Genomic DNA, 239,636 nt, shown 5'->3' with positions numbered 1-239,636 from the left:
GGTGTCAAAGATAACATAATGGTTATACAAATGGTTTCATGCCTGAAGCTCGGAGCTCACAGGTTCAGTTCCCAACACCACTATATAAACTAGACCTGAGCAGTGCTTAATTAATCAAGGGGCCAGGTGGTGGTGCATCTGGTTGAATGCATATGCTATAATTGCTATAATGCTCAAGGATCTAGGTGCAAGCCCCCAGTCCCCACCTGGGAGGAAAGTTTCACAAGCGGTGAAGTAGTACTACAGGTGTCTCTCTCTCCCCCCCCACTAATCTCTCTCCCTCTCTATCACCTCCCTTCCTCTAGATTTCTAGCTCTTTCTAACCAATAAATAAATAAAGATAATACAAAATATAATTAAATATAAAAAACTGTATGATACAGTAATCATAGTAATAATCAATACATGTTGTTATACATTTGTCCAAACACATAAAATGCATGCCATCAAGAGTGCGCCCAAATGGGCTGACACTAAGGACTTCAGGGTTCATAATATGACAATATAGGCAATTGTGACAAATTGTAACCTGCTGTGAGACTGGTGATGATGGGGGGTGGGTGCTACTGTATATGGGATCAGAGAATATATGAGAAACCACTGTGCTTTCCCATAACTTTACTGTTTTATAGTAAATTTTAAAGCTTCTCTAAAAATAATTCTTAAAAAAAATGTAATTGCCTATCACCTGAATCTAAGATAGAGTATCTTATATTTCCAGGAGGTGTGAAAATGCTAATATAAATAAAACACAAACCAAACAAACAAAAAGCATCCACAACAACAAAAGGATAACATTATGTCAAAGGAATACAGAAACCCACCTAAAAAAAAAAGTCTCCAATTGCCAAAAATAGAACTTTTTGAATAACAAAATAAAGCTGTAGTGTCTCATAACACAAAGTATAAAATAAACACAAATGAATATATTCTGATATAAATAAATATGAATTGGTTAACTAATTAACAGATTTAGTTGGTAGAAGTGGCCAATTTTTCTAATAGGATTTTAAGTAATATATGTACATGAATGTCTTCTGCAGAGGAGGTGGAATTAACTCCCCGTCCACACTTCTAAGTGTTGGCTAGCTTTAGTGATCCCTTTTCAAAGAATAGACTAAGAAGATGGAGAGAGAAGCTTTGCTATGCAATATCATTATAACCAAGTAGTTGACTTTAACATCAACAGCAGTAACATGCGGTCACCGCATTTCTCTGATACAATGTGACAATACTAGCACTTTGCCTTCTGGCTTTTTCCCAAAACCCATAATCCTCAGTCTAATCAGAAAATAAGAAAGCTGGACAAATCCAGATTTGAAAACATTTCACAGGACATCTGCCCAGTATTCTTCAAGGCTATCAAAATTTTGAAGGAAAAAAAAAAATTTAAGGAGTCGGGCTGTAGCGCAGTGGGTTAAGCGCAGGTGGTGCAAAGTGCAGGGACCGGCATAAGGATCCCGGTTCCAACTCCGGCTCCCCGTACAGGGAAGTCGCTTCACAGGCGGTGAAGCAGGTGTAAAGGTGTCTATCTTTCTCTCCCCTTCTCTGTCTTCCCCTCCTCTCTTCATTTCTCTCTGTCCTATCCAACAATGACGACATCAATAACTACAACAACAATGAAAAAACAAGGGCAACAAAAGGGAAAATAAATAAATATTAAAAAGTAAATAAACTATAAAAAATAATAAAAATAAAAATTTAGAAAGAGTCAAGGAGAGATTTGGAAGAGAGGATGATGAAATGCAATGTGGCACATGATATTAATGCTTCAGTCATGAAGAAGACATTAGTGGAAAGACAAGTGAAATACAAATACAAATAGAAAAGGAAACAATTACAGCCCGTACAGAACAGAAATTTTGTGCTGATATTTACTGGTGGAGGGGTGAGATTTCTTATAACTTCCTAGAAAAGTGTAGCTTATATTTTCAATATACTAACGGAGAAGGGGAAATGATTTTATAGGCGCACAGAGGGAGTCCCTATTACAACCTAATATAGCTTGTTAGAAAATTGGGCTCTCATTTTGTGAGCATTAGAGTCTCTTGATAATCTGGTAGAAATATATTAACAAAACAGTACTTTCCTATCTCTTCTCCCTTACATATGCCACTGCCAGAACGTCAATCAGCTTCAACTACATTAAATTATAGTCATATTATTTACATCCAAAAAAGCTTCAAATAGAATTAACTGAGATCTAAAACCATTTACATAATATAACTAATGCTAATGCAACTTTAGTCCCTTGAAGAATGCAATAATACAAAACTTCTGAGGAAAAAAAAATGATTTAACACAAAGAAAATGTCATGTATAATCTTGTATAACCATATCAGGAAAGATCTTCTTATAAATTTAAACTAATAAGCAGAATAATATCCTTTCATTTCAGCCACCAAATTAAGAAATATTCTGAGGACTATTCTGAGGACTCTTTTGAGGATGGAAATGCTGGGGGGGGGGCGGATGTGAACCCATCATCTTTTGCTTAGATAATCCTTCATGTAATCCAAGATGCCACCCTCCTTTTCTGATCCTTTCCTTCCCTAATTCCTTGCATCTTTTTGCTCTATCTAAATCAGATAGCATAATTAGAGGACATGTGGCTCCACCTTTTATGCAAAATATCTGCACTACTTATTTGCATATGTTTGGACTCGTTGCCAGCTGTTCATAAAAGCAAGAAGGGTGACCATTGCTTCTTTTTAATCTGGCAGATTCTGCTCAAAGCCAAAGATTAGAATAATGCAAATGGTAGAAAATAGTTTTTCTTTTCTCTACAAAATACACGAGTCGTTTAAAGTGAATAGAAATTAGTGGATCAGTGAACTGGAAGAAAGCCTTATTGCCTCTGAAATAACCTTGCTCCCACTCAACTTTGCATAACAATATTCAGTTTGCTATTATGCAGTGCAACTTGTAGCCTGCTTCCAAACCGAATCAGGAAAGCTCCTCTCTCTAATGTGAGATTGGTGGGAGTGAAATGCACAATGCAACCAAAATAGTTAAACCTTCTAGAGAGAACTTTTTCAATGGCAATTATTTCTCCCATTAACAGGTGTAGACTATCTTCTAACAAGAAAGTACAAAACAGCAAATGTGCTTTTGAAATATGCAATACAAGTTGCATATAAATAACACATTCTAGGAGTCTGTCTGCTTCAGTTTTATAAAGCAGATGTCTGCTGTCCTAAGCAAATAGTTCAAGTTTTTTTTTCCTAAAATATGGAGGGAAAAACAATAGAGGTACCATTTACACACTCATTAGTAAAAGAGGAAATGCATCTGCTTTGGAAAAATTACTGCTCACTAAAAACCAAATTTCCCTAGTAACAGCTACATCATGCAACTCCTAGAACATTTCCAAGCTACAAGAAATTACAAGGAAGCAGGCAAAAATATTTGCATCAAATATTTCTCATCTCTACCATGGAAGGTTTCTCCTAAACTCAGATATGCTTAGGAAAATTAAGAAAACACACACACACACACACACACACACACACACACCTATTCCTAACATATCATAAATTATCCTTTGGTAAAAGAGAAATCCAAAGACAAAGATGGAAAGTCATTCTACAACCCCAGTTGAGTGGGGGGGGGGGGAGGTGAAGGAGGGGTGGAATAAGGAGTTTAAAACAAACAAATAAGAAACCCGATAGGAAAATTATTGATTGGCTAGTGTTGCTTTGATGACCTTAGACTCCATTCTTCTCTTTGTGGCTTTTCTTCCCTTTTTAGCTAAACAATTGCTTTATTGGATTAAAGAATTTCTGATTTATGATGTTAGAGGCCATAGGTAGTACACCCAAATCCCATAATTCTACTTATAGTGACTTAATCAACCTACTTTCTACCACAACTATACCTTCCAGAGATAACATCAAGAGAGGAGGAAGGCTTTGACTTTGTCATCCTTCTATCTAAAAGCTTTCATAATTCAAACAGATATTTACAATTCTTTCAGAGTTCATCCAAATCCATCACAAAACATGTTAATTTTTTTCCAGAAAAAGAAGAAAAAAAAACATAAAATGTGTCATTTGCCATGAGTACTATAATCTGCCCCCCGCCAAATTACAACATCAAAATTCTCCAGAATTTCTGGATTATTCTGATACATATGTACTGTTTTAACTGCAGTACTGTTTAGGATTGTACCATGTTTTCTCTGGTGAACTCTAACTTTGTAACACCATAGTTGAATGTATTTTAATTGCTGATATCTGTTTCAATGCCACAAGTAACAGCTTGTTTGAAACGTCTTTTAATTGCACCAGATAACATTTATTAAGGTTATCTCTTCTTAATAGATGATTTTCAGTGCTAGATCTGAAAGCACAAGCATAAGGGAGACAAGCTAGCACAGTCTTCATTCATTACAATTACAGTACTCTGAACTGGGCAAAAAAGAAACAAAGGAATAAATATATGGACTTAATATCCAATTCTCCATCCTACAGAAAACAAGACGATATCAACAGAGAAAGAAGAATGTTTAGTGCCATATTGCATATTTTTCCTTGGTTCTCATGTCACCCCCCCCCTAAAGTCTTAGATTTTTTTAGAAGATTCATTGACATTAAAGTTTTATTTATTTGATTGTTTTTATGAAACATAAGGAATGACAAGAGAGTCTAACTCAAGTCTGGTGTTTGTGAAAGTAGGAAGTAAGCCTGTAACCTCATGTATGCAAAACCTCTATCACTTAGCTATCTCCCAGAAAAAAGAAGGTGGCACCTTGGGTTATATGAAGGGTTATCTAAGTAAAAGACAATGTGCTCACTTTTTTTTTTTTCTTCCACTAGGACATCTTCTTAGAAAAGACAAATTATTCATCCTTTGTTCTCATTTGACAAAAGCTGTATTAGTTGCAAATGTAAATTGATTACCATAAGGGATCTCCAACATTTAAAGCCAGAAGATTTCATATGAAATCCCAATTTAGGGATTCTCCTTGAAAGATAAAAGAGCACCAAAAAAGCAAATGACCCCATCCAAAAATGGGCAGAGGATATGAACAAAACATTCACTACAGAGGAGATCCAAAAGGCTAACAAACATATGAAAAACTGCTCTAGGTCACTGATTGTCAGAGAAATGCAAATTAAGACAACACTAAGATATCACCTCACTCCTGTAAGAATGGCATACATCAAAAAGGACAGCAGCAACAAATTCTGGAGAGGATGTGGGGACAGAGGAACCCTTTTACATTGCTGGTGGGAATATAAATTGGTACAGCCTCTGTGGAGAGCAGTCTGGAAAACTCTCAGAAGGCTAGATAGACATGGACCTTCCATATGATCCAGTAATTCCTCTCCTGGGGTTATACCCCAAGGACTCCATAACACCCAACCAAAAAGAGGTGTGTACTCCTATGTTCATAGCAGCACAATTCATAATAGCTAAAACCTGGAAGCAACCCAGGTGCCCAGATGAGTGAACAACAGATGAGTGGCTGATGAACAACAGATGAGTGGCTGAGAAAGCTGTGGTATATATACACAATGGAATACTATGCAGCTATCAAAAACAATGAACCCACCTTCTCTGACCCATCTTGGACAGAGCTAGAAGGAATTATGTTAAGTGAACTAAGTCAGAAAGATAAAGATGAGTATGGGATGATCCCACTCATCAACAGAAGTTGAGTAAGAAGATCTGAAAGGGAAACTAAAAGCAGGACCTGATCAAATTGTAAGTAGGGCACCAAAGTAAAAACCCTGTGGTGAGGGGTAGACATGCAGCTTCCTGGGACAGTGGGGGGTGGGAGTGGGCAGGAGGGATGGGTCACAGTCCTTTGGTGGTGGGAATGGTGTTTATGTACACTCCTAGCAAAATTTAGACATATAAATCAGTAGTTAATTAATATGAGAGGGGGAAAATCAATTGTATGTCTCAAAGTTTCTCAAAACACAAACTGAATCTTTTTAATATATAGGCTGTGTATTTGATATGCAGACTCTCTCAAAAGCCTAGACCAAGTAGATTAGAAGCATCCAATAGCACAGCTATATACAAGATACTGGACACTGTACAGCAAACCATAACAAAAGGACTTTTCAAAGTTAACCCAATTACCAAATAATGTGATGATAACATTAACTATCGATTGTCTTTTTGAACCCTAAGACAGCAGGAACCTCACATCTCCACTATAGAGCCCCTACATCCCCCAGTCCTGGAACCCTTGGATAGGGCCCACTTTCCCGTATGTGTCTCCCAATCCAAACCAAATAATATTGCATCTGCCAATCACAACCTAACCAATGCAATGATTGCCACCTCAACATGCTTCACCTCAGACTGTGTCCAGAGACTTCACGTGTGGAATGACAACCCTTCAGCTTCATTACTCGGGTGAGACCTTTCCTTTTATAGTACACTCTAATTTCATCTCAGGTTGTTCACTTTCTAACAAAGTCCCAAAACCTAGATATACACCAGTTTCTGTGAGAGAGAGCTTATGTTCACACGTATCCATAAACTACTGCAAAATATATACCTGAAAGCAGAAGTACACTAGAGTTTGCAGTGAGTACCTCCCTAACACTTCCTCTCCACTATTCCAAGCTTGGGATCCATGATTGCTCAACAAATTGTTTGGCTTCGTATGTTAACTCTCTTTTCAATCACCAGGTTCCAGATGCCACCAGGATGCTGGCCAGGCTTCCCTGGATTGAAGACCCCACCAATGTGTCCTGGAGCTCAGCTTCCCCAGAGACACACCTTACTAGGGAAAGAGAGAGGCAGACTGGGAGTATGGACCGACCAGTCAACGCCCATGTTCAGCGGGGAAGCAATTACAGAAGCCAGACCTTCTACCTTCTGCAATCCTCAACGACCCTGGGTCCATGCTCCCAGAGGGCTAGAGAATGTGAAAGCTATCATGGGAGGGGGTGGGTTATGGAGATTGGGTGGTGGGAATTGTGTGGAGTTGTACCCCTCCTACCTTATGTTTTTGTTCATTAATCCTTTCTTAAATAAAAAATTTTAAAAAAAAAGAAAGATAAAAGAATAAAAAGATGTTACTTGTCAGCAATTCAGGATTATTCTGATATGTGTGTACTATTGTAACTGAAATGCTTCTTACAGTTCATGAGTCCTCATTTAATATCACAGATAGTAGCTTGTTTGAATTTTTTAATTGTACCAAGTAACATTTAGTACAGCACCAAGATTCTTCATGGCAACTAGCAGGGTTGATCGGTAACTGCTCTTTCTTCAGAGTTCTTTGTCTCCCGATCACTCCTGGCTGGAAACACACTGGCCCAGCTTCAATGGGTAGGTAGTATCAGCTAGTCACCTAGTAATTATTCTGTCTGTAACAGAGTCAGGGCTCACACCATGGGAAAGACATGGGTGAATGGAAATTGTAAAGAAAAGTTAAAGGAAAGGGGACCAAAGAGCAAGATGGAACCTTGGAACTGATTTAGCTTTGTCCGTGTGCTCTCCAAGGAAAAGAATGAGCCAACATACTTAAAAATCAATCATAAAAAAATGCACAACTTGTCCTCAGATAATGATCTTCAGTGAATATCATCTGTGAAGAATAAAAGAGTAGAAATTCAAGAATTAAAAAAAAAATTAGAATTATCATCTTAACTCAGTTACTAACTCACCTTGTGATGTGAAAACATCACCAAACCTTGGCTACTCTTTGGTCTTATGTGTGTGAAAATAAAAAACTGACCCCCTCACATAGCCAGGAGGTGTTGCGTAATGCAAATGAAGGAAGATTGGGGTCCAGGCCTGAGTCTAAAGAGGGTTAAGCAGCTCAGTGATAGCTAAATCACTGACATCCAGAGGAACCTAGTATTTGAGAGCCAAACTGTCCCACTTTGGCAAAGTAGCTGGCTAGACACATGAGCCTTTGTGGGGTTTTGTTTGTTTAGTTTTTGGTTCAATTTGAAACAACTGTAGTTTTTTAACTGATTTAAAAATGAAGTACCAGTGCTAAGCTGTAAAGTAAGGTTTCTAGTTTTCTCTCGCCTCACAGGTCTCTGCGTTAAACTAACATTAGTAGTTTTTGATTTTTAAGAACTAAACAGATACAACCATCTTTGGTGAGAAGAGAGAGGTGGGGATGGATATATTTTCAATGGAAAAGCTCAAGAAGAAATGTGTAGCATCTGCTAAGTGGCCCATTTTGCTCTCCTTGTATTTGTGAGCATGAAGCATGAAGTTGGCAGATGCTCAGAGTATCACTCAGGTACTGAATGAGGAGAAAAGAAGCTGGAGACAGAATTTACTCTTGAGGAAAGGAAGAAAATTGCAGGAAGGAAGGAAGTAACACATATGCACTGTGTGTTAGAAGCTTCATATATCTCATTTAGTCCCTACAATTTAACATCACACACACCACAAGGGCTTTACCACTCCAATCTAACTTTCTCAGATAAAAAGAGTGATACAAACAACAAATGGAAAAGATGGCTACCAGGAGCAGTGGATTTATGGTGTAGGGACCAAGCCCCAGTGATAAACTTGGAGGCAAAAAAAAAAAAAAAAAAAAGAATAGGGAAGATTCCAATGGAGGGAAGGGGATACAGAACTCTGGTGGTTGGGAGTCAGGCAGTAGCGTAGTGGGTTAAGCGCATGTGGTGTGAAGCACAAGGACCAGTGTAAGGATCCCAGTTCAAGGCCCCAGCTCCCTACCTACAGGGGAGTCACTTCACAGGTGGTGAAGCAGGTATCTTTCCCACTCTCTGTCTTCCCCTCTTCTCTCCATTTCTCTCTGTCCTATCCAACGACAACAATAATAACTACAATAATAAAACAACAAGGGCAATGAAAGGGAATAAATAAATAAATATTTTTAACAACTTTAAAAAAGTAACTCTGGTGGTGGGAACTGTGTAGAACTATACCTCTGCTATCTTATAATCTTTCAATCATTATTAAATCACTAATAATTTTTTTTTAAAAAAAGAGTGATACACACAGAGAAGGAAAGACACCACACTACCCTGCCCAAACTTTTCTCTAGTGATATAGGTCAGGCTCAAACTTAAATAGCACACTTAGTACAAAGCAGACACACTATGCCAATGAGCTATTTTGCTGGCCTTACATATTTTTATTTATTTTATTATATTAGTGACTTAATAATGATCGACAAGATTGTGGGATAAGAGGAGTACAATTCCATACAATTCCCACCACCAGTGTTCTGTATATGCCTCTCCCCACCCCTGAAGTCTCCTTATTCTTTATCCCTCTGGGAATATGAACCAAAGATCTTAATGTGGTACAGAGGGTGGGAGGTCTGGCTACTATAATTGTTTCTCTGCTGGACATGGGCATTGGCAGGTCGATCCATACTTCCAGCCTGTTTCTATCTTTCCCTAGTGGAGTAGGGTTCTGGGGAGGAGGGGTTCCAGGACACATGGGTGAAGTCATCTGCCCAGGGAAGTCAGGCTGTCCTCATGGTAGCATCTACAAGTTGGTAACTGAAAAGCAGAACAAATTGTTTAATAATTAGGAACCTAAAAGTAAAAATATAGCAGATGAAATTTGGGTCCCATGACTTTGTTAATTTTTGCCTGAGCCCGACAGCTAACATGCAGGTGAGCTAAAAGTATTGTTTGGGAAGATAGTGTCAGAGTTGGGAATAGGACTAGAAAGCTGGTTCTGAGCAGAGTAGATCCCAAATATGGGGGAAAATATACATATTTTTACTAGCATGGGCAGCAGTCCTTTCATGGCAAATATGCAGAGGAAAACATTAAAACTTCAAGAAAGATCCAGTAGTTTGACCTAATATCCACAGACAATTATTAGTAATGAAATTCAAATCCAATTCTCTGTATGCACAGCTCCAGCTATCACTCCTCTCTGCTTCTCTAAAAACGCAGGCATCTAACTCAAGATCCCATTATTAGGAAGTAGGAGAGTCCTTTTCAACTATGAAACTTCAAAACATGATTGCTTTTCCTTCTGTCTATACTCAGTAACCTGGTTTCCATGTACAACACACTTGAAAACTACCACCCTAAATTCTTCTTGAATTAACAAACTTCTGTCCTTTAATTTTTCTTTTTTGTAACATATTGTACACAGTGTACATAATCCCTGATTTCCCTAAAAATGAAAGCAGTACTAGGCTAAGGACATTTGAAAATAGTTCATAATCATTGTATGAATGACACAAGACTTAATTTTAAAAGCCAAACAAATATATTACATCTGAAAAAAGAACATGTTAGTGCATTGCATGTATTTCCAGCTTGCCACTTGATTCCCATGTGAGAAAAAGGTAGACACTGTTCCCAAATGCAAACAAAGAAATATACATATAAGCTCGGTGCAGGTTTTCCCCACTTTCTAAAAGTAATGTATGCTGCTGAAGAAATGTGTAAGCTGAAATGGCCTACAGCAAATATGTAATTGCTGTTAGCTTATGAAACATTTGAGCATTCCTAGAATAAAAATAATATAAGCTACCAAATAGCAGAGCAAACCTGAAATAACACCAACAGTATATTCAGGGATGATATGATAAATTCATAGCCTATACATTATATAGCAGTTCCAGTAGAGCTTGATGGTGCCACTCTCACCCTCCAGTGTACACAGTATGTTTAAAAGACTTTGTTGGGGCCCGGCAGTAGTGCACCAGGTTAAGTGCACCTAGTGCAAAGCACAAGGACCCATGTAAAGATCCTACTCCAGCCCCTTACTGCTCACCTGTGGGGGTGGGGGGTGTTCACTTCACAAGCGGTGAAGCTGGTCTGCAGGTGTCTATCCTTCTCTCCCCCTCATTGTCTTCCCCTCCTGTCTCAATTTCTCTCTGTCTTATCCAACAACAGCAGTAGCAGCAAAAACAATGGAAAAAAAAAAAAATGGCCACTAGGAGCAGTGGATTCGTAGGGCGGGCACCAAGCCCTGGTGATAACTCTGGAGGCAAAAAAATAAAACAAAAAACGTGTTGCAGTACAAACATGGATGCCATTTTACTGTTTGGCGTTCATCGAAAAAGAGAAAGCCTTTTCAGATTTGTTAGCAAAAACATGTACCCTATTGATCTGTCGTAAGAGTGAAGGGTGTTGAGACCAGGTGGTATAAGTTATCTGGTAGATTACATCCATCATAGTTCTTGAGACCTTAGATTCCAACCCTGGTACCATGTGGGATTATTATGGATAATAATAATGGATGCACCATGGATGGTGCAGCAGCACTATGCTTCTTTCTATCTCTATCTTTCTCTTTATCTCTCCCTCTCTCCCTTTTAAAAAAAAATCTTTTTAATTGCAACTGAAAGGCCACTTTGCCATATAACATATGTGGGAGGCCCTGGGTTCACAGCATTAAAATAAATTAATTAATTAAGTGACTTAATGTCAGTTTGGGAAGAGAAAAAAAAGTAGCATTCCTGAGGCATTTGCCAGTATTTTTGAAATTTTATTTAGGGCGACAAGGGAAGGTATCACCAACAGAAAAAGTCAGTGCTTTTAAAATATTGGCCTTGGCAAAATTTTAAGTTATTATTCAAAATGTTAGCTGCCTTCCAAGTACACTAAATTTAACCAAATATATATTTAGTTAATATTGGTGAAATTTTTGGGTTTTTAAATTTTTTTGTTATCTTTTTTATTGGATAGAGACAGCCAGAAATCGAGAGGGAAGGGGATGACAGAGAGGGAGAGAGACAGAGAGACACCTGCAGCCCTGCTTCATCACTTGCAAAGCTTTCTCCCTTGCAGGTGGGGGCCGGGGACTCAAACTCAGGTCCTTGTGCACTGTAAAGTGTGTGCTTAACCAGGTGCACCACCACCCAGACCCAATATTGGTGAATTTTTTCATGTATTTCTTTTTATTACTTTATTGAGGAGTTAATGGTTTATGGTACAGTTGTTGACACATAGGTACAGTGTCTTTAATATGTATTGTGTATTTTTATGTTAAATATGAGAGAAGTGATTTTTGTACTCCTCTAGAAGTTAACAAAGCATAAAACAGGATGTATCTTAAGAAAAATATAACATGCATTATATAACTCATGTTATGTTTTTTCTTAAGTTCTGAGACAATCCAATAGGGAGTCGGGTGGTAGCGCAGCAGGTGAAGCGCACGTGGTGCAAAGCACAAGAACTGGCATAACGATCCCGGTTAGAGCCCCCGGCTCCCCACCTGCAGGGGAGTCGCTTCACAAGCGGTGAAGCAGGTCTGCAGGTGTCTGTCTTTCTTTCCCCCTCTCTGTCTTCCCCTTCCCTCTCCATTTCTCTCTGTCCTATCCAACAACAACGACATTAATCATAACTAAAAACAATAAAAGGGCAACAAAAGGGAATAAATAATGAATATTTTTAAAAAGAAGACAATCCAATGAAAGTAATCATGATTCCAACAGAAATGAAAAAGCTCTCACAGAGTTATGACATAGTGAAAGACAGAGTCACTTTTTTCAAGGTTAGGAAAATTAGTTTAGTTCTTTGTAGTAAAATCTTCTCATTTTCCGTGGTCTAGTTCTCTGTATGTAGGTATTACATCATCTCAATGGCTGACTTGGCTGTCTGAAAGAAAAAGAAAAAAATAATAGGATGTATTTTACAAGTCACTCAAGGCAGGTCTAGATCATTATTATTTTTCTTATGTATTTCAATGTCTGATGAACATCTGGTTATATCTTCAAATGAAATTTAAATATATAAGTAAAATCCCATCTGGAGCTGTTTTGAAAATAATCTACACTTGCAGTTTCTTGCTGTCCTTGTGTGACCTGTATGGAACATTTGAGGCGGAGACTGTGACATGGCCTGTCACACACAACCCTCCTTAGCATCAGCAAAGCATATCTTATCCAAAGCACTTGCAGCCACTAAGCTGATCAAGTAGTAAGGATTCTCTCTCCCTTTCTCTCAGATGTGAAGACTCACTAATGAAAACCCTTTCAGCACTAAAGTGGAGTGTCACAACATCAAGACCTTGAAAATGGACACTATGCATTTGGATTTAAAATGCAGATTACAACTCAAGACTTGATCATCTGTAGCTAATTATGTATGAGTAAAGGGGGGGAGCCCTTTTCACCTCCTGAGGGTTTATCTAAATGGTGCGTGCTTAGTAGTGTGAAATTGCACATTGAGCTTGTCAAAAATGTTTAAAGATTTTTTACCTTTTTCAACTCTTGTTATCGTTTTATTTGTCTATAAAGAAACTTTTATCAAGCTTCCAGTCCTTGACCTTTTCTGACTTTGTTCACTGCCTCCTGAAAAGTATCCAATAAGAATACATTTAAAATTATTTTGCTTTTTAAAGCCTACCACTAGTCAGTGCTTTTCTCCTCCCTTAGTTATGTTATTTTTTAATTTAATTTCATACTAAAATATAGCTGCATTCTGATAACAAAAAATGTACACCTGGACATTTAAAATACACTCCAATTTTTTTTATAGTAGCGAGGGAAAAAGGAATAATTTTCTGGAATGCTTTTTTTGTCTTTTTTTAAATTTCTTTATTGGGGAATTAATGTTTTACATTCAACAGTAAATACAATAGTTTGTACATGCATAATATTTCTCAGTTTTCCATATAACAATACAACCCCCACTAGGTCCCCTGTCATCCTTTTTGGACCTGTATTCTCCAAAATTATATTATCTGGCCATTAAGTGTTCTAAATCCACCTGAATAAGGGTCATATACATAGTTGTTACTTGGAGATGTAGAAAGTTCTTAATTAGGCATACTGCCTACATTGATTAGAAATGAGACCACTCAAGTCCTGAGCCCAAGTTCCTGTTCAAGATGCTTCGCTTCAGCCTAATGGCTAAATGTCACAGTTCCATGCCAGACACATCAAGGACTTTCCCTGCTCTAATATGCCAGCTTCACAATGAGCAATATTTCAGCATCATCAGAATTAACCATCCACTAAATTCAATTTAATAAGGCTGCCTCATCCTCAGTGTCTCACCTTCATGCACGATTTATTATAATTCCATATGAAAAGCTAAAGGCTCACAACACACATATGTTATCACAATCCTGAAAAGAAACCCATTTTATTATTATTTTTTTTTTCTTGAGCTGTTTTAGACCCTGGATAGCAGCTTAGATTGTAATTGGGTGTCTTCACAGAGCATCTGACAGAATTCACATTGAAAAACAAACTAAAGACAAAATGGCAGGATTTATCCCTTAGGAGAAATCCCCAAATTCTCCTTCAGCTTTTCAGCTACAAGATGAGAGACCTCACACAGAGGCTCCTGGGATCTTTCTGAAGGCGGATACAGTCCCTGGCTCTCCTTGGGAGTTCCCTACAGAGGGAGGGAGAAAGCAGCCACCTCATGTGATTTCCAAGACTAGAAAGGCATCTACTCTGCATATATGATTTTTCCTCATTTCTGGTTTTATTATTATCATTCCTTTCTTCTGGCTCAAGAAAGAGAAATAGACATTGTCATGCACATTTAAATTGACAAAGAAAATAATGTAAGTTCTAAGTAGGTACTATCAAATTAGATCTAATATTAGCAACGTTAACAAAGATGGAACATCAATTTGTCGACCTCTTATTAAAATGATGTAACTCAGATTATGTTGAATCCAGGATAAAGGCTATCTTGAGACTTCATAGGAAAGGACTAGTTAGATGTAGGTGATACAGATGCAAAACTCTAAAGCATAAAAAGCAAGAACCTTAAGAATAGGGAAGGGGGAACCGGGCGGTAGTGGGGGGGGGGGTAAGTGCACATGTCATGAGGATGAGGGCCGGTCCCAGGATCAGGTTCCAACCTCCCGCTCCCCAACCCGCGGGGGGAGTCTGCAGATGTCTATCTTTGTCTCCCTTCTCTGGCTTCCCCTCCTCTTGATTTCTCTGTCCTATCCAGTAACTACAACAAGGGCAACAAGGGCAAGGGAAATGGGAAAAATGGCCTCCAGGAACAGCAGATTCGTAGTGCAGGCCCTAGAGATAACCCTGGAGGGGAAAAAAAAAAAAAAAAAAGAATAGGGGAGGGGCAATGAAATGTTTCCAGTGATTCTGGCAGCTTGTTGTGGTTCTCTCCCCAGTCTGACACACTGAACAATAATTCAGGTCCACCACAAGATCATTAGTCAGTTGCCCTTGTTTCAATGGGCCTTTATTTTTAGAGACAATGGAAATTATAGGGAACTGGAAGCCTTACATCACAGAGCTATAAATAGTTGCTGGTAAATACAGCCCGTTTTTGTTTTTCAGTTTTAAAATGGAGTTGCTATTTGAGAGTGGTTGTCTGCTCTAAGAATTTATGATGCCCCTCTGAAGTCACCTTACCTAGGTGACTAAAGACTTATTTAGTTTTTCAATCAGACAACTCACTAGCTCTCAACAGGAATTTTAATCAGAAAGATCGCTTGCCATGCTAAAACTGTCCCCAGTGAACAGAACATAACTGACCTTTCCTTCGCAGGAAATTTAAATTTGTATCATTTGGCAGGTTAAGGTTTCTGCCATTTCCCTGTGGATCAAGATTAGAGATGAACTTTCAGGTTCAGTCAGACATTGAAAACACAAACACATAAGCTGTGGAAAGCCAGAAGCACAATGATGTCTTTCCCCCTGATGCAAAGGTCACCGCTGTTTTTTTTTCTTCTTCTTCTTCTTCCGTCATTCCAGCTGACCACAGGCGCCTACACTTACTGCAGTCATTCAGGGAACTCATAATGGAAAACGGCCATACTTATAGGCCCTCAGCATGTTCACTGAATAAAAATTATCTACTATATTTAACTTTACTCTCTCATTTGAATATTAAGTTATAGACCAGGCTTAACAAAACTTTTTTAATGTGCAAACAAGATTGTTTATCAATATAAATCTTGTTAGGTCTAGAAAATTCCTGAATTATAGCATAAAGGGAAACATTTTTAAAATTCCAATTTTTTTTTCTTTTTCTTTTTCTGCCTCATGTTATTGCTGGGCCTCACTACCAGAATTACAAATGCACTGCTCCTGGGGCTCAAACCAGGATCCTTGTGCTTTGTACTAGGTGCGCTGAACTATGTGCACCAGCACCTAGCCCTGGTCACATTCTCTACAAGAAAAATAGGGGGAGAGAGAGAGAGAGAGAGTGTGTGTGTGTGTGTGTGTGTGTGTGTGTGTGTGTGTGTGTGTGTTGCCTGGCCCTGATCATATTCTTAGAGAGAGAAAGAGACTGAGTGTATAGCCAAGTTTTTCTTTTATGCAGAGATGAGGGGAGATACCATATCACTATGGTGTGTGTCTGTAAGCGTAGCAGGTCTCTTTTTTATCCAGAGATAGAGAGATAGAGAAGAGAAGAGACACCTTCTCACTATGGTGTCTTGGCATCTCCCATGTGGTGCAGGGGCTAGAACCTAGGTCAAATGGATAACACCCTATCAAGTTAGCTATCTCTCTGACTTACTCTATAAAAAAAATTAAAAGGTTATACATTTTAAAGTGTGCAGATTAGAAGTCAATACCTGACTTCAAATTCAGGTTTTGTTCAGTTTCAGTCTCCATGTGCTTTCCATTCATTTTTGACTGTTTTCAGATTGATCTGATTACTTCTAGTCCCGCTTAAATGCAATGGCTGACCTTAACAGTAGAGGACAAAGATAACTCACCTGGATCTTTCCTGGAAGTTTCCCTCATTGCCCTGTCCTGGATCCTAGAGTTCTGACTCTGATTTCTAAATAAAATATGTGTCAAAGCTAAATCGCACACGTAAAAGAATTTTAAATATTCATCTAATTATCCTAACAAGACCCAACTACATCTCAAAACTTTTGAGGAAGCAGAGAAATAGTATATAACTATGCAAAAAAATTTGGGGGCGTAATGATAGATAGCATAATGGTTATGCAAAAAGACTCATGCCTGAGACTCTAAAAACTCCAGTTCAATAGATTTCCTAGCTTTTTCCAAAATGAAGACCCCAAATCTCATCTGCTATAGTCTTACTGTTAGGATCCTGATTATTAAACAATTTGCTCTGCTTTATAACTTAGTGCTTTTCAACCACCAAGTTGCAGATGCTACCATGATGCCAATCTGACTTCCCTGAATAGATGAGCTCACCAATGATCCTGGAACCCGACCTCTCCAGACCCCTTCCCCACTAGGGAAAGATAGAAACAGGGTGGGAGTATAGATTGAACTGCCAAGCCCATGTCCAGCTCAGAAGCAATTACAGAAGCCAGATCTTCCACCTTCTGCATCCTGGGTCCATATTCCCAGAAGGATAAAGAATAGAGAAGCTTCCAATGGAGGGGATGGGATGCAGAACTCTGGTGGTGGGAATTGTGTGAAACTGTGCCCCTCTTATCCGGAAGTCTTGTCAATCATTATTAAGTCAATTTTAAAAATAAATAAAATTTCTGGTTTAACCACTCACCCACCCATGGACCTCCACCACCAACAACCACCACCACCATATTCCAAAACTGAGCATTGCTCTAGTCTCTTTCTCTGTGTATCTCTTTAAAATAAAACATATTGGGAGTCGGGCGGTAGCACAGCAAGTAAAGTGCATGAGGCGTGAAGCGCAAGAACCAGGTAAGGATCCCGGTTTGAGCCCCCGGCTCCCCACCTGCAGGAGAGTTGGCTCCCCACCTGCAGGAGAGTCGCTTCACAGGTGGTGAAGCAGGTCTGCAAGTATTTGTCTTTCTCTCCCCCTCTCTGTCTTCCCCTCCTCTCTCCATTTCTCTCTGTCCTATCCAACAACAACGACATCAATAACAACAACAATGAAAAAACAAGGGCAACAAAAAAGGAAAATAAATTTAAAAAATAAAACATTAAAAAAGACTTTTGAGAAGAAAAGATTGTGTGAAAACTAAATAAATTAAGGCATATAGTCAGGTTTTCACAAGGTGATCCAGATTCTGTCACCTTGGTCTAACTTTTGCATCTATCAGCAGTCACGTTTTCTGTGAATTCACAGAAATAACACGTCATTTGAAACATCCCAAGATGGTTTACAAGGTACTGTGCCTTCACATATAGCCTGCAGCACTGCGAACACTGGCATGGATAAACTTGGAAGTCTGAAACTGAAAAGTTATTTTTAAATCTAAACCAGGTGATGATAATAATAACAATAAAAAAGGTGGTGAGAATAACAACCAATTTACAGATTTTTTTTTTCTCAGTTTCCATAGTTTGCATTGCTCCTTTCAGTTCTGACATTGTCAGTATGAGAAGGGTTAGAACAAATCTAGAATAATTATCCTAAAACCCTTACAGAGGATAATTTGATAAGACAGAACTCTGCTATTTTTACATAGTTCCTCTCAAACAAAAGAAAAAAATTTATTCGTAAAGTTTTTTTTTTCTATTTCTTAAGAACAGCAGTTTCAAAGTCCCTTGGATAGTACATCAATGATAGCACCAAATTATTATAAAGTTGTCAAAATCATAACAGGCCGGGCAGTGGCACACCTGACTGAGCACACATTACAATGCACAAGGACCCAGATTCAAACCCCCCATCCCCAACTGCAGGGGGAAAGCTTTGCAAGTGGTGAAGCAGTGCTGAAATGTCTTTCTGTCTCTCTCCCTATCTCCTCCTTCCCTCTCAATTTCTGGTTGTCTCTATCCAATAATAATAATAAAAGAAAAAATTAATGTGACAGTCCAACCCCATGATACTATTGCCTATATTTACATACAATTAAGAACATACAATGTTTAACTTAGGGAATACACATAGGCTTTCTGACCTTTAGTCATTTCCTTCCTTTCTCTTCCCAGCTCACCGCCCCCTCCCCCGCCCCCTCCGCGCCCCGCAGGACATGAATAAGTGCAACCTTACCACTTTGGAATGCTTGATTTCATTCAGATATACAGAGTGGCAGGGCTCCAGCCACATGCATGGTGATGCAGGTGCTTTACCTGTTAAGCTATCTCTCCAGATCTCATCATTCATTTTGTAAAGGTTTGTTTATTGGGGGTTGGGCGGTAGCACAGTGGGTTAAGTGCACAAGGACGGGCATAAGGGTTCAAGTCCCCAACTCTCCCCCCAAAAGAGGGTCGCTTCACAAGTGGTGAAGTAGGTCTGCAGGTGTCTATCCTTCTCTCCCCCTCTCTGTTTCCCCTCCTCTCTAGATTTCTCTCTGTCCTATCCAACAACAATGTCAATGGCAACAATAAAAATATCGGCAACAAAATGGGAAAACATGGCCTCCAGGAGCAGGTACCTGCAGGCACCGAGCCCCAGTAGTACCCCTGGAGGCAAAAAACAAAAAAATTAGCTTGTTTATTGTTGGGGGGGAGGGTCAGAGCACTGCTCAGCTCTAGAATCAGATGCTGAAGATTTGAACCTGTGTCAATGGGGGGGGGGTGCTCAGTCGTGCCAGTTTCTAACAGTCTCCCCAGCACACCATCATCTTTAGAACCACCTACTACCTAATCTGGCTTAGTGTCAACATTCTACGTACACCGCAGATTCTCAACATACAGTGTGAATAATCCTAAACATATTTAATCTAGGAAATGAAAGGAAAACATAAAAATCTTCATCTGCAATATCTCAGCCTTTAGGTTCATGATTAGTCAACAACTTGTTTGGCTTTATATGTTAACTCTTTTTCAGCCACCAGGTTCCAGATGCTACCATGATGCCAACCAGACTTCTCTGGACAGACAACCCCACCAATGTGTTCTGGAGCCCTGCTTCCTCAGAGCCTCGCCCCACTAGGGGAAGAGACAGACAGGCTGGGAGTATGGATTGACCTGTCAATGCCCATGTTCAGCAGGGAAGCAATTACAGAAACCAGACCTTCCACCTGCTGCACCCCATAATGACCCTGGGTCCATACTCCCAGAGGGATAAAGAATAAGAAAGCTATCAGGGGAGGGGATAGGATATGGAGCTCTGGTGGTGGGAATTGTACCCTTCTTATCCTATGGTTTTTGTCAGTGTTTCCATTTTATAAGTAAATACATTAAAATAAAAAAATTAAAAAATACATAAGAAAAAAGAAAAACATATACTTACAGTGACTCATTTCAAAACACTGAGAGAAGTGGTATAAGGCATGCCACATATGAAGTAGGCATTAAGAAGGGAAAAAACAGCCCAGGTGTACTGAAAGCAGTCACTGTGAATGCTTACTCAATATGCAGCCCACATAACGAGACTTGTTAGTACAAATGTGTGATGAAGCAACCAACTGCACAGAGGGCTAAACTCTGTGAATCTAAATTTGTATGACTGGAACACTTTTTAAAAGTCTTAAGGCACAAAATGCTTGGTGAGAATTTCTGTAATTTCAGAAGGTGCAGTCACATTGACAGAGCCTTCCTCCACCCACCTCAATTTCCCACGACATCAATTGTTTTTATTAGAACCACAAAAGTATAGTGTATGTACATATGTAAGCTGGACAGGTTATTTTGCCTTTTCTATTTGCAATCAAATATTGATTTTTTTAACTAGTTGTGAAATTGTCCATCTTTTTGATAGATCACAAAGCAGTAAAGGTAAGAATTAGTGTGATTTGGAGACTTTAACATACAATTAAGAATCTGTTGTCCAACAACAGATGAGTGGCTGAGCAAGTTGTGGTCTATATACACAATGGAATGCTACTCAGGTATAAAAAATGATGATTTCACCATTTTCACCCCATCTTGGATGGAGCTTGAAGAAATCATGTTAAGTGAAATAAGTCAGAAACAGAAGGGTGAATATGGGATCATCTCACTCACAGGCAGAAGTTGAAAAACAAGATCAGAAGATTTAACTTTTAACTTTTCTTTGACCATATTTCTGGCAACAAAGTGTATTATAACACAATCCTTTTTTTAATTGCTTAAGATTAGATAGAATAGAAACAAAGGAATAAGTCATCTATCAGGGCAGTAGTGAGATATTCTGTAAGTCTCATGGGCTAACAATGAGATTAAGAATCTGCTAATCTTAAAAAAAAAAGTCTTCAAATATCAAAGAGATGCTGTCTAGAAGAACTGTGTATGGTAAGAAATAAGAATTTCTGCAGGGGAAGTTGGGCAGTAGCGCAGTGGGTTAAGCGCAAGTGATGCAAAGCACGAGGACCCGCCTAAGGACCCCAGTTCAAGCCCCTGGCTCCCCACCTGCAGGGGAGTTGCTTCACAGGTGGTGAAGCAAGTCTTCAGGTGTCTCTCTTTCTCTCCCCCTGTCTTCCCCTCCTTTCTCCATTTCTCTCTGTCCTATCTAACAACAATAATAAAACAACAAAATGGAATAAATAAATATTAAAAAAAAATTCTGCAGGATAAAGTCCTGACATGCTCTTAAAATACGTGACTAAAAGCCACTGCCAAGAACACACCCTCACACAAAACAGAAATAATGGATTCTGCAAATACGATATACAGCAAATGTTTCACAGCAGTTTATAAGACCTATCCAAAAATATATGCGCACACACAATCACACACACACACACACACACACACACACACACACGTTCACAGATACAAACGTAGGAAACCAAATGAGACAGGTAGGTTCTTCTGACATGTTTCACTGCTCAAATCCATTTCAAGTCCTCAAAGTTAGTAACCAGAAAGTAAATCCAGTAACTGCACTGAATAGGCAATTACTATCAAAGAAATGTAAAATAAAAACAAACTAAAACTGTACATGAGTATCTTAAAATGGTCCATATTTTTGTAACCTTGCTAAATCTCAAACCCATTTGAATATTTAATATGATCAAATTCCAAAAAAGTCAACTGCACTCAATAAGAATTTCCTCTTATAATGAACATGACTATTTAAATGAATATTTTCTAAACTTCTATGTTCATTAACTAAACATTTTAAATATATGTTTATGGAGGTAGATAACAGAGTCCCAGGTTCAATCCTCTACACTACCATAAACCAAAGCTGAGTAGTGCACTGGTAAAAGTAATTAATTAAAATATGTCATATATATATATATATATATATATCTGTGTTTGTTATATATCTTGTGCATTTACTACCATACTGGCAATGATGCATGACATATACAATAATTTTTTTGTTCTTATTGTTACTTTAATTTTTTTTTTTCAGAGCACTACTCAGCTCTGCTATTGGTGGTAGCTGAAATAGAATTCTGTGACTTCTCAAATGCAAGTGCTAGCCACTGCTACTTACTCACACCACCTGGGCAGAACAATTCTAAAAGACGAAAAAATATTTTATAGGAAAGTCCAATATATATCCAATACCATAATGAATCATTTGGGATATCAACAACGTACTTCAGAAAATACCATTTTAGTTCAATTGGATGTGAAAGCTAATACATGTCTACTCGTGCATAGCTCACATACATACATTCTGGAGTTTTGATTTTTTTCTCACCAGATTTATCACTAAACTCAGTGCTTGCACAACTCCACAGTTCCTAGAGGCCATTTCTTTTGATAGACGATAACAGAAAGACAGGGAGGGACAGAGCAATAACTGCAGCACTGCTCAACCATTCACAAAGCTTTCCCCCACACAGGTATGAAACGGGGGCTTGAACCTGTGTTGTTATGCATAGTAGCATGGGCACTTTCTACCAGGTGAGCTACCTGGCCCCTATCTGGACCCTTTCTTGAAACCATGTCAAAGTCTTTTTTTTTTTTTAACTTTTTTCTATTATCTTATTTATTGGCTAGAAACAGCCAGAAATTGAGAGGAATTGAGGGAGATAAAAGGAAGAGAGAGACACCTACAGCCACAGATTTTGAAATAATGTATGCAGAATACTTGCAATGTACTTAAAATAAATATCATTCATATGTTTTATTATTTTGAAGGTTTATATAATCAGAGAGCAGAAAGCTCTATTCTACCTAAGAGTACCAGGAACCAACCCTGAGGTCTCGTACATGCAAGTGTCCTACTGGCTAGACCACCTCCCCACGTGCCAAATGCCCTTATGGCACCATTTTCATTTTGAACTTTTTCATATTATTTAGTGCAGGGCAGTGGTATTGTGGATATATGATCCTACACTTCTAGGGCAAATTTTCATTCTTTTTTTTTTTTTCAGATAGACAGAGAAAGAAAGTCAGAGGGAGTAGGGGAGAAACACCATAGTACTGTTCCTTGGAGCTTTCCCTCCAGTGTTCTGGTGCTCCCAAGTTGTGCTGGGGTTTTGGGCATGTCCAGGTGTTGTGCTACCAAGTGAAGTGTCTCCTGGCCCCTATCTGGACCCTTTCTGAAACCATGTTAAAGTCTTTTTTTTAAAAACTTTTTTCTATTATCTTATTTATTGGCTAGAAACAGCCAGAAATTGAGAGGAATTGAGGGAGATAAAAGGAAGAGAGACAGAGAGACACCTACAGCCCTGCTTCACCACTCGCAAAGCTTTCCCCTTGCAGGTGGGGACTGGAGGCTTGAACCTGGGTCTTTGCGCATTGTAACATGTGCACTCAACCATGTGCGCCACCACCTGGCCCCTCAAATTCTTGTAAGAATACATTTAATGTACCTTTTATTAAAAAAAAAAAAATGAAACTCCAAAGTTCCAGGTTCAATCCCCCACATCACAATAAACCAGAGCTGAGCAGTGCTCTGGAGAAAAAGAGAAAAATAAATAAATAAAAAGAAAAGGAAAAAAAATGTTCCCAAGGATGTAAATAGATTCAACCCCTATGGAAAAGAATCTGGAGACTCCTCAGAACATTAGTAATGAACTTACCATGTAATCTGGCAATTCCTCTTCTAGGACTTCATCCAAAGAACACAAAAAATGAAAATTTAAAGAGCTCTTTGTGTATCCTGATGTTCATAGCAGCATTATTTTTGATAGACCAAGTTTGGAAGCAACACAAATGTTCAATGACAGGTGAGTTGTTAAAAAAAGTTGTGTTATAATATACACATTGGATTAGTACTCAGCTGTAAGAAATTATTAAATTTATTTTACTATATCTTGGATTTAACTTAAAGGAATCATATTAAGTGAGAAAACCAGAAGAATGACAACTGTGTTATAAATCACTATCTTCTATTATTATTAATTTATTTAATGAGAGAGATACAGTAAAAAATATACAGAGTGAGACCAGACCACTGCTCAGCTCTGGCTTATGGTGGTACTAGGGAATGAATCTAGGACCTCAGAGCCTCGGGCATGAAAGTTTGCTCTTTTTTTTGTATAACCATTATGCTAGTTCTCCAGCTCTAAATCATTTTCACCAAGAAAGTGATTTTTTTTAAGAATTTATTTATTTATTCATGAGAAAGATAGGAGAGAGAAAGAACCAGACATCACTGTGGTATATGTGCTGCTGGGGACTGAACTCAGGACCTCACGCTTGAGAGTCCAATGCTTTCTATCGACTGCGCCACCTCCCAGACCACAAAAGTGATTTAAAAAAGTGATCCCAGTGATAGGACATTAGCCTGCAAATATATTCTTTGTTTATAGTTGGTTCCTTCAAACAGAGAGAAACTAAGAAGCTGTTAACTATTAAAAATTCCTTAGATTAAAAATAAATTAAAGCTCCCAGACATTACACCTGTTCCGTCTTCTCTTCTTAGAAACAGTCCTTTTTAAGTCCTAGGAAGAAGTCTGCAAAAGCACATTCTGGAAGTGGTTGCCATGGCTAAATAAACTCAGTTCAGGATAAGGTTTTAGTACTCCAGGAAATTACTCAAAACCTCAGAGCCTAAAGAGCACTGCCCTTCGCCATGAACACCCTCTCAGCTTAAAAGATGAGTTGTTGAGTTTGGGAGCCTTGACCTCTGGGGAGGAGCAAGATGAGTGGAAAGCAGGCTCCCAGGCTCCCAGGCTCCCTCTTACCAGGCTAATTATGCCTTCACAATTCTTGAAATGTTTCTCCAAGCTCTATTTCTCAAAGTAGTATCTGAAACAAGCTCCTTAGTATCCACAAGTCTTTAGGACAGAAATGCATCTAGTATCTCTAGAGAAATATGAGTAAGACCATAATGAACCTCACCTCTGTGAAAATGGACTACAGCAACAAAACAGGAAAAAAGTACAGGGTGTGGTGTGGAGAAAAGAAGTCTGGTACAGTTAGTGAGAATGCAAACTAATGCAGTCTCTATTCAACTTGTATGGAGAGTCCTAAGACAAATAAAAATTGAAATACTTTAATTAAGATCCAACAACGCCACTTTTAGCTATAAATCCAAAGGACCTGAAAATACTCATTTGAAAAGAACAAATACACCCGTATGTCCACCTGTACTGCTTGCAGTAGTCAAAATATGGAAGTAATCTAAATGTCCATTGATAGAGGACTGAATAAAGAAGTTAAGAAAGGGGATGGAGTGGCACATATAGTTTAATGCACACATTACCGTATACTTCAAGCTCCCAGCCCCCAGCTATGGGGGTGAGGGGAGAAGGGGTGAGGGAGGAAGCCTCATTAATAGTGAAACAGTGATGCAGGCCTCTCTCCTCCCTGTTTTCCCCTTCTCTCAATTTCTCTCTCTATTTTAAACAATAAAGAGAAAAAATAGCCTCCAGGCATGGTAGATTCACCAGGCAGGCACCAAGCCCCACCAGTAACCATGGTGGCAATAAAAATAATAAGTTATAAAATCTTTATTAAATGAGATGCTATTTCTTCAACTGAAAAATGTTATCACATCACTGGGGCAGTCTGGATAGAACTAGAGGGGTTTATGGTAAGTGAAACAAGTAAAACAGTTAAGCGGGGAGAAAGTATAATGGTTATACAAACTGATTTTTTTTTATGTCTGAGGCTCCATTATTTCACTAAGCAAATGACATTGTCAAGAATAATAACGTAACTGAACTGTCTTTCAAAACTATTAATTAGTGAAAATTATGAATAGTGAAAATTACCGTGGGGTGCATGTGGGGTGGACATAGGAATTCTGGTGGTGGGTGCAAACAGCTGTGAACACAGATTAAGTGAACCCTGTCTCTCTTATCATTTTGTAAAGTGATGTTAAAGCAATGATAAAATTTGAAATGTAGCATGGACATTTTGAGTTAAACCTTGAAAAATAAATTCTGTAAGTTGTGAACTGTCAGAGACCCACAAAAGCTGAAGGATCATTGAGGCTGAAGTTACTTTAAGGTGAAATGGAGGTTCAAATGTTGATGGAAACGGTTTTTTTTTTTTTTTTTTTTTTAACCAGAGCACTGCTCAGCTCTGGCTTGTGGTGGTACAGGGGATTGAACCTGGGACTTTGGAGCCTCAGGCATGAGAATCACTTTGCATAACCATTATGCTATCTACCCCTGCCCGATGGCAACGTTTGCTTGGCTATTTCAAGTATCATGATTTGAAATTTCTAGCTTCACTAGAAAAGGTGGGTCAAACTACTACAGTGAGTGACTCAGCATGTTCTTTCCTTTCCTAGAGATTTTTAGAAAGGTATGTGCCATACTTTTTTTTTCCAGGTTGGTTGGAAATCTTTTCTGTTTTAAATTCCTCCGCAGGGATTCTCTTCTGACTGAAGGACCTTTAACCTCCTCCTACCCATTTCCACTCTTCATTCTCCATCTCAGTTTTCCTGGTAAGGCTTATTGAAAAAACATCTTTAGCCTATGGGCCGTCTTTACCTTCCAGCTCGACAGTGTGCAATTTCACTGCTCTGAGCTGCTTTGTTCGTTGGGAAAGATAAAGAGACAGCAAAGTATGGTAACTTCCTCCGGTGCTGGGGCTTAAACCTGGACTATATGCATGAGAAAGCAGGCCCATCCAAATATACTCATTTTAAAACTCAACTATTGGGGTTAGTGACACACCTGGCTGAGTGCATACATTACAGTGTGTTAAGGACCCCAGTCCCTACCTGTGGCAGAAGTTTCACAAGTGGTGAAACAGTGCTACCATGTCTCTCCCTCCCTATCTTCCCTTTCTCTCTCAATTTCTGTCTCTGTCCAAAATAAATAAAAATATTTTTAAAAAATAATAAACTTAACTATTCGTTCATGACTATGGCTTTTGAATTTACTGCTTTTGTATCCTCATGATTTATCACTACATCTTGCACATAATATATCACTATAAATACTTGGTGTATTGATAAATGTTACATCCATTAACCTGAGGGAACACCATTTCCTATAAGCAAGCAATAAAGTTGGTTTTAGTGGTTCTATTTCAAAAAAGGATTTGTTTTGTTTAAAATACATGAAAGTTCTCTGAGCCTCCTGAAAATCACATCTAGTTCCTGATATACAAAGGAAACATATCTTAGTACTAGTCACAGCTATCAATTGAGTAACAAATGGCCCTAATGGGTAGTAGTCATGTTTATGTTTGTGTGTGTGTGTGTGTGTGTGTGTGTGTGTCTTTATTTTACTCAAAATATTCCTCAGAGAAAACAATATTTATTTATTTATTTTACCAGAGCACTGCTCAGTTCTGTTCTATGGTGGTGTGGGGGACTGAATCTGGGATTTTGGTGCCTCAAGCATGACAGTCTCTTTGCATAATCTCTCTGCTTCTAGCCCTGCCCTAAAATAAGGAAAAATTAAAAGAAGTAAAAATCACTACCTTCATTTATTTCACATTAAAGATTAAAACCAGGATTCAAAACAATTTCTGGAAGGAGAAATAGTTAGACATGTTATACCAAATGTAATATCAAAGTCAACTTGTGTTTAATAAATATCTTCCTGAATTATGAGTGTATTACTATTGCGGTGTCAGAAAAGTCATGTATTTTTCTGTGCAAAAAAATGAGTCATGACTTTTCCAACAACCCAATATTTTATGTGACACACCACAAAACAGTATTCAATCATATAAGTACTTAGCCCCTTAATATTTTCCTGTACAACTGCATTATCCCCTTATAAGCATGATACTATTGAATAAATATGAAATGTTAATAGCAAAATGCAAGATAAATAAATATTAGAGAAAAAAAAACAGAAGCATATCAACTAATGTAGGTCTCCAGGGATTTCAAAAAATAATCTGTACTAAAAGAACTTCTTTAAACACTTCCCATATAGTTCGACTTCTTAATTACACACACACACACAAACATATTTTAAATAGGCTTTTGCTCCAAAATAATTTGATCATTTTGTTGATGGGCTTGGTGGACTGCAGTACAGTTGTTGATACACTGGTATAATTTCTCATCTCCCTATCATAGGAGTCTGCAAAACAATCTCACTTCCCAAACAAGGCCCACTTCCATCATCATGAACAGGACTCAAAGCCCTAAAACCCTCTTCTCCTCCTTTTCCCTTCTTCCCCTTTCCCTTTCCTCTTCTTCCCCAGAGTCCTTTGCTTTGGTGCAATGCTATCATCTCCACCCTACCCCACAACAGAATCAAGGACAGTGCAAAAGAAAAATCACTAGACTAGTATTGTATTTAAGTATTCCCTCATACCTCTCTTCTCCCCTGATCCGTACCCTAGCAATTCAGTTAGCTCCACATCGCCTGAAACCTTCCCTTCTAGAAATTACATCATCAAGGAGAGAAGTAGAGAAAACAGAAACTGAACACTCTTGGCATGCAATAATATTGGGCTGTCAGAGAAGTCGTGAGGCATTTTTGCATACAAACACAGAAAAAGCATGTCATGACTTTACTGAAAAACCAATACTTGAGGTTTTTTTTCTTTTTTTATTAGTGACTTAATATTCTTACAAAATTATAAGCTAATAGGCACATAATTTCATACATTCCCTACCACCGCAAGTTCTGTGTCCCATCCCCTTCATTGGAAACTGCACATTACCAAGGTAATCAATACAGGCTGATTCTTTTTTTTTTAAATTCCCTTTTGTTGCCCTTGTTTTACTGTTGTTATTGTTGTCATTGTTGTTGGATAGGACAAAGAGAAATGGAGAGAGGAAGGAAGACAAGAGAGGGGTAAGAGAAGGATAGACACCTGCAGACCTGATTCACAGTTTGTGAGGTGATCCCCCTGCAGGTGGGGAGCTGGGGCTTGAACCGGGGTCTTTAGGCCAGTCCTTGCGCTTTGCACCACCTGTGCTTAACCTGCTGTGCTACAGCCCGACGCCCACAGGCTGATTCTATAACTATCTGTATCTATCTACAACCCCCATTTTTTCAATGGTCCTGCCTTCACTTCCCTTCTAGTTTTTCCCCTACATTATTACTTCCAAGTGTCTTTCCTTTTTCCTTCTTCTCTCTCAGATAAGCAAAAACCATGCCTGGTTTTCTCTGGTGTTTTCTGGATTCACTTCCCTTTCATTGATGGTATAAAAACAAGATTCCTGGTGACAAACACTTTGGGTCCTGACGGAATGTAGGTACAGAGTTCTCGTATTTACTTCCCCTATCACTTACCCCTCTGGGAGTATGAATCAAAATTATTTTGGGGGTGCAGCAGGTGGGAGGTTCTAGGTTCATGACTGAAGAGGCATGAGCAGAGAAGCAGTGCTGCAGGTGTCTCTCTTACTCTCTCCCTCTCTACTTCTGCCTCTAATAGAAAAGGAACAGGAATAAAAATGCTTGCCAAGAACAGTGGAGTGAGCGTGCAGCAAAAGAGTTCCAATGATAATGCTGGCAGAAAAAGAATTCTGAATTTAAGCAAATTCAAAGACTTCTTACAGCACAAGTTTCTAGGCTTCGAATAGATGATTCAGAGCCTTCCAACTATATGTCCATGTGTAGCCCTTCTATATAAGTTTGGTGAAGAATGCACCTCCTGTGAACAGACTTAAAAGTGCTTAGCATGGACCCTGTACTCCCTCCTCTTTCTGCCAAGCACACAGTACGCCCTTTCCCAAGAACGTTCAGCCAGAACTTTGAAAGTGCTGCGGGCTTTTTCCACAAAAACAAAGACATCAAAGCTCTTTGTTCCAAAAGCAACCTTGGAAAGGATCACTCAAAGATTCTACTGACTGAGCAGCTGCTCTTTCATTCCACTGGACACTGCATTCTTATTTAGAGAGCTCCCTTTTCTCCTTCTGTGCTCACCCATATATCTATACAGCAAAAACAATCCCAAGGTGGTGATAAGGGGGTGACACTGTGAAAGAGGTTGAATTTCAGGCTTTTCTTCAGAAATCATTTTAATAAGATCTTGCCCAGAGAGGTGTTTCACAATGATAATACAAATGTAGCACCCAGGGCCAGGCAGTGGCACATCTGGTTAAGCACACACATTACAATGCACAAAGACACAGGTTCAAGTCCCTGATCCCCACTTGCAGGGGGAAAGTCTCACAAGTGGAGAAGCAGTACTGCAGGTCTCTCTGTCTCTCTCTCTCCCTCACCCCTCTCAACCTCTATCAATAATAAATATTTTTAAATAAAATAAAATAAAAATAAACAAAAATAGCACCCACCTCTACCCCCATACAAGGCGTATATCAAAGTAACAGAGTGTTCCTGGGAGCCTAAATAAATAAATAACTCCTAATTTTTTTTCTAACACAAAATATTTTTTTTAAAAATCCATTTCATAATACTTGTCTAAGGAAGCATGTTAAAAAGGCTGAAAATTTCCAGTTCTATCTTATAATCATATCTATTATATTTCCAAGGCAATCTTCTTCATCAAGTTCCATTACCCTAATCAAATTATATTGTTTAAAAAGGTAATTTCACTTAATACTTGCTGTCCACTCTGCACTGCAATAATGTAGTCCCCTGTTCTCTTCAGATCCATGTCCTTTGTAAACTGCTCGACAATCTCCCCTCCTACTTTCTGAGAACACACCACTTAGGCCAGATACACTTAGAAATTCCCTTCATTTTTTTCCTATGGTTATAATGTAATAAACCTTTTCCAAGACAAAAGTAGACTTGAATGAGAAAGTAAAGTGGGTTGTTTTTGTCAAGCTTTCAAGAAATACACTTTTTAGTGGAAAGACAAGTTGCCTTTACAAGTCAACTCAGAATCTTCTAAAAGGCTCCCAAATCCCAAATACTGAAATCACTGAAATAAATGTCTTGGAATGAAAAAGGCACAATGATCCACACATGGAATTATAGAGAATCTGGAATAATGAACAGGACTTAAGAGACTAAACAGCAGTCCAGCTGAGCCACAGTCTAACAGTCTAAAGAATTTCAATGGGTTTACATATTAATCCATCCCTGACCAATGACTACCGGAACCCCAGTCATGAGATGCAAATGCACTGATGAAAATCAAAGGAACAAATACCCACAGCAGACTGAGGCAAAGATTGTTAATTCTATTGCTACTTTATGCATCCAGTACACCTCTAAACATGTTAGTTGTTTTTCAAATAAAAAAGATTGTAAGTACATGGTACTGCAATATATTTAAAAGGAAGTTATTGTAAGGTAACATTAGTAAGCATATTATGGCCAAAGTGTAGCTTGCTGAGTATGGAATATTGAATTGAATAAAAATGGAGTGGGGTATGGACGTTGATCTGTTCAGAAACCATATTTAAAAAAGTAAAGAATGTGGCCAGTGGTAGAGTGTAGGACTTAGATGTGTGAAGTCTGGACTTTACAGCATATACTACAGTGCTGCCCTAATTTCTCTTTATCTCTGTCACTAAGTAAGTAAATCTCCTAAAATAACTAAACATGAAGGGGAACCACCTGTAGGTGGATGAGGAGGTGCTGACACCTACCTTGGAGAGATGTGAAAATAAACCAACCCCCTGTGACAATAAGCCCTGTGAATCAGCATTTCCTCAATAAAGTGATGAATTAAAAAAAAAATAAAATCAAAGACTAAATAAAATATGATATGGGGGGGCTGGAAAATAGCTCGCTTGGTAAAGCACACAATTTACCATGTGCAAGGGCCCAGGTTTGAGCCCTCAGCACAACAAGGAAACACCAACAACCAGGCGCTATAATGCCTCTCTTCTCTTACCGTTTACCCTTCCTCCCATCCAACCCCCCTTTTTTTCCTCTCTTAAAAGCAAAAAGAATAGGGGAGTCATACAGGTACAAGGTCCCACTAGACCAAAAAATGGAGAGGTTTTTTTGTTATATTTTGCTTTTTCCCAGTCAAAATTGTCTAGTATAGCCTCTTTGTTGTTGTTGTTGTTGTTGTTGATGATGATGATGATGATGACAGGAAACTGGCTACTACAGGAGCACATGCCCCAGGAATGCAGCAAATGTGAAACTTAACTAGAGAAAGTGTCTACACAAAAACATGTTGAAAATGACCAACCTAGAATTTTGGAAGATTTCTTTCTAGGAATGTAGACTTAAAATTATACAGCTCCACAAGTCAAGTAACAGCAAATAGGCCAGGTTCCAAACTTCGAATCCCCCCTTCATTTTTGCCAGAGTCTCACCTGTTTTTAAGTAAAAGCAAAACAAAACAAACAAAAAATACATATTTTTATTCAGCTCAAGAAATTATTTAGGCATGTGGGCACGGACTGATCTCACAGGCACACAGCTGTGCATCCTAAAAGACTGAATGCATGTACTTATAATAAATTTGTCCTTTACCTTAAAGTGTGGATGTGCACCAAAATGGGGTCAGAAAAATAAATGGTAAGATGGAATTTTTGAATAGCACAGAATTTGTTGATGGTGGACCTCACTGAAAGCACCACACAACAAAGGATGTTTACATCACCCTTTTATTTCATAGTTAGAAATAATACAGTTCCACAGGGTAAATCATCAATAAATAACGGTGTTTAATCATTAAACGTAAAAACCCCAACTCTTTGGCATCTGACAGGATTCTATTTCTTGTCAAACTAATGACTGTATAGATATAGTTAATCTTAGTGATCACTCGTCAATACAATATGTTACAAAGGTGCAATTTACTTTAAAATATACAACTGCTGAAAATTGTTCAGCCCACCACAAAAATCTCATTAATTCGGTAGGTTATAGGCCAACTTTCTCCAACCTCTTTCACATAGTTTACTTTAGTGAAAGTATAATAAATGTTGATTAGAGTTCCTAGTGTTCAATAGTTATTTATTGGCTCTAAGTAGAGTTTGTCATTCAGTCACTCTATACCAGGAATGACCCACTCAATTTAAAACTGTCCTTATTTTATAAGATTACAACGCCTAAAAAAAACTCACAGCCCCAAAACCAAAACTTTAAATAAGCAGTTCTATGTTTCCAAAAATGGCAAATCAGTAATAAATTGCACCTTCTAGAGTCAAAAGAGAAAGAAATAGAAACTTTTACAAAACGTAAGTTACATACACTTTTTGTTTCCAAAATATATTCAAGAATAGTTGAGCTGTATTTGTTACTAAAGCTTGGGCTTTATTTCTTTAGCAACAAATTAAACCAGTGCAATTGACATAAATTGTTAAGTAATCCAGGATTAACCCATTAAAACTGTAGGAACACTTTAGGCTCCTACACTAATCCTAGATACTGGAATTTAAGTAAGTGGCTGTACTGCACAGAACTACAACTGGGATAACCCAATGCCATGCTGAATGGTGTCACTTCATAATACTTAGTTTAAGCATTCGATAGTATAAATCATGACTTCCTCTATTAAAGTTCCATTCACTTACAGAACATTCAGATGCAAACAGTATTATGCCTATAATCCACAATTAAAAGAATCCTTTCTTTTTTTAAATTCCAGAGGAATTTTAATTTAGAAAATAAGCACTATTGGAAACCTTTTCAACTTATGAAAACTTCATACTGGAAACATTCTGGAAGAGTTCCTCCCGCCCACCCAACGTAAAATAAATACTTTGTATCCCAAATTTAATTTTATTAAGACACACTTTAATAACACTATAAAGAAATATTTTACAGCCGTAAAGATCAATAACTTTCCATGCGGAAATTTAAAAAAAAAAAATTCACTGCTCAATATTATTACTGAGGCAAGGGGAGAAAGATTACTCTCTTGTCAATCAGAAATGTTAATTTTTTTTCAGTGCAAAACCAGTTATAAAATATTTAAACTCAATATTTAAAAATAAAAAGTGGTCCAATTCAGCAATGTTCAAGTTCTAAATTTCAGAAAACAAATCATTACATACATTGTATACTAAAATACAGAGATTAAAGATGTACTTGAGTACTTAAGATACAAATTTCTAATGTATCATTCCAAGTCAGCAACAACCAAGCAGATAACATTCCCAATTTGAATGTCATTATCATAAAGGTATTACTGTACCGAAGCCTTTTCTTCCTAGCTAAAAAGCTATACAAACTAATAGTTAACATTCTGTTTCCTCTGCAGATGCATCCTCTAGAATGATTTCCCCGAAGTACCTGTGATTCTCATTCCTGTATTCAAAATTTGATCCAAACATTTTTTTTTTATGTTCCAGGAACATTTAGCTGATATAACCATCTATAGTGTGAAGAGTCCTGTACAGAGTACAACAGTGGATTTTTCTAGCCAAGTGTAATTTGACCAAAACTGGTTGACACTCTTTGCAAGTCATTCATGTATTATTCCTAGCAAACACACGGTCCCCTCTGAGGGTTAGGTGTTGAAGCTGGTACTGTAGCACTTCTGTGTCAGCTGGCTCCTTGATGTTCATTTTATCTAGATTGAGGTAGTCCAGAGATTTGGAATGAGCTCTCTTACCTTTAAGAAGACAAAGAGGCAGAGGCCCATGAAGGGCCTTATACGGTTCATATGGTAAAGATTTAGTGCACTTATCTCCTGAGCTGGGCATCCGTCTTCGTCTTCTGCCATTGACAGCTGGAATCTCATATGGCTGGTAGTACCTACTTCTGGTTTTATAGAAACGAGAGGAACGTGCAAGTCCTGTATCCAGCTGTTTGGAGCGCAAGGAAGGCATAGCTTCTCCCTTACCTTCTTCACCTCCTGTGCACTTCTGGGCTAACTTCAGGAGTTCTTCACCAGTGGTAAAGCCAACCAAATAGTTAGCGTCCATGTGGAGGATCTGGTAGCCTGACACAGTCCGGCGCATGGGTGAACACGGAGTGCTAGAGCAGCGGGGTTTCTCTGCCTCTGCCTTCCCTGGGGAGCCTGCCTCTGTCACAGGCAAAGGCAGGGTGGTCAGGGGACTTCTGGACTCACCATTAACATCCACTTCCATTTTAGGCACCACGCTACACAATCCTAAAAGTGAAGAGACTCAAGTTAGAAAAGTCTTAAGAATGTATACAACCATGGGCCACCACGGATCACAGAGCACGAAATAGCACTGGTCTGAAAAGCAGGGTTTGTACTTATCAGCTGGCTTTTCTCTATGTCTACTAACATTCTGAAGCAGGCACGAAGTGACTACTACCTCTCTGCCTTCAAGAACTCAAAGGCAAGTTAAATTAAAGCCTAAAGCACTATTAAAAGGGTCAGATGGAGAAGCAAGCAGAAAATAACAGCAGAGTTCCAGTCAGCCACACGGTTTTACTCCCAGATACAACTGCCAGGCTTATCAAATATAGATCTCAACATCAAGGAAATAAAAACAAGCAGACAGTTTCACATGAATCCATAAAATAACTGCAACTTAAGAATTAAAATCTTGGGAGTAGGGCGGTAGCACAGCGGGTTAAGCGCACTTGGTGCAAAGTGCAAGGACTGGCGCAAGAATCCCAGTTCAAGCCCCCAGCTCCCCAGGGGAGTCGCTTCACAGGCCATGAAGCAGGTCTACAGATGTCTGTCTTTCTCTCCTCCTCTCTGTCTTCCCCTCCTCTCTCCATTTCTTTCTGTCCTATATAACAATGACGACATCAATAACAACAACAATACTTACAACAATAAAAAGACAACAAGGGCAACAAAAGGGAATAAATATAAAAAAAATTAAAATCTTTACTTCTATCATTTATTTCTCAGCTCATTACATCAATAACTGATCAATTATGTTTAAGGAGCATATAATAACTGATGAAAGCTAGTTAATTTCTGCAAGAATTTCTACTTAGAACTAAGACATGGTTAATGTATGGAGGACCCTTCAGGGACTGCTCCCCGACACTGTATAGAGTTCCTCCTTCCAAATCCCCAATGAATGAAAAGAAACCATTCTGCCGTTTTCAAGTTAATGCTAAATCCAATAATTTAGGCTGAGTTTAATGTGAAACATACGTAAAGTATCAGATCCATTTGGAATGTTCAGTCAGAAAATAGGCCACTGATCCATGATTTGTACTTGGTGGTTTTTGTTGTCATTAGGTTTTCACTGCTCTGAGCTGGTAATGGGGTAATGGGGACAGTCGGTAACTACCAGATACTTAAGTGTGTCCACTACACCCAAAACATTTCTCATCTAATAAATATGAAGCGTCATCAGCTTATATGCTGAACTAACAAATATTTACTCTAAGCCAAGTGACAAACTAATCCTTCCTCTCATTAACTCTATAACCCAGGAAGAGTAGAGAATAGCTCCAAGGCCTTAAACCCACCTAACCTGACAGGCAGCAACAGTAAGGAACTGACTGTTTCTCTATTATTTCACTTTGAAATACCTACAAGAGAGGCCTGTATACAGGCCGGGCCTGTATACAAAATGCAACAGACTCTGGAGGTCTACACACCCAGTAAATCTACATCAAATTCTGGTTGAGGACTCTTCCAAGTCTGGCAGTCTACGACATATAACAGTTCATGAACTTCCACTGATCACCTTTCTCTCTCTTCTTTTTTTTTTTTTTAGATAGAGAAATAGATCTCAGAAGTCTCCTTCACATACTGGGGGCTGGGTTCAAACCTTGGTTGCACACAAAACAAAGTAGTCTCCTACTCAAATGACCTGTTTCACCAGCCCATCCTCAAGTCACCTTTCTGCATTCTCCTAACTTCCTTTTCTATGAACTAATATTCTAACCTTCCTGAAACAGGTTCTACAGACAGAAGAGGGATTTAAAGTCATCTTTTGGGAGTTGGGTGATAGTGCAGCAGGTTAAGCGCATGTGGCGCAAAGCTCAAGGACCTGCATAAGGATCCCGGTTTGAGCCCCTGGCTCCCCACCTGCAGGGAAGTCACTTTACAAGTGGTGAAGCAGGTCTGCAGGTGTCTCTCTTTCTCTCCCCTCTCTGTCTTCCCCTCCTCTCTCCATTTCTCTCTATTCTATCCAACAATAACGACAACAATAATAACTACAACAATAAAAACAAGGGCAACAAGAGGGAATAAATAAATAATTTAAATAAATATTTTTAAAAATGAAGTCATCTTTTTTGCCTATGAGGGCTAAAAGCTGCTTATCCAACGGGAGTCCTGGTTCATGATGGTGGAAAAGAGTCAACACTGGAGTGGAGAGCATTTTAGCAGACAGCTATCACAAGGAGATGAGAGTGTAATTCACGTCTAACAACTGTAGTGCAATCCATTAACCCCACATTCAAGGGGGAAGGGAGTTGCTAAGCAAAGTACTAGTGTACAAAGTCACAGTGCAGAAGAGCAGGCGAGGGATTTCTGTGATCCTTAGGATCAACTGAAGTTTGTTTCCATCTGAAGCCCCTCCTGCTGCATCAAGGAACTCTAAGATTCCCTGGAAATTGAGAATCAATGATGGGACACACAGGTTTGGATAGAGTAAGTACTTAGATTATTAGCTAGAATGTAAGTACTCATCAAAATAAGAAAAAAAAATGGAAGTTTTTCCATTAAAGACTGGAGAAATGTATCAAGGTCAAAAGCTGGTGTGATAAGAAAAAGATACTTCTGCCAGCTGAGTGGCAATCCACAAACTAAATGACAACTGGTGGAACAGTACCTTCTCAACGTCTGGCTAGGATGGCAGAGGGCTAGCACCCCTTGTTTTTCTTTTGCTGCCACCAGCACCACCACAAATATGGTAACATACATGAAAAAAAAATAGCACAGAATGAGCATGAAAGTCAGATAAACTAACACAAAAGGAAAAAGTCCTGAAAGCAATGACAAGAGACCTTCACACCAAGAGTAAAGATCATACCTGCTCTGTTCCAGCTAGGCTCCTACTACTGCAATCATTCACTCTGACTGGACTCTCAGCACTGCTGCCTGCCTACCCCATCTGGCTGCTTCTGCTGCTGCCTGCCCTGTTGGGCCTCGGCTACCAGCTTGCGTCTGTTAAGAGTCATTCACTCAGTCTGTCTAGGAATTTCCCAACTGGTGTCAGTACCTCCACGACTGCTACTCACGCAGCCTGTCCTGCCTCTACTACAGCTCTTGATTTCACAATTTTATAGCAGTAGTGGGGAGGAAGGGAAGGAAGCAGAGTCAGGGTGGGGGCGAAATCTATAAACCATGTGACAACTGTACACAACTGCTGAAAGCAGCCATTGGGGAATTCAGTCCTCATTGCAATGAGGGTGGGAAGAGCCACAGAGTAACACCCCATTGGAACAGACTTCTAGAGTTCTCCTTCCTACCATTTTGTGATACACCTGCAAGCTCAAACTTCTAGTCTGGCAGAATTTGGCCAATATAACTTTAATCAGGTACTTGTGATTGCAAATCCTTGATCACTGCCAATGCCTGCCCAAATACAGACTGCTAGGCCTGATCTTCATGAAAAATCAAACTTAATGGGAATACAGAGGAAAGGAGTTTACAGGAAAATCCAATTCAAAAAAGCTATATAGGCTGCATGTTGAAGTTTTCAAAGCTACAATCCTAAAGGTGCTCACCAAATCGAGATCTATGGAGAAGTGGGAAAACATTGAAGGAAAGTACAGAAACGTCCATAGCAGTGTTCAGATAAATGAGGATAATAACTGAGCAAAAAGGAGGGGCAAGGGTAGGATAGCATAATGGTTATGCAAAAAGACTCTCTTGCCTGAGGCTCTGAAGTCCCCAAGTTCAATCCCCAGCACCACCACCATAAACCAGAACTTAGCAATGCTCCAGTTTAAAAAAAAAAAAACAAACCAGAACACCTGTAGAGGAAGATTTGTAAAGGAAGCCACCTCTCCCCACCAAAAAAAAAAAAAAAAAGAATAGCAAAAAAGCACTAAGACAAATGATAATCAAATGAAATATAATAGCATTATGGGACAACTTCAAGAGGAAAGACATTTACATCATAATGACACAAGATGAAGAAAAGAGTCAGAATTCATATCTGAAGAAATTTAATAACAAATTTCCCTACAGAATTAAAGGAGATATATACCCCCATATCTAGGAAGTTTAAAGAGCTCCAAGACAAATTAAACCAAATCTAAGTTGACCAAGACACATAATAATTCAAAGATAAAAAAGAGGATTGATTCTAAAGACTACCAGACAAAAAAAAAGCAGAGTCATGTATAGTGGAAATCCTGTATGTCATCAGCTGACTTCTCTGCAGAAACACTAAAGGTTAGAAAAGATTAGTAGGGGGAGTCAGGCGGTAGCGCAGCCAAGTTAAACACAAGTGGCACAAAGCACAAGGACAGGCATAAGGATCCGGGTTTGAGTCCTTGGCTCCCCACCTGCAGGGGAGTCGCTTCACAAGTGGTGAAGCAGGTCTGCAGGTGTCTATCTTTCTCTCTCCCTCTCTGTCTTTCCATCTCTCTCCATTTCTCTCTGTCCTATCCAACACAATGACATTAACAGCAACAACAATAACTACAACAATAAAACAAAGGCAACAAAAGGGAATAAATTAAAAAAAAAAAAGATTAGCAGGATGTATTTTATGTTTTGAATGAAAATGACCTCCAAGCAAGAATACTTTCTTCTGCTAGGTTATTAATGAGGTTTAAAAGAACAAAGAGCTTTTAGGATAAACACTGTTTAAAAGGGTTAAAGAAATTCATTACCGGGGAGTTGGGCTGCAGCGCAGCGGGTTAAGTGCAGGTGGCCCAAAGCGCAGGAACCAGTATAGGATCCCGGTTTGAGCCCTGGCTCCCCACCTGCAGGGGAGTCACTTCACAAGCAGTGAAGCAGGTCTGCAGGTGTCTATCTTTCTCTCCCCCTCTCTGTCTTCCCCCTCCTCTCTCCATTTCTCTCTGTCCTATCCAACAACGATGACAACAATAATAATTACAACAATAAAACAACAAAGGGAATAAATAAATTCATTACCACTAAATCTGACCTACTTAAGGAGGGAGTTGGGCGGTAGCACAGAGGGTTAAGCGTATGTGACGTGAAGCACAAGGACCTGCATAAGGATCCCAGTTCGAGCCCCCAGCTCCCCACCTGCAGGAGAGTAGCTTCACAAGCGGTGAAGCAGGTCTGCAGGTGTCTATCTTTCTCTCCCCTCTGTCTTCCCTCCTCTCTCCATTTCTCTCTGTCCTATCTAACAACGAAGACATCAATAACAACAATAATAGTAACTACAAAAATAAAAAAACAAGGGCAACAAAAGGGAAAATAGATATAAAAAGAAATTTAAAAAAAATACTTAAGGAATTGACACTGGGCTGTTGTCAGGGAAAAAAAAGTCATGGCATATTTTTCTGCTTTTCTATGTAAAAATAAGTAATGACTTTTCCAAAAACCCAGTATATCAATAAAATGAAAATAGGGAATGACTTCACTCATACAGAGGAATACAAGCAAAGCTCTATGATTCAATTTGTATCACTGAACTTAACAAGAGAACGGGGGGGGGGGGCTTCAGGGGTGAGTTGGTCCAATGGACTTAACACAGAGGGATACTGGTACTTTGTGAGAGCAGGCAGTGTGTTTTGAGGAGATGAGAAATTATACTTGTAAAACATTTACAAGCATGTAAGCCAAGGTTACCTCAAAAACAAAAACTATTATATATATTGGATAGAGATATCATCTCTTAAACAAAACTATCCAACAGAATTTTCCTAGCATTTACCTGAAATACAGTAGCTAACCTAGATTATTAACAGAAAGATGTTTAAGATCTATGGAAATTTCCGCCAGGTCTTCTAGTGTTAAGAAACCTATTATACAGGAGTTGGGTGGTAGCGCAGTGGGTTAAGCGCACGTGGCGCAATGCCCAAGGACCGACATAAGGATCCCAGTTCAAGCCCTGGCTCCCCACCTGTAGGGGAGTCGCTTCACAGGCAGTGAAGCAGGTCAACAGGTGTCTACCTTTCTCTCCCCCTTTGTCTTTACTTCCTCTCTCCATTTCTCTGTTCTATCCAACAACAACGACCTCAATAACAATAATAACTACAACAATAAAAAAAACCAAGGGCAACAAAAAAGAATAAATATTGAAAAAAAAAAAAGAAACCTATTATTCTTTCCCAGGAAACACTAGTTAGACAAAAACTCAAGGGTGAAAGTGTTCTCCAGACACCTATCATAGGACGTGAGAAATTATTTCCATGTGCCAGCAGCCATACTGTAAACAATTAACCTTCCAATACAATGATAAAAAGAAAAAGGAAGGGAGTCAGGCGGTAGGGCAGCGGGTTAAGTGCACGTGGCACAAAGCGCAAGGACCGGCTAAGGATCCCGGTTCAAGCCCCTGGCTCCCCACCTACAGGGGCATCGCTTCACAGGCAGTGAAGGAGGTCTGCAGGTGTCTATCTTTCTCTCCCTCTCTCTGTCTTCCCCTCCTCTCTCCATTTCTCTCTGTCCTATCCAACAACGACGACAACAATAATAACTACAACAATAAAACAACTAGGGCAACGAAAGGGAATAAATATTAAAAAAAGAAAAAGGAAGAAAGAGAGAAAGCAAGAAAACTTCTTCTAGTATCCTCTACCACAAAGATTTAGTGTAGTAGTCAAAGACACTGAAAACAGGTTAATACTTTGTAAAATTTCTGAATGGGAGTTTCCGTGCACTGAAACATGAAAAGGCTCACTGTATACAGTTGCTACCTGCTGAATATTTTGTAATGGGGCCTCTCCCATATGCGATTTCACTTTTCACGGCACCTGTCTACTTTTTAATTCAGATAGATGCAAGAGGAGTGTCTAGACAGAAAACTGGAGGTGGACCACAGCACTAGCGCAGCAAAGGTACACACCCAACTTAGTGCGCTCTCTGGCCTTGATGAGCAATTTTAAGAACTGGAAAATAGTTTGCACTTTTCAACCATGAAAACATCAGTATTCTTGTTCCAAACAATAGCACAACCTCAAACTAAACTGTCCCTTGAGGTGGTTACATGATCTCTGCAGTGTCTTGCCAGATGTACAAGAATATCTCCAGATCTTGATATTGAAGTAGGAGTGTGAATGACATAACCAAGACTAACAAATTGATCACTTTTTTTTTTTTCCTCAAGGATCCCTTTCACTTAGCATAGCCCTCCCAAAGCACATTTACTGTGTGGCACTTAGAACGATGGGGAAAGGCTGAGTTTGAGATAAGAGTCCACTAACTGGCAAATCTTTTCTTTTTAGCAGGGTAAAATGCTAAATAAGCACATCCTTCCATTCTTCAACATGATCAAATCCAACTTTTTAAAAAAAATTATAATTATTTATTCCTTTTTGTTACTCGTTTTATTGTGGTTATTATTTTGTCGACGTTGTTGGATAGGACAGAGAGAAATGGAGAGAGGAGGGGAAGACAGAGAGGGGAGAGAAAGACACCTGCAGACCTGCGTCACTGCCTATGAAGCGACTCCCCTGCAGGTGGGGAACAAATCCAACTTTTTATAGTCTTAAATTTCTGAGAATTTCCTGACTGGACTTAAAGTTTGGAAAAAGATTCTGAGAACACTTACAGAATTAAGTTTGTCAGGTTATCTTTTAAATGATCAGTAAGTACTATCATAGGTAGGTATTGTCACAGGGAAAAAGGGAAAAGTTTCGGCCAGTGGCACAGCGGGCTAAGCCCAAGTGGCACAAAGCACAAGGACCTGTGTAAGGATCCCGGTTTGAACCCCCAGCTACCCACCTGCAGGGGAGTCGCTTCACAAGTGGTGAAGCAGGTCTACAAGCGTCTATCTTTCTCTCCCCGTCTTCCCCTCCTCTCTCCATTTCTCTCTGTCCTATCCAACAACAACAACATCAATAACAACAATAACTACAACAATAAAACAAGGATAACAAAAGGGAATAAATATTTTTTAAAAAGAAGAAAATAGGGAAATGTCCAGGTACTTTATATTTGGGAAATTCTTTTTTAAAAAGCCTAAACAGCAGGTGGGGGTGGGCCATGGCACACCTGGTGAAGCACACATATTACCCTGCGCAAGGACCAGGGTTCAAGCCCCTGCTCCCCACCTTTAGGGCAGATGCTTCAAGAGCAGTGAAGCAGGTGTACAGGTGTCTATCTTTCTCCTTTTCTAGTTCCCCATCCTCTCTCTATCCTACCCAGTAATTGGAAGGAGGAGGAGGAGAAAGAGGAAGAGATGATGATGATGAAGAAAAGAGAAAGAAAAAGAAAACAAAAAAAAAGAAAAGAAAAAATGGCCCTTGGAGCAGTGGGTTCATAGTGCTGGCACTGAAACCCAATGACAACCTTGGCGGTAATAAAAATTAAATTAAATTAAATTAAATTAAAAACATGAATGGTCTTAATATCTTGTCAACATATCTTGATGGGTCTGGTATTTTGCACTTCAAAACTTCTATGTGAGAGAATCATCATCAGGAAATCAGATCGTTGTAACTATAACCAGAGACACACTACGTTTAACAATATATTCATTTTGCCATGAAAAAAGTTTGCTTATGGATTTGTTATTTTTAACAAGTCTATTCATGAGTCAGCATTCTGCTTCATATTCTAAAATAAGCCTTGTATCAAAAGAGCATGCCTGCAAGATAAATGATGACAAAGCACTCTTGTAAACACTGCAGGTATGTGCAAGGAACACCATACCCATGGCATCAATAAGAACCAAGAAAGTAGGCTCATCTACAATGCAGAGCATCAGACCACAGAGACCCCCCACACACAAAGCACCATCTGAAGAATAGTCTTACAATAACAAAAAGAAGTGAAATCTCAGAGAATAAAAGAAAAATGTAACAACAGAAAAAGGTCATATTGTAGTTGAGCGTAACTAATAAAACTGAGTTTCTTAAACTCAAAAAAAAAGTGAATATGGCAGTAAGAGGTATTTATAGAGCATATGAAAGATGTAGAAATGTTCATAGCGGTGGCAGGGCAGGGGCACACCCAGTTAAATGCACAAAGAACTAAGTGCAAGGACTCACACAAGGCTCTGGGTTCAAGCCCCTAGCTCGCCTCCTGCATGGGAGATGCTTCATAGGTGGTAATGCAGGTCTTCAGGTGTCTATCTTTCTCTCTCCTTTTCTCTCTCTCCCTCCCCTTTCAATTTCTCTCTGTCCTGTCCAGTAAAAATGGAAAAAATGGCCTCCAGGAGTAGGGGATTTGTAGTACTAGCACCAAGCCTGAACAATAACCCTGGAGACAACAACAAAAAAAGCAAAAAAAATCATAGTGATCACTGTATTTTCTTAAAATAGATGAGAATTCAAAACCATACAACTAGATATGGCAATACTTGATTTTTTTTTTTCAAAGGGGAGAGCGCGAACGCAGTCCCCCACTACCACAAATTATGCAGTCGAGTTTCCCACATTTGGGGAAATCGCAGGGGTCAGCACATCCGGAGTGCAATGGATAAGCCTCGCCCTGGGAAAACCACCTTCGTGATCATGGTATCTCCCCTGATTTTTTTTTTAAATGGACTCATATTTTTTAAATAACGGGTATAGCAAATAGATTCAAACCACAACACATACCTCCCTATAAATCAGCTCTGAATATTCTCTAAGAAACCAAACCACCTACACATGTAACACAAGGAACAACATAATGAAAACCTAAGCTCCATGTCTTAGCTCCTTAGATAAACTGCGGTTAAGTTTCGCAACAGTCATCTGAAAAGTACTGTCAAACTGGAATTTTTAAATCAAGTTTATAGAATCACTCTCAGTAATCAATAACAGCTCCATATGTTTAAACTGCTTTTAGCAACATACAACGGTATCATTTAAGAGGAAACAGATATAACTTTCCAAATACACAGAACAAAAATGTCCTAAAATAGAACTAAAAATTCTTTTCAAGAGATATATGAAAGGAATTATTTAGAATACAGCCACTCCTTGAGAAACGGGAGTTTCCCAAGTCTGACTATTATCAGTCCAGTGATATCTAGAACCCTCTACTTTAAGTGCAGAGTTCATTTCCTTGGAGCCTCTGATCACAGAGAAAACACTCTACCACGAAAACAAGAGCTTACACAGAGCCATGCAGGAAGCTATAAAACTCTCAGACCCTAGTCTGTACTCCTTCTATTTTGTTTGAGTTCCTCTCACATAGCTCCCAAATTGTTTGCACAGATGCTGCGCCCAAAGAGCTACAAAAAAACACTAATATTCATACTTGCACTGCAATTCATTTTGTCCTCATTTATCATACCTGGTTGGCAATGTCTGAGCAAGTCAAAGAGAAACTAACAACATCACAATAATGTGTTTTCAATACCAACTATTTAAAAGACACTGTTAAAGCTCTTTAAGGAGATGATTCCCTACACTTTAACCATATGCAATCTAGTTGGGGACTTATAATTTAAAAAAAAATTTTTTTTTAAGTTAAAATGGGGCTGGAGAGAGAGCATAATGGTTATACAGAAAGGCTTTCATGTCTGAGGCTTTGAGGCCCCATGTTCAATCCCTAACACCACCATAAACCACAGCTGAGTAGTACTCTGGTCATGGTCTCCCCCACCCCCATCCCTACTGTACTCTATATCTTTCTATATCTCAACCATTAAAATAAGTTTTAAAAAAGGGGGGGAGTCAGGTGGTAGTGCAGCGGGTTAAGCACAGGTGGCGTAAAGCACAAGGACCAGTTGAAGGATCCCGGTTCCAGTCCCCAGCTCCCCATCTGTAGGGGAGTCACTTCACAGGTGGTGAAGCAGGTCTGCAGGTGTCTTTCTCTCCCCCTTCTCTCCATTTCTTTCTGTCCTATCTAACAACAACGACATCAATAACAACAATAATAACTACAACAATAAAACAACAAGGGCAACATAAGGGAATAAATATTTAAAAAATAATAAGTAAAAAAATGTTTAAATTTAAGAAAACAGGTATGTGTGTTTTCACTCAGATTTGTCATTTAATTCATTTGGGGTACAGTCAAATGCTAAAAGTTTTTTATTACTTTTTCATTCTTTTATGTAGTACAAGCCTAGGGCAATTCATTCATGATGCTACTGATTGGCTTCCTGGCCCGATTTTTTTTTTTTTTGCCTCCAGGGTTATCGCTGGGGCTCGGTGCCAGCACTAAGAATCCACTGCTCCTGGAGGTCACCGCCCCCCTTTGTTGCCCTTTTTGTTGTCATTATCATTGTTGTTGTCATTGCTATCGTTGTTGTTGTTAGATAGGACAGAGAGAAATCAAGAGAGGAGGGGAGACAGAGAGGAGGAAAGACAGACACCTGCAGACCTGCTTCACCGCCCGTGAAGCGACCCCGCTGCAGGAGCGGGGGGCTCGAACCAGGATCCTTCCGCTCGTGCTTGCGCTTTGCACCATGTGCGCTTAACCCACTTCGCTACTGCCCGAGCCCCCAGCCGATTTTTTTAAATGCATTTTTGAGATGGAGTGGAAAAGAGGAAAGAAAGTGGTACACCAAAGTACCACTCCATTTTCCATGGAGCTCGCTTAGTACTTTCCTTGGTGCTCTCCTACAGAACAGGAATGGAAAGCAAGCCTGGAGGCCTACATAACACACACTCTACCCACTGAACCATCTCCCAGGCCCTCTGGAAAAATTTTTTACAATGCCTAAGTGATTCTAACATGCTGATAGGTTTGGGAACCTGTCATATACAACTTATCAGAAATAATTTCACTTCTATAAATTTGATTTTTTTTAATCTGTTAATTAGTCATGTTGATGGATATCATTTTGGGCTGCTTCCAATTTCTTATAAACTACCCCTAAAGCATCTTAATTTAATGTTTCCAAACCATATGGGTTTAAAGAAACATCTGCTAGCAGAACATGTTAAAACTGAACACAAAATAAAAACAGATCTGTGCTGAAGAAGAATCTGGTTCCAACAGTTGCACATACTTTGGTATACTTATTTTAACTATTTAGACTCCTTTGTTATGGACAGTCATTTTAGAAAACAGCTTGGTCACTTTCTTATTAACTAAATGCTTAGTAAACAACCTATTATCTAACTTTCTAGGTATCTGCCTAATAAAAATGAAAACTTAAGTTCACACAAAAAAGTGAATAAGAATGAACATTCAGACATCTATCAATGGTGAAGTGGATAAAAGAAATTGTGGCCCAGCCATACGGGAACTACCACTCAGCAATAAAATGAATAAACGTGGGGGGGAGAGGGGGGGATTATGTATTGAGGCCAGAGAAATAGCTCACCAAGCAGGATGTACTGTTTTGTCATGTTCACAGTCCAAGCCTGAGCCCCCAGAATCACAAGGGGAATGTGGTACACAGGAAGTGCCAGTGCTATGTTGCTTGTCTGTTTTGTAATGAAAAAGCTGTCTGGAAGCAATAAAAAAATCACACAGGTCTGAGGTCCTGGCTCCGTGGAGGACCAGGGAGGACGGGAAAGACTACAACGGCCACAGGGTGTTGGGAGTATGATCAAAGTTGATGTTAGCTGTAGTACACAACTGAATACATATGCCTTAGAAGGGTATATGTTATTATATATAAGTTAGCTTGACTTCTACAACAACAACAAAAAGCCAGTCACATATTTCTAAGGTTTTCATAGTCATCCAACTTTTACAATTCTTCAAACTGTGAATTACCCAATCTCAGAATCAGAAGGAAAGTTAATGGTTTTTCATTCAGTCTGTGTTTGCACAGTCAGTGACAGGTTATTCAGTACCTCTCAAGTTGGTTCATTTTAGCTTCTGTAACACTCCTAGAATGTGCTTTATTTACAGGTATACCTATCTACAAATATATGTATGTGTGTATATATACATATATATGTACATATATATGTATATATACATATATATATATACACACACATATGTATATTTACACATATCTGTACATATACAAATAGATGAGGACATACAAACATATTCTGATAGCCACTACTCATTGCTCCTAATTTGTGTTTTATCTCAATGGGATAAATTAAGGATTCAGCCACATAATTTGTTAGTTAATATCCTCTAAACATACTTTTCTTTTTTAATTTTTTAAATTATTTTTGTGGCCCTTGTTTTATTGTTATAGTTATTATTGTTGTTGTTATTGATGTTGTCGTTGTTGGACAGGACAGAGAGAAATGGAGAGAGATGGAGAGAGATGGGGAAGACAGGGAAGGGGAGAGAAAGATAGACACCTGCAGACCTGCTTCACCACCTATGAAGGTACTCCCCTGCAGGTGGGGAGCTGGGGGCTCTAACCGGGATCCTTACTCCAGTCCTTGCACTTTGCGCAACTTGCGCTTAACCCACTGTGCTACCGCCCAACTCCCGGTTTTCTTTTTTCTTAATTTTTTTAAATTTACTTAGTTTCCCTTCTGTTGCCCTTGGTTTTTATTGTTGTTGTAGTTATTGTTGTTGTTGTTGGTGTCATCGCTGTTAGATAGGACAGAGAGAAATGGAGAGAGGAGGGAAAGACAGAGGGAGAAAGATAGGCACCTGTAGACCTGCTTCACTGCCTGTGAAGTAACTCCCCTGCAGGTGGAAAGCCCGGGTCCCGAACCGGGATACTTCTGCTGGTCCTTGCACTTCGCGCCACCTGCACTTACTTAATCCACTGCACTACCGCCCGACTCCCCCTTTTTTTTTTTTTTTTAACCTCCAGGGTTATCACTGGGTCTTGGTGCCTGATCCTAGTGGCCATATTGAGCGCGGGTCCTTGTGCTTCATACTTTGTGTTTAACCAGGTGCACTAATATCCAGCCCCCTCTAAATATACTTTTAGCTTTTAAAACCGAAACTTTAGTTTTTTGAAACTGTTTCAGTGTGGAATATATCTCAAAATATGGTGGCTACCTATAGGAGAAGGTTCAAGAGACTAGGAAGAATGGGTTAGGAAATAGGAAAGTTCTTTTTTATTATTATTTATTTATTTTCCCTTTTGTTGCCCTTGTTTTATGCTTTTTTAAAATTTTTGTTGTAGTTATTGTTGTTATTATTGATGCCATCATTGTTAGATAGGACAGAGAGAAACTGAGAGAGGAGGGGAAGACAGAGAGGGGGAGCAAAAGACACACCTGCAGACCTGCTTCACCGCTTTGTGATGCGACTCCCCTGCAGGTGGGGAGCCAGGGGCTCAAACCGGGATCAGTTCATTTTGATAGTGATGACAGTAAAACTTCAGCATTGATAGAGGTATGGAGTTGACTTCTAAAACTTTACAATGTTAAAAAAAGCAATGGTAAATCAGTAAAAAAAAAAAAAAAGTCACATATTTTCATAAATTGGATAAACTATGTCAGCCTAAATTTTTGTATTTTTCTCCATCATACCTATAAGTCACTCTGTTACTGACACCTTATTTGGAAACCATTTAACTATGAAACTGCTCATAGTAATTGTTTTGTTTTGTTTTGTTTTACCAGAACACTGCTCAGCTCTGGTTTATGGTGGTGTGGGGGACTGAACCTGGGATTTTGGAACATCAGGCATGAGAGTCTCTTTGCAGAACCATTATGTCATCTACCCCTCTCCTCAAGGTAATTCAAAGCAAGGATGTGCCAAGATACTGAACAAGTAAAATGTGGCAGGGTGATGGTCCATCTGGCTGAGCACACATATTATAATGCTCTAAGACCCCGGTTCAAGCCTCTGATCTCCACCTGTACGGGGAAAGCTTCATAAGTGGGGAAGCAGTGCTACAGGTATCTCTTTCTCCTCTATCTCCCCCTTCCCTTTCTATTTCTCTCTACCTCTATCCAGTAAAAAAAATAAATAAAACATACAAAAATAAAAATGGCATACCGATGTATGAACTCACAGTCACACACTTTTTTTAAGTACTAAAGGGCTACAAATATCATTATTAATTCTGTGCCCCTTCAAAGACTAGAAGCCACACAGATAATTGTGTCAGCATAGTTACACAGATGACACACTGAAAAAAAGACAACTAAAGAAAGTCAGCAGACAATTAAAGAAAGTCAGTGCAGTATTGCATATTTTTAGCAGTTTAAATCTGTGGTGTGATAAAAGGAATGCTACACTTCAGTGAACTGTTATACGACTAAGTGAAAATGATGTTCCTTTCAGTCACTTGTTTGCCATTCTTGATGTGTGATAATACACAACTAGGATGTCTGCGAACTGTTTCATCAATCATTGGAGACTAATGCTTTTATTAAAATTTGCCTAACTGGAATATATCCTAGCCTCTATTATTTGTAATATCACCCTAAAGGGCCATCTATCTTTATCTAATAAGACTTTTTTAAAAAGTTTTATAAAGAAGCATTTCAGTTATAATAGCACTTATAACAACCTTAGTTCTCACCTGAAATTAAAATACTTTTAATTGCAGTATCTACATTTGTAAAGTACTAAGACTGGGCAACCATCTTTCTGTGTATGCTTTAAAACACATTCTAATATTATTGGCATGCAGTTGGTTAACAGAAAAAGCAAAATGTAACTCACCAGACTAAATCCCAGTAGATGTCACTGTACAACTTCCAATAAGTCCCAAAGGAACACAGGCATAATAATTTTTCAGTTCTACTCCAGATACTAAATACAAAATACAAAAATAAGCTTTTAACAAGCAACATGACTTATAAAGATTTATAAAGCAACTATATCAATTCTAATTGTGAAATGGGGCAAAACTAGCAAGAGGGACTAGTATAGGTATGTTATATAGACTATTAATTAACTGAATTAAAGCAATTCGGATTTTCTTCAGATAATGAAACTTCAAATATTTTATCATGCCCATGCCTCTGTTTTGTTGCTTAAATTATCTGGATACCACATGCAGACTGAAAAAGAAGGAAAACTGGGCACTTAAATATTGTTTCCATCATCCTAGCTCCAACCATGAGTTCAAGAAGCTCATAATAGCCTGCAGAAAAAAATGTGTTAATTACTACCTGTAAAATAAAATCCCGTTTTAAAAATGTGGAAAGGTGGATTATTTAAACCACTATTGCCTCACTTGTGGAATAGTTAAAAGGCAGTAATTTTAATTCCTAGCTCACGGTACCTCCAACTTTAAAAAAGTGCCAGAATGGGGGTCGGGCTGTAGCGCAGCGGGTCAAGCGCACTTGGCGCAAAACTCGAGGACCGGAGTAAGCATCCCGGTTCGAGCCTCCAGCTCCCCACCTGCAGGAGAGTTGCTTCACAGACGGTGTAGCAGGTCTGCAGGTGTCTATCTTTCTCTCCCCCCTTTCTGTCTTCCCCTCCTTTCTCCACTTTCTCTCTGTCCTATCCGGCAACAATGACATCAATAACTACAATAATAATAACCACAACAATGCTAAAAGCAACAAGGGCAACAAAAAGGAAAATATATAAATAAATATTTTTTTTAAAAAGTGCCAGAAGTCTAAGGTACAGAGTGGAAAGTCTTACATAGTATCATTTCTCATCATAAACTTTCTCCCCAAACGTTATCAGTTTTCTCAAATCATAAATTATATAGCAGGAAAAAGGGTTATCAACCGGAAGTTGGGGATGTGGCCCAAGGGTAGAACCGTGACTGCCCTACATGAGATCTTGCATTGATTCCCCCACACCACATTAAAAAAGAAAAAAAAAAAGGTTCTCAATTAATACAACAGGCTGTATGACCAAACAAGACAGACAATTATATCTTCACTTAATTTCTCAGGGCTGCAATTATCACAGAGTGAGACAGAGTTCATTTAAATTTCTAGAAGTAGAGATAGTAAACACAGAAGCAGAACATTTGAAAACTCTCAACCTATCAACTGAAAAGAACAGCTTTAAAAGCAGCTTAAAATTTCCTTCACTTTTTCCTATCATTTGCATCGTGCACTTTGGTAGCACAGTCTTTTTTTCCAACTTAAGTATTAGAAAGGTAATATTTTCCAAATTGATTTAAAGCAACCTAAAACTTCATCCTGGATTTGAAAACAGAGATGCCCTAAAGTAATTATCCAAACCCTGCACTGGAGTTGATGTGGAAGTCTAGGAAATGGTCAGTGATTTCATAGTAAACAAAGTATAGTAACTGATTATCCCTATTAAGCCAGTACTAAGCCAAGAATAGATTACACACACAGAGTCCAAGGGAGCAGTGCAGAGCAAAAGCAAGGTGTAGGAGCCCCTTTTCATTTTTCATTTATTATTCATGTCTGACTCACTTTTTGTTTGGGGGGCAATTGCCTGCTAGCAATGCACAGGAATAAAAAGGAAGAAGATAAAAATGGAGGACAGGAAAAAATAAAAAGAATGAGGTCAGAAAGTAATAGAAGTAGATACATTCTGTATCAGATTGCCTATAAAGGAATTTAGTAAAAATATATATATTCTGAGAGCTTTGCCCCATCTCCAATTAGAAAAAAATTTAAAAAAACAATCACACAAATGTCCCCAAATACAGAGCTTCCAAATGACACTTTTAAAATACCTTGAAAACCTTTTAAGTCTCTTAACATTTGCAATTGATTGTAGTCGATGTTTTGAAAATGTAGATTTGGCAAACTATCAAGGACTCTCCTTTCAGAAACAGTAAAAGAAAAAAAAAACTCACATGAAAATCTTACAAGATGGACTAAATGCTAAACACACACACACACACACCCACACCCATAAAAGTAGACAGAACAAAGCCCTGAATGTATGTGTATAGTTGTAAGCAAGTGAAACACAGAAAAAGAACTGTGATAACCTGTAAGCATTTTTTTTTTTAAAATCAGCATGGCCAAGAGTTACCTACAGGACTCTGGATAAGGAATTCTGAGTGACTAAGCAAAAGACACCCAACATTTAAGTGCAAATGAAACTTCCACAAATAGAAAAGTTTGCAAACATTAACTATCAAGTGTGTCAAATTCTCAAGTAAGGTGATAGATAACCATCACAGGTAAACAAAGAATACTCTTCAAAAATAGGGTGACCATGTATCTCAGGTACATTACAGTGCCCTGGCACAATTTTCTACAGCATCTTCTTTGTCCTCCAAAGAGTCTCAGTTTGGTAGATTACACTTACCCTACTCAAAAATAATATGTAACACTGAAAAAATGATGACCTGAAAGAGATAAAGAAATATAGGAAAGCGTACAAAGCCTTTCTATTTGTATTCCCACAGATCCAAAGAATATTTCTTTGGGGTGTATCCCCTCAGTTATTCACTTAAGCATTCAGGTACCAACAGTATTTTCTGAGTCTTACTGTGCATTCCATTTAAAGGATATAACTGCATGAAGAGGGATGATATTGTTCTCATTTTGAAGAATGCTGTTTATGCAAGGTCAAGAGACAGCATCTTAGCAAGTTCAAGTCATTGAAGCAAAAAAGAAAGTGATGCCTGAAGCTAGGCCAGAGGGGAACATACACACAGCACCCATAAATCTCTGACTTAAGCATGTGCAAATAAAAAAAATATCAACAAGAAAAACATTAACAAAACCAGAAATTAGAAATATAACGGACCAGTATATAGACCCTGTGAATTTCAGAAAATAAAGTACATTTTGGAATGTAAGATACATATCACATAAAGGCAAAACGGAAGTTATGGGTTCTAATTCTAGTTTTCCTAATAGAAAGAAAAAAAAATGATATATACAGTATTTATCAGAAAAGCTATCTTAGAGCAGGCCAATAACGAAAAAGTCTAGAGGAAACAGAACAGTGTTTAAAAGTTTCACTCAGACTAATGCAATCCTATGTCTCAAGAACTACTCCAAAAATTAGTTTAAAAAAAATAAAGGACCACAAGTCTCAAGAAATGAGTAATGGAAAAGGTTTAACTACCAAAGTACAAGGAAGACAAAATGTTCAGCTGCACCTATATGTTCATAGTTTGGGTTACTTTATAATAATCTTAACCTTATAATTTGTAATTAATATAAGCTATACCATCAATAACTGAATAAATGTTAAGATGGTTATTACTTTTCTAAAACCATCCTTGACTTTACAAACAAAATTATTAACCTCCTGGTGATAAGAAAACCCACAAGAAGTTCAGTTAGACAAGCATATGTTTCTCTTTCTAGAATCAATTCTAGTTGTTCTTAAAGAGCAGCATTTTCTATTTTGTTCACAGAATTAGAGAGGTATATCACCAATGTCTTATGATTATGTGAAATCACCCTATTTAGAAAAAAAAATAGTTTCACTATAAATATAACTGGCAGTAAATGGAACAGTACATATGTAATCCCTACAAGAAATCTGTCTTTTAAGAATTTCAACTGAAATAGGACAGGTATACACTGTGGAATTGGCCAAGCTTCCAGATGAAAGCTTAAAACCAGAATCTTTAATAGGCTGGTCACAAATCAGCTTTCTCTTTGGAGGACTAGAGCTGATTTTCTCCCCTCGAGTGTAGAAAGGAAAATGTAAATGCTGTATATTAAGTATTATTTATTACTCCCAAACACTAAATATTTTTTAAAGGTTGAAGTGTACAGTAACTCTTCAAAGAACACAAAACTTTTACTTGTAGAAAAAATAAGCATTCACTTACCACTACGTAAATAAATATCCTGAATCTACTATCTTGGAATAGTTGCTACTAGCCAGTCTCATTTGCAATTAAATAAAATAGAAATTAACAGAAACTTCGTACACCAGTTCTGATCAAATCAGTTAAGTCTCTGGACTCATTAATTCTTCTATTTCAAGCTAGTCATTTTATTTTTAAGTTTATAATATATGTGCTTACATAAAAACACTTAGAACCTTATTATTTATTAAACATAACTGTACGCATAAATCAAGGTCTTAATAAAGTACTAAGGTTTTGCAGTGGTCACCAATAAAATAACTCAAAGAGTGAACTTTGGGAAGAGGTCATTTCTATTTCCTTAATGTCTCACCTACTTCCTGAGAAAAAAAAAAAAAAAGTATAGTAACCAGTAACTAAATGCTGCAGGGTGGCTCATCTCAGAATACAATGTAAAATGAAGTCTACCAACGTCAAAAATATTGTGCAAGAAAAATTATCCTTTTGGCTAGGAGTAGCCACTGCATTCTTCTTCTATCTAGAATGATTCAAGTTCCCAGTCCCAGTTTCACCTGTGCACCACAATCATCCGTAAATACACTCAGCATTTTGGCTCCATACGAATCACTAACCCCTCCCTCCCGGTGTGATGAAGGAGACCCTAAGGACGTGAAATGCTTGCAAAGGAGAAAAGAAGGGGCTCTCTTCTCATTCCCTTCCCGTTCCCATCTCCTTTCTGGCAGATTTGCGGATTCCACCACTAGAGAGTTTGGCAGCTTCACAATGGGGCCGCATGCTCAATGGTCTGAGTGCCGCCAGCCTGGAAACCCCTTTGCTTGGCTTTCCACCAGCTTCCAAAGTCCACCCGCGACAGGTGGAGCGAGGGCGGCCAGGCCCCAACGACATCTGCCGCTTTCACTTCAGGCCAGCACCCGGCACCAACCAATACACAAGCGCGCCGCTCGCCTCGACTGCCCTCCACCCCGCCGTGCTAGCAGACGCCCGGCAGGCGCGGGTGCGGGCGGGCTTGCGGGTGGCCTCGCCCCCCAGATTGCAGTTCGGGCAAGGCGGACCTGAGAAGATAAGGGCCTGCGGGGCTCGCCCTTAAGTGCTATCAGGCCCGGGCAGCGGCACCCAGGGCGCATTCGGGGCACTGGGCCAGAGGCGCAGCAGGCCCAGGAGAGAGCTACTTCTCAATGGGAGGGTGGCGAGGGGGGAGGTGTTAGGCCCATAGCCCGGAGGTGCAGACAGACACTGCAGCTCACAAGCCAGCATGCGCGCCAAAGAGCCCCGACTTCAGCTCCTTGGCGCCGCAGGAGAGACGCTCCAGGTCGCCGAGCGCCGAGGCTCCCCAGCGAGCGCACGCCGCGCGCACACGGGGCGCACGCCCCCGTACACTCACGCGCAGCACACTCACGGCGTCTGCGGCCCCACCCCTGTACCAGGAGCCCCGGGCTCCCCGCACCCCGCAAGGGCCCCACCCAGTTCCCCAAACCCCAGGTGCCGAGTCTCCAGCCTCAGGGGACCTGCCAGCCAAGGCCGAAGGGCCAAAGAGCCCACTCCGCCGCCCAACCTGGAGGCTCGGCCGGAGCTCCCCAGTACCGCGCTGCCACCGCACGCCCTGCCCCAACACGAGGGAGGGAGGGGCGGCGCCGCGACGGGGGCTGGCACTGGGGAGGTATGCCAGAGGGCAACCCCCCCCCCCGCGCGCGCACCCACCCATCACCACTACTCCACCTTTTCTGCAGCACAAAAGGTTGCAAACGGAACCGCCATCCCCGTGCAACCTACCCGGGACCCAAGCTCCGCCACCTCTGCTGTGGCTGGGGCCGCGGAGCCCGGAGACGACGACGGGAGAGGTGCAGGGTTGCAGCGCGGAGATCCGGGCACAGGCCGCCAGCTCAGCCTCCGGGTACCCTCTCCTCTCCCACCGCGCTCAGCGCCAGCTACCGCCCCGCGCTGTCCCCGCCTCCTCCGCCTCCTCCGCCCGCCTTCCCGCCCTCCTCCCTCTGGCTGCAGAGGCACAGCCCGTCAGCTCTGAGCCCGCCTCCTGCGCTCAGCAGAGACACGGGAGGAAGGGCAGACAGGCGGGAGAAAGACGCTATAAGGCCTTAGAAGTTGGTGGAGGCGGGGAGTACTTGGAGGAGGAGTCGTAACACCTCAAACTCGAGGCTCAACCCCGCACTCAGCGTGAAAACCTCCAAACTTGATGACTTGGCTTGCCTCAGACTTCTCCAGTTTAAAGTGGTTTGACCATGATTGTCATTGTGTCTGCGAAAAGTCCTCAGCGCTCAGCTCAAGTGGAGAAAACTAGTCGCTTATGAAATGACAAGTTAGGAGGTCGATCTTGGAAAGCTAATGAATGGGAAGGGGGAGGTGTAAAATTCAAGTTTAGATTCTGATTCTATTAGTTATTTTTGAATTCACAGACTTCCTCTTTTCCCATTCTTGTAAGAAATTATTTTTATCAAGATGTTCTATTCAGAGTTAACATGCATTTTTTATTAAACCAGGTCTGTGTTCTGTGATGAAAATATTTACATTAACTTAACTCATTTTGTACCAGACATTTCTATATGCATTTCCATATTTACACCTCTTAACAATTCTATAAGGGAGTAACATGTTCTAATCCACATCTTAAGATGCAAAAAGCTTAAGTAGCTTCCTCCAAGACGCACAGCTAGTTAGTGGCTAATTTGGATTTAAACGACAAAGGAACCAAACAGTTGTTTATAAATGGTCCTAATATCTGTGCTAATTTCAGTCCAAAAGGGTTTGTTGTTCTTTTATTAGTATTATTATTATTACATTTTTGCAAGGATGTTTTACCTGAAAACAAAAAAATGTATACAAATAAATCTTGATTCCAATTTGTTTCAGATTCTATATACACCCCTGGTAATATAGGGATAAATAAATAAATATCAACAACCCTGCTCAGTACACTGATGCTTGGAGACTCCTAAACTACTAATAGAACATATTTTACTGCCTGAATGTGCCTTATAAAAAGTATAGGAGTAAAGGAGGAAGGAAGCTTTAATATTCACCAAGGCACAATTTTGTCAAACACATTACTTCATTTTCAATATAGATATGTATGTGACTTGTCAAAAAAAAATGGTATACCGAAGTATTTATTAAATGAGTAAATGATTTTTTTTTGCATCGGCACTTTAGGATAACACAGTGTTCTAATAAATATCTGCTTGATACAGTAATGTATTCTTCTGATGATCATTCTCATAAAACCACCTCCAAAACAGTGTATATTTTATATTCAGAAACTTTCATTTAGTCTTGTTTGAAATCATATAACCTTTTCAGAAGAGTTTCTTGTACTTGCCCTTTGCACTGAAAGCCTGTAAATGTTCTTTGGACAAAAGCAATAAAGTTCTGATTTGTCTTTAAATGTATTGGTCTCAAGGTTAGTCCTCCTGAGAGATGACTGTCTCGCCTTAACCTCCCTCCAACTGTGATGCTCCAGGCTTCCAGCCTGGCCCTGTCTGCTCACCCAGTCCAAACTTCCCTCATTTCCTGGGTGTTACAAAGAACAGCTCGTAAACCAATTCACCAGGCAGCTAATGACTGCTAATAGCTTTATGTGTGCTCCCACAGTGACATGTTTATGCTATCAAAGGACTCTGACTGGGTATTATCTTAATTCTGATTGGGTGTGACTTGTTAGTGTTGTGGCTGAAGTAAGTGTTGAAAAGCAAGTTAGTGCCTAAATCCTTTCTAGAGCTTTCCCACATTTCTATGAAAATCATGTCAATCAATAAAGAAAAGCACACGCTTCCAGAAAAATAGGCACCAAGGTAGCATAGGCCTTGGGATCAGAAAAGCCTTCTGAGCCTCCAGCACAGGGGTGGGGAAGTTTTTTTCTGCCAAGGGTCATATAGATATTTAAAACATCATTCATGCAAAATTATCAACAAATAATGTTGCTAAGATAAAAGTTCCTGGATTCATTGAACTTCTAAATTAGAAGTTTCTAGATTACTTCTAGATTCGAACTCTCAAAGCATCGTTGTGTTATGCAGGTTAAGTCCCACCTGTGATTGTTTTGGCTCATAGTCCTGGCATGTCTCATCCCTACACTAGAGTATCTGCTCTATCTCAGAGCCCCCATGTGTCAGTTACATTTTTATCTCAAGCCATCCTCCCCAGAAAATTCATTTTTACATGATGACTGTCTAGGAAATTTTGTAAATAGTGTCATTTAGCAAACAGACTGAGAAACCAGGATAGGCAAACTTGATAACTACATAGAATATATAAAATAAAGAGTATGGGACCAGGCAGTGTGTGCACCTGGTTAAGTGCACATAGTACTAACTGCAAGGATCAGTGCAAGGATTCACATTCGAGCCCTGGGCCGGGCTCCCCACTTGCTGTGGGGGAAGCTTCACAAGCAGTGAAGTAGGTCTTCAGGTGTCTTTCTCTCTATATCTCCTTCGACCCTGTCAATTTCTCTCTGTCTCTAGGCAATTAAAAAAAATAAATGGGGGAGTCAGGCTGTAGCGCAGCAGGTTAAGTGCAGGTGGCGCAAAGCGCAAGGACCGGCATAAGGATCCCAGTTCGACCCTGGCTCCCCACCTGCAGGGGAGTCGCTTCACAGGCAGTGAAGCAGGTCTGCAGGTGTCTATCTTTCTCTTCTCCTCTCTGTCTTCCCCTCCTCTCTCCATTTCTCTCTGTCCTATCCAACAACGACGACAACAACAATAATAACTACAACAATAAAACAACAAGGGCAACAAAAGGGAATAAATAAATAAAATAAATATTAAAAAAAAAGAAAATTTTAAAAAATGGCCACCAGGAGCAATGAATTCTTAGTGCTGACACCAAGCTCCAGTGACAATCCTGAGGAAAATTTAAAATAAATAAATAAATATTGCACCAAAGTAAAAGACTAAGGGATAAAGGGGAGAGTTCAAGTCCTGGAATGTGATGGCAGAGGAGGACTTAGTGGGGGTTGAATTGTTATGTGGAAAACTGGGCAGTGTTACACATGTACAAACTTATTATATTTTTATAGTTGACTGTAAACCATTAATCCCCCAATAAAAATTAAAAATAAATAAATAATAAATAAATAAATTTTAAGTACAAATCCAGGTGGGCAAGGAATGCCACATCTTTTTTTTCTAGCTTTGAGCAGAGACTAAGCAGGAAAATGGAGACCACTAAAATAGCTCCAATCAGAGGTCATTGTATGAAAGGAATTGGGAGAGCTCAGAAGTTAAACAGTAGAATGTAAAATAATCCAGAAATTGACAAATAGGGTCACTAACTAAAGAAAGAGGAGCCCAGTCCAGGGAACATGGTCAGCTTAGTGACATCTCCTACCACCGAGGAGACTGTCACTGCCAGGAGTCATGAAGTTCTTGAAAAGCCATGTCATAGAATTGACTCTTCTGCTTTCCACTCTCCTGCCAGTATCCGCCATTTTGCCAAACCTAGATACTAGCTACTACCAGTACCAGAGGTCACAGAGGAGAATAAAAGTAAAAATCTAAGGGTAGAAATGCCCTGGATCCTTTAATTTCATTTACAGTGTCTCAATCTTAAAATATTTCCCATTTTTCCTTGAGTAGGGTCAAAATTCCAAGAGTGTGTGGCATGTGAGCCAATGGCTGGACAGTGATGACATGATGTAGGAAGAGGTTCTTTAATTTATATTCATCTATTACAGAGACTTCTATTGTCCCTTCCCAGACCTACTGCTTACAACCACATGCTGTAGTGTAAAACATGGCCATAGATAGGACAGCCGTGCCCTACACGCCCAGCACCAGAACTACACTTGGAGTTAGCAAGTATTTCTGAGATCTGAATATGTTCTGCTGAACTTCACATATTATAAGGTCCTTATTCCCCTCCTCCCTCCCTCCCTTCCTTCTTTCCCTTCCTTGCTTTCTTTCTTGTTGCCACCAGAGTTATCGCTGGAGCCCAGTGCCTACATGAGGACTCCATCCTTTTTTAAAAAGTAGGAAGGAGCGAGAGAGAGAAAGAAAGAAGATAATTTTCATAGATCCTAGAAAGAGACACTCCGTCCTGCTGAACTGGATGCTATTAGGCTATAGTTACTATGTGTAATGTTTTATAAATTGCTATTAAAAATCACTACAACAAAATAATATATGTAAGTGTATTCATTGTAGTGTTCTATAACGAACCTATGTTCATTAACAGAGGACTGATTAAAGACATGATGATATATTACTTAACAGAATATTATACAAATATAAAAAACTGGAAAAGCTCTTTAAAAGTAGATATGAAATGTCCTCCAAAATATAGTAATACACAAAATAAGGCATTCCACAATGTGTTTTGAACCTTATTGTGCAAAAATATGATGAAAGATGTTCTTTTGCTGTGTTGAAATTAAATGAGGTTACTTCTGCTTCTGGGAAAATGTTGTAGGTATATCCCCCACCCCCCATTTTGCTTGCAACCTACAGGCAATAATGTTGAACATAAAATAGATATTGCGCATAAAATACACAATATCTATTATTCAGAGTAAAATGTAGACCAACTAGAGACTGTGGAACCCCCAAAATAACACAATGGTGAATTCTCTAGGTTTTCTTTTTGCCTCTTATATTGCAGAATTGACATTGGAGATGACAGCACTCCAGAAATTAAAATAGAAATAGGAGGAAATAAAGTCCCAGTGAAGTACCAGGGAGACAGTATAACATCTATGCAAAATATTTCAGGCCTGAGGTTCTTAGCTTAACCTCTGACACTACCTTAAATCAGAGCTGAGCAGTGTTCTGGTGTTTCTCACTTCCTCTCTCTCTCTCTCTCTCTCTCTCTCTCTCTCTCTAACTCGAGGGTTATTGATAGGCCTTGGTTCCTATACTACAAATTCACTGCTCCTGGAGGCCACTTTTTTCCTTTTTTTTTTTTTTATTATAGGATAAGACAGAGATAATTTGAGACAGGAGAGGAAGACAGACAGAGAGGAGAGAGAAAGATACATACCTGCAGACCTGCTTCACTGCTTATGGGGAGTCAGGGCTAGAACCAGGGTCCTTAAGCTAGTCCTTGCACTTTGTACTATATGTGCTTACCCTGGTGTGCCACTGCTCAACTCTCTCCCTCCCCTGTCCCCCCCCCATATCCCCCGCCTCACCTCTCAAACAAATAAGATAAATAAAATATTTTAAAAATTAAGTCTCAGTGAAAGCCTGCTTTCTCTAGCAGAATAACCAGATAAGGGGCAACTCTGCAAGACGCCCTCCCAGTCTAACAATACTACAAAAACAACAAAAATGAATAAATAAATAAATAAATAAATAGAAATAAAAGTAAGTCCGTGGTTCCCACAATACAACAAAATAATGTAAGAACTCTAGACTTCCTTGTCAGGCTATGGATACCCCAATATCCAAAATCTGTGTGGTGCCAGAGAAAAGTATATATGGAACCCATGTTAGCCCATCCCTTGCAGTGTTGGTCTGAATCCCCATTAATCTTGGGTTTTGTCTATTCATAGCTATCTTCTCAACAGCTGGAACAGCATCTGTCAAACAGTAGGGACTCAGAATACTTACTCAGTGGGGGAAAAAAAAAAGATGACTAAGTGAAAAATGGATTCCAAAATACCACTAACCACTTTACAACCACACAGGATGCCTAGACTTCCTTTTCTTCTGGCAAGAATAAAACACTTCTCCCACTCCTCACTGGAGTGGTATCAGAAGTGGCTCAGTGAAACCATCCAGAATGCAGTTTCGTGAGGACAGCCTTGTAAGGGTTGTATAGTTATGTGGAAATGTTATGCGTGTACAAACCATTGTATCTCACTGTCAACTATAAGCCATTAATCCTCCAATAAAGAAAAAAAAAATAACACAAACCCAGAAAGAAAAAAAAAAAAGAGGAGCCAGGTGGTACCACACCTGGATAAACACACACAGTACAGTGTGCAAGGATCCAGGTTCAAGACCCTGGTTCCCATCTGTAGGGCTGCAGGTATCTCTATGTCTCTTTCCCTCTATCCATCTCCCCCCACCAACTCTGTCCAAAAAAAAAAAAAAAAAGATGCAGTATCATAACATTCTTGCCACTGCCATCTTGGAAGGAATGAGTTGAAACCCACTGGAGAAACAGGAAGTCCTAACTCCTATAACTACTAATAGTAATGAGCATTTGCTCCACTTTGATATCAAAACAAGATGAGTGGAGAACAGAGATACCCATCACCATCTTTCAGTAACCAGACAACACATTCCAGTCTTTTGTCAGAGGTGTTGCAAGAAGCCAGCTAAAGCAAAAGGCTAAGATATGATTCAGTCTCAACATACAATATACAAAACTCCAGATTGCAATGGAAAATCACTTGTCATACCAAAATAAGGATGATCTCAACCTGAATGAAAAAAAGACAACCAACACATGCCAACACAGAGATGACACGTGTTTAAATTATTTGACAAAGACTGTAAGTCAGTACACCAAAAAGCAAAAAGTGCTTCAATGAGTAATTACAAACATATTTGAAACAAATGAAAAAAATCTTTAAAAAAAGAAATTGGGGGGGCGGGTGGTGGCACACCTGGCTGAGTGCACATGATACAATGCATGAGGACCCAGGTTCGAGCCCCCGGTCCCCACCTGCAGGAGGAAAGCTTCATGAGTGGTGAAGCAGTGCTGCAGGTGTCTCTGTCTCTCTTTCTCTCTATCCCCCCTTCCCTCTCGATTTCTGGCTGTTTCTATGTAATAAATAAATAAATAAATAAATAAATAAATAAATAAATAAAAATAATTAGGGGCTGGGCAGCGGCGCACTGGGTTAAGGACACATAACAGGGACCAGCAAAAAGATTTCCTTTAGAGCCCCAGGCTCCCCACCTGCAGGGGGGGTCACTTCACAAGCCGGCCTGCAGGTGTCTCTCTTTCTCTCCCCCTCTCTGTCTTACCCTCTTCTCATTTTCTCTCTGTCCTATCCAACAACAACCAAAAATGAAAAAAAAAATGGCCTCCAGGAGCAGTAGATTCCTAATTCAGGCACTGAGCCCCAGCAATAACACTAGAGGGGAAGAAAGAAAGAAAGAAAGAAAGAAAGAAAGAAAGAAAGAAAGAAAGAAAGAAAGAAAGAAAGAAAGAAAGAAAGGAAGGAAGGAAGGAAGGAAGGAAGGAAGGAAGGAAGAAAGAAAGAAAGAAAGGAAGAAAGAAAGAGGAAAGAGAGACTCTATGGCCATACTACCCTGAACACACCCGATCTCCTCTGATCTCAGAAGCTAAGCAGGGTCGGGCCTGGTTAGTACTTGGATGGGAGTAGGGTGGGGGCAGAGGGAGAGGGAAGGAAAGAAAGAAATTTAAAATCTCAGAAGAAAACTGAAACTATAAGAAAATTTAAATGGGGGGCTGGGTGATGGTGCACCTACCTAGTTGAACATACATGTTACAATGCACAAAGACTATCTGGAGCCCCCAGTTCCCACATGCTGGGGGAAAGCTTTGCAAGTGGTGAAGCAGTGCTGCAAATGTATCTCATTCTCTCTCCCGCTCTACTAACCTTTCCTTCTTGATTTCAGGCCATCTCTGTCAAACAAATAAAGATAATACAAAAAAAAATTTTTAAGAGCCACATTAAAAAATTAAATGGAAATTTTAGAACTGATAGATATAATAATAAAATCAAAGGCCCATTAATAGGCTTAGCAGTAGAATGGGGGTGGTAGAGTGAACTGGAAGGTAAAACTATAGAAATTATTCAATCTAAACAACAAGAAGCAAACAGAAAAAAATATGCTAGAGTGCCTTAAAAGAGTAGGACTATAACAAAAGCTCTAATATTTGTGTCATCAGAATCTTGGAAGAAGAAGAAACAGATAATGCTAAAAAAAATACATTTGAAGAAATAATAAGTGAAAATCCCACAAATCTGGCTAAAGACATAAACCTAGGTCCAAAAGCTAAACAAAATCTCAAAATATTAAAACAAAAGAAATATCAAGACACTCCAAACTCAAACTTCTGAAAGCAAGAATAATGGAGAAAAATTTAAATCTGTGGGGTATAGATTACAGTCTATAACAGGAAAAAGACTCAAGTGACAAGAACTGAAGCAAATATTCATGAGAAAGAAACCATAAAGAACAGTGGGAGGTGGTATAACATTTCTCAATTACTCAGAGAAAATAACCATAATCTCAGAACTCTATGAGAATATGTTTCAGATTTGAAGGGGAAATAAAGATATTCTAGCATAAAGGAAATCTACCATAAAGTAAGTTTTCTAAACAGCAGGAAAGTAGTAAAAGAGACTTGACACAGCAGAAAGGAAGGACACCATAAGCAAAAATATCACTAAGCACAATAGACTTTACTTCCCTTGAATTTTTGAACTTATGTTTGATACAGAAGTTAAGATAACATTATTCTCTGGTATATATGTGTGTGTGTGTGTGTGTGTGTGTGTGTGTGTATATATATATATATTAATGTATATAGGGTAAAACTTAATACTTATAGAAAGAAGAAGATAATGGAAGCGTGATTTCCGCAGTTCATTCATACACAGAATTATCATAGAGAACAAGCAGAAAATCAAAAATAAAATGGTGTGACGTAGGCCCTAGTATGATCACTAATCAAATTACACTTAAATGGCTGGAAAACACAATTAAAAGACAAAGGTCGGCAAAATGAATTCTAAAAGTCATGCAATTATATGCTATCAACAGGAAATGAATTTCAATTATAATGATACAGATAGGTTAAAAGTAGAGAATTTAAAAATATACCTTGTAAACATTGTTCAAGCAAAACAGGACTTGCTCTAAAGCTATTGTAACTATAAACAGTGAATCAGAATAGAGAATCCAAAAATAGTTTTACACAAACAATACTAAAATTGTATTGGGCTGCGTGGTAGAGCACTAAGTTGAGTGCACACATTACTGTGCACAAGGATCCTGGTTTAATCTCCTGGTTCTCTCTTGAAGGAGGAATGCTTCAAGTGCACTGAAGCAGTGCCTCAAGTGTATCTCTTTCTCCCTCTTCACTTCTCCATACCTCTCAATTTCTCTCTGACCTCTCACATATAAGATGGGGGGGGGGGGGACATGACCTTCAGGAGTAGTGGAATTCTAGTGTAGGCACTGAGCTCCACCAAGAATCCTAATGGCAGATTCAGCAGGATGGAGCAGCAGCAGCTGTGTTTCTCTCTTCTCCTCTCTCCAGTCAACTAGGAATACCAAAGGAGATCATCTGGGACTGCAACAAGACAGGACTAGAACAACTTCCGGAACCCACCAAATCAGCTGAGTGCAAATACATGTGGCTCATGAACAGAGAGGAGCCTAAGGAGAGATTAAGTGGCTAGTAACAGTCCAGCAGTTTAGCAATTGAGACACCACCCCCAGTCTGTTTCACCAACAAAAAGGGAGGAGACGACTCCCCTAGGACTCACCAAATGCAACTGTGAGTCTCCATTGCTACTGCCCTCAGAAGCTGCAGCAGCAGGGGGGAGGCCCTGTGCTGACACCAGGGAACAGAGAACTAACCAGGAAACTCAGGATAAGATCTATAACTCTGTGGCCTAGCAGTGGGGCTGTGAGAGTCTCTTTGCATAACTACTGTATTACCTATGTCCCACCCTGCTTTATCTCTTGCTTAGGAGTGAGGAATTAAGCTACAAAGCCTACTTATAGTTTAAAAGTCCTCAGGCTCCCATAGCCTACAGGGAAGAAAAAGAACAAAAGAGGCTTTTAAGACACTGCGCTCCAACTCAGGGATTAAAATAATACCGGGGGGAGTCGGGCTGTAGCACAGCGGGTTAAGCGCAGGTGGCGCAAAGCACAAGGACCGGCAGAAGGATCCCGGTTCGAACCCCGGCTCCCCACCTGCAGGGAAGTCCCTTCACAGGCGGTGAAGCAGGTCTGCAGGTGTCTATCTTTCTCTCCTCCTCTCTGTCTTCCCCTCCTCTCTCCATTTCTCTCTGTCTTATCCAACAACAATAATACCTACAACAATAAAACAACAAGGGCAACAAAAGGGAATAAATAAATAAAATAAATATTAAAAAAAAATTAAAAAAATAAAATAAAATAATACCGAAACAACTATCAATTTCCACAACTGTGAACCCTTTAATCACCTTAGTTAGACACAAGTCAATCCAGGCAAGAGTGATCAGTAATTTGAAAAGTACTGAGTGAGGGACTGCATAACATATTATATAGAATGGTTAAACCAACAAGAAGAAATGTTGGAGAAATGAACCAGGACAAGAAAAAAAAAGCTCCCCAAAAGTTGAAGCACAAAATAATGAGGTCAACATCCGAACACTAGGTAAGGAAATAATCACAGGAGTGAGTAAAGGGTTTAAAAGAATTATCATCAGACATGCAGAAACAACCAATGAGACCCTGGAAGAAAACACTAATTATCTCAGGGTTATTAGAGAGCTGAAAGCTGAAATAGCTGAACTAAGAACACAACTAGCTGAATAAGCTAAAACAGATTCAGAACAGGATAACAAAATAGTTGAAGTCCAGAAAACAGTAGAGGGCAGAGAGAATAGAATAAATGAGGCTGAAGACAGAGTTAGGAAGATCGAGGATGAATTAGATACTACTGAAAAAGAAGTAAGAGATCTCAAAAACAGATTAAGAGATACTGAAAACAACAACAGAGACCAATGGGATGATTTCAATAGAAATAATATATGCATTATTGGCTTACCAGAGGAAAAAAGAGAGGAAGGGGAAGAAAGCATTCTTCAGGCCATAATAGCTGAAAACTTCTCTAGTCTAGACAACATCAAAGACATAAAGGTTCAAGAAGCCCAGAGGGTCCCAAACAGAACTAACCCAGATTTAAAGCCACCAAGACATATTATACTTGGAATGGAAAGGAATAAGGATAAAGAAAGGGTCCTGAAGGCTGCAAGAGAAAAACAAAGAGTCACCTGCAGAGGAAAATCCATAAGATTAGCAGCAGACTTCTCCACACAAACACTACAGGCCAGAAGAGAATGGCAAGATATCTATCGAGTGCTCAATGAGAAAGGCTTTCAACCAAGAATACTATATCTTGCTAAAGTGTCATTCAGACTAGATGGAGGCATCAAAACCTTCTCAGACAAGCAACAGTTGAAGGAATCAACTATCACCAAGCCTGCCCTGAAAGAAGTTCTGAAAGGTCTCCTATAAATAATCAGACCACCACAAATAGGACATATATCAAAACACCTAAAACTCTACAAGGATGGCGTTAAAATATCTTCAATCTTTGATATCTATAAATATCAATGGCCTAAATTCACCTATTAAAAGGCACAGAGTAGGAAGATGGATCAGAAAACACAACTCAACAATATGCTGTCTACAGGAAACCCACCTAACTCAACAAGAAAAAGATTGTTCATCATGACCAAGTGGGGTTTATCCCAGGAATGCAAGGTTGGTTTAATATACGTAAATTAATCAACATGATCCACCACATCAACAAAATCAAGACCAAAACCCACATGGTCATATCAGTTAAAGGCAAAGAAAGCCTTTAACAAAATACAACATCCCTTCATGATCAAAACACTACAAAAAATAGATGGGAATAGATGGAAAATTCCTCAAGATAGTAGAGTCTATATATAGCAAACCTATAGCCAACATCATACTCAATGGTGAAAAATTGGAAGCATTTCCACTCATTTCAGGTACTAGACAGGGCTGCCCACTATCACCATTACTATTCAACATAGTGTTGGAAGTTCTTGCCATAGCAATCAGGCAGGAGCAAAGAATTAAAGGCAAACAGATTGGAAGAGAAGAAGTCAAACTCTCCCTATTTGCAGATGACATGATAGTATACATGAAAAAACCTAAGGAATCCAGCAAGAAGCTTTTGGACATCATCAGGAAATACAGTAAGGTGTCAGGCTACAAAATTAACATTCAAAAGTCAGTGTCATTCCTCTATGCAAACACTTAAGTTAGAAGAAATTGAAATCCAGAAATCAATTCCTTTTACTATAGCAACAAAAACAATAAAATATCTAGGAATAAACCTAACCAAAGAAGTGAAAGACTTGTTTACTGAAAATTATGATTCTGTACTCAAGGAAATTGGAAAAGACACAAAGAAATGGAAAGATATTCCATGTTCATGGGTTGGAAGAATTAACATCATCAAAATGAATATACTACCCAGAGCCATATACAAATTGAATGCTATCCCCATCAAGATCCCAACTACATTTTTTAGGAGAATAGAACAAATGCTACAAATGTTTATCTGGATCCAGAAAAGACCTAGAATTGTCAAAACAATCTTGAGAATAAAGAAGAACCAGAGGCATCACACTCCCAGATCTCAGATTGTATTATAGGGCTATTGTCATCAAAACTGCTTGGTACTGGAACATGAATAGACACACTGACCAGTGGAATAGAATTGAGAGCACAGTGGTCTGGGAGGTGGTACAGTGGATACGGCTTTGGGCTCTCAAACATGAGGTCCCAAGTTCAATCCCCAGTAGCACATGTACCAGAGTGATGTCTGGTTCTTTCCCTCTCTCCTATAATTTCTCATGAATAAATAAATAAAATCTTTAAAAAAAATTGAGAGCCCACAAATAATCCCCCATACCGATGGACATCTAATCTTTGACAAAGGTGCCCAGATTATTAAATGGGGAAAGCAGAGTCTCTTCAACAAATGGTGTTGCAAAAAATGGGTTGAAACATGCAGAAAAATGAAACTGAACCACTATATTTCACCAAATACAAAAGCAAATTCCAAGTAGATCAAGGACTTGAATGTTAGACCAGAAACTATCAGATTCTTAGAGGAAAATATTGGCAGAACTTTTTTCTGCATAAATTTTAAAGACATCTTCAATGAAACGAATCTAATTACAAAAAGGGACTAAGGCAAGTATAAACCTATGTGACCATATCAAATTAAAAAGCTTCTGCACAGGAAAAGAAACCACTGCCCAAACCAAGAGACCCCTTGAAACCATATTATTTCACTGCAGTACCTGCAGGGAAGCTCTTCAAATGGTGGAACAGTGCTGTTATATCTTGGTTTATTTGAAAGAAAGCAGATTAACCACATGATGGGCAGTATTATTCATACAAGGACCTCCGTAAGTATCCCTGGCTGGAGTCCCTGGCTCTCCGCCTGCAGGGGAGTCGCCTCACAGGTAGTGAAGCAGGTCTGCAGGTGTCTATCTTTCTCTCCCCCTCTCTGTCTTCCCCTCCTCTCTCCATTTCTCTCTGTCCTATCCAGTGACATCAATCATAGCTACAACAACAATAATAATAATAATCATTTTCTGTACATAAACTTCAAACAAATTAAGTTTTTCAGTTATAAAAAATATGTTGCCCATGTTCAGCGGGGAAGCAATTACAGAAGCCAGACCTTCTACCTTCTGCAACCCACAATGACCCTGGGTCCATGTTCCCAGAGGGATAGAGAATGGGAAAGCTATCAGGGGAGGGGGTGGGAAATGGAGATTGGGTGGTGGGAATTGTGTGGAATTGTACCCCTCCTACCCTATGGTTTTGTTAATTAATCCTTTCTTAAATAAAAAATAAAAAATTTTAAAAAAAATAAATAAAAATATGCTAAAGGTGTTAATAAAAACATTTGAAGACCATATGCCTAACAAAAAAACCAATAGCTAGAATATCATTAACCATGAAAGAAATGCAAAGTTAAACCACTACGCAACTATCTAATGGTTAAAGTAAAAGTACAGATACTACCCAAGTTCTGTTAAGGTTGTAGTGAACACATAAATCTAGAACTATTCATACATAGATAGTAAAAATGTAAAGTGGTATATCTACTATATAAAACTCCCTGGAAAAATTGTAAAACATTCAATACATAGTTACACATGACCCAGCTATTACATTCTTTAACATTTCATCTAGAGAAATGACAACTTGCATTTATTCAACAAACTGTACACAAATGCTCAGAGAAACTTTATTCATTATGGTCAAAAATCGGCAACAACCCGGATGCCCTTCAACATTTTTTATAGACATTTTCTCCAGTAGTACCTATAAACATAGTTTTTCTTAAACACAATATTTAAATTTTCAGTTCTCTGTCATTTCTAGTAATTCCATTTTCTTCTCTATTGCAGGATAATATTTATGATAGTTATCCCATTAATTTAATTGTTCTTTAACTCTGTGAAAGCAGAGAACTTGTTCACTTTATTCACTGCTGTAGTTCCTGGCACTTAGATATTTCCTGACATAGTAAGCAACTGAAAAATATTTGAGTAACTAGAAGAATCCTTAGACTTTACTTTCATTTTTTTCTCATAGATCTCTTCATTTGTTTAGATATATTTCAGACCTTCAGAAATCAAATAATCTGGGAGTCTGGTGGTAGTGCAGTGGGTTAAGCACACATGGCGCAAAGCTCAAGGACCAGCATAAGGATCCTGGTCGAGCCCCCAGCTCCCCACCATCAAGAGACTTGCTTCACAGGGGGTGAACCAGGTCTGCAGGCATTTGTCGTTCTCTTACCCTCTCTGTCTTCCCCTCCCCTCTAACAACTACGACATCATTAATAACTACAACAACAATAAAAAAAGGGGAACAAAAAGGAAAATAAATTAAAAAAGAAATCATATAAACTATATATCATATGCAGGTGTGTCTGCTTTTCAAGAGTTTACCCTATGTCACTTCATTTTTTTTATTAGTGACTTAATATTGATTTGCAAAATTACCAGATAGCAGGGGTATAATTCCACAGGGTTCCAACCACCAGAATTCTGCATTCCCATTCCTTCCACTGGAAACTTCAGTGGTTCTTCCAAGGTCACAGATAAGAGGTTGAATATGATTTCTATATCTATCTATCTATCTATCTATCTATCTATCTACTTATCTATATTTTTCTCACTTTTTTCTATGGCCCTGCCTTCTCTTTTTCTTTAAGTCACCTATTACTACTTCTATATGTCCTTCCTTTTTCCCCTCTTCTCTCTCTGGGTCCTGATAGAATTGGGTTTTCAGAGCCCTCTAGTCATCTTCCCCTAACATTTCTTCCCATTCCGGGAGTATGTATAAAAATTCCTTTTATAGGGGCCAGGCGGTGGCGCACCTGGTTAAGCACACACATTACAGTGCTCAAGGACCCAGGTTCGAGCCCCTGGTCCCCACCTTGTGAAGCAGGGGGAAGCTTCACAAGTGGTGAGGCAGGGCTGCAGGTGTCTCTCTGTCTCTCTTTCTACCTCCCCTCCCCTCTCAATTTCTCTTTGTCTCTATACAATAATAAATAAATAAGTAAAACAAAAAATTATTTTAAAAATTCCTTTTATAATTATTATTAGTTATTATTTTGCCTTCATAGTTATCACTGGGGCTCGGTGCCTGCACTACGAATCCACAGCTTCTGGAGGCCATTTTCTGTTTTGTTGCCCTTGTTTATCATTGTTGTTATTATTATTGTGGTTATTGCTGTTATTGTTGTTGGATAGGACAGAGAGAAATCGAGAGAGGAGGGGAAGACAGAGACGGGGAGAGAAAGACAAATTTAGACTTGCTTCACCACTTGTGAGGCGACCCTGCAGGTGGGGAGCCAAGGGTTCAAACAGGAATCCTTGAGCCAATCCTTGTGCTTAGTTAGCACCATGTGCTCTTAATCCACTGTGCCACAGCCTGGCCCCATACCAAAATCCTTTGTAGGGGTACAGAAGGTAGGATTTCGAGCCCTGCTTCCCCAGAGCCCTCCCCCACTAGGGAATGAGAGAGACATCCTGGAAGTATGGATTGACCTGTCAATGCCCATCTTCAGCGGGGAAGCAATTACAGAAGCCAGACCTTCCACCTTCTGCACCCCTTAATGACCCTGGGTCCATACTCCCACAGGATTAAAGAATAGGAAAGCCAAAAAAAAAAAAAAAAAGAATAGGAATGCTATCAGGGGAGGGGATGGGATACGGACTTCAGGTGGTGGGAATTGTGTGGAGTTGTACTCCTGTTATCCTATGGATTTTGTCAGTGTTTCCTTTTCATAAACAAAAATTTAAAAAATAATAATAAAAGAAAAGAAAGTAGTAGCCTGTTGTGGAACTCGAAGCAGTTGAGATGCTGAGGTATTAGGGGTGTATATGAAATGAATCTTCTTTGCAAATTTGAGATCAGAATAGGTGTAAGTATGTGAAATGGGCAAAGGTCCTCACAGAGACTACACTTGATAGACACACAGTATCTCTATAGACAATATGAAAAATGTATTTAATCAAAGTTATCACAGTTCCCAGACTTGCCTCTCCCCTTCTTTTCTTGTGTACTGTTGTTCTTTGCCTTTTCAACTTGGTATCACTTTATTGAGGAACTGTTAGTTTATAGAATTATTGTTGTCATGTGAGTCCACATTTCCCTAAGACATGGGTACTATTTTTGCAAGCACAAGTTCAGTGTCAGAGGATTGTCAATAGGGTTACCATCTAAACCAGTAAGACAGCAAATCAATCCAGGACAGTTTTTACCAGGTTAGGGCCTATTAAACCTGTAAATTAAAACTGGTAATAAACTGTGCCTTTATGTGACTGCACCTTAATTGCGAATGGCAGCTCAATTTTAGAGCAATAGCTTCATAACACATTAAACTAGTGTACATCAGTTCAAAATTATAAATACATATGTGATGTTCCCTTGATGTTTTATAATTCTATATTGCTTCAATAGTCACATGAGTTAGATGATTTTCTGAAATGTAGGTAAATGACAGCTAAAGAATACATAGTGGTGGTCTGGGAGGTGGCAATTTGTAGTGGTCTGGGAGGTGGCACAGTGATAAAGCTTTGGACTCTCAAGCATGAGGTCCTGAATTCGATCCCCAGCAGCACATGTGCCAGAGTGATGTCTGGTTCTTTCTCTCTCCTCCTGTCTTTATCATAAATAAATAAAATCTTTAAAAAAGAAAAGAAACAACTATATATATATATATATATATATATATATATATAAAGAATACATTTGTAATATGTTTTTAGTTGTCATTTTGAGGTTATCCCTATAATATATAATTCTAACATTAACTCCCTGAGGAATTATACCCTTGTCCTTAATTCTAACTACAATTTAGTCAGAATGACAGTTCAGTCAAAGAACATTCACAGATTTATTTCACTTATGGTACACATCTCTTTCAGGGTCACCACATATTTTTTTAAAAATATTTATTTATTTATTTATTCCCTTTTGTTGCCCTTGATGTTATAGCTATTATTGTTGTTGTTATTAATGTCATCGTTGTTGGATAGGACAGAGAGAAATGGAGAGAGGTGGGAAAGACAGAGGGGGGAGAGAAAGACACCTGCAGACCTCCTTCACGCCTATGAAGCGACTCCCCTGAAGGTGGGGAACCAAGGGCTCAAATCGGGATGCTTATGCGGGTCCTTGAGCTTTGTGTCACCTGTGCTTAACCCGCTGTGCTACCACCTGACTCCCACCACATAGTTTTTATCATTTCTTAGATTTATTTTAACTCCAAGAGGTACTTAAATTTATTTTTTTCCAGGAAAAAAAAAATCACCCACCCAAAATGACACAAGAAGAATTTGGAGTAAAATCTTCATTTTCTTAACTTTTAAGGACAATATTTCTTCCTGCTAGAAAAACTAACTTGGTGTTAGAAGTCTGACTATCCTGAATTTTGGTAAAAACTTCACAGCTCATGGAAGACTGTGGTAAATTATCCAGGTTTACTTCTTGGTTCCTTTAGAACCTCTCTCTCCTGGGCAATCGCAGAAACAAGAGCATTAAACTGTTCCCAAATTTCTATTTTCACTACTCCAAGTCACCCTTTCTTTAGAATTTTTTTTAAAATTATATTTATTTATTGTGTAGAGACAGCCAGAAATTGAGAGGGAAGGGAGAAATAGGGAGAGAGACAGAGAGAAACCTGCAGCCCTGCTTTGCCACTTGTGAAGCTTTCCCTCTGCAGGTGGGGACTGGGGGCTTGAACCTGGGTCGTTGGGTGTTGTAATGTGCACTCAGCCAGGTGCGCCACCATCTGGTCCCTAAGCCACCCTTTCTATTCTTTGAATATCTAGGAATTTATTTGGAAGAGATATTTGCCTAGCTTAAGGAGAGAGCCTCTGCAAATTAACTTCACCCCTTTTGAAATCTCTGACAGTTACTGGTCTGTTGAGGAAGTAATATTTGCACCTACCACAATATTGTGAGTCTAATCAATGTGTTATCACAGTTAGCTCCATTAGCAAACAGTAGACAACTATAACTTCCTCGTAAGGCACTAGGATTTTTGCACTATCTCTTTATAGCTTACTTTTTCAACTTAAGCCTATCCTTACTGACTCATCAGCCAGAAATCATGAAATCTGGTATTTGGTTCCTATGTTCCTCATTATGGGAACTATTTTGGAAATACTACCACCATATTTCTTTTCATATTATTTATTTATTTATTTAGAGACAGACATACATTAAAAGGGGAGGGGAAGTAGAGAGGGGGGTGGGGAGACCTGAAGTACGGTTTCACTGCTTGTGAAGCTTCCCACCCACCGTGGGGAAGGGGGCGGGTCCTTGTGTATTGCAATGTGTGGGCTCAACCAGTAGCAATACCCCTACCACTACATTTTTAATCCTCTCAGAGTCACCAAAAAAGGAAGGAAGGGAGGGAGGAAGGAAGGAAGGAAGGGAGGAAGGAAGGAAGGAAGGAAAAGAAAGAAAGAAACAGAAGTTTCTCTGTGCTGAGACATCAGAGTTAGGAAAATGTGGTATCGATTTGACACATGCCGTTGCTATGCGAAGCAAATGGGCTAGAAATAGCCAAATTGCCATGTCTGCCTGCAAGGGTACTGGAAATGTGTTCTCCGTGGCTGAAGGAATAGAACAGGATAAAATAAGTGCTAGTGATGTCTTCTACATATGCTGTCACATCGATATATCAATGATAGAAATTTATTTTCTTTTTCATTTAAATTATTTTTTTATTTTTTATAATTTTTATCTTCATTTATTTATTTGGTAGAGACACCCAGAAATCAAGTGGGGAAAGATAGAGAGGGGGAGAGACAGAGAGACACCTGTAGCATTGCTTCACCACTTGCAAAGCTTGGGGCTCGAACCCAGGTCCCTGTGCATTGTAACATGTGCACTCAACCAGGTGCACCACCACCTGGCCCCATTCTTTTTTAATATTTTTTATTTATTATTGGACAGAGACAGAGAGAAATTGAGAGGGGAGGAAATAAGGGAGAGGGAGAGAGATAGTGAGACACTGTGGTAGATTCATCCATCATGCAGGCACCGAGTCCCAGTGATAACCTGCAGATAGGAAAAGTTTACACTGCACCAGATATTTTCACAGAAAACCTTAACATAATCAGACTTATTTTCAACTAGCAGCTGTTGAGAGCCTGCTATGGTTAAAAGAATTTAATATATACTGTTATGTTTTTTAAGGATTTTTCAAAAATTACAGAGAAAGAAAAGAGGTAGTCCATAGTAGCACCCTGCAAGCCATGGATGCACCCTTTTCCTGCTCCCTTATGTGGTAACAGGGTTCAAGCTCAGGGTCTCACACATAGTAAACTATGAGCTCTACTGAGCAAACTGTCTCTTGAGTCCTGTGTGTCTTTGAAGTGCTCAGAGTAGTGCCTGACATTAAAAAAAACACCCTACTTCCTGCTATTATGAAATTTTACAATCATCGAAGTAAAATGAAATGATTAAAAACTACTATTAACAAGGTACAGTTTGAATATTACTATGTCTACACACTTAAGCAATCCCCATAATCAAAATCGTGAGGACATCATCAGTTCCATTAGTTGCCTCGTGAGTTTTTGTTAGTTTTCTTGAGCATGTCTCTCCATTGCTTCAGCTCCTGACTTCCCTCATCCAGATGACTAAGAATCTACTTTAAATTTATTTATTTATTACAAAAAGACAGGCAAAAATTGGGGAAGGAAGGGGAAATAGGGACAGAGACAGACACCGTCAGCCTTACTTCATCACTCATGATGCAATCCCCCTGCGGTGGGGAGCAGAGGTTAGAATCCTGGCCCATGTGCACTGTCACGTGTGTGCTTAACCAGAAGCACCACTGTCTGGTCCCTTTGCTTTTAGTATCTAGGCGTCTTATCATATATTAAGACCTTACATAGACAGATAAGACATGTATATGTTTTTGCCCAGTTTCGAAAACATCATTTGGAGACAACATTATGTTCCTGTAATTATATAAAGTTTATTCTTTTTTCTTTTTTTTTAAAAAAGTATTTTATTTGTTTTATTTTTGAGAGAGATGCAGAGAGAGAAAGACAGAGAGAAATACCAGAGCACTGCACAGCTCTGGCTTTTGGTGCTGTGGGGATTGAACCTAGAACTTCAGAGCCTCAGGCATGAGAGTCTCTTTGCAGAACCATTAATGCTGTCCACCCCTGCCAGTTTATTATTTTTTTTCTAATTTTATTGTGAGTATAGTGAGTTACAGTATAGTTACTACTACATGGTACAATTTCTCATCTCTCTGTGATAGATGATACTGCAAAATATTCTCAGTCCAACTTAGGTCTTTTTCTGCCAACATGTACCAGGACCCTAAAGCCCTCTGCATCCTCTCCCATCATTTTCTTCCCCAGAGTCCTTTGCTTTGGTGCAATAAACCACACCCAAAGCAAGTTTTACCTCTCATTTCCCCTTTCTGTGAGGCTATTTTTCCCCTTTTTGTTGCCCTGGTTGCTTATCATCGTTGTTGTTATTGCTGTCGTTGTTGTTGGATAGGACAGAGAGAAATCAAGAGAGATGGGGAAGAAAGAGAGGGAGAGAGAAAGATAGACACCTGCAGACCTGTTTCATCGTTTGTGAATCAACCCCTTTGCAGGTGGGGAGCCGAGGGCTCGAACCCAGATCGTTATGCAGGTCCTTGTGCTTTGCACCATGTACATTTAACCCGCTGCACTACCACCCAGTCCCTCCACTTCACCCTGTCTCACCCATCCTTTCCCTCTGATAACCCCAGTGCAGCAGACAAAATCCATTTACTTATTTGGCCTATCCCTTAGATTTCTTTCTTTCTTTCTTTCTTTCTTTCTTTCTTTCTTTCTTTCTTTCTTTCTTTCTTTTTTACCTTTTTTATATTTATTTATTCCATTTTGTTGCCCTTGTTGTTTTATTGTTGTAGTTATTATTGTTGTTGTTGTTGATGTCATTCGTTGTTGGATAGGACAGAGAGAAATGGAGAGAGGAGGGGAAGACAGACGGGGAGAGAAAGATAGACACCTGCAGACCTGCTTCACCGCTTGTGAAGCAACTCCCCTGCAGGTGGGGATCCTTATGCAGGTCCTTGAGCTTTCTGTGCTTAACCCGCTGCGCTACCGCCCGACTATCAGATTTGTTTCCTTCTACTTTATCTTTAAATGAAATTATCTGATATTAATCTTCTCCTTGAAACTTGTGTCACGTAGCATAATGGCCTCTATTTCTGCTCATCTCATCACAGATGTCAAGGTTTCATTTTATTTTATTTTTTTATTTATTTTTTTTTGTTTGTTTGTTTTTTTAATATTTATTTTTTTTATTCCCTTTTGTTGCCCTTGTTGTTTTATTGTTGTAGTTATTGTTGTTGTTGTTTTTGTTGGATAGGACAGAGAGAAATGGAGAGAGGAGGGGAAGACAGAGAGGAGGAGAGAAAGATAGACACCTGCAGACCTGCTTCACCGCCTGTGAAGCGACTCCCCTGCAGGTGGGGAGCCGGGGTTCGAACCGGGATCCTTATGCCGGTCCTTGTGCTTTGCGCCGCCTGCGCTTAACCCGCTGCGCTACAGCCCGACTCCCTCATTTTATTTTTAGTTGCGTAGCTTTCCAGTGTGTATATCAGTATGTGCCAAGATATTTTAATGGTATATCAAGATATGACCACATCTTTTGTTTGTTTGTTTGTAGAGCTAGAACTGCGCACATGTGACATCTTACCACTCCTGAGCCATTTTTCATTCAGATAGAAAGATATTATAGTGCCCGACTTTCCCCTGGTGCTATGGTACTCCTATGTGTTGCTGTGTCTGGGCCCACGCTGCTTTCTTTACAAGTCTGGTAAACACTATAGAAATGTCTGTTATTTATACTATATGGAGATATTTTTGCAATATTTTGAAGTTTTAAAATTACTTCTGAATTAAATTGCCAGTATATCATTAGTTTAATCATATATTGAACAATGATTTAATAACTTAAACACTAATTCGTGTTAACAGAGATTAAGTAATAGAGGGAGGGCAGGCAAATAGTGAGTGACACACCCAATAAACTATATATGTAAAAGTGCTTAGGGATTTGAGTTCAAACTTCTGGTCCTCACATACAGAGAGTGAGGTGGTGTATGTGTGTGTGGGGAGAGAGTTCCTCAAATGGTGAGGCAGTGCTGCAGATGTCTTTCTTTCTCTCTCTCTCTCTCCTTCATGATCTCCCCTTTGCTTCTCAATTTCTATATCCAAAATCAACAAACAAATAAAATACTTTACAAAAAAGAAATTAGAGCGGCCAGGCGGTGGCGCACCCAGTTAAGCCTGCATAGTACTCCACACAAGGATATGTAAAGAAGCCAGGTTCGAGATCCACTCCCCACTTGCAGGGGAGGCTTTACTAGATAGAGATCTTTCTCTCCCTCTATTTCCCCTTCCTCTCTCAATTTCTCTCTGCTAGAAGCAGAAGCAGTGGATTTGTAGTGCTGGCGCCGAGCGCCAGCGACAGGAGGCAGAGAGAGAGAGAGAGAACGAGAGAGAAAGCTCTCATCTGTTGATTTGATGTGAGCTGTGTCAAAAAAAAGTCAGTTTTCCATCTTAACTGGCATAGTTAGAGTCCTATTTGTTCACTGTACATGCAAACTGAAAGTTAAAAAGTATAAACATCGGGAATCAGGCGGTAGAGCAACTGGTTAAGCGCACGTGCCGCAATGCCGAAGGACCGACATAAGGATCCTGGTTCGAGCCCCCAGTTCCCCACCTGCAGGGGCGTCACTTCAGAGGCAGTGAAGCAGGTCTGCAGGTGTCTATCTTTCTCTCCCCTCTGTCTTCCCCTCCTCTCTCCATTTCTCTTTGTCCTATCCAATAACAACGACATCAATAACTACAACAATAAAACTACAAGGGCAACAAAAAGGGAATAAATAAATATTAATTTTTTTAAAAAGTATAAATATCGGTGTAGAAAAGAGCCCTATTCCTGAGCCATGAGTTAGCTCAGCCCAATAGAGCATACAACATACATGTCTGCAGGTCCAGAGACTGCAGTTCATCATCTTGTACCAGTGTTGAACAATGCTCTGGTCTTTTTCTCTCTCTATTCTCTCTCACTCCTTCTCAGGACAAGTGAACACATTTTAAAAACACATTCCTTATATAAAAAAATATTAAAAAGCTAAATATAACTGGAAGAACAAAAATTATTGTCATATAAAGATGCTTGAGGCTTACAGAATGTTCACAACACAATTTTAGGTAAAATGTATTCAGCTGTGTTAAAACTTCGATTATGCTAAGTACACATTCAGGATATCTGCATACTCAACATAGAAAAAACTGAATGGAAGTAAATCCACCAATGTAGTTGTTTTTGGTTAGTGGATTTGTGCATTATTTTTGATTAATTACAATTTAACCTGAATTATCCTTATACCAAAATTATGAGTTACATTTTTTGAGATAAATGTTGCTTTATATTACTCCCCATTCGTAGAGCTAAATCTGATTAAATGGTGCGTGAAATGACTTCAAGACCCTCAGCTCAACATTTTTCATGAAAAATGTAAGTCTGCCCCTCAGGCAACATTGCTGAAGTAACAAGTTTTACCATTTACCTACAATGTTATCTCTCACATGAATTTCAGTTTCATCTTGCAGATAGGAAAGGTCATACTGAGAAGTTACAGGAACAAACATTAATGTCAGTCAGTTTTGATTAAAGAACTTTCCTTCATTTCAGGGGATCTGAAAGAGGAAGAGTTTTCCCTTTATATCTACCATTGCTGTGTGCACTATGAAATAATTTGGGGTTGTTCCCAGCAGCATTGTGTTACCTTATGAATTCACAAGGCAGGAAAGTAAAGAGATTAAGAGCATGGATTCTAGCCATAGATGATCAGACTTGAGTCCAGGCCCTTGAGCAACTATGTAAATGTCTTTGTGCTTTAATATCCTTTTCCTTTTTTAAAATATTTATTTATTTTTTAATTTATTTTCCCTTTTGTTGCCCTTGTTGTTTTATTGTTGTTGTTATTGATGTGATTGTTGTTGGATAGGACAGAGAAATAGAGAGAGGAAGGGAAGACAGGGAGGGGGAGAGAAAGAAAGACACCTGCAGACCTGCTTCACCGCCTGTGAAGCGACTCCCTTACAGTTGAGGAGCCAGGGGCTCAAACTAGGATCCTTATCCCGGTCCTTGTGCTTTGTTTTTTTGTTTTTGTTTTTGTTTTTCTTTCTACTTTCTTTTTTTTTTTTAATTGGGGAATTAATGTTTTACAGTCAACAGTAAGTACAATAGTTTTGTACATGCATAACATTCTCCAGTTTCCCATATAACAATACAACCCCCACTAGGTCCTCTGAATCCTTCTTGGACCTGTATTCTCCCCACCCATCCACCTCCACCCCAGAGTCTTTTACTTTGGTGTGATATGCCAATTACATTTCAGGTTCTACTTGTGTTTTCTTTTCTGATCTTGTTTTTCAACTTCAGCCTGAGAGTGAGATCATCCCATATTCATCCTTCTGTTTCTGACTTATTTCACTCAACACGATTTTTTCAAGGTCCATCCAACATCAGCTGAAAACAGTGAAGTCACCATTCTTTACAGGTGAGTAGTATTCCATTGTGTATATATACCACAACTTGCTCAGCCACTCATCTGTTGTTGGACACCTGGGTTGCTTCCAGGTTTTGGCTATTACAAATTGTGCTGCCAAGAACATATGTGTACACAGATCTTTTTGGATGGATATATTGGGTTCCTTAGGATATATCCCCAAGAGAGGAATTGCAGGGTCATAGGGTAGGCCTTCTGAGAGTTCTCCAGACTGTTCTCCACAGAGGTTGGACCAATTAACATTCCCACCAGCAGTGTAGGAGGGTTCCTTTGACCCCACACCCTCTCCAGCATTTGCTGCTGTTACCTTTTCTGATGTATGACATTCTCACAGGAGTGAAGTAGTATCTTGTTGTTGTCTTTATTTGCATTTCTCTGACAATCAGAGACTTGGAGCATTTTTTCATGTGTTTCTCTGCCTTTTGGATCTCTTCTGTGGTGAATATTCTGTCCATGTCCTCCCCCATTTTTGGATGGGGTTATTTGTTGTCTTGTTGTTGAGTTTGTCAAGCTCTTTATATATGTTGGTTATTAAACTCTTATCTGATGTATGGCATGTAAAGATCTTCTCCCATTCAGTGAGGGGTCTCTTGGTTTGGGTAGTGGTTTCTTTTGCTGTGAAGAAGCTTTTTAATTTGATGTAGTCCCATAGGTTTATACTTGCCTTAGTCTTCTTTGTAATTGGATTCGTTTCATTGAAGATGTCTTTAAAATTTATGCGGAAAAGAGTTCTGCCAATATTTTCCTCTAAATATCTGATAGTTTGTGGTCTAACATCCAAATCCTTGATCCACTTGGAATTTACTTTTGTATTTGGTGAAATACAGTGGCTCAGTTTCATTCTTCTGCGTGTTTCAACCCATTTATTCCAACACCATTTGTTGAAGAGACTCTGCTTTCCCCATTTAATGAACTGAGCCCTTTTGTCAAAGATTAGATGTCCATAGGTGTGGGGGTGGTCCTTGCGCTTTGTGCCACTTGCACTTAACCCGCTGCTCTACAGTCTGACTCTCTTTAATATCCTTTTCTAAAAATAAGGTTAACAACTGTATTGTTTTAAAGTTATTTTGAGAATCTATTAGATTGGTATTTGTGCATGCTTTGAATGGTGCCTGAATAGTGAGGGCTACAGAAGTCGAAATTAAATTGATAAAATTCACTATATATGAATTATAGACTATGACACTTCTGTCTTGCTGCAGTGTCATCTCCCCATCTGGCAATATGAAATATTATTTCTGTGTCTTGTCATACATAGACTTGTAAGAGAGCATTTATGCATTGAGCTCATGAATCCTTTTGACCTCCCAATCTTCCAGCTATAGTGACTGCAATATTTTCTTTTTTTCAAAGATTTATTAATTTGTGTGTGTTTGAGAGAGAGATAGCAAAAGAAAAGAGAGGAGAAGAAAGAAAGAGGAGAGAGAAGGACAGGGAGAAGGAGAGGGAGAGGGGGAGAGAGAGAGAGAGAGAATTTATGTATGGGACTAAAAAGGTGATTCCTTGACTTAGAGTGGTATGTTGCAGCAAGGCCAAACACTAGGAGTGGAGTGGTGGGGGGATGATGGGCCAAGATGGATGAGAGGACTGAGAAGTGCTTTGGGGATCCAGTACAAGGAAGTTATGATGGTAGAGGAGGACCAAGTCATGGTGGGAGTGATGTGCAGACCCCTATCAGAAGGAGATTTTTGATAAAAATTAAACTAATGTTAACAACAACTATTTGCAAAATTATTTCCCTAGATTGACCTGCCAATGTCTATGCTAAGGGCAGAAGCAATTACAGAAGCCAGACCTTCCACTTTCTGCATCCCATAAAGAATTTTGGTCCATACTCCCAGAGAGGGATAAAGAATAGGGAACCTTCCAATGGAAGGAATGGGATAAAGAACTCTGGTGGAAAGAATTATATGGATTTGTATCCCTCTTATCCTACAATCTTGTTAAGCACTATTAAGTCACTAATAAAAAATAAAAAACACTCCAAAAATACTGAGAGAGACAGAGAGAACCAGAGAACCACTCAGGCATTTGTAGTATCCAAGAGTGTACTCAAATCTCATGCTTGCAAGTCCTGCCCACCACTTCTTTTTTTTTTCATGTAAATAAAATTGTTATTTTACTTTTTCTTGTATAGACTTTTATTTTTTATTTATAAAAAGGAAGCATTGACAAAGTCATAGGATAGGAGGGGTACAATTCCATACAATTCTCACCACCAGATCTCTGTACCCCATCCCCTCCCCTGATAGCTTTCCTGTTCTTTTTTTTAAATTTTTTTATCATATTTATTTATTTTCCCTTTTGTTGCCCTTGTTTTATTGTTGTAGTTATTATTGTTGTTGTCGTTGTTGGATAGGACAGAGAGAAATGGAGAGAGGAGGGGAAGACAGAGAGGAGGAGAGAAAGATAGACACCTGCAGACCTGCTTCACTGCCTGTGAAGCGACTCCCCTGCAGGTGGGGAGCCGGGGGCTTGAACCGGGATCCTTATGCCGGTCCTTGTGCTTTGCGCTACGTTTGCTTAACCCGCTGCGCTACTCCCAGCTTTCCTGTTCTTTAACCCTCTGGGAGTATGGACCCAAGGTCATTCCATTCTGGCATGCAGAAGGTGAAAGGCCTGACTTCTGTAATTGCTTCCCCGCTGAACATGGGCATTGACAGGTTGATCCAAACTCCCAGCCTGCCTCTCTCTTTCCCTAGTGGGATGGGGCTCTGGAGAGACAGGGCTCCAAGACATATTGGTGGGGTTGTCTGTCCAAGGAAGTCTGGTTGGCATCATGCTGGTATCTGGAACCTGGTGGCTGTAAAGGGGGTTAACATATAAAGCCAAACAAGTTGTTCACTAATCATGAACCTAATGGCTAGAATAGTGCAGCTGAAGAGTTGGGGTGGGAGGGGGGGGGGTCTCTGTTTTGTAGATAGCTACAAAAAAAAAAAGGCATATTTTAGTTATATTCCAAAGAGCCTCTGCTCACCACTTCTAAGCCACCACTTGGACTGCTACATCTTTCCTTTCTTAATCCTCCACCATCTCACTATAAACTACCACTCACTCCCCATGGATCCTGTTTGCATTCCTGTATTTAGCTTTTTGTAATCCTGTGAATAATCTCCATAAAACCTTATTTATATGTTCTTTGTACAGGACCTTCTGGAGAAAAAAAAAAATCTCATTCTTATTACACCAGAATGATATGGAGCATTGGTTTTAGGGATGATAACAAGTCTATGAGTGAAAAGGTGCACAGAGCGTCTGTCTATATAGTTAGCAAATTGACCTATTCAGGTTTTTTAATTTGTATTGTAAGATTGTAAGATAACAGGGGTACAATTCTACAAAGTTCCCACCACCAGAGTTCTGTGTCCTATTTCCTCCACTGGTAGCTTCACTATTCTTTATCCCTCAGGGAGTATGGACAAAAGTCTTTTTTAAAAAACGATTTTTAAAAAGATTTGTTTGTTGGTTGATTTATAAGAAAGATAGAAAGAACGAAACATCACTCGGGTACATGTGCTGCCAGGGATTGAACTCCAGACCTCATGCTTGAGAGTCAGCGCTTTATCCACTGCGCCACCTCCTGTAGCACAGACAAAAATTCTTTATGGGGAGCAGAAAGTGAAAGGTCAGGCTTCTGTAACTACTTCACCTCTGGACATGGACTTTGGCAGGTCAATCCATAACCCCGGTCTGCTTCTATCTTTCCCTAGTTGGGCAGGGCTCTGGAGAGGTGAGACTTTGGCATCTCTGGTGAGCTGGGTTTGCACCTAAGTTACATGCATGGCAAAGCAGATGTTTGCCCAGGTAAATGATCTTACTGGCCTTATTTTTTTTAATTAAAAAAATTTATTATTATTATTTTGGCATTCCTTTATCTTTTGGAAAAATTAGCAGAACATTGCTGCAATTGCTGCTTTGACCAAAATGAGTGATTCTCTGTGATGAAGACATCCTACAGTCTTATGGAACAGAAACAGTGCTGAAGACACCATTTAAATGGCACCATTTTGCTTCAGTGACCACAGTTTTCTCACCACAAAAATTTATGATATAACTCAGTCCCCCTTACCCTACCATAGGCCTTTGTGCTTATGCTCACTCTATGAATACTTATGGAGGTCTACCTCCATGTTCCAAGGGCTTCTGAATGCAGAGCTATGTAGAACAGCCCTGCCTCTGTTTCCTTGATCTTACAAGGACTTACAAGGACTATGTGCCAAAGACTGAAAAATCTGATTCAGACATTCAAGTAAGAGACTTTACTTCTTCATTAGGCCCTCATGAACAGTCAGTCAGTCCCTACACGTGAATGGATGATGAACTCAAGAGTAATGGGAATTCTGCTTGGTCTACTTTTTTTGTTGTTGTTGTTGTTGTAGTTATTATTGATGTCATCGTTGTTGGATAGGACAGAGAGAAATGGAGAGAGGAGGGGAAGACAGAGAGGGGGAGAGAAAGATAGACACCTGCAGACCTGCTTCACCGCCTGTGAAGGGACTCCCCTGCAGGTGGGGAGCCAGGGGCTCGAACCGGGATCCTTATGCCAGTCCTTGTGCTTAGCGCCACCTGCGCTTAACCCGCTGCGCTACCGCCCGACTCCCCTTGGTCTACTTTTTAAGGCATACTATTGTAGCATCCTTGACAACTTTCATTTAGTTTTCTCATTTCTCCTTTCTCCTTTTTTTTACAGTAGATATTACACTGTCCTTCTGAATTGAGACTTTTATCTGCAGAGTTGACATTTGGTCCCCCATGAGAAGTATTTTTGTTGTTATGCCAGTAAGTTATTGAAGTGAACTTTGTTTACAGTGCATTTCTCTTCCTTTAACTCTGTCTCTCAGGCCTAAGCTGTCACTGTGTTCGATAACCTTTATGTGCTTCAACTCCAAGGAAACTAAGCTCTCTCACAGATTACTTCCTCATTTACGTGAGATGGTACATTGTCCATCTTCACTATATTGGGGATTGATGACTGTATTGACTTCCAATAACTTTCCCAAAACAAATGCTCTTTAAAACTATTATCTTTTACCTACCCAAGTTCCCTTACCTCCATGAAGTACATACTGAGCTGAAATTTGTAGTTGTTGACCACTTTTTTAGAGGTACTGTTCTACCAGAATGGTCTCTGGAATGCCTTGTTACAAAATGTAGAGTTATTTTGAAACTACTGTGCAGGCCTTTCAGGAGTCAGTGAAAACTGAGGTCAAGAGACTCTATAGTATAAAATATAGTATTAAAAAAAAAGGGGGGGTCGGGCGGTGGCGCAGTGGGTTAAGCGCATGTGGCGCAAAGTGCAGAGACCGGCCTAAGGATCCCGGTTCAAACCCCCGGCTCCCCACCTGCAGGGGCGTCGCTTCACAGGCGGTGAAGCAGGTCTGCAGGTGTCTATCTTTCTCTCCCCTTCTCTGTCTTCCCCTCCTCTCTCCATTTCTCTCTGTCCTATCCAACAACGAATTGCGTCAACAAGGGCAATAATAATAGCCACAACGAAACTACAACAAGGGCAACAAAAGGGGGAAAAAAAATGGCCTCCAGGAGCGGTGGATTCATGGTGCAGGCACCGAGCCCAGCAATAACCCTGGAGGAGGAAAAAAAAAAAAACAGCGTCTGATTTTAAATGATAGACATCCTTAGATTATTCACTAGATTCTAGTGACTAAAGTACATATATCATGAAGGCATCTATTTTTCTTTAAGAATTATAGCCCTAGTTCCTAGAACAAAGCAGGTTTATTAGGGATCCAAGAATATTTTGTTAAACATACATATTATTTCTTTTTCTTTTTTCTTTTTGCCTCCAGGGTTATTTCTGGGGTTCAGTGCCTGCACTACAAATCCACTGTTCCTAGAGGCTTTTTAAAAAAATATTTATTTTATTCCTTTTTGTTGCCCTTGTTTTTTTATTGTTGTAGTTATTGTTGTTGTTATTGGTGTTGCTGTTGTTGGATAGGTCAGAGAGAAAACGGAGAGAGGAGGGGAAGACAGAGAGGGGAGAGAAAGATAAGACACCTGGAGACCTGCTTCACCACTTGTGAAGCTACTCCCCTGCAGGTGGGGCGCCAGGGGCTCTAGCCGGGATCCTGCAACCGGGATCTTTATGCCGGTCCTTGTGCTTTGCCCTACCTGCACTTAACCTGCTGCACTACTGCCCGACTCCCTTTTTTTTTTTTAAGTATTTTATTTGTTTTATTTTTGAGAGAGATGCAGAGAGAAAAAAACAGAGAGAAACACCAGAGCACTGCACAGCTCTGGCTTATTGTGGTGTGGGAGATTGAACCTGAGACTTGGGAGCCTCAGGCATGAGAGTCTCTTTGCATAACCATTATGCTGTCTACCTCTGCCCAATATTATTTTTCAAATACAAAATACTTAGGAAAGGTAAATAACTCATCCAAGCTTATTCAGTTAGTAAATAATGGAGTCATGCTTAGTATAGAGACAAAAAAAGCAACTAAAGGTAACCAGATGTATGTTATTTACATTGGTACCTTATGTACATTCTGTGGATTTATATACAAATACTTGCAGAGAGGTTTTTCACTTCTATTATTTTCACAGAAATCTATATTTTAGTTACTCTCTTTCAGTATTCTAGACTGGCTAACAGAGCCCACCTAATCTGAGATGACTACACTTCCATCTGGTGTTGAATTCCTGAATTGCAAGTCTAAGGTCCTTGTACAGTATAGACCTTCAGGATTTTTCTAAACTTAATGTCCCTCAATTTATCTGATCTTCACGGAATCTTACCAGGTAAGTATGATTTGTATACAATTTCATACAGTTTTAGGACTATGGCTTGATACTAGGCTAGATAAACCTCAACCCTTTCATTATTATTATTATTATTATTATTATTATTATTATTTTACTACTTCTCTAACGTAGAAGAGTCCAGGCCTTTTACATTTAGAAACCCACTTAAAAAAAATTATTTATTCATGAGAAAGATAGAAGTAGAGAAAGAACCAGACATCACTCTGTTACATGTGCTGCCAAAACCCACTTTTGAGTAGGCCACATGAACTTTTACTAGGCGATAATGATATGTAAGAGAGTAGACATAACTAAAACATGAATCATAAGCATACAAAAGAGCTATTCATATAGATTTTCTTTCATTCTTCTAAGATAATGGTGTTGACAGATCTACCTTCTTTTGAGACCTCTGCCTTTGGCTTACAGCCTTCTTGCTGTGTTCTCAGAAGGTCTTCTCTTGGTCTGTGTCCTAATTGCCTCTTCTTAGAAGTACATAAATTATATTGTATTATGACCCACACATATGACCTTACATTACCTTAACCCCCTTTTAAAAACTTTTATCTAGGAAAAAGAACTTTTATCTCCAAATACACTAACATTCTGAGGCACTGGAGGTTAAGACATCAGTGTATATAATTCCTTCAAATTCTATCCTAGATGAAGCTGTGGAGATGACTGGCATATTGCACCAAAGCAGAGGACTCTGGGGAAGGAGGTGAAGGGAAAGGTTGGAGAAGGCAACGGAGAGTCTGGTGCATGGTGGTGGAAAAGGTGGTGGAGGTGAGAGTGTTCTTCATACATGTATCATGAGGAAAATGAGGAATTGTACCCTGTGCCAATAGGTGTACTAAACCATTAACCCTGCTCCCAGTAATAATAATCACAATAAAGACATCAACATACAGCATTCTGGGAAATGGCCAGCAAGTAGAACTCTGAACCTGCATACCTGAGGTTCATGGTTCATTACCCAATGCTACATTTACCAGAGTAGCATTCCTCTCTCCATCTCTCTCTCTCTCTGTGTCTCTCTCTCTCTCTTCCCTCTGTGTATCTCACATGAAATAATATAATAAAAGAGACTTTACCTTATAAATTGAAAGGGCACAATTCAGTCCATAACAATTATATTCCACAAATTACCAGTTATCTGTAGTATTGTTTTCACTCTTTGTAAGTGAGTCACACACAGAGCATTTGAATATCAGAGGTGGTTTATTATCCAGTCTGCCTTAACCTTAAACTGTTCACAGATATTTATTTACTAATAATGTTTTTTTCCCTTAAGAGTTATGGGATAGGAAAATGAAGGGTTTGCTCTTCATTTCCTAAATGATTGTAAGTGTGAGTTTTTTTAAATCAAAATTAAATTGTTTTATTTATAACAATTTTTTTATTCTATTTAAAGAAAATATTAACAACCAACCCATTCTGTTTTAGTAATAATGTATCTCACAGGACCTCTGCTTCCTTACTTTTCTACAACCTGCTTATTATCATTCTATGGGGTTATTACTACCCTATCAGCTACTTAGTTGATGCTAACAGATTGTAATTTAAGATTATTATTTCCACACATAATTTTTCTTCATCTTCATAATATCTTGCTGTTAATCCAAGTAATGAAAAATAATCTGATCTCTCAACACCATAACAAAGTCAACACTTTAACATTTATCACTTCTGGTTTGATAAACATCATACAAGAATACACATATTGTTATAATTAGCCAAATGAGAATTTTTGCTTCATTAGTGTTATTTCTCCTAAAGTTGATGCTTCACTACCTATATGGTTTGAAAGATCACAATTCTCCTTTGTTGCTCTAGGAAATCAGGTTATTACACACCGTTAAACTAATGTCAATCGAACAACAACAACAGCTACAACAACAATAACAACTATAACAAGGGCAACAAAATGGAAAAGATGGCCTCCAGGTGCAGTGGATTTATGTTGCAGGCACCAAGTTCCAGTGATAACCCTGGAGACAAGGAAAAAAGAAAACCAACTAATGTCAAACTACGTTTTAAAAAAAGAGCAGGTCAAAAAACTTTAGTGAGATCAAATTTTTTTTTTTATTTCTTTATTGGGGAATTAATGTTTTACATTCAACAGTCAATACAATAGTTTGTACATGCATAACATTCCCCAGTTTCCCATATAACAATACAACCCCTACTAGGTCCTCTGTCATCCTTCATGGACCTGTATTCTCGAGATCAAACTTTAATGTAGTGCCCATTATTAACAAAAAGCTCACATCTTTAAAATATCTTGTATGTCACATGGCACTTTCACATGGAGGAGACTTCAATCAATGTCTTCCATCGGTTCTCAGAAACTGTGATTTGAAATGAAATGACATAATGATATGGTAATAGTATTGTTTCCTTCAAAGTTGGCCAGGATTGTTCCTTGTCATCAATGTTATAATATATCTTGACTTACTATAGTTTCTTTAAAAAATTATCATAATTACTATTCAGTAGAAGTGTTGGCATCTGCACTAATTCAGCCTTTAGGTTCATGACTAGTCAACAGTTTGTTTGGCTTTATATATTAACTCTCCTTTCAGCCTCCAGGTTCCAGATGTTATCGTGATGCCAACTGGATTTCCCTGGGCAGACGACCCCACCAATGTGTCCTGGAGCCCCGCTTCCCCAGAGCCCTGCCCCACTAGGGGAAGAGAGAGACAGGCTGGGAGTATGGATCAACCTGTCAATGCCCATGTTCAGCGGGGAAGCAATTACAGAAGCCAGACCTTCCACCTTCTGCACCCCAATATGACCCTGGGTCCATACTCCCAGAGGAGTAAAGAATAAGAAAGCTATCAGGGAAGGGAAAGCGATAAGGAGTTCTGGTGGTGGGAATTGTATGGAGTTGTACCCCTCTTATCCTATGGTTCTTGTCGGTGTTTCCTTTTTATAAATAAAAATTATTTTAAAAAATTTAAAAAATTTAAAAAGAAGTATTGTCACTCACATATACATGAAGAAACTGAAGTTCAGAAATTTTTTAAGACAGATGGGTGGGTACAGTCAATAAGTAGCTAAGCAAGGACTAAAAAAAGCAGTCTGATTCTAACACAGAGCCAGTTCATTTTAAAGACTTTCCTAGTCAATTTCTAAATTACCTCTCCTTCCTAAGAGATGCCTTACTGAGAAAATGATTTCATGATCAAATACATTTGGGAAATATTTTCTGTTAAAATCCCCATTGTAGGGGCTGGATGGTGGTGCACCTGGTTGAGCGCACATGTTACAATGCATAAGGATCCAGGTTTCAGCTCCCAGTCCCCACCTGCAGGGGTAAAACTTTGAGAATGGTGTAGCAGGTCTGCAGGTGTCTCTCTGTCTCTCTCCCTCTCTATCTCCCCTCCTCCTCTCAACTTCTGACTATATCTATCCAATAAATAAAGACAATAAAAAATTTTAAGAAAAGGGAGTCAGGCGGTAGCACAGCAGGTTAAGCGCAGGTGGCCCGAAGCACAAGGACGGGCATAAGGCACCGGGATGGAGCCCCTGGCTCCCCACCTGCAGGGGAGTCGCTTCACAGGTGATGAAGCAGGTCTGCAGGTGTCTTTCTCTCTCCCTCTCTGTATTCCTCTCCTCTCTCCATTTCTCTGTCCTATCTAACAACGATGACCTCAATAACAACAACAATAATAACTAAAACAATAAAACAACAAGGGCAACAAAAGGTAATAAATAAATAATTTTTTAAAAATTAAAAAAGGATCTTTATATGCAAAATTTAAAAAAACCCTTTGAAAGAATAAAATGTGTTATCATTTTAAAGGTTCTAAGGACCCCTGCATTAATGAAGCCTGTCTGTTTAAGCTTATTCCAAAATTTTTTTTTTTTTTTATTTAAGAAAGGATTAATTAACAAAACCATAGGGTAGGAGGGGTACAACTCCATACAATTCCCACCGCCCAATCTCCATATCCCACCCCCTCCCCCGATAGCTTTCCCATTCTCCATCCCTCTGGGAGCATGGACCCAGGGTCATTGAGGGTTGCAGAAGGTAGAAGGTCTGGCTTCTGTAATTGCTTCCTCGCTGAACATGGGCGTTGACTGGTCGGTCCATACTCCCAGTCTGCCTCTCTCTTTCCCTAGTAGGATGGGTCTCTGGGGAAGCTGAGCTCCAGGACACATTGGTGGTGTCTTCAATCCAGGGAAGTCTGGCCGGCATCCTGATGACACCTGGAACCTGGTGACTGAAAAGAGAGTTAACATACAAAGCCAAACAAATTGTTGAGCAATCATGGACCCAAAGCTTGGAAAAGTGGAGAGGAAGTATTAGGGAGGTACTCACTGCAAACTCTAGCATACTTCTGCTTTCTTACGTTGGTGCCATACTCCAAACTCAGTCAATTTCTGCTTTGCGTTTCTACTTTTTTTTTTTATTCCAAAATTTAAATGATCATTGAAATTTACCCCTAATTGTTGTTAACATCCAGAGGACCTAAAATAATAACTGTCCTAAATGAACAACTTATTATCAACCATCCCAGAGCCTGGGTGCCACCAGTACTACATATGGGAAGGCCATCTTTCATATAAGAATTGGCCAGGGGGTCGGGCAGTAGGTAGCACAGCGGGTTAAGCGCACATGGCACGAAAAGCAAGGACCTCTCTGTCCTATCCAACAATGACTACATCAATGACAACAGTAACTACAACAACAATGAAAACAACAAGGCAACAAAAGCAAAAATAAATATATATATAAAAAGAATTGACGAAGGATTATATAGCAAGAAAATGATCTTGAAAGAACAAAAACAAAGATAAGCCTTGGTGTTTATCTTTCATTAAATGGAACTTGCTATGCTACAAATGCTATAAAATTAAGACCTCTTACGTTTTTTGTGGCATGTAGTATAATACACTATCAAAAGTATGTTTGGAGAAGAAAAATGGCATCCATTCTTCCAGTTCTTTAATGGCATCCAGTTCTTTAAAACTTTTAGTGGTTGTTCTTTACGAAACTGAACTAATTAAACCCACCTTACTACTTGGCAAGAGATTAGTACTGATATGGTTTGCTAAAGGAAAATTGAAAGACTTTTTTTTTTAAGTCAGAGCACATCCTTAGCTGAGGCATATAGTGGTGATGGGGATTGAACCTGGGGTTCTGAAGCCTCAGGCATGAAAGTCTTTTTGCATAACCATTATGCTATTTCTCCTGCATGATTAAAAATGTGGTATGTGTTTGACAGACTTTAAATTTAAGGGACGTCTTAAAAGCAATCAATAACTTAAACAATGTTCCATAAAGACTTCTCAGAAAGGGCCACCTATGATGACAGTAATGAACTAGAGAGTCTTCATAGAACTTAGAAAATAAATTGCAATTAGAACAAGAAATAAAATTTTCTGTACTATTTTCACAAATAATAATAATAGTAAAACAGCTTTCTTTCCTCTCCTGCCACCTCTTTTCCATTGTTTTATTGACCTGCTTTTTTTGACCCAAATTTCTTATCTCAAAATTATGTTGTAAAGGAATTTCAAAAGGCAAGTAGAATGAGGAGAAATAGATATGAATGAAGAGTTCATTTTATGTGCAGCGAAAGCTATACAACATTGGGAGAAGATCAAATGCAACTGACCACACACAGGTTTATTAATCTGTCAGATTCTGCTATTTTTTCCCTTCCATTAGAACAGAACAGAAAATTTAAACTTAGACCCTCTTTCATATCACATTCAGGTCAGACCTAATTGTGGTTGTTTTCTTTTTTCAGAGTACATTATGAGTGCCATAATTTGTTCATAAGTATTGATTCTAGTTGTGACAATAGATCAAAGATAAATTTTGAACAATTCAGTTGTTCTCTAAATATTATTTTTTTGTCTTCATTATTACACACACACACACACACACACACACACACACACACACGAGTTTACTAAATTCCCCTAACAAGTTTGAAAACTCAGTAGCCAGATAGCAAGCCTGAAAAATACTTGTAAGCTACAACATTACAGTGGATTTGGATTTAATTTTATTGTTTTCTTCCTGGTACTTTTATCACTAGGAACTTCAGCTTTTTTTAACTGGTTAAATTTTGTATAGGAGAAACAGACTCCTAGTCTATTGTAAACAGTTACTCCTCAATTATTTCATAGTCTAAAGTTGTGCTATAGCATAATTTGGGTCACTTGAGTAAGGCTGCAGTATCATAAATGGGATTTTACTTTCCCCTTATATTATTAGCTGAATTGGTATCTCATCACCTGTTCTGAGATGTTAAGGAAATAATAGTACCTTATCCTGTGGATGGCTTTTACAATTACCAAACATTCTCCTATATATTGTTTTATTGCTACTTAACCACAAAAAAGCCTGATCAAACAGGGAAAGTCAATGCTAACTAATTTTAACAATGAAGCAACCGAGGTTAGAGGAGGTGACCGAAGTCATGGATTAGTAAGGATAGGGTGAAAACAGAAATAAAAATGCAGCTGTCTTCCCATAAACCATACCACAGCTGAATAAACAAAACAAAATTGAGCTGTATTTCTTGAATGAAAACTCCCAGAAGCTAGTCAAGCTATCAGAATTGCTGTGCTAAAATATGTCTAATTTGGGAAACATATTTTCTACAATAGTATCACGAATTACAATAGTCAAATGAAATCTATAGTCATTCAGAAATGTTAGAAATTTAAAGGAATGAGTAAGCAGTGAGAGAGCTAATCACTGAGCAACGATCCTGAAGCAAAAATGCACAAAGAGTTAGGCACCTGGATTCCTTTTCTAGCTTTTTCATTGATTCACTTTGTTTCTTCTGGCAAACTCTGATATCAACTGTAGGGAAATTGTGAGGATGTAGTAGAGCCTGGCAGAGCTTGACCTGAGGGGTGTGTCTATCCTGTCATTCTCTCTCTCTACCAAGCGGTTGAGCAAGGTTTGCCCCCAAGGTTTGCCTCATCTTATCAGACTCCCTGCCTCACAATGCACCCTGCATTTTTCTGCCTCCAGGAGCCTGGCATTCCTTAAAACATTAAGCCAGCTCCCCCTGCTCCACCCTGCATTCCTTGATACTATGGCCCACCCTTTTATTATCTACATATTAATCTTCTGCTTTGTCTTACAAATGACTAAAGGTCTCCTCCCTAATTCCCTGCAGGGTATTATTAATCCTACCAGTTAAACCCCTAGCAACAGTTGTTAAGGAAGTCCCTACCTTTCCCAGCCCGCTTTCACCTTTCTCCACCCCTTTCCTAACCATGTATGGTATTGTCAAGCCACTTCCGTTTCCGATTCGCTCTTCTGTTGTCCAGACTGGGAGAAGCACATAGGCAGACCAGGAAGTGGATGCCAATCATGTGGTTTGTGCCATGTGGCTTAACCAAGTGTGCTACTGCCTGACTCTGGGGTGTTTAGATGAATAAAGATTTGAACGGCCTCGCCACCAAGAGCTTGGTTCCTGGGTCAGCTCTCTCTCTCACATCACTAGCCCGACAGTCAACTGCTAAGTAAGAATAACACATGCTCTGCTAAGCCCCCAGGTTCTTAAAGAACTTGGCAACATAATTAATGATGAAGTCTAAAAGAATATGTCTCCATACAAATGAAAGGTCTACACTTGAAGTACTTGACAGTAAACTAAGCTGTTTAAACTACATGAGTAATAAATGTGCTCAGTATATTAAAAATTGTAGATTTCTAGAAGCTGAGTGGTAGTGCACTAAGTAGGGCACACACATAACTATGAGTAAGAAGCAGGGTTCAAGAAAGGGAAATGCAAAGCAGAAGTGGGCTGGGTTTGGAATATTGCACCAAAGGAAAAAACTTGGGGGGAGGGTAGATTTTCAGCTCCACTTCAGCTTTTTTAAAACTGATTAACGTTTGTATTTGAGAAACAAACTCCTAGCCTATTATAAACAGTCCACCCTCAATTCTTTCATAGTCAAAATTTGTGCTAAAGGACAACTTGGGTCACTTGAGTAAATAAATTCTTATCACAACTAAGGCTGCAGTGTCATACATGGGATTTCACTTTCCCCTTGGATTATTACCTAAAGAGGTATCTCATCATTTGTTCTGAGATATTAAGGAAATAATAGTAACTCATCCTGTGGATAGCTTTTACAGTTACCAAAGATTCTCCCATATAGGGACACAGACCCTGGGTGGTGGGAATTGTGTTAATATATAATCCTATTAACTTGTAGTCTTATAAATCACTATTTAATCAATATGAGAGGGAGAAAAAAATAATGAATGTCTCGAGCTTCTTAATACATAGACTTCAGTTCTGAGTATATATTCCTTCAATCTAAGCATTTAAAGTTTCAACATAGTAAACTGATTGAATTCCAACAATGGGATCAAATTGCTAGTGCATTTAAAAAAAATTTACATTATCTTTACTTATTTGATAGAGATAGCCAGAATTGAGAGGGGAGGGGGCACTAGAGAGGAGGAAAGACAGAGAGACACCTACAAAGCTGTTCCCCCTGCAGGTGGGGACCAGGGGCTCAAACCTGGGTCCTTGAACACTATAACATGTGCACTCACTTGGCCTCTTAATGAATTTTTTTTGTATTTATTCATTCCCTTTTGTTGCCCTTTTTTAAAATTGTTGTAGTATTATTGTTGTTGTTATTGATGTCCTCATTAGATAGGACAGAGAGAAATGGAGAGAGGAAGGGAAGACAGAGAGGGGGAGAGAAAGATAGACACCTGAAGACCTGCTTCACTGCTTGTGAAGCGACTTCCCTACAGGTGGGGAACCAGGGGCTCAAACCAGGATCCTTACCTCAGTCCTTGCACTTTATGCCACGTGCGCTTAACCCACTGCGCTACTACCTGACTCCCTCTTAATGCATTTTTAATAATACATTTTTTCTTCTTTTTTTTTTAATATTAAATCGTCTATAATCTTAAGACCAGGGAGACCGGAAGCAGTAAGTCTTGTCAGTATATAAGGTATAGTTATTTGTAAATAGCATTAAGTAACATAAATCATGGTAAGGTATTGTATGGAAACTCTGGGGCTTTACTTGTTTTCCTTCATACCTTTCTTGATCCATAACCATTTGATACTGCATCTGCTGATCTCAACCAAATCAGTGCAACTAGGGCCACCTCAACATGTTTCACTTTGGACTATGTCCAGAGACACTAGGCCTAGAATGTCAACCCTCCAGCTCCAATACACACGAGACCTCTCCTAGCTCATAGGACTTCTAAGTTCCATTTCAGGTGACACACCTCTGGGCAGAGTTATGGAACATGAGATAAGGCACATGTGCCCACGTATGCATGTTAGGGGAAAATATATGCCTTAAAGTAAAAGTGCGCAATAGTCTACAGTGACTCAATAAGTGCAGCAAGCAAGTAGAAAGACCTAAAAAGACACCATAGAGTATTTAATCAAATAGTTTATACTTAGATCTAGATACCCTGCTCATTTACTTCCTATCCCACTTCCCTCAATCACTCTAAGCCTAACTCTGTCAAATAAAGTAAGTACTACAAAAGCTGGATAAGGACAAGAGACCGGCACACTCTATTAATGGCCCTTTTGGTCACTATCAGGCCACCCTATCATCTGGGGCCCTAGTCAGGGAACCCTTGGAGTCCCACACAGATATGGTGGGCCTAGACCTCTAACACATCCCTCTCTCCACCATCACTGGCCATCTCCATTAGGAACAACATCATAAGTCCTCTTGTGGGCCTCTATAGGACTTTGCCCTCAATGTAGAATAACAATGGTAGAAACTGTCTCACTCTCCAAAGGGAGGTCTGGTCAACATATTCTGCCACTCAAGGAAGACAGGTCCTAAAATGAGTGCAGCCTACAAGGTTCCCAGCTATAACCATGGACTGGGAGTTCAGATCAGCAGGGATGCAGAGGTTACACAGGCTCCTGTGCTAAGTATGGGCAGACATGGGTCCTGGGTCAGATTGATGGGGTTCAGTTAATGGTATTTATATACTTTCTCCTTATTTGTGAGCTACTCTTTACACTGATCCTGCTTTCTAGTCCTATTCCCAACTTTGACACCATCTATGCAGACAATACTTTCAGCCCATATACCTAGCTATAGGGCTCAGGCAAAAATTAGTAAAGTCATGGGCCCCTTGGAATATACTTAAAATAGACTTCCTAGTTTCTTCTGACATGAAGACCTCAAATCTCACCTGCTATATTCTTACCCTTGAGTTCCTGCTTACTAAACGATTTGTTCTGCTTTATATTTCAATACTTTTCAGCCACCAAGCTGCAGATGCTACCGAGACACCAACCTGACATCACTGGGCAGATGAACTCACCAATGTGTCCTGGAACTGTACCTTCCCAGAGACCTACCCCACTAGGGAAAGATAGAAACAGACTGGGGTTATGGATAGACCTATCAATGCCCATGTCCAGCAAAGAAGCAATTACAGAAGCCAGACTTCCTATCTCTGTACCCCATAAAGATCTTTGGTCCATACTCCCAGCGGGATAAAGAATAGGGAAGCTTCCAATGGAGGGGTGGGATGTGGAACTCTGGTGGTGGGAATTGTGTGAAATTTTACCCCTTATCCCACAATTTTGTCAATCATTATTAAATTACTTGTTAAAAAAATCTTAAAAAAAAAAAAAAAAAACAGGGTTCAAGCCACTGAAAACCCACTCGTACAGGAGAAGCTTCACAAGAAGGGGAACGGTGATGTAGGTATCTCTCATTCTCTTCTTTTCTTTCCCTACTTCTTTCTCTTTTTTAAAAAAAAATTTATTTTTACTTATCTTCCCTTTTGTTGCCTTTGTTGTTTTATTGCTGTAGTTATTATTGTTGTTGTTATTGATGTCATCATTGTTAGATAGGACAGAGAGAAATGGAAAGAGGAGGGGAAGACAGAGGGGGGAGAGATAGACACCTGCAGACCTGCTTCACGGCCTGTGAAGTGACTCCCCTGCAGGTGGGGAACCGGGGGGCTCGAACAACTTTGCACCACCTGCGCTTAACCTGCTATGCTACCACCCAACTCCCTCCCTAATTCTTTCTGTCGCTATCAAAAATAAAGGAGAAAAAAAGAATAGGCCACTGGAATAGGACCAGTGATCACACTAGTGGTGAAATACACACATATATACATATATCTTTCAGAATGTATTTCATTCAGAAAAAGAAAAATATGTAATTAAGTCATATTATTTTCCTTTCTGGTGTTCTAATGACTCCCCTTATCCACTCTGAGTTTCTTTTGTACTACTCTTTTCAATAAGGATACCATTGAAAGTGAGACATACTCTCAAGGAAATATTTAATGATTTATATTCAGTTTGAGGACAGTGAGAAGGAAATAAAAAAAAACTAGGTAGGCTTAACATAGTTTATATTAAAAAGCAACTGGAAAGCTAAGAATTTATTCTGTGCAGTTTGACATCAACTTAACTAACAAGTAGGACAATGAGGTGAAAAAAAATCATTTGTACTAACTAGTTTAATGAGAAATTTAAAAGTTGACAAAGTTCCAGAAAAGTATAATAACTTCATTGGTGGATTACAATCGGTTGTTAATGAGATAACTCATGACCTATAATACCATTTACGAAGCTTTAAGTAGGTGCACTGTATAGCCTTCAGCTATCTACTTTAGAAAATTCTGAAAACGGGAGTCGGGTGGTAGCACATCGGATTAAGTGCATGTGGTACAAAGCGCAAGGACCCCCATAAGGATCTCCGTTTGTGCCCCCTGCTCCCCACCTGTAAGGTAGTTCCTTCACAGGCAGTAAAGCAGGTCTACAGGTGTCTATCTTTCCCTCCCTCTCTCTGTCTTCTCCTCCTCTCTACATTTCTCTGTCTTGTACAATAACAACAACAATAATAACTACAACAACAATGAAAAACAGGGGCAACAAAAGGAAAATAAATAAATATATATTAAAAAAAAGAGGGAGTCCGGCGGTGGCGCAGTGGGTTAAGCGCACGTGGTGCAAAGCGCAGGGACCAGCGTAAGGATCCCGGTTGGAGCCCCCGGCTCCCCACCTGCAGGGCGGTGAAGCAGGTCTGCAGGTGTCTATCTTTCTCTCCTCTCTCTCTGTCTTCCCCTCCTCTCTCCATTTCTCTCTGTCCTATCCAACAACAAAGCAACGTCAACAATGGCAATAATAACCGCAACAAGGCTACAACAACTAGGGCAACAAAAAAGGGGGAAAAATGGCCGCCAGGAGTGGTGGATTCATGGTGCAGGCACCGAGCCCAGCAATAACCCTGGAGGAAAAAAAAAAAAAAAAGAAAAGAAAATTCTGAAAACATGTAGCCTGAAAACACTTAGAAATGATTTCTGCCCCAGTCCTGGAACCCTTGGATAGGGCCCACTTTCCCGTATGCATCTCCCAATCCAAACCAAATAACATTGCATCTGCCGATCACAACCTAACCAAGGCAACGATTGCTACCTCAACATGCTTCACCTCAGAATGTATCCAGAGACTTCACGTGTGGAATGACAACCCTTCAGCTTCATTACTCGGGTGAGACCTTTCCTTTAATAGTACACTCTAATTTCATCTCAGGTAGTTCACTTTCCAACAAAGTCCCATAACCTAGATATACACCAGTTTCTGTGAGAGAGAGCTTATGTGCACACGTATCCATAAACTACTGCAAAATATATACCTGAAAGCAGGACTACACTAGAGTTTGCAGTGAGTACCTCCCTAACACTTCCTCTCCACTATTCCAAGCTTGGGATCCATGATTGCTCAACAAATTGTTTGGCTTCATATGTTAACTCTCTTTTCAATCACCAGGTTCCAGATGCCACCAGGATGCTGGCCAGGCTTCCCTGGATTGAAGACCCCACCAATGTGTCCTGGAGTTCAGCTTCCCCAGAGTCACACCCTACTAGGGAAAGAGAGAGGCAGACTGGGGGTATGGACCGACCAGTCAACGCCCATGTTCAGCGGGGAAGCAATTACAGAAGCCAGACCTTCTACCTTCTGCAACCCTCAACGACCCTGGGTCCATGCTCCCAGAGGGATAGAGAATGGGAAAGCTATCATGGGAGGGGGTGGGTTATGGGGATTGGGTGTTGGGAATTGTGTGGAGTTGTACCCCTCCTACCTTATGCTTTTGTTCACTAATCCTTTCTTAAATAAAAAATTAAAAAAAAAAAAAAGAAATGATTTCTGATATATCTTCCCCCCCCCAAACTGGAGACTTTCCTAAGGGTAGCAAAAGATACACAATAGAACTGACTTTATTAAGTAAATTATATGGAGTAACAAAATTATATCAAGAAATCTATTTTCCTTTTTAAATTTTAAGATATTTATAGCTACAATTTTTTTTATATATAAAAGAGAGAGATAAAGAAAGGGTGAGAGAGCACAGAGCACCACTCTGCCATACGGAGGACCAGGGATTGAAACCAAGGTATTACATATTCAAGGAATATGCCCTCTTTCTTCAAACCTCCCCAGTGTTAATGCTCTTTATTTAAATTACTGAGAGAACTCTGGGTCCTTCTTTGAACAGGACCACATGGTCCTGTGACTCAGAGGAAGATATGAACTGAAAATCTGAGGGATATGGAGACAATATAAGGAAGTAGGTAGGATATGCTGGTTTATAAAGCAGGCCTTGAAAATAAGTAAGTAAATAAATAAGTAAATAAATAAAGCAGGCCCTGCAGATTGGAGAAGAATGGCAAGAACTCTCAAAGGCAGCTCAGAAGCACAACAGATTATCCAGAGAATAAATTTTTTTAAAATATTATTTATTTTTTATTCTGTTGACCATAATGTTGTTCAGCTCTGGCTTATGGTGGTGCTAGGGATTGAACCTACTATCTCTGACCCTCAGGCATGATAGTCTGCTACATAAACTGCCGTGCTAACTCCTTTGCCTAGTATTCAAGCTTTTAAAATGCTCAGTTTACAGATTCAGATTTTCCTTTAAAATTTTTTTTTAATCATCTTTATTTATTGGATACAGACAGCCAGAAATTGAGAGGAAGGGGGAGACAGAGAAGGAGAGAGAGATTGATGCTTGTAGCAAGCACTGCCTCACCACTTGTGAAGCTTTCACCCCTGCAAGTGGGAATGGGGGATTGAACCCCTGTCCTTGTGCATTGTAACATGTGCACTCAACTATGTGCGCACCACCACCCGGCCCCAAATTCAAAATTTCCTAGCATTTAAGTAGACTAGATGATAACATTATAACACATTTGAAGACTCACTGATTAAATTTAATCCCATTTACTCAAGTGGTTCAAGGTACCAAAGAATTTTGCTGTTTTCCTATTTTTTTTTAGTATTTATTTTCCCTTTTGTTGCCCTTGTTGTTGTTGTTTTTTTAATTATTGTTGTAGTTATTATTGTTGTCGTCGTTGTTGGATAGGACAGAGAGAAATGGAGAGAGGAGGGGAAGACAGAGAGGGGGAGAGAAAGACAGACACCTGCAGACCTGCTTCACCGCCTGTGAAGCGACTCCCCTGCAGGTGGGGAGCCCGGGGCTCGAACAGGGATCCTTAAGCTGGTCCTTGCACTTTGCGCCACCTGTGCTTAACCCGCTGCGCTACTGCCTGACTCCCTCATTTTACTTTATTTATTTATTTATTACCAGAGCACTGTTCAGCTCTGCCTTATGGTGGTGCAGGGGATTGAACCTGGGGCTTTGGAGCCTTAGGCACGAGAGTCTATTTGCATAACCATTATGCTATCTACCCTTTGCCCCTTTTAAAGCATTTTAAACCGCATAGAGCATGATTCTGTGGGACAAACATTTCTAAATGCTCATATCATCCTCACAAGTCTAAGAAATTAACTTTAATTTCACCTTAAAATGAAATGTAATTACTGATACATCTTACAATTGGAACCACAAGGCATGACTGATTTATTCATTCTAATCGATACAGGGCAAAGATCTACTGCCCTGTGCTTCAGAAAAAAAAAATTTTTGTTTCCCTATCACACAGTCCTTTTGCAAAAGGGGAATATCTGCTTTGTTGTGCAATTCAGGACTGGAGTAGCTTTTTCACTGCAGTCAGAGCCCTCTCCTCGTGATAAAGATAATGATCACTTTTATGTTGGCAGAGATGGAGGAGGGCAAGAAGGTCAGATCTCAGATTTTCCCTGTCTATACTCTTCTCACTTCATTTTTAAAAAGCGAGTACAGCTCACAGAGTAACATTTTAGAGCATATACTTCAAAATTCTGTTAGGATGAAAACTGTCATCAGTAATTTATTCTCCAATGTCATGAAATTCCTTGAGCCTCCTAAAATTAATGCCTCATGGTCAAGGCTAGTCCACGCACCTTTATAAAGCCTTCAGTGTTTGCCTTTTCTAGCTTCTTCTTTAAATTTCTCTAGGGACTAGGCTGTGGTGCACTCAGCTGAGCAAACATTACAGTGCTCGAGGACCAGGTTCAAGGCCCTGGTCCCTACCTACGTGCAGGGAGAAAATTTTACAAGTTGTGGAGCAGTGCTGCAGGTCTCTCTCTTCCTCTGTATCTCCTCTCCTCTTGATTTCTCTGTCTCTATCCAATAATAAATAAATAAATAAATAAATGTCTCTTTCTACCATGACCTTTTATTCTGTTCCTTAAATGCCCAAATAACTAGTTCCTCCTGTAGGTAATTTCCAATTGTTTACCTTGTTTTTTCCTCATGGGATTTGCAAATTTCTGTTGGCATTTTTTAAAATTTGTTTTCTTATTTATTTATTTATTGGATAGAGACAGAGAGAAATCAAGAAAGAAAATGGAGATACAGAGGGAGACACAGAGAGAGACATCTGCTTTGCCACCTGTGAAGCTTCTCCCTTGCAGGTGGAGACCAGTTCCTTGAACCAGGGCCCTTGTACACTTTAGACATGTGCATTAAATCAGGAGGGCCACCACCCAGCCCCAGAAATTTCGGGTTTTTTTTTTAATTGTCAGATTCTCTCCAGTGGGATTATCTAGAATGGGAGCACCCTTTCTGTGACCTGGATTGTGAAAATGAGCCCATGATATTTCTGGTACTTGCTGCTGCTGCTTCTTCTTCTTCTTCTTCTTCTTCTTCTTCTTCTTCTTCTTTTTTTTCTGCGAATTTACAGGTCTTATCAAGATAATGAGAAGGAATAAGATATTGTAGTTCTGATTCATAGACAATGCAAGGTCTTTCCTGCTCTTTAAGTATAATGCTCAGATCAGCAACTTGTTATGTAAATAAAGTCTGCAACCTTGACCCCTATTACACTTTTTTTTTTCAGGACACACTTAGTCATAACTAACATCAAGTAACAACAAAGTACTTTTAAAAAACCAGGGATTGAGGCACCTTTCAATGCCAAACCTGGTTTAGCTATTGACTCTGTTTACATGTTACCACCTGGTTTTAACTTGCTTTTGAGTTATCACATGTATTTAAAAAACAATATTTTGTGGTCCGAGGTGGCTCAGTGGATAAAGTATTGGACTCTCAAGCATGAGGTCCTGAATTCAATCCCCAGCAGCACATGTGCCAAAGTGAAAACTGTCTTCTCTTTCTCTCTCCCTCTCTTTCTCTTTCTCTCTCTCTCTCTCTCTCTCTCCTACCTTTTGCATGAGTAAATTAAAAAATCTTTTTAAATAAATAAAAAAGCAATATTTATGGGCTGGGGAGATAGCATAATGGTTATGTAAAAAACATTTTGTCAAAAAATTTGAAGTGTATGGAATAGAATACCAATTCTTTTGGTATTGGTTTTTTTTTTTTATGGTGTTGATTCTATTGCTTTTTTTTGACCACGTGGTCTCATCATTACACAGTAAATTCCTTGAAAAAGTGGCTGCGGGAATTTGTATATTTGTATCACCAGAGCTTAACACAGTAACTGATTTATAATTGGCACTCAGCATACTTTTGGTGAAGCCAAGTTTGTTTTCTTGGACAGCTGTGAGAAGTCTTTGACTAATTATGAGGTTAATGTCCAGATTAGTGAAGCAAACCATGCAAGGGCATTTGCATTTTAAAAGGGGCTGTGCTCATAAGGGAGTTCACTGAACTTTTCCTGATTTCTTTTTCCCCCATAGGACTGGCAGTGCTGACATTTCAGATCTAGTAAGTAGGTGAAATATTTTGAGCAAATAAGCTCTTCCCAAATCCCACACATTACCTGACAACTAACTTTTCTGCTTAAAAGTAGTGTCCTAGGGAGTCAGCGGGTTAAGCACTGGTGGCACAAAGTGCAAGGATCACGGTTGGAGCCCCCAGTTACCCACCTGCAGGGGAATCACTTCACAAGTGGTGAAGCATATCCACAGGTGTCTCTCTTTCTCTCCTCTCTGTCTTCTCCTCCTCTCTCCATTTTTCTCTGTCCTATCCAACAACGATGATATCAATAACAACAATAATAATAACTACAACAACAATAAAAAACAAGGGCAACAAAAGAGAATAAATAAATATTTTTTAAAAAGTAGTGTTCTGGTCTAACCCACTAATACGAGGTCAACTGATGCCTATGGAGTTATGGATTTCTAGGGATAATTTTTTGGTTCAGTTTGAGTTAGTTATAACTAAGAGTTATAAGTCTATTTGTGCACAGGACAGGTCTTATTTGTGGTATAGCATGGGGCAGAATTTAAAGGGCAGAAATTAACAAAGAATAGAACTTTCTTAGAATCACAATATCATAGACTATAAGAAATAGGCAATAACCCAGATGTTATTTTTTTTGTATTTTATTTTGGATGCTTGAGCATGAGAAGTATGCTTTTTATCACTGAACCGCATCCCTGCCACAGATGTTAGTATAAACCATCACTCCAACAGGAATGTCTGTGTATCAGGAATACTGTATATACATCATACACCATATTCAGTCAAAAATTTCCCCCCACACTCAGCTGCTTCTACAGCACAGGTTACATTACCCATCTAGGTTCTGTATACAAGTAATCTCTTTTAAAAAAATTTAAAAAATATTTATTTTTTGTTGTCCTTGTTTTTATCATTGTTGTGGTTATTATTATTGTTGCTATTGATGTCGTTGTTAGATAGGACAGAGAGAAATGGAGGGAGGAGGGGAAAACGGGGTGGGGTCAAGGAGAAAGACACCTGCAGACCTGCTTCACCGCGACACCCCCTCCGCCCCCGCAGGTGGGGAGCCAAGGTCTTGAACCTAGATCCTTACTCGGGTCCTTGCCCACCTGCTCTTAGCCTGCTGCGTTACAGCCCCACTCCCAAGTAATCTCTTTTGCTGCAATATTTTGTCCAGACACTTTTAGGGATCAACTTAAAAGCCCATGGAAAGATAACTGGATAAAGATGTTATAGGACATATACACAATGGATTCCTACTCAGCAATTAAAACAGATGGCTGTATCTTTTGGGACAAAATGGATGGAACTGGAAGTGCTTATATAGTTATTGAAGTAAAGAAGTGAGGGACAATTACTGGGTGGTTTCACTCCTCTGTGGAATGTAGAGAAATAAAACACATGGACTTTAAGAAAAACCAAAAGTTGTCAACCCTCTCTAAGACTTTAGGAAAACTATGGTGATTCTCATTGTGGGGGCCAGGGACACTTGAATTTTTGTGGTGGAAGTCGTGTGTAAATGTATTACTTTATAACCTTGTAAATCACCATTAAATCACACACAAAAAGAAAAATAACGAGTTCATGTTCACAATATCAGCAAATCTCCAGAAATGAATGCATTCTGGGTACTAAATGGAAGTTACATCAATATTTTCATGCTGATGATTTTCAAAATTATCATTGTAAGTACTGTAGCATTGACTGTGTGAACCAAATAATTTCCTGAATAAAACATCTGGGGCACTATCAGGAACGCTAATGGTCATTAGAGTACTGCTTCTTGGTCCTTTAGTTATGCTATTTGGCTAAATGGGTATTAAAAAATACTTAACTATGATGGAAAAAGAAGCTAGCGATAAAGGGAGTGGAAACATGTTTACAATTTTGACAAAAGAGGGACAAAGGAAGCGCAAGTTCAAATAAATTCTGAGATGAGGAGGCACAGACAAGGGATCAGTGTCCCATAACCAGTGGCAGATCTCTGACTCAGACCCAGGTCTGTTTTTTTCCCTTCCAGTCTAGGCTGAACCACCCTGAACACACTTGATCGCAACTGAATGTTTTTCTCGCCACCTCTTAGTGTTTTCATTCCCTATTCATGATAGCAAACTACTTTGAGGTTTTGAAAGTCAGAAAAAACCATTTTTAACTTTAATTTTTTTATTGTTGTAGTTATTACTGATGTTGTTGTTCGATAGGACAGAGAGAAATGGAGAGAGGAGGGGAAGACAGAGAGGAAGAGAGAAGGATAGACACATGAAGACCTGTTTCACCGCCTGTGAAGTGACCCCCCTTGCAGGTGTGGAGCCCGGGGCTTGAACCGGGATCCTTCCGCCGGTCTTTGAGCTTTGCGCCACCTGCGCTACTGCCCGACTCCCTTTTTTTTTTTTAATATTTATTTATTCCCTTTTGTTGCCCTTATTTTATTGTTATAGTTATTGTTGTTGATGTCATAGTTGTTGGATAGGACAGAGAGAAATGGAGAGAGGATGGGAAGACAGAGAGGGGGAGAGAAAGAGAGATACCTGCAGACCTGCTTCACTGCTTCTGAAGCGAATCCCCTGTAGGTGTTGAGCCGGAGAATGGAACCGGGATCCTAAGCTGGTCCTTGTGCTTCGTGCCGCGTGGGCTTAACCCTCTGCACTACTGTCCGACTCCCAGAAAACTATTTTTAATCAGACATTGCACAAAGAATGTTTTTATAGGCACATGTGTGCATCCATGGCCAAAAATGGAATTGAAGCATTTATTCAGTGCTTTATTTTCATACTTAGCCTAGGAAATCAGTAGATAGTTCATCAGATGAATGACTTCAAGCTGGACTTTTTTAAATTTCCTTTATCAGAGCATGACTTAGCTCTGTTTTATGTTAGTGGCAAGACTGAATACAGGGATTTCGGTATCTTGCGCTCTCATAAAAGTCTTTTTTCTTTTGCATAATTTCTAGTTTATCTCCAGGGCTCTTGAACTTTTATTATTTCTGACAGGAATTCTGAAATGACTCCACATGTTCTTTGAGCTGTGAATCTCTTGATTTTCACTTTTTTAAAGTGACTGCCTTTTTTTATTGGTAGAACAGGCTCTGTTCTCTCTCAATGAACACTACTGTGTGTTATTTCATTGTGGTTTTTCTATATGCCCCTCTAGGAGTTAGATATGGCATATGGGTCTTTCATAAATAAAGAATAAGTAATACAAAACTGTAGTGAGTTGAAACATTTGAGAATCTCAGCTCTCATTTTTTTGGTCATGAATTTTGATTATAGGCATTTTATGAAGAATTACCATTTCTGTATGGGTTAAAAAACATAGTTTTTAAATTATTTGGCTTCCAACTTCTCTTTTCATATCAGCAATGATGCTTTTTGGTAATGTAACAGTGAAGACTGTTCTTTTAGTCTGTCCTCCACTCCCACCCTTCTTATTTTTCCATCCATTAAGCCATCCACATTTTCACTGGGCTTTCTATTCAGCACTGACTAGCTTGAGAGAAAAAAAAAATCTATCACTTTAAAAAAGTAGAATAGAACTTTGAGAAGGTACATTGAATTTTTCTTTTAAAAAATAATCTTTCCATATATCAAGTTCTCCTGTAACAACTTGTGTAGAATGACAAAGAAATAGCCCATTTTCTTCATAGAGACATGTTCTTGTAAGTGCTTTAGAATGGGTACCTAAACTATACATCTATTATTCCACCAGGGTCACAAAATTGTGTTATTCACACTACACACAATGGAAGAGTTGGAAGGCACCCTTCTACAAAAGGGTGTTATGTTTTTAAAAAACACTGCTTTAGAAGGACTGCATTGTCCTATTTTAAGATTTTTTTTTTCCAAAGGGAAAAATGCCAGAATAACCTTGATTTTTATTTTTTTTGTTTGGTTTGTCAGATTCCGACTAGCAGGCTGTTCCCCTGGCAACAAGAACAATAATAAAAGAGTATTAGAAAATGTCTAGAACATCCCTGACTGTATGAAAACAAAACAAAACAAAGCAAACAAAAAGAAAAATGGCTAAATACTATTAGGAGGACTAGGGAACACTTGGCTATATAAAACTCTGTTAGAACAAGAGAATATAAATGACACTTGAAATTTCTCCTTCCCTTTATATTTTATCCAGTATAATTTCCTTTGATGCCCATACTGCACTGTACTATATCGACATTTGCATTGCTAAATTCATTTGACAATTATAACACATGCATAGTCTAGACTTTATATGATACATAGATTTCTCCTTATACAAACAAAACAGAAGTAATGAAAGAATAATATTTTCTCAATTTTGAAATGTTATCCCCACAAATGCGGGGGTCCGGAGGTAGCGCAGCGGGTTAAGTGCAGGCAGCACAAAGTGCAAGGACTGGCATAAGGATCCCGGTTGGAGCCCCCAGGTCCCCACCTTCAGGGGAGTCGCTTCACAAGCGGTGAAGCAGGTCTGCAGGTGTCTTTCTCTCTCCCTCTCTGTCTTCCCTTCCTCTCTCCATTTCTCTCTGTCCTATCCAACAACAATAACATCAATAACAACAACAATAACTATAACAATAAGACAAGGGCGACAAAGGGAACAAATAAATATTTTTAAAAATCTGAAATGCAATTTGTCTTCAAATAAGAAGACACTTAACAACTTGAACTGCAATATATAAGGAAGAGCTGAGAAGTGAAGTGAAGGTCATATATGAAGGTCATATGCCTGGAGAAAATGCTTACAGCTCCAGACTGCAAAAAAAAATCGTGAGATCCAAAGATTTTAAAACTACAAATTTGAGTGGACAAAACCAATTCTTTGTTTGAAACAATGGAAATGATATGAATATCAACAGTAAGATATTTGGTATTACAGAAGCTGGACAGGCAAAGCCAGAGGAAGAGACATGGACCTGCCACATTGATAGAAGGGTTCTGTAGATGAGACAGGAAAGTAGAGCCCAGAGATAAACTCTGCAGCTGTTGATCTTTGTTGTCAGCAGAGAATAAAAGTTAAAATGGCTCACTCAGACCTGCAATCCTGTCATGAGTAGTTCCACTAATCTGTAGGGGAAACATTTTACCTTAAATGCTGCTTTAGTCACCACATGAATTTTATATCAAATAAGCTAGTCAGAAAGAAACTTAAGTCATTTAAGGTGAGAAATAACTAAGAACAATCTTGTAAAAAAAAAAAAATGCATACAAAGCACTCCATGAAAAGGAGGGAAGGGAAGGAGAATCAATAGTAGATTAAAAAAAAAAAAAGGAAGGAAGAAAAAAAGAAAGAAAAAGAACCTCTCAAAGGGAAAACTGAATTCAATTAGTACAAGAAATGTAACCAGGGGGGTCAGGTGGTAGCTCCATGGGTTGGCGCACATAGCTCAAAGTGCAAGGACCCGCAGAAGGATCTGGGTTAGAGCCCTGGGCTCCCCACCTGCAGTGGGGGAGGGGGAGGGTCGTTTCACAGACGGTGAAGCAGGTCTGCAGGTGTCTATCTTTCTCTCCCCCTCTCTGTCTTCCCCTCCTCTCTCCATTTCTCTCTGTCCTATCCAACAACGGTGACATCAATGACAACAATAATAATAACCACAACGATAAAACAACCAGGACAACAAAAGGGGGGAAAAATGTAACCACATACAATGTTATAACTCAGCCTGAGTAAGCAAAATATTCATAGAGCTATCTAGGTAGTCAGAAATACTATCAGAAAAACAACCAAAGGAAAAAGCAATATGAGCTAACAGAATTCAGAGAAGAAATGGAAGAGAAAAAAGAAAAAGAAAAAATCCTAGAAATAGGACACATCAGAAGCAACACAGTAGAAATAAGCTAGGCAAAGGAAGGCAAAGAGGAGATGAAGTATCACGAGAATGGATGATTCTTCAACTTACTTAAACAGGAGTTTCAAAATAGTGTTTAAAATCCACAAGCATCTAATAAAAGCACAAAGTTATGTATGAGCATATAAAGTTAGCGACAAGAACTAAGGAAATAATACAATCAACTAAAAATGCACAGAGGAAAGGAAGAAGCATAATTGGACACTGCTCAGAATAAACTGACAGCATCTAACAGTTAAACAGTTAATTCAAAGGTGAGTGGAACAAAGAAAACAATAACAAGCATAGCTAATATAATGAGAATAAGCCATACTGTGTACAGAACTATTACCACTGTAAGGGCCATAAATGTAGGGAGTATAATCTAATAAAGATATATCTTATGTAGACTATATTGATGTATTAAATAAGAGCATTCCTATAATTGAATCACAAAGCAAAACCTATTACAAACTATAATAACTAAAATGAATAAGTATATATAGTAAAAGAAGGACTAAAAGTAAATCAAGTAACAGCAATTTAAAATATAGGTCATCATCTTAATAGCTGATATTTAATATTATTATCATATCCTAAAAAAGTAACAGTTATACTGATTAAAAAAAAAAGCCCACAATTGAAATCTGATATTCAAAGGCCAGGCGGTGGTGCACCTAGTAGAGCACGTTACCATGTGGATGGATGAACCCAGGTTGACCGTCTGGAGGAGGTGGTTGGGAGTTAGCTTCACAAGCTGTGGGACAGTACTTCATTACTCAACAGTGCCTCCTCCCCTCTTCCATTTCTGTGTTTCTGTCGAAAAAAAAAAAAAGAGAGAGAGAGAGAGGAAAAAAAGTATAAAAAAACGTCGCTGGTAGTAGTGGTATACAGTCATAGTGCAGGCACCAAGCCCCTGTGATTACCTTGGTGGCAAAATTAAACAGCTTAAAAAAGGAAACCTAACTGGCCATAATTAAATGGACAGAATACAGTTGCGTGGCTGGGCAGTGGCGCACTTGGTAAAGAGCACATGATACTAAGCTCAGGGGCTCAAGCAAGGATCTGGGTTCCAGCCCCCAGCTCCCCACCTGCTGGGGAAAGCTTCACAAGCCTCATAAGCAGCAAAGCAGGTTTGCAAGTCTTTCTCTCAATTTCTGTCTTATTCAATAAAACGTGGGGGCGGGGCGAGAGAATTGCTGCCAGGAGCAGTGGATTCATAGTGAAGGGACTGAGCCCGAGCCATAAGCCTAGAGGCAAAAATAAAAACAAAAAACCCACCCACAGGTAATAAAAGGGGAAAATCAAGAACTCCCCATTTCTGTAAAGTTTATTTTACTTCTACTCAAATAATAAATAACCACACAAACTGAAGGAAAAGTTATTCATAGAAAATCTAAATAACATATTTAATAGATACATAATTTACCTGTACTATAAAATTAAAGACTTCATGATGCCAACCAGACTTCCCTGGACAGACAACCCCACCAATGTGTCCGGAGCTCTGATTCCCCAGAACCCTGCCCCACTAGGGAAAGAGAGAGACAGGCTGGGAGTATGGATCCACCTGTCAATGCTCATATTCAGCAGGGAAGCAAGTTCTCAAGATCTTCCCGCACAGTCATCACCGCCCAGCTATCATCCACATTGGTCTCCAGCTCCCACTGATTCTGTGCTCGGAGAAACTAAGATGGAACTTTCGGAAAGCAAACTGGCGTCTGTTCAGTGATCTTACCAACAAATCTATTCCTGCAATTCCTATTAACTCTATCCCCTCTGAAGATTCCTACAGGCGCTTCCGCCAAGCCATCTTCAAAGCAGCTTCCCAAGCCATTCCTTGTGGGAGACGTGCTAACTATACGCCTTGTCTTGATGCTGAATGCGAGCAACTACTAAAGCAGTATGATGAGTCGGGCAACCCAGATGTGGCTGACCATCTCATTGCCTCCCTGGATGCAACACGCCAAGCCCGCTGGCAACAACTCACGGTAAGTCTGAACTTCACCCACTCAAGTAGGAAGGCCTGGAAGCTTCTTCACAGACTGGGTGCTGGTAGTCAACCCCCTCCCGTCTCCCATCCTCCGGTATCTCCAAACTCAGTGGCCAGTCACCTAACTCAAGTTGGACGTGCTAAGATCGACCCAGTCTGGAAAAGAGAAATTTCCCATGAGTGGTCATCCCACTTCCGGTTATCTTGTCCATCTCCAAAACTCTCTCCCTTTACACTGTCTGAACTGGAAGACGCTTTGAAGAGGGTTAAACCGGGAACAGCTGCTGGCTATGATAACATCACCCCAGAACTCATTCTTAACCTGGGTCCCGCGGCAAAGAAGTGGCTCGCTTCATTCCTGTCCCACATCTTGGAATCTGAGTCTATGCCCAAAGTTTGGCATCATGCGAAGATTATAGCGGTTTTGAAACCACAGAAAGACCCAACACTGGCCGCCAGCTATAGACCAATTTCTCTCCTCTCCGTGTGTTACAAACTCCTCGAGAGGCTGCTTCTGTCACGTATTTCTCATCTTACAGAGAAATTCCTATCACCCGCCCAAGCTGGTTTCCGCCCAGGAAGATCTACCTGCGAACAAGCCCTGGCCCTCTCAACTTACATTGAAAATGGATTCCAGAAGAATTTAAAGACGGGTGCTGTCTTTGTTGATCTCACAGCAGCCTATGACACGGTCTGGCACCGTGGTCTCCTAGTCAAGATCTCAAGATGCCTGCCTCCATGGGTGGCCAACACTATATCGTTTCTTCTCCAAAACAGAAGATTCCGGGTGCATCTGGGTGACAAGTCTAGCAGATGGAGACTTGTCTCAAGTGGCCTCCCCCAGGGCTCTGTTCTGGATCCTACGCTATTTAATATTTACATCAATGACCTCCCAGAAACTTCTTCAAGGAAGTTCATCTACGCCGATGACATCTGCTGTGCAACTCAGGCTTCCAAGTTCGACATCCTCGAGGAAACACTCATGAAAGACATGTCTCTGATATCTGATTACTGTAAAAAATGGCGACTAATCCCTAGCACTGCAAAAACGGTATCATCTGTTTTCCATCTACACCATGCCTTGGCCTCGCGTGAGCTTAATGTGCAGCTTGGCGATACGAGAATCCGGCATGAAGCCCAGCCAGTCTATCTTGGCGTTACTCTCGATCGCACCCTGTCATTTCACGAACATCTCATAAAAACTGCAGCAAAGGTGGGCGCGAGGAATCACATCATTGCAAGACTGGCCAGCTCCTCATGGGGCGCGAGCGCTTCCACACTCTGATCATCATCTCTGGCATTATGCTATTCCACTGCAGAATACTGTGCCCCAGGATGGTTCCGTAGCCCCCATGTCCACTTGGTCGATTCCAAATTATATTCCTCCATGAGGATAATTTCTGGAACCATCCGTTCCACCCCGGTTCCATGGCTGCCAGTTCTTAGCAACATCGCCCCGCCAGATATTTGTCGGGATGCGGCATCATCTAACTTCATTTCTCACGTCTACGCTCGACCGGACCTGCCAATATACGCGGATATCTTTGCCCACCCTGTCCAACGCTTGACGTCTCATCACCCAATCTGGTCCCCTAAGCCTACACTGAACTTCTCTGTTCCAGACTCTTGGAACAGAGTTGGCAGTCAGCTGAGGTAAAGAACAAACACCTCATCACAGACCCCTGCAAGCGTCAACCCGGCTTTGACCTAGCACGTTATGATCGGGCCCTCCTCAATCGGTATCGAACAGGCCATGGCCGGTGCGCCGCTATGTTCTATCGCTGGGGAGCCAGAGACGACCTGAACTGCCCCTGTGGCTACAGACAGACTATGACCCACATAGTCAACGACTGCCACCTCTCCAGATTCAAAGGAGGTCTCGAAACTTTACATCAGGCTCAACCTGACGCTGTTGACTGGCTACGGAAGAAGGGCAAACGCTAGAAGAAGCAGGGAAGCAATTAACAGAAGATAATTACAATTACAGACCTTCCACCTTCTGCATCCCACAATGGCCTTGAGTCTATACTCCCAGAGGGTTAAAGAACAGAAAAGCTACCAAGGAGGGGAAGAGATAAGGAGTTCTGGTGGTGGGAGTTGTGTGGAGTTGCACCCCTCTTATCCTATGGTTTTGTCAGTTTCCTTTTTATAAATAAATTAAAATTAAAAAAAAATTAAAGAATTCATATAGTACTCTAGTCCGGCAACTAGAGGTTGTATCTTCCACAAAAATTGGCCCATATAAAGTTACAGGGCAGTAGTTTAGGAAGCAAGGTTCTAAACAAAGGGAGTGTTATTTTTACTTGAAATTCTTAAAATGACTCTTTCAGAAAGAGTGTAAACATTGTTCCTTTGGGCAAGAAAGATGGTGTCTGTGAAAATTCCAGGGACAGGAAAGAGAATTAAGAAGCGCTCCGTGATGATGGGAGGACCTACCTAGGTGGGGGGTTAGTGTTATGTGGAAAGCTGAGAAATGTTACATCTGTACCAACTACTTTATTTTACTGTCGACTGCAAACCATTAATCCCACAATAAATAAAAATAAAGAGTAAATAAATACGAGTTTAGTGACAACAGTGAAACCATTATTATTATCCTCCAGAGTTATCTCTCCACTGCTCCTGGAGGCCATCTTTCCCATTCTGTTGCCCTTGTTGTTACTGTTATTGTTGCCGCTGTTGTTGGATAAGACAGAGAACTCGAGAGGGGAGTCAGAGGGGGAAGAGAAAGACAGACATCTGCAGAGCTGCTTCACCGCTCTGAAGTGACCCCCCTGCATGTGGGGATCTGGGGGATCCAACAGGGATCTTTACTCCAGTCCTTGCGCTTTGCGCCATGTACGTTTAACCAGCTGTGCTACCACCAGGCCCCCCAAACCATTATTCTCATATATAACAATGGGAAAAATAAGCTGGACTAAAGACTTCAGTTAATTTCTGTGGAAAGCAATATATTGTGCTGTGTATGGCCAATAATAAAGAAATAAAAAAATAATTTGTCACAAGTCACTTTGATTCTGGAAAGAAAGCATTTTAATTCAGTTTCAGTTAAAAAATAAAAAAAGTTTCCTTACTTCCACAGTGAACATATAACATTTTCACATACAGAAAGTTTAGGTACATTCAACTGTTTACAAGACATGTCTCCATATAATACTTAACATTCATGGGAAGTATATGAACTTATACAAATGCAACTGTTTGTTCATTTTTGCATCTGGTACCTCTTAGCATGCTCACCACCTAAAGTCACTGTATATATTGTTTGGAGTTTCTTTAAGATTTTAATAGTTCTACTCATAAGATAATTTTCTTTTCTAAAGTCAATTTATATATTGTTTGGAGTTTCTTTAAGATTTTAATAGTTCTACTCATAGGATAATTTTTTTTTTCCTTAACAAACTTCAAGCTAGAGCTCTAGCAATTGAAATTATCTGACTGACAATGCACGAAATTCTTATCAGGTTGAACTGTTTGCTTTACAGTTTAAGTCATTTCAAGTGGTTCGTGATTACTTGTGCATCGGGGAGCACCAAGAATAAGGAATTTTTATACATCATAGATAAAATGACAGCACAGCAATCTCACTTGCTCTTCAAAATCAAACTATTTAGAAAGAGTGTTTCTTTCAAATGAACAATCTTTTTCTTTTTAAATGAAATCAACTAATAGACTAGAAATGGGAATAACAAAAACAGGTGTTACATATAATATCAACTATACAATTCACCTTCTCACATTGATAACTTCCATTTTTTAACTGAATTCCATAGGTCAAAAAAGAACTCCAAAAAGAGATGTAACATTTATAAACTTATCAACTATACCCCTTAAAAAGAAATTCCAAAAGACATCTTTCTTGCTAACATGTGAAGCAAAACATTTTCCTGATGAACAGAAAGCACCTTATAGTAAGAAAAAAGAATTTTTTTCTACAAATTATGTGCAGAAAGGTAGTTATCCCAGCTGTCCAGATACTTTACTTAACTCAAAATTAAAAAAATTCAAAGCACAGGTTGAAAAAATAACCCATTTGCTAATACTCCAGTTATTAAATAGTGCAGCATATATCTAAGTATAACAATTGGGAGAAGGAGGTTTCTAATCTAAATGGTTAATGGAATATCTTTGGAAACAAACTTAGAAAAAAATCCCCTATGTAATCCTGGTCATCAAATTTTAACTCAAGCTACACGTCTTTACACGCAAGATGAAATCCTGTGAAAATGAAAGAGTATAGAGGGGATCTTATAGATTCTTTAGTAAACAACAGTAATAGTGTGACATTGGTGTAGGCTTGCTGGGTTTTTATGTTCCTTTTCTTTACAGCAGGTACATGGTAAACATCATATTAAGAATGATGAACCTTTAATACCAGTAATTTCTTGCTACTTATAAAATACAAACAAACATTGCTTTAAACATTTCCAGATTTCAAGAAAAGTCCCTGAACTCAATATATACCAAAAAAAAACCAAAAAAAAAAAAAAACACCTAGTTTAATATAACTTTACATGAATACAGAAACGCAAGTTTAACATATTTTTAAACAAAGACAAATGTTTAAGGAGAAAGAAAATTTACTTTCTCTGACAGATTTTAGTCAAACTTTATTACGTCTCTTATTATTGAATACAAAGTTTTTATGTATAAGGAACCCCACTTCCGATTTCATTTCTTTTTTCCAGTAGTTTTTTTTTGTTCATGCATTTCTGTTTTGCTAGCTATGCTTTTTTTCCGAGATGAGGCATAAGAAGCAACAGAATTAGAAGGTCCACTGGTAACTAAAAAAAAAAGAAAAAAGAAAAGAAAATTACTACTCGGATTTTCAGAAGCAATTCAAAAATGTTTACTGATTTAACAAAACAATTCACTTTATCTTATAATTGCAAATAAGACTGAATATTATGAAAATCTAATATAATTTTTTTTTGGTCATCACTAGGAATTCACAGCTCTGGATCAACTTTTTCAGATGGAAAGAGACAGATAGATACAGGGAGATGGAGACAGAGGGAAGCATTCCTTATTGCTGAGGAGGCTGGACTTGAAGTTGTATCATTGTGTATGGTAAGCCTTCACCTTCAAGGTGAAATATCTCGCCAGTTCACTAAAATAACAGTTTAAATTTTTCAATTTTAGAGTTCAACCCTAATACAGACAACTGATGTAAGTACACATTCTTCATAAAACAAATTTTTTTCCAATTCTATATTCTTCTTAATTTTCATCTGCAATATTCTTGCCTTTAGGTTCATGATTAGTCAACAATTTGTTTCAGCCACCAGGTTCCAGATGCTACCATGATGCCAACCTCACTTCTGGGCAGACGACCCCACCAATGTGTCCTGGAATCCCACCTCCCCAGGCCCCTTCCCCACTAGGGAAAAAGAGAGACAGGCTGGGGGTATTTCATCATTTTTAACTACTACTTATTGTGCTAAGAGTCTTCAAATTTATTCTTCTGGTCCAAGACTTTTTCCTTCCATCAATGTTTAAGAACAAAGGAAATTATGCTTATGTTAGAAGAAAAAGATATATGAAATCCCTGAGGGGGGAGATGTGCAAGCAAAACAAAAAACATATATAAATCTACAGCATAAATCTCTGAAATAAAAATTCAATGGCTAGGTTTAATAAATAGCAAAATGGGATAAGCAGTAAAGGGAACATCTGCTGAAAGGAGAAAAAAGGAAGAAGAAGGAGAAGAAGAATGAGAAGAATGGAAGAAAATGAAGAAAGAAGATTCTTCAACTTATGATTAAAGTGCTGAGAATCAAAATAAGAGCAAGTGGTCAGAGGAGGTGGCCCACTGATAGAGTGACACCTTATCATGCACCAGAACAGGGGTTAAAGCACCCAGTCCCCACCTACAGTTAGGGAGGCTTCATGAATGGTGAAATAGTCTTGCAGGTGTCTTTCTCTCTCCTTTTCAAAAAGAAATTTAAACAAAGGGAGTGTTGATTTTGTTGTGCAGGCACTGAGTCCCAGTGATGATTATAAAAAAAAAAAAAAGACAAAGAAAAATCCATTAATCCACTGTATATATGGGAACAACAACTTAAATAAAAATTTCTCAGGGGCCAGGTGGCAGAGCAGCGGGTTAAGCACATGTGGCACAAAGCACAAGGACCGGCTAAGGATCCTGGTTCAAGCCCTCGGCTCCCCACCTGCAGGGGAGTCGCTTTACAGGCAGTGAAGCAGGTCTGCAGGTGTCTATATTTCTCTCCCCCTCCCCTCTCAATTTCTCTCTGTCCTATCCAACAACAACAACAATAATAGTAACAACAACACCGATAAACAACAAGGGCAACAAAAGGGGGGAAAATGGCCTCCAGGAGCGGTGGATTTGTGGTGCAAGCACCAAGCCCCAGCGATAACCCTGGAGGCAAAAAAAAAAAAAAAAAAAATTCTTATCAGAAATAATGGAAACCACATCTTTAAAAAGGGAGAAAAATTTTTCCCAAGAATTCTTTCTAGCAAAATCACCTTTCGAAAATGAAGATAGATGATTACAGATGATTTAGTCTTTTCTGTCTCTCTCCTATTAAGAACAGACGGAAGACATTAAATAAAATGCCTGAAGGAACTGATAAATAAAAATGGCCACCAGGAGTAAAAGGGAGGCATGTAAACATTTGAATCACAATAATAACCTTGCTGGGGGAAAAAAAATGAAGATGACATAAAGATATCCTCATGCATAGTTATAGGACTGCAGTGCATGAAAAGCTAAAAAGATTCAAGTTGAACATAACTAATACCAGCTGGAAACAAAAGTCTAGTTAAATATGATGGATATGTCAACAAATTTAAGGCTTTCTTCTCTTCTTAATTTCTTTAAAATATATGACTGTTCAAGAGTGGGAAACCCTTTTTTTTTTTTCCCTACCAAGGTCTATTTGGATATTTATAACATCGTTCATGGGCCATATAAAATTATCAGCTTAGAAGCTAGCACTTAATGTTCCTATATTTCACCTGTGGTTGCCTTGGGACAGATGAAAAGATTTAAACAAGTATCATAGCATTGCATTACAGCCTTGATAAGATATGTGGAAGTAACACACACACACACACTTACAATGGGAGGAGTAGGAAAGTAAATGAATCTTTATAGTTGCAAGACTTCTATATTTTATTCTAGGTTTTGTTTTTTGGGGGTGGGTCGGGGGTGAGGTGGGGGGATGAGGCTTAGTTACAGGGTCTTACACTCTGGGATGACATTTTCAGATTCAAAGGTGGGGGGTGGGGGAGAGACAGAGAGAGGGAGAGGGAGAGGAGGGAGAGGGAGAAGCAGAGACCTCAGCACCTGAGTGTCCCATATGGTATACCAGAGGTTTGAAGCTGGATTGCTCTCTTAGCAACACAAGTGGCTTACTGAGATATCTTACTGGCTCTAATATAATTAAACTGTACCTCCCCCAGGTATTAGGTAAGTTTCTTTTTTTGGATAGAGACAGAAAGTAAGAAGGAGGGAGAGGGAGAGAAGGAGGGAGAGGGAGAAAGATGCCTGCAGTCTTGCTTTATGCCCTAGTGAAGCTTTCTTCCTGTTCAGCTCAGGTTTATGGTGGTACCAGAGAGTCAACCGGGGACTTCAAACACAAACATCTGCACATAACCATTATGCTGTCTCCCCTTCTGTCATTCTCATTCAGTATAAAATATTTTCTAACTTATGATTACAGTGTACATATTACCATGCTCAAAGACTCAAGTTCAAGTACCTAGTCTCTATCTGCAGGAGGGAGAGAAGTGGTAAGGAAAGATGACCAGAGGGCTCTGAACTTCAACTTTATTAGGATCCAAAGAGAGAAGAAAAAAAAAAAAAAGGAAAAAAAATCCATATAGAAGTGGTAATTGGTGTAGGTGTAACTTAGAAAGGAAAAGAGGACAGGATCACAGAAAAACAGGGCAAATATATATAAATTTAGACAGATAGTTATAGAAATAATAGTCAACCCATATCTGCAACCTTCAGAGAACAGCTATAGTTTCCAGTGGAGGGAGTGGTGGTGGAATGGTGTGGAATTATATACCTGTTAGCTCATATTTTTGTACATCAATATCAAGTCACTAATAAAAAAGAAAAAGCAAACCTGTTGCTCTACTCTTGTTGGCATTTCTCTGGTGAATATTGTTAAATTTTGTATATTAAATAAACAATAGGAACAGGATGTTTGCTAATATAGCATGAGAAGTATTATAGGAATTTTTTCCCCCTGAATTTGTTGTACTAATCTTGCCTTTTCTAATTTCTTCTGCTTTGCGTATATTCATAGAGCTCCTCTATGTATTATAAAAAACTTTATAAATAAAAATGAAATTGGCAGGAAATTATTGAATGGTCATGTTTTTTTTTTTTTTTCCAGCCTCTACAGCTTCATGTACTAAAGAAATATCTAATAGCTTTATATGTTCATATAATAAAATATAAAAATTCTAATAATTAATAATCTTTGGAACTAGAAAAAAAAAAGGACAATAGTCATCCCAAACAATGAAGAAGACAAAATTAAGAGCAGAAATCAATAAAATGCAAAACATAAAGATGAAGAGTCATAATTCCTTTTTTTTTTTTTTTTGGTAAAGATCCACACAAATGGATAACACTCTTGTGAAAAGGATCATGAAAAACAATACAATCTATTAGTATCATGAATGAAGGAGATACAACATTCACTAAAAACAAAAGAGGTTAAGTTTACAATTAGATAAAATTTAAAAAATTCCTCAAATAACTAAGTTGCTGAGACTGTAACAAAGATTACACAGAAAATAAACATTAAAAGAAAGAATTAAATTATAAAAACTCATTCAGAAAAAAAAGTTAAAGTATCGGGAGTCGAGTAGTAGTGTAGCAGGTTAAGTGCACCTGGCACAAAGCACAAGGACCGGCGTAAGGATCCCGGTTAGAGCACCTAGCTCCCCACCTGCAGGGGAGTTGCTTCACAAGCTGTGAAGCAGATCTGTAGGTGTCTGTCTTCCTCTCCCCCTCTCTCCATTTCTCTCTGTCCTATCCAACAACGACAACATCAATAACAACAATAATAACAACAACAAGGGCAACAAAAGGGAATAAATAAAAAAAGTTAAGTATTTAACAATTGTTTATGAGGCCAGTATTACTCTTTTTAAAAAATACTTATTCCCTTTTGTTGCCCTCATTGTTTTATTGTTGTAGCTATTATTGTTGTCGTTGTTGTTGGATAGGACAGAGAGAAATGGAGAGAGGAGGGGGAAATAGAGAGGAGAGAAAGATAGACACCTGCAGACCTGCTTCACCGTCTGTGAAGCGACTCCCCTGCAGTTGGGGAGCCAGGGGCTCGAACTGGAATCCTTATGCCGGTCCTTGTGCTTTGCACCAGGTGCGCTTAACCCGCTGCACTAGGACCAGTATTACTCTTATACCAAAATGTGAATGATACTAACCTTCACAAGCAATGATGATTAGTAGGGGGATTTCTTTGGGCACAGTTGAAGAGAGTAGATTGTAGCATACCAATAGCAGCTAATATCTGGTATTTATTGTATGTGCCAAGTTTTATATATGTATGTATATGTATATAATGCAAATATTACTGCATTCATCTCAATCATAAAATAAGTACTATTATTCTGATTTTACCACTATGAAGCCAAGGGTCAGAGAGGTTCAGTAAATAGACTGGCCAGGGTCATATAGCTAATGATAAGTAGCAGAACTCCCAAGGATGAATTCTTATATGAAAGGATATTTTAGAACACTAGAAAAGAGGAAAAGAATGAAGATATTTCTAGTGAGGATATAATGAAAGCTTTGAAGCTATAGGGGATTTTCGAAAGATTAAAAAAAAAAAGCATAGGGTAAGAAAAAAATGAAAGAGTTGACCACCAGAGACTGAGAGAGAAAATGGAAAAAAAAAAAAAAAAGGAACCGTCAAACAAGAACCAGGTAAGTGGCTGGAATACCAATCTAGAATAAGAAGAATACAAATATTTCAGGAAGTCAGAAAACCACTGATAAAGCAAAGATAAATTTAATAGTCTTACACTGGACTAAGAATTATGATATTAAAATAGAAACCATACACATATATAAACAAAGGTGCTATAATTCACTATTCCCCTAATAAAAATTTTAAAAACTACTATAATAAAGAGAAAAAAAACATGCAAAAGCATGAAAATGTTGCCCACGCTCAAGTGAAAAATGAACGAGAATATAGCTTACGAGTTAATTTGGACACGTATGTGAGTATGAAATACATTTTCTTAACAGAGGAGGAAGAAAATAGAGGAAACAGGAAAACGGGAAAAAAAATTGGGCAGAAAAAAAATCTACAAATCTACCAATAACATAAAACAAAACAAAACAAACAGATCTCCAAGCTTTAAGATCTTTCCTTACACTCAAGGAAGGGTAATACTGTTCTTTAAATGTTTAATCTAATATGCGTGTTCTATCAGGTGCATTACTACCTGGCCCAAGCAAGCTCTTATTACTAATTTGTTATCTCGCGCGCGCACACACACACACACACACACACACACACACACACACACACACCCTACACCTACCTTAACACACAACACATACACATCCTACACATAGCTTACCTGTTTTGCTGTTTGCTTTAGAACTCTTTAAGGTAGCTGGTGGTGTTGGAAGGATCTTTGCAGGTGTATATGTATTCAAAGATACTTTCCTTCTCATTACTGGACTACGTAAAGCTGTAGAGGCTGAAAAAAAAAAACAAACAAACATGGTTATTCAATAAGTTCCTTTTTTCCTCTTTTCTCTTTGGGTCCTATTGGAGTTGGGAGTTCAGAGCCTTCTAGTCATCTTTCCCTATCATTTCTCTCCCTCTGAGAGCATGGACATAAATTCTTTATGGAGTTCAGAAGGTGTGAGTTCTTGCTTCTGTAATTGCTTCTCTCCTTAAAACTATTATTCTTCTCCTTTAAACTATTTTGTTAATTTTCACTGCTAATATCTAATATTCCCAAAGCCTTTTGTAAATTCCAATATGCTGAAGTCTCTTATAGAGGTGAAAATGATACCTTAAAAGATACGGTTGAGGGGAGGGACAAATAGCATAATGGTAATACAAAGAGACTTTCATGCTTGAGGCTCCAAAGTCCCAGGTTCAATTACCTGCACCATGATAAGCCAGAGCTGAGCAGTTCTTTGGTTAAAAAAACAAAAGTCGGAATATTTCCAAAATGAACAGTGCTACACACTTAAGTATGTTGTCAAAAACAAAACTAATAAATAAGCTGACAAAAAATAGACAAGTATAAAGGGTGTTTCTAAAAAATAAGTTTTGGAAAATCTGGGCATACAACTTTCCTTATAGAAAAGCTTTAGTTTTTTATATGCTTCTGTAAGTATACCGCTCTCAAAAGTTTCCAAAATAAATAGCTTAGCCATGAACCCCTTTCCTTCACACAAATTTCTGAGGAATGCAGGCATTATTTTTAAATGTTTATTATAAGACAAACAGAAATGTGATCAAAATACCATGTTTCTATAGTATGCTATTAACCCATTATAGGTCTTAGGTTTTTTTTTTTGTTTTTTTTTTGTAAAAATAAGTTTTTTGTCTAGAAAAGTTGGACATCGCATATTGCTGAGGCTCAGTGCTTGCACTACGAATCCACTGTTTCTGGAGGCCAATTTTCCCATTTTGGTGCCCTTGTTGTTGTATTTGTTGTAGTTATTATTGTTGTCGTAGCTGTTGTTGGACAGGACAGAGAGAAATCGAGAGAGGAGGGGAAGACAGAGAGGAGGAGAGAAAGATAGACACCTACAGACAGGCTTCACCGCTTGCAAAGCAACTCCCTGCAGGTGGGGAGCTGCAGGTTCGAACCACAATTCTTACGCCAGCCCTTATGCTTTGTGCCATGTACACTTAACCCGTTACGCTACCGCCCAGCTTCCTCCCATAATGTTTCTTTACATTCCCTTTTCTCCTGAAATTACTTGTACACCACTGGTACACCACTGTGCTTTGATACTTATTTCTGTATTTCATTAACTATTATTCCATAATAAAATAAGATCAATGAAGGTAAATTTTATTACGATTTTCAGGAGTCTTCCCCGGGACTTCATTTGACGGAGAAGCAATAGAAGCAAGAAATTCGTCCACCTGCTTTAATGACAGGGCATTGTGAAGAGTTTCTAGAGGACAAATAGACGGCACCATGGAATATAATTCAAAGCCTGGGGAAAACAAGAGAAGACATGACAAAAAAATTAAGTTGAATATTAAGAAACTCATAAATCAAAAAGGAAGATCATTGCTTAGAACTACAGAGTTTAAGTGAGTTCAGTCGATCACATGCAAACACATGATATTTTGAAATCATGACACCAGATGCTATGCAACATGGGGTTGGAACAAGATGTGACAAATATATCATTTCAAATTGTAATCACAGAGTATAGCATGCACATAATTTCATTACATATATTAAGAAAAACATTTAAAGAAAAATCCTGGTGGAAGAGAAAAATATATAAGCTTTCAGTTTTTCACTTCTTAAAATCAAATTTGTTAGTGACTAGCTGATGCCAAGATGCTAAAGGGAACTTGCTGAAAAACAATTTCATAACTAATTTGTGAAGAGTGATTTTTAAATACTTCTCTCGTCATGCCAAGAACAACAGTACCCTATAGTGTGACCCTAGGAAATGTTCATTAATTTATGCTGGAATTAAAATTTCAGGACATTTGTCACCTACCTTTATTGAACTAATTAGCAGTTCTGTGGCTGAAATTGCTACGTAAGGAAAGTTAGGCCCAATAAAACACAATACAAAATACAAATATGTTTTCATTTGACAGTGACACAGAAATACAGAAATTTCATGAACCATGCAAATACATATTAACACTACCAGTGAAACAAAAGCACTTAAATATAGTTTTCAAAAATAGGATCCACATTATTTGCCTCTTATTAAAAGTCCCCACTTCCTGAATTTTTTTTTTTTTTTACAACCAGATAGTTTCTATGGTTGCTTTTATATTCTTACAAAATAGCAATTCTTTTTCTATCATTCTTCTAAAAATTTAAACTACTATTCTTCCAAAGGAAATATTTATATGGATAAATTTTTATAGTAAATTAAAAAAAAACAAACAACTAAACAGATCACAAAACTCTGTTCAGGTAGATATGTGCTCATTTTTATAGTGGTTGGCAATTTAACTATGCCAGAAAGAAATGAACAAATATCCGATGATCTCGATCATATTAGGGACCTAAGAAACAAAGCAAGGCAAAACAAAAGGTGATATTTTAATGGACTGTGGTCTATACAGGAGTTCCAGGGACTTACAGGGAGGCACTTTATTCAATGAGCTCTATGGTGTAGGACGGGGTGTGGGGTGTGTTTAACAACTATTTGGGAGAGATGTGAAACTATGCCCTTGTGACATCATCTTGTAAATCAACATTTCCTCAATAAAATGATATACCAAAAAAAAAAAAAAAGAACCTAATCTATTAAAATAACAAGAGGACTTACAAAACTGACTTTTTTTCAGGAGCAAACCAAAGCATGATAGAGCACTAAATACACTTAAATATATAATACACACACACACACACACACACACACACACACACACACACACACACAAAGCAGAACAAACTGTTTAATAATCAGGAACCTAAAGGTAAGAATCTAGCAGATGAGATTTTGAGGTCTCCATTTTGGAAAAAGCTAGTAGGTCTATCTTAGGTATATTCCTAGAGGCCCATGACTTTACAGATTTTTACCTGAGCCCGACAGCTAACATGCAGGTGGGCTAAAGGCATTGAGTTTGTTCTGTTCTCAGCACCAGGTTAAACATGACTTAATGTGTATTGCTTGGAAGGAAGTGTATATTCTAGCTGTTCAAGTGCCACATTTTAATAAGCACTATTGCCAACTGAAATATTTGTAAGGAGCAGTCAGATTTAGTGACAGCAGTAAAAAAAAAAAAAAAAAAAAAAAAAGGCAGACATTAAGACCATAACAGCAGCGAAAGCACTTAAGTTAAGTCCTAAAGAAATTACGCATATATAACTATCATGTTTTCTTTACAGAGCAAGATTCATGCACATAAGCGCAAACCCTTTCTTTGCATTACACTAAACATTCTTTTTAAAAAATATTTATTTATTCCCTTTTGTTGCCCTTGTTGTTTTATTGTTGTAGTTATTACTGTTGTTATTGATGTCACTGTTGTTGGATAGGACAGAGAGAAATGGAGAGAGGAGGGGAAGACAGAAAAGGGGAGAGAAAGACACCTGCAGACCTGCTTCACTGCCTGTGAAGCGACTCCTTTGCAGGTGGGGAGCCTTATGCCCGTCCTTGCACTCTGTGCCACGTGCGCTTAACACGCTGCGCTACTGCCCAACTCCCACTAAACATTCAAAAAACATGGGGTGTTTTTTGCAACAGTTACTTTCTTGCATTTGTTAAGATTTTTTTTTTTTAATGACAGGCAAAAGGTAATATAATTAAGTTCCTCTAGGATATATATAGTTTCCCATTTACTGTCAGTAAACATTTTTTTTAATGCACAATGAAAGGGTTAACGCAGCAACTTTAAAAGCCATCCTGCTGTCATGTTCAGAAGCTATAAGAACATACCACTGGAGCCTAGAAATTCCACAGAGGAAACGGACCAGCACCTACAGAGGTGTAGGTGTTCTGCACAGAGGCCCAGAAAATAAGGTAAAGCACTGTTCATCATGTTCCTTGAACTAGAGATGAAGGGAATGATGAGTTCATGGTATGTGTTAAGATAGAAATAACATGACAGTAGAAATGAAAAGAGAAATAAAGTGTCAAATGACAATCCATAGAACACATAAGACAACACAGTACTAAAAAAAGAAAAATACTGAAAAACCCAGAACAAATATTTTAGAATTGAATGTTTTTTATATGGATTAAATGCACAATGCCTGGAATATCCAAAAATGTTTAAAATATAAGCAAAAGGCACATAATATCACTTCTATTTTTTCTTAAATTTAACATGTCTCTTTTCTGTTTATCAGTAAACACTAGTTTTACTTATATAGAATTTGCAACACTGGACCCGGGTGATAGTAGTTTATGAAACTAACTTTCATGATTAGGACTCAAAGTTATTTCCCCCCTTCTACATAATTTTTAAAAAATATTTATTTATTTATTCCCTTTTGTTGCCCTTGTTGTTTTACCTTCTAAATCTTTCAATAACAAACCAAAATAACAATATACTAAGAACTTCTTGAAACCAAGTAGAAAGATCTCGTTCTCAATGGGTGAAAATTGAGCTTACTGTGCTTTTCCCTCTATTGTAGCTGTTCGTTCGTTTATTTATTTATTTATTTTTGACAGTCCAACGCTTTATTCACTGCTTCACCTCCCAGGGTACTACATATCTATTTAATTAATTAATTAATTAATTAATGTTATCGGGGGAAGAATAATGTTTTACAGTATAAGCATTAACACTAGGCACAACCTCTCATCTCCCCTAGATTGCAGTTATTTTTTTCTTTTATGAGAGTGCTACTCGGCTTTGTCTTGATGGGGACTGAATGAGAGACTGAATCTGGGACTTTTGAGTCCCGCCTGTTAACTTTATAAAGTGTTGGAAAGCCCTAGCTCAGTATTTGAAAGACTAATTTGCAGTTACAAAGAAAAAGGAAGAGGGACTGGACAGTAGCACCGGGCTGAGTTCATAGGTTACCATGTGCCAGGTCCCAATTACCCACCTGCAGTGAGGAAGCTATATAAGTGGTGAGACAGTGGTGAAGGTGTCTTTTTCCCTCCCACTCCCCTTTCAATTTCTCTCTGTTTTATCAAATGAAATGAAAAAAATTAAAGAGATTGTTTTAGGGGTAAAAGCATCTGTATTTGGAACAAAAGCAAAAGCCTTCAGATTTTCTTTTAAATTATTTGATATGGAATTATTTAGAAATGATCAGCGGATATTATCTGGTCCCACAAGAGCAAGCTCTATACAGAGAATCATAATAATGCAACAATCCCATTTTTATAAATAGTTCCTCTCTATTCTCAAAAATTGCTATTTTTTTTTTTAGCTTATTAGTCTTCTTTTTATTAGGAACTGTCAAATCTTAACAGCAAACCATATTGCTACAAGAGGATATAAATGCTGGCTAAAGTTTTTAGAATGCTCCAGACAAAGTTGGGTTTTGCTTTAGAGTCAAGAACAACTGATGTTATACAGTGAAATCTGAGTCCCCTGGTTCTAAGGACTTTTTCAAAAATATAACTCATTTGGCCATCTGACAAGTATGACTCTATATTCACTTAATAGTGCAATAAAACAACCATGTGATCAGAAAAAGAATTAAGAAAAAAAAATCATTAAGAATTAAGATGAAATTAAAGAATTTTCTCACTTGTGAGACTGATCACTTGAGAAAGGCCTTTCCATGCATTAATTTAGTCTAGACACTCATCATCATTGTGCTGATTTACAAGCTTGATGAGCAGTGTGAAGTTACTGTGTAAATTACGGATGAAAAATGGAGCTAGACAGTATCAGAACTTTGGGTAAGTTGGAATTGTATGCCAACTGAATTTAAGGGTAGAGAAATGAATGATACTGTATACCCCACATTCTGAAATAAAAGAAAAATAAAAGGATGAAGCAGGGGAGTATCTTTTAAAATAAAAGCAAAACGTACCATTGGTTGGGTGTCGAGCAAATGAGATAGAAAACCTTTTACCAGCAGAACCGCATGTGGCGTCTGAGAAAGAGAAAAACAGGTACCTGAAATTCGTAACAGCTACCAAAAGAAGTAAACTTAAAAAAAGGGGGGGGGACAAATTAAAAAAAAAGGTTAGAATTAGGTGACATGCAGAAAGGACAATGACAGACAGTAATAAGCCAAAAACTGGTTAAAAGAAGTAAAATGGCTTGATGATAGAGGCGAAGTGTTTGCTGAAACATGTAAAAGAAAGGCAGGATGAGATGGCAATTCCAGTAAATCCATGCTTTACTGACTAAAGTAAATCTGTGCATATACGAGAAAATATTTTAAAGACAGCTAATAAAAAGCACTCCTATTAACAAAAGGGACAAGCTACCATGAGCCCTGAAAGACATTCTGAATATTAGAACATATGTATATTAGCAGCAGTGAGAGGATCCACTTCAAATAGTCTCATCTTATATTTCACTTTATAAAAATGTTGTCAACATGATATTTTCTTCATCTTATTGAAACCAATATTAGTTAAGTAAAATCAGTGTATAACATTAAAAAAAATTTTTAAAGGCCAAAAGAAAGATCTAGTCTTCCGATTATGGTTTATGAACTATATAAAGTAGCAACGACATGATACAGTTTTAATTTCACATCTCAAAAACTACTCTGAACAACTGTAATCCTAACTAAGATTTACTGCTTGAAGACACGTGGATCCATCTGTGGACAACAATGCATCTGATAGTCACTTAGGCACAGGATGATAAGATTCCACGTCAATCAGTCAGTGATTAGACTTGCTTTTGGAAAACACTGTATGCTCATGGGTGTATGCATGCGTGTAGGTTGAATCTGTGTGCATGTGTGCACATACCATCTATGCAGCCAGAAGAAGTCAGCTTTTTACGATGAATACGAGCATAATCCTGTAGGTTAGGTGCACTTGAAGAACCCCCGAGCATGGAGGTGCTAAACAGGCCCGCACAGTGAGACCCTGATGGGAGTTAGAGAAAATACATACAACAACGGGTGTTCCTCCATTCACATTGGGAATTCATGCAGCATGCAATAGCATGGTTCGTAGCAAAAATATTTGGCAGTGCCTGGAACAGGCTCACAATATGCTTTGTAGTACCAACTTTAACAAAGCCATCACCACCATTTATCTTATATACAAACTGGGTACTTACTACTGACTGGACAAAGTAATGTTTTAAGAAAACTAATATGACCACACAACAATTAATATATACATACTAAAAGTACTCACGAGAATTACTTAGGATAAAGAATTTCGGCAACTTACATGAACAGACCCAAGCCCAAAAATACCCACCAAACCAACCCTACTAGTATAAATTAAGTTACGTTTAATCAATATTCTGAAATGTATGTAGGCAAATGAAAATTTTTTGATACCTGAGAATGAAGAATTATCAATATTCGTTATGAAATAAAGCAAATCAAAGCCTACTCATTCAATAGGACCAGGTAAAATAATTACTTTTAACTCACTGAGGCATAAAGCACTCTAGATGTGAAGATTTTAAAGTATATAGGCATCCATATCCATAGACAGCTCATGTATTTGTTACGGAGATCAAACATGATATACAAATATTTGAAAGTTGTTTTTTTTTTTTTTTGCTTCCAGGGCTATTGCTGGGGCTCAGTGACTGCATTATGAATCCACTGCTCCCAGAGGACATTTTTTTCCTATTTTTTTGCCCTTGTTGTTGTCGCTATTGTTATTGTTGCCACTGATGTTGTTGTTGTTGGATAGGACCGAGAGAAATCGAGAGAGAATGGGAGACAGAGGGGAAGAGAAAGACAGATACCTGCAGACCTGCTTCACCGCTTGTGAAGCAATCCCCCTGCAGGTGGGGAGCCGGGGGCTCGAACTGGCATCCTTGAGCCAGTCCTTGCATTTTGCACCATGTGCACTTAACCCGCTGTGCTACTACCCGATCCCCCCAAATATCTGAAACTTTTATCGCAACCTACTAATAATAGCAAAACTTACGGAGACAATAACACTATGCCATTACTTCATACAGTTTGACAATAGTGAGCTTAAAACTAAATTAGAAAGGGCTTCTCCAGGGGTATAACTCAGTGGTGGAGCATTTGACTGCAGAAAGGGCTTCTCCAATACTGTTGTATACTAGCATAGCACTGCCATTATGCATTAGTTTCTTAAAGAGATGTTCAACAGGAAATGAACACACCCAAATGAAAAAAAAAATAATGAGAGAAATAGAAGTTTTATTTTTTTATACAATAACATAATAGCATATCTATCTTTATTTTCTGAGAAAAAAGAAGCTTTTTTGTTTGTTTGCTTTTGGCCACCAGGATTTTCACAGGAGCTTTGTGCCAGAGTGACTCCCCCCCAGCTTTTTTTTTTTTCCTCCTTCTTCTTCTTAACAGCAAGAGAGGGAGAGAGACAGATAAAGAAATAATAATAATAATAATAAAAAAACCCACAGCAGAGCTCCACCAATAATCAAAGTTACCTTACACATGCAGTTTCCATGGGATAGTCGGGGACTCAAACCGGATCCTACCAGAGGTGTGTGTGCTCTACTGGTTGAGCTATCTCCTGGCCCCTCTTAACTAAGACATGTTAAGATTTTAATTTATAGAAATCAAGAATAAAAGCTAAGACTAACAAATCAATTCAGAAGACCATACTATGTTTCTTCAAATGGGTTATAAAATGAACTTTAAAGCTAACTGTTACTCATTTTATTGAAACCATATCGGCTATTTCAGTCTGTACAACTTAAGGTTTCTAAATTAGCGTATGTTAAGTAAGAAATCCAGCATAGGGGCCAGGCAGTGGTGTGCCCTGTAGAGCATACATGTAACCATCCGCAAGGACCTGGGTTCAAGCTCCCCTCTCCACCTGAATGTTGTCAAGTAGCATTGCAGGTCTCTCTCCCTATCTTCTCACACTTTTTGTCTCCAGTAACACACACACACACACACACACACACACACACACACACGGCGGGAACAAAACTGACTGCTAAGAGCAGTAGGTTTATGTGCAGGCACTAAGCCCCAGCAGTAACTCTGGTGGCGATTAAAAATGAAGACAAAATAAAGCATAGCATTTGGTCATGCTTTTACCACAGAACAGTTTCACATGTGTGTATAATAGCAGCTTCAAGATGGTTTGGAACACATTTCCTTTAGAACACATACATACCTACAGTGGGGTTCTGCTTCTGTTCCACAAGAGATCTTGGGGTTCGCAGATAATTAGCATTTTCAGGTACAACCTGAATATGGAAAGCAAAATAAATGAGATATAACAGTAAAATCAATTCAAAAGCTCACACTTCATTTGCAGCCTGTCCCAGACAGACAAAGGTTAATAAGCTGTATGATAAATATTAGTAGAAATACATAAAACATACAAGGTCATGCAAGATCCCCATTTGAAGGGAGTCCATTTCATATGAGATCCTTGCCATGAAGTGGTGCGAAGCAGGCATTCAGAATGAAACGTCAAGTATGAAACAAGACAGATGAAAAGAAATTAATAGATTGATATAATTTCACTCTCTCTTAAAAGAAGCCAAATGCCCACTCTTAACACAGCTCCTGTATTTGAAAGGGGAAAAAACAATCACAAACAAAAGCAAAGACAGACAGACTACTGAGATCACCGTACAATTACTGATCCATGCATGGGCTTTATCAGAGTAACCTTTAAATATTCACAGCCTTAATGGATACCATAATCCCTTTTCCTATAATCAAATGCATTGTATTTCCAAAAGGAAACTGCTGAAATTCTTGGAAAAGTCATGTGTAACAGTAGACCTTCCATTATAAAAGATAAACAAAAAATTATTTTATGTTTCCAAATGCCATCACAGAAAGTCCTTCTGAAATCATTTTATTCTGGTGGATGGATATTTGCTTCTCCTTATGTTAGAGAGAGCATTAAATAGAAGTTAAAAAAAAATCACTTGTATTTACCCCTTAAATTATATACTTCCAGGTACTGGAAAATTGAGGGGGAAACAATCAGTATTACATGTATTCTTCTAATTAGTAACAAAAGGACATAAAATTTTTGATATGCATTTTTACATGTTCACATTCTTAGTAATTTCCAATGGAAATTTTGCAATTTCAGATAGAAGTTACCAATTTTTTTTTACCATCAAATTATAGTTTTGTTTCTAAATGTTTTAAAGAACAAGTAAGTCAAAGATTACTTTAAAATGAAATTAGTAACAAGAGTAAGTGCCAGGAGTACAAGTAATATTTGCAATTTTCACATCCTGGATACTGAAAACCCTCCCATGTAAAAAATGAGAAACAAATTCAATGTAACTGGTTTCTTTTTTTTAAAATACTGTCGGATAATACAAGCATTTTACAATGAACTCAAAATTAAAAACAAAAACAAAACCAGAAGGATTTACTCTGATGTAAAGTATTAAGGGATTAGATGTCCTCAAAGACAGTTGATTGTTGCTCTGAATGCTCTAAATGTTTAATGAAGTAAAGTTTAAAAACCTGTTGCCATGAGCCAAAAATACTGGATGTGAAAGCCAATGATTTGGGGGAGACAGGGGAAGAAGTGATTTGTTCCCCTGATCTGCGTCTTCGACGCCCAGTACCCACACCACTGGTATAATGCAGCCAGGTACCAGTACCCTCTGGGCTAGACACACTCAGGGGGCTCTCTTCCTGGAAGTGAGAAAGGGGGCAAAAAAACAAAAAAGAAAAAAAAGCAGAGCATGCAAAGTTAGATACAACAAAGCCAAATGATCAGAGAGAAAAAAAAATACAGTTTCTTTGCATTTGCTTATTACGTTTTTTCAAAAAAATGCTTAAACAGTAATTTGGGAGTCAGATATTGTAATAACTGAGAAACTGATGGGAATGACTTATTAATCTAGTTATATGTGATAATAATTTTGAGATATACTGTATGATCACAAAATATTTATATTACTTGTTCATCTCTACCCTCAAAACTGGACACATTTTTATTTCTAGTGATTTTTAAACTATGAAAATATTCTGCTTAATTGTAAATATTAAAAAAGGTTTTATGCTATATTGGGTATACATTTCAATGCAAGGAACTTAAGAACAGTTCAAAGAATTAAAGGGTTTTACTATACATAATATAGAAGGAAAACCTGTCAGAAATGAAAAAAAAAAAAAAAAAAACATCAGAATCGTAAGATTGATTCAAATTATACTTTTTTTTTTTTTTTTTTTTACACTTTCAAGCTTCTTATTCCATCCAGGGATTATATAATGAGTTCCATAGGTAAAACATGCAGCAAACATTCTAATATTACATGTTTGCATGTTCAGATTTGAGACAGTGAGGACAGAGTAAAATCTACTTGCACAAAATGAAGAGAATAGTCTTTTTCTCTGTATGTCTTTGGGAAGTACAAACTTCTGATATCCATGGAGATGGTGGTCGCTGGAAAAAGTCTTCAAGGTTTTACTTGAATAATTTACCTTATGGAAGTAAAAGTTTAGCATGGCATAGAAATAATCTCTTTAAAGCAACTATTTATGAGACAAAAAGGTTTATAAGTGTGTTCTGAATTTTAAGAGTTAACAAAGGGCAGTGATTTTGTTGAAGATTTTACAAATATGAATTGCAAAGTAAAGATACAAAAATTTATACTCTATCAGTATTGCAGCTTTTTTTGCAGAACAAGATAGGGTCTAATGATAAAATCCTGAACAATATGATTGCTTTGTTAATAACATCAAAATCACTCACCCTGTACAAATGAGTTTTGATTAGAGTATGTATGTTACTTCCTAAGTTTCTAAAGTCAAGGATACCCATCCAAATTTCTTACTTTTATGTCAAGCTATATTGAATAATCCCAAATCCTACAAATGTCAATCTTCCTCTCATAACTAACTTATAATATCACATTCATAGGAACATTAATTACTATACAGCTTTCATTATAAAATTACAACAGTTCATTTTGTTGATGTTTTTCTTATAATTGTCAGATTGGGCACGTATACATTTGAGATTTAAAAATCATAAAGTACTTATGTTTGTAAAATTTGAGACTATGAAATAAGCATAATTCATACTTATTGTTTATAGACGTATTCAATAAGCTAACTTACCACTTAAAGTCTTTTAGTATCAATATTTTTTAAGTTTAGAAGCTGATAGTTCTAAAAATTAAATTCTTGCTAATATTTTCACTTGAGCATTTAGAAAACATTTGTAACACTGACTTCAATCAATCCAAAATAGATACCCCCAGATAAGAATATTTAAATTATAAAAATACATACAGATGTCAGGCTTTACTTAACAATCGTTATTCCAACTGCTCAATTTTCTGTTTAAATGTTTCTTTAGTCACTTCACTACTTAAATATCACTCTACATTATGAACGTAAGAATTAGTTTATACTAGTAAGTTACGATTCTAATACTAAGGTAAAAAGTTCACTTCTAGCATCATATCTTCAGAACCTTACACTGATTTTTTTCAATCACTTCAATCATTTCGAATTTTGTAACTTAATATTCAGTGTTATCAGAATCAACTGCTGCTGGAGATTTCTGACAATTCTTCCCTACATTAACCAAAGTCCATATTTAAATAATCTAAAGTGACAGGGAAGAAAAAATGGGTCAAGGTTATCAAATTCTTAGGAAGGCCTATACACTATTATTATGTATTAAACACCAGAGTACTTAATGTACTGCTTATTAGTTTATAACTGAATGATGAAGCTCTATGTTCCAAAACTAACCTCCTACATTTCCTCCTAGTGGTTTTTGAAATTTATTTGAAAAAAAAAAAATGGGTAAAGTTGACAATTAAAAATGTGTTAGACCCCCAAGTTCCAAAATTAAAGCTGTATTTTCTTTTCTGTTTTGTTAAAATATAGTTAGTTCACTATGTAAAAAAACAAAAACAAAAACAAAACAAGTAGTCACACATATTCTTACTTCAGTTGCAGTTATCTTCCTAGATCGGGGAAGCGGGGATTTTCTGTGTATATGAATTGGCTCAGAGACCAGAGGTTTAAACAACAGCACAGCTCGATCAGTTTCATCTTTTTTAGAAGTATGCGGCTCATCATCATCAACTTTGAAAGATCTCCTGCCTTCATTCTGTGAACAAAGAATGCAACATACATAACTCACTCAGACAGAATAATAATCTTTTCTGATGAACTGATTCAACTATAAATTGGTATAGACAAGTGAATTAACGCATGCTTTACTTATATCTACTTTTATGAAAGAGGTCAGAACATTACTAAATTGCTCAGTTATGGAATATGCAGTGTCAGAGATTGAGCCTGGGGTATCATGTTGTAAGTACTGTGTTTACTACTGAAAATGAGGGGGAAATACATTAAAAAGTCAGGGTTGAATAAAAGAGCATCACTACAGATTCAGCTGAAAATTAAGGACATTGAATGTTAAGGATATTAAAAACAACTCAAAAAGAGACTGAAGAGAGGATGGAGAACTTCATCTTCTCTTTCTTTCTCCCACTCTTTTCTTTTCTTTTACCTCTCTTGAAGCTGGTCTATATCCATAGCCAGATGGTAAATTTTTGTCTTCCTCACATCCTTTGGCCCCTGGACTAAAGTGTAATTCAACATGAAAGCGCTCCTCTGAGGAGAGATCCTAAAAAAAAAAAAAAAAATTACAGAACACTTCAAAAAAAGAATTTCAATCTGTTTGTTTATCTTTTATGACACATAAATCAATAATGCAATTACCTTATTAGGGTCTTCATAAAGCATGATAACAATCTGAGTCATGTAGTTGAGTTCATTGACAACATTTAAATAATCCATAGCACGTTTCCACTGTTCATCCTTTGATTCCTGGACAAAGGTATATATATATGGCAAGCTTTTATCACATAGCATTACTTGAAAAGCCCTACTTTATGTTAGTTTAGTCTGAATAATAGCATACAAACAGTATATATTTATATGTGCAATATTTCAAATCAATTATAGTTAAGTCTCAATAAATTACTTAAGCCTATTATAAAAATCTCTAACCAGTAGTATTTATGAATTCTGATAGCTTTATAAAACAGATTATATAAGATAAAAATAACAAATCTCTTGAAATATGATACCTGTTACTGAATTCTGGGGGGAAGGGGGAGTTTTAATCCTAAATCCCAAGGAACCTACTGTGTATAATAATATACTTCATAATACTATCATATAATAATAGTGCTATTTCTTGCTACCATTAGATAGTCCATGTTTGTTATATATATACCCACAACTAAACAAATAAACCTTGTTTCACTATAATATTTTTCAAAATAAGTAGAAAAAGCACATTTGTGGATTCTATGAATCTTATCTCCTTATACTTCCATTGAGAGAATTACTGGCTTTTAAACATTTAATCACAGAGATTCATAACTAAAAGGATCTTAGAGAATGTGTACTACTTCAAGCATTAAAAGTAGAAAATTCTATCTGAAAAGGTAAAACCACTCACTGTTAAGGTCCTTAGTCAACAGTGTCTACTTAGAAACAGATAATCTTTCTTCACCTTATATAAAATGTACTTGTTATGTTTTATACAGTAAAACATAACAAATACATTAAAGTATCACAGAATTATTTATTTATTTATTTATGTTTTTTGTTGCCACCAGGGTTATCACTGGGGCTTGGTGCCAGCTCTATGAATCCACTGCTTCTGGAAGCCATTTCATTTATTTGTTTTTTTGTTTGTTTGTTTTCATTGAGGGGGTTAATGGATTACAGTGTATTCACTGACACATGGGTACAGTTTCATGAACCCTAAAGTTCTCTTCTACCTTTCCCTTCCACTCCCTTCCCTGAGTCTTTTGCTTTGATACAACATGCCCAATCCACCTTTAACTATGTTCCCCTCTCCCAGTTTCCATATTTACTTACTGTCCCCATTCTAAGTGAGATCATTCAGTGTTTGTCCTCCTTTTGGCTTACCACACTGAATGTGTTATCTTCGAGATTCAAGACGACACAAAGGAGATGACTTCTTCATTCTTAATAGCTGAGTAGGATTCCATCATATATATATATATATATATAGCACAGCTTTTTTAGCCATTCACCTAACATTAGACATCTGGGTTGCTTCCAAGTTTTGGCTACTAAAAATTTACTGCTATGAAAATAGGTATACACAGATCTCTTTTGATGAGTGTTTTGTTTCCTTTGGGTAATTCCCCAGAACTGGTGGCCCACAGAGTAAGTTTATTTCTGATGTTCTAAAATATCTCCACACTGCTTTCCACAAAGATTGAACCATTTTATACTCCCACCAGCAGGGCAGAAGTGTCCCTTTCCCCCCCACATCCTTTTCAAACTCTATTGTTACTGTCTATTCTAATGTAGAGCATTCTCACAGGAGTAAAGTGTTATCCCATCATTGCTTTCATTTGCATTTCTCTGATGATCAGTGACTTTGAGTACTTTCTCATATTTCTGTTAGCCTTCTGGATCTCTTCCTCAGTGAAATATCTGTTCATGTCCTTACTCTATTTTCTAGTTGCGTTGCTCTTTTCGTTTGTTTCTTTGTTGTTGTTGTTATTGGCAGGCTTACTGAGCTCTTTTTGAATTTGAGTTATTAGTCCTTTGTTTGAGGTATGTGGTGTAAAGGTCTTCTCCCATGCTGTAGGGTGTCTGTTTGGGCAGTGATACCCTTTGCTATGCAGAAGCTTTTCATTGGTTTATTTTTATTTTTGTTTTCTTGTTGGATTTGAATCTTTGAAGGCTTTTTTGAAGCATAAATCATGAAGTGTTCTGCCAATGTCTTCTTCTATGTATTTGATAGTTTGTGGCCTAATGTCCATGTCCTTGATCTGCTTGGAGTTGACTTTTGTGCACAGTGTTATGTGATGGTTTGATTTCATTTTTTTCTGGCAAATATTTTTTTTCTTTTAATTTTCTTTCTATTTTACTTCATAGGACAGAGAGAAATTGAGAGTGGAGGGGAGATAGAGAGGGAGAGAGCAAGATCGATGCCTGCAGACCTGTTTCACTGCTCATAAAGCTTCCTCTTGAAGCTAAAAAGCAGGAACTCTAACCCAAGTTTTGCCAATGGACAAAATTCATTTGCTAGTAGTTGGAGAGTATTTGCTTCTTACTCAACAATTAGGGCTAGAAATAGCTCACTTGGATAGTGAGTGCTTCGCTATGTGTGACCTAACGTTTAAGCCCCGCCCCCCTACTTTTACGGATCCTCAGTGCTGTGGTCTCATTCACTTTCTACTAAAAAAAATTTAATAATGGGTTGCCGGAAAAGACATGATACATTTTTTGCATCTAAAAAAATGTCATGACTTCTCCAAGAACCTAACAGTTACACTGAAAAAGAAAACGGTATGGACTGAGGGAGTTCTAAAGCTCAAGGTGCTATGGCTGCAGGGATAGGAAAATGACAGAACACTGGTGGAGGAACATGCTCTTTGAATGAAGTCCAGAATTCTGACAAGGACAACAGAAAAGGGAGTCTAGATTACACTCAGTCTCCCTCATCCACTGGGACTGGGACTGACTTCATGAACTGTACTGACAGTAAACAGACTACCAAGTCTCATATTTGGAATCCAGGAAGAGAGATACTGAAAGTGCCAGAAACACAAACCAGGCAAACACTCCTTTACCCCCAAGCATGTTAGTGGCAACAGCTGTACCCTTCTCACACTCCTCTCTGCTGACAAAATAGCCAAATACCGGACTAAGCATCTGAGAAAAATGCATATATTAAACAAAAAGAAACAAATACAACAGAATCAAGTCATAGTCTACCTGCTGCAAAATTAAATTTTTAAGATTACTCATATACACTCCTAAGAAAGAGAGATCAGAGTGCTGCTGAGCTCTGGTATATAGTGGTTCTGAAACTGAATCTCTGAAATTTCAGTCTTGCAAACCCAGTGGGCCCCCCAGCGCTGAAAAGTAATCTAATTTTCCAAATTACAAATTCACATAGCAAAAAAAGAAGAAAATTAAAGTACTAAAATGAGTAAATAAATGCTCATGGCATCTTGAGGCCTCATCTAAATATGGTATTAGAAAAAAAAAAAAGACACTACCCTAGAACAGCCTTAAAGACATTAAAAATTTCATATCCCTATCAGTTCAAAATTCCATAAGAAACTCAAAGAAGTGGTCCAGGAGGTGGTGCAGTGGCTAAGGCACTAGACTCTCAAGCATGAGGTTCTGAGTTCAGTCCTCGGCAGCACATGTACCAGAATGGTGTCTGGTTCTTTCTCTCCTATCTTTCTCATTAATAAATAAAATATTTAAAAATGATAATAATAGTAATAATAAAAGAAACTCAAAGAAACCAAAGAATACTCAGAAAGGAAAATTAAAGTGACAGAAGAAAACTCTCTCCCCCTGTCTTCCCCTCCTCTTTCGATTTCTCTCTGCCCTATCCAACAACAACAGCAATGGCAATAATAACAACAACCATAATAACAACAACCAGAGCAACAAAAGGGAAAAATGGCCACCAGGGGCAGCAGATTCATAGTGTAGGCACCGAGCCCCAGTGATAACCCTGGAGGCAAAATAAATAAATAAATTAAAATTTCAGGATACGAAGAACTCAATCATCATGCTCACGAGCATTGGAGTGAGCATGAAACTCAACAGACCAAATGGAGGGATAAGTCAGTGAAATCAAAGAGAGGAATATAAAAATGATTCCTGTGCAACAAGAGAAATATGAGGTTAAAAGAAAGAAAAAGAAAACAGTATGAGAACTTCTTGACTCCATCAGCAAAGACCTTATGATTTCACTCTATGTTACATATAAACAGATGAAATAAACACAAGTTGATTGTCAGTCATTCACACGTAAAATTCATGTTACTGAAGAAGCGTCAGAGTATCTGATGATAATTAAGTATCAGGATCTAGTAATAAAATAGAACCCATAGCTTAAAGCTATTAAACATTATAAATAACTTTCAGACCTAAGTCATAATTAAGGGTTGGGTAACACATGCTAGGTAGATTCCAAAACTGTTGCAGACCAGTGACTACAGTATATTTCTTATTTTTCCTCTTTTAAATAAATAATCTATAGCAGCTGTCTCACCATTTTATTTTATTTTATTTTTTACTTTCTGAAGAGTGGATTTGTGAGGGTGGGGGTAGATAGCATAATGGTTATGCAAAGAGAGTCTCATGCTTGAGGCTCCAAACTCCAAGGTTCAGTCTCCCACACTACCATAAGCCAGAGCTGAAAAGTGCTCTGGTAAAAAATTAAAATTAATTAATTAATTAATTAATAAAAGAGTGAATATTTGGTCTGTGCAGCTCTCAGGCCTTTGAGCTGAGACTGAGGTATGTCCAAGAAGCCTCAGTCATATCTGGAACTGATTCAGATAATATCCTGGATGTCAACTTTATGCTGTGTAAGGAGGCAATAATTATTCCAGAAGGGCTAAGTGGAGGTTTGCAAGTGATAGATATAAGGATTGTATTGCCAATGGGCACATTGCAATGAACTATTTTCCAAAAAATAGCTGCCACTATATATCCAACTACAAGTATCTCTCTTAAAGTGAGACAGTGGCACTCCAGCTATCTAGTCAGCTGGGTTTATTTCTCTTCCTCTTGAATATGAACGGACCTCTGCGATTAAAACAAGAAAATTCAGAAGTGGCATTTTATGATGTTAGAAGTTAGGCCACAAAAATACTTTGTTTCTTTATAACTCAGTTGCTATATTTAGAGGAAGCCGGTTACATACAGAGGCTGGATGCAAGGGTTCCAGTAAATAACCATGCAGTCAGACAATGTTAATACTAGGCTTAAGAGGAATGCTTTTTAGTTTTTTCTTTTATTGTTATTTATGTTTGCCACCAGGGTTACTGCTCTTGGCGGTAATTCCCCCCCCCCCCCCTTTAGATCAAGAGACACAGAAAGAATGAGAGACACTTTATCATGGCTTCCCCACTTTGAAATGATCCCATCACACCGCAACCTTATGAGATGCTAAGTGAACTCTGTAAATGATTAGTCAACCCTATAAACTGTAAGAGGTAGTTCTATCTGAAGAAGTGTAGCAGTGTAGTCTCTGCAGCAACAATAAAGCTGTCTTAAACCAATACTTTTGGTATAAATCATTGTATCACAGTAGATAAAGGGCATGATATTCAACTAAATAGCAAGTCTTGCCAACTATAATCCCTAAAAGCATTAGTTAACTCTACTACTACTAGTTTATAGCTTTTTTTTTTTCCTGTCAAGATTTTCCTGTCTTCATAATCTACCATTCCCAAAGGATATCTAGCTCTCTACCGAATCAATCTATCTAGCAGGAGAGACAGAAAGGGAGAGACACAGAGGAAAGCAGAGACCCTATGATAATGCTCTACTGCTCAAAGAACTTCCCCCCTGCATGTAGTGGCAGAGACTCAAGCCCAGGTCCCCATGCAGGGTAAAGTGTGAATTCCACTGAGTGAGCTACCTCCTGGTCTCCTTCTTGCAGTATTTTATTATTGTTTGCTTAAACTGATTTTCTTTAAAAGCAAGAGTTCATGACTTTTACTTAGAACAGAACTTGGTCCACAGTTGACCCTTTGCAAGTGATGAATTATTAAAACCACACAGTATGGATTGTTATTGTTGGCTTAAACTGATTTTCATCAAAAGGAAGAGTTCATGACTTTCACTTAGAACAGAACTTGATCCACAGTTGACCCGTTGCAAATGATGAATTATTAAAATCACACAGTATGGACTGACACATAAAAATAACACATAGAAGGTTCGAATAACTTACTCTACTTACATTGCATAAGGCACCATAGCGAAGAATAGATAATAAAGAATGTACATGGCTTTCACTGGTGAAATATAATCTGGTACGGACATGACGATCTGGAGACAAAACACCTCTGGAATATCTAAAGTCAGAAGCAAACAGTATGAAAACACAGCTACGAGAACAAACTTATTGATGGATTTAGCTTATAAAATGGAATTAAATATTAATAAAAAATAAAAAGACCATAAATAAACAAATCTACTACTTTTCTAGTCACAATTGGGAAATTATCTTCATAGAATTTCCTTTATCACGAAGCTAACTGGAACTATCTGAGATTCTGAGATTAGTTAATGTTCACTGTAAACAGGTCATCTTAGTTTTAAGATCACATTTATTTATGCTGCAGCATGTAATATACATGTCTGTTTCCATGAGAATAAAGGCACATATCCCTTTTCTCCAGAAACCTCAGTTTTTACCAATTTGGAGCCAAAAGTAACATTTGTTGAAAGTTCACCATTAGGAGCAGTGCAGGTGATACTTATTTCCATAGTGTGACTAGTGATTCTTCATTTCTTTATAGAAACATTAACAAGAAATGTTGATGCTTATGTATGCAAAAAAAAAAAAAGATGCCTATAGAATTAAATTTCAGTACTGTCACTTACACAGGATGGAGTTTATTTACAGTATCGTCATCTTGGGTCCTCTGAAGGTCCGAACGAATTTTCCTCACTAGAGGAGTACAGTAGCCTTTGGCAATCTCCAGTTTTTCAGCTTTAGTTATGCCATATTCCTGAGCAGGAAACACATGGTATTAATAGAAAGGTGTAATGGCAAAGCTTTAACACGTGCATAGCTGAATACTAAGTCTCGTGGACACTGTATAACTCTAGTTTACATTTTTAATACTGCAAATATGCTATTCCCAAAGATACTGACAATAACTGGAAGGACTTTTTGATGTATCAGAAAAAGCAAGTAATTTCTAAAAAGGGGAATATGAATGGATGGATATGGTGTTTCTGAATACTAGTTCAAGTCAACTGGAAGGTTTCAAACATGAAATACAACTCTAGGGGGCCGGGCGGTAGCACAGCGGGTTAAGCGCACGTGGTGCAAAGCTCAAGGACCGGCAGAAAGATCCCAGTTCAAGCCCCTGGCTCACCACATGCAGGGAGTCGCTTCACAGGTGGTGAAGCAGGTCTGCAGGTGTCTATCTTTCTCTCCCCCTGTCTTCCTCTCCTCTTTCCATTTTTCTCTGTCCTATCTAACAATGACGACATCCATAACAACAACTACAACAATAGAAAGAACTAAGGCAACAAAAGGGAAAGTAAATAAATAAAATAAAAAGTTAAAAAATGTATATATTATTTATTTATTTTAATGATGGATACGGAAGAGGGGAGAGAGACCAGAGCACTGTTCAGCTCTGGCATATGGTGGTGCTGGGGACTGAACCTGGGACCTTGGAGCCTCAGGCATGAAAGACTCTTTGCATAACCATTATGCTGTCTTCCCAGCCCTTCATTAATGAAATCTTAATGTTAGTCTTTTAGATGTTCTTACCTTTAGATACTCATATAAATAATCATAAACCAGAGTTACATCTTTTTGAGGATTAAGAATGGTTAAAAAGTGCAAAGCTAATTATTTCACAGTACACAAGTTCCTATTAACTATCATTAGTTTAGCTGTCAAAGTAGCTAAAAAGAATAAAACCTGTTTGTCATTCTTCTCATCTTTTCACGCATATAGCTAGTATGTGTATACTAGTGGTCCAATAAATACTGAAGTGATTTATTCCATTGCTTTCAATTGTCTTGCTTGTTAATGCATTATTATTCTATAGGGGTGTCAACTCTTAAATTTTAAGGAGACACTATAATCAAATTATTAGAAAATCAATGATTTAATATAAAGTTTGAGATTTTTAATATATAAATAGTCGATAATTACTTACTTTCCCTTTTAAGTTATGGGTTTTGTGGTTGGCAGATAGCTTACTTGGCAGAGCATGCATTACAACACAGGAGGGCCCAGGTTTAACCCTTGTACAACATGGCAGAATCACAGCACTGAGGTGTTAGGATTTATCATTCTCTCTCCCCTTTCTATATCTATATATCTACATATCCGTATCTATTTATAGACTGTAGGTATCTATCACAAGGAAATAAGAAATAGTACTCATGTATTAAAGCCATATTGTAAACCATTAACCTTAATAAAATTATTTAAAAACAAACAAACAAAACCCAGAAAAAGTAAATTAGCCTGTATGTATGAAGTCCTAGTGCCACAAAATAACCTTACGGCTTTATTTAAGATTTATTTATCTATCAGTGAGATAGAAACCAAATGGGAGCATCACACTGCTATATGTGATGCTGGGCAGTGAACTCCGGATCTCATATTTGCAAGTCCTGCACTCTCACCGTGCCATCTCCTGGGCTGCAAGCTATGGGTTTTGTAAAAACGTGAAACCCAATGATCTTTGCATCTGTCAGTAAACATTTTTAAAGTATCCAAGTTTGTAAGAATATTAATTCCGAGAAATTACTTACCTGAGGGATAACAATATCTGCTAAGGCCTTTGAAAGCCTATACAATTCCATCGTGTTTTCTAATTTCAAGGAACTGTTATGCTGGACATCGTATTTTATACAGTCATATATATCAGGGATTTTACTAATGTCGTATCTTCCATTCTTTGTCTTAAAGTCTTTCTCCAACTTGGACCATCTACGTAGCATAAGTTCTAATGTTTCACTATGGTAAAGCTGAATATCTAAAACAATATATCATTATCAGTTTATTAAACTAAAAATTGAATTAAGTATATATTAAAATGCTGATGATAGAAAACTTTAACTATGTTGTTAAAGACAAATTGTTAAGATATGAAATGCTGGGTGGAAGGTAGATAGCATAATGGTTATGCAAACAGACTCTCATGCCTGAGACTCCAAAGTCCCAGGTTCAATCCCCCGCACCACCATAAACCAGAGCTGAACAGTGCTCTGGTTAAAAACTTAAAAGAATAAAAAAAAAAATTTTTTTTTTAAAGATATGAGGGAGTCGGGCTGTAGTGCAGCGGGCTAAGCGCAGGTGGCGCAAAGCACAAGGACCGGCATAAGGATCCCGGTTCGAACCCCGGCTCCCCACCTGCAGGGGAGTCACTTCACAGGCGGTGAAGTAGGTCTGCAGGTGTCTATCTTTCTCTCCTCCTCTCTGTCTTCCCCTCCCTCTCTCCATTTCTCTCTGTCCTATCCAACAACGACAACAACAATAATAACTACAACAATAAAACAACAAGGGCAACAAAAGGGAATAAAAAAAAAAGATATGAAATGCTACTTTAGGCATATGCCACTAACAACCATATTATTTTGTAGACTTGAACAAAGGTAAAAATACATGGGTCAGGAACTGGGTTTACAAAAGAGCTTTCTAGATGTTACACACTTCCATAATAATTCGAAAAAGAACAAAACTGTAATAACACTATTTTAAGTGAACACATTTTTAACTCTAAAATTTAAATACATTTTTATAAGATTTCCATAAACAAGAGAATATAGAAGAAGCTATCTTCAGCAGAAAGGAACTCCAAACATGAAGCAGTGCAAAGGATCTATTTTAACTAGTAAGGGTCCAAGACACCAAAGTCAATCAAGGTATTAATCAAACTAATCTCAAAGACAGAACCTAGGTTATTCTGCTATTTGCTCCTTATCAATATGGCCTACTTGTTGTTTACCAACATAACAATACTACTCAAGTAAGAATGATCTCTATGGTACCACAAATGAGAAAAAGTTTAACTTAGATATTATTTTGCAAGATGAAAATTAACTTAGTCATATCTAGAGACAGTCTGAGAAGCCTGATTTCTTAAAGACTGGCATATCTTATTTTAAAATGCTTTCAGTAATTTTACTTGTTTATTGCTCTGAAGAAATCACAAAATTTACCTGAAGATTTGGGATCTTCCATTCGATGTCTGATCTGAGAAGTCAAACTTTGTATCAAAGAATAAACTTTGTCACAGGTCTTCACGGGATTTTTAATTAAATGCATTGATTTGATAAGAGACATGCTTCCAGATGGAGTAAGCTATAAATGAGTAAAGCGCATATCTTCTAAATGATTATACCAAAATGTCTAAGTGAACAACACACACAATATCCCAATAGCTAGACAGTAGTTTCATACTACAGATTAGCATGAAACCCAAAATGTAGTAAAGAAAAAAAAAATCAAGAAGTTGGGCTGGGCAGTAATGCAGCAGGTTGAGCATACACATTAACATGTGCAAGGACCTGGGTTCGAGCCCCTGGTCCCCATCTGAAGGGAGGTCCCCATCTGAAAGGAGGTGAAGCAGGTCTACAAAAAAGGCATCTCTCTTTCTCTCTCTCTCTCTCTCTCTCCCCTTGCCCTCTCTCAACTTCTCTCTCTTCTAGCAAATAAAATGCAAAATTAAAAGAAAGAGAGAGAGAAAAAAAAATGGTAACCAGAAGCAGTGGGTTTGTAGTGCCAACACCAAGTCCCAGCGATAACCCTGGTGGCAATAAAACCAATCAAGAAGTAAAAACATTAGAATTTCATATTAAAAACAGTAAGTCCTAGCTATATGTCATCTATCCAGAGAAAAATTAGCAGAGATACTGTAACTTCCAGTGAGAACTGATGGCCATTAGTAGACCAGGGATAAAAACATAGGTAGTAGCAAAGAGAGCAGGTGCTCTTAACCATCCTGCCATTGATTCGGCTTCCTAATGAGAATTCTCCAAGTCAACAAAAACTCTCAAAGACATGATTTGAAAATTGCAGTTTGGACATTTAGCTTGGCAAATTATTTCATCTTATCAAGTAAGTTTCTAAAAGTGTGACAGGCGTAAGACCTTCATTTCTCATTAGAGTGACCTACGCAGTTAGAAAAGTCTAATCATGGGACCCGGGCAGTAGCTCAGTGGGTTAAGCGCAGGTGGTGCAAAGCACAAGGACTGGCGTAAGGATCCCAGTTTGAGCCCCCGGCTCCCCACCTGCAGGGGAGTCGCTTCACAGGCGGTGAAGCAGATCTGCAGGTGTCTGTCTTTCTCTCCCCCTCTCTGTCTTTCCCTCCTGTCTCCATTTCTCTCTGTCCTATCCAACAATGACGACATCAGTAACTACAACAATAAAACAACAAGGGCAACAAAAGGGAATAAATAAATAAATAAATAAATAAACAAATAAAACATAAAAAAAAAAGTCTAATCAACAGGCTAGGCAGTGGCACAACCCATAAAGTACACAAGTTACCATGCATGGAGACCTGGGTTTGATTCCCTGGTCCTCGCCTGAAGGGAAGAAACTTCGCAAGTAGTGGAGCAGGCTGCAGGTGTCTCTTACTCTCTCCCTGTCTTTCTCCAACTATCTCACCCTATTTCCCTGTTTGCATAATTAAAAAGGAAAAAAAATGTGTCCCCACCAATGTGTCCTGGAGCTCCGCTTCCCCAGAGACCCACCCTACTAGGGAAAGAGAGAGGCAGACTGGGAGTAAGGACAGACCAGTCAACGTCCATGTTCAGTGGGGAAGCAATTACAGAAGCCAGACCTTCCACCTTCTGTAACCCAAAACGACCCTGGGTCCATGCTCCCAGAGGGATAGAGAATGGGAAAGCTATCATGGGAGGGGGTGGGATACGGAGATTGGGTGGCGGGAATTGGGTGGGGCTATACCCCTCCTATCCTACGGTTCAGTTAATGTCTCCTTTCTTAAAAAAATAAAATAATAATAATAATAATGAAAAGAAAAAGGAAAAAAAAAAAGGTCAGTGGGAGCCAAGGATGTGTCATCAAATATCAAGTCCCAGTGATTATTCTGGTGGCAAAAAAAAAAAAAAAGAGGAGGGGGAAGGGGAAGGAAAGAAGAAAGAAAAGAAGGGACTACTCACTGAAGGTATGAAAAATCCCTGGTAAAGAACTTTCATAGTTGTTTTAAGCTATCTGAAAGATACCAAGACCATAAAGAATCATGAAATCAAAACTCATCAATAAGTGATCAGAAAGTATACATGGCATTTAAAGTTGTTTTGATAGTGGAGATATGCACTAATTCCAAGAGAGAATCTGAGTAGAGTTGTAAGCACTTTGTTGGGTTATGAGGAAAAAGTGAAGATTCAGATTCTCCACGATTGAACTCGGGTAAACTACTGCATTGGGGCTCAAACAAGTGAGGGTGAATCATAAGCTAATTGATCCACCAACAAACTGCAGACCAGATTCAATCAACCTGCTAAACCAGAAAGGTCTGTGCTGAAATTTAAATCATATTGCTATGTTCACAAGGACATGACAGGTACAAATTGAAAAATCTGGAAGAAGCTGACCTTAGACTCAATTTATTTTTACAAGTAACTCAGGGTCAGAGAAATAGCTCAAGGGTAGGGTGCCAGCATAGCCATGGTTCATGGTCCAGATTCAAGTCCCACCACTGTATGAGAGGTAACATGGCGATGGAAAATACTCAGTACTGTGTTGCCTTTCCTTCTCTGTCTAAATGGAGAAAGTGGCCCAGAGAGGTGCATATGTATAATAGCACATACATGAAGTCCCAACACACACTCTAACCTATCCCTTCGTGATGAAAGATAATTAGGCACATGAAGAAATAAAACATCATAAATGCCAGTCAGCATAATAGACATGAGAAGTAGGTCAAAGAGATCCTAGGTAGTTAAGCTTCACTGAAAAATAAGGAGACTGTGTATTCAAGAAGATAAAACATTAAAGAACTGCAAAATTGGTAATTAACGATACATAAAAATAGTAACAAACGGGTATTCTAGAACTAAAGCCAGAGACTGAATTTACAATATATAAGATACAACCAAAGGTCCACTGAAAGACTGTTAAAATATCTTATCCAGAATAAAGAATAGAGACAAAGGATGAAAAAAACAAAATCAAATGAAACACAAATGAAAGTGATCAATTCTAGTAAACATATACTTGGATATCCAGAAGAGGTAACAGAAATAAAATTAAAGAAAATCCCCAAAGTGAAACAACAAATGACCTACTCGAAGAACAAACTAAAAAACAATCTAAAAATAAAATATGTAAAATCATGGAAAAGTTATGATAAAAATAAAATGCTAAAAGCGGTCAAAAGGGATGTTGGTTGGTTAAGCACCGGGTTGAGTGTATCACCATGCACAAGAACCCAGGTTCGATCCCCCACTCTCCATCTGCAGAGGGGATGCTTTCTCATTTTTTCCCGCTTCCCTCTCAATTTCTCTCTGTCCTATCAAATAAAATAGAAAGGAAGGGAGGGAGGAAGGAAAAATGGTTTCCAGGAGCACTGGATTCACAGTTACCAGCACCAAGCCCCAGTCACAACCCTGGTGGCAATAATAAATAAGTGAAAGTGGGGAAAAGTAGTTATTTTAAATAAATTGTCTTCAAAGATGCATTAATGAGATCAAGAACTGACTTATCAAGGAAAAATGCTGAAACAAGAAGATATTAAAACACAATCTTCACTGCAATGAAAGTAAATGCCATCAAAATTTATATCTATGAAAGTATTTTTTAAGAGTTAAGCTGAGAAAGGTATCTTTAAACAAGCAAAAAATGAACTTACTACAAGGTGACTGATACTAATGAAATTACCGTATCATTCTTCAGACAGAAGAAAAATGATCTAGTGGAAAATGATTCAATCAGAATTAGATAGGTATCTTTTCATTTGAAGGGTAAACCAGCATTTAAATCTAAATGAACACTATAGAGGCACACTGTGGGATTAGAATGTATGTAGAACGAAGATAAACAATGACATAAAACATAAATACAAATGTCAACATGGTTCAAGGACCAATAATATTGTCACAAACTGAAAATTTATCAAAGAATCCCAGTGTCCACCTCAGGCTTGATGAAACAGAATCTGATTCCAGCTGACTTATACACAAGTTAAAGTTTGAAAAGCATTCAAATACTTCGGTAAGCAGCCTATTTTCTACTGATTCTGAAACATAAGCATTCTGTAGCTCACAACTCTGTTCCTATTACACGCAAGAGAAAAGTATGCTTATTTGCACTAGAAATCACACAAGATATTCTAACATGGGGCGGAGGTAGACAGCATAATGCAAAGAGGCTCTCATGTCTGAGGTTCTGAAGTCCCAGGTTCATTTCCCCACACCAGCAGAAGCCAGAGCTGAGCAGTGCTCTGGTGTTTCTCTCTGTATCTCTCTCAAAAATAAATAAAATACAGTTTAGGGGCAAATGTGGCCTGTGACATAGTCCATGAGATAAAGAGTAGTTTCACATAATCTCTAAAAAGTAGTTACATAAAGATAAAAATATTTATGTGTATACTCACACAAAGACTACATGTGATCTGGCCTTTTATAGAAAAACTAGGTTAACCTCTGAGATGTAATACCTCAGAAAACAGGTTTTAACTATGGAATATCTCCAAACTATGGATAAACTTTCCAAGCATAATACTGAGCAAAAGAAGCCAAATATAAAAAACAAAACAAAACCCACCTCTATTATAGGAAGTTTAAAAATTTATAAAACAACCTGAACTGAGTTTACAGTAGTAATAGATATATATTATTTATATAAAACATATATATTAATTAAGTATCCTAGGTATGATAAAACTATGAAACAATAGAAAGTCTGCAAGTTTGCTGAGAGGGAAGGAACCACACAGGCAGATTAACTAGAGAGAAAACAAAATGAAAAAAAAAAAAAACAGAGAGAGAAAGAAAAATAATCAGGATAGTAATTATTTCAAGATAATAAGGAAGAACCTTGGGAAGGAACAATTTACACAGGAGCTAGAGTTGTTTCAGTGTTCCTTATCTCTATCTGTACTGGTATGAATATTTGTTTTGTAATAACAAATTCACACATTATGCAGTTTTCTTTTCTTTTCCTTTTTTTTTTTTGCCTCCGGGGTTATTGCTGGGGCTCGGTGCCTGCACTACGAATCCACTGCTCCTGGAGGCAATCCCTTCCCATTTTGTTGCCCTGTTGTTGTTATTCATTGGCGTTGTTGTTGCTGGATAGGACAGAGAGAAATCAAGAAAGGAGGGGAAGACAGAGGGGAGAAACAGAGAGACACCTGCAGACCTGCTTCACCACTTGTGAAAGGACCCCCCTCTACAGATGGGGAGCCCTGGGCTTGAACTGGGATCCTTACCCTTATATCCTTGTGCTTTGCGCAACGTGCACTTAACCCTCTGCACCATCACCAGACCCCTCCCCCGCACTTTTCTTTTTAAAAATACTTTATTTATTTATTCATTATTGGATAGAGACAGGGAAAAATTGAGAGAGGAGCAAGAGAGACAGAAAGACACGTGCAATCCTTCTTCCCCACTCATGAAGCTTTTCCCCTGCAGGTGGGGACCAGAAGCTTAAACCTGGACCCTTGTGCATAGTAATGTGTGTGTTTAACCAAGTGTGCCACCACCTGGCCCCGCAGTTTTCTATCTTTGTGCAGTATTTCAGAATGTAGGAGCTTTGGAGGACTCACCTTTTCATAATCCTCAGAAGTAAAATCTCTGTCTTTCTGAAGTATCTCATGAAGTCTTGCTTTCACACGTTGCTGACAGCTGCTCAAAGAGTCACTATCACTATCCAAAAGACCATTCATATTTGCACTTTTTACCATTTGCACAAGAATGGGGGTAAGCTCGCCTTCTAGAGCTAATAGTCCCTAAAAAGGTTAAATAAAGCCAACACAGATTGAAACATTGGTACAAGAAATAATGGACAATGACAAATCATTTTTGAATATTGCTGAATATCGCAAGGTATAAGTGGTTTATAGTCAACTGACTAGTAAAGAGATGATTGCTACCATTTTTAGGGTCTTGTTTGAAAAGTTTCAGATTTGGGAAATTTTAAAGCACTGCCTTAGTGAAAATATTTTAAAATTTTATTTAATATCTGGTGGTACTAGTCTTGTATATACATGATTTTACAGCTCCAGGGCAGGCATTTTCATTCAAATAGAGAAAGAGACAGAGAAAGATAAGAAAAAGAAAAATCACAATATCAGAGCTCACCCCCCAGTACCCAGTAGACTCTCTTTCTCTCTCTGGCCCCAGTAAAATCCTTAAAATGTAGTATTTAGATGAAAATTCTAGTATCCTTAAAATTATTTACTTAGGGGCCAGGGGGTGGCACACCTGGTTAAGCACACATTAGTGTGCAAGGACTTGGCTTCAAGCCCCCGGTCCCCACCAGGGCGAAAGCTTTGTGAGTGGTAAAGCAGGGCTGCAGATATCTCTCTGTCTCACTCCCCCTTCCCTCTTGATTTTTGCCTGTCTCTATTCAATAAATAAATAAAGATAATAAAACATTAAAAACAGAGCTTTATTTATACCTTTGCAAAAGCAGCTGCAGTCATCTGGACTCGTCCTTCATCAGAAGCATATATTTTGAGGTCATGTCGATACGTGCTATGTAGTCTAAGTAAACCACAACCCGGAAATCCTGCATAATCTCCTGAAAATAAATCCTCAAATCACTTAAGCTATATTTTTATTTCGCTGTATGCCTGTGAAGAATGTTGGGTCTCAAAATAATTGAAGCTCTGAAAATACAATGTTAAGAACTTAGCCAAAATAAAGAAACTTCAAGATTTACCTTGACCTCCAGGATACATACACCTGAAAGCTCTTCCAAGTTCTTCAGCCTGTACCCTGCCTGCAGGGGTTAGTTCTCCTCCCCATTTTAGAACCAGAAGTAAAGATGGTTCCTCTCTTCGGCTGTCTACAACACATAGGAACAGATAAAGCAAAGTATCAGGTTAGTTTCATTTGTTTGTTTGCTTGCTTGCTTATTTATTTATTTATGCCTCCAGGGTTATCACTGGGGCTTGTGCCTGCACTACGAATCCACTGCTCCTGGAGGCTATTTTTTCCCTTTTGTTGTCCTTGTTGTCTATCATTGTTATTACTGTTGTCGTCATTGTTCAATAGGACAGACAGAAATGAAGAGAGATGGGGAAGACGGAGAAGGGGAGAGAAAGATAAGACACCTGCAGACCCGCTTCACCGCCTATGAAGTGACCCCCCTGCAGGTGGGGAGCCAGGGTTCAAACCGAGATCCTTATGCTGGTCCTTGCACTTGGTGCCATGTGCACTTAATCCTGGCCCCCAGATTAGTTTCCTTTAAATTGACATATATCAAGTTTAACTTGTGTGTGCATACGCGCTCTTGTCTGTAATGCAGTATGGTTTATACATAAATTATCTTTTTTTCTTAAGCTTACCAATTTTTGCAGTGTTGATTTTTGTTCTACTTAAAATTTCAAATATCTTCCATACTTTACAAGGCCCTTTCTCAGTTTTCTGGAAGGATTATTGCTTTTCCCTTTCCTGTTCTCACAGTGGTTTACCTATACTATTTAATTTAGTCATGCTAGATATGCTAAACGTTGCTTAAATGAAAGATCCACATCTTATAAAGGCCTTCTGAAGTGCCATCACTCACCATGTAATTTTAGCTCTACCCAATAAATAAGTAGAGAAACATATAAACAAAATTAAGGGGGCCGGGCAGTAGTGCATCGGGTTAAGCGCACATGGCGCCAAACGCAGGGACCCGCATAGGGATCCTGTTTCAAGCCCCCGGCTCCCCACCTGCAGGGGAGTCACTTCACAGGTGGTGAGCAGGTCTGAAGGTGTCTATCTTTCTCTCCCTCTCTCTTTCTTCCCCACCTCTCTGCATTTCTCTCTGTCCTATCCAACAACTAACGACAATAACAATAATAACCACAATAAGGCTATAACAACAAGGACAACAAAAAGGGGAAAAAAATGGCCTCCTGGAGCAGGGGATTCATGGTGCAGGCACTGAGCCCCAGTAATAACCCTAGAGGCAAAAAACAAACAAACGAAAAAAACCAATCACTGATTTACTTCATTTCCATGAAACCCTGAGATGGCAGAATCCTAATTTATTACCATTCAAATTCACATGCAAGAATACACAACAGTGAGTAGCCAAGAACAGCTTTTTAAGTTTGTATCATTTTTTAAAGAATTTAAAAAGTTTTTTATTTCTTTATTCAATAAAGACAGCCAGAAATTGAGAGGGGAAAGAGTGACAGAGAGGGACAGTGACAGACACCTGCAACACCACTTCACCACTCGCAAAGCTTTGCTCTGCAAGTGGGGTGTAGGGGCTTGAAGCAGGGTTCTTGTGCATTGTAACATGTAAGTCTCTACACATAATAATGGTATACCTTCCTCTTCACTGGATGTTTTAGGACAACCATGAGGGAGATAAGTTAACTGAACTTTGCGATTTATTCCAGAAAAATGGCCATACCTAAAAAGATAAAGCGTCAATCAGAAGTACAATCTTCAGTGAAACGTTCAATGTGACTTGTAAGAAAAAACTACAACCCATCTAAAAAAAATTAAATCTTATGGTTAGTGTCCCCCTTCAGTATGTGACCATCTTTATATTTTGTGAAAATCCTAGCAGAAAATACATACCATAGTCATTCAAACAACACTAAAAGTGAAAACACACACAAAAATTCTCTCTATAAAAGACAACTTTAATAAGATGAAGTATAGAGAGGTTTGCGAAAATACAGGGTTTTTTTTTTTATTATTATCTTTATTTTTATTGTATAGAGACAGTCAGACATTGAGAGGAATGGGGAGATAGAGAGGGAAGAGACAGAGTGACACCTACACCTACAGGCCTGCTTCACCACTCATGAAGCTTTTCCTCCGTAGGTAGGGACAGGGGGCTTGAACCTGGGTCCTGTGCACTATAACATGTACACTCAACCAGGTGCACCAACACCCAGCCCCAACACAGGTATTTTTTTAAACAGCAAAAAAGCAAGACTGTAAGTGGATAATGGCGCTACCAATGTAACTTGATTAAAATATAGTTTAAAACTGTTTTTATTGTTTACATAGCCCTGAATCTGTGCTGTTAATAATACAACCTTTACCCTTCCTTGTACCATAAGAACTTCATAGAAAATCTGAGTTTCATGTCCTATTTTGATCTTCTCATCAAAGAAAAAGAAAAACTAAAACAATAAATTAAATAAATAATAAAAAAAATTTTTGCTACCAGGATTATGGGGCTCAGTGTTGAACCACACTCCACCACTCCACAGCAGTCATTTTTCCTCTTTTTTCATTAGATAGGACAGAGAGAAATTGAGGGAAGAAGAGAAGAGAGGAGGGAAAAAAGAGAGGAGACACCTATAGACCTGCTTCACCTCTTATAAAGCCTCCCCTCTGCAGCACATTCTCTGGTCCATAGGCATGGTAACATATGTACTCAACAGAGTGTGCCACTACCCAGCCCTCTAAAAAGGTAACTTCTTCTTCTTTTTTTTTTTTTTTTTTTTAAGTATTTTTCATTATTTTTCTTTCTTTATTGGATAGACAGCCAGAAATTGAGCAGAAGGGGGAGATACAGGAGAGAGGTAGAGAGACACCTGCAGCACTGCTTCACCACTCATGAAGCTGTTCCCCACGCCCCCCTACCCCCATTGGTAGGGACTGGGAGCTTGCACCCAGGTCCTTGCATCTTGTAATGTGCGCTTAACCAGGTGTGCCACCGCTCAGCCACTAAAACAGCAACTTCTAGTACAATAATCTGTTTTCTCACTGGTGAAAATGAAAGACTCATTAGATTTTAAGTTGTTCCCCCACCCCTGGATACAACAACAAAAGGCAAAAAGATCAAATTGTGAAGAAAATTAATATGGGGGACGTTATGCACAGAAAAATAGCACTATAAACAGTTATCCAAATTAGGGGTCTTAAAAGTAAACTCACATCTCTAATACAGTCTTAAGTTGTTCAAGTTTTGACTTGTTCTCTTCAATTTCAGAATCATTATTTTGCCCCAACTCCATAAGCAGTTGCCGTGAAATATCCAGCACTTCCTACAAAATCAATAAATACTAAATTGAAATTTTATGTTACTTTGCCACAGCTAATTAGAAATCCAACAGAACCAAATCCACTTGCCTGTAACTGCTTGGGCTTTTTGAGTTTTAATTTCCCAGATTTATAACCATCACACTTTTCAAAAAGATCAAAAAACCTAGTAAAAAAAAAAAAGACAGTACTGTTAGTTGTTTTCAATATTACAAATAACTAAAAAACTACTCATAATAAATCATAATATGGGACTGAGGAGGCTACTGATTTCAAATACTGTATGTTCTTAATCACTACAACATGCTGCTCTTCTACTTTGATTAACCCGTATCATTAGTCACTAGATAATTTTTATGTTTTCCTTGTTGGGACACTAAAGACATGATTATAATACAGAGTACATCCTCTGATGTCACTGGATACACATTAAAGAAATAGCAGTTTCTAAACATTTATATCTAGATCAAATACTGCACAGAAGAAACAAAACTTTCTTCTTTCTCCTAAAAGACTGAATGGCTAGTGATTCTCACAAAGCAATATTAAGAGGATAACAAACCAAGGATAAATAGAACACTTTTATAACAATAAATTGGAGCCAGATCAGAGTGGTGATCATTATCAATACTATGACAATAATTTTCAGATGTTAACATAACCACAACTATTTTTTTTTTATTTTATTCATTTATCATTGGGTAGAGGCAGAGAAACTGAGAGGAGATAGAGAGGGAAAGAGAGACAGAGACCCCTGGAGAGCTGTTTCACTATTTGTAGCTTTCCCTCTGCAGGTGGGGGACCAGGAGCTTGAACCTGGGTCCCTGTAAACTGTACTGTGTGCACGTAACCAGGTGTGCAACCATCTGTCCTCTTCCAAAACTATTTTCAATAGATTTTTGTTTGTACCAAGTGGTTTAAAAGCCAGTGGCCAAAAAATAGTGATAGTTAGTGTTATATGATGATTTAATTAAAATAAGTAATCATCAGAAAGCTTATATTATGGGGGCCGGAAAGTGGCACACCTGGCTGAAGACACACATTACAGTGTGCAAGGGGGAAGTTTCCGGAGTAGTGAAACAGTGTTGCAGGTGTGTCTCCTTCTCTTTCTAGCTCTTCATTCCCTCTCAATTTCTCTCTGTCTTGTGTAAAGACACAAAATACAAATATTAAAAAAAAACTTAATTTATTTCCTAAATATTAATTTTCTCCTCTTCATACATACTTTTGATGCCTCACTTCCATTTTCATTTTTTGTTTTGGTGTTCGATCCCCATGACGTATGACAGCAATGACACATCTAAGTTCCATCCTAAAATTAAAAAAAAAAAAAGTTATCAATTTTTAATGACTTATTAATATAAAAGAAAGAAAAGGAGCCACCAAGTTGCAGATGCTACCATGACAGCAACCTTACTTCCTTGTGCACACAACCTTATTTGTCCTGGAACCCTAACTCCCCAAAGCCATACCTGACTAGGGAAAGATAGAAACAGGCTAGGGGTAGGGATTGACCTGTTAATATCCATGTCCAGCAGAGAAGGAATTAAAGAAGCCAGACCTTCACCTTCTGCGCCCCATAAAGATCTCTGGTCCACAATCCCAGAGGGATAAAGACTAGGGAAACTTCCAGTGGAGGGGAGGGGATATGGAACTCTAGTGGTGTGAATTTTATGGAATTGCACCCCTCTTATACTACAATCTTGTCAATCATTATTAAATCACTAATTTAAAAAAGAGAGAGAGACAGAAAGAAAATGAGGAGAGAACCAATGCATGTGCCAGAGATTAAACACAAGACCAGACAGACACTTGAGAGTTTAACATTTAAACTATTTAACTATGTCACTTCTCAGGCCACTGCTCTCAGCTTTTTTTTTTTTTTTTTTGTAACTTAATTTTAAAATATTTTATTTGTTTTTTTCCCTTATTTTCCCTCTTTTATTTATTTATTTGTTTATTTTTTTAAATTTTATTTATTTATTCCCTTTTGTTGTCCTTGTTGTTTTATTGTTGTAGTTATTATTGATGTCGTTGTTGTTGGATAGGACAGAGAGAAATGGAGAGAGGAGGGGAAGACAGAGAGGGAGAGAAAGACAGACACCTGCAGACCTGCTTCACTGCCTGTGAAGAGACCTGCCTGCAGGTGGGGAGCCAGGGGCTAGAACCGGGATCCTGATGCTGGTCCTTGAGCTTAGCGCCACCTGCGCTTAACCCGCTGTGCTACAGCCCGACTCCCTTGTTTATTTTTTTATTTTAACCAGAGCACTGCTCAGGGGGTGTAGGTTCCGGAGCCTAGGACCTCAGAGCCTTAGGCATGAGAGTCTGTTTCCATAACCATTAGGCTATCTCCCCAACCTCTGCTCTCAAGTTTTTAAACAAAGATTTCTACTTTATAATTCAAACTAGTCCAATATTACTGGAGTATTTAGAGATATCTTCTACTATTTCAAGACCTTCACCATGATGAACATCACTTGTAAAATTAGTCTGTCTTTTACAAATCAACTTCTAAAAAGAAATTAACAAGCTGGAAGCAGAGTTATTTTGAGCGATGTAACAGTTGCTACCTCTCTAGAGATGCGTATGCTAACTCTGAAATAAATGTGAATGGACTATAATTCTGAAGCAAAAACAATAGAAATACAAAATCTAAGTGACATCAATGAATAAGTTGTAAAGTGAGACTGACACACAACCACCCCCCACACACATACAGTAGTTATTACCTAGTCTTCAAAAGAATGAAATTAAAAAAAAAAGAATGAAATTTTGCCATTTACAATAATGTAGATGATTGCTGAGGGTAGTATCCTAAGGGAAATAACTCAAGGAAAGACAAACACATATGAAACCTTAAAATAACAACAGAGAATTGCAAGCTCATAAATTAAAAAAAAAAAATGAAGCACAAGGACCGGCATAAGGATCCCGGTTCAAACCCCGACTCCCCACCTGCAGGGGAGTCGCTTCACAGGCGGTGAAGCAGGTCTGCAGGTGTCTATCTTTCTCTCCTCCTCTCTGTCTTCCCCTCCTCTCTCCATTTCTCTCTGTCCTATCCAACAACGACAACAACAATAATAATAACTACAACAATAAAACAACAATGGCAACAAAAGGGAATAAATAAATAAATAAATAAAAAGAAAAAAATGGATCGGTGGTTGTCAGATATAACATAAGGTAATTATGTAATTTAAAAAATTAGGCTACATGCGAAAAAGGAGTTAAAATGTAAAAGCTCCCAGTCATAAAACATATAAGTGGATATATATATATATATATATACACACACACACTAGCTGATAAAACATTAGTGAACACTGAAAAGCTACCGAGAGAGGTAGATATTAAACGTCCTTATCATATGGAAAAAAATATAACTATATGTGTTGATGAATGATAAACTTATTGTGGTGACTATTCACAAAATATGAAAGTATCATATTATGTAACAGAACTAAACTAACTTGTCAATTGTACTTCAATCAAATTGTTAAAAAAAAAAAGCCTTTACTGAAAATATGGCAAAACAATTAGGAAGGCTCAAGGAACTTGTAGGGAAAAGATTCAAACTTACATAGTTCCAGAAGTAGTTGGTACAATAGGTATATCTTCAGCTTCTAAGGGTATTGACCAAGGGATATGAAATTGTGGAGCAAGTTCTCGCATTACAATATTGCTTTGAGAAAAAAGAAAACATTATTCAAAGGCAAAACGGAACACCTAATGACAAATGATAAAAATAAGTGAGTTAAGTTAAAATAACTAATTATAGCATACATATTTAACCCAAGAATCAAAATGGATCAAGAAAAACTGATATAGTAATTTGGTTTTTGTTTTGTATTTGGTGGCCTCATCTATGCACCATTTCAATGATACAAGGGATTTTTTCTTTTTCTTTTTATTTATAAAAAGGAAACAACCAGCAAAAACCATAGGATAAAAGGGGTACAACTCCACACAATTCCCACCACTAGAACTCTGTATACCATCCCCTCCCGACAGCCTTCCTATTTTTTATCCCACTGGGAGTATGAACCCAGGGTCATTATGGGGATAAGAGACTTTTTCATCCTGATGAAGACACAAAAACACAGCACCAAAGCTTCCTCTGTTGCTACAGCACCTCCTATGTGGTGCCAGGGCTAAAAGCAAGGATAGATGCATATCAATATATTCAATGATCTATCTCTCCAGCCATAGGTAGGTTAAAAAAATATATATATATATATTTTTTTTTTCTCTTTTGCTGCCCTTGTTGTTTTTCATTGTTGTTATAGTTATTATTGTTGTTACTGATGTTGTCATTGTTAGATAGGACGGAGAGAGGGGAAGACAGAGAGGGGGAGAGAAATGTAGACACCTGCAGACCTGCTTCACCACTTGTGAAGCGACTCCCCTGCAGGTGGGGAGCCAGGGGCTCTAACCGGGATCCTTATGCTGGTCCTTGTGCTAAGCGCCACCTGCGCTTAACATGCTGCACTACCGTTCAACTCCCTGGTAGGTCAATTTTAAACTGGTATATTAGCACACAGTAACAGAATGGCATGAATTGAAATTATTTACTTATTTTAATTAAAAAATGTAAATCACATTAGATTTAAATGACTATACCTGTATTAAATCTATGGACATGCACCCTGAAAACTATTAAGACCATCTCTTCAATGTAGCTAATAATCATTTCTTACCATTTGCTAATTTACGCCTTTATTACTTTCTCATACACAGTTGTGTGAGCATTTTAAATCACGTTATATAAAAATGAAAAACAGAAAAAGACATTACTGTACACAATTTCTTCCATTACAAGTATTTTTGTAATCTTTAAATCATATAAGAGTCAAACATGATAGTTAATGAAAAATTATAAAGAATGCTGGAAGTTAATCAAACTAATGCTTATAACACATAAAAATTTAAGAATCAATATACAAGATAAAATTAGATCAGTGATTCTGAACTGACATATCTTAGAGAATGTTAAATTCCAAATATTTATAGTTTATTCTGGTTGCTTATTTAATGAATGTTAATTTTGTGCTAGGATGTAAGGGATGAAACATGTTCAGTGATACTTATACAGGAAAATTAGGTGAAAAAAATAACCTCATTTGATTAATGATCACTATGTTATATTTTAGCATTTCTACATCTAATAAGATATAGTATCATTTAGTCTTCATATAGGTTATGGGTTAGTTTTCGACAACTCAAAATACAGTTCAGGACTTGGCATGTTTGTTGGAGATGCCATTTTATGGACTCAGAAATATTCACAGAATCTGATCATTAATGTTCACAACTATTTGATTTCTGAATAGTAAATATAAAGATGAAATACAAAAAAAAAAATTCTTACCCAAGTATTTTTGCACAGTCATCATAATACTTCATGGAATTTTTCACAAAACTGAAGCCATTGACATCACAGACATAGGATTGTCCATTGGCCCGTAAGAGATCAAAGCCACATACTGTTTGCTGTTTAAAATAAATTATAAACTGTAAAATTCCACTTGAATTGAGTCAGTTTTCCATATTTCTTACAACATACTAAATTTCACAGATGCCTAAAGTATATTCCTATTTATTAATTCATTTCACAATAAGCAAAAAAAAATTGAAATAACATATTTATAATTTTAGTACTATGAAAATATATAACATAAGATAAAGGATTACTTAAAGTTCCTTGTGTAGAATAATGTTTACCAGACTATAGAGGTAAAAAAAATAACGTAACCAGAGATTATTTAATAGTCAAGCAAAAGAAAGCAATATTAAGGGCTTTGATATAGGGGCCAGGTGGGGTTGTGATGGCACAACCAGTAGAGTGCATAGGTTACAATGCACAAATACCAGAGGTTAAGCCCTTGGTCCCCACCTGCAGGGAGAAACTTCTTAAATGGCAAAGCAGTGCTGCAGATGTTTCCTTGTCCCTCTTGACTTCTGTCTCTACCCAATAAATAAATATTTTTTTAAAAGAAAATACAGTGGGGAAGAAGACTTTGATATAATTTTCATATATTAGTTCATAAATAGAAATCATATCACTTTAATTTAAAAAGAAATTGAAAACTAGAAAAATAACTTGTCACACTTTAGGTCCACAGCTTGAAGAAGTGGCCTGGAAAAGTGAGATCATGCCCGTCCAATACCCTAGAGACATCAAACAAATTGTTTTGAAGACTATGCCAAAAAACTGCCTAATAATTCCTAAAAATCCTTTTTTTTTCCTTTTCCTCTTTTTTTTATTGTTGTAGTTATTATTGTTGTAGTTTCATTGTTGGACAGAACAGAGAGAAATGTAGAGAGGAGGGGAAGACAGAGAGGGGGAGAGAAAGATAGACACCTGCAGACCTGCTTCACCGCCTGTGAAGTGATGCCCCTGCAGGTGGGGAGCTGGAGGCTTGAACCAGGATCCTTATGTTGGTTCTTGCGCTTGGCGCCATGTGCGCTTAACCAGTTGCGCTACTGCTTGACTCCCTCTAAAAATCCTTTAAGACCCTACGATTAGATGCCTATCACCACCTGAAATAAATTTTGAGTGAGGAAAATAAAAGTATGAATTTTTTGTTCATGCCCACAAACATTCTGTGATCTATATTTTATAGGCAAGACTCTTAAGTTACTAACATAGCTAGTAAAACAATTAGTATAATTAGTCTAGTCAGTTTAAGTTATGCTTCTGGACTACTGTATTTAAAAATAAATACAATTTATATAAAGCTATCACAACTTACTTATGGATAATGTTCTTCTATGAAAGAGACTTCAAATTATTAAGATACAAAAAAATTAATTATTTGGCCAGCAATATACATGGTTTTTAAGCTATATAGCCAGGCAAGGCTTAAGATATCAGATATAAAGTCTTATTTTTTCTGATTTCACTTACATATGAGATCAAAAATTCAAATCACCGGGGCCAGGTGACAGTTCACCCATTACTATGCATGAGGCCCTGTATTAAAGTCACTGTACTATATGAGAGAAGTGAGGACAGTATAGAGGAACTCCAAGAATGACAGAGTGATGTTGTGGTGTCTGTCTTCTCACCACCACCACCTTTCCCCCTCTTCAAAAAAAAAAATAAAAAAGAATAGGCAATTAAGCTGGGGTGTGAGGGCAGGAAGGTAGTGGGGGTAGAAGCTGCTCACTGGTCTCATAAATGTGCAAAGTATTGAGTTTATTCTCTGGAAGCTTATAAAATAAACCAATTATATGACAAGACTAAACAACTACAGGTAATTTTTCATTCAATAAAAAATCATTTATCAAATCCATAGGAAAATAATACTTATAACCAGTTTGCTTTTTTAATGTGTTAAAGAAAACTCCTAAACATTGGTTAGCTTTACTATTTTAGTTAAGTTTACCTTGGCAATTTTAATTCTGAATAAACTGAACAAAGTTGCTTTTTATATAATCTAGAAAGATACAAAGAAACAAATTTATTTATTGTATATTCGTATGTTTTTTGTAGCTGACACTTCACAAATCCCTTGATAGAATATAAAATATTCAATACAAATTTATTCTCATTCTCAGTTTATTTCACCAATTAAAGTCCAGACTATATCTCTTTTACTAAAAAAAAAAAAAAAAAAAAAGTAGAATTCCTTTTACAAGGGTCTATATGCCTCATAAAACTTCTTACCTTAAACGCCAGACAGACTTTCCAAGCAATTAATTTTTCTCGTGCATTGAGAATCACAGGGTATCTTACTTCTTTCCCTTCACTATCTCGTTCCACCTTGCCATCGAGTGCTGGAGATTTCCGAGCTTCAGCATGGGCATAATCTGGACCCACCGTATAAACCTTTCAAATAAATTAATATATATATATATATATATATATCTTACACATAAATATGTATGGATATATTCATGTGTGTGTATGTATACACATAACTGTAAAAGAAAGAAAGGCTTTATAAAGAGGAGCAGGAGACAGCACCATTTCAAAGGCAGACGAGAGAAGGAAAAATGCCTTAAATAAAGAAAATGCACGGGATCAGTTGGTGGCGCACTTGGATGAATACACGTTACCGTGAGCAAGGAAGGACCCCAAGGTTCAAGCCCTCAGTCCCCCCACTTGCAGAAGGTAAGCTTTATGAGAGGTAAAGCAGTGCTACAGGTGTCTCTCTCTATCACTCCTCTCCTCTCTTGATTTCTCTTTCCTAACACATATAAGAAAAAGAAACACCCAAAACTTTTATTAAAAAATAAAGGAAGGGGGAGTCGGGCTGTAGCGCAGCGGGTTAAGCGCAGGTGGCGCAAAGCACAAGGACCGGCATAAGGATCCCGGTTCGAACCCGGCTCCCCACCTGCAGGGGAGTCGCTTCACAGGCGGCGAAGCAGATCTGCAGGTGTCTATCTTTCTCTCCTCCTCTCTGTCTTCCCCTCCTCTCTCCATTTCTCTCTGTCCTATCCAACAACGACGACAACAACAATAATAACTACAACAATAAAACAAGGGCAACAAAAGGGAATAAATAAATAAAATAAATATAAAAAAATTAAAAATAAATAAATAAATAAAGGAAGGGAGGGATTGAGGGAGGGGTTGAGGGAAGAAAGAAGGAAGGGAGAAAGAACACAAACATGGACAGAGACCAGACATGGAATAGTAAAGAGTATTCAGGCAAAAGCACATTATTCAGTATAGTTTTCATAGTACAAAATAAGGGGCATAGAGTTAACTGTGAAAGTTTTACGTGTTTGATTATTCTCTCGTGGTCAGTGATGACCCACTAGAGAACTTTTAAGGAGAAATTTGTGATTAGGTTCACACTTTAGAAAGAACAGTCTGGCTAGAGAGAATCTGGTTAAAGACCTGATTTGTCCCAACAGAAATCTTACGTATTTTTATAATATTATGTATGCAGTGCACACAGATCTCAAAACAATCAATACGTGAAAACTATGGTGACAACTAGACTCATTACGTTTTATTATTTAATATTATTACATAGGTATAGTATTGTATCACAAAGTTGGTTTTAAAAATATTTTGATAATTATATTTCAATAACATTGTTACCACATTGTTAATTAACTCTGGATATTTTAGGTATTTAAAAACATTATTCTTGGGGGTTGGGCGGTAGCACAGCGGGTTACGTGCACCTGGCGCAAAGCTCAAGGACCAGTGTAAGGATCCCGGTTTGAGCCCCCGTTTCCCCACCTGCAGGGGAGTCGCTTCACAGGCAGTGAAGCAGGTCTGCAGGTGTCTATCTTTCTCTCTTTCTCTCTGTCTTCCCCTCCTCTCTCCATTTCTCTCTGTCCTATCCAACAACATCAACAACAAGAATAAAAAACAGTAAGGGCAACAAAAGGGGAAAAAAAAAACAACTAAAAACACTATTCTTGGGTGGAGGAGATAATATAGTAGTTACGCAAAAAAAAAAAAAGCTCTCATGCCTGAGGCTACATGATCCATGGTTCAATACCCCATACCACCATTAGCCAGAGCTGAGTAATGCTCTGGTAAAAACAAACAAACAAACAGACAACAACAACCAAAAAAATTATTCTTACAAATTGAGACTATAGGCTTTCAACTGTTAAAAATATTCATAACATGAAACAGATTAAGAATCTGTAATTTGATATATGACATTCTCACAGGAGTGAAGTGATATCTCATTGTCTTTATTTGCATTTCTCTGACAATCAGAGACTTGGAGCATTTTTTCATGTGTTTCTTGGCCTTTTGGATCTCTTCTGTGGTGAATATTCTGTCCAAGTCCTCACACAACAGATGAGTGGCTGAGCAAGTTGTGGAATATATACACAATGGAATACTACTCAGCTGCAAAAAACGGTGACTTCACCGTTTTCAACTGATCTTGGATGGACCTTAAAAAATTCATGTTGGGAGTCGGGCTGTAGCACAGCGGGTTAAGCGCAGGTGGCACAAAGCACAAGGGGTTCGAACCCCGGTTCCCCACCTGCAGGGGAGTCGTATCACAGGCGGTGAAGCAGGTCTGCAGGTGTCTATCTTTCTCTCCTCCTCTCTGTCTTCCCCTCCTCTCTCCATTTCTCTCCTATCCAACAACGACAACAACAATAAAACAATAAGGGCAACAAAAGGGAATAAATAAAATAAAAATTAAAAAAAAAATTCATGTTAAATGAAATAAGTCAGAAACAGAAGGATGAATATGGGATGATCTCACTCTCAGGCAGAAGTTGAAAAACAAGATCAGAAATGAAAACACAAGTAGAACCTGAAATGTAATTGGCATATCGCACCAAAGTAAAAGACTCTGGGGTGGGTGGGTGGGGAGAATACAGGTCCATGAATTGTATTGTTAAATGGGAAACTGGGGAATGTTATGCATGTACAAACTATTGTATTTACTGTTGAATGTAAAATATTAATTCCCCAATAAAGAAATAATTTTTTTTTTAAATCTGTAATTTAAAAAAAAGAATTCCAGAGAAATTAACTATAGTTGAAGTATAACTTTTTTTCCTGAGATTATTGGTAAACTCCAAATACAAAACTAAACATACTTTAATCAATCCTACCTTAACATCAGTACCATCTGTGGGCATAAATTCTTCATATATATATGAACCAGTTTTTCGTACATTGCTTTCTGGAGAATAAACACTACTTCTACTGCCAATCTGGAAAAAAAAGATGTTTGTTAATATAAAAACTAACTTATTCCTCTAGTTTCTGTAGTATAGACCTTTTACATTCTATTTCTACTATAGACATTTTTTTTATAAAATGTCAGTACTCATATATAAGCAACTTACAATGTAGCTGAAACTTTTTTCAGCTGTAACTGTAACTTAGGCATCTTAAATAGCAAATGTATACAACCAACACTAAGAATTATGACTGATTCATATTATTGTATGTTACTCTACTCCATTTTTATTATAATAGAATTTTCCATTATGTAACTACACCAACACTCACTGAGTCTCTTGCCAATATATACCAAAGGTATTTTCTAAGCGATAGTTAATTGATCAATGTTGCCTTGAACACTCTTGTTTCACCTGGCACTACAGTTCTGACACACTGGGAGGGTGCTTCTTAGACTCGTCTTCCTGTCTGTCTCTCTAGCTAAATGAAAAAATTTTTTTCCTACAAGGGGGGAAAAAAAGAATGTGAAAATATTTTCCACATTGTTCAACAGTTTGGAATATCTTCACCAAAATATGAGGTATCACTGCTTTATACCACTGTATATATTTAGTATTGTTAGTATTTGCCACTATGGATATAAAATAGTATTACCATTATGTTCTTATTTTGTTCTTTCATTCCCATGACTTTCATAGATGCACATCATTTTCATCCTGGACAAATTACTAAATGACTACATTAATATACATTTCAGTCAACAAAGTTTGGGATTGTGATTTATCAGCTAATTCCATGTGAACTTTGCCAATCAAAAAAATGAATTCACTGCCATTCAGCTTTTCACACATATAATGAATGAAAAATGTGAGCATATTTTCATGTACTTAAAAGTTACTATTTTGGGGAGTCAGGCTGTAGCTCAGCGGGTTAAGTGCAGGTGGCACAAAGCACAAGGACTGGCATAAGGATCTCGGTTCGAGCCCTGGCTCCCCACCTGCAGGGGAGTCGCTTCACAGGTGGTCTGTAGGTGTCTATCTTTTTCTCCCTCTCTCTGTATTCCCCTCATCTCTCCATTTCTCTCTGTCCTATCCAACAACGACGACATCAATAACTACAACAATAAAACAACAAGGGCAACAAAAGGGAATAAATAAATATAAAATAAAATTATAAATTAAAAAAGAAGTACTTAAAAAAAGTTACTATTTTCTCTAATAACTACCTAATGTGAAAGCCATTTCTTAAAAAAAAAAAAAAAAAACTACTTCTTACATGACAGATAGATGAATAAACAGAAGAAAATAAAGCAAGTAACTTTCATGGTACTATACAGGTAGAAATTCTGTATAAATATTGAAGATAGAGGGTCTGGCTTCTGTAATTGCTTCCCCGCTGAACATGGGCGTTGACTGGTCGGTCCATACTCCCAGTCTGCCTCTCTCTTTGTGTGGAGTTGTACCCCTCCTACCTTATGCTTTTGTTCACTAATCCTTTCTTAAATTAAAAATTTAAATAAAAAAAATAAAAAAAAAAAAAGAATGGTGAAGCAGAGATGCAGGCATCTTCCTCTATTTCTCCCCCCCCAATTTTCTCTGCTTTATCAAATAAAAGAATAAATGAGAAATTATTAATTTAAACATTAAAATTTAAATTAACACCAAAAAAAAAAAATATTGAAGATAACTACAATAATGCTTCACTTTATTTTTATTTTTTAATGCTTTGCTTTTCTAACAAAGTATATGTCCTCTTAGTTTATCTATAAATAATGCATCTTATTTAATCACATTTTATGAAATATTTTACTGCTTTTAGTAAGATTTATATAGTAATTCATGAAAACCAGCATTTACCAGGTTAACAAAAATTTACCTTTCGAAAAAGTCTTTGACTTCCACCACCAGCAGAAGTCGGATAATAAATGTAAACATTATGATCTTCTGCACTAACTGGCTTTTCTACAAATGGCTTTTGGAAAACTTCCCCATTTACTTCTACATGATCTTCGCCTTCGATCAGATTGCATTCTACAAATCAAACATAATCATAAGAAAAGTTACTCCTTGTACATTATCTTGACAACACCATTCCAGAAGACACTACTAAAATAGAAAATTTTGCAGAAAAATAATCTTGGTAACATGCTTATTTAATTTAATTAAAATATTTATGTTGGAGCCGGGGGTGACATACTAGGAAGAGTACACAGATTACAATTCACAAGGACCTGGGTTCAAACCACTGGTCCCTTCAAGAGAGGTGGGCCAGTGCTGTAGACATTTCTCTTTCTCTCTATCTCCCTTTATCTCTATTTTAATCCAAGAATAATTAGTTAAAAATGTTTATGTAAATAATATATACCATCACTTATGACATATAATATCAGGAAGTATAGTTGTTTCTCAAATCTTATGAATTTGCCATTTCACCACCCTATTCTACAGAATTTAAAAGTAGATGTAAAATTATGCTAATCCCAGATCAAATTGATGGGGTTTACAGTTAAAGGTATCAATATACTTTTCCCAGATTTGGGAGCTACTCTCCTCTCTGACCCAGCTTTCTGGTCCTATTTCCAACCCTGATACCATCTCCCCAGATAACCTTTGGCCCACCTGCATGTTAGTTATTGCACTCAGGCAAAAATTAGTAAAGTCATGGGCCCTTTGGAATATACCTAAAACAGACCTACTAAGTTTTTCCAAAATGGAGACTCCAAATCTCATCTGCTATATTCTTGCCTTTAGGTTCCAGATTATTAAACAATATGTTATTTATATCTTAATGCTTTTTCAGACACCAAGTTGCAGATGCTACCAAGATGCTAACCTGACTTTATCGAGCAGGTGACCTCACCAATGTACCTGGAACCTCATCTCTACGGAGGAGCCCTGCCTTACTAGGGAAAGAGAGAGACAGGCTGGGAGTATGGCTCGACCTACCAACATCCATGTTCAGCAGGGAAGCAATTACAGAAGCCAGACCCTTCTACCTTCTGCACCCCATAATGATCCTGGGTCCATACTCCCAGAGGGATAAAGAATAGGAAAGCTTCCAATGGAGGGGATGGGATATGGAAGTCTGGTGGTGGGAAATGTGTGGAATTTTGCCCCCCTTATCCTGCGCTTTTGTCAATATTTTCTATGTTTTACTTTATAAATAAAATAAAATAATGCTAATTAAGATTTGAAAATTATTTTCTAGAAAATATGAAATCATTCACATCAAAGATCCATAAAACATGAAGCAATCTAGCTATAAAAATAATCTATAGTGGTGGGGGGGGAGGGTTCAGGTCCTGGAGCATGATGGCAGAGGACCTAGTGGGAGTTGTATTGTTATGTGGAAAACTGGGAAATGATATACATGAACAAAGTATTGTATTTACTGTTGACTATAAAACAAAAATCCCCCAAAAAGAAATATTAAAAAAGGATTATGGATAGGGTTCATCCCTAAAAAAAAAAAAAAATTAATCTATGTGCACTGTAAGCAAGCAATTTAATCAGGAAGTTAATTTTCACTTACAGAAACAAAAAGTTATGTTACTGGTATGGTTTTAATAAAGACTGCCTTCAAGCAGAATAAAATCATTAAATTATCAGACTATTAATTTTTTTAAAAATACATTAACAGAAATTTAAACAGTGGGACAGGGAGACAGCTCAACCCATAGAGTGCACAGCCTGCTGTGTGTAAGGGTCTGAATTCAAGTACTGGTACTATACATCCATGGAGACATTCAGAGAAATGCCAGGGATGGTGGAGTGCCTCGCCTCTCTTTGCTGCTCTCTCCTCTCTGTAATCTTTCTCGCTCGCTCAAAAAAAAAGAAATAAAAATAAAAGGAAGAAGGAAAGAAAGAGGGGGAAGGAAGGAAGGAAGGAAGGAAGGAAGGAAGGAAGGAAGGAAGGAAGGAAGGAGAGAAAGAAAAAAAGAAAGAGAAAGGCAAAGAAAAGAACCTGAGAAATTGTGTTAGGGAGGTTACTACTCAACCAGATCACAGATAACACTTATTTGAGGTCTTAGGTTCATTTCTCTTTCTTTCTTTTTTCCTTTCTTTCATTTATTCATTCGTTTGTTTATTAATTACCAGAGCAGAGATCAGCTCTGTTTTATGGAGATAAGGGGGACTGAACATGGGACTTGGGAACATCAGGCATTAGAGTCTCTTTGCATAACTATTATGTTATCTACCCCACCATTAGGTTCATTTCCTAATACCACAGTTAAAAAAAAAATTGTTTTAAGTTTACTATGGGTGGGAGTAGACAGCATAATGGTTATGCAAAGTGATTCTCATGCCTGAGGCTCTGAAGTCTCACGTTCAGTAAAAGCTGGAGCTGAGCAGTGCTAAAGCTATCAGGGGAGGGGATGGGATATGGAGATCTGGTGGTGGGAATTGTGTGGAGTTGTACCCCTCTTGTCCTATGGTTTTGTTAATGTCTCCTTTTTAAAATAAATAATAAAAAAAGTTTATTGCATGACTGAAATTTGAAGGAACGATGATCTCACTCACAGGGAGAACTTCAGAAATGGCCAGGTTATGGAACATCTGATTAAGCACCCACATTACAGTGAACAAGCACTCAGGTTCAAGCCCTGGCTCCCCACCTCAATTTCTCTCTGTCTCTATCCAATAGTAAATGAAGTAAAAGTAAAAGCAGCGAAGCAGGTATGCAGGCATCTATGTTTCTCTCCCCTGTCATCCCTTCCTCTCTCAAATTTCTTTCTGTCCTACCCAGCAACAACAAGGACAGCAATGACAACAAATGGTACCTCTTACCTTTGGGATTATTTGGGTCACGGTTCAAAATTGCATATCGAGGAAGTAAAATACCTTCAGCTTGAAGAATACTATATACTTCTCTCCTGAAGAAAAAAAAGGAATCATCCTTATTGTTTTATTGCTTTTTCACAATGACTGTTACTGTACTGTTTATAAAGTATGTTAGTACTTTTCTGCCATTAAAAAAAGACATATATGGCAATTATTTCAATATATTATATATATACTGGCAAAACATAAGAAAATCTTTATACTAAGAACAAAAATGTAAAGTCACATGCTCGTTGCATATTAAAATACAAACTGTTAAATCTGAGAACAACAGGGCCATAGAAATAAGCTCATTGGATAGCACTTGCTTTGCCAAGCATGTAACCCAGATTTGACCCTGGCTCCACTACACTGGTGGAACCAGTGGATGAAATGGTATCCTTCTACCTCTGTTTACCTAAAACAAAACAATTCAGTTGAGCATGATGGAAAAAAACAAGTAAAACCGGGAATATAGTTAACGGTTAAATAGATTTCATTGGTTAGTGGTTAAATGATATATATCAACAGCAGAATATGTTCTATTAAAAACTTACACTCACATAATTAATAAATAGAAAAATATAGGGACCAGGTGGTGGCACACCTGGCTGAGCACATACGTTACAGTGTACAAGGACCCAGGTTCAAGCTCCCAGTCCCCACCTGCAAGGGGAAAGCTTTGTAGTGAAGCAGGGCTGTAGGTTATCTCTCTCCCTCTTTATATCTCCTCCTTCCTCTTAATTTCTGGCTGTCTCTATCCAATAAATAAGTATAATTTCTAAAAAAAAAAAAATTTAAAAAGCTATAAAAATATTTAAGGAGGGTTGGGCAGTGACACACCAGGTTAAGCACATATAGTACGAAGCACAAGGACCCATGCAAGCATCTGGGTTTGAGCTCTGGGCTCTCCACCTACAGGGGGGTTGCTTCACAAGCGGTGAAGCAAGCCTGCAGGTATCTTTCTCCCTCTCAATTTCTCTGTCCTATCCAATATATATATATATATATATGAAAAGAAAAAAAAATGGCTTCCAGGAGCAGTGGATTCGTAGTGCTGGCACTGAGTCCCAGCCATAACCCTGGAAGCAAAAAAAAAACAAAAAATTAAGTATTATAAGAAAAAATATGTGTTTTCTATATAAAAATGATGGGTGTAGTGGAAAGATTAAACGTTTTCCAAACTTCTTAGAATGAGTATGCATTTATAATTTGTGTATCTATTTTTGAAGTGTGTAAACATGTGAGAAAATAGTTTACATGGAGGAAATGACTTACAATTTTAGATATTAATGATACTGTCTAGAGTACAGGGTCTTGTAGTTTATAAAACATTTTCATACATATAATCAAATACTGTAATGATAATATAAAGGAAAATAAAAATCTGGTGAGATATTAATTATACATTTACATTTTATAAAGTGTCTCATAAATCTATGCTTTTATAACCTGTTAAAAGAATGCTAAGTAACACATTTCTCAGAATTCACTATTTTAAAAAATCCAATCTAGTTCTAATGAGTAAAACACTAATTTTATTATGAGTCACATGACAAAAGTGTTCAGTTTGGAGTGGTTTTAAGGATTCTAGAAATTAAAGAAACCTAGTTTAGGTCTATGCTCACTTTTTGCAGTACTTGTCATTCTAAGCCAATTAACTGACCTCCCTAATTCACAGGTGAGTTCATCTGTGAAAATGACGTACAAATACCTATCGGCATTATTTCAATGACAATATAGAGGATGTATAAAAACAATGCTATATCGGGAGATGGGTGGTAGCTCAGAGTTAAGCACATGTGGCGCAAAGCCCAAGTGGCGCAAAGACCAAGGACCAGAGTAAGGATCCGGGTTTGAGCCCCGGCTCCCCACCTGCAGGGGAGTTGCTTCACAAGTGGTGTAGCAGGTCTGAAGATGTCTGTCTGTCTCTCTCGCTCTCTGTCTTCCCCTCCTCTCTCCAGTTATCTCTGTCCTATCTAACAACGACAACATCAATAGCAATTACAACAATAAACAAGGGCAACAAAAGGGAATAAATTAAAAAAAAACAATGCTATATCAGCTTATAGTAGACACTACATTTGTTAATTTTCCTTCTTTAACCTAATCAACATAACCACTCACCTATCTTGTATGAGATACTGCATATTCAAGTCATTGATTACAAATGGATTCCTGAGTTTTGCATAGGCAACTGCTTTGTCCAGTGGAAACCCTAAGAACATATTATTAACAAAGTCTGTAAAGACTCAAAAGTAAGTTGACATCTTTAACTTATGAACCCGACTTTATGACACTTCCTGTTAATTTCATTATGCATGTAACTACTTTCTATATAAGAAATGGAATAAACATATAAAACTTGATTTAACTTGGAACACTAAATACATTTTTCCCCCTAATTTGGTAACGCAAAGCAAGCCAGGGATTAAAACAAGAAATTTAGAATGCTGACAGGTTAATCAATGCCTGATTATTCAAAGTCATATAATGGGTAATTACTTCATAAATGAGAGGAATATGCATATAGGTAGGCATATACAGTCACCTGGTGATACTTAAATTATATGTTAGTGCTCTTCTTGCTTATGGTAAGGCTATATGTATAAATTAGCAGGTAGTTTAAAGAATTTAGACAGCTTTTAAAATGGAAGCTAAGGCAATAATTCACATATAGCGGATACTTCAAATAAAATAAAAATCTATAAGAGAATCATGCTTCCCACTACTAAATCAATGTTAAGGTATTAGAAATTAACTTCCCCAATTTTCTAAACCTTTAATGACCAATTACAAAAATAAATAAATGAAGTGGCACATAAAGAAGAGGTCTTTATAGGAAAAAAATCTACAGAGCTTTAACAACTACATTTCACTCTGTATTGATATCAGTAGCCTTCAATTTTATCCATCTCTAAGTATTTTAGGGAAATACACATAAAGATTAAAAGTACAAGCTAGCTAACTACAACATGCTATAGTGTATCTGTGAAGACTGCGTTTGGCAGAATTACCAGAATAGCAAGTAAAATTATTAAAGAAACTGAATTTTTATTTTCAAAAGTTATAGTTAAAGATTTATTCCTACAGATGGGGAAGTGGTTCAGTGGTTTCAACATAGGAGTTGCCTGCAGTAGGTTGTGGGTATGATCCCCAGCACCTCACATGCTGGAGTAGCGTCTCTCTACCATAAAGTAAATATATCTTTATTTTAAAAGAGTATTTCTGAATTCTCCTATTTTTTAATTTTAAGTAAAAATATTCTATACAGCCCTGTCACATTTTATAAAAATCCTCAGAAAAATTCATCACTTGTAGACATATGTCTTCTAACAATTCATCAAGTGAAAAACACATATTGTTCCTGTTTTTGTTAACAAGAAACTTTTTTCTTATCAAGAGAAGATATATTCAAAATTACTGTAGCCAGTAGTTCTTAAATGCAAGTAGTTTTGTTAGGAAAAACCATGTGTAACGGAGAGAACACCTTACTCTCAAGGATAAGACATTTTTAAGAGCCTCTGAAATGAGGAAATCCTTTACATAAAGAAGACCGGCGATAGGCTCTCCATAAAATATGAAAATGACTATAGGCATGATGAGAACGCAGAAAGTCTCAATAACATTGCATACCCTTCCTGCCAAAGGAGATTATTCTTGTTCATTTAACTAAAGTTCAGACTAGTTTATGAGGAGTGCATATTTTGTTAACACGATCAATGTGTGAATACATTATAACTGAGAGCACATCTTTTAAAGTATAGTTCTGGGAGTCCAGCGGTAGCGCAGAGGGTTAAGCGCAGGTGGCGCAAAGCGCATAAACCGGCATAAGGATACCAGTTCAAGCCCCTGGCTCCCCACCTGCAGGGGCGTGCTTCACAAGTGGTGAAGCAGGTCTGCAGGTGTCTTATCTTTCTCTCCCCCTCTCTGGCTTCCCCTCTTCTCTCCATTTCTCTCTGTCCTATCCAACAACTACAACAATAATAACTACAACAGTAAAACAACAAGGGCAACAAAAGGGAACAAATAAATTATAGTTCTGAGACTTCACTCAATTCATAGATACTTAGGTTATATTTATTTTTAGATACATGCAGAATAATTCTGATTAGTGACCTTCACTTTGAACTAATGCATAAGCTTAATATTTCAGCTTCATTTATAAATTAAGTCAAATCTGAAATCCAAATAAGTTCTGAAAGTATAATTAAGTATACAAGGAATGATATTTAACTTTCTATGTAGCAAGACCATAGGGACTTAAATTGTCCCATAATTAAGAAATTCATTCTCTGAAATTTAAATGTACAAAGAGAAATATATATTAAAGTATTTACTACAATCTATTTATAATGGTGAAAAACAAATACCATTCATCTGTCAGGATATGGTTTAAATATTGACACAGTATGACACCACTAAATAACTGGTTTTTGAATAATGAGATCAAATAAAACAACCTCTTAGTGAAACATCACTATGTACACACCCTGTAGCCCTGTGTTTCTCAGAAATACAGTAAAGAGGACTAAAAAAAAAAAGAATATATCAAAAGGTGAACATCACTTATGAGAGTGAAGAATAATTGTATTTTTCTGTTTGAACCAATATTCTGCAGTTCACATGTACTAGCTTTATAGTCAGGGTCCTAAAGGAGTTTCCTTCATCATTTTTCAATACCTTTAGAATGGAAAGAAATAAGGCAATCACATAAAGGCCAGTTTTCCACTGGTTCGTTCAAAATTACTTCTTCTTCAAACACTACTACTGTGATATATTTAAATAAAGAGATCCGTTCAAGAATTTCCTTCATTGGTTTGGATTTGGATTTCTTTGCCATAGAACATATTCCAACAACAATCTGCCTTTCTGGTGGCTAAAACAGGAAGGAGACAAAAAATTAGGCTGACTTAAAAAAAACAAACTCCAAAGTACAGTTATCATAACTCTTTTTCAAAAGTAGGTAAGACCTGTACTGAATCAACAAAACTGAACATATTAACAACAAAAAAGTATTCTCAAAACTATATTGCTGTTATAATAAATTCTTATTACATAAAAACAATAATTTTCAATAAATGTCTGGCCAAGTATCTGAAATGGAAACACTAAAAAGCATTGTTACTGGTTTCATTCAGATTTTTAAATACTCCTTTTTAAAAAAGTATTTAATATAAAAGTACAAGAGGGCCCGGGTTCGAGCTATATGAGTGGTACAGCAAGGCTGAAGAATTTCTGTGTCTCTCCCCCTCTACCTTCTCCTTCCCTCTTAATTTCTGACTGCCTCTATCTAAAAAAAAAATAATAATAATTTTAAAAAGTTTTAAAAAATAGAAGTACAAGAGACAGCTGACAGCTCTGGGTTCTATAAAGCTTATTCCAGACATTTAATACATGTAACATTTATTTATGTAACTGCAACATTTATTTATTCTTTACACCAAAAAAGGGAATAAAGGTAAAAAAAAAATGCATCTAATCTAGGTAAAAAGGCCAAAGTGAGTCAGAACAAGAATTTTTTTGGTTAAGATATTGTTCTACCAACAGAACATTAAACTATTTTTGTAGACTGAACCAGTAACTTGGAAAGAAATTTTGAAAAAAGTCACATTTCTAACAGAGGTCGCAAAGCTTTCTGACACACCAGTCTTCATATTCAGTATTCTTGTTGAGTCTTTGGTACCTCGCTACATTTCAAAGTCCATGATTTAACCTGAACTTGAAAAAGCAGGCTACAGAAACACTAGCTCTCGGTAGCTCACAAGTTCACAAAATTAATGAAGAGTAGGGGGTCAGGTGGTGGCCCACCTGGTTAAGCACACATGTTGTAATGCCCGAGGACCCAGGTTCAAGCCCCTGGTCCTCACCTGCACGGGGAAAGAAAGCTTTCCAAGTGGTGAAGTGGGGTTACAGGTGTCTTTCTGTCTCTTTCCCTCTCTGTCTCCCCCTTCCTCTCGATTTCTGACTTTCTCTATCCAATAAATAAATAAAGATAATTTAAAAAATTTAAAGAAATTAATGAAGAGTCATTCTAAGGTTGTTTTATTCAAGTGTCTCAAGTTTTATCAAATATACATAACCTAAGTTTAGTTTTCTCTTTCAAATCATACCTATCTTTCATGTTACTTTGTTTCATTTGAATTATAATTCAGACCCACAAATGCCTAGTTAGACTTTATAAATCTACAAATAAAACCAGTGACATTAAATTATTCTTAGTACCGGAGGTTGGGCTGTAGCGCAGCGGGTTAAGCGCACATGGTACAAAGCGCCAAGGACCGGTGTAAGGATCCCGGTTAGAGCCTCCGGCTCCCCACCTGCATGGGAGTTGCTTCACAGGCGGTGAAGTAGGTCTGCAGGTGTCTATCTTTCTCTCCCCCTCTGTCTTGCCCTCCTCTCTCCATTTCTCTCTTCCCTATCCAACAACGAACGACATCAACAACAACAATAATAACCACAACAAGGCTACAACAACATGGGCAACAAAAGAGGGGAAAAAATGGCCTCCAGGAGCAGTGGATTCATGGTGCAGGCACCGAGCCCCAGCAATAACCCTGGAGGCAAAAAAAAAAAAAAATTATTCTTAGTACCTAGAAATACATTTTTTCATTCTTCTAAACACTGAAATTTAGAATTCAAATTGGTACTGAATTTAATTATAAATCCAAACTTCCATAAAACCTGCTATCCTCCTCTGATCACCCACATTTACATTCCCTTATGCAATTTTTTTTTTTCACCAAAAGTTTTGAAATAGATCAGGACATTTCTAAAAGTAGATTTCCTTAGACAACAAATGTATCAAACCCAACATTTCATATTGCTCTATACATACTAAAAGTATATACAAAACATACATGAATCCCTTTTAACTTATTGTCCTGCTTACTTTCTCCCTGCCATTTTTCCTACTAAACCTTCTTATGCGAAGTATATTATTGAAAGGCACAAAAACAGGCCTTTCATTAACATATTAAGTTTGGCCACGAATTTTCTTTCTTCACACTCCAATAGATTCAATAATGTCACTCATGAAATAAAATGTATTCTTCCAACTTTAAAAAAATTCCCCCCAAAAGTATCTTTACAATATAAGGTGATAATAGTAATTCACTTTAACAATGACTAGTAGAAACCACAGCCTATACCAGTCTCCTTCAACCAAACAACTTACAGATTCATCTTCCTCGTCTTCATCATCATCTGTATGGTGAAAGAAATGTCGATAATTTCCAGGGTTTATTTCTGCATCTTCAGGCCCGACAAAGAATCTGGGGGTTTCACTCATTTTTATTTCATCTGACAGAAATATATATAATCCAAATGTTCTATACTAGAATTGCTGCTAAATAAACAGCACCAGAAGAATGCATTCTCTCTATAATAACTGACACATAGGTCTGTTACAGCTTGTCTCTGCTTATACAATCACTTAAAATTGTGATGACAGTTAGTTGGCAAATGTTCTTTTGTTCTCAGATATCATTGCTTCATTGTTGATGCAGTTTAAAAAACAAAGATAGTGAGTGAGGCTAACGCTTCTGTCAATTACAGCGATCTTTTCACCTAAAATGAAATGAAAAAAAAAATTAATTTTGGAGATACTTCAAAAAGTTATGCATCTACAAATCCTACAAATCAAATGCTGCATTGGTAATATTCAACACTAATTGACCAAATATTCTTAAAAAGAGTTGAGTGGTATATTGGTAGAACTGTAAAGCTTAACTCCAAAATTTCTGATTCTAAAGATAAAATTCTAATTTAGTCAGTAACTTTCTATAAAATATTAAAAATAGTTTGCACAGTTAGACTTGACCTTACCTCTGTGTAAAGTTAAAATCACATAGCATATAAAATTTTAAAAAGCTAATTATTAAAACATGAAAAAATAAACAATACATTTCGTGAATCAATACCTTTTATTACTACTTCCCGTGCACTAATATATAGGTAAACTGTTCACTGAAAGAGCAAATGAATTTTTCTAATTGCTATAAAATAATGGCAGTGGTTAAGTTTATCTTAGCTCTTCTGCTTTGTATCAAACAGTAAACAAACTTTGGTTTCTTTTTTTTTACTTATACTTACACCTCCTACAGTTCAAAAGAACCCTAACATTTCAGTTTCAGAAAGGGACATGTGCTTCGGACTCAGATATACTTGTTTAAATCTGACACTACAAATGGAGTAATATATTTCTAGTTTCTCTAAGCTCAGTTTCTTCATCTACAAAAAAAGGGGTAGAATAGTACCCTGTAACTATGTGAAGTCTAAGTGAAATGGTGTAAATATGTTCTAGGTATATAGCAAATACTCAACAAGTCTCAACTTATTTGGGATTTTTTTTTTTTTTAGAGGAGAGATACCAGAGCTCTGACATATGCAGGGACTGGTACCTGGGACCTTATGCATTCTATTCATTACCCTCTGAGCCACTTGCCTGGTAATGTGCCTTAACTTCCCTATGTACTCCATAAACCAAGATCCGTACAAAGATGACATGCAAATCTAATAATGTTAATATTGCCTGGTATGTATTGAAATGAATATATTTAGTCAACAAATACTCTTTACCTATTCTATAAAAGGCACTGTGTTAGGTACCTTTGACAAAAAGCTAAATCATAGTCCTTTTCTTTACAGTGTATTGTAGTTTAGGAGGGAAACAACCAAATTAACATTTCTGTTTTGGTGTGATAAAGCACTCCAACAAAGCTGTTAACATTAATGCACAAAGCTGTAATTTATTTTTCAGTATTTACTTCAGAATCTTAACGAGAGATGTATATGGTGCATGTAGAGATACATACTTCTACGTATGCATGTATATATGTAATAAATTAAGTGTAAATAGACGTTTTCTGCCATGATTCTTGTATATTTTACTTCCTTCTTTTTTTTCTTTTCTTTTATTTTATTTATTCTTTTTTGTTGCCCTTGTTGTTTTATTATTGTAGTTACTATTGTTGTTATTGATGTTGTTGTTGTTGGATAGGACAGAGAGAAATGGAGAGAGGAGGGGAAGACAGAGAGGAGGAGAGAAAGACAGACACCTGCAGACCTGCTTCACCGCCTGTGAAGCAACTCCCCTGCAGGTGGGGGGCCGGGGTTCGAACTGGGATTCTTATGCTGGTCCTTGTGCTTTGCGCCACCTGCGCTTAACCCGCTGTGCTACAGCCCGACTCCCTTTTTACTTCCTTCTAATATAAATATCCTAATAACTATAACAATCCTATTTTAGGAATCAAAGCTGAAAGTGAATTTTTTAAATTTTGTAATTTTAGTGTTCATTGTGAAAAGTTATAAATGAATAAAAATAAAAATTTCAGGGGGCCAGGTGGTAGTGCAGCGGGTTAATCGCACATGGTGCAAAGTACAAGGACCGGCATAAGAATCCTGGTTGGACCCCCCAGATCCCCCTCCGGGGGAGGGGGTTGCTTCACAAGCAGTGAAGCAGGTCTTTCTATCTTCCCCTCTTCTCTGGATTTCTCTCTGTCCTATCCAACAACAATAAACAAGGCCAAACAAAAGGTAAAAACAGCCTCCAGGAGCAGTGGATTTGTAGTGCAGGCACCAAGCCCCAGCAATAACCCTGGAGGCAAAAAACAAATAAATGATTCAATCAATAATTACAGGTCTAATGCATCTTTTGTAATCGCGGCTCATCTTACCACATTTTATAAAGTACTTTATAAAGAGTGTGTATCATGTAGTTCACACTCCCAAGGGCATTAATTGATGACTGATCTGTCCATTTCTCATCATTTCGTCATATTTTGCTTCACTCTCCAAAATTATCTGAAGTACATAAACATCCTCATTTGATAACAAATTTACATCTGAAGCTAAGTATTATTCATTCATTTTGTGAAGCAGTAGATAAATCAATATGCATATGAAAGGGAGATCTCTCTAATAAGAAGATATATGAACAGAAATCTAAATTAATTAGGAAATGAACTATGGGATTATGTGATAAGGACATTCAGGAAAGAAACAAATAAAAAGGTGTTCTTAAAGCAATAAAGAAAATGGACTTACTATAAAGAAACTGACATTCTCCTCCCCAATTTGAATATGTATTTTCCTCAGCGAAAATTCTCCAAGACTGACCATATATTGGGGCACAAAACAATCTTAATAATAAATATGTGAATGAAGGAATAAAATGTATCTTTCTGCTCACTATGTTATGAGACTTGAAATCAACCCCAAAAAGAAAATGAGAAAAAAAAAAAAAAAAAACCTCTAACATGAGACTAAAGAGTATGCTGCTGAAAAAAAATTGGATCAATGAAGAAATCAAAAGAGGAATTAAAAAAAAATCTGAAAGGGGCCAGGAGGTGGCCACCTAGTAAAGTGTACACATTATAGTGCACAAGGATGTGGGTTCAAGTCCCTGGTCCCCACCTGCAGGGGGAAAACTTCATGAGTGGTGGAGCAGGGCTGCAGGTGTCTTTCTGTCTCTCTTCCTCTCTTTCTTTTCCTTCCCTCTCAATTTCTCTATCTCTATCCAATAATAAAGAAATAAAATATTAACAAAACAAAACAAAAAAACCCAAAAAACAAAAAACAGTGGTCCGGGAGATGGCATAGTAGATAAAGCATCGAACTCTCAAGCGTGAGGTCCTGATTTCAATCCCTGGCAGCAGATGTACCAGAGCGATGTCTGGTTCTTTGTCTTTCTCCTCCTAGCTTTCTCATTAAAATAATTAATAAGCTGTAAAAAAAATCTGGAGAACTTGGAAATGAAGATAAAAGTTAGTAGACTCTATGGGGTCCTGCTAAAGAGGGAAGGAAGTTCATAGCTACAGGCCACAGCAGCAGAGATGAAAGGTATCAAACATTATAGCAGGAGTAAAAAAAAAAAAATCAGAAGAGAAGTAAATAAAAGAGAAAACAAGAAGACACAAAAGGTCAGTGGGGGTGATAGCATAATAGCTATGCAAACAGATTCTAATGTTTGAGGCTCCAAGGTCCCAAATTCAATCCCCCACACTACAAGTCAGAGCTGAGCTGTGCTCTGGTAGAAAGAAAGAATACAAAAAAAAAAAAAAAAAATCAATGGGGTTTACAGTAATATTTATACCCCTTTCCCATATTAGGGAGCTAATCTCTTCCCTGATCCAGCTTTCTGGTCCTTTTCTCAGCCATGACATCATCTCCCCAGACAATATTTAGGATCCACCTGCATATCAGATTTTAGGCTCAGGCAAAAAAACAAAAACATCATCAACAACAACAAAAAACCACTAGTATAGCCACAGGCTCTTTGGAATATAACTGAAATATGCCTACTTGCTATCTACAAAATGAAGGACCTCCCCCCAACACTTCATCTGCACTATTCCAGCCTTTAGGTCCATGATTGGTCAACAATTGTTTGGCTTTGTATGTTAACTCTCTTTTCAGCCACCAGGTTCCAGATGCTAGCAGAATGCCAACCGAACTTCCCTGGACAGACAACCCCACCAATGTGTCTTGGAGCTGTGCTTCCCAAGATCCCTTCCCCACTAGGGAAAGAGAGAGACAGACTTGGTATGGATCAACCTGTCAACGCCCATGTTCAGTGGGGAAGCAATTACAGAAGCCAGACCTTCAACCTTTTGCATCCCACAGTGATCTTGGGTCCATACTCCCAGAGGTTTAAAGAATAGGAAAGCTACCAGTGGAGGGGATGGTATATGGAGATCTGGTGGTAGGAATTGTGCGAAGCTGTACCACTCTTAGCCTATGGTTTTGTCAATGTTTCCTTTTTATAAATAAAAAAAATTTTTTAAAAATCAACAAAACCAAGGAAAAAATTATCCACTAGGCTTACAAAAGGGAGAGGGAGGGATGGAGGAAGGGAGGGAGAGAGAGAGAAGGCCCTTATAAAAAGAATCAGAAGTGGAAGAGGCAATATTACATCAGATACTGCAGAAATACAAAGCATCATACTTTGTTATATATATGTAAACAAACTGGACAATCTAGAAAAAAAATGGACACATTCTTAGAATTAAATACCTTTCCAAGAGAAAAAAATCTCTAGAGAAGAAATTAAATCAGTAATCAAAATTTTTTCCAAACAAAATATAAGATTAAGATAACTTCACTAATGAGTGCCTCAAAACCTTCAAAGAATAACTATCCTGTTCAAACTTCCCCCAAAAATCTAAGAAGTGAGGTGGATGAGAGGGGAACTCTCCCCAAACATTTAAGCTGAAGAGAAGGCATAGCAGGTAAAATAACTGACTTCTCAGGTGGATGGCTCAGATATGAGCTCCAGCATCGGGAGAACTTCCAGTACAGTCATATGTCTTTTTTTTCCTATGTAAATGCAAACGGACACCAGAATGGTGAAACTGTGTAGCAGCACATTCCAACTAGACATCTTATGATTTCAGACTTGATGCATCATTAATATCTCACCTGGCATCTGAAGGACTCTGTACCCAGTAAAGTGATCTGCAAGCTCCTCAAACATGGATGAGGGTCAATGGCAGAGGCATTAAGGACACAAAGGCCCCTGGACTAAGTTGCCTACTGATTACGTTAAAGGAGACTGAATAACTTACTGGCACAGGTAGTCATTAAGAAGCTCAGTTTCGATTTAGAATGTTTAGAGACTCAATTTATGATCTCCTAATCCAAAAACTGTTTACTCACATACCTACTGTTTATTCTGCTTCCTGCCTGAATTAACCCCCTTGAAATTTGGAATTTTTGATGTATTCTAAAACTTGTAATGAATAATACTCAGCCCTAATTAGGGTGCTTTCTCTGGCCGCTTGATGTGTAGCCAGGGAAGACACCTTCAGGGTCTTAGTCAGACACATAACTTATAAGTAGTCTTTTGGTATCTTGTGTCATCTACCCCAGCAACGAGGAAAAGCTATACAAGTTTCCCTATGCTGACAAAAGCAAAAAGACATTCTACAAGGTCAGTATCATTATAATCAGTAAAACTATAGACTGACATCTCTGAGGAACATTGATGCACGTAGGCTCAACACATCAAGATTAAGTGTGGTTCATCCCAGGGAGGGTGGAATAAATTAGCACACATAAATCAATCTAAGACACCACACAACAAAATATTAAAACTACATGCTCACATCAGTAATGCCAAAAAAAATATTCATCAGATTCAGTACCCATTTATGATAAAACTCTTAATAAACTGGAAATAGAGGGAAGATAGCTCAACACAATAATGGTCAAGAACAATAAACCCTTAACTAGCATCATATTCAAAGATGAGAAACTGAAAGCTTTTTCCCTTGAGTCTAGAATAAGATCAGGATGTCCATTCAGACCACTATTGTTTATAGTATATTTTTTTTCTGTTTTGTTTTTCACCAGAGTTATCACTGGGGCTTAGTGCCTACACAACGAATCTATTGCTCCTGGTAGCCATTATTATTATTTTCCTAACCAGAGCAAGCAGTCAAGAAAAGAGATTTAACGAGAATCTAAGTTGTCAAAGAATTTCAGTTATCACTGTTTACAGGTGATCTGATACAAAAATAACAAACATAAACCTAATGCATTTATATACGCAAACAAGGAAAATGAAAGACTCGATCCCACTGACAACTTCATCAAATATTTTTTTGTGGAGTAAATCTGTCAAAGGAGGTACAAGGCCCTTACAATGAAAACTATCAGACATTGTTAAAAGACACAAAGAAATGGAGGGCCCTACAATTTTCATGGATTGGAAGAAAAAAGTACTACTAAAAAGATCATCTTAACTCAAGCCAATTTGTAAATTCATTGCACTTTTTATCAAAATTCCAATGGCATTCTGTAATATTATTGATCTACTAGGTTGTCAGAAAAGTCATGACACATTTTTGCACAGAAAAACAGGAAAAATATGACGTGACTTCTCTGACAACCCATTATTCTAAACTTTGTATGAAACCACAAAGCCCATGAACAGTAAGATAACTCATGGAAGGGGAGAAAATGATATAAATATTATGCACCAGAGATTCAAACTATATTCAAAGGCAAGTTATTAAAACAGTATGGCACTGGCAAAAATAGGCACTCAGAAAAATGAAATCGAGAGCCCACATAAACCAACACATACATGGTTATCTTATATATGACAAAGGAACCAAAGCCACACATGGGAAAACACAATGTAAAGTTATATGTGAAAAAAAATGAAATAATACGGCTACTAAGAATAATGAACTCAACTTCTCTGACCTATCTTGGTCAGAGCTAGAAGGAATTATGTTAAGTGAGCTAAGTCAGAAAGATAAAGATGAGTATGGGATGATCCCACTCATCAACAGAAGCTGAGAAAGAAAATCAGAAAGGGAAACTAAAAGCAGGATCTGACTAAATTGAAAGTAGGGCACCAAAGTAAAAACCCTGTGGTGGTGGGAGGGTGGACATGCGGCTTTCTGGGGTGGCAGGGGGGGCGGTGGTGGGATGGCACACAATCTTTTGGTGATGGGAATGGTGTTTATGTACACACCTATTAAATTGTAGTCATATAAATCACTATTTAATTAATGAGAGGGGGAAAATTGATTGTATGTCTAGCAAAGGGACTTTTCAAAGTTAACCCAATTACCAAATAATGTGATGTTAAGAATAACTATCCACTGTCTTCTTGAACCCTAAGACAGCAGGAACCTCACATTTCCACTATAGAGCCTAAACTTCCCCCAGTCCTGGGACCCTAGGGTAGGGTGCACTTTCCCGTATGCTTCTCCCAATTCTTATCAAATAATATTGTATCCGCTGATCGCAACCTAATCAACACAATGAGTGCCACCCCAGAGTGCTTCACTTCAGACTGTGTCCAGAGACTTCAGGTGTGGAACGGCAACCCTTCAGCTTCATCACTCAGGTGAGACCTTTCCTTTCACAGTATTCTCTAATTCCATCCCAGGTGGTTCACTTTCTAACAAAGTCCCAAAACCTAGATATACACCAGGTTCCAGGAGATAGGTTCACAGGTATCCATAAACTAGGGCAAATATATACCTGAAAGCAGTAGTACACTATAGAGTTTGCAGTGAGTACCCCCCAACACTTCCTCTCCACTATTTCAACCTTTGGGTCTATGATTCTTCAACAATTTGTTTGACTTTGTATGTTAACTCTCTTTTCAGTCACCAGGTTCCAGATGCCATCAGGATGCCAGCCAGGCTTCCCTAGACTGAAGACCCCACCAATGTGTCCTGGAGCTCCGCTTTCCCAGAGACCCACTCTACTAGGGAAAGAGAGAGGCAGACAGGGAGTATGGACCGACCAGTCAACGCCCATGTTCAGCAGGGAAGCAATTACAGAAGCCAGACCTTCCACCTTCTGCAACCCACAACGACCCTGGGTCCATGCTGCCAGAGGGATAGAGAGTGGGAAAGCTATCAGGGGGAGAGGATGGGATACGGAGATTGGGTGGCGGGAATTGTGTGGAGTTGTACCCTGCCATCCTATGATTTTGTTAATGTCTCCTTTCTTAAATAAACAAAAAGTAATAATAAAAATTAAAAAAGAAAAAAACAAAATGAAATTGTATAAGTACCTTATACAAAAATTAACTCCACAGAGATTAAAGACTTGAAACATATGGTACATATAAGAAAATATGGGTGATAAATCATGGGACCTTAATATCAGATGTATTTAAAGCAGGAACAAGCAAATGGAACTAGATAAAACTGAAAAACTTTTATGCATCAAAAGAAATGGGCAGGGGGAAGACAACGTAGCAAAATGGAGCCTGGTTTGACACATTACGTATATAACAGGGAATTTACAATATACAAAGAAGTCATACGACTCATCGTCAAAATACAGTGAGCAAAAGATTATAATAGACATTTCTACAAAAACATACAGATGGCCAACAGGCATGAAAGAGTGTCCAACACCACTTAGTAGTAAAGAAGTACAAACTAAATCCACACTGAGACTTCACACCTATGAGAATAGTCTTCATCAACTAAGGAAGAAATAAGTATTGGTGAGAATTAAAAAAAAAAAAAAACCAAAACTCTGGTATATTGTTGATGAAACTCAAACTAATGTAATCTGTGTGGAAAGCAGTAGTCTCTTTAAATCCAATAATAGAGGTACTTTACGATTTAGTAATACTAGTACTAAACATATATCCAAAGGACATGAAAACACTAATTGGAAAGAATATCTGCATTCCCTGTTCATAGCTGGATTATTCACAACAGCCAAGTATAGAAGCAGTTCAAATGTCCATTAACTAACTGATAAACTGATAATGTATAGAATATATACTCAACAGAAAACTAGTTCATTGGGAGTCGGGCGGTAACGCAGTGGGTTAAGTGCAGGTGGTGCAAAGCGCAAGGACCAGCTGGCGTTAAGAATCCTGGTTTGAGCCCCCTGGTTCCGCACCTGCAGAGGAGTAGCTTCACAAAGCGGTGAAGCAGGTCTGCAAGTGTCTTTCTCTCCCCCTCTCTGTCTTCCCTCCTCTCTCCATTTCTCTCTATCCTACCCAACAAGGACAAGAACAACAGTAATAACTAAAACAATAAAAAAAAAAGGGCAACAAAAGGGAATAAATAAATAAATAAATATTTTTAATAAAGAATACTAGTTGGCTATTAGAAAAGATAACATTGTGCCACTCAGGACAAAATGGATAAAATTAGAAGTATTATGCTAAGAAATAAGAATTGAAAGATTACTGTAAACTTTTTTTTTTTGCCTCCAAGGTTATTGCTGGGGCAATAACAGTCTGACAAATAAGGATCTAGGTGGTAGTTCATAGGCTAGAGCGCAACATTACTGTAAGAGAAGGCCTGAGATCAAGGCCCTGGTCTCCACCAGCAGAAGGGAAGCTTCAAAAGCTGTAAGGGGAGTGCTGCAGGTCTCTCTCCCTTCTGTCTTTTCTTAAAATTTTTTTATTAACTTTATAGTTAATAAAAAATAGTCAACGACTGCCACCTCTCCAGACTCAAAGGAGGTCTTGAAACTTTACATCAGGCTCAACCTGACGCTGTTGACTGGCTACGGAAGAAGGGCAAACGCTAGAAGAATTAACTTTATTTATTTCTTGGATAGAGACAGCCAGAAATTGAGAGGAGAGAGACAGAGAGACACCTGCAGCACTGCTTCACCACTTGCAAAGCTGTCCCCCTTCAGGTGGGGACCAGTGGCTCGAATCCTTGTGCACTGTAATATCTGTGCTCAACCAGGTGAGCCCCACCTGGCCCCTCTCCCTTCTGTCTTTTTCTCCTCTACTTCCTTTGTTTTTCTTTCACTCTCTAAGAAAAAAGAAAAACAGCAACTGGGAGCAGTGGAGTCCTAGTGTAGGCCTCAAGCTTCAGTGGTAAACGCTGGTAGCAAAAAAACAAAAGTAAAGGGAGATAAAGTGAAGAAGATAATGTCAATGAAGGCTTTTTTTTCCCTGTTATTCTTCTTATATGTGTAAGAAAAATTTACTTATAAAAAGACCGAAAAGACTAGTGGTTCAAAGCCTGGATTCTGGAATCAAATAGGCTTGGATTTCAACTCCATTTAGCTCTGTGAGTTTGAACAAGTTACCCTCTCAGGGTCTCAGTGTCTTCACATGGAAGTTGTACTTAACTCTTGTTGTTTAACAAGAGTTTATGATCTGGGCTGGCAAAATAGCTCATCTGAGTAGTGTGTCTTTTTATTTTATTATTTTTTTTAACCAGAGCACCTCTGATTGATGGTAGAGTGGGGGTTGAACCTGGGACTTTGGAGCCTCAGACATGAGAGTCTCTTTGCATAACCATTATGCAATCTACCTTCCTCTATGTCTGTTTTTTCATGTGCGTGATCCATGTTCAAGCCTAGTTCTCTCTCTCTCTCTCCCTGAGATGGCCCACTGCAATGATGCCCCAGAGACAGCATACAATATAATTGTTTATAGGCCAGTATCCAAGCCATAGTCTATCAATTAGAATGTTTGGTAGAGTAGGGACAAGATACTTTTTCTTTAAATTTTATTTATTTTCCTTTTTGTTGCCTTGGTTGTCTTTTTAAAAAAATTTTATTTATTTATTTATTTATTTATTTATTTTCTTCGTTGTCTTTTTATTGTTGTAGTTATTACTGTTGTTGTTATTGATGTCATTGTTGTTGGATAGGTCTGAGAGAAATGGAGAGAGGACGGGCAGACAGAGATGGAGAGAGAAAGACACCTGCAGACCTGCTTCACCACCTGTGAAGTGACGCCCTTGCAGGTGGGGAGCCTGGGCTTGAACCCGGATCCTTAATGCCCGTCCTTGCGCTTCACGTGCACCACGTGAGCTTAACTCAATGATGCGCTACCGCCCAACTCCCGGGACAAGATACTTTTTAAGGTTTCCCACGTAATTTGATTCAAATGTGCAGTTAGGTCCAGGAATCAGTGTGCTAAGAGATGAGCAGAACAATGAAAGCACATGACAAGCAAATACAAAGTATGCTGTTATTATAGGTGATCTGATAAGATGACAAGCAGCTTTGCCTTCCTGGTGTTTAGTGCAGCTAAGCACCTAATCAATATTTCTCCACAAAAACGTTCCTTAATGATTTTCAAGTTTTCTTCCTGTCTCATTCATTCTGACCTTTGATCTCTTATAACCTCTTGTCAAAGTTTTCCCCAGAATTATTATAACTCTTGAGAGAATGGACACTTACTAAACAATGCTTCATGGTTAAGTACTCAGTTTATTTATTAACTTAGAACTTTTCAACATGGCTCAGTTTATTCGCTTTGAGCTTTTCATCACGTTGCCCCAACATAAATAGTAATTATGCCAAAAATCATCTTAGTCTTTAGGGTAGTGAAACTGGATCAGTTGCCTCCTGAAAACAGTCTTAAGATGACCCCACCTGCAGGTGAGTTACTTCACAGGTGGTGAAGCAGGTCTGCAGGTGTCTATCTTTCTCTCCCCCTCTCTGTTTTCCCTTCCTCTCTCCATTTCTCTCTGTCCTATCCAACAACAACAACATCAATAACAACAATAGTAACTACAATAATAAAACAAGGGCAACAAAAAGGAATAAATAAATTAAAAAAAAATTTAAGTTGAAAAAAAAAAGTTTCAACTTGATGCTGATATTGCCAGTATTTGGAATCACAACTTGAGAACCATTGCTCATGATTTTGACATACTGATATTTTAGGGGCTTTTTTGTTGTTGTTTGTTTTCCGACAGATGTCCAGTTTTCTTGTCTTTTAACAAGTTTTAAATGTTTACTTATCTTTATTTATTTGATAGAGACAGAAATTGAGAGGGAAGGGGGAGATAGAAAGACACCTGCAGCACTGCTTCACCACTTGTAAAGCTTTCCTTCTTCAAGTGGGGACCGGGGGCTTGAACCTGGGTCCTTGTGCATTGTAACAGGCACACTAAATCAGGTGTGCCACCACCCGGCCCCAGATGTCCAATTTTCTTTGTCCAATTCATTAGTACTTTCTACTCACCAGGTATAACATGGGATTAGGAATATCAGGTTGTTTTGAAGATTAAATAACAACGCAGAATGCAGACATACTGGCAATCTGCAACAAGTACACACACACACACTGAATCACTTAGTCATATATCATGTTTATAGTCAAGATTTGACCTAAATTCAACTGGCACAAAATGCCAAGCAATTCAATTTAGATTATACCATTTCTCATCTAGTGAAGTCCCCCAAACATCTCTGTCCTTGCTATTGCTGCTACTTAAGTCCATGTTTCATTTCCCTAGTCTCACCACACCGATTGAGACTATCATGAACAATATTGGCAGGGGGGAACAGTCAAATCATTCAAGTCTGCACCAGTCATGGACAAAATGTCACATGCAATACCCATGTGCTCTGCACACAATTTCAGAAACCTCGCTGACCATAATTCTTTTCTTTTCTTTTTTTTTTTTTTTTTTTAAAGAAAGGATTAATTAACAAAACCATAGAGTAGGAGGGGTAAAATTCCATACAATTCCCACCACCCAATCTCCATTGCTTCCCCGCTGACCATGGGCGTTGACGAGTCGGTCCATACTCCCAGTCTGCCTCTCTCTTTCCCTAGTAGGGTGGGTCTCTGGGGAAGCGGCCATAATTATTTTCAAGCCATCTTCGAAGCCTTTTTTCTATGGGCTCCCTTAGGAGCACAAGTTATAAACCACTCCATCAATCAGGAAATTGGGAACTCTACAGCCTGCTGTTCCCCCCAAAACAAACAACTCCTGACAGTTGTCCAGCTGTCCTCCTTAGCCAAGTCATTAGAACTCAATTTCCTGAAACCCTATAAGCATTTTCCAATGGAAACATCTTTATAAATGGTCACTCACCTCCAAGGCACTATTTACTTCATCTACTTTATGGGTTACTTAAGTAAAAGATTTCTACATGCTGGCTAAGGCAGCTGAGCATCATTTTGAAGATAATTTATTCAAATAGGCCCATACAACCTTCCTATTTTCTTTTCCTTCTTCAAAAGTTCAAGCAGTACCTTTTTGCTGAGTTCAATGTGGAATTCACTGTCTCCCTTCAAAGTTCCAACTTCTTGTTCAATCACCAACAAATTCCTTAATAAATTCTTTCCTGATGACTACATCAGCTCTGTCAGGCCCCAAGTATATGTACATTAGCACTCTTTCCCATCATTTGTGCTCCATCCAGAGCATTATAGATCTATCTTTGCACTGATGGACTTGGATTAGTTATGATCAATCCTCTTCCACTTTCTATAATGAAAAGTCCAGAAAGGTCCAAATAATATTTTACTACATATCCCCAGCACTATACTCAACATTTGTTAACATTTTGCCATATGTATAATGAATTCCTATTTATACACACAAACACATATCCCTTGCACTATTTGATAGTAAATTGTAGTGTGGAGGTAGCATAATGGTAATACAGATATTCTCATGCCTGAGGTTCACAAGTCCCAGGTTCAATCCTCCATAACCCAGAGCCGAGCAGTGCTCTGGTAAGAAAAAAAAAAAAAAAAAAAGTTGTAGATATCAATTTAGTATGCATCTCCTAAAACCAAGGGAATCCTCATAGACAACCACAGTATCATTTCAACTTAAGAAAATTAACAGTTCCATTTATATGTAATTGTAGGGGAGGGTGGAGAACATGAGTCTGATATATATATATATATATATATGCTATTTAGATGCTATACAGACTTATTAGGTTGTCAATAAAAGTTCTACAAATTATTTGGTTTAATACTCTCACAAAACTACTCTGCCAAGCATATTAGAATAAAACACGTGCAGCAATTTTGATTATGAGAGCCTGAACTTTCTATGTATCAGTCTGATCTCTTTACTCAGTGAAGCCCATCAGACTGTATTTTTTGTTTTCTGAAATTGTGGATCACAATACTACTGAGTTCTGTGAAGACACAGATCATGTCTGTCCTCAGTCATATAAGTAGGCAGATCAATTATTTTAGCAATGGAAAATATAATGAAGAAACTGGAAGGAAATGATAGGAAAACAGCAGCAGAATGGTTAAAAATATAAATTCTGGAGCTTGACAAATCTAGTCTCAAATACAGGTTTAAATGCTTACTTGTAAAATTTTTCTGTGATTCTATTCAGCTTCAGCTTCTATCTTTTTTTAAACAAGAATTGTTGAGACTAGTGACTGGCACACAGAAATGCTCAATTAATGGCAGGGGCAGGTAAGTGTCACTATTTTACTAGTCTGATTTAATAGTGTTTTATCCTCACTAAATCACAAACCCTCCATTACTGTTGAATCATTACTGTTACAATTTCCATTTAACTAGTATTCATCTATTTTGTTTTCATTAGGACAATAAAAAATTAAGTAACTTTAATAAAATATTTGGAAATTTTTAAGAAACCTTTTTTTTAAAAAAAAAAAAAATCTCACTGAAGAATTTACACTACAAAACAAAAACCTTATGTCCCCATGTGGAACAAGGATGCAGGTGTGGAAGTCAGCCATACTTCCTACTCCCACAGAGAAGTCTACTAACTGTCCGTAAAGCAAGGCAAGCATTGCGGGGCTCCAAAGGTCGCTAACACCCCGGAAGTCAAGAACCTAGTGAAACGATTTAGCAATTATCATCCCTGCCACTTTTCTCCAAGCTTGAAAGATTGTCAACTTTCCAGCCGCTTAGGTGTGGCAGTGACCTAAAGCCTCTGTCCTATCATCCTAACTGTGGACAGCTGCAATACATAGGTTTTTTTTGTATATATATATATATATATTTTTTTTTTTGGTTCTTTTGAAGTTGGAGTAGAAGCAGCAAGGGGCCAAGTGATTAAGGAAAGAAATGAAAGGGAAAAAAATCACTCTGTCCACTGCATTCCCCCAAACTATTAGGTGGAATAAGACGGGAGACGACAGTCCAGCCCCGAGTGCCAGCTATTATCCCCTTCCAGCTGTATGAAACACAAGAAGTGGAAAGAGGAAACAATAGAAGTGGTGGAGGAGAAATGAAGTCGCGAGAACAGCCCAACAGCCCCAAGGCTGTACTGCCACTCCTCCACTTTCCAGCTGCTTCTGCCCGGGCACTTGCCCATCGGAGGAGCGCGTGTCTGGGAGCTGCAGAGCGCAGCAGGAAACAAAGCAGCTGCCCAGCAGCGGTCTCAAATCTCGGGGGTGACCAGGGGTGACCAGGTCCTGCATCTCGTGTTCTCCTTTCGCTCTCACCTGACCCGGCTGCGACTGTCACACAAGCTGCAGGCGATGCCTAAACCCATTTGAGTCTCCGTTTGCTCTTTAATCCTTGTGGGGCAGAGGCGTGATGTTACTCAAGACTCCAAGCTGCTGCATGGGCTTAGCTCTTTTTTCAGTAGCAGAAGAGACACATAGAGGTACCGCAAGGCACTACTACAGCACACAGCCCTTGGCCACGCCTCGTCCCCGCCCGCTTTGTGTGTTACACGGACATTTCACCGGGAGGAACGATTTCCGGCAAGAGTAAAAGGATCCGCGGTCATCTTTCCTGAAGACGCTTCTTACACCCAGAAGCACTTCCTCATTAACGACTCGGGTGGTTCCACTTCCGGCAGCACCAGATAAGTCGCGAGAGGAAGCTTATAGCCTGCCCCTTCCCTTTAAGACCACTTCGGTGAGTGGTCGTTCTAGTGTGCTCTGCTAAAAGATCTAAAAGCTTTTTTTCTTTTTGTTTCACCCGAGGTCGTGACCTGACAATTTCAAAGCCAATCGATCTGATTAACCTAATAATAATAGTAATAACAAGGGGGTGGGGAGGGTTGATTGACTCTGAAGATTGCGCAGGCGCTCTTGGGACGGGAGGGCCTCGGTTGGGCGTTGTGAGGTTCTGCGCCGGCTGCGGAGGAGCGAGTTTTGCTGGTTGGGCCTGGGGTGGCGCTTATTTGCTGAGTCTTACTTAAAAGTCATTTTACTGCTTCTGCTAAGCTCAGTAGGACTTTGCCCTTAGGAACTGATCAAACAGCTTTGAAAAGCTCCCCGCTCTGCTTAGTTTAAAGTCGCTTCTGAACCTCCGCTGAAATTCAGAAGTTGAGCGAGGCACGTAGTTGACATTAAATAATTCTTCCTTTTCTTTAAGACTTTTAGATTAATCTGAAAGATCACCTCTCTCTGACTATCCCAGATAAAAATCTGGGGGCAGAAGTCGAGCCCAAAGGCAGTGTCTTGGCGTATACTTTTAAAGGGAAAATGCAGGTTCAGTGGGTTTTCTATAATTGAGCTTTTTTTGAGGAAGAGAAGTTAGAAAAAAAAAAAAGCCATGTGACTTCATGGAGATGAAGGCGTTTTTGATAAGAACGGCAGTGAACCAGTGCTCTTCCATCTTATACAGATCAAGTAGACTTCACAAGTGAAAATGTTTTAATCTGAAGTTAATGTGGTTATTGAAACAGCTACAGATTTAAAGTGCTTAAATGCACAGCACATGTATGTGTGTGATGACCTTGTAAGAGACTTAAGTTGATAGACTTGACGGGTTTTGTCTTTGGAAAAATGCTGTCAGGGGAATAAACATCTTCCTCTACCCTTAAGGTTTGCCTGAAGTAGTCTAATAACTAAGTTAGTATAAGTCAGTTTAACAGGAGGAAGAGACATTAATTTCATACTCAGGAAGAGTCATAATGACCCAAGGGATTTGAAGAGAGGCAGACAAAAGAAAGTTTTATATGTTTTCTTGAGCCTTGGAATGGAACTGGGGACCCTGGGCTTTCACTGAGGTGAAGGGTGGTTCCTAAAGGTGTTAGCAATTTGTTCTGTCAAAGGCCATGATCATTTGTTTCTGATAACTTATAAATAATAGGAAAACTTCCCAATCTTAGGTATTAAATTTTGTTTTTATTCTCTTTGTAGCTGAAGTTTAACCTTATCCTGCCGGAGTGGTGAGTCTGGGGGCTATCTGTGTGAGCACCTTCTCAGTTATTTAAAGTGTTATTTCACTGCCTTAGTATCCACACAGCAGAATTAAAGGAATTAAGAAATAAGTACACAAGTGTTTATTGATTTTGATTGGTGTTGAACAGGGAACAAAGTGTAGAAACTTATGTTAAATATGACCCTTATGTTTACTCTTATAATTAAAATTGTAGCAAGATACCTTCACTACCTTTTTTAAAAAAATTTCTTTATTGAGGAATTAATGTTTTACATTCGGCAGTAAATACAATAGTTTGTACATGCATAACATTTCCCAGTTTTTCATATAACAATACAACCCCCACTAGGTCCTCTGTCTTCCTTTTGGGAACTGTATTCTCCCCCACCCACCCCAGAGTCTTTTACTTTGGTGCAACATGCGGATTCCTCTACCTTTTCTTACTCCTACATGCTTTGGACAAAACTTCTTAAACATATAAGTATACCCAAAGAAGATCTAATATCTGCGATTTTATAACTTAAACGCTTTATTCTCTCATTTAGCTCATACCTTCATTTAATCATGTTTGGACATATTATTTATTTTTTGTTCTGAAGTATTATAATGAGTCCATTTTCTCATATTAGCTACCAAATGGCTGCTAGGATCAAACTGAAAAATATGACTCTTGAATCTTCTAGGTTTTGTTTTCAGCAATAAAACATTATAAGTAAACATTACTATATAGTGTTAATTTTCATTAATGAAGGGAAGAAGTTTTTTTCAGTCTTTTTCTTACAGAGCAATTTTTAGAACAGCATGGAGGCTCCCCCTTACAGGACAGTTTAACATCAGTCAGAGGAATGCTTAAAGATTTTACCAAAATAATTGACTGTAGGTGTGAGGACTTATTTCTGGGCTCTCTCTTGGCTCTATTTCTATTCATCTGTATATCTATTTTTATTCTAGTATCACTCTATTTTGATTATTATAATATAATTGGAATTCAGGAAGCATACTGCTCTGTTTTTATTCTTTTTTTTTTTTTTTTTTATCTCAGGATTACCATAGCAATTCTGGGTATTTTCTAGTTCCAGATAAATTTTTGTAGCTTTATGCAAAACAGGGAAACTTGGACTTGAAGTAGGGGGAGGGTGGAGGTTGGGGTTAAGTGGACCTTAAGATCCAATGCACAGGGGTGTACAAGAACCTGAGACACCTATCATGGAAAGATGAGAGGTTATGCCTATGCTAACAACTGTCCTGTAAATCACTATTTCCTTAATAAAATAATAGCAAAGATGAAATCCAGTAGAATTTCAGGATTGGTTTAAATCTAGATACTGCTTTGGATGGGATGGTCCTTTTAATGATGTTAATTCTTTCGTTTGAGCATGGAATGTCTATTTCTTTGTGCCTTTTTCTGTTTCCTTCAATAGTGTTTCATAATTTTCAATATAAAAATCTTTTACCTCCTTCGTTAAATTTATTACTAAATACCTAATTGGATATTTCTGCTGTTGTAAATGGGATTGATTTCTTTCACCTTGTTTATCATTTGCATAAGTAAATGGCACTTTTTTAATATTAATATTATAGCCTACCACTTTGCCTTAATTTCCAAGAGTTTTCTGCTGCATTGTTTTGAATTTTCTGTGTACTGCAGTACTTCTTCTTTCCTATCTGTATTCCTTTCTTTTTTTTTTCTTAAATATTTATTCCCTTTTTGTTTCCCTTGTTTTATTGTTGTAGTTATTGTTGTTGTTGAATAGGACAGAGAAAATTGGAGAGAGGAGGGGAAGACAGAGAGGGGAAGAGAAAAATAGACACCTGCAGACCTGCTTCACTGCCTGTGAAGTGACTCCCTGTTCGATGCAGTAGTTTTAAAGTTTTAAGTATAGTTGCTTTCTGCCCTCCTGCCTAGTGAGGTGGAAAATTCCTTGCCCTTTTCCCTTATCAAACAAAACCTAGATAGTGAGGGCCATCAGTTATTTTTGTCTGAAAGATCCTGCATCTGGTAAGCATTATCAGAGCCTTTGCATAGGGTCTGAGGGATGCTGTAACCCAATAAGTTACAGCATATGGCTGGATAAATTGCAAACAGATGGCCGGGTGGTCCCAGCAAAGGACAAAAGAATGAGGTAACCTTTTTTTTGCATACAGGCTTGAAATTAGACAAATTCTATAGGTTGCTCAGTGTGTTGTAATGTTTGAAATGATTGGACCCCGTGTTTTCTATAGAGTACCATTGGATATATTATAGAATCCTCGTTTTGCATGACCCCCTCCCTTGGAGTGAGCTCTGAAATCCTATACATAGTGTGGTTTGAGCTTTGTTCGAGGTCGAGCTGGCAGACTGCTGTCTGATGCCACTCGGCCCGGATTTGAATTCGTTAATAAACATCTTTTGCTTCCTTGCAGTGGATGGTGGTTTGATTTCGCTCTTTAACACTCCTCTCTGCAGGTGGGGAGCCAGGGCCTCAAACCCGAATCCTTACACCTGTCCTTACACTTTGTGCGCTTAACCCACTTCGCTACCATCCGATTCCCCTGTATTCCTTTCTTTTGCCTAATTGTCATGGATAGGACATCTGAGACTATGTTGAATAATATCTTTAGTATCCTATTATGATTATAATTTATATTTTTTATTGTCTTACAGTTATGGAGTATCTTGTGTTTATATGTTAACCATATGCTCTTTAAGTTCTTTGTTCAAATTTGGCACACACACCCAACATTTTTACCATAGCCTTGATTTCTCTCTATTTTCTTAATGGTATTTTTAAAAGAGCAAAAGTTTTAATTTCTGTTTGTAGTAAGCTTCTGCTTAACATGAACTCACCAAAAAAAAAAAAAAGTGGGGGCTACTAGGGGTGTGGTTAGATAGCATAATGGTTATGCAAAGAAACTCCTGCTTGAGGCTCCAAAGTCCTCCACCATAAACCAGAGCTAATCAGGACTCTGGTAAAAAGAGAAGAAAAAAGTGTCCTGTAGAATTTCTGAAGTCGTAGGTAAAAAGAGAAGAAAAAAGTGTCCTGTAGAATTTCTGAAGTCGTAGGTTTGACATTTATAACAACTAATGACTTTGAGAGCTAATAATCACAGATTATACATATTTGAATTTAAGTGTACTTTTCCATATAAATATAAAGAAATTTTTTTTCTGGCATTACAGCATTTCTGCTGTATAAATATTATCATTTTACAAATGAATTGCCTTGGCATCTTTGTCAAAAATCAGGTTGCCATTTTTAGATGGTTCTCTGGCTAGATACTATTCTGTTCCAGAGACTCATGTCCATGGTTTTGCCTGTACCAAACATCCTTGATTGTTATTAGCATTAACTTGTATCTTAAACCCAGGGATAGTGCTTGCAGAGTTTCCCATTACATTGTATCTCAACATCAATTTGAGAAGAATTGTTATCTTAGTGGATATATGTAGCCTTTCTCACTATTGCGTGAGTGACGCCAGCTAGCTACATTCTAGACAGAACCTACATGAGCATTATTTATTTATAGTTGTTGCTGTTTAAGATTTATTACTTATTTTTGAGGTAAAGAGAACCAGAGCATTGCTCAGTTCTACCTTTAAGTGGTGCTGGAGAATGAACCTGTTAAAGGGGAAAGTAAGTAAAAAGACTTACATTGTGGTGGTCACATGACAAAAACCAGAAAGAGAGCAAGGTTTAGCTTTTTGAACCCAAAGCCCTACCTACACCTGTAACCACTCCTATTTTCCTATTTTCTACCTTCTCCCTCAGCTAACCTACATGTCTCCGGCATGTGATTGGTGCTTTCTAAGACTGTGCTATCCGCTAGACTCTCATACAGACATTTTCTTTTCAGAAAAGTAATTGTTGAGTATTACCTCAATCATTTTCTTTATATTTTGATTACTTTTTTTCTTTTTTTTTACAAATGTTTTATGTATTCATTTACTTGATACAGAGAGAAACTGAGAATCTTCTACTACACCAGTCACTCTGATTCTCACAAAGTCTGAGTGTTTGGTGAGGTTTTGTTTGTTTTTCAAGTTTTTTATCCTTTAATCCGTATTCTACATATGAGTGAACCTGTCTTCTGGTTATTATTATTTTTTTAATCTCACCTCACTAAGTATAATCACTTCCAGTTCCATTCATTTTGGGCTAAAGGAGACGGTATCATCTTTTTAAATTACAGAGTAGTATTTTATTGAAAATGTATGCTATAACTTCTTTATCTAGTCATCCATCCCTGGGCATTCAGGTTGCTTCCAAACCTAGATTATGATACAGCTGTGAACATGGGGTATATATATCACTTTAAATTAGTATTTTCATGTGCTTTGGATATATGCCTAGCAGTGGTTTTGCTGGATCATAGGTATTTCAATTTATATTTGTTTATGAAGTCTCTAAACTGTTTTCCATAGGGACTACCTAGCTTGCCTCCCAATCAACTGTATATCTGAGTACTTTTTTTCCCACAGCCTCACCAAGACTTGTTATTTCCACTTTTGTTGATATTGATCAGTCTCACAAGTGTGAGGTGCAATATCTGTGGTTTTATTTTGCATTTCTCTAATGATAAGTGGTGTGGAGCATCGTGTGTGTGTGTGTGTGTGTGTGTGTGTGTGTGTGTGTGTGTGTGTGTGTGCGCGCGCGCGCGTGTGCGTGTGTGTCTTCCCCTCCTTACTGGGTTGCCCTTATTTATTTATTTATTTATTTATTTATTTTTTACCAGAGCACCGATCAGTTCTGGTTTATGGTTTATGGTGGGGGGCACGGAGGATGGATGGGATTGAACCTGGGACTTTGGAGCCTCAGGCATGAGATTCTCTTTGCATAACCATTATGCTATCTACCCCTGCTCTCTGGGTTGCCTTTTTATCCTTTTGGAATATTCTTTCGCTGGGCAGAAGCTTTTTAATTTGATTCAGTTTTATTTATTTTAGTTTTCCTTGCTAATGGTGCTGAGTCTCTAAAAACATCCTTGGTGTAAAGATCCATGGGACTCTGAACGTAAAGTAAGTATATAGGTTTATCCCTCAAGGGTGACCATAACTGTACACTCTTCTTCCTTTTCTCCTCTTAATGGAAGAGATCACAAAATCCATCCCTCCGTTTTGTACATTGTATCCCACTCCCTTCTTCCCTTTCATTTCTTCAGGCTTACAGTTTCTTTTATGTTTCCAATCATCTAGAGGAAAAATCCCTCTTTTTAATTTTTGTAAGTTGTAGTTAAGATATACACAACACAATTTATCATGTTAACTATTTAAATTCAGTTGCATTAAATATGTTGGCTTTTGTGCAACTATCACCACCATCTCGCAAATTCTTTTCATTTTCTATAGCTGGAATTTTGTGCCTGGGAACAGACTACTAGTGTCTACTGTGTCAAGGAAACCATTCAGAATATTAAAAAAATGTAATGGACAATTGATTGTGAAAATAATTTTCAAGGTAATTGTGACAAGCAAATAGTCACCCTTTAAGTGTTCTGTATTGAGCCGAGATAGTTGACCCATCAAGAAAAAGTGAATACACATGTGAAAAGACTTGTGATATATGAAATGTAGAGATTTTCAGGTCAGGTGATGACATACTTGGTTATGCACACACATTACAGTGCCCAACGACCCAGATTCAAGTCCCGGGTCCCCACCTTCAGGGGAAGCTTCACAAGTGGTGAAGCAGGGCTGCTGGTGTCTGGCTCCTCTTTCTGTTGCCTGCCCCCCCATTTCTCTCTGTCTCTATCCAATACTAAATAAATAAATATATTTTAAAAACAAGGATTAGATTTTTAAAAGTAGATTTTTTTTTTCTGATTTGTCTTTGTCTATGCTATCTAATGGTGATGAAAGAATAAATATATATATAGTTGTTGTTGGGGCCTTTTTTTTTTTTTAATTACTGAGAGATACAGAAAGATACTGAGACAGAGAGATGAGAGCACTGCTCAGCTCTAATTTATGGTGATGCTGAGAATTGAACCTGGGACCTCAGAGCCTTGAACACCTTGAAAAGCTCATTATCCAAAATTTTGTTTAATAAGTTCTATTTCCTGAATCTGTATTATAATCTGTATTGTAAGCTTATTATGAACATGAGTTACTGTATTTTAAACTATATGTATTCAGTTATTTAAATGTTAAAAGATTTGAAAAATGGAGAAGTTAATTTCTATAAATAGACTTTCTAAAAAATGAATCTTTGTTCTTGGAAAACCAAGAGTATATTAATGAAAAATATATTCCACTGTAATTAAAGTTTCATCTTATATTGAGTAATCAGATAAAAGGTCTTCTGGTATCCCCAATGCTATAGGTTGAATGGTTGTATCCCCATTTTCCCAATCTTATACCTCAAAATTCTAATTCTTTTTTTTTATATTTTATTTTATTTATTTATTCCCTTTTGTTGCCCTTTTTTTTTACTGTTGTAGTTATTATTGTTGTTGTCGTTGTTGGATAGGACAGAGAGAAATGGAGAGAGGAGGGGAAGACAGAGAGGAGGAGAGAAAGATAGACACCTGCAGACCTGCTTCCCCACCTGTGAAGCAACTCCCCTGCAGGTGGGGAGCCGGGGGCTCGAACCAGGATTCTTACGCTGGTCCTTGAGCTTTGTGCCACGTGCACTTAACCCACTGCGCTACCGCCCAACTCCCTCAATTTTATTTTTTAATTTATATTTATTTATTTATTACCAGAGCACTGCTCAGCTAGACTTGCGGTTCTAGGGGTTGAAGCTGGGACTTTGTAGCCTCAAGCATGAGTGCCTCTTTGCATAATCATTATGCTATCTCCCCAACCCACAAATTTTTATTTTATAGTTGTATTATAGAGTGGACTTTGGACGAGGGGAGGGGACAGAAGGAGGAGAGATACACGAGCTCTCATTGCTCACCATCCATGGAATTTTACTTGTCTCTGTCCATGGTGCTCTCATGTGTCATGGATCAAATGGTGCTTAAGTATGTGCTCGATTTACTTAGCCACTCCATTGACCCTCTGTTAAAGAAAACAGCATAGCTTCTACTTACAAACACAGATAGGGTAATAAATAAATAAATAAATAAATAAATAAATAAATAAATAAATAAAAACATGGCCTGGAAACTAGTAACACCAGGAGGTAGTTATGCCCACTAGTGCTGAAACTGCTAAAAGAAATCATCTCTCAAGAGAACTAGAGGGACAAAGGGGAGCTTTGGCTGTATGATAGGGATGTGTCTAAAACCAATGAAGAACTTAGAAAGTACTTATTCTGGCCTCTTCTGCCTTTTCATTTGCCTAAAAATCCAACCAAAATACTCGAAATATAGTCTGTAGACATTCATTTCCTAATAGGAGAAAGGTCAGAATTGGACCTGAGTGAGTGCAAACAAAATGACCTTTACAGGATTAATTCATTTAAATTGGAAATGGAAAGAAAAGTTTTCAGGTGTCGGGTGGTAGTGCAGCAGGTTAAGCTCAGGTGGTGCAAAGGGCAGGAACCGGCATAAGGATCCTGGTTCTAGCCCTCAGCTCCCCACCTGCAGGGGAGTCGTTTCACAAGCAGTGAAGCAGATCTGCAGGTGTCTTTTTCTCCCCTTCTCTATCTTCCCCTCCTCTCTCCATTTCTCTCTGTTCTATCCAACAATGACGACATCAGTAACAATAACTACAATAAAACAAGGGCAACAAAAGGGAATACATAAATAAATATTTAAAAAGAAAGAAAAGTTTTCTTTTTTACCTTTTCAGTATATTACTTTCCCATATTACTTTTTTTTTGTTTTTTTTACTAATTTAATCAAATTTCTTTTATAATGTGGTAAAAGCATATTCAGGACCAAACATCATTTCTGCTCAAGGAAAAGTAGCTTATGCATAGTTCAAAAGAGTATATTTCCTGGCATTTACCAGTGAACATTTCTAAATTATATCTTTCACCTAGATGAATAGGTTTTTGTTTGCATTCTTCAATGACCAAGATTAACATCTAGCAGTGGTTAGAAAATTTAAAATATTCCCTATAATCTGTAATTCACTTAAATATAATAGAATAGGATTATTTTATAAAGTAATGTTTGAATAAATAACAATGAGTGAAGTTAAGCAAATTTTCTGGAGTGTACTTGTCCCTTTCCTTTGTTTCTCAGTGGAAATTTTTCAGAATTTGTCACGTGGAATGAGACAAGATAATTGGTCATATTAAAGCCCCAAAATAGGATTTGAATATTTTAGTCCATGTGATGCATCACACTGTTCTTTTCTGTAGTGCAATTATCTCTGTCACATACTATTCTGGGAATGTTCAATTCATATGTAAGCAGAAATATGATAGAAGTCAGACAGAAATAGAAACGGAATTAGCTAATCATTTAAACTGTATCTTTAAATACTTTTACTTAGATTCGCAATGGTCCGTAGTGGAAAAAATGGTGACCTTCATCTTAAACAGATTGCGTATTATAAACGGACTGGTGAATACCACCCAACTACATTACCAAGTGAAAGAAGTGGCATAAGAAGAGCAGCAAAAAAGTTTGCCTTCAAAGGTAAAATTGATACCTCACTTCTTGACTATAGAGTTAATAGATACTCTTATATGCTCTTTGTTGGAATCCTGAGAATTTTTGTAATAATTGGTTGTTGCATAGCAATTTCAAGCTGAATTAATGAAGCCACCTACAGCACGATAAAAGTCAGACTGAACCAAACTGAAAGTCAATAAAAACAAAAAGAACACTTTAAGAAATAGAAAATGATCCCAGAGTGTAAGAGATTGCATAAAGGTCATGAAAACAGATTCTACTGCTCGAGACTCCCAGGTTAAGTCCCCCACATCACCATATGCCAGAGCTGAGCAGTGATCTGGGGATAAATAAGTAAATAAATAAATGTGATAGCAATAAAACACACACATCTAAATTAATGGATTCTATGTTTCTCCTCAGGTGGTTCATACTCTAATGGAGCACTCGTCACTCAAAGAAAAATTTATGTGATGCTAAACATGTTGATAAAAGTAACCAGTTTATATTATAGTTATTCCTGTTGTTCCCACATCTTGCTGTCACTAGATATTCTGGAATTATATTTATCTTTGGACTCCAAATCTCCCTGAATGGATTTAACACACTACTTTATCTTGAAAGATTATCATGATTTTTTACTTTTTCTGCTTCAAACACAGAGGGAGGTTTGAGATAAGCAAGAAGGCAGTATGAGAAGTTACACCAGATAACTAAGTGAAAGTCAGAACTTTTTTTTTCTTATGTCATTGATAGGGCTTCACTGTTTTGAACCATCTTTCTCAGAGAGACATACAGAGGGAAAGAGGGAAACTATATATCCACCCCCAGTGTGGTGGGGCCCAGGTGAAATTTGGGTCACACACTTGCAGCAATGCTATTAATAGAAGTTTTGCTTACGTTGACAAGGAAACATTTCCCAGTGCAGGCCAAGAAAATGCTACGATAATTTTAAGGTAATAGATACCTGCCCATTTCTCCTTAGTGTACATACACTCCTTCCAGTAATCTCCCTTATGAGCAGGCAGACTTATACCTCTTAGACTATAATGAGGATTCATTTTTCTTTTTTTCCCTTTTATTACCCTTGTTGTTTTATTGTTATTGTAGTTATTGATGTTGTTGTTGGATAGGACAGAGAGAAATGGAGAGAGGAGGGGAAGACAGAGGAAAAGAAAGATAGATACCTGCAGACCTGCTTCACTGCTTGTGAGGTGACTCCCGTGCAGGTGGGGAGCTGGGGCTCGAACTGGGATCCTTACACCAGTCCTTGCGCTTTGTGCCATGTGCACTTAACCCGCTACGCTATACCGCCCGACCCCCCAGGATTCATTCTTTTTTTTTTTTTTTTTTGCCTTGACCAATAAAACAATTTTATTTAAATGGCAAGGAAAACATACCTTTTGTTCAAGGACATAGTTGTAAATATTACCCAGAATTCATTCTTAATTCACCTTATCATTTCTGCAATGCTTTGTACTGAGTTCCTACATAACTAACGCTTTAGCCATTATGGGTAAGTTGATGGGTAAGATAGATAAGGTTCCTGCCTTCAAATTACTTACCTTCTAATTTGCGTAACCTATGTCCCACTCAGTTGTGCTTGCTTAATTATCTAGTGGGCTTAATAAAGTACTCTGAAGGATGAGTAGTGAAGTTAGAAGAGATTGCCTACACAGTGTAACCATGAAAAAAGTGCGGTTTTGGAATATTTGGTTCCAAAAGTTGCTCACCTCTATACAGTCTGCTAATTCATACTGTTTTAGGAGGTGCCTTCAAGTGTTTTCTTAGTTTTGCTCTTTTCATGGGAAGTTAATTTCATTCTACCATAGAGGTCGTTGCTTTGGTGAATAAGCTAGCTTCACATGTATTGATATGAAAAAACTAGAGCCTCTTCTACATATTTAGTAATTACAAAAGTTGAAGATTAGAGGACCATTGGCACAGCTCATAGAGCACACACCACACATTGTCATCCAGGAGGACTTGGGTTGAAGTTCCTGGTCTCATCTGTGGAGGCAGGAGGAGATTTCGTGAGTGGTGCTACAGGTTACATGTGTCATGTCTCTCCAACTCTGTCTCTCTATATCTATCTGCTTCTCATTCTCAAAGATAAAGAAAACACTGTTTGGGGGAGCAGTAGAGTCCTTCTGCAAACCCTCAACCCCAGTAATAACCCTGGAAGCAAAAAAAAAAAAAATGCAGAGAACTATTCAGATTGTTTGGAAGCATCATATCTAGTAAATATTCTGTATTAGAGGGGGGAAAAAGTTTTTTTTTAAAAAACATCCATCATGGTTTGAAGATAAGACTGGTTATCTGAAATGCATAGATCTCTGAAAATTGCTATTTCATACTTTTTGTATTGTTTATTCCAGAAAAAAAGCTGTTTTATATTGGGAAAGACAGAAAACAAAACCGCTTGGTCATAGTTTCAGAAGAAGAAAAAAAGAAAATCCTAAGAGAATGCCATGAAAATGACACTGGAGCCCATCATGGCATATCCAGAACCCTTACACTGGTTGAGTCCAACTACTATTGGACTTCTGTGACTAACGATGTCAAACAGTGGGTATGGCTTTTGTATTTAGACTATTTTGAATGATGTCTTTTTAGTAGATACTCTCAAAATTCATTACTGTTTCAGTTTTATATTGGGCATCACTTCTAGGTATTTTCTGTTTGAGTAATTTTGTACAAAAACATTTGCAAAGGGTTACTTACCTTCAAAATTCTCCCTTATAATCACTAAACTATCATTTGAACTAGAATGAGGTATTATTTAAATATTTTTTAAATATTTATTTATTCCCTTTTTGTTGTCCTTGTTTTATTGTTGTAGTTATTATTGTCTTCGTTGTTGGATAGGACAGTGAGAAATGGAGAGAGAAGGGGAAGACAGAGAGGGGGAGAGAAAGACACCTGCAGACCTGCTTCACCGCCTGTGAAGCGACTCCCCTGCAGGTGAGGAGCCAAGGGCTCGAACCGGGATCCTTAATGCTGGTCCTTGCGCTTTATGCCACCTGCACTTAACCTGCTGCGCTACTACCTGACTCCCTATTTAAATATTTTTAAGTAAATTATCTAGACTGAATATTACTTAAAACCAGTTACTCGTCATTGTACTTTTTCATATAAGCAGAATTTAAACAACTGAAATTCCTTTGATACTTTTTTGATGACAGTCACAAACTTTCCTTAATAGAAGAATAAACTCATAACTCAGACTTGATATGTGCTACATACATACTCTCATCTTTTTTTAATGTATTTCATCTTGATATAAAAAATGTCAAATATGGCAGAAACCTAAAATAAATGTAAAATGAAGTTTTGAGTGTCCTTTTGGACACTCAAAAGTAGTAGATGTGACTTAGGAAGAGAAGGTAGGGCCATACAAAAAATTGGCAAAAAAAAAAAAATATATATATATATATAGATAGATATACACACACACACACACACAGATAGCTATAGAAATAATAGTCAATCCATATCTTCCATATCTGTGATCTTGGTATAATTATTCCAATTTCCAGTGGAGGGAATGGGGAATTCTGGTGATGGGAATGATGTGGAATTATACTCCTGTTATCTTGTAATTTTGTAAAGTAAGATCAATTCACTAATTAAAAAAAAGAAAAAGAGTGGTCCGAGAGGTAACGCAGTGGATAAAGCATCGGACTTTCAAGCAGGAGGTCCTGAGTTCAATCCCTGGCAGCACACGTACCAAGGTGATGCTTGGGTCTTTCTCCTCCTGTGTTTCTCATTAGTAAATACATAAAATAATTCAAAAAGAAAAAAAAAGAAAATTGTGAAAACAATGAAATTAGTCTAAAGAACTTTAACCCACTACAACTGTCAATTTCTATTTCAAACAGGAAGCATGGGTTTGCTGAGAGGTCAGTTGATCTCTTTGTACCATATTATATATGGAAAATCCTAGGAATTCTTTGATATGTATGTGAGATCTCATTAATTGTAATAGTACACCAAAATTGTTATCTCAGCCTGAGAGAATTAAGCAAACATTTATGGCAGGATCCCAAATTTTATTTGGCATTCATACTTGCTTTAGCACCTATCACTTGTTACTTTATAAGTATTCTATGAAGTCTTTGTCAGATGTTTATCATCTGAAAATGAATATGATATGTGGAAGTAATCAGAAGTTAATTTGGAGAGAAAATTTTGATCAAAAGTAACTAATGCAGCATATAGTTAGTTCGGTTTTAAGATTTTACTCAAAAGCTAGTTTAAAAGTGGTTTCTAAAATGGAATTCCAGAAATGTGTTGAGCAATGGCACTATCCATAAACTGATCAGTTAATCTTTGTCTCATTCAACTGAAAGTCCCATGATGATACAATCTTTGATTTTTTTTTTTTTATATAGAGTTGGTCCTCATGACCATGTAATTTCATTGCTATGTCTCTCTTTCTCTCCCCCCCCCCCACTCCCCATACAGCGAAAGAGGAGAAGGAAAAGACCACCGGGTCAGACTTTCCTCTGTTATCAAAACACTTCCCATATGGTACTGAGGTTCAGATCAGGGCTCCTTGCACTGTACCCAGTGAACTATGTCTCCAGCCCTAGCTTTTGTTTGTGTGTTTGTTTGTTTATTTTTGTTACCCTCTTTTCCCGGAAGCACAATGTTAGCATCTATAAGTATAAACCTTTATTTTATAATCATTGTTAGAGTAGATGAGTGAATGAGCTTTAATAATTACTGTTTATAAACCAAAATTAACTTCCATGTGAATAAGGAGCCTTAAGATGGCCACTTAAACTTAATATTACCAGTAAGTTATGCTTATTATTCTAAGTAGAAGGTCTTATTTTATTTTGAGAGTAGTTCAGACATTTCTCTTTCAAAATGCAGAGTATTTATTATCTATCTTAAAAGTTTAGATCTATAAGATTGCTGTCATTATATTGCACTTACTAACATTTGTATGTCTTTATTTGCCTGTTTTGTAGGTTTATGCTTGTCAGCATTGCCGAGTGGCAAAAAATACAGTTATTATTGCACCTAAACAACACCTTCTCAAGGTGGAAAACCCATGGACGATAGTTATTATTGAACTGATGGGCCCATTCCAAACAAGCCACAGAAGTCATATATATATTATAATCATGACAGATTTGTTCACAAAATGGGTTGTGATTTTGCCTCTATGTGATATTACAGCATCTGAAATTTCTAAAGCTATTGTCAATGTAATTTTCTTATATGGACTTCCTCAGAAGATAATAATGGACCACAGAGATGAGTTCATTCATCAGGTAAGACAAATAAGCTATTTTAGATCTAGGAGCATATGTCAACATTATTACTCAGCATACCTGTGCATTAGAGGGAGATAAACTTAGATAAATGACTCTAGGGGCAAGGAAAGTGGCTCAGAATGTTTCCCCTAGTGCGATAAAAAAAAAAAAAAAAAAAAAAAGAATGTTTCCCCTGCATGTTTGGAGGACCTGGGTGTGATCCCTGGCACCAAAAGAGGGACCAGCAAAGACGAAAACAAGTGAAACTCCATGACTGGTATAGTAGTGTTTTGCTCTCTTAGTTTTTCTCTCTTGTAATTAATAAAATTAAACTTGGCTTTTAGATATAACTTGACAATAGACAATATGTCATACATTTGTGAAGCCTTTTTGCATTAAAAATGTAATATATATGTAATACATATCTTTCTTACTGGATAGTCCAAAGATAGTTTGGAAATTAAGAAACCAAAATTTTTGTACTTGTGCCAGCTTGTAACTATAAAGCTATCTTCAGATTTCTTCAAACTAAGATGAGGATTAAATATGACACATAAGGGGCCAGGTGGTGGTGCACCTGGTTGAGAGCACATGTTACAATGCTCAAGGACCCAGGTTTGAGCCCCCAGTCCCCACCTGCAGGTGGAAAGCTTTGCAAGTGGTGAAGCGGTGCTACAGGTGTGTCTCTGTCTCTTTCCCACTCTGTCTCCCCCTTCCTCTCTACTTCTGGCTGTCTCTAACCAATAAATAAATAAAGATAATAAAAAAATTAAGAAAAAAATCACATTACCATAGAAAAACATAATCCAGTAGGCCGAGTGCTAACGCATCCGGTTAAGCTCACATAGTATGACGACAGGGACCCCCCCGCAAGGATCTGGATTCAATCTGAGTTGCAGATATCTCTCTCTCTCTCTCTCTCCCCTCTCATTCTCTCTCTTTCTCCTATACCTTCAATTTCTCTCTACTGAGCCCCAGTGATAACCCTGAAGGCAAAAAAAAAGAATCTATAACATGTAAAAGTCTACAGTTCTTCCTCACTCATTCATCTGCTTTCAGCAGTAATCGCCTACTGAATGGTACTGACCAGTCTACTCCTGACAAAATAGCCAGGTGATTAAGTTTTTTGTTAGTATTGCAGTCGCTGTCATCTACTTTTTTTTATTAGACAAATGACATTTCTATTTCATTTCCGGTACTCTTTCAGACACTAATAAAAGAAAAACACATATGAACTAATTAGATCTGATAGCAAATTGACCATTTAAACTCAGTTATCAAGAAAACTACTGATTCTCTTCTACCTTTAGTAAGGAAGATCCTCATTTAAACTAGATACATTGCTCAAGGGTGTTAGATGAAAATATGAAGCCATTATAAGTTATGTGAGGTCTGAAATAAACTTAAAACATCAAGATTAGTGGCATTAGTGTATGGCATGTCATATATTAAACAACAGTCACAAGGATAACACATGACTGTTTGAAATGACATACATCTTATATAAAATGATGATTATTCATGAACAAAAAAGACAAGATGGAGGTCGGGCGGTAGTGCACCCGGTTAAGCTCAATAGATGACTGGGCAGGGGACCCAGTTGGAGGCCCCAGCTCCCCACCTTCAGGGGGGTCGATTCACTAGACATGAAGCAGGTCTGCAGATGTCTGTCTTTCTCTCCCCCTCTCTGTCTTGCCCTCCTCTCTCCATTTCTCTCTGTCCTTTCATCAGTAACACCACCACCAACAGTGGAAAAATATGGCCGTCAGGAGAGGTGAATTCCTAGTGCAGACACTGAGCCCCAGCGATAACCCTGGAGGCAAAAAAAAAAAAAATTGAAATTCTTTTGAAAATTTTTAGTCAAGGTGAAAATAAAGTGCACATCTGAAAGACAGCTTTGTTTTGTATATCTTTCAGATCAACATTGAACTGTGTAGATTGCTTGGCTCAAAGCAAATTGTAATTTCTCATGCCTCTCAAACTGCTAATCCACCTGAAAGTGCACCTAACACAATCAAAAGATTTCTTGCCAAACACTGTGCTGACCACCCAAATAACTGGGATGACTACCTGCCTGCTGTTTCCTTTGCCTTCAATGTAACTCACTTGGTATGTGCCTTTTTATAATTCTGTACTTTCATATTAAGACTGTTTCTTGCAGGGGGTAGTTAGCATAATGGCTATGTAAAGAGACTCTCATGCCTGAGGCTCCAAAGTCCAAGGTTCAATCTCATGCACCACCAAAAGCCAAGGCTGAGCAGTACTCTGGTAAATAAATAAATAAATAAATAAATAAATATAAAAAATATTTTAAAAAATTAAAAAGACCCATTACCTTTATAAGTGTTTTGATACAAGTTGCTATTTATTTTCCTTAAAATAGGAACCTGCCAAAAATACGCCGTATTTTCAAATGTTTAACCGAAATCCTTACATGCCTGAGACTTCAGCTATTCTTGATGAGATGGACGATGATAGTACAAATATGTTTACCAAAATTCTAGGTGCAATTAAAGAAGCTGATACAAAACCAGCAAAGGATACCACTTCAACTGACCAGGTAATTCTACCTAAATAGAAAACAAATGTAAAATATATGTAAAGTGATTTTTTTCCCAAGTTTTAGCATTTGCACACATACATAGACACATACTAGTCCCTTTAACCAGACTCTCTAGCAAATGCTGCTTGTTTTAATGAAACAGTATGCTTATGAGCTATGAAGTTTTAAGAACTAGTAATGGAAGAAGCCATGTATTTTGAGATCTGGACTCAAATCCCTGTTCTTGTTGCTTTTCCAGTGCTTGACTAGGGCATATTGCTTAATTTGTCTCTAAATTTACTTTTTTTTTTTTTTATAGAGGGGCTATTCATAGTACCGGCTTTGAAATATTTTTTAAGAATTAGGTGGGATTCATAGCTATGTTTAGTAGCATATCCATAAGTTGAAAAACACAGGTGTGCAAAAAAAAAAAAAGACAAAGGTAAGGAAAGGGAAAAGAGAAGTAGCCAGACTATCTCTAAGACTTTGAGAACTACAGAGTTTATGGGGTGGGGGAGGAACAAAACATTGGTAGTGGATACAGTGTGGGACTGTTCCCATGTGCTCTTATAATCTTGTAAAGCATTATCTAACTGGTAATAAAATAGCTATTTTGTTATCTGCATTTATCGTTAAGAAACTATAGCTTTGTTTCTTGGTGTTTTTTTTTTCATTTTCTGTATGTAGATAAAGAAGAGCACTTTTGAGGAAATAAACAGAAGCAAAATCATTGTTAAAAAGAAGCCAAAGCAACTAAATCCTTTCCATTTAAAAGTGGGTCATGAAGTTTTAAGACAAAGGAAAAACTGGTGGAAGGATGGCCGTTTTCAGTCTGAATGGGTTGGTCCCTGTGTCATAGATTATATTACAGAAAGTGGATGTGCTGTTCTGAGAGATAATACTGGAACTCGACTTAAAAGACCTATCAAAATTTCCCACCTTAAACCCTATGTGAGAGAATCCAGTGAACAAGGTAAATATCACTTCTCTGCATTTTTACTTCCTCTGAATGAGGAGACAAGTTAGAATTGCAAGAATTTCCCTACCATCCTCCTCTTTGGGTAGATTAGTTTGGATTAGTTTTAGATACACATAGTCTTGTTTTATTAGAATGTTTTTTTTTTTTTCATTATCTTTATAAAAGGATTTCTGAAAATCCTTTTCATTTAAAAGTGGGCCATGAAGTTTTAAGACAAAAGAAAAACTGCTGGAAGGATGGCCATTTTCAGTCTGAATGGGTTGGTCCCTGTGTCATAGATTATATTACAGACAGTGGATATGCTGTTCTGAGAGAACAATCATTATATTATTGGATAGAGACAGGCAGAAATCAAGAGGGAAGGGGATGATAGAGAGGAAGAGAGACAACTGCAACTTTGCTTATTTTACCTACTGCAAAGCTTTCCCCCTGCAGGTGGGGACCAGGGGCTTGAACCCAGGTCCTTGCACATATTAGCAGGTGCACCACCACCCGGCCCCAAATATTTCTTCTTCAACTGTCAGACTTGCAAGATTTTATTTATTTCCAGTGTGCTTTCACATACATCACTCAATTCTTATGAGAGATGCTGACCTGGTTTCTCAAAAGTTGTGTGTTCTCTTGTTTTCACCTTCATAGTGCTCTGTTATTTCATGCTTCATTTTAGCTTGAAAAAAATAAAGCTTAAGTTAATTGATGCCAAAGTAAACAGTCTTGTGTGAGGTGAATATATCAGGGAGTCGGGTGGTAGGGCAGCTGGTTAAGTGCAGGTGGCACGAAGCGCAAGGACTGGTGGAAGGATCCCGGTTTGAGCCCTTAGCGCCCCACATGCAGGGGAGTCACTTCACAGGTAGTGAAGCAGGTCTGCAGGTGTCTGTCTTTCTTTCCCCCTCTCTGTCTTCCCCTCCTCTCTCCATTTCTCTCTATCTAATCCAACAGTGACATCAATAACAACAACAATAATAACAATAAAACAACAAGGGCAACAAAATGGAATAAATAATTAAAGAAATGTATAATTACTTTTTTGAACTGAATGTATTAAACCTGTTTATAGATGACACAGACACAAAGATAATGAAGACTATCTACTTATATGTATATGTAATATCATAAAATGTAAAAAAATTATATAGATAATAAAAATATAAATTAATAGAGGACTTTTTTAAACTTGTATTTTGATTGACTGATTGAGACAAAGATGGATCGACAGGGAAGAGAGGGAAAGTGAAAGAGAGAGACAAACCTGCAGCATTTCTTCAACACTCCTGAAGCTTCAGCCTGGAGGCCCAGGTTTCGAGTATGATAAGTCAGAACATTATATATAACAACATTATATATAACACAACAGGTCATAGTGTGCATGGATGGGTGCAGAGTGGAGTGTACTTTCTTTCCTTAAGATTTGACATTTAGGATTTACTCTTTTCTAATATGTTAACCTTCCTTAATTAATACAAAATGGGACACAGTCTTTTGGTGGTGGGGATGGTGTTTATGTACTTTAAATTAAATAAAACATTTAAAAAAATTAATACAAAATTTATAATTAGATCTGCTGTCTTGGGACTCATTTCAACATTTTGAATTTGTTCTTGCCAAAATATTTCTTTAATAAAAGGCCAGATATTTTGCTTCTTCTGATTATTTCATAATTCAAGTGAGTAAAAGGTCCAAAGCAGAGGCAGTATAATTTGGCCACATGCTTGAATTGTCTGTGGTTATGTCTTCCAATAATAATAAGGAAATTGTAACAGTATTACTATGCACATACGGAACATGAAATTTATATGCATACTTTTCTGATGTGATCATAAGAAGTACTGATATAGCCATCCTGGAATCTAAATTACTATTTGATTCTTTATCTCATTTTCCAAAACTCAAATGTGATTTCTGCTACTTTTTTCTTCAGTATCATATATTTTTATGAAAACCTTCACCTCAAAAGATGGTTATAAAGAATTATTGAGGGGGCTAGGTGGTGGTGCACTCAGTAAAGTGCATACACTGCCATGCTTGAGGACCCAGGTTCAAGCCCCCCCTACTCCCCACTTTCAAGGAGGAAGTTTCATGAGCAGTGAAGTAGGTCTCTCTTCCTCTCTGTCTCCCCTTCCCTCACCTTTCAATATTTGTGTGTCCTATCAGGAAAAAAAATTAAAATAGAAAGAAAAAGAAGGGGGCAAAATGGCCACTGGAAGCAGTGGATTCATAATTCTGGAACTAAGCCCCAGGGATATGGGGGGGGGGGGGACTACTAAACTGAAGTTAAAGCAAACAAAATATCTTTAAATGGTCATCCCTTTTTATTTGATAAATTTTGACAAGCTGTAGCCAAAAGAAGAATGAATTTGTCTGTGTACATTTGACCTTGCTACTCTTACATCAAGATTTCTTAGCTGTATTAAAGACTCTGCCCAAAGTAGATAGGTTTTTGTTGCCAAACTTATATCCATTCTTATCTAGAACATAATGTCTCTACATTCAGTATTAAGTCCACATTTTTCTCACTGCTATGTTAAGCAGGTCTTTTTTGTCATTTTGTCTAAAAGTCCCATGCCAAACACTTTGTAAAAAATAAAAAAATTGGGGCTGGAGTAGATAACATAATCATTAGGCAAAAGCTTGAGACTCCAAAGTCACAGATTCATTCCCCTGCAGCACTATAAGCCAGAGCTGATCAGTGCTCTAGTAAAAATAAATAAATAAATAAATAATGACGCACCATTGTTTGCCTATCTTGAGGACAAATTACCTTTTTCTTTACTATATCCCTAATTTAGAATTATTCTTAATAAATACTATCCAAAAGATGCAAGAATTATTTAATATTCAATTTAAATGTTCCCCAGTAGTTACACTAAAAAGGTACAAACATACTTAAAATAGACTTAATAATATGTTTTATTTAATCTAAAATATCTAAAATGTTATTTTAATATATATGTAAGACTTCAAGTGTCTGTCTTTTGGCAGTATTTGGCGGGGGTGGGGGGAAGAATGTTTTTTTTTAAGTTTAAGAACCTTTCTACTGCCTGCAGTACATTGGGGCCATAGTGGGAGTGGAAACATATTTGACCTTTCTGGATGAATAAGAATGTTGTTTTTTTTTTTCTACATAAACAAAGTTTGAGAACTCTAGTTTTCCTTTGCATATAAAGTGACTTGTGTGGAATTTGCTTAGTACAACTCTTGCTCTTTATAGTTTCATTATTATAGAATACTTTAAAGTTATTCATTTATTTAAAGGAAAAGTATTATATATTCATATGTGTGTGTATATATATATTGTTGATATGCCACCCATGTATGTATAGAAGCTTTCTTATATGTGAAAACTACTCTTATAAACAGGTATAGTTGGTAACTATTTTTATAATTATAATTGTGTGGTACAGCTTTACACAGTTCCCACCACCAGAACTCTTATATATCTTAATGCTTTTAGCCACCAAGTTGCAGATATTACCATGATGCCAACCTGACTTCACTGGGCAGACAACCTGACCAATGAGTCTTAGAACCCCACTTCCCCAGATCCCTACCCCACTAGGGAAAGATAGAAACAGACTGGGAGTATAGATCGACTTGTCAATGTCCTTGTCCAGCAGAAAAGCAATTACAGAAGCCAGACCTTCCACCTTTTGCACCCTATAAAGATCTTTGGCCCATACTCCCAGAGTGGTATGGAATAGGGAACCTCTAAGTGGAGGGGATGGGATACAGAACTGTGATAGTGGGAATTATATGGAATTGTACCCTTATCTCACAATCTTATCAATCATTATTAAATTTCTAGTAAAAATAAAAATAATTGGAAATCTTCCAATTCTTTGAGGGGGTGGGATGTAGAATTCTGGTGGTAGGAATCATGGAATTGTACCCCTCTTATCCCACAATCTTACCGATCATTATTAAATCACTAATAAAAAATTTTTTAAAAATAAAACCTTGGTTTTGGAGTTAGGTAGTTGTATACCTGATAGGGTGCAAACATGCAGGAAGACCCAGGTTCAAGCCTCCTAGTCTCCACCTTCAGGAAGGAAACTTCACAAGTGGTGAGGCAGCGCTACAGGTGTCTTTCTCTACCTTTCTGTCTCCCCCTTCTCTGTCTATCAAGGAGAAACTAGAAAAGAAATAAAAGGAGAAAGGGAAAAAAAAAAAAAGGCTAGTGGATTCTCGATTCTCATGCAAGTACCTAGTACCAGTGAAAATCTTAGTGGTCAAAAAAACACACACACACAAACTCCGTGGTTTTTCATGACTTCTGAGTGTATGAGTGTTATCAATCTTATATATTATTTTATCTACTCTTAGATATTTATTTATGTAGTAGATAGGAGAACACACCTCAGGTAAACCTTGATAATTTTTACTACTTGTTATTTTGCATTTTTGACATTAATTTTCTTATTTAATTTAATTTGTTTATTTATTGCCTCCAGGGTTAGTTATTGCTGGGGCTTGGTGCCTGCACCATGAATCCACTGCTCATGGAGGCTTTTTTTTTAATATTTATTTATTTATTCCCTTTTTGTTGCACTTGTTTTATTGTTGTAGTTACTACTGTTTTTGATGTCATCGTTGTTGGGTAGGACAGAGAGAAATGGAGAGAGGAGGGGAAGACAGACAGAGGGAGAGAAAGACAGACACCTGCAGACCTGCTTCACCGACTGTGAAGCGACTCCTGTGAAAGTGAGGAGCCACGGGCACTTAATCCGCTGCGCTGCCGCCGGACTCCCCTGGAGGCTTCCCCCCCCCTTTTGTTGCCCTTGTTTTTGTATCGTTGTGGTTTTCAAATGATGTTTAGTTGTAATACTAAAAGATAAATCTGATTATTTTTTTTCTCCCCAGACAGTCTTTATCTTTTACAGGGTTCGGTAGTGACAGATCATGACTACATTGGACTACCTGAAATTCCAGTTGGAGCATACCAAGCAGATATTCTGGTGGAAGATGCAGCTATTGGTATAGTCGATAATAAATTGATGACATCAAGCAAGGATCATGAACTGTTAGAATGTAGAAATGCCAAGATCTCACCATTGATAGAAGATCACAGTTCTTTTGAAAAACAGACTTTCAGTCTTTTGGAATCTACAAACCAAGTCCTTGAATATTTAAGTCAGTAAATATCAGATTCACTTAAGTGCTTATTTATATAGCTCCTTGAGTCCTCATCTTTCCCATCAGAAAAGGTTGTCTGTGCATTCTTACATATTCTTAATGACTAAATCTCAAAAGTTTCTTGTACAACTATTTATCAAAAATGTACTGTCTTGGAGAGAACATTTAACATGAAGCAAATACCGTATAGTTAATGTTTTTTCTTCTCAAATAAGAACAGAGAAAGCATGCTTGCTTCTTCGAAAGTGTACTGAATTCCAGTCAAATATCTCAAATCTTAAGTTTTCTGCAATATTCCTTTCCTTAAAAAATAATTTTGAAATATGTCAAGTGAGGTTAATAAATCTTTATTCAGCCATATTAGTGAATTAAATGTAACTTCTTTCCAAGCCATTGGAACTAGATAATATTGCAGGAAAAAAGGTAGTTATTGGATTCACAGGTTATTGGTAACTTTATCTTGTTATACAGACACAGGATTAGAATCTTAAACTATATTGGCTTGAAAACACTTATGATTTTACATAATAAAGCATCTACTTAAAATATTTTCCTGCAATCTTAAATCATAAATGATAAAATTATTTTATCATATTAAATATTAAATTAAATATTATTTATATTTAAATATAAAATATTTAAACCATTATTTCCATGAAAAATAATTATAATTTATATAATATTTACAACTTCACATTCAATCTGTTATTTGTGTGTTTTTATTTCTTTTGAGAGAAATCATCACAACTTTATTGTGTGCTAGGTATCAAACCAGGGTGCATGCAAGGCATGTACTCTACCATGTTTCACTTATTTCATCTTCAGTGAATATTCATTGTAAAGCACTTTGAAAGATACTATAGGAAAATAATTTAAAAAATGAATCAAATGCACGAATCAAATCTCAACCTTGTAAGTCTTTTAAGAATTATAGACTCTATAAGGTATGAACAGAAGTTGTATTTCATGCTGAGTTCCAGAAGTATAAATAATGGTCAGTGGTAGGCAATAAGGAAAGAGATTATTCCTTATTATGAACCTTAGGAAGAAAGATCTTATGAAAATGCAAATGCTTTTAGGAGAAGAATCATCTGGGTTTGACCCAAATAGTATGTAGAATTTAGTGATGGAATGAAAAGGAATTTGAGGAAAATGCACAGAGAAGTGTCACAGTGATTCACAGAAGGGCCACATGTTTTTGAGTGCAAAATAAAATAGTATGCTATAGAAACAAAGCTTTGAAAAGAGAAGTGAAGGGACCAGGTGGTGGCACACCTGGTTGAGCACACATGTTACAGTGCACAAGGACCCAGGTTTGAGCCCCCGGTCCTCACCTGCAGGGGGAAAGCTTCATGAGTGGTGAAGCAGGGCTGTGCGTGTCTCTCTGTCTCTCTCCCTCCCTAGCTCCCCCTTTCCTCTCTATTTCTGACTGTCTTTATCCAACAAATAAATGAAGATTTTAAAACTTTAAAAAAAAGAAGAAAGAAAAGAAGTGGGCAAGCTTGTGGAGGTCTCTGAGTACTGTTTGGGGTTCGATTGTCCACTTTCACAGATTTATGTGTTGAAGTACACCTAGCACTTCAGAATGTGACTTTATTTGGAAATAGAGTGATTGCAGATGTTAACATTACATAATGTTATGTTGGTGTAGAGTGGACCCCTAATCCAAAAGGAAATCAGTCTAAAGATCAAGTAAAACTGCATAGCTTTTCTCTAAATAAAAATGATTGATCCCAGAAATTAAATGTTTTTTCTGAGGTTTTTGTATGCCACCTTGTGGTATTTTTATGAACACTTTAAGCACATACAGACAGAAATGGAGATGCTGAACTGTTAAAATTGTTTCTTTGAATGAGGATAATTTCCTGCTTTGAAAAGCTATTTTAATATACCATGATTAACATTTCAAGTGCAAATGTTCTTACATCATCATCTTAAAAGGGTCTAAACATCATAACGCAGTAAGATTTATAAAAGGAAACTTAATTACATTTTTAGCTATTTAGGGATTCAGTTAAATCAAGGTAGGGAACCTTTTTTATACCAAGGGTCATTTGGATATTTATAAAGTTATCCATGGGCCATACAAAGTTATCAACTTAAACATTAGCTTAGCAATTAGGGATAGGGAGATAGCATAATGGGTATATAAAAAGACTTTTATGCCTGAGCCTCTGAGGTCCAAGACTCAATCCCCAGCACCACTTTGAGGCATAGCTGATTAGTTCTTTAGGTCTGGTCTGGGTGTATATATATAGTATCACTTAGTTTTGCTGTGTAAAAAGGTCCTAGGTTTACTGAATTTTGAATCTTGCAGCAGTTGTCATGACAGGACAAGACTAAATGATTTTGCAAACTTGATAAGGTCTGTAAACTGGACATTTCCCGCTCTTGGTTTGTATACTCATAAGGATATCCATTAAGTGCCAATTATGTTCTAGGCATTTTTTTGCTACTGAGATTCCATTAATGAAAAGCAAAATCCCCTGCCCTCTAGTTTACATGCCAGTACTTTAGTTTATATGCCAGTACTTCTTAAATGAAAATATTTACTTCTTTTTTTAACTTTAAAAAATATTTTTATTGGGAGTCGGGCGGTAGTGCAGTGGGTTAAACGCAGGTGGTACAAAGCGCAAGGACCAGCGTAAGGATCCGGGTTCGAGCCCGTGGCTCCCCACCTGCAAGATCGCCTCACAGGTGGTGAAGCAGGTCTACAGTTGTCTTATCTTTCGCTCCCCCTCTCTGTCTTCCCCTCCTCTCTCCATTTGTCTCTGTCCTATCTAACAATGACGACATCAACAACAATAATAACTACAACAATGACAAGGGCAACAAAAGGGAAAATAAATATATTAATTTTTTTTTTTATTGGGAGTCGGGTAGTAGCGCAGCGGGTTTAGCGCAGGTGGCGCAAAGCGCCAAGGTTCCGCATAAGGATCTCGGTTCAAGCCCCAGCTCCCCACCTGCAGGGGAGTCGCTTCACAGGCGGTGAAGCAGGTCTGCAGGTGTCTTTTTCTTCCCCTTCTCTGTCTTCCCCTCCTCTCTCCATTTCTCTCTGCTCTATCCAACAATGACAATATCAGTAACAACAACAATAATAACTACAACAATAAAAAAAATAAGGGCAACAAAAAGGAAATATTTTAAAAATATTTAATAAAATATTAATATATATATTTAGGGGACAAGCAGTAGCACACCTGTTTGAGTGCACACATTACAGTGCACAAGGACCCAGGTTCAAACCCCTGGTCCCCACCCGCAGGGGGGAACTTCATGAGCAGTGAAGCAGGGCTGCAGGTGTCTCTCTGTCGCTCTCCCTCTTTACCTCCTCCCATCTCAATTTCTGTCTGTTCTATCAAATAAATAAAGTTAAAAATCTATTTTTATTTATTTGTTTATTGGATAGAGATGGAGAGAAATCAAGAAGGAAGGGGGAGATAGGGAAAAAGTTTCACTACTCATGAAGTTTCCCCCCTGCAGGTGGGGACCCCAGGCGTGAACCCAGGTTCTTCCTTGTAGATTATAACATGTATACTCAGAGGGGTGTACCACTGACCCAACTCCTAAATGAAAATATTTATTCACTTAAACAAATCTCATTGAGGACCAGAGAGATAGGATAGCACATCTGCTTTGCTATGTGACCCAGGTTTCAATTGCTCAGTCCCCATGGCACTGGGGAAAGTTTTAGTGCTGTGGCATTTGTCTCATTCTTTCTGTCTTCCTTTCTGCAAAGTTCAACCCAGAGCTATGAATCCCTGATGTCAATAATAAAAATCTCATTGATACCTTCCTGCACAGATATCATTTGGGATGCTTACTTAAAGGTTGAAATGTTTCATTTTTTGACTGTGGGTAGTTGAAAAAATATATATTCATTGTTTTACCCATAAAAGTATTAGATCCCTTCCAGTTGTGGTTTCTCAACATTATAATTTAATAGTTTCAAAACAAAATAATCACTCAAAAAGGAAACTTAAAAAACATTTTTCCGTGGTTTAGGAGATGAGACAGTGGATAAAGCATTGGACTGTCCAGCATGAAGTCCTGAGTTCAATCTTCAGCAGCACATGTACCAGAGTGATGTCTGGTTCTTTTTCTCTCTCCTATATTCTTTTTAAAAATATATTTATTTATGTATTTATTTATTTATGAGAAAGATAGGACAGAGAAAGAACTGAACATCAGTTCATTAGTACATGTGCTGCCGGGGACTGAACTCAGGACCTCATGCTTGAGAATCCAGTGCTTTATTCACTGTGCCACCTTCCAAACCACTCTTCTTTATGAATAAATAAAATCTTTAAAACAAAACATTTTTCCTACAGAAGCATTTATTGTTGAAAGGAAAATTCTAGTCTTGTGTCATGTTCTAGTTATTAATGGCCAGACAGGGATCAAGTAAACACCATCAACAAACTGAAAAGTAAATTGGTAGCTTGTCCAGAACTTGAAGCATAGTCCAAATGACTCTTATTGCTGCTTCCTCTAATCTTCCAATGTCTTTTTCACTTTGTTGCTTTGTTTTTTTTGTTTTACTTCCTTGTCCTCATTAATGCTACTTCTTTGTGTATTAATCCACAGCTAGGTTAGAAGTTAAGGTGTTTCCCTTCCCTGATCACCTCATTATCCCAACTTTGAAGATCTATTAAGGAGCACATAGTAAAGAGAGGCAATTGCCCTACTAAGTATCTGGGGAAGACAAAATGGTTATGTCTCATCTTCTACCCCACATCCCAGTAGACTGTTGATTCAGAGAAAAGGGGTCTGAGGAGTTGAAGTAGAGAATGGAGGAGAAAATAAAGGAAAGGGAGTCTTGTAATGATGGAAAGAAAAATATTGAGTGACAATTCTGGAGGTTGTTGGTCTGATGAAACTTCCCTGAGTTTCCAAAGTATTTATTTTTGCAGGTCTCTGCAGCAGTGCTGTGTGACAGGTCTCGGTTGAAGAGGTTGCTATGATTTTTGTTCTTTAATTAGTTGTATTACATTGATTGACTTGGTGAATGTTGAACCATCTATCCTCCCCAGGGATTAATTTCATCTGGTCTTTGTGGATTATTCTCTTAATATGTTGTTGGATTTGATTAGCTAAGATTTTACTGAGAATCTTTGCATTGAAATTTATCCGGGATATAAATCTATATATAGTTTTCATTTATTTTTTATTCTTTATTTTTTTTATTTATTTAAGAAAGGATAAATTAACAAAACCATAGGGTAGGAGGGGTACAATTCCACACAATTCCCACCACCCAATCTCCATATCCCACCCCCTCCCCTGATAGCTTCCCCACTCTCTATCCCTCTGGGAGCATGGACCCAGCGTCATTGTGGGTTGTAGAAGGTGGAAGGTCTGGCTTCTGTAATTGCTTCCCCGCTGAACATGGGCGTTGACTGGTTGGTCCATACTCCCAGTCTGCCTCTCTCTTTCCCTGTCTCTGGGGAAGCAGAGCTCCAGGACACATTGGTGGGGTCTTCAGTCTAGGGAAGCCTGGCCGGCATCCTGATGACATATGGAACCTGGTGACTGAAAAGAGAGTTAACATACAAAGCCAAACAAATTGTTGAGCAATCATGGACCCAAAGGTTGGAATAGTGGAGAGGAAGTGTTAGGGGGATACTCACTGCAAACTCTAGTGTACTTCTGCTTTCAGATATATATTTTGCAGTAGTTTATGGATAAGTGTGAACATATGCTTTCTCTCACAGAAACTGGTGTATATCTAGGTTTTGGGACTTTGTTAGAAAGTGAACCACCTGGGATGGAATTAGAGTATACTATGAAAGGAAAGGTCTCACCCGAGTAATGAAGCTGAAGGGTTGTCATTCCACACGTATATATAGTTTTCTTTTGGGGAAGTAGAATTCTTTCCTGCTTTGGGTGTGAGAGTGGAATTAGCCTCAGAGAATGTGCTCCCTGTTCTATTTTTTTTTTTTTTGAAGAGCTTGAGGAGAAAGGGTATTTATTCTTCTTTTAATGTCTTATAGAAATCATTACTATAGCCATCTGGACTTGGGCTCATTGCAAAGTCATTTGGTGAAAGTGGCATAATCTAACTTGTTCTTATAGGTAATTTAGAAACTTCAATGAAAATGGATTGAGAAAGACCAATGAAGGACTAATTAGGATGCTGTTTTAGTAGTTTAGATAAGAAATGATGATGGCCCCCACGTGCAGACTTTACAAGTGGCAAAGCAGCGCTACAAGTGTCTCTTTAGCTCTTCCTCTCTATCTTTCCCACCTCTCTCAATTTCTCTCCAATCAAAAAAAAAAAAAGAAGAAGAAGAAACAAAGGCCACTGGGTTCAGTGAATTAATCCTTCACACTAAACCCCCACAATCATCCTGGTAGCAATAAAAAATAATGAATACAATAAAAAAAAACCTAAAAAATGAGAAATGATGATGACAGCAACAGAGTTAGGAGAAAGTGTTAGTATTATATTTTGAAGGTAGAATTTGCTGATATTGGATGTAGGTGTTTTGGGGGGGGAGTTTGCAATGACTCATTAAAAATTTTTTTTATTTATTATTTTTGAGAGAGATGCAGAGAGAGACACACACACAGAGAAACACCAGAGCACTGCTCAGCTCTGGCTTATGGTGGTGCTGGGGATTGAACCTGGGATTTAGGAGCCTCAGGCATGAGAGTTTGTTTGCATAACCATTATGCTGCCTTCCCCCACCCTCATATTTCTTTTTAAAATTATTTTATTATCTTTATTTGTTGGATAGAGATAGCCAGAAATCAAGAGGAATGGAAATAGAAGGAGAGAGACAGAGAGACAGACACCTGCAGCTCTGTTTCACCACTTGCGAGGCTTCACCCCTACAAGTGGGGATCAGGGGCTTGAACCCACATCCTTGGGCATTGTAACCTGTGTGCTCAACTAGGTACACCACCACCTGGCCCCTTCTCATCTTTCTAGGTTTGCTTTACTGGAAAGGTAAAATTGCTGCTAAAAGAAGTTCAGTTTTGAACATTTTGAGTTTGACATGCTTATTACACATCTATTAGATATTTAGATAAAATCAGGTGACAGGAATTCAGCACTTATTAATAAATATTAATAGTTCATGACTCTCCAGTATAAAAATTAATTACTATGCATCCCTTTCAGGAGACCAAGATAATCTCTTTTCTGCAGAGTTCTGCACTTTCCATTGACCTGTCACACTTCTTGTTAATTATTGCTGAGACAATGATGCAGAGTGTCTGCTGATTGATAATACGCACATCGACATTATTTATATTTCCTAACAGAACAAACAGATGCTAAAGCAAGTTTCCTACTGTATGAATGATGGCAGTGAAGTATTGAGTCTCTCTCCCCTTTTGATGGATGTGGTTGATTGTAACACCACACTTACGAGGCTACAAATAAGGTGTGCAAGTCTCAAGAATCTCATTCTCACCGACCAGTGGAAAATGAACAAGGCCAAACATTAGTCTCTGCAGTGACTTATTATTGTGCAAGCACAGAGTACTTTGTCTTTACTAAGGATTCTGCAATCCGATGTGATTTATAGAACAATAGAACTTCTGAGATTGTTCTAATATTGCTTTCCTATATCTTCCATGGCTCATCACCAACTTTAAGCTACTCATCTTTATTTATAACTCTTCCTTTGAATTCTTGTCAGTTGATAATAGGAATTAATAGTCTTAGCATTGTACATGATTTTACTAAGACCTAAGTTGTCAAGATCTCTGGGACACAGGGTCTGGTTCTTTCATGTGAAGGGATGCTTAGTGAAGCAGTAAAGACTTTATTATTTATTTATTCCCTCCAGGGTTACTGCTGGGGTTCAATGCCTGCACTATGAATCCACTTCTCCTAGAAGCTATTTTTCCCATTTGTTACCCTTGTTGTTTATTGTTATTGCTGTTATTGTTGTTATTGTTGCTGTCGTCATTGTTGGATAGGACAGAGAGAAGCCAAGAGAGGAAGGGAAGATAGTGGGAGTGAAGACAGACACCTGCAGACCTGCTTCACCGCTTGTGAAGCCCCTCCCCCCACAGGTGGGGAGCCAGGGGCTCGAGCAGTAAAGACTTTTATTCTACTCTTAAAATGATAAAGTCATCTCCTTTGCCTCCTCTTGCATGGAACCTGAAATAATAGTGTTAAGTGAGCTAAACCAAAAAGAGAAGGGCAAATACTAATAACTTCACTGATGAGCTTAAGAAATAAGGACAGAATTGGAAAACACTAAGTAGAAATTTGACTGTGTGTGGTGTATTGCGCCAAAGCAACGGTCTGTGGAAGGAGGGAAAGGTAGAGGGTGGAGAGAGCCTTGGGGTTCAGGGACATGACAATGGAAAAAGAACCTAAGTTAAAGTGAGAGTATTTTGCCGAATACCTGTCACAGGCTGATAAGAGATTCTATCCATGTGTTAACAATTGCACTGCAAGCCACTAACTTACCAATAAAATTTTTTTTTTGAAAAAAAGAAGAGTTTTATTCTAATCGTGATAAATAAATAGAGGGGCATGTGTAACTACAGAAGACAAAGTAAATATCAAAGAATAGCACTGAGGCCGAATGCCTGGTGTTTTTCAGTTTTCCCCATGTACATATTCAACTTTTTTTCCACACCTCTTGAAGAGAGAGATTTCCTTTGTTTCTTCTTCTAAATGTTTAGACTCTTTCTATTTCAAACCTCTCTCTGAAGGGAGGACTTATTTTTGTTGAGTCTTGAACCTCACTAATAAGGCTCCCTGACCTGGAGAAGTTAAACAGAGAATAGAGATGATGAAATAGGAGGTTTATTCATGGTAAGAGCATCATGGCAGCCAGGGAGATTGTGCCATGGAAAATCAATTTATACACAAGAGCGTTTCTCCCATTTTCTGAGGCGATCTTTCTCTAAGAAAAGAAAACAAGATCGGGAGGCACCTTGCAGAAGGGTATAGAGTTGGCCGAAGCAGGAAATATGTAATAGGTTAGAGGACCAAGTGGTGGTGCATCTGGTTGAGCTCACATTATAATGCACAAGGACCTGAGTTCGAGTGCCTGGTCCCCGCCTACATGTAGTAAAGCAGTGCTGCCGGTGTCTCTCTTTCTCTCTCCCTCTCTATCTCCCCCTACTCTTTCGATTTCTATCCAATAAATAAAGATAATTAAATAAAAAATGTTAGGTGAGAGGTTAGGTAATTATTCAGCAAGTCCCTTGTAAATAATAAGAGTGATTCAATATTCAAAAGCTATGACTGATTTTTCCCCCCACCTTTAAAACATTTATTGAGATAGTATTTTATTAAGCTATATAATTGAGGGGCAAAATTTCATACCTCCTCCTAAATTTTATTTATTTATTTATTTATTTATTTATTTATTTATTTATTTACTATTTACCACAGCACTGATCAGCTCTGGCTGATATTGGTGCAGGGAATTGTACCTAGGACTTCGGAAGGTCAGGCATGAAAGTCTCATTGCATAACCATTATACTATCTACCCCCACCCTCACATCTCTTCCTGATGTATGCTACAAAGTCTACATTGACTTTGGGGGTACTATGCCCCTCCTGTGCATGTAACATGTTTGCTGTGAAATGTGCCATCCTTGACCATCAGTTGGGTTGCTGGAGAAGTCATGATATATTTTTGCATAGAAAAATACTCAAGTTTAGTTTATGGTGGTGCTGGGAATTGAACCTGGGGCCTTGGAGCTTCAGGCATGAAAATATTTTTTAGACCACTAATAACTAGAAAAAAATTAATTATAAAAAATTCTAAAGTGGGTTGAGAGGAGGGATTAGAGAGGACAAGAGGGACAGACCCTTTGCACGCTGGCAGAGGAAGAATGCATTTTTTGGTGGGTATGGTATGCAGACACATAACATAGGTAGATAATAAACTGAACTAATTTCTTTATTTTTTTAATCTGTGATTAATAGTGGTTTCCAGGGTTATAATATTACAATGTGTAATTCAACATCGCACCTACTACCAAAGTTCCAGGTTACAAAAATCTTTTGCATAACCTATATGCTGTCTCCCAAGCCCTGCAAATATTGTTTGAATAGTACTATATATGTTTATTTTGACTTCCTTGAGTGATAGTATATAAAACAAACTACATAAAGTATATATAAACTAAAATATATTAAAATTAATATATAACTAAAATATATAATATATAAATTTATTTAAAAACTAATATGTAGGAACTATATATAATATAGAAAAGCCCCCAATGATAACCCTGGTAGCAATAAGAAAAAAATAAAAAAGAAAGAAAAGGAAAAGATTCATGAGCATTGGAATAGTGCTGTGGCATCCCTCCCTCTCTGTCTCTCTTCTCCTCCTTGATATGAAAAAACAAAAAAGAAAATAAAAAGGAAAGGGGAGTCTTCTGGAAGTTCCAGTGAAGCCATAGTGGGGAAATAATAATAAGACAATTTTATGATTTTCTGTTCTTTGTTCAGTGACTAGTGATTCTATTGGCAGAGTACATAGATGCTTTTTATTTATGTGACACCTGGTATTATAAATAGTTTTAAATACCTGAAAACTTGGTATAGTAGAGATATAAAAATTGTATTACCAGCAGCACTTTATTCTTGAATACACACACTCATTCACACACTGACTGAACTCCTTTTATGAAAATGAGAATTTGTTTTTATATTTTTACCACCAGATGGCAGTCACTCACTGCTAATTCATTGTCAATTCTGAAAAAGAAATGACACTAGTGTCTTCTGTGATTCTGAATAATTTTGAGGAATTGATATGAAAAATAGTGTGTTCTCTCCCAAATTTTCAGACACCAAAGGAGACACCTTGCATATCACACAGAATGAGAGTTCTTGAAAATGAAGTCACTATAGAAAAAAAAAATTTAGGCAAGAACAAAGTCAAGCTAACGTTATTCATGTCCCTAGCTCCTATTATCTTAGAATTCTTATGAATCAATTACATAATTTATAATATTATTATAAATTATATAATAACTTATATTATAATTTTTTTTTGATATTTTACATGATTTCAACAGAATGATAGCTTTGATATAGGAAATATGACTAGGTACTTGGAAAGATGTCTAGATACTAGGAGTTTAGTAAAGGCCTACTCATTGAAAAGTTGGATTTGTCTTTGTTTTGGAGTGAGACTGGTGATAGAATTGGAGTAAGAGTGGGAAGATGAGATGAAGCTGAAGTAAGAGGCTTGGGGGGATAGAAGTCTCTATGGTTTTTCACCTCTTTTCTTCTTTCTTCCTTTTCATCCTTTCTCCCTCCCTCCCTCCCTTCTTTCCTTTTTTTATCCTAACTTGAACAGAAAATTGGCAGAACTTTTCCATCTAAGTATCTTCAATGATACAAATCCAATTGCAAGGGAGACAATAAACCAACAGGACTATATCAAGAAAAACCTCTGCGCTAGATGGGGGTAGACAGCCTAAGGGTGATGCAAAGAGACTCTCATGCCTGAGGCTCTGCACCACCATAAGCCAGAGCTGATTAGTGCTCAAGTTAAACAAAACAAAACAAATAAAACTTCTGCATAGCAAACAAACAAACATCAAATAAAGAATGCCCAAACAAAAAGACTCCCTACAAAATGGGAGATCTTTATATTCCACACATCAGACAAAAGGCTAATAACCAAAATATGTAAAGAACTCACAAAACTCAACAACAACAAAAAAACAAGTGACCCCAATCAAAAGTGTGTGTGGGGGGGGGAATATGAACAACATATTCACCAAAGAAAAGATCCAAAAAGTCAACAGACATATAAAAAATTGCTCCAACTCATTCATAGTCAGAAAAATGCAAATAAAGACAATAATGAGATACCACTTCACTTCTGTGAGAATGTCATACACCAGAAAAGGTAGCAGCAGCAAATGCTGGAGAGATTGTTGTGGGGTAAGGGAACCATCCTACACTGCTGGTGGGAATGTAAATTGGTCCAAATCCTATGAAAAGCAGTCTGGAGAACTCTCAGAAAGCTAATAGTGGACCAACCCTACCACCCTGCAATCCCTCTCCTGGGAATATCTCCTAATGAACCAAACATACCCGTCCAAAAAGATCTGTATATACCTATGTTCACGGGAGCACGTTTTTAAAAAATTTTTTTTTTTACATTTATTTTCCCTTTTGTTGCCCTTGTTTTTCATTGTTGTTATAGTTATTATTGTTGTTGTTATTGATGTTGTCATTGTTAGGACAAAGAGAAATGGAGAGAGGAGGGGAAGACAGAGAGTAGGAGAGAAAGATAGACACCTGCAGACCTGCTTCACTGCCTATGAAGCGACGCCCCTGCAGGTGGTTTGAACTGGATCCTTATGTGGGAACTTGTGCTTCGTGCCACGGGTGCTTAACCCGCTGTGCTACTGCCAGAATCTCGAGGAGCACAGTTTTAATAGTCAAAATCTGGAACCAACTTAGGTGTCCACCAAAAGATGAGTGGCTAAGAAAGTTGTAGTATATATACCCAATGGAATACTACTCAGCTATTAAGAATGAAGTCCCCTTCACCTCATCTTGGATGGAACTTGAAGGAAATTAGCCAGAAAGAGAAGGATGAATATGGCATGACCTCATTCATGGACGGAAGTTAAGAAATAAGAACAGAAAGGGGAAGGGGGTAGGGCAGTGGGTTAAGTGCACATGGCACAAAGGCAAGGACCCGCGTAAGCATTCAGGTTTGAACCCAGGGTTCCTCACCTGCAGGGGAGGGGGGTCACTTCACAAGCGGTGAAGCAGGTCTGTAGGTGTCTATCTTTCTCTCCCTCTCTCTGTATTCCCCTCATCTCTCCATTTCTCTCTGTCCTATCACCCACAACAACATCCATAACAACAATAATAGCCACAGCAACAACGATAAAACAAGGGCAACAAAAAGGGAGGGGGGAATAGTCTCCAGGAGGAGTGGATTCCTGGTACAGGCACCGAGACCCAGCAATAACCCTGAAGGAAATAAATAAATAAATAAACAAATAAACAGAGCAGAACCTGGAACTAGATTTGGTGTATTGCTCTAAAGTAAAGTTTGGAGGGAAATGGCAGGGAGCTTTCAGATCCTAGTGTGCAATGTTGGAGGAGGATGTAGACTGGGGGTGAGAATGCTTTGCAGAAAACTGAGAAATTTCACACATGTGCCAATAACTGTATTTACTGTAAGCCGTTAATTCCCTGAATAAAAAATATAAAAAAGATTTATATAAATTTCATGACTGCTGGGATACATAATACTGGATTCTATCAAAATTTTTAAATTTTCAAGTTTCAGAGAGTGAAAACATAACCTTAATCCTGGGGAAACATTTGAAAATCAAGTATCTGATAAAGGTTTTCTTAAAAAAAAATTGAGGGGCTGTGCCAGGTTAAGTGCAGACACAAAGCACAAGAACCAGCATAATGGTCCAGATTCGAGCTCCCCATGCCCCTCCTGTGGGAGGGGGGAGGTGTTGTTTTACAAGCGGTGAAGCAGGTCTGCAGGTGTCTTTCTTTCCCCCTCTGTCTTCCCCTCCTCTCTCAATTTCTTTCTGTCCTAACCAATAACAACAACAGCAATAACAACAATAACAATAAACAACAAGGGCAACAAAAGGGATAAAACAACCTCCAGGAGCAGTGGATTTGTAGTGCAGGCACTGAGTCCCCGCGATAACCCTGGAGACAAAAAAAAAAAAAAAAAGAAGTAGAAAAAGAAAAAAAATACTGGGAGGTTAATGGTTTACAGTATAGTCTTAAACATATAAACACAACCTCTCATTTCCCCATAAATGGTTTCTAAGAGACACAACAAAGTACCAATATCCCTTCATTCTGTCTCTTTCTTGTTCCTTCCCCAGAGTCTTTTGCATTGGTGTTATACACCATACCCTGTCCAAGTTTCACCTAATGTTTTCCCTTACTGTTCCTTGTTCTTAAGTTCTACCTATAAGTGAGATCATTTGGTATTGGTTTTTCTTTTCTTTTCTTTAATTTTTTTTGGTATTGTATTTATGTATTGGAGAAACAGCCATAAATCAAGAGGGAGAGAGACAGAGGTACACCTGCAACACTGCTTCATCACTCTCGAAGCCTTCCCCATGCAGGCAAAAAAGAACCTGGGAGCTTGAACCCAGGTTCTTGCACGTTGTAATGTGTATGCTCAACCGGGTACACCATCACCTGGCCCTGGAGTTGTTTTTTCTATTTCTGGATTGTGTCACTCAACATTATACCTTCAAGTTCTAATCACGATATTGCAAAAGAAAATTACCTCATCATTTTTTTTATTTATAAAATGGAAAATATTAACAAGACCATAGGATAAGAGGGGCACTACACCACACAATTCCCACCACCAGAACTCTGTATCCAATCCCCTCCCTTGATAGATTTGGGGTCTCCATTTTGGAAAAAGTTAGTAGGTCTATTTTAGATATATTCTAAGAGGCCCATGACTTTATCTGTGCCTGACATCTAATATGCACATTACCTAAGGTATTGTCTGAGGGAATGGTGTCACAGTTGGAAAAAGGACCAGAAAGCTGGGTCAGGAAAGAGAGTAGCTCCCAAATATGGGAAAAGTATATAAATATTGTTAACTGTAAACCCCATTGATTTGATCTGGGGCTCATATTTAGCACAGAAGACTATATAACCTCTGCATCCCTGTGGGTCTGAGCTCTCATTCTGTGGGCACAGCTAGGAACATTCCAGGCTGTGCCAATTTCAGAACCCATCATCCTCGGGTGACAGGAAGAGTATGCTATCCAACCTCCCTTTGGAGAATGGGACAATCCCCACCCTTGTTGATCCCCATTGAGGGCCAGGTCCTATAGCGGCCCACAGAGGGGTCCATTATGTTGTTCCTGATGGAGATGACCAATGACAGTGGTGAGAGGGGTCTGCTAGAGGTCTAGGCACATCTGTGTGGGAATCACAGGACTTCCTGACTAGGGTCCCAGGTGAAACTTCATCATTTTAAACAGCTGCTTAGTATTCCATTGTGTATATACAAACCACAACTTCCTTAGTCATTCATCTGTTGTTAGGTACCTGGGTTTGAAAGTTTACACTATTATAAATCGTGCTTCTATAAACATTGGTGTGCAGAAGTCTTTTTGGATAAGTGTTTTTGTTTTCCCTGGGTACATCCCCAGGAGAGGGATTGCTGGGTCATAAGGTAGGTACATTTCAAGAGATCCCATGAATCTCCAGATCACTTTCCATAGGGGCTGGACCAACTTACATTCTCACCAGCAATATAGGAGAGTTCCTTCCCCACTACAGCCTCTCCAACAATTAGTGTTTCTGTCTTTTCTAATGTGTGACATTTACACATATATAAAGTGGTATCTCATTGTTGTTTTTAATTTGCATTTCCTTGAAAAATCAAAGTATTGGAATGAAATCAATGTAAAGAAGCTGACCAATTCCTTTCGTTGAGTGTGAAGAATAAGGAGGAGGAGGCAGAGGCAGAGGATGAGCAGGAGGAGGAGGAGGAGAATGGGAAGTAGCTATTTACAGGGGCACCAAGCAGGGATTACATTTCCATTTCTCTTTTCCTTAATGAGAAAAATATGTATATATCACTAGAATGCAAATCTGTATAGAGATGGGATATTGCCTTTGACCACAGTGATCCCAGATCTTTGAGTTTTGTGTTTTATACGGCACTCAGAAGTGTCGTTAACTGACAGACAAGTCTCAAAATTTTTATTTGACACATCAAAGGCTGTTTCCTTTGCTAGGTTGGGTTGAGACACTTGAGACCCACCAACCATCCAGCAGACAGCCCCAGACTTTGGTTAAGAGTTGTTAGGGGATTAGGAGTATAGCTCAGGAGTAGAGCACATGCCTCATATGTTTGAGTTATGGAGTTTCATTCCCAGCACTTGAAAACAAACAAACAAAAAGCAGATAACAAAAAATAATTGGTGGGTTACTATCAATAGCCAAAACATAGAAACAAACTAAATGCTCATAAACTGATCTTATAAACATAATGTGTTGAAGTTTTCTGATTCCCAGACTTCCTGACACTTATTAGAAATCCTACTGATTGTTACCTTTGCCTCTATGCTTGCTAAATATATTTTTATTTGCTGTTTGTCTGCCAGGTACATTTCCTTTGACTAAAAATACCAAGAGGCTTATCTTTCAGTCTATGTCCCTTATTACAAAATCCTACAGTAGGACAAAGTCTAGATATGTCAGAGATTTTACAAGCCCACAGGCAGTATAGTAGTAATGTACACATTATAGTTACCCATAACTCTGACATCTGGCTTCTTCCCTAATGGTTTGGAGATTGTGCAGGGGATAACTGAAATATACCCAATATCTTATGGCATCAAAGAAATATATTTGACTTAATGACATTCAGATAATGACAGTTTTAAACACCCCTACCTACATTTCTGATGTGTTCCATTACCGTCAAACTATGTTCTGACTTTTTGATACTGACATTTAGCCACCTGTTATTTGTGTGTTGACACCTCTGATGTATGTTTAACTTAAACAACATCATTGATCTTCCTCATTCATTTGTGATGTGTAAGTTATATCAATTAATTGTCAATTAATAACTACCAATTAATAAATAAGTTATATCAGTTAATGCATGAATTATATCAATAAATAAACTGGGAGAAGCTTGGAACAGCAGCACAGGAGACACTGTCCCAGCTAGGGATGTCCTATGTGTGATCTGATCTCTTCAGAAAACTGGTGACTGACTGTAGTTATTCTGTCTACACCCTGAAACTCCTCTAATCTCAGAGCCCTGGCAACTGGCTAAGGTTCCACATACATGTCTGCATATAATAATGGAATAGTATTCAGTCTTTAAAAAGAAGGAAACCCTGTCATATGTCACAACATGGATGAATCTGGAAGACTATATAAAATTAGGCAGTCACAGAAGAGTAAACTGCATGATTTGACTTACATGTGCTGTCTTAATGGTCAAAGTAATAGAAACAGAGCAAAAAATAGCGATTCCCAGGGGGAGGAAGGCCGGAGGGGGGGGAGGAACAGGAAGTTGCTATTCAATGAGTATAAAATTTCAGTTGTAAGGGGGACAGACAGTGGTCTCATTAGTTCCTTAATTTTTGTTTTGTTATTTATTTTTGCCACAGCACTGCATAGCTTTGATTTATGGTGGTGTGGGGAATTGAACTTGTACCTTCAAAGCCTCAGGCATGAAAGCATCTTTGCATAACCTTTATGTTATCTCCTCAACCCTGTTCCTGAATTCTAATGGGACAGCTAAGGAAGAATCTCTCAACCTTGCTCAGGCAAGTCAATCATTAATGTAAGAGGAGAAAAGCAAGGAATGTAGCTGCAGAGACACACATAAGCCCCAAAAGATAGTGGCAGTGAGCTTTTTTATATAGTGCTAAGATTCTCTCTCTTTTAAAAAATATTTATTTATTTATTCCCTTTTTTTGTTGCCCTTGTTTTATTGTTGTAGTTATTATTGTTACTGATGTCGTTGTTGGATAGGACAGAGAGAAATGGAGAGAGGAGGGGAAGACAGAGAGAGTAGGAGAGGAAGACAGACATATGCAAACCTGCTCCACTACTTGTGAAGCGACTCCCAGGCAGGTGGGGAGCCCGGGGCTCGAACCGGATCCTTATGCGGGTCCTTGCGCTTTGCGCTACCTGCGCTTAACCCGCTGCGCTACCGCCCAACTCCCCTGAGATTCTCTTGAGTTATTAAAGCAATCAATGACAATTTGGGAACCAGATAATAATTTTCTGATTCTTTGCGGATGGTTCTGGGACACAATGTTATACATCACAGCATTTCTTGGAAACAAGTTCTCTTCTGCACACATTCACACAAGTGAATGCATTGTAGAGATGTGCTGTGGTTTATATAGTTCACACACACACACACACACACACACATACATATATATGTAGTTCATGTACTTAATGATATTGTATTATTCACTTAAAACTCTAAAGGGTAGATCTCATGTTAAGCGTTTTTATCACAATATAATGGGGAAAAAAGGAAGAAGGAACTGTAGAGCCTTGTGAGTATGAGGTTCTGGGTTCAGTCTTCACCATCATGTATTATGGAGCAGTGCTTTGATCTGTACTCAAAGAAATAAGTTTAAGAGAGTTTTTTTTTTTTTCCTCCAGGGTTATTGCTGGGGCTTGATGCCTGCACTACAAATCCGCTGCTCCTAGAGGCCATTTTTTCCCATTTTGTTGTCCTTGTTCTTGTCCTTGTTGTTGTTGTTACTGCAGTTGTTGTCATTGATGTTGTTGGATAGGACAGAGAGAAATGGAGAGAGGAGGGGAAGACAGAGAGGGAGAGAGAAAGATAGACACCTGCAGACCTGCTTCACCTCCTGTGAAGCGCCCCCCCTGCAGGTGGGGAGCCGGAGCTCTAACCCGGATCCTTACTCAGGTCCCTGGGCTTTGCACCATGAGCGCTTAACCTGCTGTGCTACCACCAGACCCCCTAGGATGGTATTTTTTAAAAAGGAAAGCAAGGAGTTGACCAACTACGCTTGACCTTATTTGTACCATGAGTTAGGCTAGAACATCATATTGATTACCAAAAAATAGCAAGATTATTTTATGCTCTTGAGTAGATATTGTCAATATTTTCTGGAAAGAATCAATAAGACTATCGGTCATTTATACAAGTATGCCAACTATTAAATGAAGACAGAATGGCATAGTTAGAAAACATCATTATCTTAAAAGTCCTCCAAACTTAAGATTTTGGTAAAAAGATAATCAGTTAATGCTGGGATAGCCTGAGGGTGCTTCTTCCCGAGCAAGTGTTCTCTGGGTTGGAGAGAACTCAACTGGAGCCAATCTAGGCTTCTGTGTGGGAGAGGGATCAGGAACTCATGCCAAGCTAAAGTAGCAGGAGATACACTCTGGAACTCTCGGAGCCAGAAAGCAATTCCAAGTGTTTTTACTCAGAAAAGCAGCTTGTATATACACTAGCCAAATAGGGTGGAAACAGGGTGTGACTTGGAGAGGGTGGAGCGAAAAAAGAGATTGGTGAAAATCAGGGTGTGACAAGGAGAGGGGGCAGAGCAAAAAGACATTGTGAACCAGTGGGGATTAAACCAATGCCCTGGAGGGAGGGTGGTGCTTACTTAACGGTGGTTTATGTAAATACACCACAGCTTTAAGTGGGATCAAACCAATGCCCTGCAGGCATGCTGGTGCTTAGTTAAGCAGGATTAGAGACAGAAGCTTTAAACCAGGGGAGCTTGCATACTACCCAACAAGTTAGTATTAAAAATACTAAGTGAAACACTGAGAGCTGAACATTAATATGCTCTTAAAGTTTTTTCTCTCAATGGGGCCAGAAAGTGGTGCACCGGGTTAAGCGCATATAGCACGAAGTGCAAGGACCCGCGGAATTATCAGGGTTAAGAGTCCAGAGCTTCCCATCTGCAGAGGAAGATGCTTAATAAGCAGTAAAGCAAGTCTGCAGGTCTCTCTCTCTTAAATCTTAAAAAAAAATTTAGTATCTTTATTTGATAGAGACAGAGAAATTGGGAGGAAGGGGGAGTTAGTATCTTTATTTGACAGAGACAGAGAAATTGAGAGGAAGGGGGAGTTAGTATCTTTATTTGACAGAGACAGAGAAATTGGGAGGAAGGGGGAGTTAGTATCTTTATTTGACAGAGACAGAGAAATTGGGAGGAAGGGGGAGTTAGTATCTTTATTTGACAGAGACAGAGAAATTGAGAGGAAGGGGGAGTTAGTATCTTTATTTGACAGAGACAGAGAAATTGAGAGGAAGGGGGAGATAGAGAACAACAGAGAGATACATGTAGTACTGATTCACCACTTGTGAAGCTTTCCCCCTGCAGGTGGGGTCTGGGGGCTTGAACCTTGGTCCTTGTGCATTGTGTGTACCAACCAGTTGTACCACCAGCCTGTGTATCTCTCTTTCTCTCTCCCTCTTTATCCTCCACTTCCCTCTCAATTTCTCTTATGTCCTATCAAATAAAATAGGGGAAAAGAAGGAAAAAGAAAAGATGGCCACAGGGAGCTGTACTGGCATTGAGCCGCAGTGATAATAAGTAAAATTGAAAACAAAAGATAAAGACAAAATGGAACATTATCTTACCTAGTCATCAAATTTAGAATAGTCAAAAACTGATATTAAATGCCTCTTACTATGCGTGAAGGGTTAGGGGGTTAATATAATCCTGAGGAAAGTCACTGTCTTCCCCTCCTCTCTCAGTTTCTCTCTGTGCTATCCAACAACAACAACAACAGCAACAAAAGTAAGAAAAACAGATGGCTGCCAGGAGCAGTGG

General features: G+C 38.1%; 3 protein-coding genes, 1 long non-coding RNA gene and 1 other non-coding gene across 38 annotated transcripts; 1 reads left to right on the top strand and 4 right to left on the bottom strand.

The window, feature by feature from the left end:
• Positions 1 to 12,326: 12,326 nt before the first annotated feature.
• LOC132541317 (uncharacterized) lies at positions 12,327 to 20,690 on the bottom strand. Its single transcript, XR_009552480.1, has 3 exons — positions 19,962 to 20,690; positions 13,133 to 13,225; positions 12,327 to 12,530 (listed from the first exon to the last, which is right to left on the bottom strand). It is a non-coding gene; the product is annotated as an uncharacterized LOC132541317 (long non-coding RNA).
• Positions 20,691 to 32,445: 11,755 nt separating this feature from the next.
• MACIR (macrophage immunometabolism regulator) lies at positions 32,446 to 56,319 on the bottom strand. 3 transcript variants are annotated; one of them, XM_060201247.1, is made up of 3 exons: positions 56,016 to 56,316; positions 50,276 to 50,365; positions 32,446 to 34,918 (listed from the first exon to the last, which is right to left on the bottom strand). In XM_060201247.1, exon 3 carries the CDS (start codon positions 34,893 to 34,895, stop codon positions 34,272 to 34,274), a length of 624 nt encoding a protein of 207 aa, XP_060057230.1. In that variant the 5' UTR covers positions 34,896 to 34,918; positions 50,276 to 50,365; positions 56,016 to 56,316; the 3' UTR covers positions 32,446 to 34,271. The 3 variants fall into 3 exon arrangements, with proteins under 3 accessions (XP_060057230.1, XP_007526873.1, XP_016045356.1); XM_007526811.3 differs by having other exon boundaries at positions 56,070 to 56,316; XM_016189870.2 differs by lacking the exon at positions 50,276 to 50,365 and having other exon boundaries at positions 56,070 to 56,319.
• Positions 44,159 to 44,314, bottom strand: LOC132541498 (U1 spliceosomal RNA). Its single transcript, XR_009552663.1, has one exon. It is a non-coding gene; the product is annotated as a U1 spliceosomal RNA (small nuclear RNA).
• A 59,414-nt stretch (positions 56,320 to 115,733) lies between the features above and the next one.
• Positions 115,734 to 195,462, bottom strand: PPIP5K2 (diphosphoinositol pentakisphosphate kinase 2). Of its 21 annotated transcripts, none has more exons than XM_060201213.1 (32): positions 195,279 to 195,460; positions 179,805 to 180,196; positions 177,311 to 177,506; positions 174,755 to 174,845; positions 172,595 to 172,680; positions 169,683 to 169,837; positions 167,735 to 167,836; positions 164,856 to 165,017; positions 162,555 to 162,676; positions 160,767 to 160,868; positions 158,412 to 158,498; positions 157,273 to 157,352; positions 157,082 to 157,187; positions 155,512 to 155,597; positions 153,909 to 154,034; positions 153,646 to 153,764; positions 152,791 to 152,973; positions 147,221 to 147,362; positions 145,811 to 146,034; positions 143,909 to 144,036; positions 143,262 to 143,376; positions 137,210 to 137,317; positions 136,998 to 137,114; positions 136,425 to 136,589; positions 134,824 to 134,944; positions 133,979 to 134,148; positions 132,654 to 132,726; positions 130,314 to 130,433; positions 129,416 to 129,478; positions 124,791 to 124,931; positions 123,323 to 123,445; positions 115,734 to 117,507 (listed from the first exon to the last, which is right to left on the bottom strand). In XM_060201213.1, the coding sequence occupies exons 2-32, from the start codon at positions 179,916 to 179,918 to the stop codon at positions 117,395 to 117,397; spliced, it is 3,840 nt and encodes a 1,279-aa protein (XP_060057196.1). In that variant the 5' UTR covers positions 179,919 to 180,196; positions 195,279 to 195,460; the 3' UTR covers positions 115,734 to 117,394. The 21 variants fall into 21 exon arrangements, with proteins under 21 accessions (XP_060057196.1, XP_060057195.1, XP_060057197.1 ...); XM_060201212.1 differs by having other exon boundaries at positions 153,646 to 153,767; positions 195,279 to 195,459; XM_060201214.1 differs by lacking the exon at positions 129,416 to 129,478 and having other exon boundaries at positions 153,646 to 153,767; positions 195,279 to 195,459.
• Positions 195,463 to 195,554: 92 nt separating this feature from the next.
• On the top strand, positions 195,555 to 220,838 carry GIN1 (gypsy retrotransposon integrase 1). 12 transcript variants are annotated; one of them, XM_060201234.1, is made up of 11 exons: positions 195,555 to 195,699; positions 196,932 to 196,960; positions 201,878 to 201,949; positions 202,280 to 202,388; positions 205,322 to 205,467; positions 207,822 to 208,015; positions 210,423 to 210,728; positions 212,628 to 212,819; positions 213,094 to 213,270; positions 213,940 to 214,225; positions 219,089 to 220,838. In XM_060201234.1, the coding sequence occupies exons 5-11, from the start codon at positions 205,329 to 205,331 to the stop codon at positions 219,364 to 219,366; spliced, it is 1,572 nt and encodes a 523-aa protein (XP_060057217.1). In that variant the 5' UTR covers positions 195,555 to 195,699; positions 196,932 to 196,960; positions 201,878 to 201,949; positions 202,280 to 202,388; positions 205,322 to 205,328; the 3' UTR covers positions 219,367 to 220,838. The 12 variants fall into 12 exon arrangements, with proteins under 12 accessions (XP_060057217.1, XP_060057226.1, XP_060057221.1 ...); XM_060201243.1 differs by having other exon boundaries at positions 219,109 to 219,309; XM_060201244.1 differs by having other exon boundaries at positions 195,556 to 195,699; positions 210,690 to 210,728.
• Positions 220,839 to 239,636: the final 18,798 nt, after the last annotated feature.

The sequence above is a fragment of the Erinaceus europaeus genome, chromosome 11 (genome assembly GCF_950295315.1).
Source record: "Erinaceus europaeus chromosome 11, mEriEur2.1, whole genome shotgun sequence".
NCBI lineage: Eukaryota > Metazoa > Chordata > Mammalia > Eulipotyphla > Erinaceidae > Erinaceus > Erinaceus europaeus.
Note: the sequence above shows the minus strand (reverse complement) of the source record. Positions and strands in the feature narration are given on the sequence as shown.

Excerpts from the sequence above, each read along its gene's own strand:
- MACIR (XM_016189870.2), bottom strand. The coding sequence starts at position 34,895 with ATGGAAGTGGATGTTAATGGTGAGTCCAGAAGTCCCCTGACCACCCTG.
- PPIP5K2 (XM_060201212.1), bottom strand. The coding sequence starts at position 179,918 with ATGAGTGAAACCCCCAGATTCTTTGTCGGGCCTGAAGATGCAGAAATA. Across the intron at positions 157,353-158,411 it reads ATGGAAGTGAGGCATCAAAA|GTTTTTTGATCTTTTTGAAA; the intron begins GTATGTATGAAG and ends TTTTTTTACTAG. Across the intron at positions 130,434-132,653 it reads GAAGCAGAACCCCACTGTAG|GGTCTCACTGTGCGGGCCTG; the intron begins GTATGTATGTGT and ends AACTCCCATCAG.
- GIN1 (XM_060201241.1), top strand. The coding sequence starts at position 205,329 with ATGGTCCGTAGTGGAAAAAATGGTGACCTTCATCTTAAACAGATTGCG. Across the intron at positions 210,729-212,627 it reads GAGATGAGTTCATTCATCAG|ATCAACATTGAACTGTGTAG; the intron begins GTAAGACAAATA and ends TATATCTTTCAG. Across the intron at positions 212,820-213,093 it reads CCTTCAATGTAACTCACTTG|GAACCTGCCAAAAATACGCC; the intron begins GTATGTGCCTTT and ends TCCTTAAAATAG.